The sequence below is a fragment of the Excalfactoria chinensis genome, chromosome Z (genome assembly GCF_039878825.1).
Source record: "Excalfactoria chinensis isolate bCotChi1 chromosome Z, bCotChi1.hap2, whole genome shotgun sequence".
Classification (NCBI taxonomy): domain Eukaryota; kingdom Metazoa; phylum Chordata; class Aves; order Galliformes; family Phasianidae; genus Excalfactoria; species Excalfactoria chinensis.
Window position 1 is genome coordinate 33,068,413 of NC_092857.1, and position 288,358 is coordinate 33,356,770.

The window sequence follows — 288,358 nt, forward strand, 5'->3', positions numbered from 1 at the left end:
TGCAGAAGTGAGGCTGCTCCTTCTCCCCATGCTAGGACTTTGGGATGGGAGGGAGCATCATCTTTTTCTGATTTCTATGCCCCCCTATCTGATTTGTAGAGAATTTGAGTAGATAGGTTGTACTCTGTGCAGTCATTGGCTCCTGTGCAGTCATGTTCTGTGAAATGATGGCAGATCACGATGTGAGAGGTGGGCCTGAAATCCAGGAGATCTTGAAATGAGACAGAAGACATCAGAAGGCCTCAGGAGTTCTCAGACTGCTGGAAATATCCAAATGAATTTATCATGACGGTATCTCTGATAAAGCAGATTTTATTCACAATTGCAATGGCAGGTGTCCTGCAAGCAGGAGCACACACAGTAAACAGCATTAAATCTTTTCTGCTCCATTACGCAACACTTATCTCTTTCTCCCCTGGTTCCTCACTGGATGAGTTCTCCAGGTTCACAATCTTCCCAGCACTCATCTAAACATATGAATACTGGATAAACATAAAATTTTTGCCAGCTAGGCATATATTGCTAATTATTCAACTTCTCAGATTTGCTCACTCAACACTTGGTCACTATTTCTGGACATCTGCTTGTCCTTGGATAGAGATAAGTTTGGAAAGAGGATAGAGGGGAGAATCTTGACGCCTACCTGTTGCATCCTGACCTACCCACAGAGTAAAGCAATCCAGTCTTGTGTGGAGGCCCTGGCTTTTTTGATGTTTACGTCTCTTTTTCTTTTGCTGAGGATCTCTTACCCAAACAGAATAGCCTTACTCACTTAAGGGGCCTATAGCAAAAAAAAAAAAAAAAAAAAGAGGCAGACAAAAAGCTCTTTGTGGGGCTTTTTGAAGCAACCTAAAGTGCTTCACTTGAGCAGGGGACAGCTGGAAACTTGTGGGCAGGCTGTTGAGGTACCATGGGTGCAGCCAGCACTGCCCACCCTTGACCTTGATTAGGCCTCCAAGGAATCTCAGGGTGGGTGGATGCTACAGGGGGCAAACAAAACAATCAAAGGGTGGGGGAGGTCAGCCACTTCAGAACTGGCCCAGCTCTGCACCAACTTGCTTGGGAGACCAGCTCATTTATTGGCAGTCCGTGAGAAATCAAAGTGACCATGGTCTCCACTAGACAGAGAGCTCATCATAGGAAAGTCTGCAGTCTGCCTGGAGCCTGGATCAGGGATATCACCAGGATATTCTGCAAGCTGGTGTACTCGACAGACTGCTACCCACTCCTGACAGGTGGAGAGGAAGCTGCGTACCATAGACTGAGGGGAATTAAGAAAGACTTCAAGGCTTTGGGACAGTCAGTGAAAGAGTCTGGGGGACAAGTTATTTTCTCTTCCCTCCCTCCATTTTTGGGTGAGGACGGGACAGAATAGAAGGATCCAGTCCATAAATGCTTGGCTATGAGACTGGTGCTACAGGCAGGGCTTTGGGTTCTTTGTTAATGGCTGGTTTTATAAGACACAAAGATGGTCAGAGCGCTGGAGTGCCTATCCTACAAAGAAAGACTATGGGGAGTGGGCTTTTTCAGCCTACAGAATGCTTCAGGGAGACCTCACTGTGACATTTCAGTACTTAGAGCTTATAAAGACTATGGCAAACCCAGCATTTTACATGGTCAGACAGTGACAGGGCAAGGGGGAATAATTTTAAATTAAAACAAGGCAGATTTAGAATAGATGTTAATAGGAAAAGTTTTACTGAGTGGCACAGGCTGCCCAGAGAAGCTGTGGATACCCCATCTCTGGAGGTGCTCAAGGCCAGGTTGGATGGGGCCCTGGGCAGCCTGAGCTGCTGGGTGGTGACTGTGTCTGTGAAAGGGAGGTTGAGACTGGATGATCCATATAACACTTCATCCCAGTGAGTTCTGTGATCCAATGATCTTCAGTATTTATCTGAAACAGTGCTTCAGTGATTCTGGAGTCCTAGAGGCTTTGCAGTTGCTCCCAGTTTTGAGTGGAAGGCACTCTCCTCCCTCCTGTGAAACCGTGATCTGCCTGACACTTCTGAAGAATGCTATGTTCAGACTAACCTATATACTACCAAGTTCTGTGAAGCTACAGTGACCATTTCTCAGGTCTGGGCACCCCCATGATGGTTGTCACCAGTTCCTTATACACAACACAAAGCTTCAAAATGCTTGTGTTGGCTCAAGTCCCCATGGGCTGGTTCAGAGCATGTGGTCACTATGTGTCTGGCAGGACAGAGAGCAGCACTTTGGAGGTTACACAGAGAAAGGAAAGCAGCAATACAAACTGTTGCATGGTTCTAACATATCCTTGGGACAAAAAGTGATGAACGTGACTAAGGCATCAAGATATGGCAGGAGAAATAGGCTGTTCTGAAAGTGCCCAAAAAATAACATCACTTTGTACCGAGCTAGCAGACATGCATCAGAACAGATTTTTTTTTGTTAGTTTGCGTCCTCTTTTTGAATCCTGTTCCTAAAACGTCTCCAAATATCCCTGGTGAATGGCATTTATTTCCATTACCCTTCCAGTGAACCTGGGATGCCTTAGTTCTTGCTTGCTCCTGAGCAGCTCTATAGACATGAACTTTCAGAGAGACTTTGTGTGAGTGACACACAGAACTAAAGTGTTGATGTGAAGGTTGTTTGCTTTCTGTGGTGTAGGAGCGAGAGACAATAATTTGCATTGCTTCTGTTTTGCCTTTCTGTTCTTTCCCACAGAGGGGGACTGGTCCAGAGGGTTGGCAGTAAAGGGATGGGTTGACTCAGAGACAATGTGTGAACAAAACAGAAGTGAAGACTGAGACATTTCTCCTAATCTGTTCCTGAGTTTGGAGTGCAGTCTGTGAAAAAATCCTGGCACTGTGTGGTTTTACTTTTCTCAGCCAAATACTTGGGGGCCGATGCTGGCTTCATCACTTCAGAAAACGTTCTTTGACCTCGAAATCAACACAGAAAAAGTACTACTCCTTCACATGTTCAGCTTCTGCACTCCTCGGAGGATCAGAGAGTCTCAACTTCGGCAGAATGTTTCGGTAGGATGTAGGATGAGGGGAGGCTGTGCAGTGTTGTTAGTATAACCTCCTTTGTCGATATGAGTCTCAAGGGAAAGCAAATCTCAGCTAGCATACACAGAGCAGACGCTGGTCTTGGAAGGACTGTCTCTTCATAAAACATGCAAGATAAAAAGCTCTTTTTTTCGCTGGTCTATTTTGTTGGATTCTTAATTAGTAAAAAAATTACAATTTGTGACTTATTAGTGTCAAACGCTTAAGAGATGTTTGTTCTTGTGTTGCTCAGCCTGCACAAATTAATTGCAGTGAAACTGCACTTCCTTAAGCAACGCTGAATTTACATTCCTAGTTCCATTCAAATGTGTCAGTATAGGCCAGAATTTTACCAGTGCATTTGAACCCTGTTTAATTCCAAGCCTTGGAATTCGTTTCAGGTCTCCACAATATAAAAGGGATGTTAAGATATTTGAAACCATCCAGAAAGAGACAACAAAGCAGGTTAGAAAGTGGAAGATGTCCTAGGAGAGCTTAGGACACTTGGGTTGATGCTCTTACACTGACTGGTATAGAGGATGGATGCTATGGGTCTGCAGGAGTTCCTGCACAGAGCATCCAAAGGGAAAGCTGTGAAACAGCTCTGTGTTGGCTCTGGGGCCAGGTGGGATCTCTGTGCAGACAGCATCTCCAGAGCTCCCTGAGAGGCAGAAGTGGGAGAGGATCACCCTTCCAAGTATGGGAGGTTCCCATGGGATTTGGAGTCAGCAACAGCAGCACCACCATCAGGGCTGCTTTTGGGAACACACCGACCGAGCTGCTTCTTGAGCCGTGGTGGGTTTCTAAGCCCCGTGACTGTTGCAATACCTGCCAGCCCTCATGGGATTGCATCCCTCCAGATGCTCATTCCTGTGTCTTCCCCAAAGTGCAGGATCAGCTTCATCACAGAGCCAGTCTCCACAGACAGGCAAGTTACCCCCTTCCTCAAGAACTAAATCTCCTGGGCTTGTTCACTCACCAGAGAGGGCAAGTTTCTGCAGACACACAAGTCAGAGAGCTCCCCAGCCCCTAACTAACACACAGAGCTCACAGATGAGCAGACACACAGGCACTGCCTTGTGTCTCCCTTTCTTTGCAAGTTTAGGAGTGCCTCCCATCACCTCTTCATGTGGCCATCAGCCTCTACAGTTACTGGGAATCGATGAAGCCGACACGCTCGCTCAAGTTCAATGGATTGATGATTCACCATCCAAGAACATTGCCTGCAGGTTACATCAGAAGCTGTGGCATGCTGAACAAAAGACAATGTGGGCAGCTGCTAAAGCTTGCGGGCTGCCCATACAGCTATCTGGTATCGCCTGGGCATGCCAAGACTGCAACACTTGCTCCAGGATGAGACCAAGACTGCTGCCCAAGACAACAATCCTCTCCAGAAAATGAAAACAATCTTCTGCTCCCTGTCCCTGAGAACCTAGAGCCCAGTACCCATAAAACAGAATGACCTTGAAAGGTGCAAGTAGGACTAAAGTGGTGTGGCCTGCTTGCACCTTGGGGAAGATTATTTGAGTCTGGGGGACCAGTCATCCCCCCGGTAACTGGCTTGCAGACGTCATGGTCAACACTCTGGTTTTCATCACTAGGGGAACCTTAATCATGTCCCTGTGGCAAATCCAGTGAAAGCTGAGGTGCTGATCCAGAACAGGAACACAGCCTGCATCTTGCCTTGGAAGGCAAACCTTCTCTTTCTAGTATCTCAAAACATCTGTATGGCTCCACATGAGTCTCTTTGAGTCCACAGGATCACCAGGTAGAGCAATGTGTTATCAAGATGTTCCAGTGCCACTGTGAGGTCAGTGTGACACCTGGTGATGGACTACATGGGACTGATGAAATGCGAGCTGAGCCTTTCCTGGTCCAAACTACTCTATGCCTCTAGTAATGTCATCAAGAACTAGCCCAGGAAAGAACACAACCTTCAACTGTGAAGGAACCATCAATCATCTTATATTATGTCAGCCTGCATTGTGATGGGCAACTGTACAAGCGTTGCACTGCATTGAATCCTTGTATTAGGGAAGGCTTGCCCTTCAGCCAGCCCAATCATTGGTTCACCCAGTGAAGCGGTGGAGCGTACGGTAACAGTTGAGTCACAGCCTGGACCTCTGATTTACCACCTGGGGAAAGGACCCTGTCAGCCTTGGGGGCATAGCTGAAGGTAATTGACAGCTCCCTGAAAGGAGGTTGTGGTGGGGCAAGCGTGAGTTGCTTTTCCTACTGAACCAGAGGTAGGACTGGAGGGAATCACAGTAAGTTGTGCCAGGGGATGTTCAGGTTGGATATTAGGAAGAATTTCTTCTCGGAAGGAGTGGGTAGGCATTCTGTCATTCTGCAGGCATCTGTGATTCTCTGGATAATGTACTGAAGGACACAGTTCAGTGGGAAATATTGGTAGTAGGTGGAAAGTTGGAATGGATCATCTTAGAGGCTGTTTCCAACCTTGGCAACTACATGATTGGAGCAGGCTGCTCAGGGAAGTGGTGGAGTCACCGTCCCTGAAGGTGTTTAAGGAGCAGCGTCCCTGCTATAGGATGCACTCAGCTGTCACCATGGGAGGGCTGTGGGTAGGAGAAGAGCCACTGGGCTCAGAAATACGTGGGAGAAGAGTCTAAGCTGAAAGCCCATGTGAGACGACCAAACCAGACCCACAGTGCTGCTGCTGTTGCCAAGTCCAGATCCCATGGGAACACAGGGTGAAAAGGAAGCTGGCATGCTGCTCGTGTCCTTTCCATGCTGCTCATGTCCTTTCCATGCTAGTCGTGTCCTTTCCATGCTACTTGTGTACTTTCCATGCTGCTCGTATCCTTTCCATGCTGCCCATTGACAGCATGCTGGGGCTGCTCCCTGGGAGGCTTGAAAAGATGTCTTTTTTGGCGGAAGCCTCCATGCTGGTCAGTCCTGCTGGTCATAGTTCCCATGGCATGGAGATGGTGCACAGCAGGGCTTTTCATTTTCTTCCACAGCTGCACCCCCTCTCTGGTGGCCCCAGGCAGGGCCAGCCAGCTGCAGAAGTAGTGTTTCGTGTAACGAGGGTAAGTCCAGGGCTGCTTTGCTCCACCAGGTTCCAGGGGCCTGCTTCCCTGAACATGCCGTCAGAGGTGTGCCTGCGAGGTGATCCTTCCCAGCCCTCAGTATCCCACTCACAGGATGCACCCAGCTGCCCACTCTCCAGGCATAATCACAGCCCTGCCTCTGCCAAGACTAGACTGAAGACACTTGGGTTATTGCTCTTACATTGGTATAGAGGCACGGCAGCTGCAGGGCCATGGGAGCTCCTGTGCAGAAAGTCCAAAGGAAAACCTCTTGGGCTGGCTCTGGGGCCAGGTGGGGTCTGTATGCAGACAGCATTTCTGGAGCTCCATGAGTAGCAGAAATGGGAGAGGAACACCCTCTCAATTATGGGAGGTTTTCATGGGATTTGGAGTCAGCAATGACAGCACCACCATTGAGGCTGGATTGGGAGGACAACACCCGTTTCTAAGCCCCGTGGATGTAAAAATACCTGCCAGCCCTCATGGGTGTCCCTTGCACCCCTCCAGACAAGGAAGGGCTTGGGCATCACAATCTCCATTTATTTGGTTCACTCACATCCAGGGGGCAGAGGCAAAGTGAGGAATGTCTGGTTTCTGCTGGACAAGTAAAAACGGCCTACTCAGAGGAAGCCTGTGAAAGAACACCTTCTGCCCCACAGCAAACACACAACACTGGTCTGGGATAATTTTGTGTTTTATTTTTTAAATAATCTATTTCTACAATGCCAATTAGTGTCTTCAGCCAATGTCAGTTGTTCACGCTATCTTGCCATGAACCTGCACCCGATAAATACAGGTGTGTCCCACGTTTCCCCAGTTGTTGAGTACGACGAGCTTTATATACCAAAAGGCTCTGGGGGTTCCGGTCTGCAAAACAAAGAGGACAAGAGACTTCACAACAGGCCTGGAAGCAACCGCAGCTGCCTCCATGCGTTTCCTTGTCAGCAGGGTGCCAGCTCCCTCCTTGGCTGAGGAGGAGGCTTCTCACTGCTTCCCTTCTCCCAGGCGGTCCCTCTAAGTCCCCTGTGCCTCAGCGGAGCAAACATCTGGCCTGTGGTAGCAGAATGAGCAGCACTGGAAGCCTGACGCTGTGTGGTCCCAGGGGAAAAAGGGCCTAGATGGGCTCTCACCACCTGACACTTGCATTTCAAGGCATTTCCCTTCACATGTGGGCCTGCAGGGCTCCGCCAAAAGTGGTGGGCACTGCTGGGGAACTGCACACCTGCGCACTGCTGGGTCCAACACGGTGCTCTCCCTGTTTTATTCAGCTACCCTGCCATGCCATGTGCTCACGGCCCTCTGAACCTCAGCACGTTCCTCCTGGCCCCCGTGCTGGACCCCTGCCCTGGCAGGGACTCCCCACGCTCCCCCTGCCACTGACTTGCTGCCAAAGCAGTGTTTCTGGAACGGTCTCCTGCCCACACGCAACAACTGTACCTGCAGGTCAAAGGTCTGGGTCAGCTCTTTCCTGACATCGTAGCTGAAATTCCCAAGCATAGTTACATCTTCCTCATCCAGACCCTACAAGATAGGACAGAGGGCAGCAGGTCAACACATGTACCATACCTGGGCCACTGGAGTTCCAGAAGCTCCTGCAGCTCCGTTCTAGGATGTGGTGGTGCTGAGTCTCCCCTTGAGCACTTCTCAAAGAACGTACTGGTCCTCTTCTCCAGAATATTCCCTAGCGGGGGCATTTCCCTACAGCCACGTCCCAGCCCCATGTACCAGTAGACACTTACATAGACAACAAAATTATGGGGAGCGCTGCGGATGTCCCACAAGGTTGTGTCCGTGGCATGCCGCACAGTAAGTGCAGTAGGAAGGACTTTTGCAGGCAAGTGGAAGACCAGCCAGTTCTGAGATGCTTTCAGAGGCATGCAGAAACCCGGGGAAAGGTCCAGCTGAAAGTGGAGAGCAGGGAGTGAGTGAGAGATGAGGCACACACTGCTGCCCACACAGTGTAAAGCATAGGCAGCACTGAGCGTACAAGCTGTTTTGGTGCTGCAGATGGCAGGTAAAGAAGCAGACAGGCACGACCCGCTGCCTTGCTGGCAAGAGAAAGAGAGCTCTGCATGTTCCCATGGAGAGGAAAATATCCGTTATACAACGTGCAATACGCCACACCGGAGTCAGGGCTACAAAGAAAACTGTTTTGACCAGTAGCTCCCCATCTTCCCCTGCCTCCCCCCCTGCCCAACCCAAAGAACAACGATCAGAGATGAAAAAGGCAAACGGGGTGGCAGAGGAGCAGATTCCTCACCCAGCCCTGACCACGGACAATGGAATGCAGGATGTAGCAGCACAGCTCAGCCCAGGTCAGCCTGCCTTCAGAGGAATACCACTGGTTTCTGGTAAGCCAAGAACTGAGGGAGCCCTCAGGAGCCGGGCACCTGAGCAGCACCAGTACTGCAGAGGGGATTGAGGGGAGAGTCCCAGGGGCTTCCCCCAGCTCGACAGGAGGGAACAAAAGCAGCACCGAGGATCTCAGTTACCCCACCTGCTCAAAGGTCTCCAGCACGTTTGGAGAGCACAGGAACCAAGCCACCTTGCAGTGCCATGCAGAACCAGATGATCTCTGCAGGTCTATGGAGACCCCTGAACAGAGAAGATAGCGGATGATTGCCAGGAACCCAGTCTCCCAGCACCTAGTTGTCTCAGGCTATTTCTAAGACTGCCTACTGACAGCATCTCTATCTCCGGTGCACAGAGATGGGGTCTGCGGACAGTGGCAGGCAGCAAGGCCCTGTGTGAAGGGCAGCAGGCTCAAGGCCGAGCTGCATGGGGAGAGCTAAGGACAACATGGACCTGGTTGTGGTCCATGAGAAATACCAGCAAAGCGCAGGAACTTCTGCCAGGGGCACCACTGCAGGGAGCGAGGGCATGATGGGGCTGAGCCGCTGAGCCCAAGGGAGCCGCGGTGCCACAGCTGTGTCCTTGGGCCAGCTGGTGTAGTCTCATCTGGCTCTTCCTCAGAGAGACGAGGCTGCAGCACGGCCTCATTTTGGCAGCGCTGAGCATAAGCCCAGTGTAACAAGACACACCTGTCTGAGTCCATACCTGCATTTTTCAGAACCCAGTCAGGCTTTGCGAAGCAGTTTTCCCTAGGTGTCACAGACACTGCCTCTCTCACATCCTGGACATCCTGGGGAAGAGAGAAAGAAGCACAGGAGATGAGCACGTCACCAGGCTGCTACATTGGACCGCTGCATTCCGTATCAAAGCCAAGGAACATCGTCAGGAAGTGCATCAGAAAGCAAAACACAGGCCTCGTCTGCAGAGATGCTCAGCCTTTTTTCATCAGGACAAGTTAAGGGCGGGACAGGAATTTTTGTGTCCCCCGCCATAGTACGGGCTGGGACACCACTGGCTAGTTGTCTCCACGCTCTCCGGATGAGCTGTGGCAGGGGAGGATACGTCTGAAAGGGAACCCAGGAGTCTCCACTCTCTGGAAGACACCAGAGCTGCTCCTGGAGGTCCTAGATTACCAGGACAAGAATGCGGGCAGCTTTCCAGCCGCAGGAGGTGGCCTGGGTAAACGTGACCAAGAGAAAGCCTTTGCAGGAGGGGAGCTCAACCAGCACTGCCTGCTGTGAGATGAGTGGCTGGGGTCAGCAGGGAAATCCCACAGCCAGCTCCACAGAAGCGCCCTGCCCAAGGCTCTGCTCATCCCAGCCTCTTACTCAAACAACAGGATCACCTTCATCACAGTGCCCTGCTCTTCAGTCAGATAGGACACCTCCTTCTTCTGGTTTTCAATCCCCTGGGTTTGCTCAGTCAGCGAATTCCTGCAAACACCCACAAAGCAGATGATGTCAGAGAGCTGCGCAGCCCCTCAAGTGCACTCAGAGCTCACAGACGAGCAGGCACACAGGCCTTTCTTTGTGCTGCCTTTTCTTTTCAAGCTTAGGAGCGCTTCCCATCACCTCCATGTGTAATAAAAGACAGAAAAGGAAAGGCACAAGCCCTGAGGATTGTGCATGGCAGCGCAAATGACAAGAGCTCGTCTGCCACTATCCCACCAGGAGAGCAGCAGGACAGATGGGGGCCCTTACCCTAAGTTCATCATGCGTGGAGCACTCTGCAATGACAGCACCTGAAAGGGCAAGAATTTCCATTGGAGCACCACTCGATGCTGGCAACAGGAGGATGCATGCATTTGCCCAGCCATCACCTATAGACATTCTCTGTGGGAACTCCCTGTCCCTCAGCAGTTGTCACTGACCTGCATGAAATCCTTTGTCCACGATATTTTTGCCAATGAGACTCCACAGTAAGCACCAGCTGTCATTTGCAACACAGACAGAAAGTTATTTCTCTCTGGTTTCTAAGGATTGCCATAGTCCCACTGTCGCGCCCCCAGACCAGGGTGCAGGATGTTCCCTGAGGATGTGGGGGACTGGGGCAGAGAGCACATGGACATGCAAGAATGGACCCTGTTCTTTGGCTTGCAGGTTTGGCACAGCCATGCCCTCCAGGTGCATTCAGCACTGGGCAGCTACCCTACCTTTCCTGGCTCCCACTAATGGTAGGGACTGCCCCCAGACAGTCCTCTCTTTCTACATAACCTTGGGCAAGCCCATGCTCAGCCTCTCGAGACGAACCCACGTTGGCCCTGCCTGTCACTGTCCCTACTTCCCCCAGCCCCTCTCCATGCAGAGGGCTGCAGGAGCAGTAGTAGCACAGCAGCGCGGCAGCTGGGTGCTTCCCCAGCACAGGACCCGGGTTACGGTTTTGAGAAGGGGGAAAGGTCTTAACTGCAACCCTGACTGTAAAGCACAAAGGCTTTTTGCTCCCGCTGCCTCTGCCTCTCTGACAGTGAACTTGGTAGGACAGGCAGCCTCCCCTCATAGGCTTGGCTTGGCTGACCTCTGCTCTTACTCTGACTTGTACAGACAACAAAAGCTACGGGGTGTGGGAGCTCCTGCACACAGCGTCCAAACCTAAAGCTCTGAAATGGCTTTGAGTTGGCGCTCGGGCCACCTGGGATCTGTGTGTCAACAGCACCTTCAGAGCTCCCTGAGCAGCAGAAGCGGGAGGTGCGAAGGGCCCCGCAGGTGCTCCAGAACCTGCCACCCCTCTAACGTTTGTGTGCGCTGCTGGCAACAGGCAAATACTCACCATGAGCTGATAGAAGGATCAGAAGAAGGAGCAGACAGATCCCAGACCTGCTTTTGGACATCTCCTTCCTGAAAATGAAGGAGTCAGGGTGTTGGCAGCGCTCAGGGTTTGAGGCAGAACCCTTCTCAGGGGTATCTTCTCTTACAGGCTGCAAAGCAGCAAAGTGGGGAGTCTGCTGCTGGCAAAGAACATCCAACAGAGCAGCCTCCAGAAGGAGTGGGGCTTCCCTCAGCTGCCTTCAGCACCACAGGCAAACCATGCCAAATCCTGCCTCCCAGAGCACCTTCAGGAAGGCTGCTGAAGTAACCCAGGGAAGAATGCTGATCCAGCAAGCGAAAGCAGTGGCTCACAGGCCCTTTGCTGTGAGCTTGACTTCTCTTTTGCTGAGGAGTCAAATCTCCTTATGCAGGAGATGAAGAAACACGTCCTGCTTTGAGGTACTCTCCACAGGTAGGCTGCACCATTCTCCCGGTGGGTAGCACCGCCAGCCTGGCCTGCCCACCCGGACCAATGGAACCCCCACTACCACACTGGACAGCTGCTGTACTCACACAGAGGAGATGCATGTTCTGAAGTGTCTCTTGAGGGAGACCAGGGTTGGTGACTCTCTCAGATACCTGATGATGTCGGACACTGGCAAAGAAAGAGGAAAAACAAAAGCTCAAGCATGTCCTCCAGGAATACAGTCAGAACCGTGTCTGACCCTCTAAGAAGGGCAGGGGCAGGGCTGTGCCCAGGAGACGGGGCTGCTGGGTGCATCCTATGAGCAGGATACTGAGGGCTGGGAAGAGTCACTTTGCAGGCACACCTCTGATGGCACGTTCAGAGAAGGAGGTCAGCCTAAGGCTTGGCGTCCCAGCTCCTGTTGTACTGGGGTGCCCCTTGCTGGCCAAAACGCACCCCAGAAACCTGGTGGAGCAAAGCCCTGGACTTACCCTCATTGTACAAAGCACTGCTTCTGTAGCTGGCTGGCCCTACCTGGGCCACTGGAGACAGGGTGCAGCTGTGGAGGAAAATGAAAAGCCCTGCTGTGCACCGTTTCCACACCACGGGAGCCACGGCCAGCAGACTGACCAGCTCGGAGGCCCCAGCAAGAAGAGAGATGTTGGGAAGCCTCCGAGGGAGCAGCCCCAGCTTGGCAACAGTGTGCAGCATGGAAAGGACACGAGCAGCATGGAAAGGATACAAGCAGCATGGAAAGGATATGAGCAGCACACAAAGGATATGAGTAGCATTCCAGCTTCCTTTTCACCCTGTGTTCCCATGGGATCTGGACTTTGTGTTGTCCTCAGCCCCACGTTTGCTCCATCTCTGCTGCCCAACAGCTCGTGTCCCCAGGAGGAACAAACCTCCCACCTACCTGTTTTCTGAGAGCCGGCTGCTCTCCATTTCTGCCTCTTCCAAGTTCCTGCCGGCTCTCCTCACCCTCACCCTTTCAGGGGCACTCTGTGCCCCTGTTGATCTCTGTGGAGCCTTTCTCCTCATGATGTGGAAGAATCAAGCTTGCCCCCTCTCAGTGTCCCCTTCAGCAGCAGAAATGTCTACGCAAAAGAAAGCCAGTGAGCAACAAGCCTTAAACCCAGTCTGCAGGAGAAGTGCGCCTGCCCCAAGCACAGTCACCAGGACAGCAGCACGAGCTCCTACCACATGCATCGGCAGCCACGGCCAACAGTTCCAGGTGGTGCCTCAGTGGGCCAGACTGTGGCACCCAGTCATGACCTCACAAAGGCCTGGGCCTGCACAGCGGCAGCTCGTGGCTCTGACCTCAGAATCAGCAGGGCTGGCAGGTGGGAGACCCCGCAGCTTTCATGGTACGTCACCATCGACAGCCCTGGTGGGCTCAGCCAGTTGTAGCCCAAAATGCGTGTGCCGCTTTCACTGCCATCAGATATCTCCGTGGTGCGCTGTCATGGGTTATACCTGCATTGCAGAAAGGGATCGGCTTGGATCCTGTATGTGGGGAGAACAGAACCGTGCCACCCCATTGAGAAACAGCAGAAACCTCTTTTTTCTTTTACCATTAAATCTCAGCCAGACTTTGAATTTCTGAGCATTCCAATTTTATACTCTGAAAAAGTGTATGCTGTGAATAACGTAACATGAGATGTACTGGTACAAACCAGTTCTGCAGCCTGAATGCCAGACAAGAGGGGAAGGCTAACTATGAGGGGTTATCCCAGCATTCCAGAACAGTTAAAAGCTAAAGAGTAGGAGGAGGGGAGCTGGGAGGGGCTAACCAAGCAGTACACAGGGACAGGAAATCCGCTGAGGGAATGAGGAGCCTCGCACAGGCTGTAAACCTGGGAGTCCTCGGCCAGTGAGGGAATGGAGAAAATGTGCTCTGATCTGGCACACCCTTGTCAGGATTGCCCGCTTCTGTAGAAGCATGAAAGGAATTGTGATTCATAGGAAACTTCACCTAAGCCCAAACTACTGAATACGAGCATTTCTCACAAGGTGAACACGTGTGCCACACCTCAACCAGCAATCCTTGACAAGAGATGAGGCTGGGGTCAGCAGGGAAATGCCACAGGCAGCCTGCACAACAGTGCCGTGCCCAAGGCTCTTTGAGTGGTCTGACAGCTGCCGACGGTACTCTTCCTCATCCTCTCCAGGTGAGGTCTGGCAGGCGGTTTCTGGGTTTCTGGACAGCTACCAGTCTTTTCTCGGCAGCTACCAGTCAGACAGGGGGAAAGAAAGATAATGTTTACTTGCATTCTGAGAACCTGAAAATAGCAGTACCTTACTGACTTTATGGTCACACACAACACAGAAAGCCACGCAGAGACAGCGAAGCCACCTCTAGCCTGTTCTACCACCATCATTACCATACTAACACTGGTATGGTAAGTCTGTCAGGAGAGAGGCATCGTACTTCCAGCAAGCTGGAGCTTCATGTTTGGATTTGCTCCACTCAGCATGCCTGGAAGAACACCTCACCCAACATGACCAAGAGCTCTGCTGCTCTTTACCCCCAAGCACAGAGGCTTCCACGCTATTGCTGCGACCTCAACTGAGGGATGTCTTCCTCAAACTATTCTGCACCACTCTTTTCTGCACTGTTCTTTGTACACCTGCTTCTTCTCCCTGCATCTCTGGTCTGATGTCTCAAGGTCTGATATGTGATATTTCTTAAACTCACAGCCTTCAGTCAGGGCTCTTGCAATGGCTCCCATCTCTAGAAAAGCGGGCACAAATAATTTGTATTTCCTTTCCATACACTTTGGTGCTGCCCATTTAATATGACACCGAGCAGCCGTATGCAAATGCGGTCTGCCAAAGACATCTCACCGGTGTCAAAACCCCTGATTTTTGCAGCCCCGCACTGTACACAAATAGGGCGTCAACCACCTTCTTTCCACACTGCCACCGTGCCCCTTTCCAGGGCAGCCATTGCCATTCCTCTAAAGCGCTGACCGCACTCCTCTCTGGAAGCAGCGGGGGATTCCCAATCTGGAAAAGCGCCCCTACGGATCTTCCTCTGAAACACACAGCCCCGGGCAGCCGCGTTCTGCCCTCAAGAAAGGAACGGCCTCAGCAGGACAAGGGCATTCCCTGTCAGCCAGGAGCGCCATCGGGCGCTATCAGCCCGCCTCGCACCCGCAGCAACGACGTGGTGGAGCAGGGTCGGGAGAAGCCGCGTCAGGCCCTGCAATTACCAAGACGGGTGCTGGTAGGGGGCAGACAAACGTTAGACGGCAGCCATTTTCTGTCCTGCCGCAGCGCCCCATGCCGGGCAGCCCGTACCGTTCTGTAAAAAGTTGGTGAATGTTTGTTCATTGTGTTTGTTGTTGTTGGGGAGGGGGCTGTGCAGAACGGAGTCAAGCGGGCTTCCGGGTTTTGTAAGCGCCCCTGCGGCTCCTGCACTCGCCGCTCCTGTTTTCGCCGCTTCGCCCCCCCGCCCCAGGTCGGGCGGCTCGGGACGAGGAGCGGAGGCACGTGGCAACGAGTGGCGGGAAAGCCTGGCAGCGGGGAGCAGAGTGGCGGGAAGAATGTCACCAATCAACAACAAGAGAGAATCCGCTCGGAGCAGCACTGCCCGGCAACAAGGGAGTGCAGTCGCAGAAGGCCGACACGGCAGCCACTCAGAATACAGAAGAGACTATAAAAGCTGGGGCCAGCAGGGGGAGGGCGCGTCACGTGCGGAGTTGTGAGTCCCGTGGTCGTCCAGCGGTGGTTTTGTTTGCGGCTGAAAACGGATTTGGTCCAATTCATGACAGTTCCAAACGGTAACCACTGGTTTCTCTAAGGAGGCGAAGAGTCTGCGTGTGCTGTTACCAAAAACTGAAAACGAGAGCCGGAACCTATCCTAACATTCCCATGCACAGGCCAGCTCCAACTGTAAAACAAAAAAGGCTTTTTGCTCCTGCTGCCTCTGCCCCGACGACAGCGAGCTCAGTAGGACGGGCAGCCTCCCCTGACTTGCGGAATCAAACTCTATAATCCAGAGATTGGTTATAAAGCAGGTACGTTTATTCCAGTGCTGCGCAGCGCCGGGTGCAAGGGGGATAGCTCCTCCAAACTTGCACACCGACTTGTAAAATCGTGACACAGATATAGGTACATCTAATGCACAGTCAATGATTTCTTGGACTTCTAATACATAGTCAATAGTTCTCGGAATTCTGATACATATTCAATAGCTCTTTAGCATACTGACCCCCTTTTATCTTTAGCATGTAGACCCCCTCTTGTCTTATCAGGGGGAATGCAACTCCTCTTCTGGTATTTACAATATCTATTCTCCTCCTTGCCTGATATTCTCTGTGAGGTCTCACTCCTTATCTGCATCCTCCCTGCTCTCCTAGGCCCCTTGTTTCTTTTACTTGTTACCTTTAAGTTTCCTTTACTTATTTCTATAAACTACCTTTAACTATCCCCCTTTTAGCCCCCCTTTATTTGGAATTCTAGCAGAGCATCTGTTTCCTGCTTCACTGTTCACCCCTCACAGGCTTGGCTGGGCTGAACACTGATCTTTCGCTGACTGCTACAGACAACAAAAGCTCCATCTCCGGAGCTCCCCAAGCGGCAGAAGCAGGAGGTGTGAAGGGCCCTGCGGGTGCTCCAGGACCTGCCCACACACTGGAGGTTCCCTCTAGCGCTTGTGTGCGCCTCTGGCAGCAGGCAAATACTCATCAAAAGCTGATACAAAGATCAGAAATAGGAGCACGTAGATCCCAGAGCTCCTTTTGGCCATCTCTTTTCTGAAAGAGGAGTCAGGGTGTTGGCAGCGCCCAGGGTTTGAGGAGTCCTGAGGACTCCAACTGTCAATCGTCGGGAAAGACACCTTGGTTTTGCATAGCAGTGGGATGTTGTGACTCTACAGAGGTCCCAGGAGGCGCCACAGAGCTCTGATACATGATAAATTCCTGCTTGCAGAAATGAAGGCCTGCAGTTCTGAGTAACATGAGGAGATGTACTGCTACAAACCAGTTCTGCAGTTTGAATGCCAGCCAGAGGGGAAGGCTAACTATGACAGAGCATCCCAGCATGCCGTAGTAGCTAAAAGCTAGGGAGAACGGCTAACCAAGCAGTAACCAAGCAGGGATGGGACATCGGCTGGGGGAATGAGGAGCCTCACACAGGCTGTGAACCTGGGGGCCTCAACCTGTGGGGAACAAAGAAGGGAACTCACCTCAGGAAGTAGGAAACGTTTCTCACAACATGGCTGATGTTACAGGGCAATCAACAGTTCATTCTGCTTTCCTTCCATTTGAGGTGTATATCCATAACATGACCATGGGACTACGAAGAGTTTTCTGCCTTTTCACATGCACTTGTGGACCAGGCCACCACCCATTACCCTCTGCTACCTTGAATATCCGGTCCCTCTGGGGATCTTGATAAAACCTCTGTCCTGACATTAAGTTACGGACAGGTCACCTTGCAGCCCTCTCTTCTGCAGGCTGAGCAGCCCCAGCACTCTCTGCCTGTCCTTGTAGGAGAGGTGTTCCGTCCCTTGGATCATTTCTGTGGCCCTCCTCTGGATGCACTCCAGCAGGTCCACATTTCTTCTGCACCGAGGAACTCACATCTGAACGCAGTACTCCTGGTGAGGCCTCACCAGCACACAGTAGAGGGCCAGTTTCATAGAATCACTGAATGGCCTGGGTAGAAAAGGGCCACAATAATCATTTAGTTTCAACCCCCCTGCTGTGTGCACGGTCACCAAGGGCTGTGCCATGGATACCCCCTTCAGGCCCTACACAGGTGTCCCAGAAATAAATGTTCAGTGATCTTATATGGGCTGGGTAGCCTTTGCCAAGACTGACTGGCAACCTAATCATGTATTACATTGGTTAAAGAAACAGTTATGAGATGATGGAAATTTCAGAGTACTCCCAGAAGAGCAGGGGTACAAATAATTCCAGTAAGAACTGGGAACCTGGAAGACATTATAGTTCCTAAAAGCAGAAAAAAGCCTCCTCGGGTGACTCTAGCTACTATGCTCGATCCACCTGGGGAAAAAGACTCAGCCACCGGACAATTTATGGCGTGATGGGATGGTAGTCGTCCCGTAACTAGGGCCTCCAGATGGGACCAGAGGCCCTGTGTCGAATTAACAATTTTTTGGTCTTGAAAAGATGTACAGTGGTTAATGGCATTGGTGGACACAGGCACGGAAACTTCAGTCATTTACGGTGATCTGACTAAATTCCAAGGAAAAGGTGTAATGTGGGTGGGATTTGGGGGACAGACCATTCTTGTCACGCAGACGTGGTTGAAACTGGCGGTCAGGCATCTCCCACCTGGGGAGAATAAAGTGTCTGTGGCCCCAGTCCCACAGCACAGCCCAGGCATAGGCATGGTATGGTGTCTGACCATCCAGACAACTATAGGAGTGTTCAGACTGAGAGAGAGATGTATTAGTATCCGGGCAGTGCGGGCAGTCTTAAGAGGCCATGCAAAATATGAGCCTTTTCTCCTACCCAGTCCATGTAGGATCACTAATGCTAAACAGTATAGACTCCCAGGGGGGCAGGAGGAAATATCTACAATAGTGCATGAGCTAGAAAAAGCAGGGAATATAAGGTCTGCACACAGCCCAGAGAATTCCCCCATATGGCTGTTGGTTCCCTCGCATCCAGGGGCCAGAGGCAAAGTGAGGAATGTCTGGTTTCTGCTGGACAAGTAGAAACGGCCTACTCAGAGGAAGCCTGTGAAAGAACACCTTCTGCACCACAGCAAACACACAACACTGGTCTGGGATAATTTTGTGTTTTATTTTTTAAATAATCTATTTCTACAATGCCAATCAGTGTCTTCAGCCAATGTCAGTTGTTCACGCTATCTTGCCATGAACCTGCACCCGATAAATACAGGTGTGTCCCACGTTTCCCCAGTTGTTGAGTACAACGAGCTTTATATACCAAAAGGCTCTGGGTGTTCCGGTCTGCAAAACAAAGAGGACAAGAGACTTCACAACTGGCCTGGAAGCAACCACAGCTGCCTCCATGCGTTTCCTTGTCAGCAGGGTGCCAGCTCCCTCCTTGGCTGAGGAGGAGGCTTCTCACTGCTTCCCTTCTCCCAGGCGGTCCCTCTAAGTCCCCTGTGCCCCAGCGGAGCAAACATCTGGCCTGTGGTAGCAGAATGAGCAGCACTGGAAGCCTGACGCTGTGTGATCCCAGGGGAAAAAGGGCCTAGATTGGCTCTCACCACCTGACACTTGCATTTCAAGGCATTTCCCTTCACATGTGGGCCTGCAGGGCTCCGCCAAAAGTGGTGGGCACTGCTGGGGAACTGCACACCTGCGCACTGCTGGGTCCAACACGGTGCTCTCCCTGTTTTATTCAGCTACCCTGCCATGCCACGTGCTCACGGCCCTCTGAACCTCAGCACGTTCCTCCTGGCCCCCGTGCTGGACCCCTGCCCTGGCAGGGACTCCCCACGCTCCCCCTGCCACTGACTTGCTGCCAAAGCAGTGTTTCTGGAACGGTCTCCTGCCCACACGCAACAACTGTACCTGCAGTTCAAAGGTCTGGGTCAGCTCTTTCCTGACATCATAGGTGAATTTCCCAAGCAAAGCTTGGTTCTCTCCTCTCTCATCCAGACCCTAAGAGATAAAGCACAGGGCAGCAGGTCAACACATGTACCACGTACCTGGGCCATTCGAGCTCCAGTCGCTCTAACAGCTCCAGTGCAGGATGTGGTAGAGCTGAGCCTCCCTCTCAGCACTGCTCAAAGGACGTACTGGTCCTCTTCTCCAGAATATTCCCTAGCGGGGGCATTTCCCTACAGCCACGTCCCAGCCCCATGTACCAGCAGACACTTACATAGACAACAAAATTACGGGGAGCACTGTCAGCATGCCAAACGGTTGTGTCCACCGTATGCCGCACAGTGACTGCAGTCAGCTGGACTTTTGCAGGCAAGTTGAAGATCATCTGGTTCTGTGATGCTTTCAGAGGCCAGCAGAATCCCGGGGAAAGGTCCACCTGAAAGCAGAGAGCAGGGAGTAAGGGAGACATGAGGCCCACACTGCTGCCCACACTGCCAAAAGCACAGGCAGCACTGAGCGTAAAAGCTGTTTTGGTGCTGCAGATGGCAGGTAAAGAAGCAGACAGGCACGACCCGCTGCCTTGCTGGCAAGAGAAAGAGAGCCCTGCAAGTTTCCATGGAGAGGAAAATATCCGTTACGAAACGTGGGAAGCCCCACACCGGAGTCAGGGCTACAAAGAAAGCTCCTGTTCAGCCAAACAGATCCGCATCTTCCCCAGCATCGACCCACATCCAACGCAAAGAATAGCGATCAGAGCTGACAAAGGCAAACGGGGTGGCAGAGGAGCAGATTCCTCACCCAGCCCTGACCACGGACAATGGGATGCAGGATGTAGCAGCACAACTCAGCCCAGGTCAGCCTGCCTTCAGAGGAATACCACTGGTTTCTGGTAAGCCAAGAACTAAGGGAGTCCTCAGGAGCCGGGCACCTGAGCAGCACCATGGGCTTGAGCAGTACTGCAGAGGGGATTGAGGGGAGAGTCCCAGGGGCTTCCCCCAGCTCGACAGGAGGGAACAAAAGCAGCACCGAGGATCTCAGTTACCCCACCTGCTCAAAGGTCTCCAGCACGTTTGGAGAGCACAGGAACCAAGCCACCTTGCAGTGCCATGCAGAACTGGATGATCTCTGCAGGTCTATGGAGACCCCTGAACAGAGAAGATAGCGGATGATTGCCAGGAACCCAGTCTCCCAGCATCTAGATGTCTCAGGCTATTTCTAAGGCTGCCTACTGACAGCATCCCTATCTCCGGTGCACAGAGATGGGGTCTGCGGACAGTGGCAGGCAGCAAGGCCCTGTGTGAAGGGCAGCAGGCTCAAGGCCGAGCTGCGTGGGGAGAGCTAAGGACAACATGGACCTGGTTGTGGTCCATGAGAAATACCAGCAAAGCGCAGGAACTCCTACCAGAGGCACCACTGCAGGGAGCGAGGGCATGATGGGGCTGAGCCCAAGGGAGCCGCGGTGCCACAGCTGTGTCCTTGGGCCAGCTGGTGTAGTCTCATCTGGCTCTTCCTCAGAGAGATGAGGCTGCAGCACGGCCTCCTTTTGGCAGCGCTGAGCATAAGCCCAGTGTAACAAGACACACCTGTCTGAGTCCATACCTGCACTTTTCAGAACCCAGTCAGGCTTTGCGAAGCAGTTTTCCCTAGGTGTCACAGACACTGCCTCTCTCACATCCTGGACATCCTGGGGAAGAAAGAAAGCAGCACAGGAGATGAGCACGTCACCAGGCTGCTACAGTGGACCGCTGCATTCCGTATCAAAGCCAAGGAACATCGTCAGGAAGTGCATCAGAAAGCAAAACACAGGCCTCGTCTGCAGAGACGCTCAGCCTTTTTTCATCAGGACAAGTTAAGGGCGGGACAGGAATTTTTGTGTCCCCCGCCATAGTACGGGCTGGGACACCACTGGCTAGTTGTCTCCACGCTCTCTGGATGAGCTGTGGCAGGGGAGGATACGTCTGAAAGGGAACCCAGGAGTCTCCACTCTCTGGAAGACACCAGAGCTGCCGGAGGTCCTAGATTACCAGGACAAGAATGCGGGCAGCTTTCCAGCCGCAGGAGGTGGCCTGGGTAAATGTGACCAAGAGAAAGCCTTTGCAGGAGGGGAGCTCAACCAGCACTGCCTGCTGTGAGATGAGTGGCTGGGGTCAGCAGGGAATCCCACAGCCAGCTCCACAAAAGCACCCTGCCCAAGGCTCTGCTCATCCCAGCCTCTTACTCAAACAACAGGATCACCTTCATCACAGTGCTCTGCTCTTCAGCCAGATAGGACACCTCCTTCTTCTGGTTTTCAATCCCCTGGGTTTGCTCAGTCAGCGAATTCCTGCAAACACCCACAAAGCAGATGATGTCAGAGAGCTGCGCAGCCCCTCAAGTGCACTCAGAGCTCACAGACGAGCAGGCACACAGGCCTTTCTTTGTGCTGCCTTTTCTTTTCAAGCTTAGGAGCGCTTCCCATCACCTCCATGTGTCATAAAAGACAGAAAAGGAAAGGCACAAGCCCTGAGGATTGTGCATGGCAGCGCAAATGACAAGAGCTCGTCTGCCACTATCCCACCAGGAGAGCAGCAGGACAGATGGGGGCCCTTACCCTAAGTTCATCATGCGTGGAGCACTCTGCAATGACAGCACCTGAAAGGGCAAGAATTTCCATTGGAGCACCACTCGATGCTGGCAACAGGAGGACGCGTGCATTTGCCCAGCCACCACCTACAGACGTCCTCTGTGGGAACTCTCTGTCCCTCAGCAGTTGTCACTGACCTGTATGAAATCCTTTGTCCACAATATTCTTGCCAACGAGTATTCGTAGTAAGCACCAACTGTCATTTGCAACACAGACAGAAAGTTATTTCTCTCTGGTTTCTAAGGATTGCCATAGTCCCACTGTCTCCCCCCCAGACCAGGGTGCAGGATGTTCCCTGAGGATGTGGGGGACTGGGGCAGAGAGCACATGGACATGCAAGTATGGACCCTGTTCTTTGGCTTGCAGGTTTGGCACAGCCATGCCCTCTAGGTGCATTCAGCACTGGGCAGCTACCCTACCTTTCCTGGCTCCCACTAATGGTAGGGACTGCCCCCAGACAGTCCTCTCTTTCTACATAACCTTGGGCAAGCCCATGCTCAGCCTCTCGAGACGAAACCACGTTGGCCCTGCCTGTCACTGTACCTACTTCCTCCAGCCCCCCTCCATGCAGAGGGCTGCAGGAGCAGTAGCAGCACAGCAGCGCGGCAGCTGGGTGCTTCCCCAGCACAGGACCCAGGTTACGGTTTTGAGAAGGGGGAAAGGTCTTAACTGCAACCCTGACTGTAAAGCAGAAAGGCTTTTTGCTCCCGCTGCCTCTGCCTCTCTGACAGTGAGCTTGGTAGGACAGGCAGCCTCCCCTCATAGGCTTGGCTTGGCTGACCTCTGCTCTTAGTCTGACTGGTACAGACAACAAAAGCTACAGGTTGTGGGAGCTCCTGCACACAGCGTCCAAACCAAAAGCTCTGAAATGGCTTTGAGTTGGCGCTCGGGCCACCTGGGATCTGTGTGTCAACAGCACCTTCAGAGCTCCCTGAGCAGCAGAAGCGGGAGGTGCAAAGGGCACCGTGGGTGCTCCAGAACCTGCCCACACACTGGAGGTCCCATCTAGTATTTGTGTGTGCTGCTGGCAGTAGGCAAATACTCACCAAGAAATATTACAAAGATTAGAAGAAGGAGCAGACAGATCCCAGAGCTCCTTTTGGCCATCTCCCTCCTGAAAAAGAATGAGTCGGGGTGTTGGCAGCGCTCAGGGTTTGAGGCAGAACCCTTCTCTGGGGTATCTTCTCTTACAAGCTGCAAAGCAGCAAAGTGGGGAGTCTGCTGCTGGCAAACAACAACCAACAGAGCAGCCCCCAGGAGGGGGGTTTCCCTCAGCTGCCTTCAAGCACCACAGGCAAACCATGCCAAAACCTGGTACTAAAAGCCCCTTCAGGAAGGGTGCTGAAGTAACCCAGGGAAGGAAGCTGACACAGCAAGTGAAAGCAGTGGATCATGGACCCTTTGCTATGGGCTTCTTTTTTGCTGAGGAGTCAAATCTCCTTATGCAGGAGATGAAGAAACACACACTGCTTTGAAGTGCTCTCCACAGGTAAGCTGCAGCCATCTCTCCTGGGCTCCTTCTGCTCCTGCTGCCTGGCACCCTCACATCACCCTCACATCCCAGATGTTGTGAGCCATGCCAGGTGTGTGGACTGGGGCTTTGCTCCCATTCCCTCCTGAGCCGCTACCATAGCTCTGGAAGCTCAGAGCTGTTGCTGGCAGGAGCCAAGTTCTTCCTCCTGGTGTGTAGCACGGCCAACCTGGCCTGCCCACTCTAACCCATGGAAACACCCACTACCACACTGGACAGCTGCTTCTGTAGGTGGCTGGCCCTGCCTGGGTCACTGGAGACAGGGTGGAGTTGTGGAGGAAAATGGAAAGCCCTGCTGTGCACCGTCTCCATGCAATGGGAGCCACGGCCAGCAGACTGACCAGTTTGGAGGCCCTGGCCAAAAAAGAGATCTTGGGAAGCCTCCAAGGGAGTGGCCCCAGCTTGGCAACAGTGTGCAGCATGGAAAGGACACGAGCAGCATTCCAGCTTCCTTTTCACCCTGTGTTCCCATGGGATCTGGACTTTGTGTTGTCCTCAGCCCCACGTTTGCTCCATCTCTGCTGCCCAACAGCTCGTGTCCCCAGGAGGAACAAACCTCCCACCTACCTGTTTTCTGAGAGCCGGCTGCTCTCCATTTCTGCCTCTTCCAAGTTCCTGCCGGCTCTCCTCACCCTCACCCTTTCAGGGGCACTCTGTGCCCCTGTTGATCTCTGTGGAGCCTTTCTCCTCATGATGTGGAAGAATCAAGCTTGCCCCCTCTCAGTGTCCCCTTCAGCAGCAGAAATGTCTACGCAAAAGAAAGCCAGTGAGCAACAAGCCTTAAACCCAGTCTGCAGGAGAAGTGCGCCTGCCCCAAGCACAGTCACCAGGACAGCAGCACGAGCTCCTACCACATGCATCAGCAGCCACGGCCAACAGTTCCAGGTGGTGCCTCAGTGGGCCAGACTGTGGCACCCAGTCATGACCTCACAAAGGCCTGGGCCTGCACAGCGGCAGCTCGTGGCTCTGACCTCAGAATCAGCAGGGCTGGGAGGTGGGAGACCCCGCAGCTTTCATGGTACGTCACCATCGACAGCCCTGGTGGGCTCAGCCAGTTGTAGCCCAAAATGCGTGTGCCGCTTTCACTGCCATCAGATATCTCCGTGGTGCGCTGTCATGGGTTATACCTGCATTGCAGAAAGGGATCGGCTTGGATCCTGTATGTGGGGAGAACAGAACCGTGCCACCCCATTGAGAAACAGCAGAAACCTCTTTTTACTTTTACCATTAAATCTCAGCCAGACTTTGAATTTCTGAGCATTCCAATTTTATACTCTGAAAAAGTGTATGCTGTGAATAACGTAACATGAGATGTACTGGTACAAACCAGTTCTGCAGCCTGAATGCCAGACAAGAGGGGAAGGCTAACTATGAGGGGTTATCCCAGCATTCCAGAACAGTTAAAAGCTAAAGAGTAGGAGGAGGGGAGCTGGGAGGGGCTAACCAAGCAGTACACAGGGACAGGAAATCCGCTGAGGGAATGAGGAGCCTCGCACAGGCTGTAAACCTGGGAGTCCTCGGCCAGTGAGGGAATGGAGAAAATGTGCTCTGATCTGGCACACCCTTGTCAGGATTGCCCGCTTCTGTAGAAGCATGAAAGGAATTGTGATTCATAGGAAACTTCACCTAAGCCCAAACTACTGAATACGAGCATTTCTCACAAGGTGAACACGTGTGCCACACCTCAACCAGCAATCCTTGACAAGAGATGAGGCTGGGGTCAGCAGGGAAATGCCACAGGCAGCCTGCACAACAGTGCCGTGCCCAAGGCTCTTTGAGTGGTCTGACAGCTGCCGACGGTACTCTTCCTCATCCTCTCCAGGTGAGGTCTGGCAGGCGGTTTCTGGGTTTCTGGACAGCTACCAGTCTTTTCTCGGCAGCTACCAGTCAGACAGGGGGAAAGAAAGATAATGTTTACTTGCATTCTGAGAACCTGAAAATAGCAGTACCTTACTGACTTTATGGTCACACACAACACAGAAAGCCACGCAGAGACAGCGAAGCCACCTCTAGCCTGTTCTACCACCATCATTACCATACTAACACTGGTATGGTAAGTCTGTCAGGAGAGAGGCATCGTACTTCCAGCAAGCTGGAGCTTCATGTTTGGATTTGCTCCACTCAGCATGCCTGGAAGAACACCTCACCCAACATGACCAAGAGCTCTGCTGCTCTTTACCCCCAAGCACAGAGGCTTCCACGCTATTGCTGCGACCTCAACTGAGGGATGTCTTCCTCAAACTATTCTGCACCACTCTTTTCTGCACTGTTCTTTGTACACCTGCTTCTTCTCCCTGCATCTCTGGTCTGATGTCTCAAGGTCTGATATGTGATATTTCTTAAACTCACAGCCTTCAGTCAGGGCTCTTGCAATGGCTCCCATCTCTAGAAAAGCGGGCACAAATAATTTGTATTTCCTTTCCATACACTTTGGTGCTGCCCATTTAATATGACACCGAGCAGCCGTATGCAAATGCGGTCTGCCAAAGACATCTCACCGGTGTCAAAACCCCTGATTTTTGCAGCCCCGCACTGTACACAAATAGGGCGTCAACCACCTTCTTTCCACACTGCCACCGTGCCCCTTTCCAGGGCAGCCATTGCCATTCCTCTAAAGCGCTGACCGCACTCCTCTCTGGAAGCAGCGGGGGATTCCCAATCTGGAAAAGCGCCCCTACGGATCTTCCTCTGAAACACACAGCCCCGGGCAGCCGCGTTCTGCCCTCAAGAAAGGAACGGCCTCAGCAGGACAAGGGCATTCCCTGTCAGCCAGGAGCGCCATCGGGCGCTATCAGCCCGCCTCGCACCCGCAGCAACGACGTGGTGGAGCAGGGTCGGGAGAAGCCGCGTCAGGCCCTGCAATTACCAAGACGGGTGCTGGTAGGGGGCAGACAAACGTTAGACGGCAGCCATTTTCTGTCCTGCCGCAGCGCCCCATGCCGGGCAGCCCGTACCGTTCTGTAAAAAGTTGGTGAATGTTTGTTCATTGTGTTTGTTGTTGTTGGGGAGGGGGCTGTGCAGAACGGAGTCAAGCGGGCTTCCGGGTTTTGTAAGCGCCCCTGCGGCTCCTGCACTCGCCGCTCCTGTTTTCGCCGCTTCGCCCCCCCGCCCCAGGTCGGGCGGCTCGGGACGAGGAGCGGAGGCACGTGGCAACGAGTGGCGGGAAAGCCTGGCAGCGGGGAGCAGAGTGGCGGGAAGAATGTCACCAATCAACAACAAGAGAGAATCCGCTCGGAGCAGCACTGCCCGGCAACAAGGGAGTGCAGTCGCAGAAGGCCGACACGGCAGCCACTCAGAATACAGAAGAGACTATAAAAGCTGGGGCCAGCAGGGGGAGGGCGCGTCACGTGCGGAGTTGTGAGTCCCGTGGTCGTCCAGCGGTGGTTTTGTTTGCGGCTGAAAACGGATTTGGTCCAATTCATGACAGTTCCAAACGGTAACCACTGGTTTCTCTAAGGAGGCGAAGAGTCTGCGTGTGCTGTTACCAAAAACTGAAAACGAGAGCCGGAACCTATCCTAACATTCCCATGCACAGGCCAGCTCCAACTGTAAAACAAAAAAGGCTTTTTGCTCCTGCTGCCTCTGCCCCGACGACAGCGAGCTCAGTAGGACGGGCAGCCTCCCCTGACTTGCGGAATCAAACTCTATAATCCAGAGATTGGTTATAAAGCAGGTACGTTTATTCCAGTGCTGCGCAGCGCCGGGTGCAAGGGGGATAGCTCCTCCAAACTTGCACACCGACTTGTAAAATCGTGACACAGATATAGGTACATCTAATGCACAGTCAATGATTTCTTGGACTTCTAATACATAGTCAATAGTTCTCGGAATTCTGATACATATTCAATAGCTCTTTAGCATACTGACCCCCTTTTATCTTTAGCATGTAGACCCCCTCTTGTCTTATCAGGGGGAATGCAACTCCTCTTCTGGTATTTACAATATCTATTCTCCTCCTTGCCTGATATTCTCTGTGAGGTCTCACTCCTTATCTGCATCCTCCCTGCTCTCCTAGGCCCCTTGTTTCTTTTACTTGTTACCTTTAAGTTTCCTTTACTTATTTCTATAAACTACCTTTAACTATCCCCCTTTTAGCCCCCCTTTATTTGGAATTCTAGCAGAGCATCTGTTTCCTGCTTCACTGTTCACCCCTCACAGGCTTGGCTGGGCTGAACACTGATCTTTCGCTGACTGCTACAGACAACAAAAGCTCCATCTCCGGAGCTCCCCAAGCGGCAGAAGCAGGAGGTGTGAAGGGCCCTGCGGGTGCTCCAGGACCTGCCCACACACTGGAGGTTCCCTCTAGCGCTTGTGTGCGCCTCTGGCAGCAGGCAAATACTCATCAAAAGCTGATACAAAGATCAGAAATAGGAGCACGTAGATCCCAGAGCTCCTTTTGGCCATCTCTTTTCTGAAAGAGGAGTCAGGGTGTTGGCAGCGCCCAGGGTTTGAGGAGTCCTGAGGACTCCAACTGTCAATCGTCGGGAAAGACACCTTGGTTTTGCATAGCAGTGGGATGTTGTGACTCTACAGAGGTCCCAGGAGGCGCCACAGAGCTCTGATACATGATAAATTCCTGCTTGCAGAAATGAAGGCCTGCAGTTCTGAGTAACATGAGGAGATGTACTGCTACAAACCAGTTCTGCAGTTTGAATGCCAGCCAGAGGGGAAGGCTAACTATGACAGAGCATCCCAGCATGCCGTAGTAGCTAAAAGCTAGGGAGAACGGCTAACCAAGCAGTAACCAAGCAGGGATGGGACATCGGCTGGGGGAATGAGGAGCCTCACACAGGCTGTGAACCTGGGGGCCTCAACCTGTGGGGAACAAAGAAGGGAACTCACCTCAGGAAGTAGGAAACGTTTCTCACAACATGGCTGATGTTACAGGGCAATCAACAGTTCATTCTGCTTTCCTTCCATTTGAGGTGTATATCCATAACATGACCATGGGACTACGAAGAGTTTTCTGCCTTTTCACATGCACTTGTGGACCAGGCCACCACCCATTACCCTCTGCTACCTTGAATATCCGGTCCCTCTGGGGATCTTGATAAAACCTCTGTCCTGACATTAAGTTACGGACAGGTCACCTTGCAGCCCTCTCTTCTGCAGGCTGAGCAGCCCCAGCACTCTCTGCCTGTCCTTGTAGGAGAGGTGTTCCGTCCCTTGGATCATTTCTGTGGCCCTCCTCTGGATGCACTCCAGCAGGTCCACATTTCTTCTGCACCGAGGAACTCACATCTGAACGCAGTACTCCTGGTGAGGCCTCACCAGCACACAGTAGAGGGCCAGTTTCATAGAATCACTGAATGGCCTGGGTAGAAAAGGGCCACAATAATCATTTAGTTTCAACCCCCCTGCTGTGTGCACGGTCACCAAGGGCTGTGCCATGGATACCCCCTTCAGGCCCTACACAGGTGTCCCAGAAATAAATGTTCAGTGATCTTATATGGGCTGGGTAGCCTTTGCCAAGACTGACTGGCAACCTAATCATGTATTACATTGGTTAAAGAAACAGTTATGAGATGATGGAAATTTCAGAGTACTCCCAGAAGAGCAGGGGTACAAATAATTCCAGTAAGAACTGGGAACCTGGAAGACATTATAGTTCCTAAAAGCAGAAAAAAGCCTCCTCGGGTGACTCTAGCTACTATGCTCGATCCACCTGGGGAAAAAGACTCAGCCACCGGACAATTTATGGCGTGATGGGATGGTAGTCGTCCCGTAACTAGGGCCTCCAGATGGGACCAGAGGCCCTGTGTCGAATTAACAATTTTTTGGTCTTGAAAAGATGTACAGTGGTTAATGGCATTGGTGGACACAGGCACGGAAACTTCAGTCATTTACGGTGATCTGACTAAATTCCAAGGAAAAGGTGTAATGTGGGTGGGATTTGGGGGACAGACCATTCTTGTCACGCAGACGTGGTTGAAACTGGCGGTCAGGCATCTCCCACCTGGGGAGAATAAAGTGTCTGTGGCCCCAGTCCCACAGCACAGCCCAGGCATAGGCATGGTATGGTGTCTGACCATCCAGACAACTATAGGAGTGTTCAGACTGAGAGAGAGATGTATTAGTATCCGGGCAGTGCGGGCAGTCTTAAGAGGCCATGCAAAATATGAGCCTTTTCTCCTACCCAGTCCATGTAGGATCACTAATGCTAAACAGTATAGACTCCCAGGGGGGCAGGAGGAAATATCTACAATAGTGCATGAGCTAGAAAAAGCAGGGAATATAAGGTCTGCACACAGCCCAGAGAATTCCCCCATATGGCTGTTGGTTCCCTCGCATCCAGGGGCCAGAGGCAAAGTGAGGAATGTCTGGTTTCTGCTGGACAAGTAGAAACGGCCTACTCAGAGGAAGCCTGTGAAAGAACACCTTCTGCACCACAGCAAACACACAACACTGGTCTGGGATAATTTTGTGTTTTATTTTTTAAATAATCTATTTCTACAATGCCAATCAGTGTCTTCAGCCAATGTCAGTTGTTCACGCTATCTTGCCATGAACCTGCACCCGATAAATACAGGTGTGTCCCACGTTTCCCCAGTTGTTGAGTACAACGAGCTTTATATACCAAAAGGCTCTGGGTGTTCCGGTCTGCAAAACAAAGAGGACAAGAGACTTCACAACTGGCCTGGAAGCAACCACAGCTGCCTCCATGCGTTTCCTTGTCAGCAGGGTGCCAGCTCCCTCCTTGGCTGAGGAGGAGGCTTCTCACTGCTTCCCTTCTCCCAGGCGGTCCCTCTAAGTCCCCTGTGCCCCAGCGGAGCAAACATCTGGCCTGTGGTAGCAGAATGAGCAGCACTGGAAGCCTGACGCTGTGTGATCCCAGGGGAAAAAGGGCCTAGATTGGCTCTCACCACCTGACACTTGCATTTCAAGGCATTTCCCTTCACATGTGGGCCTGCAGGGCTCCGCCAAAAGTGGTGGGCACTGCTGGGGAACTGCACACCTGCGCACTGCTGGGTCCAACACGGTGCTCTCCCTGTTTTATTCAGCTACCCTGCCATGCCACGTGCTCACGGCCCTCTGAACCTCAGCACGTTCCTCCTGGCCCCCGTGCTGGACCCCTGCCCTGGCAGGGACTCCCCACGCTCCCCCTGCCACTGACTTGCTGCCAAAGCAGTGTTTCTGGAACGGTCTCCTGCCCACACGCAACAACTGTACCTGCAGTTCAAAGGTCTGGGTCAGCTCTTTCCTGACATCATAGGTGAATTTCCCAAGCAAAGCTTGGTTCTCTCCTCTCTCATCCAGACCCTAAGAGATAAAGCACAGGGCAGCAGGTCAACACATGTACCACGTACCTGGGCCATTCGAGCTCCAGTCGCTCTAACAGCTCCAGTGCAGGATGTGGTAGAGCTGAGCCTCCCTCTCAGCACTGCTCAAAGGACGTACTGGTCCTCTTCTCCAGAATATTCCCTAGCGGGGGCATTTCCCTACAGCCACGTCCCAGCCCCATGTACCAGCAGACACTTACATAGACAACAAAATTACGGGGAGCACTGTCAGCATGCCAAACGGTTGTGTCCACCGTATGCCGCACAGTGACTGCAGTCAGCTGGACTTTTGCAGGCAAGTTGAAGATCATCTGGTTCTGTGATGCTTTCAGAGGCCAGCAGAATCCCGGGGAAAGGTCCACCTGAAAGCAGAGAGCAGGGAGTAAGGGAGACATGAGGCCCACACTGCTGCCCACACTGCCAAAAGCACAGGCAGCACTGAGCGTAAAAGCTGTTTTGGTGCTGCAGATGGCAGGTAAAGAAGCAGACAGGCACGACCCGCTGCCTTGCTGGCAAGAGAAAGAGAGCCCTGCAAGTTTCCATGGAGAGGAAAATATCCGTTACGAAACGTGGGAAGCCCCACACCGGAGTCAGGGCTACAAAGAAAGCTCCTGTTCAGCCAAACAGATCCGCATCTTCCCCAGCATCGACCCACATCCAACGCAAAGAATAGCGATCAGAGCTGACAAAGGCAAACGGGGTGGCAGAGGAGCAGATTCCTCACCCAGCCCTGACCACGGACAATGGGATGCAGGATGTAGCAGCACAACTCAGCCCAGGTCAGCCTGCCTTCAGAGGAATACCACTGGTTTCTGGTAAGCCAAGAACTAAGGGAGTCCTCAGGAGCCGGGCACCTGAGCAGCACCATGGGCTTGAGCAGTACTGCAGAGGGGATTGAGGGGAGAGTCCCAGGGGCTTCCCCCAGCTCGACAGGAGGGAACAAAAGCAGCACCGAGGATCTCAGTTACCCCACCTGCTCAAAGGTCTCCAGCACGTTTGGAGAGCACAGGAACCAAGCCACCTTGCAGTGCCATGCAGAACTGGATGATCTCTGCAGGTCTATGGAGACCCCTGAACAGAGAAGATAGCGGATGATTGCCAGGAACCCAGTCTCCCAGCATCTAGATGTCTCAGGCTATTTCTAAGGCTGCCTACTGACAGCATCCCTATCTCCGGTGCACAGAGATGGGGTCTGCGGACAGTGGCAGGCAGCAAGGCCCTGTGTGAAGGGCAGCAGGCTCAAGGCCGAGCTGCGTGGGGAGAGCTAAGGACAACATGGACCTGGTTGTGGTCCATGAGAAATACCAGCAAAGCGCAGGAACTCCTACCAGAGGCACCACTGCAGGGAGCGAGGGCATGATGGGGCTGAGCCCAAGGGAGCCGCGGTGCCACAGCTGTGTCCTTGGGCCAGCTGGTGTAGTCTCATCTGGCTCTTCCTCAGAGAGATGAGGCTGCAGCACGGCCTCCTTTTGGCAGCGCTGAGCATAAGCCCAGTGTAACAAGACACACCTGTCTGAGTCCATACCTGCACTTTTCAGAACCCAGTCAGGCTTTGCGAAGCAGTTTTCCCTAGGTGTCACAGACACTGCCTCTCTCACATCCTGGACATCCTGGGGAAGAAAGAAAGCAGCACAGGAGATGAGCACGTCACCAGGCTGCTACAGTGGACCGCTGCATTCCGTATCAAAGCCAAGGAACATCGTCAGGAAGTGCATCAGAAAGCAAAACACAGGCCTCGTCTGCAGAGACGCTCAGCCTTTTTTCATCAGGACAAGTTAAGGGCAGGACAGGAATTTTTGTGTCCCCCGCCATAGTACGGGCTGGGACACCACTGGCTAGTTGTCTCCACGCTCTCTGGATGAGCTGTGGCAGGGGAGGATACGTCTGAAAGGGAACCCAGGAGTCTCCACTCTCTGGAAGACACCAGAGCTGCCGGAGGTCCTAGATTACCAGGACAAGAATGCGGGCAGCTTTCCAGCCGCAGGAGGTGGCCTGGGTAAATGTGACCAAGAGAAAGCCTTTGCAGGAGGGGAGCTCAACCAGCACTGCCTGCTGTGAGATGAGTGGCTGGGGTCAGCAGGGAATCCCACAGCCAGCTCCACAAAAGCACCCTGCCCAAGGCTCTGCTCATCCCAGCCTCTTACTCAAACAACAGGATCACCTTCATCACAGTGCTCTGCTCTTCAGCCAGATAGGACACCTCCTTCTTCTGGTTTTCAATCCCCTGGGTTTGCTCAGTCAGCGAATTCCTGCAAACACCCACAAAGCAGATGATGTCAGAGAGCTGCGCAGCCCCTCAAGTGCACTCAGAGCTCACAGACGAGCAGGCACACAGGCCTTTCTTTGTGCTGCCTTTTCTTTTCAAGCTTAGGAGCGCTTCCCATCACCTCCATGTGTAATAAAAGACAGAAAAGGAAAGGCACAAGCCCTGAGGATTGTGCATGGCAGCGCAAATGACAAGAGCTCGTCTGCCACTATCCCACCAGGAGAGCAGCAGGACAGATGGGGGCCCTTACCCTAAGTTCATCATGCGTGGAGCACTCTGCAATGACAGCACCTGAAAGGGCAAGAATTTCCATTGGAGCACCACTCGATGCTGGCAACAGGAGGACGCGTGCATTTGCCCAGCCACCACCTACAGACGTCCTCTGTGGGAACTCTCTGTCCCTCAGCAGTTGTCACTGACCTGTATGAAATCCTTTGTCCACAATATTCTTGCCAACGAGTATTCGTAGTAAGCACCAACTGTCATTTGCAACACAGACAGAAAGTTATTTCTCTCTGGTTTCTAAGGATTGCCATAGTCCCACTGTCTCCCCCCCAGACCAGGGTGCAGGATGTTCCCTGAGGATGTGGGGGACTGGGGCAGAGAGCACATGGACATGCAAGTATGGACCCTGTTCTTTGGCTTGCAGGTTTGGCACAGCCATGCCCTCTAGGTGCATTCAGCACTGGGCAGCTACCCTACCTTTCCTGGCTCCCACTAATGGTAGGGACTGCCCCCAGACAGTCCTCTCTTTCTACATAACCTTGGGCAAGCCCATGCTCAGCCTCTCGAGACGAAACCACGTTGGCCCTGCCTGTCACTGTACCTACTTCCTCCAGCCCCCCTCCATGCAGAGGGCTGCAGGAGCAGTAGCAGCACAGCAGCGCGGCAGCTGGGTGCTTCCCCAGCACAGGACCCAGGTTACGGTTTTGAGAAGGGGGAAAGGTCTTAACTGCAACCCTGACTGTAAAGCAGAAAGGCTTTTTGCTCCCGCTGCCTCTGCCTCTCTGACAGTGAGCTTGGTAGGACAGGCAGCCTCCCCTCATAGGCTTGGCTTGGCTGACCTCTGCTCTTAGTCTGACTGGTACAGACAACAAAAGCTACAGGTTGTGGGAGCTCCTGCACACAGCGTCCAAACCAAAAGCTCTGAAATGGCTTTGAGTTGGCGCTCGGGCCACCTGGGATCTGTGTGTCAACAGCACCTTCAGAGCTCCCTGAGCAGCAGAAGCGGGAGGTGCAAAGGGCACCGTGGGTGCTCCAGAACCTGCCCACACACTGGAGGTCCCATCTAGTATTTGTGTGTGCTGCTGGCAGTAGGCAAATACTCACCAAGAAATATTACAAAGATTAGAAGAAGGAGCAGACAGATCCCAGAGCTCCTTTTGGCCATCTCCCTCCTGAAAAAGAATGAGTCGGGGTGTTGGCAGCGCTCAGGGTTTGAGGCAGAACCCTTCTCTGGGGTATCTTCTCTTACAAGCTGCAAAGCAGCAAAGTGGGGAGTCTGCTGCTGGCAAACAACAACCAACAGAGCAGCCCCCAGGAGGGGGGTTTCCCTCAGCTGCCTTCAAGCACCACAGGCAAACCATGCCAAAACCTGGTACTAAAAGCCCCTTCAGGAAGGGTGCTGAAGTAACCCAGGGAAGGAAGCTGACACAGCAAGTGAAAGCAGTGGATCATGGACCCTTTGCTATGGGCTTCTTTTTTGCTGAGGAGTCAAATCTCCTTATGCAGGAGATGAAGAAACACACACTGCTTTGAAGTGCTCTCCACAGGTAAGCTGCAGCCATCTCTCCTGGGCTCCTTCTGCTCCTGCTGCCTGGCACCCTCACATCACCCTCACATCCCAGATGTTGTGAGCCATGCCAGGTGTGTGGACTGGGGCTTTGCTCCCATTCCCTCCTGAGCCGCTACCATAGCTCTGGAAGCTCAGAGCTGTTGCTGGCAGGAGCCAAGTTCTTCCTCCTGGTGTGTAGCACGGCCAACCTGGCCTGCCCACTCTAACCCATGGAAACACCCACTACCACACTGGACAGCTGCTTCTGTAGGTGGCTGGCCCTGCCTGGGTCACTGGAGACAGGGTGGAGTTGTGGAGGAAAATGGAAAGCCCTGCTGTGCACCGTCTCCATGCAATGGGAGCCACGGCCAGCAGACTGACCAGTTTGGAGGCCCTGGCCAAAAAAGAGATCTTGGGAAGCCTCCAAGGGAGTGGCCCCAGCTTGGCAACAGTGTGCAGCATGGAAAGGACACGAGCAGCATTCCAGCTTCCTTTTCACCCTGTGTTCCCATGGGATCTGGACTTTGTGTTGTCCTCAGCCCCACGTTTGCTCCATCTCTGCTGCCCAACAGCTCGTGTCCCCAGGAGGAACAAACCTCCCACCTACCTGTTTTCTGAGAGCCGGCTGCTCTCCATTTCTGCCTCTTCCAAGTTCCTGCCGGCTCTCCTCACCCTCACCCTTTCAGGGGCACTCTGTGCCCCTGTTGATCTCTGTGGAGCCTTTCTCCTCATGATGTGGAAGAATCAAGCTTGCCCCCTCTCAGTGTCCCCTTCAGCAGCAGAAATGTCTACGCAAAAGAAAGCCAGTGAGCAACAAGCCTTAAACCCAGTCTGCAGGAGAAGTGCGCCTGCCCCAAGCACAGTCACCAGGACAGCAGCACGAGCTCCTACCACATGCATCAGCAGCCACGGCCAACAGTTCCAGGTGGTGCCTCAGTGGGCCAGACTGTGGCACCCAGTCATGACCTCACAAAGGCCTGGGCCTGCACAGCGGCAGCTCGTGGCTCTGACCTCAGAATCAGCAGGGCTGGCAGGTGGGAGACCCCGCAGCTTTCATGGTACGTCACCATCGACAGCCCTGGTGGGCTCAGCCAGTTGTAGCCCAAAATGCGTGTGCCGCTTTCACTGCCATCAGATATCTCCGTGGTGCGCTGTCATGGGTTATACCTGAATTGCAGAAAGGGATCGGCTTGGATCCTGTATGTGGGGAGAACAGAACTGTGCCACCCCATTGAGAAACAGCAGAAACCTCTTTTTACTTTTACCATTAAATCTCAGCCAGATTTTGAATTTCTGAGCATTCCAATTTTATACTCTGAAAAATTGTATACTGAGAATAACATATCATCATGCTCACAAATGAGCAGACACACAGGCACTTCTTTGTGTCTCCCTTTCTTTGCAAGTTCAGGAGTACCTCCCATCACCTCTGCATTTAGCAAAAGGCAGAGAGGGAAAGGTACAAGGCTTGGGACTGTGCAAAGCTGCGCAAATGGCAAGAGCTCATCTGCCACTATCCCATCGAGACAGCTGCAGGTCAGATGGGGGCTCTTACCATAAACTTGTCAGATATGGAGCAGTCTGTGACAACAATGCCTGTAAGGGAAAGACTTTCCATTGGAGCACCAGTCACTGCTGGAAGCAGGAAGATGGGTGCATGTGCCCTACAGATGTCCTTTGTGGGAATTCCTTGTGTTTCAACAATCGTTGAAGCCTGTGACCTGTGACAAATGACTGCCATAATCCCATCGTCTCCTCCCAAACAAGGATGAGAGGCATGGGGGACTGGCTCAAGAGCACATGGCTGCAAGCAGGGTCCCTTGTTGTTTGCTTGGGAGCTAGTCACAGCCCTGGCCTCCAGGCGCATTCAGCACTCCGCAGCTACCCCACAAACTGATGACCCTTACTAACTGATGACCATCTGTCACGGGGCTCTCTCCAGAGCTCCCTCGTGACAAGAGAACAAACCCAGGGGGCAGGAACAAAAGTTAACTCCCTTCCCTAACGGCGCGGCGCGGCGCGGAGCGGCCCGGCCACGTGCGCTCCGGGAGAGGGGACGGGAAGGGAGACCGCGAATGGGTCTAGGAGGAAAAAAAATGAAGGAAGGATGATCTGAGAACGAACGGCAGTTTAATAAACCCAGTAACACTAAACAACAGCGAGAGAGTTTCAACAAGGAGAAAACCAAATCCCAATCCCACCGACGGGCTGCGGGAGGCGGGAAGTTCCTACCACGCCGGGCCAGAAACCCCGTCCCCTTCCCGACCTCCCCTCCGGTGCCGCTCCCCACGTGCCCATTTAAGGCAGTCCACAGAAAAAAAACTTGTCCCCTTAACTCCCATTATCCTACATGATGTTTTGATATGGAATAGCAACACCAACCGAATTATAAAACCATAACATTATCACTCTCGCTTCAGCTTCCTTACACACAATCTATAAGCTGAAATCTAATGTATGCAGTATGTAACCACTGCAAAGACAGGAGCCCACACCTAAACACATTCAGACTCACTAACACAATTCAGGTAGCCTTAATGGGGTGTGACTGATCAGCTCTGCCCTGCTGCAGGGAGACTAGCTATCAGCCAGTTCAGCCGTATTCGTAGCACCAAAACACAGGCCTCTAGCTAAAGTGCATCAATTCAGAAGGATGATTTTCCTCAGCTTCCAAGAGGAGCACACAGAACTGGGAAGATTACAGAAGATTACATGGAGGCACTGATGTAGTACTTTACTGTTTCTATTCCAGTGTCCTATCAATAGTTCTATTCTCACACTTTTATCTCCGGTTCAATTACACTGACTCGGTGATACACTAAGCCAATATCCATGCTGGTGTAAAGTTGGGATCAGGTCCATCAAGGCATTTCCTGTATAGAAAAAGAATATTTAAATGTCCTAAATGTCTACAATAAGACCACATCATACTCTAGCAGAGTCTAAAATAATCCTCACCTTACAGCTGACAAAAGCAGTTCTGGTTGAATGTGCATTACATCTGCAGTGGCATCGCAGCAAGGCCAAGCAAGATTTTGAATGAGGAACTGATTTTTTCCAGTTCAGATTGGTGTTAAATGAGATCAAGTTCCTTGTCACCTGTTTTGCGTGTCTTACTTAGGGATACCTGCTAGTAGGGATATCTGTCTAGTGAGTGCAGCATGACACAGTAACAGTGCCACTAGGCAATGCCACTAGATGCTTGCAGCAATGCAGGCCTTTTGGAAGAGTGCTGATGTCACAGCCAAAACAAATGCTCCAGCAGTTTTATTAAAGGTTTCCAAGGATTTGTCACATTACTGCATTTTATGAGTGACTGTTAGGAAGACATTAGGTCTCTTATTACTACAAGAAATAATAATAACAAAAGAAGTTGGAAGCTAATAAATCCTTGTGTGACAGAAACTCCTAAATGCTTTATCTCCTGAGAACTTTCATGGTGTCTGTTGAAGACAGCAATAAGTGGCAATTAAACGACATGAATTGAAATTCAGCAGTGCTGCCTTCCAGCAGGGAGCACCGTTGGTGTGACCTTGTTGTAAAGGATTGCTATGAAGCCGTATTACTGAAAACCCTGTGAGAATGAAAACACTGCTGCTCTGGGAGAGCTCAGTACCAGATACCACCCAATTTCATAATAAACTCACAACCAGAGCCCAGAGAGCTTGAGTATATATTAATAAGAACTCCCTTCATGCAGGATTAAAAACTGTGAAGGAAGGATCATAAAATGCCACTACCACAGATTATATGAAAACATGTATCTAAAGATACCTCTACCCTGTCTTCCCTACTCATACATCTCCAGGCTTTAGGGGGTCTATTTTGAAAACAAATAACCAGCAGTGGGCATGTGGAGAGGACCACAATTATTTACACCTGAATTCTCATACTGAGTAATTTGAGGACTCAATCTTTTTATAAAGCCATGTCAAGAAGTTCTGGAAGATGATTCAAATTAAAATCAATTAAATGGAAAGAAGGAAAAATATGGGGACACTTTTAAAAGAGCAAGTTTCATTCATCTCCTTTCTTCTGTTCGGGGATCACAGCTAAAGTCTTATGGCACCCGGCTTCATGGAATTCTGTCATTGTATGACTCACATCATTCAACTCCAGAGGAGAAAAGGAAACAGAAAAATAACATGTATTTTTTTCAGTCTTCCCCTGGTCTTTCGTTTTTTATGTAGTGGAACAGACTCAGTACTCACAGCACTGTTGGAGCAGGAAACCTTAGCTCAGGAAAGGGCACCATATGGTTCAATGTGTCAGTTCCTGGAAAAGAATAGGGGAGATGATGGAGCTGGGTGTATGCCGCATTTGTTACTCATTCTGATGAGGGGGCAAGAATCAATCTGACATTGAGTCACATTCTGGACTGAGAAATATTTTAAATTAAGTAGAAGGTATTCCACTTTGAAAAGGAAAACAAAGCAAAAAAGAAAGAACATACACGTAATGACAACTGAAGATCGGTTGGTATAAAACCCACCCATTTTTGCCTTAAGAAATAGAGCAGAACAAACTTTTGCATCATATCTGTCCATTCTAGAAATGTTTTGAAATGTGAAAAAGGCTGGGTTTCTTCGTTTGGTTTTAAACAAAGAAAGATATAATTCTGCTCCTTCTGTATCCAAGAACTCCACCATGGCAAAAACTCATTCTAAATGTTCAGAATTCAAAACAAAATGAGCTGTAAATTTTCATATTTCTTCTGGAAGTGCTTAACTTAAGACTTCTAAGTATCTGCAACTGATGGTAAAGGTTGTCTCCCATGCCCAGGAGCTGAATTGTTCGTGTACATTCCCCTCTAACAATGACTAGTAAGTATAACAGAAAATAACAGAGGATGCTAAAGGGACAAAAATTAAATAATTAAATAATAATAAATAAAAAAATAAATAATATATTATTTTTTTATTATTCAAATAATAAAAAGAAAAGAACTTTGAAGAAAGCAAAGTATTTTTAAATTGCAAAACATTAAATGCTTTCGAAATTATTATAGCTTCTATAAACAATCTTCATCATTGCTTAACAGCTTCTCTGTGTAGCCTTACTTTACTGCTACTTATATATTATATTACATCAACTCTTCTATTATAATTTTGGTCTCTTTTCTACACATACTTCAGCAATATATATATGGTTTGTTTGCTTATATGCGTGTCAGGTGTTAAAGCCCTCAAAACTGTCCAGATATGAAATAAAATTTAAGCCAGGGTGGTACATAAGATGTGTCCAATGCTGCTGAGAAAGGAAATGAAAACTGGGATATGTTGCGTATTTAGAAAAATTCTGTAGTCTGTTTCAATGAGGAAATCAGACTTCAGACTTGACAGCTTCTGAAGGCAGAGGAACAGAGGGTATGCAGCTGCAGAGGGGCATCAGGATACTTCTGCACAGTGATCTGGACAGGTTGGATCGATGGACAGTGTCCAATTATATGATATGCAACGAGGGTAAGTGTTGGGTGCTGTACACAACCCGGGCAGAGTGCCTGGGGGAAAGGACCTGGGGCTGTTAGCTGTCAGGAACATGAGTCAGCAGAGTGCACGGGTGGCCAATAAGGACAAAATGGGCCTGGCTTTGTGTCAGAAATAGCATAGCCAGTCAGAGCAGGGAAGTGATTGTCCCCTTGTATGTGGCACTGGTGAGACTGCACCTTGTGAACCAGGGTCAGTCTTGGGGCCCTCATTACAAGAAAGCTGAGTAGCTAGAGCACTGAAAGAAGAGTAATAAAGCTGGCAAGGGGTGTAGAAAACAAGAGTTATGAGGAGCAGCTGAGGGAACTGGGATTGCATAGTCTGGAGTAATCTCAGGGATTATCTCAGGGAGAATGTCCATTTTTATCTACCACTGTGTGAAAGGAGGCTGCAGCGAAGAAGTGTCAGTCTCTTTGCTCAGGTGACAAGCGGTAGGATGTGAGGGAAGTGTCTGAAGTTGTACTGGGGGCAGTCTAGATTGGACATTAGGAAGAACTTCATGCAGAGAATCGAGCTTTGGAACAAGATTCCCATGTCAGTGGTCAATTTCCCATCCCTGGAGGTGCTGAAGAGACATGTGGCACACATGAATGCAGCACTGAGGGACACGATGGAACTCAGTAGTCAGTCTTTTCTAGCCTAGGTGATTCTGTGATTCTACAAAGGAAAGAATGGAAAAGAAACAGCTGTCAACACAATTCAAGTAAATAAAAGGCCACAAAACGTACCTCTGAACTGGGAAAATGAAAACAAAACTGTGATGTTTGCTACTCTGAATGCAGTTACATATGTGGCTGTTTTGTTCTGTTATATATAGTTATATATTCATTTTTCATAAATGATATTGAATACAGTTATGAACTGGGCAGCATGATGGCCCTTGAAGGCAGCATCCTGTCTGGTGTCCACATCATCAGGTGACAGCTTGCAAAGCCACACCACTACTGCAGGACAGATTTTCTATTATAATTACAGAGACATTAGGATGAAATACAAACTAATGTCTCTACGTAACAGACTTGGAGGAATTCCGATATGCAGTGTGGTACATGTATAGGAGCCAAGAAATGATGCAGTCTCTTCTTTCCCAGGAGCAGAAAACAAACCCTGGAGCAGAATTTTCACATAGTAAGTTACCTGGATCACAGAAGGTTACTACCTGCTACTAACATGAGTTACTATTTCAATTTATCTTCTTTTCAGATGGAATATTGTTAGCTGTAGGGAACAGTACTGAGGCATTTTAGCATTATGTAGTCTCTCTGCACCTAATGAAGCAGCAGTTTTTCCTATGCAACTTAATAATTCATGTTGCTTTTTTAAACATAAAAGTAATGCACATCATGTGTTTTGAAAATGCCTAGCTAAACCTATTGGCTTTGCTAATGATAATATTTGTCCAAGGTTCCCCACAGTTTTACTTAGGTGCACTGATACAACTGATTCTCCTGAATGCCTCGGAGCTTGGAGTACAGGCATGGCACAAACAGCCGAAGCAGGTGGCAAACTGATTGCAGCACTAATTACAACAGAAAGGACAAAGTCCCAGTACAGTCCTTGTTGTTCATAATCAGCTTTTCACAGATATCCAAACAAAGGTGAGATACACTTTGTGGGTACATACAGTTTCAAGTCTAGGTCCCAGATTTTTTAATGCTGACCTCCTCTTGTTGATTCTTCATGATGAATAAACAACACTTTGTTCTGGTAAGGGTTCTCAGTATATTTTTTGAAAGGGATTTAGATGACATATTCTTTTGTTGTGATATTGTTCTGTTGTTTTCTTTTCCAGGTAGTGCAGCATTCCGAGGCACATCTTTTCTTGCATCCAGCTAGCATGCAGCTCTGTGCCCCTGACAGCCACTGCAGTAGCTGACAGACAGCCCAGTGCTATGAGTGCAGCAAAACACAAGGTAGCACCATCTGGACAGCAGTGCCTTATGGCTGGCTGGGCTGACCTTTAAAAATGGAAGGCAGAACACAGCAAAAACATGCTTTTAAGCTGCAAGCACACAGTATATTTCCACTGCTCCGCCACCAGAATTGGAAGGACTTTACTCAAATGACAGCCACTGGCTGGGAGATGCCATCCTCTCTGACAGTTACTGTTTTAAAGGTCCCTGATTTCATAAAGCAGTTGATTGGTAAGTATTGGTTTCAGTGAACAGAAATCTGAACCACCATGCCATGGGCCCATCATGTCAAAACCATCCTTGCTGTCTGCAAAGTAGCTACAGCATTTCACAAACAAGATTTGTAGAGCAAAGGAACGTGCTCATTAGACCAAAGTGATACTGGTGGGAAAAGGAGGCTCAAGCAACACAAGCAGTCTTCAAATCTTTCCAGATGCCAGAGAACTAAAAATGCAAGCATTTCTGGATAGTTGATGTCTCTCAGGCAAGCTAAACCACTTTCTTTGCTACTACCTAATTTTACTTCTTAATGGAGACGTTACACTTGTCTGGAGAATATGCAGGCCAAAACAGAAGCTGCCAGTAGAGGTGGATAGGAGAAGATGATAGCTCATTCCAAAGCTTTTCCTTCCCACTTAAGTAACTGCTACAAGAGCACAAGCTATCAGGATTGGGAAGATAGATTATGGAAATTGCTTGTTCATGATTTTCTGCTCAGCTGCTCTTATGATTAAATTAGAGTGATTTGGTTATGTATATTTGCTTATATATGCACATTGTAACTAACACAAACACTGCTTCAAACTTGTCCACAAAACTCCTGGAAGACAAACACATAAATAAATGTAAAGAAAAGAAGAAACAAAGGTGAGAAATATATTCAAAATGCATTACTGAAAAAGGGTATTTGTGAATGCACTCCTATACTTGCTTGGATTAACGTTACACTTTATTACTGTTAGTGGCCTGTATAGTTCACTCCTTATCAGATTTCAAAGGCATAGTCGAAAGTAAACCTGTGCCTGAAATCTCTGCAGGCTGATAAGGAGGTTTTTGTTTATGGATTCTCAAGCAAATGTCATTATTCTGTGAAAACTATATACGAAGTTACTCCATAGGTAATAAGTAAATACATAACAAATACATAAATTTAAACCTCGTTTCATAGAAGAAAATTACATTCTTAGATATGCATCTGAAATGTTCTCAAATACGAGTTCTTTATAGGGGTACCTTGTTTTAATACCTGCATATGATTTCCTTTCTTTAGTCTGATAGGTAGGTTTTTTTTCTGGCTTTCAGAGCTTTTATTGTACTGTCAGGGACCTCAGATGTCACAAAGTAGGGGGTAAGCTTTCAAAACCTTGTGGTAGAAAGCTGAGACATTTGGAAAAAGAAGATTTGTTAGGAGGAAAGTGGTACTGACATCTCCTTTCCAAATGCAGTGGTTTTGGTGGGATTCAGGTGGCTGCTGAGATGAGAAGCCTGTTCTCAAGACACAGCAGGAAGATGATTTTATGTTGTATGGATAGGGTCAAACTGCCCATATTTATAGGATGGCAGATAGATAGTTGCCTTTGAAGGTATGTTCTTGAGACAGCAAGAAATAACTGATGAATAGCATTAGGAAGACATCATTTAAGGAAGAGAATTGTGAAATAAGTTTGGTTGTGTTTGTGCATTTTGAAGAAGCAGCTTAAAAATAGCGTTCAGGGGTGCCCACACTGGTGACCTACAGATTCATATGAACTTTGTGGTGTTTCCCTCCCTTGGCCTGCTGAGAGTGCACAGGAAGACCACAAAGGATGATAAAGATAAAATCTGTCATTAGTCCAAGAGCCACTGATAGTCAGCGACTCAATGAACACTGCTGAAGAAATCTTCACAGGGAACAGTGCAATGAAGGAAGCCAGTAATGAAAGTGTAGAATATGGCACACAAGGAACTGAATTAATGGTGTGTAGTGACAGGACAAGGAGGAATGGCCTAAAAGTCATACACATATGCAGAACTTCTTTGTGGTAAAGGTTACAAAGCACTGGAACTGGTTGCCCAGAGAGGCTGTGGAGTCTTCTTCTATGCAGATATCGAAGATCCATAATAGGGAATCTGCTTTAGCAGGTTTGGACTCGATAGTCTCTTGAGTTCCCTTCCAGTCTCTGTGATTCGGTGATTCACTACTGCACTGAGATATCCTGAAGGAAATAAAAACATCTAAACAAGCAAACAAAACCAATCTGCTACAGCATCCCTTTTACCTGATTCCTAACAGAGTTCCAAGCCTTACATTCCATATATTGTAGGTAAATTTCTGTTTCTTGCTTCTCAAGCCTTTCTTTATTTCAAAGCCTATTCCTCTCTTCTTTTGTCTTCTTGTACCTCCTTCTTTGCTATTCTCTTGTACCCATGGAGCTTCTCAAGCCTCAGGCTCTTTTTCAAGCAGTTGTACTCTCCCTTTCTCCTAGATATTATCTCTCATTACTCTCTCATTACTAATGATCTTCCAAGAAGATTACGTAAATTCATGTCTCCTTGCACAAGTTTACCACCCACTTACCTCTCATGTAACTAAGTAATTTGATTTTAATGGGAAGTGGGAGTTACCAACACACTTTTCACCCACTCTCTAACCAATGCAATGTATGTAAATGGAGAAAAAATTACCACTTCCCTGTTTGTTCTGGAGGTTTCCAAGAAAGGACGTGAAGTAGCTGATAGGAGTTTGCATGCCTTAAGGCCAAACCAACTTCCACTACAGACGACTTCCTAAATCAGACTGTGTTACTGCAATGTACCATCCATACAACTATGGCTCTTGTATGACTGCTAGTTCTGGCTAAGAACTCAGGCTAGAATTTCAAACCAGAAAGAAGAACATATGTATAAATCACAGAATCACAGAATGGCTTGGATTGAAAGGGACCTTGAAGATCACCCAATTCCAGCCCCTGGCTAACCCCCTTCCCCCCCCCCCACGATCAGGCTGCCCAGGGCCCCATCCAACCAAGCAACACTTCCTTAACCAACAAGTGCATTTTTCTTTGCATGACTTCATACTCAATAGAATATTGAAAAAGAAAATAGGTGTTCTTTTGCTGCAGCTCTTTTATATAATGTATTAAGCACTTTGATAAAGATTTTTTCAGGAACGGTTCAGGTTCTACACTTACCTCTTACCTGGTTTCACACCAATGAGCAGCTCAGCACTCCTACAGCACTTCTCCCCAGAAGGACGGAAAATAGGATGAGGAAAATAAAGGCTTGTGGACTGAAGTAAGAACAGAGAGATCACTCACCAGGTAACGTCATTCTGGCTGTATTTGTCTTGAAAGACAACAGCTCTCATGAGGATAAAAAGGAACATCAAGGATGTTCTCATCAGGGCTGTTGTGAGGCAAAGCTGGGAGGGTGGTATAAAGGCTGGTACTGAAGGGAAGCTGTCTGCAGGCCTCCAGTACGGCTGTCTGCATGAGTTTGCCCTGCAAACTGCTGCACAGTGCTTACTCAGGCTGGCCGTGGTGCTGTGGGTAGCCCTGTGAGAATCAATACATTATCCTGTCCTAAATTCAGGACACCAACAATACATGTTCCATATCTGTTTATAGGAAGGCTCTCAACTGCCAGATCCTGTATGTATAACTATTCCAGGCTGTTTGAGCTATCAGAACCTGTTAATTCAGTGCCAGTGTTAACTGAGCCATTTTTGTAAGGGTATCCAGAAGAGTGTCTGCTCCTTTAAGGGCATCTGATCAAGGACCTTTTACAAGGGATAATAAAAGGGAAGACATTATGGGAACCAAGCCTAGTCAGTCACATCAGTCACATTAACTGATGAGAGCATGTGAGAGTGCAGGCATGTTATTTCAGCAAGATGATCTGATTGAGAACTTCTAAGGTGGGAGACAACCACAGGACACAAGCCCCCTCACCCCCACTAACACTAATTGGCAAGCCAGCCAGATACAGGCACCATTTATTTTCAGGAAGGATTAACCTTAAGACTGTGAATCAAGGGGCCTGGACTGGGAGAGTGCAAAAACTCCAGAGCTCTGCAAACCCAAGGATGTGTGCGGGGAGGGGAGAAGGGAACTGGAAGAACAAGGGGACGGGACAGGTAGGAAAAGGCATTACCAGAAAAAAAACTTGTTTTCTACTGGAGAATGTATTTGAAACTGAAAATATACGTACTATTCAGACTCCAGAAATGAAAGTGGCCTTCTAGTTCACCAAAATTGATGCAAGAAATCCCTCTGTGCCACACTTGTAGGGCGTAATGCAAGAACTTCTCCGCTGAAACCAAGAGTAGTTTAGGCAGAGTAGTTAAATCTGAAGCACCTCCTTCAGAACATTCTTAGGAATACACGAAGATTTGCATCAGATACTGAGTGATCAGATAGTCAGGAAAACTACAACGAGAAAATTCTTCACTATTTCAATTCCTTTATTGATAGTACAGTGCAGCAACATCAACTGAAATAAATACAGTTTGTATTATAGTATAAAAATATAACCCTTGAAGTTTGTACTGTGCTAGGACTTAAGTATTGAGCCTAAAAAGCTGACACATAACATTTTATCTTAAATAACATGGAAGACAGGTACGCTCAACCAAATGGATTTAGTAATGTTTTCTTTCATTAGGTGACAAGCACACAAAGGCCAGTTTATTAGTCTGTTGTAACCATACGTCAGACTTCAGTTGAGAGCCGAGAGCAAACTAACAGTGTTTCCAAGTTCTCTCTTTCTCCTTGCTGTCTCTCCACAGCACAGTGGTTCTACAGACACAACAAACTTTGGATAGCATCGTTTATCCAGAAAAGCATTACTCAGACAACCAGCTTAAGGCACCACGGTTTCCACAACAGATGCATTAACTGGGGAAAAGATTAGAAAGAGTCTATTAGAGTTCAGCTACAGTACTATGATAAACATGGGCTTTTTTAATTTGAAGATACAGGACAACACATTCCGTTGACTAGCGCGGCTGCTATTTAATCATCCCCAAAAGAGTAAAATGTAGTAACGCCAAAATGTTACAACTTCAAGAATGCCTCAAACCTTCACCTAGATATATTCTCTCTTTAAAAAAATAATCAAAAAATCAACTGTCACTCTCACACAACAATTTTTACAGAGTTTTACATACAATTCCCAACAAGTTACACAGAACTCCGATTTCATTCTAAAGAAAGTATTCCTAACTGCTGATAAGCGAACTTGCTTCCTAAGACAGTCCAAGGAGGAAGGCAGATGTGCGTTTAACAACCAGGCAGCAAAACTGTTGGCGTCTTTGGAGAGGAGTGTGTACATCACCTTGGCAACGCAGATCAAAACTTCTATTCTAACGAGTACTCGTGTGAAAATGAGTGTCTCCTCAGCGCCTTCTGCCTGCTACCAACAAAATGGATGAACAGCTCGTTTAAACGACTTCAAGTTTCTCTGTAATTTCCACATAGCCAACCAGTCTCCTTGATTCACTCAAGCTCTCTTCCCTAGTAATATCCCCTGGTGATGGCTGAAAGGTAAAACAATACGAGTGGAACTAGCATTGTAACAGCACTTGCCACAAAGAAGACGCAGCAAGATATCTGCTTAAAACCCTCTTACACCTTCAAACAAGATGCAGCATCCCAACAGACTAGGACAAGGAGTAAATTCATAAAGTTATATTACAGAATCGTGCACTCTCAGATTACAGTTCTGCCACAGAACTACAGTTCAGACATATCCACAGAATTATTCTCAACTTCAGAAAACATTCCCCTTCCATCGTAAGCCAGTATCAAATACAACAATGAAAGAGATGTGGCAACTTACCTACCTCCCCTTACTAAGAAGGGAAAGAAACACATTTATCTTTGGATTCGCATTACGTACTTCAAGTAGTCGTATCCACGCTCCTATTCATCTTGCCCCTCTGCTGTGCATACATTTCAGAGTGGGGAATAGTGCCATTACTTGTAGCAGTACCCAATTCCTTGTTGATACATTACTTCATTAATTCCCCAAGGCTTTCATTTGTATGGACTACTTGGTCAACAAAACCACTTGGCCCAGAGGGTTGATGGGATTTTTCTGTGCCTTACACTAACTTTAATCTTGAAGTCAGTCGGTATGTTGTCAGTACAATGAAAACCCTAAGTTTCTCCTCATCTAAGAAAACTGCCAGCAGCAAATAAAATGCAGCTCTTCTGCCTTACAGCCCAAAGAACAGAAGTCTTTTTGTATGACTTCCATGACTTTAGAGCCCAAAACTTCAAAGCACGCCAACTTTCATCCTATCATTCATTTCCCGAATTTCAGCAACACACTTCCTCAGAAGGAAGCTACAGAGGTCTTGTACCTTCAAGTGCACTTTCAACTGTACAGAAATGTATCTCAGATTCCAGTAACTCAAAGAGCAACAGCGACTTCCTTTAATTCAAATAAAGTTAAAATAAATAATTTCAGTTGAAATGATAGTTTCAACTATAACACCTGTACAGCATATTAGACAAAACAAGAACCAGGAGAACTGTTCTTGTCAAATCACTGGCTTCCTGCACCACAGGAAATTTTTTTGCTCGATATCAAAATTTTCCAAGCTACTATCTACAACGCCAATGTTAGAATGATATCAAATTGGGAAAAGAGGTGGGAGTGTAAACTCCATCCTAAAAACTGACACTCTTCTCTTAAGTGAACTCTACACATCCTAGGCCTGAAGAGGTCATAATCAACTTTGGTTATGTTCCACGTGTGCCATCTTTAGGATAGACAGATAGATAGTATCAATAAGGACCTAGGACAGCTTTTACTCCATTTACATGACTTAGTTTTGAGTTGGTTCCAAACTCATTACCCAAAAAGATATGACAACAAAGTACCTACATAAGCAGTGCAAATGTAAGAGCTCCACACACGCATACACACACACACACACATAAAGAGTGTTTGCTTTTTTTTTCAGTGGTTGTCAACTATTTTGCCCCCTGGCAGATGAAAGAAGTTGTCTTCTTTGAGTTTAAGATGTTCTGGTAAATCTAGTTGTCTTTTTGCCTCTTCTATGTCTTCCTGAATTGCTGCAATGAGTGCATCTAAAAACAGGAAAACAGGGACATTTGAAAGCTGAACACAGAATAACAACTGAAAATACCTTCTTCCAGACAATACCAGAAAACCACAGAGGTAGAATATAATGATCACTGCAAGGCTTGAAAGGCAACAGTTTTTGTTTTCAAATATAGCAGTGCTTATATTGGTGGGAAATGCGATCTGACATCTCCTTGATCCAAAAGGAATTTTGGAAATAAGATCAACAGAGCTTGCTGAACTGTTTCAAATCCACAAGAGCTGCATCGTAAAAAGTAAACAGGTAAGGCTGACGCTTTTACGACAGCCTGGTGATTCTGGCATTACTTCTCAGGCAACTGAAATTTAGACTTGAAATTAGATGCAGAAAGGCTTCTGTTCCTTTGTTCTGCTTTTTAATTTAACTTATGCGTTATCTCATGAAAACACTGTACTGAAATTCCAAATGACAGCAGGTACAGCAGCTAATTACTTAGAAACAGACAGCCAAAGAATAGCACTTGAATAAATAAAACACTTAAGAAAGTAATTCTAGTGTGGCCTGCAGTACTGACCTAAGGAATCAAAGTTCTTTTCTGGTCGAATATATCCAACAATTGCTATACTAAGAATTTCTCCATAGAAGTCTTCTTTGAAGGTGTGGATAATGTGTGTCTCCTGAAGGAAAAAAAATAAGTTGGCATTTGCAATGGACTTAAAGCTTATTTCCCCATACCGTAAGGGACGTTTATCTAATACCCGTAAGTTAAATTATCCGTAACACATACCAAGAGAACAGAGACATTCAGTTTAACATCTGTAATGCAATACTAAGAGGCTACGGCTTTTGCTTTTTTTGTTTTCTGGTTGTTTGGGTTTGTTTTTAAGAGAAGGCGAATTGTACTTTGCATGGGATTTAAAAATTACTCACCTAAGATTTTCTGATTGCCAAATTAAGAAGATAGTAATTAAAAAGCCATGATTTCTCACCAGTTCCCAGAGTTAGCATTTCCACAGCAGCAAGCAGTATTTGCAAAGCAGCAAAAAACAAGAACAACTGGAACAGGTTGCCCAAGGAGGTTGCGGTTGCCCCATCCCTGGAGGCATTCAAGGCCAGGCTGGATGTGGCTCTGGGCAGCCTGGTCTGGTGGTTGGCAACCCTGCACATAGCAGGGGGTTGAAACAGATGATTACTGTGGTCCTTTTCAACCCAGGCCATTCTGTCACTCTATGATACTATTCTAAATCACAAAGAAAGCTTAATGTTTCATCATCAAGTTGATGGAAGAACTACAAAGACCTGAACTTGAAATGGCTGACTTAGGGACAGCTTTTACAGCCAGCTCTAAATGATAAGATTCTGGGAACTGAATAACAGAAATCCAGGAGCAAAGGCTGAGAGAAAGGATTCCCCGTCCCACACCTTGCTCAGAAAAAATAGCTGCAAAAAATTTGGTGCATGTTTGTTGGCACAGCTAAGCACCACTATTCTTGCCTGAATAAAAGTGTTTTCAACAATTAGGAGAGCTCTGCAAGAATGAGAAGTACCAGGGAGCTGACAACAAGAATAACACGACCATCAGAGCTCCAAATTTTAATTCCTCCATCCTACTACTGTGCAGTTTTTAATATCAATTTATTACATCAAGACACAGCACCACGTCTCCAGATTCTTTTACTGAAGAGAAGAATCTGCAATGAAAGCAACCACCATTTCAGAAACACAGTTAAATTCTGATCTTGGAAATATCCAAGCAATGATGGAATAGGACAAAAAAAAAAAAATGGATGTTATTTATCTAGAGCTATATACTCTCTGGCTATTCAGACTATTTCCTTTTCAGAATACATACACATTTCTAAGAGCAAATACAATTTCTAGGTATCTTTTATGGGTCACATGCTGCTAATCTTGTTTAAAACCAACGTCCATTATAATTAAAAGTGCCACACAAAGCAAAGTTCTTACCACTGATTTCTTAGTATTCTTATAGAACGGATTCCATCCTACGCTCAAAACCATTTTATGCACATCTCCACTTCCAACACAGGCCCATCCATAGTATATACCAGTAGAGATATCAGCTGGAAAGCTTTCAACTACTTGCTCTGAAAAGTTAGCTGCAAAGATGTTAGAAAAGGAAAAGAGTGAGTGACTTTGTGGAAACCAGGGCTGGCACTGAATGTTCCAAGACTTAAAATTCCCACCTGCTTGCCATTTATAAACAGAACACTTACAGCGACGGCCATCCTCACGTGATATGCCATTTAGCAAAGTACAAGATGCAAAACACCTTCGCAGCATTCATGGCAACGACAGTTACCACGTCTCTATTCCGCAGTGAGAATTAATAAACACAAAGTAAAACACCCGGCCAGTATTCATTTCACAACTAGGATGGTTACTCTTTTAAGGAGGAAGGTAATGCGTTCTAATTACACCTTTATCGGCACTTAGGTAAGCGAAACGGAGGCGAACAATAGCAAAGCGCGTTTTTCCCAGGCCGGCCCCACCCGCCGCGCTTCTTTGACCTCCGCATCATTTCCAATACGTTCGTTTCCGCGCGGCCGCTCCCCAGCGCAATGGGCATCAGATGGCATGATGAGCAAGCCTGAAGGAAACCGCTCCGTAGAGTAAGGGAAGAAAGAAAGAAAAACAAACAAAAAAAGGGAAAAGGCAACAGAGACCAAAAAGAGAGAAAATAAAAAAGAAAAAAGCAAGCCGCCACCGCGGAGGTCCGGTGTTGCTACAGGCGCACGCACAGCACCAGGCGCAAGGAGCCGGCTGCCCCCAGCACCCCGCCTGTCCGCCCGCCCCGGCCCGCCAGCAGACCCCCCGGCAGGTCCCGCCGCTCACCGGTGGGCACGCCCAGCTCCTTGGAGCCCCTGCCGAAGCCCTTCACCACCTCCCCGCGGCAGAAGTACGGCAGGTGCCTCATGGCGGCAGCGGAGCGCCCGGCGCTGCCGGAGGCCCCCAGCCTCGCTCGCGGAACCCGTCCTCGCGCCGCCGCTTCCGGCCGCGGCCGCAGCGCCCGCCTCGCCGCGGGCAGCACCACACGGACGGGGGGGGGGGCAGCGCCGGACTCGGAGCGGCGGGAGGCGCCGGCAGGCCTCGGCCTCCCCTCGGCGATGGGCTCGTCCGCGGCCTCGCCGCCGGCCCCGCCCCTCGCCGCCGTCGGTCCCGGTTCCCCTGCGGTGTGGGGACGGTCGTCCGCTCCGCGAGGCGGCAGGCGGGCCGTGCTGCTGGCGGCACTGCGGCACGGCGCGGCCGGCGGAGGCTGCCGCGAGGAGACGTGCCCCTGGGGGCGGTGCGGGCCGTTTGCTGCCGCCTTCCTGCCGCGCCCTGCGTGCCTTCCCGTGCGCGCGGGAGGCGGGAGCGCGTGCCCTTGTGCTCTGCTCTTCGCGTTTGCTTTTCCCGAGCGAGAAATCGCGGGTCCGTGGGTTACGTAGCAGGACGGCGATGCCACGCGTAGCCGCGCTGACACAAAAGCACAGCCTGTGAATTTTGCACAGGTGTCCTCCTGAGCGCCGACGCTCAGCTTGCCATTTTGATCCCCCAGTCGGGGAAGCGTTCCCGGAGCTACGGCCGGTTCTGTCGGCTGGCTTCTCACGGGGGAAAGCCACCCAAGTGCCTGCGGCCTGCCCGTACCGACCAGCAGCCCAGCAGCAGCTCCCAGTGCTGGGCAGCTGCCGTGACACACTGGTTACAGCCCACTTGACAGTGCTGAGGGCCACCAGTTCTCCCATTCACTGCGCCTGTGGGCACCCATCGCTACACAGGATAAGGCCAAAATCATTTCTAGAAGCGGTTTCACCTCAGATTTACCCGCTTCCTATTTCTTTCACATCACAGTTCTCCGCCGTCCATTTAGTGTTAACATCTTAATTCATTACCCCAGTTTGAGCAGCTCGCACAATTCTTGCTTGTGTGACCACAGCTGAACAGAACAGAGTGAAAAAGAAAGAAAAGCAGAAGAAAAAAGGTCGTAAAGACAGTAGCACTGCGAACGTTGTGTTCTGCTGTCTGGCAGCATGGAGTGGTAAGTGTCACAAAAAGGTTTGTCTTGTGACACTTGATTATGAAGAAACCTATTTAATTACCTACCTGAAGGTGGACTGTGACAGTCAACACTGTGACACTGCGCCCTGAACTTCTTAGGTTATTTCATCTGTAGAGCAAAACATATAAAACACAAACACTACAAAGTGAATAAATTTATATTGCTCATCATACGTTTCTTTCTGGCGATATCAGACTATATCTCCCGTTACAATCTGTACATATGCAGGCGTATACTTGTGTTCTTCCATTCGTTCTGATATTCATGTGATGTCCACAAGGTGTCATCCAGTCTTTTTCAGTCTTTGCAGATGTGGGCAAAGCATATGCATTCTCAGTAGCAGAACCATCCTGAGAAACAGAAAGTCAGGTAAATATCTGGGTAAGCACTGGTTGGTTAGTAGTCCTACAGAGGTCTAACTGGTGAGTTACATCTCATCCTGTCAAGCAGTCGATATATTAGTCCTCTTCAGAAGTTATAGGTCACTGTGATCCAGCTATAAATTGCCCCTCACACTGGGCAGATCTCTCCTCTGATCTATGTTGTACTTAGTTCAGCTTAGAGGGATGACTCTATGTAAGTAGAATTTAATTACCTGTATTCTAATTTAGCAGATTTTTTTCTTCAAATATTTTATCTGAATTTTAGTCACAAACACATGCCAAGAAGAGTAGATGGACAGCTTGTCTGTGCAGTTATCAAACCCAGGCACTGTTTCACACAGCTGGAAAAAGAACTGCTCTGTTCTGATGATGCATTTTTACAGCTGTCGTTGTTAGTAAGAAGTCCTGAAGTATTTTGATGTAGCCATAGAAACCTGAATTAAGAAGAGGGAGCGGGTGTTGTGTGCCAGCAGTGCAGGCTCCCCTTTGTCCAGGAATGGCCTGCACTGCTCCTTTCCTCTGTTCTCATGACAGAAGGCTGAACGGGCATCTTTAATTTTCAAGCTGCAAGGGGAAAAGGAGCAACATCAGAAAGAGAAGATGGAAATGGTGGTCCCAGTAACTCATCTTAGGGGAGGAGGTAGCAAAGGAAATGGCTGCAATGCCTTCTCCCAGTTGCTTATTATTATTCATTAACATCATTCTCTTCCTACCTTCCTTTGGCTGTACTTCACTATGACAAGGAGGCCTTGAGCTGCGTCCTTGAAAGATGAGAGCTTGCTCATACTTTACGTAATGACTGAGCAAACGTGACAGACCCTGCTGATAATATCTTGCTATTGAAATGAATATGGCATTTATAATAATGCTGCCGACAGATGATGCTGTCTCCCACATCCATGCAGGGTACACTTGTGTTTACTGCAGCACTGCTGTCTGCATAAGGTTAACCATATCTTCCCTATTCTGCCCCGCAGAAAACATGAGGAGGCACTATAAGGACATCTGCTGGAGCACCTCATGCTGGCCTTTGCAGTGTGAGGGTGGATGCTGTGACAGATACAACTTTGCACCCTGTAAGGGAGGAGAATCCTCTCCAAGTACAATTCTTTTTTCCTTTAGTGTAGCTTGAAAGTGAGGTTTCCTACACCTAAATAGAGATCAAGATTCGCTATCTGCATCCCTCTGTTTATTCTACCTTATTGAAACAGCTGTTTTATGAAGCCATTTGTAGTTGTATTTCTTCTGAGATATTTTGAGTAGATGTTGAAAGCTTGATGACAAAGAAAGTAAAAACGAGTCTAACGCTGTACATGTTTACATTGAAAGGAACACTAGCTCTTTAGTCTTACGCTCTCATTATTCATGCGGATTTCCTGGGGGGGGAAAGTGTTAACATTGCTGTAGTAATACGTGCTAATTCAGTGGAGAACAAGTGGTTTATTGCTGTAGCTATGGGAGTGCACAGAGCAGCAGGATGACAGGCTGTGGATGTGAACTCTGCCCATGAGAGTCAGTTACAGACTTTATGTGCCTTTGGATTTGTTCAACACCTTCTTCACCAAAACTCAGATAAACAGATTACTGTCGATAACAGCAGTCATTGAAATGCTTCAGTTAAGGAGACTCTAAGCAGTACGTCATTTTAGTAACAGTCCACTCCTGTTATGAGTAAACTCCTTCTTTGCTACTTGAATTGTGCTTACTGACAAAGCCATTTGTTCTATATGCTTATCTCATAGTGTTTCTTAACTAACTTTGCAGGGCCAGCAGAGGACTATGAGACAGTAAGTATTTTGCATCAGCAATACTGGGCTCTCTTTTCCTCCTTTATGAAAGTTGCAATATCAGAGACTATAGCATGTAGTCATATTAACTTCTGGGCCAACAGCCCAGAAGCCTGCAATGTAACCAAAGTGCAAATAGGAAGCTTAGAACTGGAATACCTGAAAAAAAAAAAAAAAAAAAAAAAAAAAAAAAGTATGTATTGATAGTAAATCAAAGTTGTTCCTCATATTAATGGAAGATCACCACAGCTCTTGTGAAGCCTCCATCTATCCTCTTGTGAACTTATTTTCATAAGCTAGTTCTACGACACAAGCTGCTTCCCCCACACTTTGCTCAGTGCTTCTTTTAAGACTGATATAATGAGACGTTTGTTCTAGAGAAGTATAAAACAATGAATTAGGTAACTAGGCTGAGGTGGAACTTCCTTACAAACACAAACCAGGGAATGAAAAATAATAGCGTTTCAAGATCCACCTTCATTAGTAATTTAAACATGCCAGAAAATATTTCTTCTCTTTCTCTGAGAAAGCAAATTCCTTTTCATTTCTTTACTACAAGTTAAGCTTCTTTCACTTCACATGTACCAGCTTCCTTTTCTTAAAGAGGCAATTAGTTTGTAGATATGTACTTAAATTCTGGACAATTTTCTCAGTTTCTGCTTTGCTCTGGTGTAATAAAAGTTGTTATCTCTGTCCCCGAGGTCATAAACCCCACCAGTGTCTTTATACTGTTTAAAAACAGACTTATATTTATATTCCAAATAAACTTATAATCTTTGCAAATGCTACCATGAACTTTATTTCAAATCCACGTTCTTCCCAATACACTCAAATCTGTGAGCCAGTGACATCTTGGTATACCAGGCTGTTTGTATTTTCAAACCTTGAAAACAAAAACCTTCCCATTTCTTTGGTTGTTACATCACATCCTAAAAGTCTGATTGCTTTCCCAGGAAATCTTGTAGAGTTTCATAACCTATTTGGAAAAGACAGGCAATTCAAGACTTGAGTCCAGTGGCAATTCAGATTCCTTTTGGGCAAGCCCACCAGTGAGTACCTAAGAAGCTTTCTAGGTGAGCAGCATCCTCCCTCAGACCTCACTACTGCTGAAGATCTTATTGTGGTGATGTGACAAGCAGTTTGTGTTACTTGGCATAGGACAGCTCATGAATGAGTTTAACTGTGCATACATTTCCCACAGTCATCAACCACGTTAAAAACTGGTGTTCAGTGGCCCTCCGCCATGGCTCTGTTCTCTGACAGCTCCCAGTTCCTTTCCAGTGTTCTCACTGGTCAACTCAGTAGAGCCGTACTTGGTCAGGGGCTTTGTATGGTAAAGTACTGGCTTAATTTGATATATTGACTGGCAGATGAAAGACCCTGCAACGTGTTTGAGGGCTAAGATTTGAGTATTACACACCTGTTAGTCTGGATGTGAAAGAAGAAATTGAATAGTCATGCTGTTCTGAGTATGTTTTTGTTATTTCTATTATGATTATGATTGTGATTATTAATTACGTAAGTATAGGCCAGCTTCTCCTAAAGCTAAGAAAGGGTCAGTAGCAAGGTCTGGCTCCCAGACCTTCCCATACAGAAGATGATTATTTTGGCTTTAGGAAAAGAACAATGTTGATAACACATTGATGTTTCTAGTTGCTGCTAAGCAGTGCTTTACAGAGTCAAGGATGCTCAGCTTTTCCTACTGTCATACCAAAGGGGACAGGGGGGGTTGGCACAAGGAGCTGGAAGGCACGAGGAGCCTGAGGAGCTAGGAGGAAACAAAATTAGGACAGCTGAGTTAAACTGGACAAAGGGAGGGGAAGGGAAGGGAGAGGAAGAAGGGAGGGAGAGAGGGAGGGAGGGAGAAACTGCAAACATTTTGGCAGACTTGAAAATTACACTGAATGGGGGAAAGCAGTTGGCTTCTCAGTTTTGAGTCTGAGTAGAGTTCTGGAAGATACTTCCAAACAATCGGGTTTCTTTCAAGAACCCTGAGCTAGATGGATGGAACAAAGTGTAGTCAAAGTCAGCATTTTGTTTTGTTTGTTATGTTCATCCTAACCCACACTGCATGAGCATGGCCTGGCCTGGTGGACAGCCACACCACCCTGGGAGAGGGGCTGTGACAGCCTCAGGTGGCATCGGCTGGCCAGCAAGGCATAGCCTGGGCCTGAGGGATGGAGAACAGGGCTACAGACACAGCCATGTCTGTGTGACAGGCGGAGCTGGGCACACCTTAGTGCTGTTTCCATGTGTTGGCATAATAAAGTCCTGCACCAACAGGAGAACCAGACATCCTCTAGCTACCCATATGACAGTGTGTAAAGTACTTCTGATACCAACTGGCCTGCAGAGATGTGCTGGCAAGCCGTAACTTGAGGTTTCATTCTGCACCAGGGAGCTGCTCTTTCCCTAGCAATTATGGGCAGGAAATTTTAGTGACATCAGGTAGAATTTTGACTATCCTAGCACTTATCTTTCGACAATTCTTGTGAGAGGAAAATGCAGTCAGATGGTGAATAAACTGCTCACCCTCTTTCTTTCGTTAGTATTTAGCAGTAAGAGAATTCTATGATTCTAATTAGCAGCAAGAGAAAGCATTGTGTACATGCAACACAGCCTTGAGAAATGCTATTGTTCTCATAAATCAAGGCGTGTTTTGAGAACTATGTATTCTTACACCCTTTGTACATATACAACACTTCCTGCTTCTGCAATGTAACAGTATGAGGAAGCACTGAAAATGCTGCAAGAAAAGCTGTACACTGGCATTCAAACCTCATCTTAATTTCTATGCTAAAAATGTGGGAGGGCAAAAAGTAAGCCTGTAAACTGTGACAACAGAACAAGCTATTATTCCACACACACAGACATATAAAATACTGACAATTTAGAAACAAAATGTATAGAATGAAAGATAAATGATTACCCTCATCTTTATTACCTCTTCTCTCTCTCCATCCAGCAAACAGAAAAGTCAGCTTCCTAGAACTCGGCCAGGAACTCAGTGATGGAGCATGCACAACAGCACACCGTACAGGGCTTTTCTTCCTTGTCTCCAGACCCCCTTGTTTCCCTTCTCAGTAGCAACACAGGAAAGGGGAATAGAAGTCAGTCTTGCAACAGAAATACATCAGGTAGCAGATATTCATGGTTGAAAGCTGGCAATTGGTGGTGTTCCGGAGAAAAAAATAAAAGACTGGCAAGTGCCTTCAGCAATGACCATGCTAGTTATTTGAGAAGGATGATGAAAATGATAGAGATTTGTTTGATGGTATGTGTGGAAGGAAGCTCTTCGATCTTACTGTGCAGCACTACGCATCATTGCTGAGCACCTACCTGGGAAACCACGTCTGCAGCACACAGCTCACACTGTGAGAGCACCATCTAAAGGGCGGTTCATATTAACACAGCAAAGCATGCAAAAAGAAGACATTTCCGTGCTTTTCACTCCTTCTTTTGGTGAACATTCACACAGACAACTACACAGTTTAAAACCGAGAGGGATGAACTCATTTATGTTATCTGTGCAGCTTTTGTGTGTGAGTTTTTCCCCGTGACTGCTTGTAAAGATTTTCCACAGTTTGTTTCCTTCTCAGACAGATGTGTTTTCTTCAGTTCAAGGGCATCAGTAAGCATTTGAGACTGTTTCTCTTTGTAGAAGGACAAAAGTCTTGACCCACACTACATGCTTTTTTTGTTTGGTTGGTTTTGGTGGATTTCCAGTTTTAACAAGTACATTCCTCTGAAAAATAGTGAGATTTTTTTTTTGATTGTTTGGTCTGGTTTGGTTTGTTATGTCTTACTGTTTGCTGTGTTGATGGGTTTCTTTTTTGTTCACCCAGGTATCTTATGGGCTGGGAACAGAGTCGTGTGCTCCAGAATCATTAGGGCTGTGCCTCCACCTCCATGCGCCCATGGTGAGGACAGGGAGCACAGCTGCATGCTTAACAGCTGCAATACAGGGGGAACAGAAGGAAGCCTGTTATACTCCACTCTATGCAATAACTTCTGTACTGCAAGAAATCAATTAATTAAAAAAAAAAAAAAATTACATGTCAAAACTGTAATGTTTTCTTTTGAAGGACTAATTCTAAAATAAATAACACACGTGGTGTGCTGGACATTACGCAGCACTTGTACCTCAAAGTAACCCAGAGCTTAGTGGCCACAGCATGCAGAATGCACCAGGAGCGCCTGGCTTCTCATTAACATCAGTAACGTGCTCTTATGTGGAAGGCTGATAGCATTTCCAGACACCCGTTCTCTAACTGGATGTTGCGGGACTAGGAGACATCCTATGCTCTTCATGACAAATCATCACAAGGTTTGGAAAGCCCACACTTTTCAGACAAGGTGGAAAAGATGAGGAGTCAAAGAGAACAAGTCAGGCATACAACTCAAAGTACTGAAAGTAACTCTGTTCTGAAATATCAGTCACTGAAATGTGTACGCCTGCCAGGTAATGTGTTTACTTCATCCTGTACATTTCGTGATTTGAATGGAATGATTGTCCAGAATATGCCACAGACTCAATGCTTTTTATGCATTTATATGAGTACAGCGGGCACCCACCGTCACATATTAATTAATATTAAGAGCAAAGCAGAACTCTCATTGCTTTGGGGCACAAATCAAATGCTGGATAAGGCGATCTATGATAGGCTATTCCAAAAATACCCATTCTGGTACATCCAGTTGAGATATCTGAAGTATTTCTTTGTCATAGTTGAAACATGATCTGATCCAATATTGTTTTTCCTGTGGCCCTGAATTTTTATTAAGGCTCCCAGACTGTTGCATTTTTGGTATTTGCTCAATAAAATCAACCGCAGTTTAAGGCTGCTTCATACCGTACATGTCATCCAGAAGACATCTTTTGCTTCAGATTGCATAGCATTTGTTAAATAAAGTAATACCGGAATTACAATTAGTTTAACTTATACTTAACATTTATCTTTTACTAACAGAATAAGTTAAGTTGTCCCTTGACCAGATTCAGTTTTCATTGTCTGAGACATGGTTAGATCTAATGGAAAGTTAACATTTTGTTTCAATCCATGCTGATTTTCTAATGGAATATTAAAATTTATCTATTCCTGTCTTCACTTAAGTCAGCTGTTTGTTGGTCTTTTCTTTTAAGTATAATTGTTATTATTTAGATACACACAGTTACAAGCACAAAAGCTTTTTTCCTCCTGAGTTCAAGGAACGCAATCCTTGTAACAGACCCTTTTTGACAGATGCAGACTTATGAATGAACGTATGATTTGCAGCGGATGGGAGTAGGGTGGAGTGCAGGGTGGAAGTCTTGTCTGTAAACATCTCTGTGCAAACATATTTCTTGGCTCAGCAGGGAATTTATTTTAGAACAAATAACCACTGGAAAAATTCAGAACAAATTCCTAATGCCAACAATGCAAACAGCACACTTTTTAGAAGTCTGTGTCCTCTAGATATACCCTGTTGGAAGCCTTGTCTGTTTTTGGTGTTAGACTTGATTTGGGCATCAGGCACAGCTTTACTTTCACTGGAGTAAAAAGCTACTCACATACTGTACTTGCTCAGCACCTACACAGCTAGCACAGTTTAAGCCTGGCAAAGTTAGCAATCCTGTAAAATACAATGTTTTTGATACCACTCAACAGTGGTGTCATAGAATCATAGAACAGTTCAGGCTGGAAGGGACCTTAAACATCATCTAATTCTAACCCGCACATCACAGGCAGGGTTGCCAGCCTGAGGTCAGGTTGCCCAGGGTCCCATGCGTAAGGAAAGTTGGCTGGTCAGTGGTGAACACTGTTGTTGCTTCTCAAGGAAGCAGACCTACACATACCAGGCTCAGGCTGGCTGGGCTAATTATTCTGGTAACCAGCTTTAAAATCACATCCAACACTGATTCACGTACACCATTCTTGTATTCAGTAGTCATTATGCACTCCTGCATTAGACAAACAACACATTTTTATAGCTTTATTTTCCATTTTATTCTGGAGAGTCACTGAACTAACATTTTTGTTGTTGGAGATGCTGTTGCTCTTAAATAGCCTTTTTTGGGAAGGATTCCTATAATCCCAGCAAAAGCAAGATGTGAACAGGCAGCTGGAGATTGGCTGCTTTTGCCTGTGATGTGCAGTACCTCTGCATGGGGAGGGGTCCCATGTCAGATATTGTTTTTCCCATCACCTGTCTTGGTTGGCCTCAACAACAGCAATCATCTCTATGAACACCACATTTTGAAATGAAACTTACTTTTGTTCATCAGCACATGTTTTCAGTGCTGGTGTCTGAAGGCTGAATTTGAATACAATTCAGCTGAAATTAGTTCAGCCAATGAGGAGAAGTGCTATGCTCACTTCTTTGCACCTACAGGAAAGGGCTGTTTGGAACTCCGATGGACAAAGGCAGTCTTGGCTTCAGTAAACATGAGGTGGTGGAATTCCAAATCATGTGGGCAAGGAAGACAATAAAAAGCAAGCACACAAGCACAGGTGTCAGGAGAGAGGACTTCAGCCTCTTCAAAGATACTTGGAAAAGTGCTGTGGGATGGAGCCCTGGAGGGAAGAAGGGCCCAAAAAAAGCGGGTTAATATTCAAGGATAACTTCCTTCAAGCCCAACAAATAATAAGGTAGGCAGCAATGCCAACAGGCCTGCAGGAATGAACAAGGAGCTCCTGGCCAAACTCAGACACAAGCAGGAGGCATGCAGAAGGTAGAATCAAGAACATGTAACCTCAGAGGCATGCATAAACATTTTTCAAGCATCCGGGGATGAAATTAGGAAAACTAAGACAAGATGGAATTGAATCTGGTCAGGGATGCCAAAGACAATAAAACTACTTGTGAAAATGCAAGTCTGTTGCTAAACAAGGTGGGGGACGTGGTTACAAAGGATGGGGAACAGGCTGGGACAATCAGTGTCTTCTTTGGTCTTCAGGTATCCCAAGTCCTAGAGATCAGAGACTGATCAGGAAAGTTTAAGCAAAGTGGACATAAGTCCATGGACCCTGATGGGATACTCCCACAAGGGATAAGAGAACTCTCAAATATCATTGCAAGGCTGCACTCAATAGTTTTTGATCAACAGTGGTGACTGGGAGAAGTGCCCAAGGAAGGAAGAAAACACAAAAGTAACTGCTGTCTTCCAGAAGGACAAGAAGGAGGACTGAGGGAGCTACAAGTCTGCCGGTGTCATCTTGATCCCTGGGAAGGTGATGGAGGAGCTAGTCTTGGTAAACATTTCCAGGCACATTAAAGGCACCAGGAGTAATCATCATGGATTTACCCAAGGGAAGTCATTCTTGGACAACTTGATGAACGTCAACAATGAAATGACTGGCCTGACAGAGGAGAGAAGATCAGTGGATATTGTCTGCCTGGACTTCAGTCATAGAATCATGGAATCGCAGAATGGTCTGGGTTCAATAGGACCTCGGAGATCATTTAGTTTCAACCTCCCTGCTGTGGCTGCCCAGAGCCACATCCAGCCTGGCCTTGAATGCCTCCAGGGATGGGGCATCCACAACCTCCCTGGGCAACCTGTTCCAGTGCATCACCACCCTCTGAGTGAAAAACTTCCTCCTCATGTCTTACCTAAATCTCCCCTGTCTTAGTTTAAAACCATTCCCTCTTGTCCTATTGCTATAAACCCATGTAAAAAGCCATTCCCCCTCCTGTTTATATGCTCCCTTTAATTTTGGCCTTACTGGAAGGCCACAGTGAGGTTTCCCTGGAATCTTCTCCAAACTAAACGAGCCCAGTTCCCTCAGCCTCAAGTCAGTGGAGTGTTTGACACAGTCCCCCATATGATACTCATAGGTAAGTTGTTTATGTGTGGCCAGGATGAACAGTGAATCAAAAAACAGAGGTGAATCCAAAAGTGACTGAATCACCAGAGCCAGGGGGTGGTGATCAGCAGAATAAAGCCTAGCTGGATGCCAATAACTAGCAGTGAACCCCAGGGGTCAATACCAGATACAGCTCTGTCTGCATTAAGTCTGGATGACGCAAGTTTGAAAGTCACATAAAACTGGGAGGAGTGGCTGATATGCCAAAGGGTTGTGATATACCAGAGGGGCCTGGACAAGCTAGGAAAATGGGCTGACAGCAACCTCAAGAAGTTAAACAAGGAGAAGTGCAAAGTCCTCCACCTGGGGAGGAACAACCCCAGTACCATGCGAGAGGTCACCCAGCTGTGAAACTACCAGGTAGAAAATGAACTAGGGGGTCCTGGTGAAAACCTGTGAGGGTTTTGCATTGACTAGCTGAAATACTTCACACTGCTCACTCATTTCTCCTCCTCAGAAAAACAGAGGGAGAAAATGTGATAGAAAAAAAACAACTTTCAAGGGCTGAGATAAGGAAAGGGGAAGAGAGGGGAGGGGAGGGAGATTTTTGAGTCTTCTCCTAATCTCTTTAAATGCTTTGTGTCACAAGACCAAAATAGGACTCAGTTTTCTCATGAGACTGTCCTTCCCATCCAGCCTGGAAAGGCAGAAAGGACTTTTCTCAGGCTCTGTTGATGCATTTGCTTCTCAGCTAAAATAAGTATAGGAACTTGACTGACAATAAAAAGTAAAAACGAAAAATAAACACTAGCATGTCAATACAAATTTGAATATTAGGCTAAAAATGGGTATGGGATTGAATCTCAAACAAAGCATCTCATTCTTCCTGGTTCTGAATTGCCTGAGCCATGAAGATGCAGTGCTCTTCTGAAGCAGAGGGATGAGGCAGATAGTATCAGGTACAGGTTTTGAGGGTGAAATGAGGTCTCCTGTGGTTTGCGCTCTACAAAGTGAGATGTGTTAGTAAATTACTGAAGGATTTGTAATCGGAAATTGCATACAGGAATTCACAGTTAGATGCTGTTGAACAGGAGAGGTTTAATGACAGTGAAGTCTCATTTTCATGGCAATTGTAATAGAGTGGCTTAAAGATTTCACAGCAGAAAGGCTGATTACTTGAGCACATGAATGTATCAGAAACAGTGCCAAGCAAAGGAGTTGACTGAAAATAACAAAGAGGATGAGCACTTCTTCGTGTAGAAATACACTTAGGAAATGTAATTCAGTTTCCTTACTTTGAACACATGGTTTTCATTTGGTAAAATTAGAACTGGAATTTATGATCTAGAGTATTTCCTTACTTTTCCTTATTTTGCTTACTCACATCATGATGTAAGCAAGCATAAAATCCTTTCCTAGATAAGATATCACAGAAGCCATTAAGATCAGCAAGTTCCTTAAGCGGACATTTTCTGGTTCCATTAATATTCTAGCGTGAAGTGACGTCAGTTAAATTCCATTTTTGATTTGGTCTGTGTGATAAGCTGTGAGATAAAGCCTCACTTGGAAATGTGGAAAAACTTCACATTGGCCTCCGTGTGCAGGGTTTTACTCCTTGGTTAACTGGCTGACACTGGCAGCTGCTCCTGTGAAACTCGGCAGCATTGCAAAGTGTTACTCAAAACATCTGAATTCCTCAGTCAGATCATTTCTGCAGGAGATGGTGTTTGTAATGAACAGCCGACCTTCTGAGAAATACAGCGCACCATTGTCTGCAAGCTAATTAGAAACAAAAACAATTCCCTTTCTCCCATGCCTCCCTCAAGTGCTCTACTCTCCAGGCATAAACTACGGGTTAAATATGGAAACAACATCATGCTGAGCAGATAATTGTTTCCCAGGAAATCCCTTCTCTCCACGGGGCAGTAAGCATAATGACAGAAGCAATTTATTAGGCAGGTATTGGACTTGAAGTTATAAAGTACAGTAATTCTTCATGGCATTTTAAGAGATAGTGATATTTTCCTCTTAACCGACAATATTTGCAACACGTAAGGGAAAGAATGATAGAGATACTTATTGCTCTTTTTAAACCCTCTATCACCTTCTGCACTCACAGATCTCAAACTGTGAGGGAGCAGAAGGGTACGCAGGCAGCAGATAGACTATTTCCTGAGATTGCCAAAATGCCCGGAGAAAAAAGGGCATGAGCTGTTCCTTCCAAACCACCCATGCCACAGGCACAGCAGCACTGCAGCAGTGCCCCAGGCATCCAGCTGCCTCAGGTCATCTTCAGCACTCTTTGGATACGTCTGAACAACTAGTCCAACTAGCCCTTGAGCTGTGAACCCCCCACGCTTCTTTTCTCTCAGATAAGGAGAGAACTGTTAGGATGGAACTAGATGCATCATTCTCAGAACTGTGAAAGGTTCACTGTTTGACTCAAAGGAGAGAAGCAGGAAATAAGAGCCTCGTCCGATCCTTCCATGACTAGCAGCACCCTGTATCCTCCTTGAGTGATTGTTACGGAAGCAAACCTACAGGATAGCCCCAAAAGTTTGGGGATTGTTTGTTCTAAAACCAGTGAAATGCATTTTGCCCCTCAATTTTGGAATTTGGGATCAATCTAGGAGGCAGCTGTATCCATATCTTCACTGAAGAAACAATCTCAAAATCTTTTGTTTTGGCTTGTATTCATTACACCAACTAAATGTGAAGAAACAAGAGCTTATTCCAACTTCCTTTTGTTCCCTGACACTGTCCTGAGAGCCCATCTGTTGCAGGAAGCACCCCACCTGTGAGCAGATGCCTCCTTGGTTTGTGCTCCATTTGCTTGCGTACCGCAGACTGGAAGTTCTTCAGGCAGCATTCTGCTACTCACTCGGTGTGCTTTCCTTACTGGAGATGGCTCTGCTAACAGTAATAGCGCTACCGGTGCTGTTTGATGTCAGAGAAGTTAGTAACATGCCACAATCTGCTACGTGCCCTGCTCTGCCATGCTGCCTGTGAAGTGTCTTTGCAGAGACCAAATCACAGCAATCATGCCACACTCCTGTAAAGACAGCAGTGTGCAGCCACCATGGCACAGGTGATGCAGATGATGGTATCTAAGGAGTTATTTTTACTCTAATAGAAAGCAACAGCAATTTTACAGCTTCTTGCTGAGCAGTTTCTGGGTAAGCTGTCCCCACAGCTTATTCAGGCAGGTTAATGGCTGAATAACTGCTTTGCTCGATGCAGGAGGTCGCTTAGTAATTAGAAAACAGGAAAAAAGAGTCACAGGGGACTGAGTCCTGCCCTTGTGGAAGTGAAAGAAACCCCTGCTGGCTTTAATGGAGGAGGTCAACGCCTGTGGAATGCAACCTACAACACTGAAACAAATTCACGTCTAATAGGCATCCAGCTGTTTCTCCTCAGGCCTGCATGCTTATTATGCACTGGAATTATTTTCAGCAGTGAACAGGGATATGGCAAGTCTCTTACTGGTATTGTAATTGTGGAATTTTTAGACACCATCCATTACCAGAATCTGTGATTTACCGATGTGTTTTGGTTACAGCTTTGGTTGTGATGTCCTTTAGTGAGTGATGTGTTATATCTTCTTTGACTGTGCTCCCTATGGCACATGAGGAAAGCAACAGCTAACTTGAGATGATAATGGAGTCTTAACAGAGGAAACATCCAGCGTTTAAGTTAAATGACAAAATGTAACATCTTAAACAATACACTGGATCCATGAAACATTCCTAAGGCGCACACAGAAAGCACAGTAGACAATGTAGTGTAGTGGCAAAACACCTTGCAACACCAAACATCAGCAGACAGCAGCTAAGAAAGCTGTAACAGCTCCTTGCCATTTACAAACCTGCACGCAGCTCCAGAATGCTATTCAACCTTTGGATGATGAAGCTTCAGACAAGAGGCCACATAGAGTGCTGGAGAGAGGGGCAGTTGTGCAGGCTGTTCTTCAAGGGGGTTATTAACCAGAGCTTTGTAGCTGTTTGGCATATTGGTTATCCTTTGGTAAATGCTGACATGCTCCACCTGTTTCCATCACACTACTGAGGCTCCCTGTGACCTCAGCACTGCTGGCAATGTGGCAGCACTGTCTGAGCAGCATGCTTTGCTGGCACTGCACAGATCTCCCCCAGAATGGTCAAGAGGAAGGTACAAACATATGCCCTGTGTTTCCTGCAGACACAGACTTCTGCTTACCTTTTTAGTCATGAAAGCCTTCTGTCCCCAGAGGCAGCACCAGCCTGGGCTCAGTGCCGTGCCAGGCTGCCTTGTTAGACCCACTGTTCTGCTCATGGAGCTTAAGAGACACCACACAGAGCCCTCCTGTGCTGTTTATTCCTGTAATTTACTGTACAGTTCCCATTTTTACACTATTGGGAACGTGAAAAATAATGTATCTGTCACACTAGGCCTCCAAGTATAGCAAAATGGCATAAATTATTGCCCTGAAAATTTCCACCCTTCTTGTGATCGTGCTGTCCGGGGGAAGAAAGGAAGGAAAGAAAGGAGAAAGGGAGGAAGGGAGGAAGGGAGGGAGGAAGGGAAGAAGGGAGGGAGGCTCACTCGCTCAAACATGTAATCTTCACAGCTGTCTTCCACACAGTTTAAGACCTCACAAGAAGGAAAGGGAAAGAAAATCAGACACCAGTTATAGCCTGGAGTTCCCCCGGATACCAAAATACTGTGATTTATAAGCCATATTATTAATATTATGATAATTTTAGCTCATTTCAACTCCCCTGACATGCTTCTACAAATGGTTGATTTGAGATTACACACTTATCCCAACACGTGGCTGCCTAAAAGGGCATCAGTTTGAGATGAGATCATGTTATTGGTATTTCTAAGCAGAGGGGGAAAACAATATACAGGTTCTTTTCTCTGATGTAAATAGATAACTTCCCCTTACTCCACTGGAAGTGCCATGTGCATATCAAATATGAAAATCTGCCCTTTGTTTCACTGAAGAAACAATCTCAAAATCTTTTGTTTTGGCTTGTATTCATTAGCTTCCAAGAGAATCTGAATGTTCTCATGATACTGTACAATGGTTCTGTGTGACACACCTGAAAACAAGGCTCGTGGCTGCACATGCATGCCACTGTGAGCAGCTGTCGACAAAGTAGAAAAGAGTTGTGCATCTGAAAACAGTAGGACCCAAAAATATGGGAAAACCTCTTGTCATCCTTCAAATTGTTTAGCAGAGAAACAGATTTGCTTTTCAATGACTTCCTCTGTTTTAAAACTTTATTTGAACTTTGTCCAAATTTCATGGTGTTCTCTTCTCTGCTTCCAAGGTCTGGGTATGGATCCTGCAACAATTCCCCTGCTGAAGCTGGAATGAAATCCACACTAAGCACATAATATCAGTATCATTCAGTCTCTGGTTAATTATATCATTGTATAGCTTTTAACTGCAAACGTGTCTCATACTGAGTCAAGATACAAGTTTACATATACAAGATGAGTGGTTTCAAGCCTTTAATCAGATTGTTGGCAGTAATCATTCCAGCCTTTCTAGCTCATTTTAATTTCCTCAATTTATTTGCGTGTCTAGCTACTGCATTTGTCCTAAGACAGGCCTGGATACTGAGAAATAAATGTGTTTTGGTCTGGTTGGGTTTTCCTTTGTCATGCTAATTCAAACATCACAATAATACCTGACAAGTGGTGGAGTTATGAAGGAGTAGACTGAAACCATTTCATCTGCTCTGTAGTTGAGGACATGTGGGATGGATGAACTACACCATGGACAGCAAGTACAAAGACACACTACTTGTGCTTTTATTTTCCTGTTTTCTTTCTGTGCCTTAGTCTCTTCTACTACTACCATGATCACTTTACCTAACACTATTTTTCTCTTATTTATTTGCCTACCTCCCCTGCCAATTTCTGTTTTGCTTATTACACAATTGTATCTGGTACATATGGTCAGTACCACAAAATGTGGGTTAACGATACAGCGGACTAAAACTGACACCCAGACAAATGGTTGCTTTCACTCTATTTTAAATATCACCAGGCCAAACTCTACCATTTTCACATCCTTTCTCTAGGACAAAAAAGCATCAGTGAAAGAGAACAGAAGTAAAAATATGTATACGTTAATAAAAACGCCCAGGGTAGTCGCTTTCCAAAAGATTAGCCATGTGGTGAGTAAGCTTATAAGTTGTACTAGAGAAAGATTTCCTCCTGGCTGAACAGCTACTTAGTTTGTGATGTGCTTTCTGCTTGCCACGTGTGTCACTTCTGCACTCTGCACTCTGATGAAGTTAATATGAGGGTGACTCTGTTTCTGATCTTTCTAACTATATTCATGTGGAATTCACTTCTGCACTCTGTACTCTGATGAAGTTAATAAGAGGATGGCAGGATGACGCTGCTTCTGAACTTTCTAACTGTATTCATATGGAATCTGCATACTCCGGTTGGATAAAGGCTGCTCCTTGAAAATCTGGCTACTGGTGTCAAATTGTTTAGAAAGAGCAGTTGCATTATTCTCTTCCTCCAGTTGTGCAGCCTAAGACTTCAGAGCTACAATTTAATTACAAGGATCTTTTTTCTTTTTTTTTCCCCCCCAAATTAAAGACTGTCACATTGTCTGCCTACTTTCTCAGGCCTTCCTAGATCCACATGCACACACTGCTTTAGGTTTCTGTATGTGACCTTCTCAGCCTAATTTTAAAAATTCCCTTGGCCTTTTTCCTCTTCATTCCATAAAACTTGGGAGCTGAAGAAGTCGTGGGGTTAATAATGGGTCAGAATTTCCTCCTAGGTGGGTAGTTAAAATACATTTGTAAAGAAAATAACAGCTTTTGGTTACTAGTCAAATGGATGCTAGCTGTCCCAATTCTGGCTCTTGCTACTGAGATGTTTTATGACAGACTATTCATCTTTTGCTTAATCAAAAAGATTGATTTGTTAATCAAGAGTCCTTACATCCTCTGTGATGGTACACTAAGATAGAGGCACACGTGATGCTCTGGCTCTGCCTTTAACACATTTATCTTTTTTAATATATAAAAGTTCTACCTCTGACTGTTCGCATAAAGCTGTCAGTTACCTCCAGTTCTAAAAACTAAATACTAAGAATTTGGGCCTACTACTTCTCTGAAACTTAATGAGTGCTTAAACAACAATCTTGTAAATTCATCCTTCAAAAACTTATTTGATAACTGATATCTCTCACAGAAGAGGACAGGGGAGTGGAAGAAAACACACATGCAAATTGTTGTAATCAGTACCCTTGTTTCTGTATTCGGCTGTGACAAATTCTGTAATAAGGCTATGCACCAGATTTTGCATTTGAGTCCCTGGTTTGTCTCAAGGATACACGAAAATGTGTGCAAGGTGCTTGGCTACTAAGCAAAACAAACAAACAAATGATTGTAGCTTATATTTGCTACATTTGTACGATCATTTTGGTAACTTCAGGGAACTCCATTTTTTTTAAACAATTTACTTCTGGTTTGCAATATATGCTGCAGCACACACCACTCTGCCAAGCCTCCTCCCTTGCCTTGCCAAAAAACTTGAGAAATGCTGGTTTTGTTGGGCCAGACTCTCCAGAAACTTGATGGTGAGCCAAATGTTAACCATCACCAAAAAAGTTCCATCCACCAAGCAAATTGCCGACTCAAAGCGTGTCAGATTGCCCCATGGTACACTAAAAACATGCTTCTATTTAACACTGTGATGCAATTCAAACACAATTAAAAAGGGGATCTTACAAATGATAACAGTAATTTCACAATCACCGTGAAAGTGATATAACTTCCAAGAAAGGCAAAGCAACAGTCAACAGCACTGCTTATTAAGTACTGCTTACTTCAGCAATTGCTTTTGAAACCAGGAATGTTCATTAATAAAAGTTTATGACAGTTCCCTGATTTTGGGTATGGCTTTTCACCCTCAGTTGAGCATGTACAATAATGTCTTATTGACTTCCTGTGCTCAAGGTCTACCATAAAAATATCTAAGGATTGACTATATTTATTGAATAAACTTCCCAAGCATGCTTCTTCAGAGATACTAATAGATCAACTGTTCACTAGCTGGAATCACACGGACAAGTATTACAGGTAATTCATGACAATTAATACAGTTTTTGTAACTTACCTGTGACCTTTTCATTTGTCATGGGAATGAATATCTTCCTACTGACTGCCAAACTTGAAACCATCACAGCAACATGAGCAGTGTTATCTTGGGAAATGTAAATATAAATTATAATTTGCAGAAATCTGAAAATGTTTTAAAAGAATTTGCTGCCCTGAAATACACTGTGTTAAATGCATACCACATATGGTACTTGGTTACATAAATTACTGATTCAATCTCCAGAAGAGTTAAACATCTATTGCAAAACATATGAGTTGCTCTAGTGTGTTTAATTATTTCAAGACAAAGCAAGCCAAAATTTCAGTGCAGCCCTGAGAATACAATCAACAGCACTGATGAACCTAACATAACACTTAGTACATCCCAAATGGTTAAAAGATGCATTTGGATTCACTGCCCTATTTGAATAAACAGAGAGGAAGAGAATGGTTGTGTAGCTGAAACCAAGAATTTTACGATATCTTGCTATATGTACATAATACAAGAGAAGTAGCAATTTTATACATGGAAAACTGCAGGCTGCTGAACTTCAGATCATGTCCTCTTGGGTACTAAATCAAGGCAGCATCCCTTTGCCTTTGGGAAGAAAAAGCAATCTGCATTGCTGCCGCTCAACCTCACAGCTGTCTGCACAAGGAATTCCTCTCTTTGCATGAATTCCAGCATTCACACAGTGCCTGGCATTTAGCAACCGGAAATTTTAACATATACACTACGCAAAAGTTGGCAAACCCTTTTAAATCCTAAAAGCAATGTGTATGTTGGCTTCTGATTGTTAGTGCCAGTTTTAAGGGAAAAAGTAAAACACTACTCTGGAAATGTTTCTAACTGCAATATTTGTAAGGAGGAGTCGTCGTGAAGAATCTGAAGGCTAGTTTACATTTTACTGTTGATCATAAGTCCTCCCAGATAGCGAGCATGGGTAATGAAGCTTTATTTCAACAAATAAACTTGCATGCCTTTAACTGGAGAACAGAATGTCTATGTTTCGAAGAGGAATAAGCAAAATCTGAGGGAAATCACAGCACCTGGCTTTGAGAGACTGTATTTCCCCAAGTTAAAACAAAACCTGAAATATGCACAGATAAGAACAGCCTGCAAGGACAAAGTGAGGAGAATTAATGAATAAATTGAAAAAATAATGGACATTACAAATGGAAAAAAAGAATCAAGATGAAAGTGATTGCAAAAACTGAAATGCCAATGATAAATATAATCTAAGAAAAAAAAAAAATCCGAAAAAGTAATTATGTAAGTTTTTCAGTGTTTTACGTACATCTGTGGGAGCATTTTTCCTGAGAATTAAGTGTCTCGGTCTGCACATGTGGGAGTCGGGGTGTGGTTTGGATTCCAAGTCTTCCATTTGTAACAGCCACTAACATTAATCAATTTTCTGTTTCATAAAAGCAGTTACATTTAAAAAGAGAAGTTCCAGCAGTTTACAGGCACATACGGTGAGAAGCTCAACATTAAATATTATATCAGCCTCACTATACATAGGTAACATACTCACTCTGTTTTATCCAAGCAAGCAAAATAGCTGTGAGATCTGAGCTAACAGCTGGGATTTAAGTGTGCTTCTGTCTCTTCTTGTTCACTACTGTAGGAAGGCAAGAGGCTATCTTTGGGATTACTCACATGAATAAACTCTAGGAAATTCAGTTTTTTTCCAGCATAGCCCTCTCCAGCTCACTAGCAAAGTCCCAGCTGATTGTGATTGTGCAAAATCACTAATATTATTAAATCCTGATTGTTTGATTATAATCACAGCAGTATTCCTAAAGGACAACTATAAACATTGTTTGAAACATTCCTGCAATCCCACACATGGGGTTACAGCTTATCTTTCAGTGAATCCCACTCATGGGTTTGGAGCTTATCTCTCTGTGAGAAGCTCACAGCAAGTTAGTGGAGCTGTATGAACACCAGAAATCAATTACTGGGTAAGGTTTGCTCACCATGTTAGGATGAAGCAGAAAATGGCCTAGAAAACTGCTGCCAGAACTCTTGTTACAGTTAGTCCCTTTGCGAACAAAGGATTTCTGGGGCAAAATAACATTGCCCTGAGGCATGCATGGGCACCTTGACTCTCAGTGGGCTGAGGCTGTATGTGTACTTACAGGAAAAAATGAGTAGAATGATGAAAACTCTACCAATAAAAAGAAGTTAATTACTATAACAAAGCCAACAGCAAGTGAAAGCCTTTATTTTAATTTTGTATCACTTAAGAAAACTAGAAACCTCAAATATGTAGGTGAAAGGAAGAGATTTTCTGCACTTTATAGAATTTCTTTAAAATAACTTCTCTTACTGCCTTGGCTTCTCTTTACTCCTAGTCAAGTAACAGTCATAAAACTGACAGCTTTTCTTTTCATATAGATTAAGAAGATCCTAAATGAATTGAAAGAACAAGTATAAACAAGAATGTGCCTGTGCTATATTCTTAATTTCTTAGCACTGCTTCTTAATATCAACGTAGTTTTAGGTCAAGGTCAAAGGCATCAAACACTTGCAGATCTATTTCGAGTGCTTTGGTCCTCTTCTTCAAAGCCATCTTTTTGTAAAAATACACCTTATGTCTTAATTCACAAAGAGATAAAATGCAGTCAGGAGTGTAATAAACACCCAAGAAAGCAAATAAGATCGGAAACTTTCTTTGTATTTCCATGCAATCAAAAACACAAATATTTAACTTTTGTCTTAAAATTGGACCTAAATATTTGAATACCGATACAGTGATAAGACAGGGAAGCTCAGCACAAATGCTGAAGCAGAAATGAAACCATTATCTATAGTAAAAGTAGTGGATTAAAGAGTATTTTTTATTCTATCATAATTCTACATAGCCGTGTCTTCAGGAGATACCTCAGTCAGAAGTATGAGAAATGCTAACAATTATGTCACATATGCAACTCAGGAACATGCAGTCAGAACATGACTTCACAGCTCTTTGATGACCTCTACACAGAGACATCTTCAGCAGCATCTCATTATCTTTGACAGTGTTCTGTTCAGACATCAAGTTCTGAATGCAGGGAGCTATTCAAAGGACAGAGCCCTTATGTAAACTTGTGAAGAATTATGATAAACGTTTTCTAGACAACCTTTTTCACTAGATGGAGTCAGAAGAAGATTCAGACACTCTTCAACACGTAGGATTTTTAGGGAGATGAAGAAGGAATTCTGAATGCCTTACAAGCATCTGTTCCGAATGTTACTGCTTTTGTTTGTTCTCCATTATGCTTATTATTTTGTTGTTTGTTTGTTTGTTTTTTCTTTTGTGGTTGAAGGAACTTATTAATACCTTTTATTTATTAGCTTTTTCCACTAATAGAAAATTCTCAGTAGTGCTTGCTTACTTGTGTCAGATTTAGAAGAAGCTTGTTAACTACAGAACGTTTTCTTGATTGCTGGCACAGCTTAATACAGTACCTCATGCAGTGTGATAAAAGTCAGTCTGCCTAATTAGCACCACTTAGAGACAGTGCTGGAAGTCAGTGCTTTTGTGGCCCTAGCTGTGTATGGCCCTTCCCTTGAGTGTATTTGCATGACACTGTACTGAGTCATACACGCAGGCCACAGGAAGGAGCCTAAGCACAAGAGCAGTATTTATTAGCATTTGTTTTTCCTTATGATGATGGTATGATACTGTAACAGAAATATGTTGCAACTCTATCCAATTATAAAAGAACGCGTCTGAAAAACAACAGTTGCTAAGCCTTTACCCCATATCCAGTAGAGAATATTTCTCAAAGTTCAGAGCTCCTATTTAGCTGGGGAATAAAACCATGTTTTCCTGACCTACTACTAGCTACACAAGACCCACACTTACAAAAGACTTATGAAATATCTTCACATCAAACTTACACATAACTGTTTGTACCTGGAAGTACATATGCAATTTCTTGTTTTGAAATATTGGGGTGTCACACTGACACAAGATTAATGTACTTCTGAAAACTCTTAAGGACAAATAAGGACTAATAAAAGAGTATGTGGATGGCTAAGAGGAAAAGAGTCACAGATGAGGAGTCCTGAAGAAAAAGATTTATTTATAAACTTGTCTGGGATGCATAAAGGGACTCAAGGAGCAGATAGTTTCCTATAGCAGCAGTTACAGATAACTGTACTGGTTCTTTTCATAATGATAGGCTCTATGGCACAAATATCCAAGTTTTGTTCTAAGGATGGGATCAAGATGACTGATTTGCCACCCTGTAGATAGATGCTGTCTGAATTTCCATGGCTCACGTGAGTATCAGTACGAGGAACTCTCTGATTTCTGCAGCACAGCTGAGTGCCTAGTTCTGCTCAGTTATCTGTCTTATCTCCATTGTTTCTGCAGTTGCAAATACTTGGGAAAACGAGCAGTTTGTTCTTATCTACCACAGACTTTTCTGCTCCTCTAACAGCAATCATAAGTGAAGTAGGTAATTCCTATTGAACAAGATCTGCTTTTATTAAAGCACACAGGGTCCTCTTATAAGGCCTTCTTTGCTGCCCTGGTTACCAGTGAACAAAAATTCAGGACTGACATGCTGATATGGCAGTGCTCACATCTCCTTAACAGCATATAAAAATATAATGCAGTTAGTGCAGGACAATCTACTGAAATTAGAACTGCTAAATGTTAGATCATAAAGAGCTCAATACCATAGCTGGTGGCAACACATACCAGGCTGAGTTTTGTACACCTGGGTAGGATACTGTATGAAGGTCCCAGGGCATCTAGCTACCACCCTAGCCCCTTGCAGCCTGAGAAGAAGCACATGGACACTGACAATTTGCCATTTACTGACAGTTTCCTTAAATATGACAACTACTTCAAAAGTAACGCGTCCTATTTTATCATATTAGCCTAGAGGTGGACATTGGTGTGATGGCAGTAAGGGCTGAACCTTCCCATTAACACTCCATTACATGTTATTGCTATGTGACAGATAGCAGTGGAGGGCCAGTCTGACAAAATGGCATCTGGCATGGAAGCATGTATGAAGCAAAGGTGGGAATGCAAAAAAAAAAAAAAAAAAAAAAATGGCATGCACTGACATTTGCTGAATGTTTATGGAGACAGAACAGTGTATGTGAGCACAGTCAGGCAGTGGGTGGTGATTTTCAGCAGCAGTGATGACAATAGTGGGTCATCCTCACTGGAACAGATTTTTATGTGTGTGGCCTTCAGGCTCTTGTTCACTGCATGTGAAAATTTAAAGTTAATGTTGAAAAACAAGCTGCTAATTTGCTCTGTCAAACAATGTTATTTTCCTCTTTTTATCTGTTGTCATTTCTATAGAAATAAATACAAGGCATTACTTTCAGAGCAAACTACATAATATAGCACTGTGACTGGATGGATATACAAATAGATGGAGAAGAACATGCAGGTACCTGTTTAGTTTAGCACTAAGTGTAAGTACGGAACAGATTCACCCTTACCTTATAATTTGGGGTTGGAGCTTTATGATCCTTGAGGTCCCTTCCAACCCGGGTCATTCTGTGATTCTGTTGCTCATTTCTTTGCTTTTTTTTTTTTTTTTTTTTCAGGAAGAAGAGTTAGGAGTTCTGTCTACTCTTGTTTTTCGGGTTTGGGACTGTTGACTGTTCTCCACATAAAACCACTGACTTCAGATGAAACCTAATTCAAAGCAGTCCACCTTAAAGCCCAAAAGGAAATACTGAGATGGTATTGCACTGGATTATTCACCGTTAATCTTCCAAATACCCCTATGACCACAGGTTTGTCAGTGTTGCAGATTCTGAATACATTATGAAACTGTCATTCTCTCCAAAGACTTAGAGCTGAGCCAGATGGCACATCTGACTCCTCTGTCTAAGCTACAGGATGACTGATGTGAAAAGCAGAAAGCAAAGTGTCAGAAAATGAGACTACAAGAGGGCTCTCTTGCTGCTGTTACCTAGAGAAGCCATGGCTATCTTAGCACTGTGACTACTGCACACTGATTTGAGTAAACATACAGCATAATTGTTATAATTTGTTATAAAAACCAGAGCTGATAAAAAACAGGGTGCAGTAAGGATCTTGAACAAAATGGAAGCAGCACCTTGAAATGATGTTATGATTCTTTTTCCTCAATATGCATGCACGTACAATAGTTCCTTCTGCAGTGAGAATCCAACGTGCATGAGTCAGCCTATCCGATATCAGTAATTACAGCTATAAATGCACAGCTATTACGCATTCAGCTTGTGTAGCTTGAGAGTAGTCTACTCTATCGGGAATAAAGATGGTAGGGCTTTGCTGCCTTCCTTGGGGCAGGCAGGGAGTCCAGCAGCACAGCCCTGGCCATGCAGCCCTACCACTTTATGAGAAGAGCCAACGTTCCTGCCAGTTAGAGGTGCTTCCCCAAAGGCAGCAGTGCCAGGATGCAGCCTTCCCAACCCCACCGCCTGCATGTTTGTTCTCCCAGCTTCCTTCTCACATTCTTTACTCAACGCTTCTTTGCAGACCAACCGCCCATCCCCACGTATGCCTCCCGAGGCCTGTGGAAATCAGCACTGCAAATACACGATGCTCTGGGACTAACACCCTGCGGTTTGGTACTCCATGCGGGGTTTCGAGTAGAGTTTTCGTGCACGGCCCCTCCCAGGGCGAACACGTGGGCCTGCCCAAAAGCAGCGCTGTCTGCGAAGCACAATTCAGGACGGAGGTGCGATCAGAGAAGGAACAAACAGGCGCTGCCCTGCCGAAGCGCTGGCAAGACGGCGAACACAAGCAGGCCCGTAGTCCTTTCGGCCTCACACGGCGCGCCTCCCGCAGCAAGGCAACGCGGCACCACCAAGCCCCGCCAGTCCCCCAGGCCGCTCCCGCAGCTGCAGCTCGACAGGGGCGTGACGGGGCGTGGCGGAGCGGGGTGGGGTTGGGTGGGGAGGAGACACCGCCCGCCCCCGCCGCGCACCGGGTGGCCCACGCCGCCCCGGCCCGGCGGCGAGCGGGCGGGAAAAGCCGGCCCGCAGGCGGGGCTTGGGCCTCGTCCCGCCGTGCTGCCCCGCGCTGCCGCACGCCGCTACACACTGGAGCTGGAGGTGAGGGGGTCGAGCGGCGGTAGCGGCTGTGCCGGGCTGAGCGCGGGGCTGCGCAGCGGAGGTAGCTGGCGGGTGAGGCCTGGCAGGCTGGCCGGGTGGGAGGCGTGCGTCTGTGAGAGCGCGGGGCGGCCGCGGGTTCTTTCCCCCGAAGGAGGGGGTCTCGTCGCGGGGGATGAGACGCGCGCTGCCTCGGATTTTTGTTTGTTTCTGTTTTGTTTTTTAATTTTAGGGCTTTTTTTTGCTCATTTTGTTTTGTGGCGGGTAAGGCAGCCCCGAGCGGCGCGGGGCGGGGGCTGCGGGCTGCGGACTGCCGGTTGGGGCGGCCCCGGCGGGCGGCAGCGCTGCTCGGCTTCGGCTCCTGGCGCTGAATTCACCTGTCTGTCTGTTTGTGTGTTGATTTCTGTCTGCGGAGGCGGGAGGTAGGCTGACACGAACTCCCCAAGTTTCACATATTGGGGAACTGTAGCTTTTATTTAAAACAACAAACGAAAATCCCAAAACAAACAAAAAGCGAAGGAAAGAAAAACGGGGCGCAGACAGAGCGGCGAGAGCTAGATCGGTGGCACGCCTCAGGCACCGTATTTTCCCGGATTAAACTCTGCGCTGCGGCTAAGTGAGATTATTCACGTGCTGCAAAATAAGCCTCAGGGCTGCCTCGCTTCGAGCCGCCGAGCGGTCCTGCGTTGTGTTAGGGTGGACTGAGACGCTTCTGTTCAAGATGCTCGTTTTCCTGTATCGTGCCCAGCAGCGGAAAGCTCTCTAGATGGTCAGCTCACCTTTTGGAACCGCAAGGTGGCTCTCCTAAAATGGCAGTGTTTCCAGTGCCCTGCTTAGATGGTCGGGGCATTTTTTTTTTTCTCCTTTTTAGTGGTACTTCTTTACAACTGCGCTGTGGGGAGCGCTGTGCTGTAGGAGAACTCTTTGCAGGTGTTGTGTTAGCTCTCCCAAAGGAAATGCAGATAGACTTGTTTCGTGTTGCTTCTGAAAGGATATTGCTTCAGGTGAAGGAACAGTTCTTCTGGTTTGATAGAGAATTATGTATTTATGTAAATGCTTTGAGCTGTCATTTGGATAATGTGAGGCGGAGGAGGGCTCAGATGAAAAGGAAAAACACAAACTCTGCTTAAAGTGAGCCTTCTATGAGGAGTGCTGGCAGTCTGGGAGTTAGAGAATGTTTACAGTGGCACCCATATATGTATATATATATATATGTGTGTGTGTATATTTTAAAGTCTCCATGTAAATTCATAGGATGTTAATCCCATGGCTTATTATGGCTGAGGTGCTTTTTAATAAAGTTATTTAAATAGTCTCTAAATTTTTTTTGATCTTCAAAGCAGAGGGTACGTAGTCCTGTGCATGCCTGTTACAGTTGCTATGCAGACTCTCCCTGCGCTTAGAAAAATATTTTTTAATTTGTAACATCACCTTTTTCTGCTCAGTTTCTCCCATCCTTCATGTTTTTTTGTTTTTGCCTCTTGGGCATCTCAAAATTGTTTCACAAAATAACTGAACACAGATACTCGCATCTGTTTTGTTTTTCAAGGTCAGTTTCTAATAATTGGTGTATCTAACAAAACATAAAACCCGCACGTCTAAATGTTTTTCCCTGGTCTTCTTATTTAATGCACTTAATCTCTCTTTCCTGGATTCTTCCCTTCCCCCACTTAGATAAAGCACAGAGTGGAAAATTGTGTTCTAAGTTTAGGAATTGATCCTGGAACCGTTTAAACTGTGGGGGTTTCCTTCCCTGGGTTCAGCTGCTGCTAGTGTAGGGCTGTGTATAATCCTCGGTCACATACTCAGGTCTTCCTGGTACCTGAGAACGGAGCCACAGTGCTTGAAAATAACCATTTGTTGTCCTTGTTTGCTGTAACAGTGTTTGTGTGCTTTTGGAGTGGTCTTGGTTGTTTTTCCTTTCTGTTTATTATCGAGTCTCTAGGCAGCGGAGGAATTTTTTTGTACTTCTGGCATCAGCAGAATAGGCTAGAAACTATAAAAATGCTTTCTTTGCAGCTTGCGTAATGTAGTCCAGGTAGTGCTAGAAATGTGCTCACTGATTCTTGTAGCTTCGTGTGTGCAGCGTTTGCTCAGTATGTTTACCATCTGTGTAACCAAGGCATGACAAGTGTTTTGGCATTGTCAGCTGCTACAGGGCAGAAGCTGGCAACAGCCTTTCTGTAGGGCCCAGACCAGTTGCTTGTAAGGTGCTGCCTCCCCTTCATCCCCATTTTATGTTGGATTTTGAGGGGACCTATAAGCAGCACTGTGTCTGCACATGTTTCAGGATCCTGCAGGACATCGTAGTGTGGTGCTACTGAGAACAGTCTTATACTGAGCCTTATACAGTGATTGCAACTGGCTGTCATTGCAAAGTGAGCCTTTGATTATTGCTGGTCATCATGTGGTGCTAAGGTTGAAATTTATACATGGCAAAAGCCAAAAAGCAAACTTCTCAAATTGGGAGAAATGAAATATGCCTATAGAATCACATGCGTGAGTGTTTTGATATGTGTTCAAAACCCCACACTGCTCTGAACAAAGTAGCAGAATTAGCAGGAGTGCAATGAAGGGATATTCTGAAGTCTTAGTGACAATACACAGCAGCAGTTGGGAAGAGGATGTTCAAACCTTCCCTGCCATCTGGCACTAGGTACAGCTCTGTTGCTTATCATCGCTCCGTAGGTGTAATTTGTGCTTGAGTCCCTCTTATACTATACTTGCTTACTGTGGGCCCACACCACTGATACTGTGAATTTTATTTTCCCAAAATAGATCAAGTGTCTGATTTGTCATCGCAGATTCCCGCTGCGGTTATGAGGTCATCCATCTTGTCTTACTCTTCACGTTTGTACTGTCCAGAAAGAGCTTTTACTCCTTCTTTGGGACAAGAAACTTCAAGTCCTCCTTCCGTGAGCTGGAAATCTCGTCTTTTACCTTCCCTCTTCACTCTCCAGCTGTGAACTTAAAAACTTATGATCCTGTTGTGAGGTACAGCACTTACCATTTTACTGTTATCTCTTTCTTGCTGCAAAGCTGTTTTATTTCTGATTGGCGAAGTAGGGGGAAACTGAAGGTGTTGAAGGTGCATTGTATACTTTCACCACTGTCCAGCTGTGCAGTTTTTTTTGGTAATTTAGATGTGTTTTTTGTTTTGTTTTTTTTACAGTTAAGGTAATGGCAAGCTATTACTAATTTGTTCAGTGTGACACAGTTATGATTTCTTCCATAGACAAGAAGGAAGTTACTTGTAAAGCTGCCTGCATGATATTGCATACATGTATAGATGTAGGGCAGTTTTGTCAAGTAATGTGAGTGCTGGATGGTGGCCCTTGTATTAACCACTCATTTTGATTGTTAGCTCTGTCTTTGAGATCTGTCCCTTGTGTGACCACACACCACTACCAGTTCCCTGTGTCTTTCATCCTTTGGTCAGATTTGATGTCATCTGTGTAACTGTGGTATTTGAATTTATGCAGTCAGCAATACACCACTGGAAGTGTCCCTTCTGTGCTGAGGAAAGTCTGCAAACAAGCACAAGTACTAGTCATCCAGCACTGGGTTCCACTTAACTCCTTTTATCTCTGCACTAACATACTGTTTTGTAGTTTTCTGACGAATGAAAATTTAAATTTAAAGGCCTAACTTAATGATTTTTGTATGGAGATGCTATTTTATTATGAGAATTATATTAAGTATAATGAGCACAAATATGAGGATGGTTTGGTTTTTATAAATAGTTAAAAAATGGAATACCATTTAGCTTTGGAAATATTGTTGTACTTTACAAATGTAATTATTTAATCTTGTTTGCAGCTCCACATTCTTTGAACTAGAGGAGACTACTAGTGTTGAAGTTTGAAGCTTGATGAGCAGTAATGGGAAGTTGCCTTCAGCACTAAAGTTGACAGAAAATACTACATCCGTAGTGGCAGTTTTCCACTTTTTTTGTCTGTGGTTGCACGGTGGTTGGTGGGGCTAAGTGGCAATATGGGATTGCTGAACTGATCTGGATTAAGAAAAAGATACTGGTGTGGAGGGAAGTTGTTTTTCAGTTACCTCTTCAGCAGGTGATGTGCTGGTACAGCTATTTGCAGGACTGCACTATGGCACCAAGAGGCTCTGCAGATGGTAATGGGGAGGAGGTTAGCAGATAGAGACTTTTCTGCTTCTGTATTTGAGATTGCTGTCAGCATTCCTACTGAGGAGGGGGAAATATACTTGGTTGCAAGAGGTGCTGTGCACACTACATCTCCAGTCTGGATCGGTCTGGATCTTGCTTTGTGGCCAGAAGCTATAGCTACTGGAACCCCAAGGCTGGTCTGTGTCTGCAGAGGGTAAACGGGACAAATTCTCCTTGGGTTGTTTTCTGTTTAGAGCTTCCTGTTACCTTCTATCTGGGAAAGTCATTTGCTTTATTCTCCTGCCAAGTTTGTTTCTATGAGTTCTTCACTGGGGTACCTGTGCAAGTCAGCTAGATGCCAGTGAAGTGAGAGCTTAATTGCATCAGGGATGTGTTTATTACTCATTTGGCCACAGCACAGCTAGTCCTGGCTGTGGTGGGAGCTTTTGTCCTATGCCACTGTGCTGTGGCTGGGTCCCAGCTCTAGAATGCAGCTTCTGCTTGGATATGTGAACTCATGAGAAGTTTCTTGCTATTAGCCACGACCATGAAAGACAGTGAAAGAGTTCTTGGCTTCTCTACATGCTGCTTTTTCTTTTTTCTCCCAAATGTAAATGTAAAGATGTGGGTGTGTGTTTGTTTGTAGGTAATATGGATTAACTGCATGAGATAGAATGTCTCAAACTGTGTTTTGATAATTAGATGGAGTAGAACCCTTGGAGTTGGAAGGGCCAACTTTTAAAGGCCATCTAATCCCACTCCCCTGCAATGAACAGGGACACCACGGCTAGATCAGGTTGCCCAGCACCTTATCAAGCCTGGCCTTGAAGGTCTCTGGGGATGGGGCATCAACCACATCTTTAGGCAAGCTGTTCCTCACTATTGAAGACTTTTCCCTTGTATCCAACCTGAATCTACTCTCTTTAAGCTTAGAGCCGTTTCTCCTTGTTTTGTCACCACAGTCCCTGCTAGAGTCTGTCCCCTTCTTTCCTGTAGCTCCCCTTCACGTACTGAAAGGCTGCAATTACTGATGATCTTTAGGGCAAGAACAGAGCTGCAAGCTGCATGTCAAACTGTTTAAAAATAGTTTTAAGATTTTGACATACTAAGTATTACTATTGGTCGCTTGAGAGATCGGGAGAACTCTTTGCAGTTGTTTGGTTCACAAGATTTGGGAAATGGGTTTTTGTTGTCTGCTTTCATTTTCCCAGCAAACTCATTTGTTGGTAAACCACTGTAAGCATTCAAGACGCAGAAAAGTGAGTAGCAGCCAAGTTTTAGTTTGGGTAATTAAAAATCCCGTTACAGCCACTGCTGCTGCCAGCCTTTAATAAGAAGATTAATGAAAATAATTATTTGGGCTCATATGTGAGTTTTCATGTTTATATTTGTTTCCTAATTCAAACTGTAAAGGTACAGGGTTTTTGAAACAATTTAGAATTTCACATGCTTTCTGAGATGGCTATGCGCAGAAATCTTCAGTGGATGAATGAGTTAAATGTAAGGATTCTGGGATTCTGACAGTTTCTGCATTGGAAGGTTCTGTGGATATTCTTTGCCTTTGTACCTAATTAGAGGCTTGATTTTAGTGTGTCATGCGTCAGGTGTTTTGCCTGAGAGCAATGCAGTCTTTGTATGAGGCCATGCCCAGATTTACTATGTGTCAGTTTGCACTGTGTAGGTTGTTGATGCTTCCTCCTCAGTAGAACAGCATGTGGTCAGTGGAATTTGGTTTGTCTGACCCTCTTTGATAAAGAAAGACATTTTTTAATGGCTGTAAAAGAACCCCAAACAGTCTCAGGTAGGAACACTGAACTTTATCATAATCAGTAGCATCATCTAAGCTGTGTTGTTTTTCCTTAATCGTTTTCATTGTTTAAAGTTATTTCAGTTTCAGTTCAGAATTCCAGTAAGAGATGTGTGAGGTGTGTCTTGGACATCAGTGTGGCTTTACATGTTGTAGTGTCTTGCATGTTTGAGAGGGCTTGGTTTGACTCTATGGTTTGTCTGAATATTTTTGTCTGTATCATTCTAAGAAGCCATTGCTAAGGCAGTAAATACTTCAGTGGTACATCAAGGAAGCTTTTTTTTCCTCCCAAAGTGTCTGCTGGTCGTATTAGAAAAGGTTTATCTGAGGATGGAGAGGTGAGCGTTTCTCTTTGCAGCTGATGGAGAGATTGCAGTGCAGTCTTTTGGTTGATGATTTTTTGGCTCTTGTTAGAGATGGTCACACCTTTAACCTCTTCATAGTGCAAAGCACAGTCAGCAGATCCATACCTGCAGGTTCCCTTTAGGACCTTCTCTATTTTCCTTTGTGGCATATTTTATGTGAGTCTTTTCAAAGAGTAGAGGGTGTGGTTCTGATTTGTGTTGGTCTCCTACCATACAAATTCTGCTTGTGGAAGTTTCCTACCCAGTCTGCCCAGCTCCTAGTCACCAATATGAAAAGAGATAGGATGGTACTTCTGTGGCTCTGAAGGCACTGTTCATGCTCTGGATGAAAGGTCTGGAAAGAAGAAGGTACGTGTGACTTACTTTTCATGGAGGATCATGCCTTAGGCCACACTTGACAGCCGGGTTCTGACAAGGCTAGTGACTCTCCTTGAGTTTAACTGGGGGAAGTCAGTATGGATAGTTGTGTAAGGTACTGTTGTGAGTGAAGACAGCATACGTAGAAGCCTTTGAGAGACTGGTGCTTTAGTCCTTTATTCACTGCTTAGTTTCATGCATGCTTTGTGGAAAGAAAAGAAAATATTTACATTCAGAGTGGTAGTGGGAGAATCCTGAGGGAGAAGAGAGACATCCCATGAAGTTCAGTCACTTCGTTCAATAGAGAAACAAAGGAAGTATTATAAGGAGGATTTTGGCTAGGAAACAGAAAACCTTTTCATAGGAGTCCCCAGCTTCTGGTTTTGTTTTTAATACAAACATGATGATGTAACAAGCCATCTTATTAAATACTGATACTTGTACATTTTATGTTATTGAGTTTTGTTTACACTGTAATTCCTTTGCCAGCTATTTGTAGATCAGTACAGTAGGACACTGAGGAATTAGCAAATAATATTACTAACATAATCCTAAGCAGCAGAAATAAAAGTAGAAACCCAGGTTGAAATCCTGCTTGTTTCAGGGCTTGTCCTCATGTGCAGAATAGTGTGAAGGTAGTGGGACCGTGGATGACAAAGGATGATTCTCTTTCACGATCACTTTCTCTTGGGTTGTTTTACTTTGCTGAAGTTGTGATGGTGCTCTCTTACTGAGATGTGCCACTGGGACTACTTCAGTCTTCAGTCATGTCAGGTTGGTAATTCACATGTAGAAAGAAGAGATGACATTGTTGAAGGGGTAGTCTGAAATACAGTTTCAAGGTAGAAGAACACATATCATGCAGTGTTACTCTGGGTGTGGAAATATTGAATTCAAGTATGATATTAAAACAAACAATCTTTGAATGAAAACACAAATGCCTGTGTAATTTCAAGGTACCTTTTTGAATTCTGCTGTAATTAGATGAAACAGTAATTTTTAGCAGAAGTCTCACCAATACTGAAACTGACAAGAAAATTTAAAAACTGCCAGATCTTTTCAATTAAAAAAAAAAAAAAATTGTAGTCATTCATGAAGACCACATAAATAGCAATGCAGACAGTAAACTACTGGGGTTAAAAGAAGTAGTTCATAACTGTAACTATCTAGGTTAAGATGGTGCATGTGCAGTTTCTGGTCTGAGATGTACTCCCAAGGATGTTTTGTTTAAACTCTCATGCTCCAGTGTTTGTTAGAAGTTTCAAAGGTCACAGGAGCATCTGATGTGCTACCTCAAAATGTTAACTAAATCTTGAGGTGCTGTAAGATTTCATCTTTGCCGAGTCCCAAGAATTCTGCCTGGGATGACGTGTAATGCAGGCAACTGATTTTGAGCTGTGGAGAAACTCTTTAATCAGTTGTGTATGTTGAATAACAGATATAGTGCACTGTGGTGCTCTCATGCCAAGCAGCTAAGAAGCTTACCAGTGTCCAGCTAAACTGGATATTTTGTAAGGCTGTCCCATGCCTTTGCTTTGGGGCTAACAAGATTGCTTCTCTTCCTTTCATTTATGATGGTATTAGAGAGTGCAAGTCTTTTTGCGTGTTGGCATATACCTAAATACAACTTTTGTTATGTACTTCGTATACATTTACAATGAAGTTTGAAATGTTACTGCACACAGACAGATCCCACCTAGCAGTCTGCCTTATTTGATTCTGCTTATAGCAGACTTATAGCAGACTAGCAGAGCCTGACATTTTGGGCAGTGAAGGAATACTTTGAGTCACATGCAGCCTGTATAGCCTGCAGTGAAGTAGTGTTTTCCTCATTTATTTTTCCTTAACCCAGCTAACTAGATTATAAAGTGAGAACAAGCCTTTCTGTGGTGCTGTGATTAGTTAAGAGCAAGCGTGCAAAGTTTTGGTGTAAAACAAACACATTTCAAACCACATTTTTAGTTACTGGTTCTTATATTAGTTCTTGAACTAGCATAGTTAGCATCAGTGTAAGAAAAGGATTTCAAATTGCTCTTTACAGTTACTAGTTCTTAGTACTGTGGGTCAAATTGAGCTTAATGTCATCTGTTAGCTGAAACAGTCAATTGCCTTTGCCTTTCCAATAGCACTCTGGTAAGTCATTAAGCTAACTACTGCTAATTAATACAGTGGCTTTTTTGCTTTCCTCTGTAACCCTAGTTGTAAAGAGGCGAGGGGTGATTGTAGATGTTTGTCTCACTTTAATTTTAGGTGCCACTGCAGTTACCTTAGAAATACCAATTTTACAGCCAGATAACTTTAGCTTGCAAAACTAAAAAAGGAAATTATCTCTAAATTTTTGTAATGAATGTTAACAGTATTTAGTTACCACGTGAACTGATAGAAATCTTGTTTAGAGAGGAAAGTGAGTTGTGGTTTGCTCTGTCTCTGGAGATTGCAGTTTATAGAATTAGCTGTGTTTCTCTGGTATCTGAAGTCGCATGTAATAAAGCTCAAATATGATGTGCCTAGCATGTTACTGACCTTAGGGTCTGACAAATCTTAGTGTCTGAACTGAGAACTTTAGGGCATGGAAAATGGATCTGGAGATTGATAGCCAAGCTCATTTGAGAGACTGATACTCTGCTTACTTGAGTTTCCCAAGAATAAAAGTGGTATAAAGATCCCAAGAGTGGCTGGGTAATAAAGAATTCATCTTTGAATGCACACAAGGAAAGATGACTGTATTTAAGTGCATTTAAGATCAGGCTGTGAATTCAGTGCAGCCCTGAAGCAGTTGTGCCCTACCTTATATTTTTGTTGCCTTAGTTTATTTACATGTGATTTAAAGAAAAGAATTTTGTTAACAGCTGCTTGACGTTATGTGGAGGTCAATCATTAACTAGTAAGCAGGCATGAACATCTGTACAATTAAGTGCAGTCACCTTTAGCACCCTCCTTGACTCCTCTCAGCATGCACACATTATGGACTGTATCCTTCTTAGAGGTGCTCTTTACATCTTAACGCTTTAATCAGAGCTCCAAATCAGTATGAGGTGACAATCTGTGAGCTCGTGATGTTGAATCCTAACCAAGAACCTTTAGTGCCATCTGTGTTTAAGTCCCTTGTGTTAGTTTACTGTACAGCCTTCTCACCAGCAGTTGTCCCTGAGTCGGGCAGGTGCTGAGATGGTGGGCCACGAGTCTGCATGTTTGATCACACAAGTCAAGGCCATGTTGGAGAAAGGTCTGTGCAGAGACTGAAACAGGTCACCTGCCCAGTCAGAGCTTCTCCATGTGTGCCTGCATTTCTTTTCTGAGTGCAAGAGATGTTCAGGCCTTGCAGCAGTCTAGGCTGCAGTCTCTGTCAGAATTGTGGCATAGCACCACATGTGTTTGTGCTCAGACCTACTGACAGACATCAGCGCTGTGCTGGTGCAAATGGAGAAATGCAGAAGGATGTGCCTCTGAGATATGTGCCACATATCACCATAATTACCATAAAGATTTACTGCACGTACATCTCCTCCAACTGACTTGTTTGGAGGTCTGTCTTGTCTCCGTGGTCACAGTATGGTGTTACCCAGTGAAGTGTTTCATTCTACTCATGACAGGTTTATGTTTCAGTAATAAAAAGTTCATTTTGTGGGGGTGTGGGGGGGGAGGGAATGGCTAATGAACAGGCTTTTATCAAATTAAGACATTACCTGGGAACTGTAGTAGTAAAGCAAGCTTCAGTACATCCATGTGCTGGAAGCTAAGTTGCTTAACTTCTCTGCTTGGTGGGGGGGGGGGAAAGCACATATATTGCCGTGTCATATTCCAGCCTTGCTTATATAATTGTCTTTCCAAGGAGTGATGATGCAGACTGATCTATTTTTATTCTTTCTGTACCCGGAGGCACACCTCCCTAGAGCAAATCACCATAGTGGTTTATTTCAGAATCTCAAACCACAGTAATTATGATAAAATCTCTTTAAAACTGTTTTGTGTTGTTTCATGCATGACATGACTCTTGCTGGAGTTGGTTCTGACAATAACATCAAGCAACTCATAGGCATTTGCAAAACTCAGGAGAGTTTTCCCTTGGCTGTGGTGGGCTCCAGAAGGTGCTTCAGTTTAATACCAGAGTGTTTAGTTTAATATTATCTGTTCTATTCATATGTTGTACATGGAGATATTACAGCACTTTGGTTTAAGATTAGTCGATGCAACTGACACGTTATCTGAAATTCCTTTGATGTTCTTTATTTTTGTCTATGGAAGCTTGATTGCTTTAATGTCCAGTCTTTATCTTTTTCATTTCAAGTAAAGGCCCTATTTAATGTAGAATATCAGGATAGCATCACTAGCTGTAGCAAAGGTGAACATACATGTGTACATTTCCAAAATCATAGAATCATAGAACTGCAAGGTTGGAAAGGACCTACATGATCCATCTAGTCCAACCATCCTCCCTTTACCATACCTACAGTAAAACCACAATATAAATAAATATAAATAAAACCAAAATATTTAAACATGTCATGGTTTTGTGCTGTCAATATTCTACATCATGACATCATGTGCGGTATGAATCCTTAACTGAGGGTACAAATGGGTTAAACAGTTTACCACTGGTAACGCCCGATCTTGTCTGATCTTGGAAGCTAAGCAGGGTCGGGCCTGGTTAGTACTTGGATGGGAGACCTCTTGGGATTACCGGGTGCTGTAGGCTTAAACAGTTTACCACTATTTGTACCCTCAGTTAAGGATTCATACCGCACATGATGTCATGATGTAGAATATTGACAGCACAAAACCATGACAAACAGGAGCTGAAGATGCCAGTAACAGTTTCATCTGCCTTCAGCTGAAACTAAGTGCTTAATAACAGACTGTGGTGGGAAGTTGTTTGTAAGTCAACTTCTTTTTATTTTTTATTTTTTTAAACTTTTGTCACAAGATGATGTCAGTAAAAGAATTTTAGCTCTTGTTTGCAAAATCTGCAGGGGATGAAAAAGTGCGTGTGAGGGATACACACACATCTCCTTTTCTTGAATTGGAGGAGTGAAAGTAGAGTGAAAACAAAAGACAACAGGCTATTTCTTTTGGCTGTTACTGAGCAACGTCTTTAACTTGACATTGTGGACCAAACAACAGGGACAGTGTTTTCTCTCAGGTTTTTAACTTGCTTATTGAAATAGGAGTGCTTTTCTAAGTGTTGGCAACATTGCATTATGGTGACAAAGCATCACTACTAGAAACAGAAATGTTTTAGTGATATATTTGATTTGCCGTGATTTTTAGGTGGATGTAATGATGTGTATCTACAAAGTGAGAATGGTAGTATGGTGGTAATGTGGCAGTGGAAGGGAGAGGAATCCAATTCTTTCATGTTTTTCTTGTAACTTCTATTGGGTTTAAGATCCAACTGGTAAAATAAGTGATACAGGATACGGAGAACAGGAAAGGGTAACATTTTAGGATCATAGCTGCTGTCTACATGACCTATCCTGTTGAGCTTGTCACAATACTGCAGGAGAGCAACTAGGGTACTCATTGTTGCCTAACTGTGCATGGTAAGAAAATGCCAGCTGCAAACCTGCTTCTGCTGTGGGTTCTCCAGCAAAATCCAGCGTAGTTAAATTTGTTGTTGTGAAGCATCTGTCCTTATTAGTGGATCCTGACGATGTATTTCATGCCATGTATTCAATTAAGTGTCTTTTTGTTTGTCATTATAAAATATAGTGTTTTATGGTATTTGTTTTGTTGACCCATGGGGTCTGAGAATCAGACTTGGCAATGGCTGAATAATTAGCTGCACCAGCAGTGGTGCTGGGAAGTTTTGAGGTCATTTTTGGTTCCTCCATCTGTTCATTTACATGATGTTCAAGAGTACTGGGCTCTCTGCAGCACTGCAGATACTGCAGTGAATTGAACCCTCAGAGAGAACTATCTTTTCAGAAGATGGTTACAATGGTTAGGGTAAGGGTAGAGGGAGAAAAGTAATACCTTTTGTTGCAGTTTAAACTTTGCTGTGCTATGTGATGACAAATAACAAGGAGATGACAAGTAGCAGAAGCTAACTTGGAAGTAGTGTTACTCCAGCTTGCCTAGAAATGGCACACCTGAGATTACTGCAGCTCCACTGCACTGAGTTCTGCTGAATTATTGCAAAATGTGATTAATATGGTTTTCTTCATAAGTCCATGTACAGAGACGAACTATCCTCAGACACCTAGATTTCAGTGGGAAAAATTCCTGTTGCTGCTCAGCCAGAATAGGATTGGTTAGAACGTGGTCTGTTAATGTGTTTGGCACTGTAGCTCCTGTGCCTATTATTGATAATGTCCTAGTTTGCTAGTATAAAGGATCCTTCTCTAGGTAATGAGAATCTTTCACCTGGTCAAAGGAGACAGGATTATTTCCTTATGAAAAGATTCTCCATATTTGTTTGAAAGCGGACCAGATTTTTTTTTCTTTTTGTGCAGCAGTGCAGCCTAAGAATGCCAAAAATAGCAAGTCCAACTGAACAAGGGGTTGTACAAAGACTGCACAAAATCATTTGTCTGGTTATTTGCTATGATAAAAAATAGGGAATTAAAAGCCACGGGTCACTTTCACTGAGTAGTAATGTTGTCTTGCAGTGCCACACAATAAAATCGTAGGTGATTTTAAATACTGTGTAAAACTAATATTAATTTATTTTGTATGGAAAGCCGCAATACCTGTTAGTGAATTACAGGTTCTTCTTCCAAAGCCCTAATTTATGATTCAGATTATTCATGTGATGTTTTTATAAATACAGTCAAATATTTTCTTTGATAGTCCTTGTATTTCAGATATCATAAGAACATGTTCATATATTTGTTATATAATGACAGATGTATTTTTACTGACAAATCATTATCTTAGTATAAAAGTTAGATGTGAATAAATTTCTTCTGCTTCTGTGTTTTGATGTTACATTTTATAGAGGGTATTGTGCAGTTTATCACTGCCTATTAGTGACAAAATATATGTACAGCATACATATATATATAATGTCTTTATAGTAAGACATAGAATTATAGAAGATGAAATATATAATGTAGGCAGTATAAAAAAATACATATATAAACCTTTATTACGTATGTATATAAAAACAATGCAGACATGTGAAAATGTTCTTCAGCTTACTTCTAAAGTTTCTTTCTGGAGTCAGGTGGGATTTATGCTATGCATGTTCCCTTTCAGCCCAATATGTCTGCATATGGTTTAAATAAAGGTTTCTGCAGGGATGAAAAGAATATATTTTTCTTTGCTTTCAAGTCTGCTTGAAGTAAAGTTGAAGTCAAGATGGTTTCTAGTAAAAGTGGATGTGATGGTAAGCTTGCTGATACTTATGGCATAGCTTTTTTGATCTTAAATTGTGTTATGGTGGGGAATTATACTTAAAAGGAAGTCATTTCGAGCCAGATTTTCTTTCAAACTACAAGAATTTTTAAACAGGTTCCCCCCCCCCCCAAATCTGTACTGAGATGCCATAAGAATTTGAACACGTCTTGTGTGATTCAAGTTTTGACAGTAGACACTTAATTGGTTATTAGGCTGTGGGTGTCATCATCCATTGGGGTGATTCCTTCTTGCTCCTGATCCTACTGCTATAAGAAAATATAGAGGATGTTTTCTAAAGTGCGTAAGACCTCCCTGAAGCTGTAACAGGAGTGTTTTCAAGTTGGAAGCTGTGTGTGTTTCTTGTGCGATTCAGACTGGCATTGAAAATTACTCTTTCAGGTCATCTTCTTGAAGCATCTAAATAGAGCTTTACCTTACTGTTATGAAACCACTAAGCATCCCCTTTTGAGATGTTCATAGCTATCATCAAAGTGGGCAAAACTGTACCCTAGGTGTTTGCCAGAATTGCTACTTGAGCCTTGAGTTGCATGGCCCATGGGGTTCATCTTGGGGAAAGAAGAATTAAGAAGGAAAGTTTTTCCCTGTTAGCCTGCTGTCCTAGTGTAAACTGTAGAGAAAGAATAGCGTGTGCCATTACAACATTTGCAAATGTGCATAATTGTGCTTCCTGCTACCCTTAGTCAGTGTCCAGTGGAATCGCTAGAAGCCAAAACTAATAACGTGTTTCCTGCTCACATTTGATGAAAATTTGTTTTGTACAATGGAAGGGGAAAGGTTAAAGCCTGTCAGGGAGTTCAGTCTCTTGTCTCTTTTCTGGGCGTAGAAGGGGAACAAGGCATTTAACGTCCTGCATCAAGTGTGTGATGCTTTACAATCCACAACTGTTCTGAAGTGATTCATAAATAGAAGTGTGGATACTTGGTGGGCAAGTGGTGTTGCTTGCCCCTCTCTCACCTACCAGGCAAGGAGTCTATTGCCAGATCTCTGTGAAAGTAATGTCTACTACGTAATGGTGAAGAACATAATAACTCTCTGCAACTGAGAATTTTCTCTATCAAAGCATTATTTTTCAACATTATCATTGCCATTACATATGCGTTTTTGCCAGCAATGAACAAGAGCCTGCACTAGTGGAGGTGACCTGCTGTCACCACTGCTGAAACACTGTCATGGCCCCCACCTCACCATGCTCACATCCACTGTTTGGTCTCCACAAACATTCAGTAAACATCAGTGAAGGTAAATGGCTGTCATTTTTTCCACACAGTGCCACACCTTTGCTCCATACACACTCCATGTCAGACACCATTGTGTCAGAGTGCCCCTCTGCTGCCATCTGTCACACAGCAACAACATGTAGTGGAATATTGGTGGGAAGGTTCAGCCTCTACTGCCATGCCACCAACATCCATCTCTGACATTGTGGGCCACCATCTTAAAATAGGTGACGTTGCGTATGGAGCAGCCCTCGCACATGGGCAAATGGTGCTGTATTTGATTTGTGAATTGTATTGCAGAGTTGAAATCCAGTAGTTTATCCTTGCTGTCTACTGTCTAAGTTGGACTGTGGGCTAGTTTAATGAGAAACTGAAGCAGATTGCAAGACTGAACGGCTGCCTAGAATTAACAAGCTGGTTTATTTTCAGTAGGGTCCGCTTTCTTCTCACTTCTCTTAAAATGAGCCTTCTCCCTCCCTTTCCAATCTCTGATGCAGACAGGCTGCAATACAAAGTTAGGAAAAAGAGATTCTTGTGCCTGCAGTGTTTGGGGAAGCATGTGCAACTCCTGTAATCACTGAAATAAGTCCTCATAAAGCTGTCCAAGTACACAGTGTTTTTGTACAGTACTGTCAGGAACTGAGCTGCTTTTGTCATTGTCAGTATGCTTTCTGCATGCTTATTGCTGTCCTGTGTTGGGGTGGGAGGAGGGGAAGTAGCACAGGTTAGTCTTGTCTGGACCCATGGTGTATTGCGGATGGAATGTAAGTGCCACTGTATGGTTGTAACATAAAAATGCCAGTTAAAACAGTGCTCCTTAACAACAGGACTTTGCTTCTGGGTATGTGCTACAAGTAACATCAAATAATACTCGAGTAGCTAGAAATCATTTTAAAGATGTTTTCATACTGAGGTAGCTCCAGATTTCCTTTTGATAGTGTTTCCTTAAACATTATCTCCTTTTACCTTGTGTAGTTTTACTTTTTCCAGCTGATTCATAGGAAATGAACTGACTGTAGTATGATGTGCACTACTGGTAACTCATGCAAATTGTATCACGTTAGAGAGTTCTGGCACTGGGACATTGAAGAGCAGGGGGAGTATCAGTTTGAGGGTGGGTGAATGAGGAGAGCTTCCATTTTCCAGTCTGTTGCAGGTCCACATGTTTCTCAGGCTGTGCTGCCCTGTAGCAGAGAGCTTCCCTAAGTCACTTGCCTGCTCTTTACCCACCAAGGTGATCTTGATTCAAGAACCTAATTTTCCTGTCCCCTGTTTTTCTTCAGATTTTCCTGTCTCCTGAGGTCTGTGTAGTATATTAGCTGGGGTGACATTTACAGAAGTCTCTGTAACCTGGCTCCTGTGTTAGATGTGAAGTGTGTTGGACCCCAATCTCCTAAACTGGGATGAGAATGGTGCTGCTGTATGTATGAGAACATAAATGCTAGTGCTGCTTACATATACATATATGTAAGACAAAAGTAACCTTTACAAACAATAAAGAGGTCCAAATTTTGATAGACTAGGAAACACTGAAGTTATCCTACTTTATTATGTTCATAATAACTAGGGAAATGAAATTGAGGTATGTGTTTATCAGCAAAGCAGTGAACTATGGAGAAGAAAAAAAGCCTGTGGAAGGAAGTTCACAATTTTAGACTCAACATATTTCTTTTCTTTTAATGGGCATCCAGATAAAATGTAAATACTTCTGTTCCAGACAGTCTGTATCTAGCTACCATGTGGTATTCTGAAAGTGCTTTTTGTTGTATAGAAAATTCAGACACTACTTTTTTTTTCCTGTGTGTTTCTGATTTAGGCCTACTTCTCACAGCATACTTTTTGTGAATGTAAGCTTTTTTTTGTGCCATAAACTTGCTGTAACTATCATTCTTTCCTGTCTGGAGTAAAATTTTCAGGTGAATGTTTTGTAGCAGCTCATTCTGTGTTCTAAATTAATCTTCAGATCATGCTTCTATCTAGCAAGTAGTTGAAGACCTGTTCCAAGTGACGCATGGTTTCTTTGACATCGCTATGTTTAAATAAAATCAAATTTTATTCAAATAAATAAATAGGCATGTACTGAACGCACAAAGTCAAACATATGTCAGAAACAAGGATGTCATTTAAGTAGCGTAAGATTCTTAAGTACCTATCTCGCTGCTTTGGGTTAATTTTAAGTTCATGACTGTTACAGGATTCTTTTAAATGGGAAATTAGATATGTTGTGCCCTGCATATGTTGCATGATTTTTCCACCTAGAAAGAATAATATGCATTAGAGCTTCAATGGGCCATTAGCATTTAATATAAACGAACAAATAAAACCTTTTCTGCAGTCTCCCCTCATAAACTCCATAATGTGAAAGCTGTGTTTCTCTCTGTATTGCTGCTCTCATCTTGCAGCATTGTGGCTAATATGTAGTTTCATTTTTGGAAGTGAGGAGTTAGGAAAGTGCCAGCAGTGTCATGATACGTTTCAGTAACGTAAATCAGGATGTCGGAGAACCTGCACTTCCACAATCAGACGGTTCTTGGATGTCTGACTGAAATACAGAATCTCTTCCCATTGGAAGTGGATGTGTCTTAGCTGAAGATGTGAGTGTTGATGAACCAGTGTATGAGTGTTAAAGGGAAATTTCACTTCTAAGGCTGTCTTTATGCACAGCACTTAAAAAAGCATTCTAATAGTTTTATGTTGGACAGCTTGGAACTGTGGACTTCAAGGAGAGGGCAGGCTTCTTCTTATTGACTTAGGACTGGTCGTGCACTTCCTGTTCTGTGTGGATACTTAACCTTGTTCCTAATTTATGAATATTGTCCAGAAAAGCATTTCAAAGGAGTGAGTGTGGACAGCTCATCATTCACATAGTCAGTTTTGGCAATATCATCTCACCTTTACAGATATTACAGGCCTCTGGACATAACACTGAGTGGTGCCAAGTGATAGGGTGGAACTATATTGGGACAGTGTGCAGTGACAAAGTTGAGTGTGGGAATGTAGCAGTGAAGCTTGCTGATACTGTAGTGTCTTGTCAAAATCATTTCATGAGCTGCAAAGGCAATTCTTTGGATCCTATTTGGATCCTATTTGGATCCTATTTGGATCCTATTTGGATCCTATTTGGATCCTATTTGGATCCTATTTGGATCCTATTTGGATCCTATTTGGATCCTATTTGGATCCTATTTGGATCCTATTTGGATCCTATTTGGATCCTATTTGGATCCTATTTGGATCCTATTTGGATCCTATTTGGATCCTATTTGGATCCTATTTGGATCCTATTTGGATCCTATTTGGATCCTATTTGGATCAATGCATTCCTCAAAAAGCATGCTCAGAGTGTATACATGGGCTATCTTCATGTTTAAAAAATTAATGAATTTCATTTGACACGGAGTGTTGGGGCTGGGGAGAGAATTGTGCTAGATTTTTCCCTTATAATTAAATGCACGTTTCCCTGATAATAGTTGTCAAAACTAGCTGCAAAATGTAAAAGGAACATATTTTGGACTATTCTGGGAGCATTATTACCATTTAGTTGTGGAATAGGAGGACTGCTGTTCTGAGAGTAGATAGTACCATTCAGAACAGCAATTGTCTAGTGATAGTGTGGCTCAGTTGAAAAGACAAGATGATGTTTCCTTTTCAAAACCTGCACCACTCTGAAAAAATGCTTTTAAAAATTTTAGTGAATATGTGAAGTCATAAGTCTGACGTAGCTGGAAATTATGTCATTATATCCTAGATGAGGCATGATGAGGAAGAGGCCTCAAGCACTGAATGCCTAATGCAGTACTTTCTTTGGGCCTTGCAAAAGAACAGAGTTACTGCAGTCTGTGCAAAAATAAAGAGGTGAGCTCCTTCTGCACCTACAAACCATAGAATTGCAGGGGTTGCAAGGGACCTCTGGAGGTTATCCACCCTTCTCTAAAGCGGGTTCCCTACAGTAGTTTGCACTGGAAAGCATCCAGGTGGGTTCTGAATATCTCCAGAAAAGGAGATTTCACAGCATCTCTGGACAGCTTGTTTCTATGCTCTGTCATCCTCAGTTTTCTCATACTTATATGAACTTCTTGTGAAACCAGTGCAGAAATATCCATGTAGGAAAACTAGGTGTTGCAGTTAAGGAAAACGTGACTGTGAGATGCAAATGCAGGTAAATCATAATGGTGATATCCTGTGTTTTTCTCTCAGCGCCTGTAGTTAAACATGGATGTGACTTATAAGAAGGAGAATACTTTGCAAACGGACTTTCCATTCTCTGCTCTCTTTAATCGTTGATCTGTTTTGCAAAATATAATGACAAAGCTGGGAAGTATTGGTAATGGTTGGACTAGATGATCTTCTAGGTCTTTTCCAGCCTTGATAATTCTGTGATTCCGTGAAAGGAAAAGAAAGGGTACATAAGGTAAACGTTCTCTTATTTAAGAAAAAAAACAAAAAGACAAACATTTTGCAAAAGTAATTTCAGTCATTTGAGTCTTCTCTGGTTAATTGCCATCGTACATCACCTCCTTGCATGGCTATCTCTGGTCTCTGGTGTGAGATAGGAAAAGCATATGAAGCAGGTTATGTTCAATTCGCAACTACAGTGTAACAGAAATTTTGCAAAATAAATGTTCAAGCACATCAGGTTCACATCTTGCACCTTTGGCTGCTTCCTTCAGCTCAGAGGTTCCTTTTTTAAACCATTGAATTATCCTGCACAGAGAATATAGAAGTGAAAACTCCTTTCTGCATGTAGATTTTGCTTTCTGCTATAGCATATTCTGTACCTTGACTTACAGTTCCATGTGTTTTACATAGCAAAAGATCATTTGGAAGGCCACGTATGGATGGAAAATGTTATAAAACGTGCTTTACCAGCATCTTCTAGTAGATACATATTTGTAATAACTGCAGGAGGATGTTTCCCTGTATTGATAGAGTATGTACTGTAAAAAACAGCAATGTTTTATGTTTTACTGAATTATTGCATACATTTCTTTCTTTTAAAAAGTGCCACAGCTGATTATTACCTTAGAGAACTGAAGTACTTCTTATTTTTACTTTTCTCTGATTGTCTTGCACTAGAATGCTTTGTTCTAATTGCTTTTTGTCATAGCCAAAATTGTACACATAAAATACATCAGTAATAGTTCAGATCGATCTATCTGCAAATAATTGCTCTGTAATTATTTCTCACTGAGGTGCTTGGAACTTTGCAGTGGCTCACATTACATATACATAAAAGTATTATTGTTAATTAAAAAAATGACAGCACAGGAGGGTAAGTGGCTGTCTTCAAGGCAGTAGAACTCAGGTGCTTACTGAAAGAAGATGTGGAGGCTTGCTAACTTGAAGAGGTGAGAAGCATCGATTTAAAAACTTCTACATACCTCACTTGAAAAGGTAGAATTCTTACTTTCTCTAATTTGGCTGTTTGAAATTAGAGGCATTAAAAAAAAAAAATAAAAACAACAAAAAAAAGCATGAACTCTTACCTTCCGTGAGCTGTAATGAAAAATTCTGCCCAAGGGTCTGCGAGCATGATCCCACGCACCGATGTGCACTCGTAAGGGGCATACACATCATATCTTACATGTGTGAGGATATCTCCACCAGCTACGTGTTGGAACTAACTAGTAGAGGAGAATGTTTGTGCATGTGTAATCTTTTCTTTGCTAGATGTGATGGCTGATTTTCCTCTCTGTATTAGAGAATCATAGAATGGCTTGGGTTGGGAGGGACTTCAAGGATCATGAAGCTCCAACCTCCCCGCCACAGGCAGGGCCAACAACCTCTGCATTTAATACTAGACCAGGCAGCCCAGGGCCCCATCCAACCAGGCCTTCATCACTTCCAGGGATGGGGCAGCCTGTGGTCCACCTAATAATGGCTGTAAGTATGTGAATGAGATAAAGCTGAGAGAGGACAGTCTTCACAATAGCTTGACATAAGTAGAAGTGTTTTACCATTGCCTGCTGAAGTCATCAGAGCAGTAAGGGGCTTCTGCATTGCAGATGCTGGTGTGTTTGCACAGATCCCCTCCACTGATGCTTGGCAGATGCACTTCTCCAAGCTTTTTTTCATCTCAAGTTAGATAAGTTGTCTCTGCAGCTTAGCTTGTTTGTTGTGTTATGTTAATCCTGACTGTGCTGTGTAGGTGGTAATCACCTGACAGTAGGCAAATGAGGCCAGACTGAATATCTTAAGTCCCTTTTCTAAACTATATATATACACATATGTATACAAACAGTAATACATACTCTGTGAAGATATATATTTTCTGAAATGTATATGCTTGTGCTGCACAATGAACTGACGTTTCTGCTTGTTGGGACAAAAATACCCATATTGTCATGGGGATAAAATATTTTTTTTCCTTTGTTGGCTTCCCTGTGCCATAGCTCTACACTGTCAGATATAGATTTTCTATTATTTCCTCCCTGAGTATCCTTTCTGACTATCCAAAGGTCATGGCACTGCCTGTCCATTTTTAAAAGACCAAAGCTGAAAGCCTTTCCTATACATGGATAGGATATACATGTGTATAGAATCATAGAATCACTCAAGTGGAAAAAGGCCTTAAGATCATCAAGTCCAACCACGACCTAACCATAGTACCCTAACTAACAACTCTCCACTCTATCATGTCCCTGAGCACCATTTCCAAACAGTTTTTAAACGCATCGAGGGATGGTGACTCAATCCCCACCCTGGGGAAGCCCATTGCAGTGCTTAACAACCCTTTCTGTAAAGAAGGTTTTCCTGATGTCCAACCTGAACTTACCCTGGTGCAACTTGAGACCATTTCCCCTCATCCCACCACCTGTCACCAGTGAGAAGAGACCAACCCCGCTCTCGCTGTAAGCACCTCTCAGGTATGTGAAGAGAACAATAAGGTCTCCCCCTCAGCCTCTTCTTCCCCATACTAAACAGCGCTGGTTCCTTTAGTCTCTCCTCATAGGGCGCATTCTCCAAGCCCTTCACAAGCCTCAGTGCCCTTCTTTGGACCTGCCCCAGCACCTCAATGTGCTTTCTGTACTGAGGTGCCTCCTCCCAGTTTTCAATGCAGAATCTTACTGAGTCTCTCTGCCCTTTTCACCTGTTTTTCTCCTTTTTTTTTCTTTCTAGTTCCCCATCCCATTTTGCACACTCTGTTCAGTTGTACCCTTTCCTTCTTCAAAGTGGAAAAAAATGGTGTTCTTCAGCAGGTTTTAGTTTTCTTCCTGCTGTGAAGACATAAACACTATACAGGAAATGAGTAAGGTGCAGGCAAGCACAGACCAGCAGAGTTTTCATGGCTTTGGCAACATTCTGAGCAGAGGACTGGATGAAGGGCTTCCTCACTGATATGTGACATGCGGGTATGAAATACCCCATAGATTACTCTTCCATCTGCCCATCTGTGTTTGTGAAGCGGAATGCCTGTGCTTCCCAAAGCTCAGTGGTGTAGAAGTAGCTCCAAAACTGTGCAGGGAGCTGCCTGCTCAGTGCTGTGAGGGGTTGACAAGAGGCAGCTGTCCCAAAAAGGGCAGAGTGTTTAGCAGAGCAAGTAGTCAAACACTGCTTAATCAGACAAACTTGTTACCTCAATTATACAGGTAAACTCCCAAGTGTAGAATCAACCAGAAAGCATGCAGAACTCTTACCGCTGATGCTTTACCACTCCGAAGGGATCATGGTTTGCCAGCTGCCACCAGATTAAGTCTGCGTCTTTGTTCTACATAGCCTCACTTGGCATCTATCACTCTACTAGCTCCTTCATCCTCTTGAGCCAAAATGCTGTACAAGACAAAGTCTTATCTCTCTGAAACAGGGCTTTCTGCTGAAAGCCATTTTCTTTGTAGGGAGATATGGATAATGTCAAGTGTTTCTGGTGTCTGTGCTGGACTGGTGTTAGACACTGCTTGTTAACAGCTGCTGTTGTCATTTGTTTTTAGACTTCTTGGTGTCTCACCTTCCATTCTATGTGTCACTCTAGCATGTACATACACTTTCACACATACCAACACACCAGCTAGAGTACTTCAGTAAAGATCTTCAGCTGATTTCCTATTTAGCTTCTTGAACTAATAGCCTTTTCTTATAACAATTTGTATAATCCTGTGCCTTGCATGAAGACTTCACACTGCCATTCACCTTTTTGTTACCTTCTGCTTCGCCTGTGTCTGCATTGAGGGGGTATCTCTGCCTGCCTTGTGTCTCCTCTTGCTGCCAGAGTGATGAGGAGGGGGTAGGCATGCAGGATTGTCTGGATGGCTGTTCCTCGTCTCAGTTTTCTTCGTGCCCTTCATTTGGTGATCCTAACTAAATTGTTCAGGTCTGCAGTAGAATGATCTTGCAGTGGTATTATATTGCAAACAAACTGAAGCCTGATCTCTTTATTATAAATCAAAAGCATAGCAGGACAGTCCTAAATCTTGATGGCTGTCCCTTTCTAGTTACCTAGCTAATCATCAGATTGCTTTCTCTTAGGAAGAAGCCATATCAGTGTTTCAGGAGGTAGTAAGTGCACCCTGGTAACAGCAACTGTTGGAAGTCAGTTTTCTATAAATACTTGTAAAACATATGTGCTGCTCCATATACTGACTTTTTTTTTTTTTTTTAGTTCAAGGTGATATAACCATCCAATAGCAAGTAAATTCTTTTCTGACAGAAAGGTATTAAATTGATTTAATTAGGCATTCCAGCTGTTTAATGTCAGGTAAGGCATATCAAAAAGTGGAGTATTGTGTTGTGTACATTAAATCACAAGAACACTCTGTTCCTGTAAAGGACCTACTGATTTGATTGCTTTTTTTTTCAGTTCGGTTTATGGAAATTATAAATGTTTGTAGCTGATGACTGTATTTTATCGTGCTGGGATTTTGTTCTCTTTTTAGTTAATGATTCTTAGAAGTATATAGATTACGTAAGAGAGATGGAGTTCTTATAGTGTGATTCATGTTTTTTTTCTTTATGAATGCTGAAATCTCTTTCAACCTTTTGAAAACTGTGGTGTGGCTTATTAACTGAGCTACAGATAGCACTGTATACCTATTCTAACCAAGTCATAATCAAGTATTGAGAGGTGCAGATAGTCCTTCAGAAAGCTTCTGTGTAAAGCAGAGATTCTTATCGAGACCTTTCAAGAAATCAGAGACCTCTTTCATTTGTGGGAAAACTTGAACTCGTTCTCCTTTGGAAAAGCTGACAGGTTCTGGTCTGTTTTCAGAGTTCAGCTGTGTCAGGCTTTGTGTAGTTTTGTGCTCATCCTCTGTGCTGGTGGGTATAGTAGTACTGTCTCTTTTTCTGATTCAGTCCTATTCTCATTGTTTTTGCTATTCCCTGTGTACGATTATGAAGCTGACTTATATGATAGATCCTTTTCTAACAGTTATAGTTTGTGATTTTGCATTTTTCCCATGTTAAGAAAAAAAGACGACAACAATGCAGATAGCTAGTTGAAGAGGATGGTATCTTAAATATTGCATATGAACATGTCTGTGGGGTGTTTTTTCATATGTGTAAGAATGTTCATATTGGCGCATTTAATGCGGATTAATGCCTTTACTTTCTTGGTAGAAAAAATGTTCAGGGACCAGATTTTTAATATGGTTTGGCAGGTGAAAGACTATTGAAGACAGTAGTATCATTTGTCTGTAAATCACTATTTTAAAATGCTTACTTGAAAATGTTTGTGTTGACATTTAAAAATGCCATGGCTGGTTTTCTGTGCCTATATATATACAGCTATTTATGTTCCTTGCAAAAATATACCATGTTTCTTAATGCCAGTCATATTCATTCGTACACTGATGTGTTTTTATTTGTTAAAGTACAGTAGAAGTATATTTGTCATTTCAGATTATTGCCAGGCTCAGCATACTGTCACCTACTGTCTGGATAAAAGAAAATATCTGGATGTTCACTCTGGTCTGCTTAACTAAGACTTAAAGAAGTATGCATTTCCCTAAAGTACTACTGTATCAGTAAGAATTAATACTTATAGTTAATAGTAACCTATATATTTAGAGCAGCCACGTGGTCAGAGTGTGAAGCAACTTGGAAAACAAAAACAACCCTGTTTGTTTTGCTGCACTTAATGGTGCAGTTCTACTCAATTGGATATAAAATTGCGGTCTCATTTGGATGGCAAATAGACAGCAGCCATGAAAAGCAGCAACTATTTCTTTACACACTGAGAGTAACTCTTTCCTAGATGAGTTGCAAAATTTGAGTTTATTATTCTTTTTTTGGTGGGGTGTTTTTTTTTTTTTCTTTAAGCTTCTCTCTTGAGGCAGCTTCTCAAATTATATTTTATCCCTTGAAGTTTTTCTGTAGTTTTAAAAGAAGCAGTTGAGAAGACCCTTAAAAGGTCTGCAGCTTGTGTATTTTATAGACTATTTCATAATATAAGGTAATTGTCTCCATGTTTGCGTATGCTTCTGAATGATCTTTGAGCAACTTTTACTCCTAAGGAAGTTAAGAACATTTAATCAAAGAATTTCATTGATGTAGCAGTTGTTCTGTGCTGAGAATGGTACAAGAGGCTTTAAAAAACACTGTTATTCAACTGTTTTCCAAGAATAAAGTGAGTTTTGTATTAAATTCTAACTAAAATTAAACTGGAGGAGTCTAGGGACTTCTACTAATTGAGTCTTAACTTTTCTGAGGAGAAGTTGTGGGGTTTTTAAAGCCATAATAGACTTTATTATTCAGTACAGTGACTTACCATCTCTCCTCTGAATTTAGATGTCATTTTTAAATTTGGTGTTTACATCAGTCTTCTATATCCATTCTTGAGTGACTCTATTTTACAGGCGTGCGTCATTCCAGAAAAACAAGTCACTGTGTAAATATACCTTAGGGAAGCTAGGCTGATAAATATGTTACTGCAGGACTTTCTCCTAAATTTATTTTGAACTTAATTCTTGTGCTGTTGCCCAGCCAGTTGGGTGCTGATTTTAGCACTTCCTTCATCTGTCTCAGACTTGCGTATCAGTCTTTTCACAGGCGGGCTCAAAAGTACGAGGTTATGCTGAAGTGTGTAAGTGACTGAAACAGTGATCTCTTGTTTAACGGGGATGAAAGGTCTGATATGCTGCATCACCTTACTAATCACCTTCCCAAAGCTGTAAGGCATTTGATGTGATCCCGCACCACATCCTTATCTCTAAATTGGGGAGATGTGGATTTGAAGACTGGACTGTTAAGTAGATAAAGAGTCAGTTGTATGGTCATAGCCAGAGGGTTGTTGTCAATGTATGTTTGTCCAGGTGGAGACTGGTCATGAGTGGTGTCTTCCTGTAGTCCACCTGGGGATCAGTACTCTTGAGCATCTTTGTCAGTGGCATAGACCAGGCATAGACTAGGCACATACAGTCTGCAGGCTGCATCTGGCACAGGTTGCTGTGTGACCTACCCTCTGCTGCTGGGCCTTTGTGGTGGTGACTGCAATGCTGAGTGCAAACCTATTGCTCAGCAACAACCAAACATCAGTACTGACTGCAGTATCTGGGCTCAGACCAGGGAATAAGGCAGGCACAGTGCAGCCCCAACTCAAGTGATGCTGGCTAAACACAGTCCTGTGAACAGTACAGAAATATGCAGTTATCCATTCTGATCAAGGAATTTAAGAAAGGGTTTCCAGTTTGCTTATGAAGTCATCAACTTGTGTTTGCAACTCCATTTTCAGTCAACCTAAGTATGTTACCTTTCAAATGGAGTGTACAGAGCTGACATTATTGCTACTTGCTGAACATTAATGGGGACCAGACAGTGGATGTGAGCACAGTGAGGCCATTAGTGGTATGTTTCAGCAGTGGTGACAGCAACAGCTGAGAATTCTTCTCTATCAAATAGAATTAGTGTGCTCATTGTATCTGTTGTAGTTTCCATGGAAATAAATAGGAGACATTATTTTTGGAGCAGCCTTACATGTGTACGGCCCAAAATAATAATTCTTCAGTCAGTGTGGCCCAAGCAGCCAAGGGCTGGATAACCATGACATAGATCATCATCAACTTGCACCCTCAGCAAGTTTGCGGAGTATACCTAGCTACTGACATAATAGAAGGGAGGGGACACCATTCAGAGGGACCCGGATATGCTCAAAGAGTGAACCCATCTGAACCTAGTGAAGTTCAACAAGGTCATGTGCAAAGTGTTGCGCTTGGGTCAGGACAATCCCAGATACCAGTACAAACTGCACCTGAGCCAACACTGCTTGCTTAAAGCTTGAAAAGGCAACAGTATCTGGGGCTGCATCAGAAGAGGGGTGGCTAACAGAAGGAGAGACGTGATTGTCCCACTCTGCTTATAAAGGAGGGGACTCACTTTTTATATAGCCTGGTAGTGATAGGAAAGGGAAAATGGTTTAAAATTAAAAGAGGGTAGATTTAAATTAGATATTAAATAGGAAGTCTTTCCTCATAGGATGAAGCACTGGCACAGCTGCCCAGCCTTATCCTGATCATATCATCATAGTATCATAGTATCATAGTATTGTGCGAGTTGGAAGGGACCTTAGAGATCATCGAGTCCAACTCCCGGGATTCGAGCCCTCTGTGTAGCAGAGCGGCACTTCTACCCCCTGCTCCACAGGGGGGATTCGAACCCGGGCCCCCTGGTGTTGCAGAGGGGAATTCTACCGCTGCGCCACCGGGGCACACTGATCCTTGGTCACCAAGTTGCCCTCGGCATCCAACAAGGGATGGAGATTCTGCCTAGCCATTCTCTTGCTGTTGATGTATTTTTGGAAATATTTATTGTTGTCCTTTATCTTAGTGGCCAAGTTGAGTTCTAGCTGGGCTTTGGCTTTTCCTAAGTTTTTCCCTGCACAGCTTCACTATGTACATGTAATCATCATAAGCAGCTTGCCCACTCTTCCAGAGACCATAAACTTTCCTTTTGCTCTTCAGTTCCAGCCAGAGATCTCTGTTCAGCCAGTCTGGCCTCCTTGCCCATCAATTCATCTTCCATGACTTGGGAATGGTCAGCTCCTGCACCTTTAAAATAACTTCCTCAAAGTATTCCCAGCCTTCCTGGGCTCCCATGCTCTCCAAAATTACCTCCCAAGGGACCCTCTCAACCATGGTCCCAAAGAGGTTAAAGTATGCCCTCCAGAATTCAAGATGGCAGTTCTGCTTACTGTGGTTCAGCATCAAGAAATCTAGCATCTCATGTACACTGTGCCCCAGACAGCATCCAACCTTTGCATCCCCCACAGAAACAAAGGGGAGAGACCTTGAGACCTCACACAACTGTCTATGAAGTGTCTTGTCCATCTCTTTGTCTTAGTTGGGTGGCCTGTAGCAGACTCCCATGATAAGATCTTATTGGCCTTTGCTTTTATTCTGGCCCATAAGCTCCCAACCCTATCATCACCATCAGTAATGTCCATACATACACATTCTTTCTTAACATAGAGGGCTACACCATTGCCTTTCCTATCTCTTTTTGGAGTCAGTAGCCATCCATCACAGCGCTCCAGTTGTGTGAGTCATCCCACCATGTTCTCATGGTAGTGACTATATCGTAGCTTTCTGGATGCACAGTGGCCTCCAGCTCCTCCTGTTCACTGCCTGTGCTGTGTGAATTAGTGTAAAGGCGACTGAGCTTTTCTTTCACATCTACCTGCATAGTTCCCATTTTAAATACCTGATCATTCTTGTTCTTACCCCTTGATTATCTGAGATGTAATTAACTTTTCCTTAAGTTTAGTACTTAAACCTGGGTGAAGTACTACAGCCTAAATTTACTAATTCTACAGAGCAGCTTCATGCAAACTGGATATTTTCTCTTAAGCTTGGGAGAATGTTTCATGTGATCCTTTTGAAAACTTGACTGTAGCATTATCACTGCATCCACTTCAGATCTGCTAAACGCTACATGTAATAACATTCTGGAGAAAGAGACAGTGTTGGACTCAGTTTGTTCTTTATTGTCATGTCTTCTTTGTGCTAACAGCAAGAATACTTGCAAATTTCACTCTTAACTTCTAAACAAAGATTGTGTTGAGCTCTTGTAGTTGTGAGTCTTACTTGTTAAAACTTGAAAAAAATCCCATAGTGTCTCTATTTAGAGTGCTTAACCTCATTACAGTTAGTTTCCAGCCACTTAGCATGCCCGTTCAAATTCTGTGAAGGCTTTGCAAAGGCGTATTGTATATTTTGAAGTTCAGTGACAACAATGATGCATTATTTTTTTAAATCTTTGTGAAGAGTACCTAGAAAAATTGTGTCCAAAATACTATTTTTTTGCTGCCTGTTGTCCCCCTCAATTTCTGTCTCTTTCCACTCCTTTGCTATTTGCTTTTGGTCCAGCATGTTGCAGTCAATACAGTTTATGCTTGTGCTCAGCCTTTTGAGCTATCCTCCATTTTCTGAATAGTGCTTTCTGGAGTTTCAGACTGATAAAGTGGTCTGAAAACCTCTAAAACTCCTCTTTCGAGGATAATCCTCACCCAGCAAGCTTGGGTTGTTTGCATCTCTGTTAGCATCATTCCTGTAGGAAACAGGTAACACTTACACTGATCTCTTTTTTCCCCTTGTATGTGACACTGTTCTACTTGGATCGTACTTCCCAATTCCAGGAGCAGTGCTGCTTGCCTTACTTTCTTTACATGTATCATGGCTGCTGTGTGTCATGTGATTCCTGTCATTCAATTTTCCATGTACTATCAAAGCCAAATATAGAAGAATTTTTCCTCTGATTGTATTCTTTGCTTTGTTAATCAACTATTTATCCCAGTATGTGGGAGTAATTGTTAAAGAGTAAGCACTATGTGGTACTGTTATCTCAAAGCGATATGCGTTAATAGCCTTAGGACCATAGTCATTTTGAAGTTCCTAAAGTAATGGAGCACAGCTCAGCCGAGGTTTCTTGTTGTCAGACGTCTTCAACCTTGTAAGTGCAGTTGACTGCTAGACAGAATGATAGTCTCCTATAAGCTAGTGTTAGCATTTAGAATTGTGATAAACACAAGAAATGGAAAACCTTCTTTGGCTATTGCAAATAAGCCTTTGTATTTTGTGTGTCTTCGGGCTGTTACAAAATAATGAGAAATTTATGAGGCCATTTCACTTTGTAAAAGGAGGGCTTGTTAGCAGTTTTTACAGAATACACATATGACGTCAGTTATGTCAGGGATCAAATGTTTGTTCTTTCTGATTACTCATCTAATTTCAGTGATTTGGACAAGTCATAGTATCATAGTATCATAGTATCGTGCGAGTTGGAAGGGACCTTAGAGATCATCGAGTCCAACTCCCGGGTTTCGAGCCCCCTGTGTAGCGAAGCGGCACTTCTACCCCTGCGCCACAGGGGGGATTCGAACCCGGGCCCTCCGGTGCCGCAAGCAGTAGTTCAAGTCCCGTAGTTCTTAATGAATGAACAGCATCTACAATGCAGTACAAAGTTTGCACTGCTTTTATAGGTAATGTTTGGAAAGATGCGAAAGAGAGACTTCTGTGCTTTTGGAAAGAGTGAATTCATGGCTTTGGGCAAGGAAGACAGAGTTCAGTTCTGAATTTTAAAGTTTATGGAAGAAGTTAAAGACGTAGACAAACAAAAAATGAACACTTAAAAGAGGACATTCAAGTTACCTGTGAGATGTAGTACCTCAAAAACAAAGCTTCGTCGCAGGAGCACTGTATGCTGCGTTTCAAAGTTTGTAAGACATGCTTAATTTCTCAAATTTGCTGTTTAATTTCTGTTGCTTTTCAGCAAGTTTCCACCTGAAAAATAAAAGTAGGTTGTTTTCAAACAAATATTGTGATTTGTGGTAGAAAATAGAATATGCAACTTATGCCGTTGTTGTGGATTTTTTCCATGTGTTTATTGCACACATGCTGTGTTTCACTCTAAAAAGCAGCTTCAAGCAATAGAAACACCACCTTAAACGGAAGAGGGCAAGGCTTTTGTAAACTTTCAAATCTCCCTGGCAGTCAAACTGTATTCTGAGCATTTCTAAACTTTGATTGAAGTGATATTTGCTGGTATTCTACCTTCTTATGTGCTTTCCCTTTCTGGAAGCTACAGGCAGATAGATGATGTGATGCTTCCTGCAGTAAAATTAAGCCTTATGAAAGAAGCATATCATTTCAAAGTACAGACTGCTCTGATAAATCTCAAATTCAGCCTACAAACTAATACCACTTTTTCTATTGCTTTCTTTATTTTTTGTCTGCTTTAATCCAGCTGTTATACATTATTCTTGTAAATGGGAGGTGCTGAGGGAATCAAATAGAGCCTCAGAATGTCAGTCCTGTGCTCATCTTTGTTACTGATACTCTAAAAATCTGTCAGTTCACTTAATTACAAGTGAGATATTACGCTAGTTAAATAAAGGTGGTATGAACAGTTGAGATGGTTTAATGGTGTGAACAGTTTGGCAGTTTTATGACCCCTTTTGCTTGTGTTTTTCTCTGCGGCCTTTGTGCTGCAGTCATTTTGGAGGCCATGAGAAGAAGCAGTTTCTTTTTTTCCATTTCAGATATGCTTCATCTGAATATATGCTTCATCATTTTGCTTGCTGTGTTATTTGCATGCCCTTGTAATTTTTCAGACAGAACAGCAGAATTAATTAGAATATATATATTAACTAGAGATTAAAATTGCATGAAATAAGGTGCATTTTAGGAATAATTCTTTTCTTGGGGGCAAGGGGGGGGAGGGGGTAAGGTAAGAGTCATAACAGACTGTTCATTTTCTGATCAGCTTTTTCAGCTCTTGTGGCTTTTAGCTCTTTATATTGGTCATCCTAAAGATGAAATGAGAAACCTTTTCAATTTTTGAGTAATGCAAAAACCTTTACAGTACTACCACAGATTTCACCCAGAAGGTATGACTTGCAGTCTCATCTAAAACAACTGTAACCAGTTTGGAGGTTGGGAGGGAAGCTTGACAGAATAACAACTAATTCTTCTTTCTCCTCATTCTTTCTCTTTTACAGTTCACACAGTGTTCTTTTCTGGTGGATTTCTAGCAGGTTAAATTAGTTGTACCTCTGATTCAGTAGAAATTTTCCTCTACTTTCATTCTGGAAAGGCAGAGAGATACTCCATGCTCCTGGGAAGAGCTGGAGCCATGGCAGTTGATGACACTAGACATTAAAGAAGCTGAAAAGCCATTAGGGTCAGATAGGTCTATAGCTCTGATTGTAGTTCTTGAATTTTGAGATTTAGTAAACAGAGTTTTTTCAGAATTTAAGCTATTTTCAGAACTTCTAATGGTTGTCCTGTGCATTGCAGTATATTTAGACTGTCTGAAGATATAGCAGTTTGTAAATACTAGCTTTTTTACTCTGAATATTTAAGGGATGTGGGTGTACAAGAATGTTTGATCATAGCTACAGGATTTCTGCTGTAATGGGGTGATTGTGTTTCACAGACTGGTGTCCAGAATACTTAAAAACAATATACCACTTGTGTATATGTATTTCTTATCACTGGATGTCCACATAAACTATCTCATTTTTTACTTCAGGGCTCTTTGTCTGTCCTGACATGTGTAAAGAACTTTCACTGAACTTAAAATATGAGCTATTTGGTGATGGGCTTAACTTATGATGACCATTCAGAAAGCTGTAGTATGTCTCCTATGTTGCCTATCATCTTTCTTCATTACAGCAACTTATACTTTCTTTCAGTTGTTTATGTTTGCTAATTGGCACAACACCTAGCACTGCTTGCAGGGGGTTAAGAACAGCTCTGAATTGTCCACTCACCTTTGAACAGAAGCAGTTAAATAATGAAAAGAAAAAAAATATCTCTAAGGAAACTAAAATGTACCTTCTGTCTGGGAATAATATGAATTCTGACAAGTTCTAACAATTTAGGTCACACTTCTCACTTCGTGTTAAAGTTTCATCTACCTTCTGAGTGTTCTGAAAATAGCATAATGCAAAAAAATCTTCGAGGTCCCTTCTTCAGTTCCTGTTCCCAGGGACACCCATGTATGCTGGTATTTTTAACTTGCTTTCCTATGGAAACAAGATGTATGTGCAAAACTTGTATGTTTATCAGAGGATGTCTTGTGTGTGCCAAGTTTCTTCCTTTGCACATAATCTTAAAAATAATCCTACTGTTCAAATTCTGCTGCAGATAGAACAGGAAAGGTATTGTCAGTTTTGGCTGATTGATTAACGTGAACAAATTCTGATTGTGGTCCAGAGTTCTAGCGAGTTTCATGGAAAAACGGGGAAATTGAGATGACACTTAATAAAGAAAAATGCTACTGGTTACTGTATATATCACAGTGGTTGTCAGAGAATGCAGATAGAAGGGAGACTTTCACTGCGTTGTCTGTGAGAATTGTTCAGTGTTTAAGGAGGTGTAAGCTCCAGTCTTGGTCATTCTCATTCACAAACAGGTCAGAGAATTAGTTTTAATAAGATAATTAATTAGTGTCTTTTGTTCTTGGAGACACTCTTCCCCCAGCCTCCCCCTGGGGTAGTGTGAGAACATGGCAGTTCATGAAAGTCTTTTGTACAGATATCTTTTTGGACTTCCTGGCACTGGCCGAGCTTCCTGTTAGATGGCAGCCTCTGAAACTGAGAAATGATAGAGCAGTGAAAAAGCAGTTGCATCTATTACGCCTGTTGTCTGGTCGGTGAACCTTACTGTTAATAACTCGAGAGGGTTTGGTTAAGGAAAAAATGAACGAAAAAGGTTTGAAAGTGCAGAGTGTGTTTTGAGGAGGTTCAAAGCGGTTCAACACATCTGCTGTTGGCTGGCATCAATGAGAGGTGGAATGCAATGTCCTGAACAAGTTCTGAGCATTCAAGGTCATTTCAGGAGAAAAGTACTTAGAAAGAGAGCGGCTTGTAGGTGTTGATGACTTTCTTCCTCTGTGGACCAAATTTGTTTTAGAAGTTTTTCTGCTTCCTGCATCATTGTGTAACAAAGATTTCCAGTTTCACCCTGGAGAGGAAGCCTGGCAGTGCTTTGATTCTGTTCCCAGTATGGCTTGGTGGAAGTACGGTACCAGATAGATCTGCAGGTCTTTGTACTGAACTGAGGAAGTGACTTGACAAGGTACATTTCACAGCTACCACCACGAGAAAAAGTATAACGGGGCAGTTTTTACCTGTAAAAGAGAGTCTTGCAGTGAAATTGTTGTGATATTCCTGGTTATGTTATCAGATGCTACCTCAGTGTTATAGCACGGGGGTTGGCAAAGTGTTATGTATATACTTCCAGTATTTTCCTCGTGTCCACTGGGAAATAAGGGTCATTTTGTTTTGCATTTATTTGCTGTGTTTTTCACTCTTCATATTTAAAATGAAACATTATGCCAACCATTTAGCCTGGCCCAGCCTGCCCTGCAGCCACCTGCTGCCCCACACCATCATGGCGGCTGCTTTTCCCACCTAGGAAATAAAAACAGATTTTGACTATCAGCCCAGACAAGGCAGTGATTGCAGTAAGAAGCTGCATGGCTTTCAGCTGGAACGTGTGATTTATGTAAGAAAATGATAGGAGGATGCTGAGAAATGTGCTTTGTGAAGGAATGAAGAATGTTCTTTTTTACAGTAGAAATCAAACAGAACTAGATTTTTGTTTTATCTGTGCATGAGGCCTGTAGGATCCTAATTACAGCACTTCTGATGGAAGTCTACTTTCAGTGAAGTTGGAAAGGATGCTAGTGTTTACTTAAAATTGAGCTAAAAGGTCATCAAACTGTTAGTGCTGGTGAGGTGGGCCTAAGGAACTCAGCTTACATACAAGCAGCTATTTGCTTACAGTCTGTCAGAATGGATGACTTCTGCCCTGCAAGGAACATGGAAAAATAAATGATATGAAATGGGTGGGCAGCTGTTTGCTGCTGCCCTGGGCTGTCACAGCCCAACAATGTGGTCAGTGCAGCCTGCTTTGGACCAGATGCTGGCCTGCAAACCTCACCCCTACAGTGCTGTAGGAAACCTCCTCAGAATCACGGAAATTGTGGTTTCTGTTAGTTAATAAGTGGAGGATTCACTGCTTTATCTTTCTGTGTTCAACAGTGCTCTTTAAACTTCTACTGGACTTTGTTTCTTTTTCATGTCATGAGCTAGGAACTGTGGTGTCCCGAGCAGCTCAGCGCAGTCCTTCACTGAATATCTGCAGTATTTGGGCAACTAGATGCTTTCTTCCTCAGCCCCTGCCCAACCTTGCTGCATTGTGAGCTTGCCTGTCTCACACCCATGCAGAGACCAGTGCATCAGATATGGCAGTTTCCTGCCATTGCAGTTGGTCAGTCCACCAGTCAGCCACCATAGCTTGGGCTGGAACTGGGTCCCAGAAGTAGTAAGTTGTGACCTATCTTGTTGCCAAAGCTCAGTAGGGCTGAACCAGCAGCTGTTAATACACACAGCATAGAGCAGCAGAGGGAGGCACCCTGTGTCACTGCTACTGCTGAGCATGGAGATAATACACAAAGTTACACTCGCTTTGCTGAAGAATTTTGCGTGGAATATGAGATGTTTGTCCTAGTGAAGGCCTTGAAAGATGTTCAACAGCTGCAGTTAAGTTAGAATGGTGGGATGTGTTTTTCTAAAGGCTAAGAGCCGAAATCATTGTAGGTACCTTTAGGAGTAGAATAAACTGGCGTAGGTAAGAAAAAATTACTCTCTTCGTGGTGTGTGACTTTTCATATTTGGCAGTTATACTGCAGCTGGGATCTTGCTGTTTTCCTATTTTTGTCAGGATTACAGATGTGTTTTTTCATATGAATGAGTTGTTTGTCCCCAGTATAGTCAGCAAATTAAGAACAAGCTTTTTGGCCGTGTCTGGCATGAGTGTATTCTTCGGCTAATATGTTACCGAAAGAAAATTCAGGTGCCGCTTTCAGGTTTGGCTTTTGTTGTGTATGTTAGATCATAATTTAAGAGGCTTTGGGAGAAGTAGAAGAACTTACTGTACCAATGAGCTTTTGGGATTGTTTGGAGGGCAGTGATTTGTGGGCTTGTTTTGACAGTTGTACCCAGGGGTCAGCATGGAAAGACCATCTTATTCAAGCTACTGAAATAGTTTTAACAGAAGTTCTTAAAGTCTATGTTTGTGTAATGGTAGAGCCACAAACATGAATCAGCTGATGACATTAAATTTGTAAGAATGGACAAGCTAGATAAACTAATAGCTGTCAGAACTGAGTTGCCTTTCATTTGTAGGATGATGTCATTACATATCTAAGTGAAGAAATTCATTCATTGCTTGAAGGCTAAGATGTACAGTGTAGCTAGCTGCAGCAGAAAAATGCTAGTACATGACATAAGAAAAGACTTCTGAGGGAGTGTGGCTTTGTTCTCAGAAAAGCCAGTGTTCTGTGCTTCTTTTTGGTTGTTGTTTCTTTATGTACTTAATCTCAGGAATGATTTTTTTAGTCTGCATCCCTGAATGAGTGGAGAATACTGTTCAGAAGTCTTTTATGTTATGGATACTTTTCAGATAATGGGAAAATTAAATTTGGTGAATAAAGGCTGTGGTTTTATTTTTTCTAATCAATATTTAGATCCATACAATTTGTACTGATTAAGGGCAAATCAGATTTGTATTCTCCCAGTATGGCTGAGAAATTAAATTGAGGACTATGTTTAGTGATGTGGCTTAGAATAGTTCTGTAATATGGGAGGACACGATCATTCCAGGGAGGTGTCAAATTATTTAATATTCTATTGCATGCATATTAAAGCCATTTTAACTGTGAAATAGCTCACCTCAACATAATTATTCACAGAAAATATGATGATATATATCATCATATATATGATTAATATAACTAATATCACTGTTAAAAGCATTCACAATGAGTTTGTTATGTACAACTATTCAGTATGCATCCCTCCAAACTATCATGCCTATTCCTTATAATTTATTGTCCTTTGGAGGGTTAGGAATCTAGGCTATGCCATGGGATGGGGGTGGTTTAGTATTTAATTTTAAAACTCTTCTTCAAAGACAGCATTTAGTTTTCACAGTGTTCAACATCATGTATATCTACTGCTCTATAGTTTTACAGTGGAGGTGCTGGTGCCATGGCAGCAGCATCTGAAGGCAAGTTGGACTGTACTAATTTTACCAAGTGTAACATAACAAGATTCCGAAGTATTTTAGGTGACCTATTAGTACCTGAACTACTGGTGACTACTATTCTTGAATAGTGTTAGCTATAGTGAGTAGTGTTAGTTATAGTGAATAGTGCTGCGTCTAGCAGGATACTTACCTGGGGTGAAGAACAATGGGAAAAAGGAAATCCTAACCTGTTCTGTCAAATGTGCATCTGTAATGGCATAATGATGATCAATTTTTCTTTTAACAGATTCTGCAAAATAACACTAATGAGTGACTTGATCATTGCTCTCAGCTCCAGATGACTTGCCCTGTTTTTCATAAGGGTATGTATACATCCATTTATGAAAATGTTGGCAAAATCTAGTATCGTTTTGTGTTCTGCTGCTTTTTTGGTTGGGTTCATTTGAGTGCATGTGTTTGCTTCTTTTATTTTTGTTGGGTTTACTTTTGACAGCCACACTCAAAGTGTCTGATCCATGTGATCTCTAACTTATTCCCTTGTTCCTGATGTAAAATTATTTTACAGCATGACAAAATGCAGTGTCAGTATCTCTTGTGGCAGGGATGTAGTGTGTGTCAGAATAGCCGAAGGCTTCAGGTCGCTTGGAAATGCCACTGACTGTCTGCACCACCAGCCTTTTAGTTTTGCCTGTCATTGTTCCTTTGAACTTCATCTCATGCAATCTGCTGAGGAGCAGGATTTTATTGCTGCATCTTCTTGCACAGCTGCATACTGGTGTGGAGAAAAAAGTGTTCATGTTGACTCAGCGTTGTGTGCTGGATATAGCTTGAATGTTTTCCTTTTAGTTTGCATGTAAAATCCCTCCCAAGGTGATCTGTCTGATATCTTGTTTTGTACTGCAGACTTGCTGGGTGCTTGGTTGCACAGTGGTTCAGGAGGGAAAACAACATTCTTCTCTTACATTAATTTTTGAAGAAGGTTTCAGAAAAATGTCTTCAAAATACAGCAGTTCAAAGACTGTATGAATGTGACCAACTTATCTATTTTATTGAAATCTATAGGAAACAGAAGGAAAATTAATATTAGCTTTGAAAGAGAATTGCGTTGTTGACGTAACTCAGAAAGACAACACAGGGAGATAAAATTCCTGTCAGTTCCCGTAAGTGTTGTGTCTGGTCAGTCAACTGAATGTTATCCTTCTGTACTGTGAAGCGCATCTTGATTGTCAGCATACAGCATCTGATAAACAGACATTGCTTTTCTCATTGCTTTTCTATAAAGAGTTCACAGGTCAAGTAATTCAGAAACTGAGACAAGTTCATTGAAAGATAGTTTAAAATACTATTGATACTTGAAAGTCAAGTACCTGTAGAGAAAAGCTGTTGAAAAAATGATAATTTGTCCTGTAAATTCTGTAGTTACTGACAGATGCTGTGTTAGTATTTATGCAATTACTTAGAGAAACGGTAATTGAATTCATCTATGGAACTAACAACAGATATTGTGTACGCTGTGGTAGGCCCAGTGCAGTGTGTCCTCATCAGCAGCAGAGGAACATGCTGGTGGCAGTCACAATGATAGCAATAGCAGCAGTCCCATCCCTGCCACTATGAGTGGATCAACATGAACATACACAGCTGCTCTTGGCAGCTGATAACCCTTGGTGTGGAGAGCTGCGGTTGCTTTGTCTCTGTGTGGACTATAGGTGAAAGCAGTGGGGCTACAAGAGGTCAAGTGTGATTGGAGCCTGCACACTTGGATGGAGAAAAAATGAAGGTTTATTTGGGTCAGGGCCATAGAGTAGATGACAACTGTACAGTAGTTCAGTGTTCATAGTAAAAGTATTCACCTTTTTAGTAAAGAATTGATGAAACTGGCTCTTGCTGAATGTGTTGGTTGCATGGAACTGGGATATCGTGTTTCTGCTTACAGTATCTCCTAACAGACCAAGTCTGGGACACTTGTCTTAGAGCTGAGGAATTTTAAGTACGTAGAGGTAGTAGAACAAGAAATAATCAGGAGCAAATAGGGCAAGGACTATAGGTAGTGTGTTATACTTGAAAACGTATTGCTTTTTATTCAAAGAAAGAAACATGTAAAATAGTCTGTGTAAAACATAATGAGGGAATTGGCAATGAGTCTAATATTTCAAATGAAGAGTGAATTTTAGTTGCAGTAGGAGAGTAGGACATGCCACAGTAGTTTGAATTACCCCTCTGAGAAGGAAAGAGGTTATTATAAACAAAATATTTACTTTCTGCTCTTTGGGATGTTGTGTTAAGCAAGGAAAAGAGGAGAGCTTAAGATATCTTCAGTGGAAGAGAATTCTCATGAGCTGTCACCAATCTTGATAGTTTGCGGTACTCTAAAAGTTTGAACTTAGCAAAACATGGATAATAAGTTGCATGATATCTTTCCAAACACTTGTTTTTCCAAAGCAAGTATTTAAGTTGTAACTTAAGCTTCTTTTACTAGATGTCGTCTGTTACTGAAAGTGGAGATGTTACTGCTGGAAAGCCAAATGAAGAGAAAACATACAAAAAGGTAAAAGAAGATTTACAACCTTTCAATTTCGTGCTTTTCCTTTTATATTCATAACTTATACCTGCTGTAAGTGAACTATACCACAGAACTAAATACAAGAACGAACAAGGCATGTTTGTGGATTCCTTGAAAATAATTTCTTCTGTGAAGTTATAAGCTAATTCAGCATGGTTTTAAAATATACATTCTTGAAAGATTGGAGGAAATTCTTTGCTCTTAGCTCTGTACACAAACAGTTGTCAGAAATTTAGTATGATGAGTTCCCAAATGCTTTGAATGTTTATGCCATATGCCTGAGCTACAAACTGGCTTTAACACCTCTTCTGTGTTTTGCTGGAGTGCACCTTTTTTTTTCTGGTAAGAGAAATAGTGTTTAAGAGGTGACATATTTGGTGCAATATCATGCATCCATAGTGGCAACATGAGGCTCTTTAGAGATAGGTGGTAGGTGGTATTGGTTTTGATTATCTCTCAGTGGTTCTCTGGGAGTGGCAATGTTTAGAACCATCAAAAACTGTTGTTAACTAAGGTGAGATACGTATGTCCATACATACATACTTACACAAGCCAATTTGTACTTAACGGATATGGTCATTTTCCTTGACACATATTCACTTAAGAAGTAGTGATACATCTCTGTAATGTAACGTTAAGGTCCACATGCTCCTACAGTATATGTCATAAATTAGGAGATATTATTTTTCAGCGTTTCCTACAGCATTGCTAGCAGAGTCAGGAAGAGTAAGCTGTTTCTTTTCCCCCTCCTCACTCCTTTTGTTGGCAACTACATTTTAGGTATCTGGGGGCTTTACCATTCTAAATAATTTTCTCAGAAATGAAACGAAAACAATGTTTGAGAAAATGTGTGGGTGTTGTTTTGTTTTTGTTGTTTTTTTTTTTCAGTTGGAAATTTTCTTTGGTTTCTCTGCTTATGACTCCAGTATACTGAAGTCTTAATTACTTCTGACATTTAGTTCTGGAAAAGTAGAAAAACTGTATGCCCAATGAGGACATAAATGCAGCCTTATAGCTGCCTGAGTAGACTGCAGAACTTGGTAGTCCCTGCACAGGAGAATCTATTTTTCCCTTCAGTTACCTTATGTGCCCTACTTTGTTCCTGTTCAACTCTAAGTTCACAGTATTCCAGAGGAAACCTTGTAAAGACTTCTTGGTACAACACCAATTCTTCTGTGGTTTTATGAGAAGTGCATCTCACACATCATACTTAGCTCAGTGTCATCTCCAAATTCTGCCCTTTCCCCTGAGCTTCTGGTTGTCTGTACTTGAATCTTACAGCAGTTTAATTTCTTTTCTGATATTCACACGCCCAGTTGTTCTCAGTTTAAGATCCCTTGTTATGGGTACCCCATAGTTCAGTGTTACTGCATGTTGTCATTTATGTTCCAGCTTCCTAATACCAACAAAAAATAATGAAGTTTGACCCTAAAACTTAGGCGTGAAGAATATAATGGTAGTGTGCTTTGGTTTTAATTTGGTACCACTTCTCATAAGCCAGATTCTTTATACACCTTGCACTTTGTCCTGTTTCTCATTGTTGCAAGATATCCCATATAACACCATTGAAGGGGGTTTGTTTGTTTGTTTGTTTGTTTTTAATAGAACTCAACTACATTTAAGTAGAAAGAGGTTTATAAGGTGAAGCTGGCAGGACCTGTGTTTGACAGGGGCATTTCATGTCATCTTCCATTTAATTCCAGATTTCTGTGAAACTTTCACAATGACACCTCATTCTGGTAAAGTCTTGTTGGCAGTTAAGACCCACCTATCTCTAACTGCTCACATCACTTTTATTTCCCTGTTTTTTTTAATTCTTATTCAGGTTCTTCAATCATGCTTTATTGTACTTAGTTACTGACAGTTTTTGTCCTTTGACTTCCTGTGACACTTTCTCCAGAAATCTGGTTTGGGGAAGAGCTTGTTTCTCAGCTGATGCTTTTCCTACTGCTTAGGCAGCTCTTGCTCCCATCTGCCACATCCCTTGACGTCAGTGGGAATGCTTAGGCAAGATACTCCTGTAGTTTTCAGATCAGGCCAGGTTTGCTAACTCAAGGGCAGCTGTGTAACCGTTCTAAAATGGAACTGCTGTATATCTTTGATCAAGAATATTTGTAGCAGTGGTGTGTTCTTCTAAGGAGATGCATTAGTTGGTCTGATAGCCAAATAAGTTGCATCATGACATGCACATCTGGGGCAGTTCAATGAAGTAATAAAGAGTATAACCGGAGAAAGAATGGGTAACTAAATTGTAGTTCAGAAACACTGACGTTGAGAAAGGCTTTGTGATGCCAAGATTTACTTGGTGGTTCAAATAATTTCTGGTGTTAGTCCCAGGAGTTAATTATCCTGAAACATGCTGATAGTTTCAGTCTCAGCTGTAAGATCATGCTTTCAACGCAGAGGTCTTAGTGAAGGAAGGAAGAGTCAGTGTCATCCTCTTGTGTCTCCTGCTGTGTGCTGCACTGGTTCCACATGAAGACTCAACAGCAATGCTGTTATGAGCCATGTGATCTGGTCTTCTAAGTTTTCCTTGAGCTTTTCAGCCTTCTCCCAGAGCAAAAGGCTGTAGTGTGCCTCTTTAGCCTCAATCTCCCAGCAGTAGAAAAAGGGTCTTGCTCTTGCTGTAAAGCTGAAAACAAGTGAAATCCTTATGGATAAGTAATGTTCTGATACAACCTTGCTGAAAGGTTATGATTTCTTTGCATAATGATGGGGTGGGGCCTTTCTCAGTCTCATCTGAAGAGTGAACTATCACTTTGTCCTGAATAATTTTTGCTTTTTGCTTAGTTACATTGTCTCCACTCATTTTTTTCATAATAGCATGCAAGGATTATGTCCGTACAGATTTCATCACGTTGATGTGTCAAGTGCATACAAATAGGAAAAGTAATACATGGAAAATGCCTGATGTAAAATTCAGTGACTCATAGAGGAAAGTTAAATAAATGTTATGGCTTTGGAGGCATTTTCCATTTGTCGCATCCACTGAGAAAAAAGCCTAACAAATCAATATGTATTAAACAATGTTTTTGTTGCTTGATCTAGAAGTGTATAGAAATGTGAACCCCTTACTAAGAACTGCGAACAATTTCTTCATAAGGAAAACATGGAAGAAAATTATAGAAAATAATTGCGAATACATTACTTCACTCACACAGAGGTTCCTAGCCTTTTCATGCTGGGAGGAAGAGGTGTGATTTAACCCTGTTGGGCACTCAGCTCCACGCTGCCACTTGCTCACTCTTTGCGACTGAGTAGGGGAGAGAATTGCAAAGGTGAAAGTTAGAATATCTGCGAATTGAGATGAAGATGGTTTGGTAAGGCAAAACCTGAGTGTGAAAGCAGAGCAAAACAAATAATTTGTCCATGGCTTCCCAGTGGCAGGCAGACATCCAGCCATTTCCTGTGTAGTGAGGCTCTTTATGCAAATGCTGTCACTCAGAACACCACCCCACACGCTTCCTTCTTTAACCCCAACTTTTATTGGTGAGCATTGTCAAATGTTACAGGGTATAGCTTATGTCCAGTGGGGTAGCTGTCCTGACTATGTCCCCTTTTACAACTCCATCTTCTCACTGTTAGGGCATCACGAGAAGCTGAAAAGTCCTTGGCTTTGTGTAAACCATCAGAGTGTTAACAAGACTGTTTTCATCACAGATTCAAAACACAGTACTGTACCAGTTATTATCAAGAAAATTATCTGTGTCCCAGCCAAGGCCTGAAGGAATCATATTAATAATTGAAAACTTTATTTCTTGGTTGTGTATTACCAGTGTTTCAAATGTGTCCTGAATCCATGTAGATTAGTTTTAAGAGCTATTATAAAAATTTGTAATAATGACTGTTTTTCACTTTTTTTAAGGTCATCTCAGTTACAAATGAACTTTCATTTTTTGTAAGAAGTTCTTTCCACAGAGGGCAGTGAGTCACTGGTACAGGATGCTCAGATAAGCTGTAGATGCTCCATCCCTGGAGGCATTCAAGGCTAGATTGGATGGGGCAGCTGGGCTGGTGACTGACAGCCATGCCCATGGCAGGGACACTGGAACTAAGTGATGTTTAAAGTGCCTTCCAAACCAAACCCTTTTGTGACTTGTCCAGGAGAAAAATCTTTGACTTCATTCAGGATAAAGCAGTCTGTAAGAACAAGCAGCATGTAGACCTGTCAGTTCTATTTCTGGGACTTGCGATATTTCCAGTAGATTCTTTATAATTTTGTTTAGCTCAGCTAAAATAGTGATAGATTTCTTACTTATCTGAATTCTTTAGACCTTCTTTTCTTCAGTTTCCTTCAATAGTCATGTTTTGACCCAAATCTCTGGCAGAAGGAAATGTTATTTGCGATGTGCATGAACACTTTAAAGGTCCAAGAAAATGTCTTGATTTACTAAAACCTTGCTTAAAGCCTTGTGCAATTATTGGTAAGCATCCTAACAATACAGATTCTGAAATTCATAACTGGATCAAGACGGTGACACAGTTATAAGTATGCAACAGTCTCTTTTATTTTTTTCCTGATATTTTACAGACTGAGTTATAAGAATCTGCTGACATAGGCGCAGCTTTTGCATTGCAGTGTAATCAGTCATACACAATAGTTCCTTAATCTGCTTCCTGACATTTAGTAAACTGGTAGAAAGAATGAGGCATGAACAGATCTGTTGAAGCACTTTAAGTGTGTAGAAGATCAGACCAGAATGCATAGTGCTCTTGTTCTGGAAACCTGTAGTTTTCCAGAATCTCTGCTTGTAATCGAAACATGTTTATGCTTGTTTGGCATGACTTATTTCTTATTGTAATGCATTTTGCAGTTCTTCATGTATTACAAATAGCGCCTTGCCTTGTTCTGAACAGGCTATCTGTGGCATCAGTCACTTTGCCCAAGAGCAAAGGGAATTTATCTGAAAAAAGAAAATTAGCTACCTATTGTTGGAGCTTTCAAACATGTGCTGACAGCACTGCTGCATCATTGTTGGTGTTGGTTTATGTCCAAAGTCCAGTGTGTGTGGGTAGGATAATTGTTTTGTGAACATTGAAACTTCCTTACTGGAGTTTGCTGCACTGGAATGTATATTTTCAGTGGCATGTTAATGGATGCTCTGTACTTGGAAAGAAAGAAAATGGTATGATAATAGCAGTTGCACTAGTTTAATGACCAAGCTTTATACTGGCATTCAGCACAGTGTGTCAGAAAAGCATGTATGTAGGTTTATGTTGTGGCAGCACAGCTATTGATGACTTTAATATAGAAAGTACAGTGAACACCATGCAGAACAGCATATAGTGCTCCATTACTTTGTACTCAGAGTTCTAGGATGTAAAGAAAAAGAATGATCAAAGAATGTGGCATAGGTTGGGTATAACAGCTTTCAGAAAGAGTAGGTACACTCTGGATATTTCTACTCTTTGCTGCAGAACAGAGTATTTTTCTACATTTGTCACACCACTGCTATTTACATCGGGATTATACAAATACATACCTGCTTATCTTTTTTGTTTGTTTGTTTTGTTTTGTTTATTTGCTATTATGGTAGATTGCCTTATAACAAAAACCTTAGGTAGAGTTTTCCTCTGGAGGTCACAGCTGCCCTGACATTTTTGCAAAGAAAACTAGCTGTAACAAGGTAACTTTTGTCTATAGAAGGAGCAGCTTAGTATGGGCTATTAACTCCTGCCTTCTACAGCAAAATCCAGAGATGGAGTGAATGGCAGAAGTCCATCCATATGAAGTCTGACTTGTGGCAGCTGTGCAAGCAGCTGGCAGAGAAACAGGTGGTGTGAACTTAAGGAAGAGTGGAAAGAACAGTGTGGAGCTGCAGGTTGTGGAGAAACACAAGAAGGAGTTTAATCACTGAAGTTCTGTAGTAGCTCTGTTTTTTTTTTGTTTTTTTTTTTTTTTTTTTTTTTTTTTGTGATCTAATATGAAAGGAAACTGGTAGTTGTGGTTCTGTGATTCAAGCATGACAGCTGCAGAGACATACTGAGTTGGTTTAAGCTGCCTCTAAAAGCGGCTCCTGGAAGCATTCTGTCATTGGGACTTAAAGTACTACAGGTGCCTGAATATAGGAAAAATGCAGTTCAAAAGGAGTGGACTCCCAAATAACTACGCATACGGATTGACTCTAGGTAGCAATTTCTTAATGTTCAAAAAGAGGTTTTTTAAAAACATATTGCGTGGAAGAGGCCTACTGTTTTCCAACAGCACTGTTCTCAGGTGGTTTGACCTGTGAGTTTACACAATTTATGGAGGCTTAGTTTCTTTTCATGGGTCTGGAAAAGATAAGCTATGTTTGAAGAGGAGAGGTGGCATATTTAGATTCCTGGTACTTGTGGTAAACAGTATAACTGAAGAACAAATGTTTACTTGTAGTAGGAAACTCAAACCTGTCCAAACCAATGCATATAGAGTAATTTTGACAAAGTGGAACCCTGGGAATTTTTATTTATTTATTTATCTTCAGGGAGGCCGCAGCTTGCAGGAATGCTTCTGAATGCAACTCTATACCAGTCTCTTTCTGAAATGCCATTGCTTAGTGCCATTTTGATGGTATTAAGTGTGTTTACAGGTTAGACAGTGTGCATTGTGTTTCAGTTAAAATAAGGAGTCAAGGAATATCTTTCATTGGGAATTTTTGCTATATTGCTGGACTCAGGCTCTTTACATTCTTAGTCTGATTTTAGGGTAACATCATAGTTTCATAGATTTAATGAGAAAATACGTTCTTGTAGTGTTATTGGAGTTTTGAAGAGTTGATGTTCAAGAACTATGGTCTTCTCAAGCTCTAGGAACTGAGGTGTGGAGAGGAGTTTGACCTCTCTCATGAGGCAGTTTTTTTCAGCTTACTGGAGATGAGCCCTATCTTGTGTTTTCACAAGGGAAAGAGCTGTGAAGTAGACAACCAATTCATTGATTCAGTCCCACCACACAGCAGAACAGGCTGGTGAAAGAGATAAGAACAGTCTTTTCTTCACAGATAGTAGCAGAAAGAAATGATCTGATGGCAGCTGTATGGGGAAAAACAGCTGCAGAACAGTGTTAATCAGCAGTGGTTTCTTATCAGGTGCCTTCTGCTCCCCATATCATAAATAGGACTGTCATAACTAGGTAGCTCTACTGTTTCGTTAGAAAAATTTAAAAACCTGGACTGTACTATTTACATTTATTTCAATGACAGTAGTACAAAGGGTGGAAGAAAACAAAAATGACTTTTTCAGAGTGATAATGAGGTGAAATTTCTGAGGAAAAGAGTATGAGTGTTATAGCAGGTGCTTTATAGCACCTGCAGTAAGCCAGGTGTCTTGCAGAAGAATCACCATCTTTGCCCTTGAAAGTTCATAGGCTAAGCTTCAGTTGCAATAAAATGAGTTGTAAAGAAGGAAAACAGATACACAAGAACAAAGTTCATATCCATGAAGTTCCATATGACATTTCTAGTATGCGCTAAAATGGGCAAGAGTGTTGAACTGCTTGTGGGGAATATGAAGACTTAGTAAACATCAATCAAATGTTAAGAATGGGAAAAACCAAAGAGTAGGATGAATGTCATAAAATTAAGTGGAGGATGAATCCGACGCAGTTCCATTCTGTTCATGGTTGGTTGTGTTTTGTTTTTTAAAACATTTGTTTGCTATTATTAATAGTTCCATACAGATAGATAACATGTAATAAAACCTGTTTAAAAGGATAAACGTATTTACCATTTGCCAGTCATTTACACTGAAACTGTAATGACCTTCACATTCTAATGGAAATAGTTGTTTGGCAACATGTTATGTGGTTTCTAGTAATTACAGTACTTGCAGTTTTGCCCTCTGCTGCCATCTGTCACACGTCAACAACATGTTATGAAATTCTGGCAGGATATTCTGCCATACCACCAACATCTACCTCTGACATTGAGCCAATGTACAGGCTTCTTTTTTGGTATGGTGTATCCTCTGTTCTGTAAAATGCAGTAGTACTGCGTTAGCAGCTCTGCTTTCCAGATCTAGTCCCTCTCTGTGGTAGTGAACGAGATGGGTGTCCAGCTATGAAGCATAAACTCTATTTGCATGTGTATTGATTTGATCAAAGTTACATAATTGCTGCTTGTGCTGAGCATTAATTGTGCATGAATAGAGTCCTTTCAAAGAAAGAAAAATGTGAATCTTCTTACAACACAAGCCAGGTCTTTTTATTAATCAAAGTTGCACTTGAAGAATGGTAGCATTGTTTGTTCCTGCCAAATTGCCTGTTCTGAACTGTTATAAAATTGCAGCTTCTGCTTAGTGTGCAGTCTTAATCAGTGAGGAACTACACATCTCTGTCTTTTCTAAAAATAAGCAGTGACTCTGGCATATGCTGTTATGGGGACTAAAATAAGTGTAGTTTTGTACATGAACCCTTTCTTATGTAATTTTCACTTCCTTCTGAAATATTTTTTTCAAGTGCTGCAATAATTCTGGCCATGGAACTTCTGGGGTTTTCACTGATACGATGTCTAGTTTGATGGATGAGGTAACATCTGAAAACAAGCATCAGAATGGTGCCTTTGCACTAGTGAAAGTACACCGTGCTAAGGGAAGTTATTCCCTTCTTGTCAACCTTATTTACCTTCCCAATAGTTTGCTTTATACAGTCCTTTCATCTTTTATTTGCTTCATCTGCACTTCCATGTCAGGTGCCGTTTTGTCAGAGTGCCTTTCTGCTGCTGTCACACATCAACGGCATGTAAGAGTATTGGTGGGAAGGTTCACCCTCTGCTGCCATACTACCAAATTCTGCTTCTGATGTCATGGGCAAACATAATAAAACGAGGCATTACTTTTGGAGCAGCTGTGGTACATTTTCATGGTATTTGTAACTGTTTTTTCCCAGAATATAATGCATTCAGTTTCAGACTTTGGAATAGGTTTGAATGTCTAATGGGCTTTTGGAATGACACAGTATTTCTTTCAATGTTTTAATTGATAAGAAGTTGTCTGTAGTTGAAAGTTTTTTTTTCTGCTGTTAAAGGCTGAGAAAGAAAGATCATTGTTATTACAAAATGATGTTACTGATAAGAACAGATATCTATCTGTAGTTAACTGATGCTTTAATTCTTGTTTTCTATGCAGACCACGTCCTCAGCTATTAAAGGTGCTATCCAGCTGGGAATAGGATACACTGTAGGAAACCTTACTTCAAAACCAGACAGAGATGTTCTTATGCAAGATTTCTATGTAGTGGAAAGTGTCTTCTTACCCAGGTAAGGACAAGCCTATTCAGTCTGTTTTCTAGCAGACTTTCATAATGAAACTCTACCTAAATATTTAAAATAAGGATTGTTTTACAATTCTGGCAAAACTGGGTTGGAAGGTTGAGGCAGAAGAACTTGAAAATGCTCCTGTCTTCATGTTGTCAAGTTTGGTTCTTGTGTGGAGTTTGAATGTTACTTCATAAATTGTTCCTAATAATTTGTAATGAATCGTAGAATCACAGAATGGCTTGGGTTGGAATGGACCTCAAGGATCATCCAAGCTCCAACACCTCCACCACAGGCAGGGCTGCCCACCTCCCCATTTAATATTAGAACAGGCTGCCCAGGGCCCCCTCCAGCCTGGCCTTGAACACCTCCACAAATGGGGCATCAACATCCTCTCTGGCTAGACTGTTCCGACACCTCACCACTCTCATAAAAAAGAACTTATCCCTGATAGCTAAACTGTATCTTCCCTCCTTCAACTTTACACTATTTCCCCTTGTCCTGACATTATCTACCCTTCCAAAGAGTTGATTTACCTCCTGTTTATAGACTCCCCTCAGATACTGGAAGGCTGCAATGAGGTAACCCCACAGCCGCCTTTTCTGCAGGCTGAACAAGCCCAGCTCCCTCAGCCTGTCTTCATAGGAAAGGTGCTCCGGCCCCCTGATCATCTTCTTTGTGGTCCTCCTTTGGGCTCACTCTAACAGCTCCCTGTCTTTCTTGGTTTAGATGCTTATATCAATGCATAGAGATAATCAGTGTTAATAAATGGGAAGTGAAATTGACAATGTTAAGAATAATTGCAAATAGGTACTTTTAAAGTTGATATTTCCTGATGTAAATTTGGTATTTTAAACTCCTAATTTCCTCTGAACTGAGAGATCTTTCAAGAATAAGAAACTGTATTTCTGATGTGAAATGAAGCATTTAATTGCATCCTCTAGTTCACAGGACTTGAGGGTATTGGTATCACGTGTTCTGGTGCTAACTGTAAGGTTTGTGATCTTTCTCTTTGTGATTTGATATAGGTTTGTTACCTGTGTGCTTGTCCACTGTAACTTGTTCAGAAAAATAACAAACAAATTACAATTTAAAACTGAGAAGTTTGTATATCATGTAAAAAGGTTTAATTTTTTTGAAAAAGTGGGCAAGCCATCGTATCTGCTAAGTGTCCAAATGTGATGGCTGTGCAGAGTTCTGTAGTTGTTGGCTGTTACGCTGGTTTTATTGTTTGTGAAACAGAATTAAGCATATGTTTCATGATACAGTACAACTTTGGGAGAAAAAAATGTAATCTATGTGTGAAAGATCAAGTGAAACAAAACCGTTTGTAGTCTTCAGCATTACAGATGTTACTGACCTTGTGAAATTTGCATTCTTGGACGCTCAGAAACGACTTTTTTTTTTTTTTTTTTTTTGTAATGTTTTTAAGGGAGGACTAGGAGAGATTACTTCTGGCTGAAAAAGAGAACAAAGGCAAAAGTAATAGCATGGTTGTACTAACATAAAATTGATCCTGAAAGCTTTAATGGCCCCTTTCTTGATAGCAACCTAAAAAAAAGAAAAAAAAAAAAAAGAACAAACACCAAAAAAGAGCATGAAGAAAATGATATAAAAGAAAGAAATGACTAGAGCAGCAAGTGATCTGACTTCTTGTTTTTGTATAGCAGTCCAATAAGCAGCAGTACATAATGCAATGACTCACAATACAGTGACTCATCTTGACTGTGACAAAGAGTCTTTCTATGTAGAGCACTTGCTGGTAACACTCTGTGAAAACAAAAATTGGCTATCCATAGAAGTCTGTTAAAAACAATCATGATGCTTCACTTCTTAAACTGACAAATTTCATATTTCAAGTCCTTCTCTTGTCTTTATTTGAGCTGCACCTTTGTCTGAGATCTAACTTGCATAAGTCATAACAATATAGTGCTAAACTAATTATAATAATTAGGTATTACAGGCTTCAGTCTTTCTGGCTGAGGATATTAGTGCATTGATTCTCAGCATTGTATGGAAAACTTGAGTCCTGTCTGTAGCTGGCTTCACTGCTACAGCTTGAGGTAAAATGCTAAGGCCTCATGTCCCTCCTGTGTGAAGCTGAGCTCCAGAGGCATAGTTCAGGCACTCTTTACGCTCTCCTAGGACAGTATTCACATTTGAAGGCAATATTCTAGAAGTCACTGTTTAAATGCAGCTTATGGAAAATGAGCTCTGTATCCTCTAAATTTTTAGGTTTTTACTTTCTTTCTCCCCCCTTTGGGCTGGTCTGGGTTGAAAGAAATAAGTTGAAATTAGTTACGCCAGCAAATTCCATGGGCTCATTTCTGTCTGGGAGATGATGGGTATCCATTAGCAAGCTGAGGTGAAGCAATGCTTTTGCCCAGTAACTGCATCTGGAGAACAACCTGGCAAGGCAGTGCAGCAAGTATAGAGCTTAAAGTAGTCAATTACTGAGCAAGAAGCTACATTTTTCTTCTTGCTCTGAGTACACGTAATTTAGCTCAACTCCAAGCAGGGTATTAACTGAACTTCCATGTCCTCATCGGGATCTAGCAGGTGTGATATGATCAGAGGTGAGAGGACAGTTGTTCTGTGGTCACAGAAACCTAGACTTTTTTAACAGCAATGGGAGCAATGTTGTAGTGATAGCAAGGTAGTAGAAGTGCAACAAAACAACAGCCTGTGTTCCAGCGAGCAAAATAGTACTATCTGTACCCTGCTGGGGAACAGCCATTTACAGTTGTTCATAAATTTGTTAGGTGAGAGAAGAAAACTAGTTTCTGCATGTCACTTGGGCCCTGATGTAAACCTATGTTCTGTCCGTAGTTCAACTTTGTTACAATAGGAGAATAACTTCCTGCTGTGTTCAGAGTTTGAGAAGGAGGGAGAAAACTGTTTTTTATTCCCTAAAAGGGCACAGATAATACTGAACATAACTGAACTGCTTATTGTGGGAGCTGTTGTAAATCTGGATTAATTGACGGATTGCAGGTTATGACTGGTCTGGAGTTACTTTGTAACTGGGTTAAACTAGGTCATAGTTTATCCTAGATTTTTGTTTGTACACCATTGCAGCTGTGGAAATGTGGAAATGTTTCTGTTACTTTCTGGTTCACATTGTCCATTTGTCATTTTCCTCTTTCCTAAGGAGTATAAAATATGTTCCTATTGGGGGTTAAGTGAGTATTAATAGGGGCTGCTATAACAAAGTGTGTTTGGATCAATTAGGACTGAGTGTAAATGGTACTATGCAAATGTATGCTTTGTGCTTAAAAAAAACAAACACAGTGTGCAAGTGACCCAGTTGATTCTGGAGATACAGGAACTGGAGTCTCAGCCTGACTCCCCTCGTAAGTTGATATCACATGGGAAACGGCTTTTAATCACTGCTCTGAAAATCTAGCAAGGAGGTGCTTATCTGGGGCTTATCTATTGCAGCAGTGGCCAGAGGATTTGTGGGAAAGTTCTACATCCTGACAGCGTTCTCTCCTCCTTCAAGTTTGTGGGGCTTTTTCTCGTCTTCCTGCATTATGCTTAGTGCCCCAACCTCCTTAGTGAGGTAAACCAGTTCATGTCTTAGTGTCACATTTTGTTCCCAAATTGGCCATTTGCACATTGTGCGTGCAGAAGTATTCTGACAGCTGTTGAACACTTATTAGTTTAATCAGAAACCATAACAAGTCCTTTAGATGCTATTGACCTGTATGCTTACTGCAGCTTCAGTGTGTTGTTCACTGTGTATGTGCAGTTCAAAAATAATTATTTTCCATATATTTTGGATTAAATCTCCACATGCTATGTACTGCTTCTTTTCCTATGTACTGCACTTATGAAATGGCTTGGGCCCATAGCATTATCACAGAATGACTTCTGTCTTCATTTTGGCCCTGGTGAAGTTTCAACAACGGGACAGAATAAGGATGCATAATCTTTTGCCACACTTTTACAAGATAAAAAATGGCTGCAGGAAGCAGATTTGTAAAAGTAAGTTCTAAAAGGCAAGGTTTAGTTATAAAGTTTAGATGATCAGAGCTTGAGACAGGGGTGTGATGCATTTAGAAATGTGGCCCAAGTTCCCAGAGAACAGGCTGTAAAAGCTGGGGCTGTTCAGACTGGAGAATACAATACTCTGGGGAGATCTGATAGCAGCCTGTCAGGTTGCTTTAAGAAAGAGATTATAAGAAAGAAAGGGACAGACTGCAGCAGGATCAGCAGGATCTCTGTTGTGATAGGACAAGTGGGAAATAGTTTCAACCTAAAGAAAGAGTGGTTTAGAGTGGCTATAAGGGAAAAGTGCTCTGTAATCAGGGTGTTGAGGCACTGGAACAGTTCCCAGTGTAGCTAAGTATTACCCTGTGACATCCCAATATTGCCGAAAAATGCGATGAGATATATATCCAGCTACGTTAAACTTCATTTCAGCTAAGGCTGGCATGCTGAAATAAATTCAGCCTATTAACTTATTGACTTGAGTTTATTACTTCATAGTAATAAGCTACAAGTGGATTTTATTTTAATTCCTTACAGTCATTATTTGTTGGACTACAAAATGAGCAGTCGAGGTAGCAGTGTTTTCTAGATGTTAGCTGTATGGTTTAGCAATTGAAGAGTCACTGGTATTCTGATATCTTTGTGTACATCTTTCCTCATCTACAGACATCCTTTGAAGTGTGGTTTCCACCCAGAAGACAGGTTGTTTTGTTTTTCTTCTTTGGTCTCATATTCCAGAATCTGAAGTATGTGCTTTTCAGGAGCCTGAGAAAGCTTTTTGTCTAGCTTATACTGCTTAATTAGCAGCAGTTTAGTTCGGTTGAGTTTTGGTGGTACGCATGCAGGGGTGGCTAAATGGGTTGGGTAGACTTCTTTAGTTAGGTGGTTGTTGTGGGTGACAAGTTCGTATGGCAGACATTAATTGTACAGGATCAGAGCTCTTGGATGGGTTTGATTATAGATTTATGATACCTAAATCAGTCTTTATTGAAAATCTTAACACTTTCTTCTTCGTATTCTCGTGAATTCTTGATGTTTTTTGTTGTGCTTTGTATACTACTGCTATCAAGCATGTAGGTGCCTACTGCATTTGTGAATAATTTAATTAGGATAAATGGCTAAAACAGTGTCAGGAGAGATGGTTTTCACCACCGTGTCTAGTTATGGATTTTATACTCAAATATTTATCAACCCATGCATGGAATGACCAAACTTTGACTTAATGCTACTGTTCCTTGCTTTGAAATTATAGCACTTTATATATAACTTTATTACTCTGTTTAAAGCCTTCTTTTAATTTCCAGAATGAAGGAAACCACAGACAGATTTTTTTTGTATGTTTTTCTTCTGATACCATCTTCCTGCCAGCCTTTTCCTTCAGCTTATAAATATATACGCTATAAATAGTGTAGTGTTCATCTCAATACTCATACAACTGCATCATGGAAGTAGAGAGGAAGTGTTGGTGTAAAATAAGGAAAAGAGTCATGAGGGTTATGTTCTTCTTATCTGCTGCTTTGGGAAAGACTGGCTTCCAGGCTCACCAGCTCAGCAATCTTTCTTTGTGCATCTTCTGGTTTGAGTCTATATCTTATGCATATCTTGATACCGTTTTCAGTAATTCCCCACACTATGTATAGCTCATGTTCCTAATTAACTGAGCATATAAACCAGTGGTGGTTTAGACTGAGGCAGGATAAAATACGTGGTGAAACAGATGAAGGAACTGAAAACCACTTAAAGTTCAAAGAGGCTTTTCATTTTTGCTCTGTACTAGCAAGGAAGAGTGAGATAGCGTAACTGCAATTAGCCTGCAGAAGTTGGTGCTGAGGATGCCATTTCGTAAATAGTGCTGAGCAAATCAAAGCTTGCTGGCACACACACAAAAAAATAAATTGGTAGACCTACCTCCTTGTGCTCTGAGTGCGTAGTTTCTGCCCTCTTTGTTATGCTATAGTATCCTTTTTATTCTCCCTCGTTTTAGTATCTTCTTACCTGTTTTGCATTTTTAGTATCTTTAGTATCTCTGTCTGCCCCCCTTGTGAACTATTTCAGTTCACCATGCTTCTCCTTTCTGTGTCAAAGCTATTAGACTGGCTTCCTTGGAGGTAGGTAAGAAGCTGTAGCATTAGTTTAAATATGATCTTTATGAATGTCGAAGTGGGTGATGAAAAGACTTATGACATGAAAGGTGAGAGAAAGGAGTTCGCTGGTGATACTGTGCATCTCCCAGGCATTTCTTTAACACTGATCAATGCTGGTACACAGATTTGTCTGCATGTATGACTCTAGTAAGGCCAGTGGTTGAGTTAGGTGGCTTTACATTAATGGTAAGCTTTGCAGTAACTGGATAAAAATTGCTCAGTAATAACTGGGTTTGGTCTGTTTTTGTTTTTGTTTACAGTGAAGGGAGCAATCTCACCCCTGCTCATCATTACCCTGACTTCAAATTTAAGACGTATGCACCGGTTGCCTTCCGATATTTCAGAGAGCTTTTTGGTATCAAGCCTGATGATTACTTGGTAAGAGCTTGCAGTATATAAGTGCTTTTGTGCTACTGACTTCATTAAATGTGTTTGTCTGCAGACATTCCCATCTAACCTTGAGAAAATTGGAGTGGAGGCCTAAGAGTTCTAGAGTGTGTGTGTGTATATATATATATATATATATATATATATATATATATTTTATTTTTTATCCATATTGTATACTTTGAAGTCTAATTCTTCAATATACCCCTTCTTACATGAGAAAAAAAAAAATGATATATTTTCTATCATCATAAGAGCAGGCTTTATTTGGTAGAACCACAATGTGCACTGCCAGAGACAAGGGCCTGCTTACTTTGGTTTTCCTGCTTTTGGAATGATGGAGTGAAAAGAGAGAGCTGGGTGTTTGTCATGTCCAGTCTGTTTCATGCTGATCCACATGACACATCAGAGCCCCTGTAAAAGTCAGCAGTTTTGAGCATCAGTTTTATTGTTAAGTTCTTTAGAACGTGTTTTTAAATACTTTTTTTTTATGAATGGTGGCTGAGTTTTTGCAATCAGAAGAACTTGATGGTTTCACTAAATAAAAAATGTGTAAAATGGTGTTGTAATATTACTAAATATATTACTTCACAGACGTTTGAGTACAACGTAAGCTTTTTTTCCCTTCTTAGACAGCGAACTTAAAAGTGAAACATAGGTGCCCTTTTCTTTGTGTTGAACACAACTGTCTGATTTTAATTTTGTAGCACTGCATATAGAATTGGTTTTACTAGCCTTCAGACAATACTTACGTGTAAGAACAGATAATTCCTTTCAATTACAGGTGTTAGATGCTAGGAAATGCTCTTGGGTTGGAGTTGAATGAAGGTGTTTTTATGTAAAATGTTCCATTCCCTTTTATGGACCTTGAGAAAGACCAAGTATTTGGGCTGTGTTCCCAGCTTCTAGTAAAGACTGTACTTTGTAAATACTGTCACCTGCAACTTTTATTCCACCTGAAGAAATATCTTCAGTATCATAAATTAAAGATTACAGAAAGTCTATACTTGCTGTTGATGGAAATTTGTGCCACCCTGCTCAGCTGTAAAATCACAGATGACTGATCACAGTTGGAAACTTCCAGTGAAGGCAACTTGTTTTAGGTTATTTTTCTCCTCTAAACAGCTAAACACACCAAGGAAAAGGAGCATGTTTGTCCAGAGAGCTAGAAATCGAGAAGGCATTTCAGTGGTCAAATGCAAGCAAAAGCTGAATGAAACTGACATGTTGTTTCCATGCAGACATTGTAGAGAGGCATTTTTTTATTCTTATTTCTGAACTTTCAATTTGGGCAGCTGTTGAAAAACTGTCATAGGGTAACCTATGACACCGGTGGGGAAAAAGAAAAAAAAGGAAGTTTTTCTGTGCCACTGTGTTGGGGAAGTGTGTTTGGGACGATGGGACAGTGTGTTTGGGGTGTTTCTTCCCCAGTTGCTGCAGGTTTCTCCTTTCCTAAAGTAAGGGAAGGTTGAGCGCACTACTCCAGAGAGCTGAGAGTTGAGCAGTTTCAATATTGTACCACTTTTCTTCTTAAAAATACAAAAAGTAGATTTCCTTCAATTTTTTAAAAATACATTTGGAGTTTCACTGTGTTGTGGAAATGGTGCAGGCATCCATTGGGTTTGTACTTAATCTGTAAGCAACCCTTTTTCTTGTTTGTTTGTTTCTCACTCTAAACGGGCAACATATTGCAACCAGAGTAGGTTGCTTCTGTTATGGCCCAGAGGCAGAAGTGACCAGTGGCGAACATAGAACATAATAGATATAAATAAAATGATATAAATAAATGATCATAGAACAAAACTTAGTTTGGGACACTGTTTTTAATTGCTTGTGACCACAGTATTCCTCTTGGTAGCATATGAAGGGATTCTGGCTGAGTAGTACTACTTATTTTTGTGAAATCTGGATCTGTCGTGTCATGACCATAATTTTTGTCTAGTGTCTACACTTCACTATAAGAGCATGCAAACTGATGATTGAACAGGGAGTGAAGAGAGAGAAAATAAAGTAAAATAAGGGGAGGCTAAATTACACCAAGTGTAAGTAGGCTTACGTGGCTAATTTGCAATGATGGAGATCAGAAGATTTACAGTTCTGCCTTTGAGTGGGAATTCTTGATCCTTATATGCTGTGGTTTGGGGAATTTTGGTAGTCTTCAGTTTTCTATTTCACTTAGTCTCCAGCAGTTAAAAAATTTTTGTTTGGTCCTTAGGCTTTTATTTTACAGGAATTAATGAACTGTGAATTAACCAGCATACAGTGTAAGTTTCTGGCTCTTGCTTAAAATAAACTGCGTTGCTGGAACTGTGTTTAGTGTTTATGATAATTGGTTTCAAATGCTTGCAGCAATGAAAGTTGTTGGTGAAGCATTACACATTTTGCCAAGAATGATTTAGGGGCTGTAATACAACTAGTGCTTTGCTTTGAAGGCCAATGTAGCATTAGAGATTATAGTTCTATTCTATTAGACCACAGCATCCAAAAAAAAAAAAAAAAAGCTCTCAGTAATTGGAGCAGAGAGAGGAACAGGCAAAATTTTTATGGCATGCAAAAGTCTTAAAAATTCTAAGAACGTGAAAAGCCTCAGCAGGCACCACTACAAGAAAGCACACAAGGTAGTGATCTGAGCATACAGGAAGCACACTTCCTTAGCTCGGGAGGCAAAAAACGAAAACAAAACCCACATTTGCTACATTTTCTTATTTTCATTGCTATCGTGACTCTTGGAAATCACTGCCAGATTGTGCTTAAATTTAACGAAAGCAGTTTTCAGCAAATAAAACTTTTTAAAATTTATTTATTTTTTTAATTTATTTTTTCCACCATGGAATTCCTTAGCTCACCTCCTGTGCTGACTGACCCAGTAAGCCAAGTTTACTTTGTTATTGAAGCAGTTATTCCTTTTGTTAGGATAAGATCAGAAGACCTGCTGCTAAGAATAATTTCCTGGTGCTTGCATTGCTTGTAATTCAGGTCCTGTGTAATTTTGTTTCTTTCAAAGACTGAAGCCTTGAACTATTGGACTGTGTGCTAGGTCTGCAAATGTGTAAAGTCACTGATGTATAGCAGAAGAAAAGTGTGTGTGAATGAAAGCTTAATGTTAATATATTTCAAATAAGCTCGTGTTTTATGTGAACAGACTTCTCTGTCATTTTGGAGCTTAGTGTCTTTTCTCTACTTACTTTGAATGAAGAGTAAAGTGTAAGTTAATGGAACGTTAACAAATGTGCATTAGCCTCTGTGTGAAGTCTGGTTCTACTAGTGAATAATACTCATTAGTTATTCTTCCTTCTTAATGTGATTGTAAGTATTACTTTGTCTCTGTGAAGAGAAGGCCTGTCAAAACCTCCAATATAATGGTCCTCCAAAAATGCATTTTTTTTCTACTTGCTGTTGTTTAGTTATCTTGTTTCAAGCAGGCAAAAAACTACATCAGCAGTTACACTGAGATGATTATTCTAATGATATGAGCCCTAGTTGTGTAGGATATGAATTATTTATTTGTGTGTTGTACAACACTTAAATTCCTGTGTCATTTTCTGACATACTTCCCAGATGTATTCATAAACAAATGTCAGTGAAAACTGAACAGTTAAAAAGAAAATATCATCTTCAGGTTCACGGATTTGCAGTGCTGATGGTGTGAGAAAGAATTGTTTCTGCCTCACTCACTCAGCTCACTGCCTTGAGAATTTATCTGGTGCAGTGCCTTGTGGAAAGTTCATAGAATCATAGAATGGCCTGGGCTGAAAAGGACCACAATGACCATCGAGTTTCAACCCCCTCCAGTGTCTAGGGTTGCTAATCACCAGACCAGGCTGCCCAGAGCCACATCCAGCCAGACCTTGAATGCCTCCAGGGATGGGGCATCCACAGCCTCCATGGGCAACCTATTCCAGTGCATCACCATACTGTGTGAAAAACTTCCTCCTAATATCTAAACTAAACATCCCCTGTCTCAGTTTAAAACCATTCCCCCTTGTCCTATCACTATCCATCCTCATAAGCAGCCATTCCCCCTCCTGTTTATATGCTTTCTCTTCAAGTACTGGAAGGCCACAGTGGAGTCTCCTTGGAGCCTTCTCTTCTTCAAGCTAAACAAGCCCAGTTCCCTCACTCTCATAGGAGAGGTCCAGCCCTCTGATCAACTTAGTGGCCCTCCTCTGGACCCACTTTAAGAGCTCCTGATCTGTCCTGTACTTGGGGGCCCCAGGCCTGGATGCAGTACTCCAGATGGAATTGCCCTGACCCTTGGCCTTATTGAACCTCGTTAGGTTCTTCTGGACCCACTTCTCCAGCCTGTCCAGGTCCCCCTGGATGGCTTCCATCCTTCCAGTGTATTGATGGCCCTGCTCAGCTTGGCGTCATCAGCAATCTTGCTAAGGGTGCACTGGATACGGTTGTACTGCTTCCACAACTGTGCTGTGTGTCCGCAAATTGCTGTGACCCAGTTTGTTGTGCAGTCCTATTTTTGCTGTTGAGGCCCAAAGGGTGGAGCTCCTCAACTCCTCTGTGTTTATTTGCAGCTGCAGTACTTTGTATTAAACTTCTATTTGAGTAATGCATGCATTGGCATTAAAAAAACTTTTTTGTTATTTTTTCCAGTATTCAATCTGCAGTGAGCCTTTAATTGAATTGTCCAATCCGGGTGCCAGTGGGTCCTTGTTTTTTGTAACTAGTGATGATGAGTTCATCATCAAAACACTTCAACACAAAGAGGCTGAGTTTCTTCAGAAGCTCTTGCCAGGTTATTATATGGTGAGTAATTGAAGTTTTTTTCCACTTTATATTCATTACCTATGTATGTGAAGTTTTACATCGCACTTCTAGGGATCAGGTTTCATTTGGTGACTTTACTCATATTTTTTATAATACTTTTTACCTTTCAAAGTTGTACTCCCACATCCATCAGAAAGAATGGATATGAATCAAGAATACACTTAAGATAATAGTCATTCCCTTAGCATTCAAGATGAAGCTGAACATCATCTTCTAAAATGCTACCAAACTTTGTTTTTAATAAAGTTAGTGATAAAAAACACTTATAAATTTCTAACTCAGATTTTTTTTTTCTCCATGTTTTTGTTTTTTTGTTTGTCTACCCTCTGCATTTCACTCAGAGTGGATAAAGAAACTAGACCGGTCAGTTTCTCTTTTGTTTCTGGACTACTTCAGTTTCTCATGTATTAAAACAATGATGTTAAAAGTATTCTTAACAATATAATTTGTTCAGACATTTTAAAATATAGTTAAAACAAACATTTGTTTTAACTGTAGCTCTTCTGAGAGCTAATGCTAAATTGATTGTATTGTTTTATGTGTGTCAGACATTAGAAATGGAAGTCATCAGTCCAAAATAAATTAAACAGCCCTCCTTTTTCCAACAAAAACCACTCCATGTGCATTTAAACAGAGATTCTTCTGGGTGGTGTACAAGACTTCGGAGTATAACACCTGTGATTACTGTTGGCCAGGTTTCATTTTCTTTTTTTTTTTGTGTGTTCTCTTAAGCAAGCATTCAGTGTTATCTTCCCACTTGTACTAAGAATGAGGAATGTAGTCATGATTACAGTAATGTAATAGAGATTCAGTATTTGTTTAAAAGAAAAAAAGTAGTGATAGCATTAGGAAAAAAAAACCTGCAGTGGCAGGTCCTCCTTTTTTTTTTTTTTTTTTTTTTGTAATCAGGATAATCAGCTCAGCATAAGTTTGAGTTGAGTATTTCTGCAAATAAATGTAAGACCACTTTTCTTTGTTTCTAGGAACTTTATTTTTGCTCTTAACATATGCAGGGATTTCCAAAATGTAAAGCTTTAATCACCCTGTTTCCATGAAAGCAGTTTATTCCCATAGGTATATATTCTACTTTTGTAATAATACAAGACTTGAAGTAGTTTTTCCCTTTTCTGTGGTTTTCATGCCAAAAACTGAAAGTAGTTGTGTTCAGAAGGATGATTTTTACTCTTGGCTCTTTTGTAATCTCCTACTATTTTGATCATGCATCATGATTCTGCTATGACCTCAGATTCATGTGGAGACAACCATTTGGCGCTAACCTTCATAATGAAAAGTCTCATGGAGAAGGGGATTCTTCTGTTTCATAATCCCATTTAGGGCAATTGGCCCAAACTTCTTCCCACAAGTGAAATGCAAAGGTTATTCAGAATAAAACAATAAATTAAATCTTTGGGATATGTTTGGGTTAGCCCATTCATGGGATGTGGGAAGGAGAAACCTTACATACATGAAGAGTCAGAGATGCACTCATATTTGTCCAAATAGTGCTTGTCAGAAAGTGTGATTGTGGCAGTTCAAACTAAATTAAAATTGCCTGTCACTAAGCAATGTGTGTTGGTAGCACCATCCAATTTATTTTTTATTTTTTTCCCAAGACTTGTGTTTACCCTTTACATTGAAAGTACAGCATGGTAATGCGAAGCCACTGGGCATCACAGGTTTGTTTCATGGTAGACCTCTCACTATCAGTTTCTTCTCAGAATAGTGTGTTGTTTAAGAAAGTCAATTGTTCAAGGAAACTTCACTTAATAGGAAAATATGATCTGTTCTCTTGCTCTTTGTTACTGTCCTTCGACATAAAAATATCATTAAGCACATACATTCTTTGAAGTAAACATACTTAAATCTCTTCTTTTTTGTTCTAGAATCTGAACCAGAATCCAAGGACGCTTCTACCCAAATTTTATGGGCTATACTGTGTTCAATCAGGAGGCACTAATATTAGAATTATTGTAATGAACAATGTTTTGCCACGAGCCTTGAAAATGCATTTCACGTATGACTTGAAAGGTTCCACATATAAACGGAGAGCATCAAGAAAAGAGAGGGAGAAGTCCAACCCAACATTCAAAGACTTGGATTTCTTGCAAGACATGCATGAAGGGTTGTATTTTGACTCTGAAACTCACAGTGCATTAATGAAGACATTACAGCGGGATTGTCGAGTGAGTAAGATTTATTGACTATATCAACTTTTCCGTTCTTTTTTATTCTAGATTTAGTTCAGCAAAACAGGGAGTAGCTTATGACTCTGTGTTGCTTAACCTGTCAAGTCCCTCTCCATGCAATTTAATTAGAAAAAACAAAGAATGTCAAAGCACTGATGAAGATTGTGTTTTTGTTATTAGGATTTAAGACCTGTTTGTGGAAATAGAGGTAATCTAGGAGAATAGCTCAGTAGAGTATTTATTACTATTATTGTTACTGTTTTCCATTAATTTGGAGTTTTTAAATGATTTTTTTCTGGTGCACAGCAAATAGACCTGTAGTACTGTCATTATGTGAGAGTGGAGAGTGTTTAGAGTTGCCAGCTCAGTACTGACTGCTTTGGTGGGTCTGTCTCATTCTAAGTGGACAGAAGCTAATAAACTGAATAATGGAGCTGTGTCTTGTGGCAGCAGTCTTAGTTCTGGAGTAAAGTAATTTCCCAAGCTGAAAAGTACTACTTGATATCCACATAAGATTTTTGAGGTAGGGAGGGATGTCTGCCCTTGTGAACCTAGTGAGTAATATCAGTGTCTTTTGTAGGCAGAACTGTTAAAATTGATATATGTATTTTTTAATTATTATTTATATATTTTGGTAGGAAAAAAAAAAAGTGAGAAAATGAGAATTTAGGAAAAAGTGGAGCTATTCAGATACCAGAGATCCAAAAGAATTTAAGAGGGTTGTGGAAAGAAAAGATCTGTGTAATAATTTTTGGCAATAAAACAAAAATGCATAGAGTGAAGAAGGGCTAGAATAGGCATCCTGAATGTGTCAGTTCACACAATTGTTCATTGCCACCTGTGGTGCAAGATGGAAAGTGGTTTTTTTTGCACATGAATAGTACTTTTTGTTTAATTAACACAGAACTCTGCAATGTCTTGTGCTTGATGTGTAAAGCTGGGTGACCTAACGTTCAGCTGCATATTCAGCACTGGACATTTATCTAACATCATGCATTGTTCTTTTTGTACCCTCTTGCTCTCCATGTGTGACAATGCAGAATGCATCAGGACTCTGGACACCCTTTTGTGAACCCTTCTCCACTTGCTGAAGGTTACTTACCCAGGCAAAGTTTGGAGGGTAGCATGTTACGTGGAATATTATAAACAGAATGTAAAAGGGGAACACAATTGAAAAGTAAAAACAGGAATTGATAGTTTACTAGTTCTAATGAAGGAGGTTGCTTCCAGCTTTGTTAGTGTTGGTAAAGTCTTAGCACGTGTTACTCGTGAGCTGTGTGGAACATCGGAGTCAGTAAGCAACACTTTTTATTCTTGCTTTTTAATATTAACATCCCCAGGTGATAACTACTCCTGGAACCATATCACTAAGCAGGAAGCCTGGCTGACCTTTCTGCTGGTAACAGAGAATGCAATGAGGAACTGCCTTATCTGTGCCTGGTGTCACAGGCACACCCAACCCAGCAGCAAGCTGGCATTTTCCTTGGTCAGCCTTTCAGTGCTGTTTAGGTGTAGAAACTCTTTTTGCTGCCCTTGCAATCTCTTAAACACCTCACCTCCAGCAGATTATTAGTTTCGTTGACAATGAATGCAGTCTCTACTTGCTGAGGGCATGTGTCTCAATTCCTTTCTTAGAGGCTGTCCATTTTGTCCCAGCTACTATGCTGCCTTTTCACATTCAAGCCACACTGTGGCTCCCTTTCTCAGCTGGGTTGATCTCTTGGTACACCTCAGCTCAGTCCGGAAGGAATGCACTGGCAGATATGGCAGTGGTGGGCCATGGCTGAGAGTTAGTCTGCATATATTGCTATTCTCTGCAGCTTTGATAGGAGGATACCTATCAAGCAGAGAATGGAGCTGAGGGACTTGTCAATATCTGTCACAGGCTGCTGCTTCCAGTATCCACACCAGAATGTCTGCTTTGGGACAAGTGCAGGTTAACTGTGTTCTTCATCCAGCTCTGGTGTCCTGCGCTTGTCATGTTCACTGTCAAGGTGGTAGGAACTGAAAGGTTTATTCACATACTTTTTTGTGCTTTTTGCTTCCTAGCTAAAAGAAAAAATGTAATATTACAGTGTTCATAAGGATGTGATATTCATCAGTTCATGGTACAGGACAATAAATACAGTTAAAAATTTGAACTAGCTTTCAAATTCCAGACTGCCACACAGTCATAGTATAGCTGTCATGTTCTTGTGAGCAGGCACTGTCATAGTGACTGGCAGCTGTGATGGAATGCAGTCAAATGGTGTTATAGATGCATGTTCTGCTGACCTGAGCACCTTCACTGAAAACGTTTTCTTTGAAGCCTTGTTCGTCTCAAGTTTCTGAAGGCAACATGCCTGGTTTTTATATAGTGGTGAATACTGACAATATTGAAAGGTAGATGTTTAAACCTCTGCTACTTAAACTGTACTGTATTTGTCGTAACCCTGCTGTTATGCTGATTACCGTGTCAAGCTGTACACTACTAAAAACAAGGCAAATTCTCCAGTTTTCAAGTAAAATTCCATTCTGACAAATATTAACAGGAATCATTCCACCCAGTATGAGACAAAGATATTTGCTTTAAGCAAATACTACATAAAACCAAAATCAGTGAAGACAATTGCATTTTGACAGTGTGCATTTTCAGTGTTTTTTGGTTTTGTTTTGCTACAGATACACAAAATTGGACTCCATACAAAACTTATCTCTGTGTTTTGCTATAAGCACCTAATCCCACTGGAATTCTTTATGGAGGAATACTTATATATATATTAAGGATAAGTTACATCACTAACAGAATTTTTAGGTATGAGTAATATGAGCATGACTCAGTTTGTGTAAGAAACGCTAGAAGTGAATTAACTGTAGTATTTTGTGTACCAAATCAAAGTAAAGCTTGGCATCCATTATTGTGTGCTTGGTCTTTACTGAAGCTTTTAAATTAATTTTGTAAGTGCAAACTACCTGTCTTCTGGATGGAAAGCATAAGAGAAAGCACTCGGCATGTTCTTGGGTACCAGGAATTACAGTCCAGAAACATGAGTAAGAAAGGTTGCCTTTTGAACTTAGTATATAAAAATAAAGAGTTTTACAAATAACTGTTGATCACAACAAGGAAGGTTCCTTTTAAAACAGACGGTGTCATGATTATTCAGAGAGGGATTTCCACAAACTTGTCTAGATACCTAACAAAGCACACTGGTGTGACTTTAAACAGAAAACATGAAATTCAGAAGAATAGATTGTCATGGAATTTTTTTTCTTGTAAATCTTTGCTTCAGGTGTTTGCACAGATGCAGTGTGCCCTTGGATGCCAACGAGTCATATGTGGGAATTTTGACTATACTATTAAATACAGCTTGGTGGTGTTTTTCTTTCCCACCTGCTCCTGAATCCAATAGAAAACAAAATTGTAAAGGGCTGGTTAAGGGTGTATGTGAGTGCAGCTGACTGTAGTAATTGGTCAGATGGAAGAAATTCTTCCAAGCAGCGTTCTTTTGCTCTTTGCTTTTAGTGTCTGCTCAGTAAGGTGCTTATCTGTATGTGCTGGATAACCTCTTTTTGTCGGTAAGAGTGCAGTTCCTCAGTATTTCTCCCTCCTCTTGCATAACACTTTTCAGTGTTTATAAATAACCTATGCAAATTGAACAACTCTTATTTATCCTGAGGTTAAAATTTCCCAGAGAAGATTTGTTCTAGGCCTACTTAAAAAAGGGGGTTAGGAAGAAAGCAAGATGGTGTTTATAAGATTACTAGCGGTCTTCATTTGTTACTTCAGAGTGGCTTTTTTTTTTTTTTCCTAAAGAAGAATATTAAGTAGCTTGCCTGTGAGCTCAGAACTATTTCTTCTCAACAACCTTAGTGGGCCTGTTAGGGGCACCTGTCACATTTCAAACACAGACAAATGTTGTTTTGCACTAGTAGACCAGTCAGCTTGCTCCAAGTCCAAGGTTTTTTGTCTTGCATTAAATGAGTAGATTTTCTTTTTCAACAGGAAGACTTTTTGTTTTCAGGTTTTCAATTGAAGTGCTAATGACTTAAGAATAGGCAAAGTATGCCAGGAGATGCTGCATGTTTTATGATTTCTCTGGGAGTATGTCTTCCAAATTCTGGAAAATAACCTTTTTCTCAGAAGATACAGCAATAAGTAAAACTGAGATTCAAGTGATCTTTGCTCTGTCTTTCTTCACCTCTTTCATTAAGGTGTTTTACTGCACTTGAGGAAACCAAAAGCATTACTAACAGTTAATACGAAGATTAATGTGGTGATCCCCTCTTTGGAGGAGTACTTTATTTCTTCCCTGTATTTTTGCATTAAAAACAAAAAATTCAGGAGAATAACTGAATGTCCCATAGGAGTATTGTGACTATTACTATATGTAGCACAGAGATACCAGTATGAAAGTATAAGTATGAAAGAAAATTTGTGAATGCTGTGTTTCATTGCTGGTCAGAGTAGGGCTTCAAGTCTTGTTTGTTCCTTTGTTGTTCTTTCCCATTGCCTAGCATCTTTCAAGATTTTAGGGCAAAATGCATTACTGCTAAGATTTAAAGTAGAATAAAAAGTAGAATATTATACAAATAGCTTTTTGTAATGGAAGATTTCCCTTCTGATAACTTTAAATGGAATCTAAGCCTACTAATTCCAAAGTTGCACTTCAACAAAACTGCTGTTGTTTAGTTTGACGCAACACCACCTGTCAGTAGGCACTGGAAGTTTGCACATTTGCTTCTGAGAGTGCATATTTTTGTGAGACAGTCTTTTCTTTTGTGGCCCTTTTTTGTTTTGGTTTGGTTTTTTTATTAAAAAAGAAAAGAAAATACTTCTCATAATGTTGAAATGTGGTCATTGATTAGCTGTTCAATTCATTGTATTTCTGTTATATTAGTTCTTACGCCCCTTTTCTGAAACTCTTGTGGAAGAGGAAAAGCTTTTGTGGTTAACCTTACAAGTTTTTTTTCTTTTCATAAACATACTGAATTATTTTTTGTAGTATTTTCTTTGATGCTGTGAGAATTGCCTGTTGAATTGCAGGAGCTTTTTGTGGTTAGCAGCATGAACAGAGATTTCACCGTCAGTACATACCTTGGGCTGTATGTGGTATAAAAATGAAATTATATAGCAGGAGTATGCGCATTGTTGTTAGTCACTGGCTGAGGTTGTTCAGCATGACCTTATCTAAGATGACTCATGGAACACTTTAACATCTGATTAGCTTAGAAAAGAGAAAATCTGATTCAAGGAGTTATTTTTCCTTGTTCAGAAGCGACGTATTTTGAGATGCAGTTTGATTGGGCTTTTATATATTGTGAATAACGTTCTGTTAGTAGGGCTCATCTCAGTGGTTATGTCAGTAAAGATTGGGTTTCTCTCACTTGTCCTTCACAAGGGACACGTTTCTGAGAGTTAATATCAATTTCTAGCAATACCATATGAATGACATCAGGTATTTTAATGAGCTTTCTCATTTTGCTGTGAATGCATGCCTTTACAAGAACTGATTTCTTTTAGTTTTTTTGTTTTTGTTCTCAATAGATTAGGAACTCATTTCAGTACCTTTATAGCAAAAGCTTGATATTGCTTATGAAAAGTAGTTAGGATAGCAGAATGCCTTCCAGTTTTTCTGGTGTTCCAGTGATTTTTGGAACAAATTTTAAGTTGTCAAAAATATTTTCTGTCCATTGTACCACAGAAGCACTATGGATTTAAGTGGCAGTGATGAATGGTTGTAGTCAGAAAGATTAATTTTATTACTTAAGAGGTCCATCCCTGTGGAATAAGGACCAGTGCATGATACCATAGCCTTCCATGAGGCTGCATCAAACCCTAAATGTGGGTAATGACTTAACGCAGTTAAATCATAATAACACTAATTTCAAGGCGTTCAAAAGAGCTTAAGGAATAGGTTGAAGGCAGAGTTGCCAGGTATTATAAATGTCAAAAGTGGCAATGCTTTTTTGCAAGCTTGACAAGCTGCTGAAATCCAGCTTTGCGTAGACAGTGTCACTCGCTGTTCTGTTGTGGTAGTGATATTGAGGATGAATTGTGTTTTTTGTTTTGTTTCTTTTTTTTCAGCCAGCACAGAAGGTAATTGAGTATGTGATGGCAGACTTCTACTGATTGCATATTTTTGTGACTGCGTTATATAATAATGTGTATGGGAAAATCATAGCAAAGTTTATTAACTAGCAGATGGTAAGGGAAATTCTAGAATTAATTTGATGCCAAGTGTGTGTGCTTTCACATCTATTTGCTGCACTATTCTTGCAGTTTGTGATTATAAAACAGGAAGTTAATAGCTACCAACACATAGTGAGCAATAACATTTCCTTATGTTCTGACGTGGTAATTGAAAATATGCTTTTCTTGCATCCTGAAACCTGTTTTCTGTTTTCAGAAGATGCTCTGGAGTACTAATAGCCATACCTATGTATGCATTTTTCTTGTCCCATTCATAACTAACCCACCTTGGTGCAGGATACCCTGAGCAAGTTCAGATTTACCACATTGTCTAATTCCTTCTTTCTCTCAGGAAATCAGTATGTGTCCATGCCTTTCTTCACTTAGGTCACTTTGCGTTATGCTTGCTTTCTTTACTTCACAGAATCACAGAAATTTTCAGGTTGGAAAAGACCTAGAAGATCATCTAGTCCAACCATTACCAATACTTCCCAGCTAAATCATATTCCTCAACGCAACATCCAAACGTTTCTTGAACACTCCCATGGTCGGTGACTCTACCACCTCCCTGGGCAGTGCATTCCAATGCCTGACTACCCTTTCTGAGAAGTAATGCTTCTAATGTCCAGCCTGATCCTCCCCTGTCGCAGCTTGAAACCATTCCATCTAGTTCTATCATTGATTACACGAGAGAAGAGGCCGACCCCCAACTCACTACAACCTCCCTTCAGGACGTTCTAGAGAGCAATAAGGTCTCCCCTGAGCCTCCTCTTCTCCAGGCTGAACAATCCCAGCTCCCTCAGCCGCTCCTCATAAGGCCTGTGCTCCAGACCCCTCACCAGGTTTGCTGCCCTCCTCTGAACACGTTCCAGGGCCTCAATGTCTTTCTTGCAGTGAGGGGCCCAAAACTGAACACAGTACTCGAGGTGCGGCCGCACCAATGCCGAGTACAGGGGGACAATTACCTCCCTGTTCCTGCTAGTAACACTGTTTTTGATACAAGCCAGGATGCCGTTGGCCTTCTTGGCCACCCGGGCACACTGTCGGCTCATGTTCAGCCGTGCATCAATCAGTACTCCCAGGTCCGTTTCCTCAACACAGTCCTCCAGCCACTCTGTCCCAAGCCTATAGCGCTGCCTGGGGTTGTTGTGGCCAAAGTGCAGACCATAAAATGTTTCCTAGAGGTTGCCAGCAAATCTCGTTTTGGATTTGCAGCATGTCATGAAGTTCACATGCAAACTCAGTGTTTTGCGTAGAAATATTTGTGCTTTTTGTACGCTGACAGTAAGTCAGCTTCTAACATAAGAGTCAACTCTTAACATGAAGAGTTTGTGCTCTTCATTTGTCTTGACTATAAAATCACATTTTGTTCCCATTGAGGTAAAAAGATGCACTACTACCTCTTAATTCAGACAAAATTACACCACTACATTTGGGCTTTGTATGCTAAAACATACCATAAATCATTGCTGAGATGAATGAATGGAAGGAAAGTTAAATTGCACTGCAAATTTTCCCCTGTTGCTACTAATTTCTCTCCTTCCACATATCACTGTCATTACTGGTGGTACTAATCCAGCCTCTGGCTACTAACATTTTTGTTACATTGCTAGCTGTGATTACTGCTTGTTTTACTTCATATTTATGTGCTGACTTGAATCTATTGCCTTTTAGTGGAGGTATGACAGGTCTCATAATGATGTCACTAGAAATATACGGTACACATGCATTAGAGAAGCCTCTGAGAGGGCAGTAGCAAGTGGTTTTCCTGACACTGTGAAATGCTTCAGGAATACTTTTTGAGTTAAAACAGGAGATGGAGGAGAGAGTACTACTTTAGCAGAGGCAGAATTTCTCTGTAAAAAACTTGGAGCAGGCATTAGAGGTATGTGTAGTTCTTAAGTATATAGTGAAACTATTAATTCATTGTTTTCTATAAATAAAAAGGAGTGAATATATCTTTCTTGATTACAGAGCAACATTATGTCACGTTTGTTTTGAGTATTTCTTTTTTCAGGTGTTAAAGAAGCAAAGAGATAACAAGACAACTAGCATTTAACTTCTGTGGAGTAGTGAAAGATTATTTTCTAGGGCTCTTATTGCACATTTTCCCAATTAAGGAAAAGTGTGCTATGAAGGCTGATTTTACTGAGGTTCTCAATATGCTGCTGTGTAACACAATTGCATGTAGCCTTTTCTTGTTTCACTGCAGCCAGTTCTTCTTTGTTCATAGGTTCTAGAAAGTTTTAAGATCATGGATTACAGTCTGTTACTGGGAATACATATACTGAACAGTAATATGGGAGAAAAAGAGGGTGAGAGCTCCCAGAACGCGTCTGATGGGAAACGTCCTGGAGGGCAGAAAGTTCTCTATTCTACAGCCATGGAGTCTATACAGGGGCCTGGGAAGTCAGGGGATTCTGTTGTAACAGAGGCAACGAACACGTAAGTGCCATACCGTGTCCATAGTGTTGACATTAAAATTTCTTCAGTCAGTGTCACGTGATATTGATTGGCAAAGCATTCAAGACTCATTTGTATTTCAGGAATAGGAAGATTTTGCATTTTAACTTTTTCAAAGCTTCACCATCAAGACTTGCTGGAGACTGAGGAGCAGAAATGCTGAGTAGTTGGCTGATACCTTTAAATAGCTGATTGCAAATTTTGTTAGTTTCGTTTTTGAAAGAAATGTTATAAGACAACCATTATAAGAGTCCCAGGTATGAACTAGTCTCAGCTAGAAACAGCCTGATGAGCCATAAGTAGAAACTATTATTGAAATGACTGTTTCTATAGTGTTTACTTTTGGTACTAAAGTAGTGTACTCAGTACATAGAATTGTATAATCACTGCTGAAGTGCAGTCATATTCATGTACGCTATTTCCAGAAGTTAAGAATGGCTGCTTTTCTCTTGTACTTCTATATAGCAAAAACTGCAGTAGCAATGTATTTATACATTGTTTTATATAATTCTTTTGTTTACTTTGAAACACGTCAATTATCAGTGAGGGTATTATGATCACCATTCTTATTCTGTGTAGTCAGTTCTTGAGTATAATGAGGGTTTAATTGCGTATTAGAAGGATTTACTTTTCTCACAGGAGCTGTCTGTAAATACAGTTAACAGTATGAAAGTGTGTGTAAACCTGCAGCAGACAAATAGGAAAACTGTGGTACTTTGCATTTATAGAGTATCCAGATGTTCTGAGGTCTAGAATATAAATTGGACAAAGAGCTGAATTTCGTTGAGTTTTTACAGTGTAACTTTTACAAAGGGCATGATGAATGCTCTTGTATGACAGAAATGTTGTACCAGCCCTTTTGGCAGGGGGTGTCGGTTGGTTTTTAGTTCTGGTTTGTGTTTTTTTTAGTAAAAGATACAGCTGATTACGTAGGTCATCCAAGAAAGCTCCTATTATGTATGGAAGACGAGGCATCATATAGCGGTGAAGATGTTGGGTGCTACTCAGATAATGAGAACTGCAGTGTTGCTGCTGAAAGCCCAATGCAATCCTATCAAAAAATCTCCCCCAAATATACTTAATTTATGATAAGTATTTACCAGTCAATCTAAAGTACCTTAAGCTTACCATTTAAAATCAGGTCTGCGCTGAGTTACATCTGAATTTGCATTGTGGCATCTAGCTTTAAAATTGTCTTATTTCTTTGGATTTGTAGGTAGGTACAGTTCACCTAAGAACCAATAGTCAGAGATTCTAACTACGTTTTTATTGTTTCTGTCAGAATGGGAGGTATTCCAGCTAAAAGCCATAAAGGGGAAAAGCTGCTTCTATTTATGGGGATAATTGATATTCTGCAGTCTTACAGGTGAGTGGCAATTGAATTTCATAATTTTACTGAATGAACTATTCTATCCACACTATACAAGGATGGATACTTTATAGAGCAGTTCTCACTCTTTTATATGTCTTTGCTTAGGTTAATGAAGAGGCTGGAACATTCATGGAAAGCTCTTGTTTACGATGGGGTAAATGTTTTTGGTTTTGTTTTTTTAATTGCTGGTATTTTAAGTAAGGGAACTTTGTTTTCTGTGGTGTTTTTCTCTGGTGTATTTGTAGTCCATCACCACAGCATCTAAACTGTTTCTGAAGTCTTATAGGTTGATCTCTTAATACGTGCTTTGATTTTATTTGTTGACCTTTCAATAAGCAGGTAAACTGATCTTGCCTTTATGACTTACACAGGACAGTGGCCGGTTAGCAAGACAGTAAAAAAAAAAACCTCATGTATTCTGAAAAATACCATTTTCAAATTCCGCAAAGAATTTGCAGAACATAGCTATTACAATTTGGACTCATAATTTCATAAATGTAATGCTTTTACCTAGAGCTACCTTTTCTTACAGGAAAGAATTGCTGGGGGCTTTGTTGCTTTGCAGAGACCAGAAACCTGATGTGTTGAACTTTTAACTTGACAATATAATTTTGATTTTTTTTTCTACAGAAAATGTGACTAAGACCTTTTTCATTCTTGCAGGATACAATTTCAGTTCATAGACCAAGTTTTTATGCAGATAGATTTTTAAAATTTATGAATACAAGAGTTTTCAAGAAAGTTCAAGGTAAGAAAATAGTTGATTTTGCACTGCCGGGTATTTTCATAATGATTATTTTGTAACGCTTCTGTCCTGGTAATACAAGAATCCTTTCTTCAAGATCATGTAGAACTTATATGAGCAGAACTAATTAAATTAATTAAATTAGTCAGAGGTTAGCACAGCAGCAATTTTGTTATAAATATATATATATATATATATGTATTTTTAGCATTAGAGCTGTGCTTCTGATTCCATTCTTCTAAGCGTGTCAATCCATAGCAAAGTGGCTTTGATGCCTTTAACTTGAATTTTGTAATAGAGTATACTATAAATTATTCCAGTGTATCTGACATAACCTTTCTGCTTATGCATGAGGGTCAGCAGCTGGCAATTTAAAAGCACTAACTGAACTAACTGGCCTTATTCTGAAGAAGAAAAACAAACAGAGGTCATGATTCAATTGTAGTAACAATGGTGAGATTCGGTGTTTCACTCAAAGTGCTGTTCTAAGTGAGAAAACCCTACCAGAAGTCATAACAGGCATTTTCTGAGTATACAAGCCATCAACATTTTGGAAGTGTTTATTTTACCCAAAAAAGTTTAGGTTTCACACATGCCACTGAAGAAATTCTGTAATAGCACATTCATCATTATGTAGGAATGATTCACAGCTTGAGGAAGTGGTCATAACTTCTCAAGATACCAAACTTTTCAGTTTTCCTATGTTGGAAAAAAAAGCTTGGTTGACTGACCTGTCTTTTTGTACTGTGATCAGTAGGAAACTCCAGAAAGCAAATAAACAAAAGTACTTTGCTCATAGACGAGTAACTAACCAGCGCCTGTGGGTTTAGTAATGTGCTATGTGATAATTGATTTTTCTATCTGGATGTATGCAGCCTATATACAGTCTACAGTCTGATCTGTACCCAGAAACCCTAGCTTTATAGGTGACTTACCTTTCTATATGCTGTTAAAGATGTACAGGATACTAAAGTGACTAATTCAATACCTGTGTTCATTTGGTAACACAGCTTTAAGGTCTTCACCTTCCAAGAAACGGTGCAATTCCATCACAGTCCTAAAGGCAGTATCACAAGAAATAGTGTCTGCTGTCAGCCAGGAGTGGAAGGAAGAAAAGCATGGCATTATTACCGAAGGGCAAAGCTGCTCCAGCCTTGATGAGGAAGGTAATACCTTGCTCTGAACCATATTTTTAAAAGAATTTTGTATAAGCCTGAGCTAGAAAGTCTGGCTAGACTTCAGAACTTGAGGTTTAGTTATTCTTGGATACTGCAAGGAAAAAGTGGTTTATATATCAAGGTTATAATATGATCTTAGTTTTCTGCTTCTTTGCAGGAGATCCTAAAACAATTTGTCCAGTTAGCAGATTAAGGCCAGAGCTAGTGCTATTCTTTTCTCTGATTTCTAAATGAATATGTTGTATTGGGTGTTTTCAAGCTCAATTTATTTGCCCCAGAATATTTTTAAAGAGACAGAATCTGCTCTTTTCAGAGATCGTTTCCAGTGTGATGCAGAGAACTGACCACCTAATCCTGTCTGAAAAGAAGGCTCACAAAGTGAGAGAGTGGTCCTAGCTCCTAGAAGAATTCATCGTATATTCATACTGCTGTTTAATATTTGTCCATCAGGTTGCTTTGTGTTCTGCTAAATGTACTAACTAGCAGTTGAAATTTGCCTTGTGAAGAGTGTAGGTATGGGCAGATCACAATATCATCTATTCAAACATGTTTAGAAGCTTCAAGAACCAAGTGAGAGTACCTGGTAACCCCATGTACTTGCATAAAGACTTCTGGATCCAATCTGTAATGGAAGTTGTTAATGTTGTTCTTTATTTTTGTATATTCAGTACTAGGTTCACACCACCGGCCAGATTTAGTGCCAAGCAATCCATCTCTGTTTGAAGCAGCTTCTCTGGCAACCACAATCTCTTCTTCTTCCTTGAATGTAGATGAACGCTGTCAACCTGATCAGCCTTTGTTCTATTCTAGCAGGTAAATTTGTTCTAGCAGGTATATTTAGAAGAGGATTCCCCACCATTCTGGTAAAAGTCTGGCAACATGTTCAAAGGGTGCAGGCTCTGCAAAATTGAAATCAGAATGAGAGATTTTCTTTATAGACCAGTATTGACCATTTCCACTGAAGGAGAACAGCTGGAATCCTATTGGATTTGTCATGTATTTTGCAATGGGGTCACAGAGTAAAAACCATAAACTCAGAGTAAAAGCTACCATACACTTTGTATTTTTTTTTAAAAACATTTTCCAAAACTAAACTAGGCGTTAGAGACTTACTTAGGCCTTAGTCTGTTCCACAAGCCAAACTATACACAGGTATACAAGATTGGGAATATTTGTAATTTGGCTGAAAATATATATATATATATATTTATTTTTAGAAAAAGGAAACGGCCTTGAAGATGATCTTTATTCTGGATGCTCAGTGCTGGATGGTCTGCTTTAAGTTCCTTAGAAGTGACCATTTGCTGAAGTGAATTTCCTTGAACCTTCGCTGGGGTGTGTGGCAGGAGCCTATCCAGTTTTAATCCAGGACAGATAAAAAATGGGAATGTTTTGATGAAACTTGTGAGCTAGCTTGGATACTTTTTAGCGATGTCAGCCCAATACCATTGCTATGCCAGTAAGGCTTGATGGGAAGCTGTGTGTACCTAAACTCTACCAAAAGTTGCCATAAGAAAAGTGTTACGTTGTACTGTCTTACCTGCTTGTAGATCTTATTGCCATATGTGATGTCACAGACTAGCAATTTTTTAATGTGTTTTTGTCAGTATGGGTAACTTTTGTGAAAACAAGCATCTTGAATTTCTCTGTACTGATTTGAAATCCTGCATCGTACCATGTTTATGTAAATTTAGTAAGATAATTCATGTACTGTGATATAGTTCTTTACTTTGTATGTTGTCCAAAACAATCAAGGTGTTTTACAAGTAGTTTTGAGGCAGTAGAAATTTACTTCCTTGTTAAAATTTCATCAGTTGCCTTCATATAAAAGGTAAAATGACTTGCAGAGTCCCTTGCTCAAAGTGCTACTTAAGGTTTCGTTTTCATTAAATTGAAGGGAAGCTCACTGATCTGTTTTGGAAAAAAAAAAAAAAAATCTGAATTAGGTATGGTTTTGTGATGGGTTTTTAGTTACAGAACTATGACAAGTTGTCATACATGTGTCAGGTAACATTACTGATGAATACGTGTTAGCAGAAATGGAGCTCCTTCAATTTAACTTCTGTAAGTTGTGTCCAATTTATGACAGCTGTGTGACTTGAAAATTCCATTGTCTTGAAAAAAATTTTAGCTTTGCTAAAAATAAAGTTGAGTATTTAGTTTTTCTAATTTTCTTGCAATAGATGCAAAGAGTACAATAACACCATTTGATAAAGCAAATTCTCAGCTACAAAATGCTGTTTTTAAGCACAGCCACCACCATTAACTTTGCATTTTTACCAGTGATGAACAAGAGCCTACATGCTGCCCTCATAACAGTCTGCATAGCTGACCAGAACATGGCTCATCTTCCACATTTCTGTTGCCACTGCTGAAATACACCACCCACCACTTCATTGTGCTCACATCCCCTTGATCTCTGTAAATGTTCAGCAAGTGTTGGTGAGTGTCAGTGGGTGCCACTTTTTCCCCATAGAGGAATTTGGTGCCGTGCCTTTGCTTCATCTGCAGTTCCATGTCAGATGCCACTGTGTCAGAGTGCCCCTCTGCTGCCATCTGTCACACAGCAGCAACACGTAGTAGAATATTGGTAGAAAGGTTCAGCCTCTACTGCCATGCCACCAACTCTGACATTGTAAGCTAACATAGTAAAATGGAAGCATTACTTTCAGAGCAGCTCTTGTCTATGCTGCTGAAACTTATGTTTCTATGGCACATTGGAGACATTTCTGTGCTACCATGAGAAAAGCTCGTAGGGAAATAAAAACACCAAAGAAACATGCCATAATGATGTATTGAGGCTTAGATGCCTTAAATTTTTCTCACTGGAGTTCTGCTTCTGAATAACTCAGCACTTTGCCAATTGTCTCTGATAACATAAGCCCAAGGCAGTCTTGTATACAAATCATTCTTTTAGGCTTTGTTTCAAAACATGAGCCTGCTTTCAGTTTTTAAATGTGTAATTGACTATGAAATTCTACTCTAAATTATTTAGTAGGAAAAAAAAATGGGCATTTTTTTAAGCTGTTTTCCTTTCCTTCCCCTTTCAGAGTGTCCTAGCACAAAGTAGAGAGTACAAGAATTTCCTCTTAGCCACTCAGAACTTTCTGTTTTTGATATTGAAGGGAAATAATCCAGTAGTACCATGCACAGTATATGCATAGGTCCATAATTCCCAGTAGTGCTAGTGAGCAGCATGTGCAAGCACAGTAAGAAGACAAGTGCAGTTGTTTCTCTCACTAAAAAAGAGAGTACCTTGAATACCTTGAGGCACACATCAGATTTTTAAGCTTTTTTGTGGAATTACCCTGCTTGTATCAACCCCATGAATGTCATCATTTTCTAAGGAGAGGGAATTTTATCTGAGAAGAGAGCTCAATACATTCCATTCTTGGAGTTGCTGAGCAACTGTGATGTAAGGAATTGCTGCCAGTGTGGCTAACCAGAGCTGATTTGCTGAGCTGGAGCTGACTTATGAGACTTTATCATCTGAGGAGAGTCTATCTAATCCTGACTTGGCACAGATTAGAACTAGCATAATTGGTAGATAATACAGAGCAGTGTTTGGGGACTAGTTATAATGGAAAAAGGGGAACTGAGCAGCAGTCATAGACATATTGCTTATTCTGAGTGTTTGTCTAGACTGCTTACTGCTTATTTTTCACCAGTTTTTGGTCCTTGAAGAGCTAGGGAAACTTTAAGTGTTACCCTGGTGGTGTGAAGGAGTGGTACAGGATAAGTATGGAGGGGAAGCTGTCTGGTTTTTGTTTTTTCAGAATAGAAGGAGCTTCATCTACAAATGGGAAGTAAAAAGGAGAAAATGGACAATCGTGATATGGTACTCAGCAAGTGGTTTCTTGGTTGGCTTTCTTGGTTGTTGTCATGGGTTACCCTAAAATCTACCTGCACCCGTGACAAGGGGGCAGTCGGCCCACAGGCCGCTGGCCCAGAAGGAAAAGAAAACAGGGAAAAAGAAATAAATACAGCGGCAATGATCGAAGGAGGCACACTTATTTACTAAATACTATATCGGAATACAGAATAACACAATATAATACAATATAATTGGAATTAAGGCTAATGAATCAAGTAAAATAAGAGAGAGTGAGTCCCGAAACCGAGAGGCCTACTGTAACTCTAGGTGAAACAGCTGGAACGCTCCCACACGGCTCCCCCCTGGCTGGCAGGATCCAAGAGAGCGAGTCCAGCACTGAAGTGAGATTATATAGTCCTGGTCATATGACTGACCGTGGTGTTCCCTGGGACATTCAGTCTTCTTTTGTGAGCAGCAGATTCGTCAAAATTATCTGTGCTTAACATGATGTTATGATGTGGAATACTGATAGCAAAATTACAAAATTGCAAAACCATGACATTCCACCCCTTATTCTACATCATTACATTATGCTTATCACACACACACATATATATATATAGTTGTGAACAATCAGCAAACTTATTGCCTTAACAATTTATATCTATTTTCATGCAAATCCTTAGGCTGAAAATAAAACTTCATAACTTAACACACTATTATTTACTAAGTCAAGGAAATGGCACAACTGCTGGAAAAAGGAACATGACGGCAGTGGAGGGGAAAAAAGGGAAAAGGCAGCACTAGCGGGGCATCCCCCACATCAAGGTGCACTCATCCTTTCCCTAAGCTACAGGGCCGCTGCACGGAGGACTTCTTGGGACTGTCCTCTGTCTCCATCAATCTGAATGTCAGGCAGGAGCCCAGAGCATAAGCAGAGGGGAGAAGCAGACCAGCATCACTGCTGGTGGAATCGCCATCCTCCAAGTCATCTGTTCCCTCCAGTGGAACAGAAACATCAAGTAGAGGCTCATCAAGAAAGTCCCCAGCAGGTGATGGTGCCAGCAGCTTCACATCCTGGCCTGGAGAGTCCAGCTCCAACCCTCATAGGGGAACAGCGAACCCAGGCCTTGTGGCTGCAGGATGACCCCCCTCACTGCGGGGTGGCTCACTTGGCACATCCACACCATCCTCACCATGAGCTCCTGCTTGCCCAGGTGACAGGGATAGGAGTGGAACTGCTGGGGCAGTGTCTGGAGTGCCATGCCTCCAAAGGACCTGCTTTCTCCAGCCCTAATAATGTGTTTTGGGTGGTAGCATGGGGTACTGCGTATGTTTCAAGCCACCCAGTGGTTGCCTCCACTGTGGTGAGCACATAACGCTTACCATTTCGGGATCATGGCAAGGTGATATAATCAACCTACCATGCCTCCCCATATTTATATTTTTGCCATCGCCCTTCCCCCCAAAAAGGTTTCCTCCTCTTGGCTTGTTTAATTATGGCGCATGTTTCACAATCATGAATGACCTGAGAAATAGCATGCATAATTAAGTCCACCCCTCGGTCTCTGGCCCACTTATATGTTGCACCTCTTCCTTGATGACCCGAAGTCTCATGGGCCCACCAAGCTGGGAATAATTCACCCCTGTTCTGCCAGTCCAAGTCTATTTGAGCCACCTCAATTCTGGCAGCTTGATCGACCTGATGGTTATTTTAATGTTCTTGAGTAGCCTTACTCTTAGGCACGTGAGCATCTACATGGCGCACCTTTACAACAATGTTTCTTATTCGGGCAGCGATGTCTTTCCACAGCTCAGCAGCCCAAATAGGTTTACCTCTTCATCATTGCCAGTTGTTTTGTTACCACTGCGGCAACCACCCCCATAAGGTATTTGCCACCATCCATGAGTCAGTATAAAGATGAAGCATTGGCCACCTCTCCCATTCAGCCACATCTAAGGCCAGCCCCTCTTGCTGGATGGCCAGGCCTCCAGCGGGCTGGACCAGGGGCAGCGTGGCCTCCTGCCATAGCGGCGGGCGCCTGCTCAGCCCAGAAGCGCACCAACCCCTTCCAGATACGGAACAGACACACTAGGAGAGCCGAGACCGATGTCATCTGCTTGGGGTTGCACTGCTCTGCTACCAGCTGCCTTGGTTGGGCTCGGGGAGGAGCCTTTCTCTGACCGGAGGTTGTTGCACTCGGACTGGAGGGCATTGTGCTCAGACCGGAGAGTGTTGTGCTTGGACTGGAGAGTGTCGTGTCCAGACTGGGGGGTGTCACGCTCGGACTGGAGAGTGTTACGCTCAGACCGAAGGGCATCTCTCTCAGACTGCAGTGCGTCTTGCGCGTCTTGCCTGGACCAGAAAGCATCAAGTTCGGACCGGAGGGTGTCACGCTGATACAGGAGGTCATTTCTCTCAGCTCTGAGACTCTCCATCTCAGCTCTGAGACTCTCTCAGCTTCAAAAACTTTTTCCCTCTCTGCCTTTTCAGCTCTGAGACTCTCTCTCTCAGCTTCAAAAACTTTTTCCATCTCTGGAATGTTATTGAATAAGGCCCGATAAGCATTAGCCAGGCCCCAAATCATTTGTGCCTCCTGAGATCTGCCCGTGCTGCAACAGTCTTGCCTCAAATATGTGATCAAACTCTCGCGATTCTTCAAGTGCTCAGGAGTAAAGCTCCATGACACTGAAGATGTCTGCTTTTTTAAAGTCTCCTCAAAGCCTCTCCACACTCCCTGCCACTCAGTATTCTCTGGTTCTGGGGAAGACTTCCTCAGAATGTTATAAATCCAGATACTGAGTGAGATTAATAAAATAACCAACAGTATGTTCAGGGAAATTAACAGTGTGGTCAAATGGGCATTCAAAAACTGCATAATGCATTCAGGGAAGGGACAAGGAGCATGCAGTCCCCTGAAAAGCAGTTTTACAAGCAGTTTTAACAGAGCACACATTTTTTTTTCCTCTCTTCAATAGCGAGATAGCAGAGCTAAAAGTTTACAAAATATTCTGGGGTACTGGCAGTCCGCCCGGACTTTCAAGGTCAAGCTCCCAGGTGCAGAAACGTAAACTTTAGATAGCTCCTTAACGAAAAAAAAACTCGTAGCTCTGTAAAAGCTAAAGGAACAACAGACAAAAAAACAGAAAAACGGCAACTTTTGCAGTTTTTGCCCACTTTTGCCCAAATTTGTTGGCAGTCTGCCTGCATTCTCCACCAAGAATATTAAGGGTTACCCTAAAATCTACCGGCACCCATGACAAGGGGGCAGTCGGCCCACAGGCCGCTGGCCCAGAAGGAAAAGAAAACAGGGAAAAAGGAAATAAATACAGCGGCAACGATCGAAGGAGGCACACTTATTTACTAAATACTATATCGGAATACAGAATAACACAATATAATGCAATATAATTGGAATTAAGGCTAATGAATCAAGTAAAATAAGAGAGAGTGAGTCCCGAAACCGAGAGGCCTACTGTAACTCTAGGTGAAACGGCTGGAACGCTCCCACACGGCTCCCCCATGGCTGGCAGGATCCAAGAGAGCGAGTCCAGCACTGAAGTGAGATTATATAGTCCTGGTCATATGACTGACCGTGGTGCTCCCTGGGACATTCAGTCTTCTTTTGTGAGCAGCAGATTCGTCAAAATTATCTGTGCTTAACATGATGTTATGATGTGGAATACTGATAGCAAAATTACAACATTGCAAAACCATGACAGAGGGAGACCACACAGCATGTGTAGGGCATCCAGGGGATCTGGCCCAACTGGCGTGGGTTCATGAGAGGCATGTCCTGGTTGATCTAGTTACCTGCCTGGTGAATGAGGGAAAGGCAGTTGACATAGTCTACCTAGACTTCAGCAAAGCCTTTGACTGTTGTTTCCCAAAGTATTCTCCCAGAGAAGCTTGCAGCCTATGGCTTGGACATGTGTAGCCTTTGCTGGGTAAAGAACTATCTGGATGGCTGGGCCCAAAGTGGTGTAAGTAAGTGGTGGTAAAGGGAGTGAGTGGTGGTAAAGGGAGTTAAATCCAGCTAGAGACTGGTCATGAGTGGTGTTCCCCAGCAGTTACTAGTGGGGGCTGTCCTGTTTATTATCCTTATTGGTGGCCTGTATGAGGGCACTAAGTGCACCTTTATTAAGTTTGTAGGGGACCTTGTCACACTGTACAAGTCCCTGGAAGGAGGCTGAGGTGAGGTGGGGGGTGGCCTCTTCTTCCATGTAATGATAGGACTGGAGGGAATGGCCTCAAGTTGTGCCAGGGGAGATTCAGGTTGAGCATTAGGGAAAACTGACTATCTGAAATAGTGGCCTGATGCTGGAATGTGCTGCCCGAGGAGGTGGTGGAGTCACTGTCCCTGGCGGTGTTCAGTAAGCGTTTAGATGTTGTCCTGAGGGACATGGTTCAGTGGGAAATACTGGTGAAAGGTGGGTGGTTGGACTGGATGATCTTGGAGGTCTTTTCCAACCTTGGTGATTCTGTGATTCTTAGCTGTATTTAAATTTTAGTGAACAATTTTTCATATTTTTTTGCATTTCTATTTTTCTGTTGCAGACCACTTGAAATTTTGGAAGTTTTCAAGGGATTGTTTTCTCTTACACAATTAAAACTTCCTGATACTTCCCAGCTTCAACTGAAATGTCCATGACATTTTTTATCAAATAACTTTTTTAAAGACAGCTTGGGAAATAAAAGTAGCCTTCTTCTATTTTTTCAATTGAAGGAATTTGTAGATATTAATTTTCCTAAAAAAAAAATAAAATAAAAAATTAAAAAAAATATATATATATATACTCTATGCAAGTCTGGTTTTCTGTATGGGAAAACTCTTGTATGTTATATTTAAATGTTCTGTCTGTGCACTTAGACAAATTTGCCTAAATTTGATTAAAAGAGGTGCATACTGTGCATACTAAGTGAATGTAAATCAGCCACTAAGTGGAGGAAGAAGACTTCAGTGCTTCAATGCTAGAAGATGCACTGAAACAGTGGGGAAATCCCCATGGAAAAGAAAGAAAATTTGACTGCGATTGAAGCAACATGTAATATAAGGTTTAAAGAAAATAGGGCTTTCCTCATTCTTCTTTGGTGGAATTACTTCTGCTTTTTGTGTGCTTTTGGTTTTGTTTTGTTTTTGATTTGGGAACAAAGATATAAAGTAGACTGCTTTAGGAAGATGAGAGCAACAGCTCAGTTGAGCTCAGTCATGGGTGATCACCACTGAGTGCGAGGAAAAAACTGTAAAAATAAGTTTTTGCTTGGCTTTTCTTTTCCCTTTCAGTCTACAAATTAACAGTGGGAATTCTGTGCATCATTGAAATCATTCAAAAACTCTGTTCCACTCTAATGTATTCTTTTTAACTAATTGTGTGCATAGGGTCTTATTCTCTTCTGATGCTGTCTCACCTCCAATTTCTCTTTGAATGCTATGCTGGAATTCTGCATTCAAACTGAATGATCATCAGTGATGCTGCGATGATGCTGTTGCAGAAAATTGAACTTAAAGGACTGCTTATAGCAAATATGTTGCATTAAAAGATTATGTACTGAGATACATATTTTACATGCATACCTACTTCCGTACGTACATTCTTACATATGGATTTTTTTGTCCCTATGTGAAAGTTTTGGGTGCATATCAGATTCAGCTCAGTTATTTAATTTGAGAAAAGATTAGTTTGGAAATCTCATTAATGTGCTGGTAAAAGCTATATTTTGTAATACATGCGGAGCTTTTCATCAGTTTTGTTTTTTTCTCCCCTCTGGTATAGGATTGCTACTATAGTAGTCAGTAACGTAGATAAAAAGGCATAATGTATAGAAATATTCTGGGATACTTCGTGGAGTTTAAAAAGTTTCCTGCTTATTCATTACATTCTGCTGGAACAGCAATTCTTTGACAAGTTTAAGAAGAAACATAGCAGAAAAGCAAATTGAAGTACGCCAGTTTAAAGGGCAGAACCCTGATACCTGCAGTCCTGGAGGTATAACAAAAAACACTGTTAGAGAAAAGATTAAAATGTATTTAATCTTACAGTCTGATACTTCTTCCCTTGTTCTTCCAGTGCCAGCACACATAGTACTGTCGTCTAAGCACACAGAATTCTCCCCCTCTCCAGTGGTGTCAAAAGTCAATATTTGGATTTATTGGAGATGTTTTATGAAGTGTTTGTGGAAATAGAAGAGAGAATCTATCTTGAGCAGTAAATTCTTGCTCTGGACATGTAACAAAATTTAAAAAAAAAAAAAAAAAGTAGTTTCTCGCTTGAAATGCAAAGTGGGAGGTAAATCTGGATGATGCTCAAGTTTCACTAATTATGCCTTTACTAAGGCATGTCTAAATTTTAATGACGTTCGCATCATATTATACCTAGTACAATGATTATATTATACCTAGTATGATGATCTCTGTATTGTGGTCTTTATAGTCTTGAGAAAAATTAAACTGAAGTTAGATTTTTCTGGCAACTAGCAGGAATATTTCCTTAATGAAAGTTTGTAAGACAGTCTTTTGTAAGGTTAGTCTTTTGTAAAGCATCTTTCCCTAGAGGGGGATCAGCGCTGACTTGAAAAGCAAAAGTCAGTTTGTGTTACAGTGGAACTAGAATCAAAGAGAGAAGAACTGACCTTGTGAATGCAAGTTCCTCTGTCCATCTTGAGCAAGTGATACATTATGGTGCCTTGTAATTGCCTTGAGTAACCCTTCAGTTTCATCTGTTCCTACTCCAACCTTATGTGTGTATACATGCAGAAGGGGACACACTACCACATAGTAAGTCAGTATGTAACAGTACTATAGAATTCATCAGCATCACTTTAAATGGTGAATTCTCACATCTGTGTTTCCTTATTCAGTGAGTCACCTTGTCCCTTAGGACTTAGTGACTTCATTTGACATTGCAATTAAAAAACAGGGAGTTTTGTTGTGTGTTCCTGTTGTTGTTTTTAGTACCTGTTAAAAGAAGTCTTTTACGTTGCTTTGAGTTTTCGTAGGAAGATCTCTGCATATGTAATAATGTAGGCATGCTTCCATCTGCTCTTACTGAATTAATTGGGTCTGATCCCACTCAGCTGTTGATACCCCATGCTTAATGGAGACCTAAGAGCATGAGTGCTTTCCTTCATAGAAAAAAAGAGTGTTTCCTTGTGTGAATTTGTCCCTGTAGATCCTGCCTTCCATAGTCCATACTCATCCTTGCAGTTCTCATTTCACAACTAATTATTTCCAGAAGGAAGATTCTGAGGACCTTCTTTGAGCAGATGTCATGTGTAAATCCCTCCCCCAGGCTGCCATTCCTCAAGACTGCACAATCTAGACAATCTGAATGCTTATTGCTTATATGCATGGTCTCTTCAACCACATATATGTGTCATCTGTAAAAATAACAAGCCTTATGACTTTAGTTGGCAGTTGCAGCAGAGTATGCATTTGTTCACCTTCATATAGTTATAGAGTCATAGGATGACTTTTATGTCTCTCTTCACACCTCATGGTTTGCCACTACTGTCAGACTCCATCACTCGGAAGACAAAAGCAGCATTTAGATGTATATGTTCTTTTAAACACAAAACTTAAGTTTCATTAGAGAATTTTTGTAGTCTGCCCTGTCTCCAGTTATTGAACTTAGGATATGTGAAAGAAAGCTTTGTTATTCAGCAGTTCTTCCATACTTCTTTTAGAAAACAGTTCTTCATACAGGAGTATTAGTGTTCATCTCTGACTGTTCAGTGTGAAAGCACCAGTAGCAAGAAGATTGTTAGCTGCAGATAAGTTATGGGGATTTGATTGTAATTAAACTATGGAGCAGCACCTCTGTATTGTAGGTCTGTTCTTTCGTGCCTGTTTTTGTGCAAGGATCTTTATTCCCTGCTGGTTTTCTGTGTAAGTTTACTCTGTACTTCCTCCTACCCCTTTATTTCTGTATGGTATTATATATTATCTGTTTCTGTATGTTCTCTATTTTTTAGGAAGTTCACTAATGAATAACCAGGCTGCAGCATTAATGGGAGCTGCACTTTGACTTCTCTTTCCATGTTGTTTTTGTGTCAACCTTCACTTGCTTCCTGTCTGTATAGTGGATTCCTGCAGCAGGCAGACCTGCATGTCTCCTTGCATACCATAAGAAGAGTCACACTCTGGGGGGGCAGATGGCACAGTCTTTGTTATGTGCCATAGAGCAGTAGTTTCACAATCCCACCACTGAGCACTGAACTCATTTTGCTGTTGTTGTGAAGCAAAGTAGATGATAACAACAAACTAGCAACAACAAAAAAAAAACCCACAACGAACTATGTAGTGCATTCTAATGGAGAAGTGGGAAAGGGAGAAAGGAAATATGTATAAGAATAAGCTGGTGAATTAACCAGAAAAGAACAGGCGGACTAGGTCTTGGCCTTCTGATACAGGAAGGCTATAAAATAAAACACACTGGTGTGAATTGTGGAAAATCACACATCGTCTGAATGCAGGTGCCAGAAGTTTTGTGAGAGAAGTTAAGTAGAACAGCAGTGCTGTGGCTTAGTACATAGCAAATAACTGTGTCAAGGTTCTTTTTCTTTTATACTTAACATAGTACGCATATAAAAGCCAAGTATATGCTGCAGGCTGCCTAAGCTGCTCTTAGTAATGCAGAGCAGTGTTTTCCAGAAAGGCTGACCACTGACTTTGCACATTTTGATCAGTGTAGTAGCTGCTCACTTCATATTCATCTTGCATCACATGATTTTCTTATATGGGCCTTTGCACATTTTGAGGCCTGAACTGAGCATCACCATTGGTCAAAATTACTCAAGCAAACAAAGGTGACCTCTTTTTTTTTCCCCTCATTTACAAAAAATAGTGCCTTTAATGCCAGAGCTGGTTCTGTGGGAGATGATAAAAACAGTCACCGTTTGGCAACAACCCCTTTCTTTCCTTCCTGTCCTTCCCTTTCCCTTTAGTAAAACGAAGTGTTGGCAGAAAACTGCTGTGACTGAGATGTTCCATAATAGAATACAAATAAAGGGTGTTAGAAAACTGCTGCTTAGCCAGTGGGGGCTGTGTCACTGTTGGGCCAAATGAGTTAGTCTTACAATTGAAGAGATGCCTAATACACTGCATGTAGTAAAAGGAGCAGTGTGATTTGGTGAATGTAGTCTGTGCACTTTATAGTAATATGACATGAGGATGACCGATGACTCATTACTTTGTTGAGTATTTTCATTTGCTTTCTGACTTGATGCCTGATTTGAAACATACCTAAACCGTGAAGTACTGCAAAGTGAGGGGAAAATTAATCCTCCTTTCCTCATTTACAGACATGGCTGTGGCCTTGTCTTAAGAGCCAGTTATAATGCAGAATTGTTAGCTTTTCTCTTCATGTGTACATAGGTAAGAACATTTGAAATATGGCTGTACAGAATGAAGCCCCTTCATTTCTGGCAGCTAGTGAGGATGAGTGATTAAAGTGCTTAAATCCATTAAAGCACCATGGACAGTTTTCAGCTCTGATTCCAAGTATTTACACAACAAGGTTCTTGTGTGGTTTTATTCGTAGTTTCACATCCTTTCTCCATAGCAGCAAACATAAATCATAACCGTGACTAAAATAATGTAGCATATCTGTTCTGCCAACATTTCTTGCTTGTAGAGCTGTACCAATTACATTACGCTCTTTTTCTTCTCTCACATTCCCATCTGAACTCTTGGCTGCAAGTGATGTCTTATCTACATGAGAAAGTCCAATTCTACTGTGCTTTTACCAAGTCACTTTTTTCTTCCATTTTAAATCAAAAAACGTTCCTAGGATTTATACCATTGTGATGTAGAAATTAATGACATTACCCCACATATACTGGGACGCAGATTCATTGTTCCAGCAGAGTTCAAGAACAGTATTACTTCTTGGTAACATTCTAATTGCAACAAAAGTAGAAATAATGTGGTTTGCATATATTAGTCAAATATGAGCCCCCAGCTAACTTCCTATACGCTTACTTATATTTATTTTCCTTCTTTTCAAGTATTTGAAGCTTATATGTTAGAGAGAAATGTAAGATTTCAGCTGTGACTGAGCTCTCTGCAACCTATATTTTTTTGTTGACTGTAGTCTCCCTTCTCTTTCCAGCAAAGAATTGCCTTCAAGTTCAACATTCACTTTAGAAGATAGTGCCATCTATTTGACATCAGAACAGAGCACACTGGAAACAGAAAATGATAATGCTTCGGTTTTGGACGTCTATTTGGTAAGTTGCCAGTCTGCTTCTGGTTGGCATTTTTTTCCCGTAATTCCTCTGATTGATGCTCAGCGGGGGAACTTGAATAAATACTGAACTTAAAGAACCACATGTTCTTGGAGGTATTTCTAAGTTAGATGTGTGCTTAAGTACCTTTGCAAAACAAATTCTTCAATAACTTTTGTATCTATTAGCTATTGCGTTAATAACAAATTATACTAAAATTTCTTTCAGGTTTCTGTAATGGTAGGGGGAATGGGGTGGTTTATTATGTTTTCCATGCTTATAGGAGGAAACAAAACATCTTTTGTCTTCATACTGAATATTCCACAATTGAGAAAGTAAATTTTTCCGAAGAGACAGGCTTTGTATTTACATCAGTGATTCAGAAGAAAAGCAGAGCACAATATAAAGTATATTAATAGCTTCCTTTTCTGCTATGAAGGGTTCTTCAGTTGTGGTGGCTGGAATGTATCTTAAAAGTTATCCTTTCCTTGCTGATTTGGTTCATAGTGAATAGTTTATTTGATCAAAAGATAAGCACTAAGCTCAGTTCTTTATCTTTGTCTGTCTTCATGTCATCTATACTAGCGTTTAAATTTTTTTCTTGCTATCTACAGCTTTTGTTGTTTAACCCTGATGGGCAGCTGAGCCTCACAGAGCTGCACACTTCCCTCAGTAGGGTGGGGAAGAGAATCTGAAGAGTATGACAACTCATGGACTGAGATACAGATAGTTAAATCTGTCAATCAAAAGCAGCATGTGAAATCAAAGCAAATTAAGGAATTCATGCACTACTTCCATCAGCGGTCAAATGTTTGATCACTTCCAGGAAGGCCAGGCTCATCACATGTAACAGTTTACTAGGGAATCAAACAGCATTAATCCAAACATCTCCTTTCTTTCTCCACTCGCCAGCTTTTGTAGCTGAGCATGACACCATGTGGTAGAAGTTATCCCTTTGGTTGCTTTGGGGCAGCAGTCCTGTCTGTGTCCCCTTACAGTTCCTGGTGCACCCCCAGCCCATTACTGTCAGGAGAGAGTGAGCAGCTGAACATCCGTGGCTCTGTGTAAGCACTGCTTTGCAGCAAGTAAACCATCCATGCATCAGCACTGCACCAGTTCCTATAAGGAAATTTTACAGAAAAAGCTAAGGTGAATATATACGTTACATTCCACAGATGTAAAGGTGCTGGACACCCAGCGCTAATTGCATTTGGGTGAGGTTTTGTGCATTTACAAGTCCGTTCCAAAAACTCAGTATGAATACAGGAGGGAGGTATGCTGCTTTCTTCTTTTTTCCTGAAGGTTCACTTTCCTCAAACATAAATTAAGCAATTCTGACATTATCCTACAAATCTTTCAACTAATAGAGAAATGACATTTGTGGCAAGAATTATCTACAGAGGAAGTGAAAAAAGTGATCATTAATTAGATTACAAACAAGCATTTCACTCAAGCATAGCTATTTTCCTTTAAGTAGAGGTTCCCTGAATTCTTTAGTGTCCTGTCTTAAGTGTTCCCTGTTTTGTTTTTTTCCCTTTAGAAATACAGAATCTACTGTATGTTGTGTCTGATTGCTGTGCTGTTCTCTGTAGGCTGTGCCACTGATGTTTTTCTGTTGTTTTTTCCCCAAGCCAGCAATAGTTAGGTATGTACGGTACCCACTGCTTAGGGTAGTTTTTGTCTGTCCTGCCTCCACTGAATCAGAATAGCAAGTACAAGCAGCCGGTTGGAAACAGAATTGACTTAGTTAACTGTGGCTTCATGTAGCCCATTAAATCAACTTATTTCTGTAGGACTTGTGTAAGAGAGTAGTAGAGAATGGTTGTGTGGAAATGTAATATTGCTAGCTGCTAAGTCACTATAGCAGTGACTTCTAAGTCACTGCTGCTGAAAAGAGAGCTGCAAATGATTGAAAATGATTTCAAATGGGGGGGGGGGGGAAGACAAGAGTAACTGTAGTGATGAGCAAGCTCAGCATGTTTGAAGTCCAGTTAGTGTGGCGATGATTTGTCAGATGAATTGCGTAGATAATAATATTGAGAATTAGCCATACTGTGGCGTATGACCAAATGCCAGTTTTATTATAGGATTCTGAAGTTGTAACACCTAGCTGGAGATCTCTTCTTTGTGTATTGTGGCTGTAGATGCATAGCTAAATAGACTGAGTGCTTGTCTGTGCCTATTTGGAAACACAGCGAAACTCTCCCTCTTCTTGCTCTTCACTGTGCTTCTTTTCTTCTGTTCTCACTCCTACAGGTATATATTGTGCCTGCTTCTTCTTTTGAACACTTCCTAGTTTGTATTCAGCCCCTTCCAACTGCTTACTGTCTAATCCCTCATCTTCCAATTACTTTCTCCTGGAAATATTTTCACTCCTTCAGCTATTTTTGAACCAGCAGTCTTTGCTCTCTCCTAGCATGAACTCTCCTCGCATTAAAAATAGAATTCTCACCTGGCTCTGATCAAATGAATACCTGCAATGCTGTGTTCAGCGCTGGGGTTCCCAGCATAACTACGACTTGGAGCTGTTGCAGTGGGTCCAGAGGATGGCCACAAGAATGATCAGAGGGCAGAAACACCTCCCCTGTAACGAAAGGCTGAGGGACTTGGGCACGGTTTAGCTCAAAGAGGAAAAGGTTTGGGGAGACCTCACTTTGGCCTTCCAGTACTTAGAGGAAAAATGGGGAGAGGCTTTTTTTCAGGGAGTGTAGTGGTCAAGAAGTAATGACTGTAGATGGAAAGAGAGTGGCTTTAGATTAAACACTAGGAAGAAATTCTTTACACAGAGGATGGTGGGGCAATAGCACAGGCTGCCCAGAGAGGCTCTGGATGCCCTATCTCTGGAGGTGTTCAAGGCCAGGAAGGTGACCCTGCCCAGGGCAGGGGGTTGGAACAAGATGATGTTTAAGGTCCCTTCAAACCCAGTGATTTCTGTGATTCTTATTTCTTTGGCTATGTGGTGTGTAGCAGTCAGAAAGATCAGTGTGGTGGAATGGTTACAGGAGGTGTAATGACAAAGGGATTAGTGCAATGGAAAGGTGTTACAAAGAAAAAGGACAAGTGCTCACCTATCTCCAGAGACCTAGGCTTACAGAGGAAAACTCCACAAAGGAGGGATCTCCAACCAGAGATCCTTTCACACTGACAGTCAGCCCTTAAATGGCGTCTAGGAGAGGTGCAGCCAGGCTGCAGCCCTTCTGGTCACACAGCTGAATTACCCTCACCTGTGCTCCCAAGGCTGACCTAGTCCTTTCCCCGGGTGCTCAATCAGTGGTTCAGGCTGTGACTCAGCAGTTACCATACAGGGTTGTACGTGCTACCATAACTCCTTGACAAGTGTTTGTTTTTCATTCAGGAACTTCTTGCTTCTCCATCTTCTACAGCATTTGATTCAGTTCTAATCATGTTGTAATTTTCTTCAGAGTGCTTTTGTGAAGCAGTAACAGCCGGGACTGAAGTTAAAGCATTTCCCAGGCAGGATACGTGTAAGAACAAGCAATCAAATGTGCAGTCACACTGCGATGTATACCTCATATTTTGATGCATTGTTCTCTTTCTGGAGCTGTGCCATTTTCACTGAAGAAATTGGTTAAAAAACATGGCAGATCGAACATTAACTTCGGGACTGTGAACAAAGAATTTAGGCCTCCTTATTTACAGACAGGTTGAGTGAGTTTCCCCTGAGAGCAGAAGAATCCTAATGCGTTCTGCGCACATATTGGAACCAGTAAAGCACTCTGTCCTGAAAGCAGGGTTTACATAAGGCTGAAAGAGGGAAGATGTGGCTGTTCCACACAGTGAGGAACAGCTCATTCCTCCTCTCCTCTCTTGTCTATTTTATGTCTGTATTCAACTATCCGTTATCTTCTCTGTCAGGGGAAAAATAAGCCTATGTGTCTCCTAAAACTGGTGAAACAAAAGGTGAAACAAAAAATGAGGTCTTGAATATCATTTGGTAGAAGAGATTTTGCAGAAGCAGCAGCAGCACTTGCATGAAAATCAGGTACTGGAATGAAGTTAGATTAGATTAAAAGCATTTCTGATTACAATTAGTACATTACCTGAGTAAGTCAGGTGCTAAAATGACTGCTTCTGTTGTTGCTAAGCTGCAGTTTCTCATGCCCTAAGGATTTTAATGCAGTGTGTGGGGAAATAATCAAAATCAAATCCACGGAAAGAGAATTGAAGCACAAAAAGATTCTCAATATTGTAAGTACATTATAGAACCAGCATGAGACATTTCAGATAGCAATTGCAGGAAGGCATCCAATAGGGTCATTTGCCCCAAATGATCACTTCAGACCCAGTTGCTATGGTCAAATGCAGTCTTCATCAGAAAATACTGTTTTTTTACAAGAGAGTAATGCCATACATTGTGCAGCGGTGACAGAGTTGCTCATCTCACACGCATTTCATTGTAGAATGCATTCCATTTCCCACAGTAACGCAGACAGAAGTGGATTGCACCCGACACTGAGAAGGATGTTTAAATCCTGCTGCATGCACAGCATTTCTGTGACTCATTCAGGCAGTTGCTTTGTGTTTCTATCAGGGCAGTCTTCTCCAATTCCATAATGCAAATTTTGCAGGTATTTTTTTCAATCCTTGATTCCTCTGGAATGCTTTAGAAGGAGAAGAGTTAAAGGAATAAAAATGCACAAGTCAAAATTGCGTACTACTGGAACAGCGAAAAGTGAGCATTGGCGGTAGTGCTGAGAGAGTGAAGTGATGAGGGCAGAGGGTCTCAGATTGTGTTGAATTACCCTTATGGCTGTCAAAATGGACTTGCAGTCATTCAGAGATGAGCTTTCAGCCACAAACTGGATGCTGCAAGAGAACATTTTAACACACTGATGCTGGCTTCATAAGCATTATGTTGCTTATCTGTACTGTTAACTGTTCAACCTTTTTTTGCCAAACTGATACTTGCTTTAATATATATATATATATTTAAAATATATATATATTGTTATTCTCATGCCATCCTTTTCTTAAAGTATTACTTAATTTTACTCACTTGTCCAGCAGTTTTCCTTCACACATTAATTTGTTCTGCATCCCATAAGTACATTCTGCCTGACAGGTTTTCGGCCTTGAGGCAGCCAGGTGATAATGCAGCACCAGTCATTCATTGCCAGACCACAGCTGTCCAAACTGGGAATAGTCCCTGAGAAGTTACTGCTTTGTTAGCCAGCAGTGACTGTGAGTGCCCTGTCTGTAACAGTACAGTTTGGAAGGGACTTTAAACATCTGGTTAATAAATGCAGACCTGCATCTCCTTCATGCTTTCTTGAAGTTCTGGGGTGGGGTCAGCCCAGCTGTCTTTGGTTTGCTTTTGTGTCCTCTTCCACATTTGATACGTTAGCTGAGATAGGTTTGATTTGCTGCGAGATATTGTTCAGCAAAGTACACCTAATCCTCAGGGTAAATACTAGTAATGAGTTGCTCAGCGGAGAACAGTTTCTCTTCACCTGTGATTCAATAGAGATACTAAGGAGTGATCAGCCGTTTGTATTATTTAACAGCTGCTTCTGTGGAAGGTATTGTAGAAAATGAGCGCGCTAATCTTGTCATGTTTCTTGTGAAAAATAATGATAGAGAACATCAGTCGTGCCTGAAGGGTTTTGGATAGCCATGATTTTCAGCTGAGATGCAAAAACTGCACTTCCCCCGCCCCAGCACCTGGTGTTTCTGACTGGAGGATCACTCTTGAACTGTGCTTCAGCTTCTTCGGGGAATAAATATGTTACCAATGAGTAATTCTGTACCAAAACAAATAAACGCAACTTCTAACTTTGCTTCTTTTGTTTTGTTTTGTTTTTTTTCCTGTTTTTGCAGTAACAAAAATAAAAAAACACGAGAAGAATGAAGAGTGAGACAGAGAAGTGACTGTGGTTAACCAGGAGCACTTCCTGCAGGGGATATTTGCTGAGCCTTGTAGACAGAGAGTAACAATCAGCTGACTTTATTCTAAGAATTGCCAGGATCTTCGACCTATAGAAAGGATGGATGGGCTGGGAAAAAGCGACGTGAAACATTCCACACTCTGCTGTCATCTGCTCTCGCTTGCTGAACTGTGAAGACCCGTGTTTGAGCTGCTTTCCACTATATTGCCAATCACCCTTTTTTGGACTCCAAAGTAATATTTTCTTACTGGCTCCCCGGTGATTTCATTTGCATGCATCTCGTAATGACGCAAACAAGATATATTATCTGCTTTGCCTATTTAAAGATAAGCACAGTGGCGAATAAAGTTAATTTTTCTGCATATTTCTACCCTTCAGCTCTAATCGCTTAGATCCACAGAAGTGGAAATGGGAATTGATAGGAGGGTGAGGGTAAGCCCTCTGCACATGAGATATGGAAACGAGCCTTTAAAGACATTTTCACTGTCGGTGAAAAGAGAAATACGTTATTTATAACAAGGCCTTATGTTGTGTATATATATATATTGTCTTTGAGATATTTTTGATTTTAGTTTATTCCTTGTAAAAGAGAAATTATATAATTTATTTAGTAAATACTACTGTAAACTATAGTTTTATCGACGAATAAAGTATTTTGTTCTCAAGACTATCATGGCTGTCAGTGTGAACCTGCTGGACAGCCAACCCGGAATTGGCACTTTAATTCCTAAAGTTCCGCTTTGTACCCCACATTGGTGTGTTTTATACTGATCTAATCCTGTAACGTCAACAAGGAGGAGGTTATTCCTCCTCTGGTGCACAGAATAATGAAATCTAACCGCGGACTGATTTTCTTCTCTTTGAATCTTTATTAACATGGAGCCTGTGTGCCACGATTACCCCTTTTCCGTGCTTTGAAATTGGATTGCTCAGTCTCAGCAAGGTGATGATCTTGCCTCACAGAAAAGCAAGAGGCAAATCTGCATGACCCAAGGGCAAAAAATGCTGTAGATGAGAACTGTCTGCTCCATCATGCAGAGTGTGTACCATATTTAAAGTGTGGCCATATGCAGACAGTTACGGTTAGCTTTATTTGGAGTAAAATAAAGGAGCTTTTTAGCACTAGGTTAACCTCCAGAAGGCAAATATCTGTCACATTTTCCCCCAAACAACCCGTAAGGGTGTAGTGGGAAGTCTTCCCACCCGTCTGTGGGAAGACTTAAAAGGGACACCAGATGTAATGCAGCCATTCTGCCTGAAACCGCAGTGTCTGTACTAAACGATTTGCAGAATGAGCCACCCTTTGTGTAGAGTCTGTAACAGTTTCTCCTAAGTGAAAACAAGCACTGAATACTTGAGATGGGAAATCCTGACAGGCTACAGAGCCTACTGAGAAAGCCTTCAGCAAAGCACGTGCACTTCCAGCTCTTTCCTTTCTGGGGTTTTGTTTTGTTCTGCAACTGCATGACTCCTCTGAGAGCAACAAGGGACGGCAGCTGAGCAACACTGATGGGCAGTAACTTGGATACTGTTTCTTTCTCTAGTACATGAAGCGCTATGAAACGCTGAAGGTTACAAAAGGTTTTGCGGCAATAGACTGGTCTGTTTATCCGAGTCTAAACAGATGGAGCCCATCTCAAGGAGCAAAACTTGAACATTTAGGTCAGACATCGGGGTAGGGGGGAGAAAAAAGCACAGGCTGATGCTTGCTTGGTGACACATAGGAAATAACTCCAAATGTGTGTGTGTGACTCTGCAGCTTAATCATATGGTATCTGGAAGCCAGGTTTTGCCTTTAGCAGTGCTAAAGTTAGTCCGCTGCGCCCAAATCGCGGCCCCGCCACCCGCCCGCCACCCGCTGGGCCCGCGGCCCGGCCCGGCCCCGCGCTGCTCGCCGGCGCCGGCGGAGGGCGGTAGCGGCCGCGCGGCGCCGGCTCCTCCCCGGCCTCTTCCGCAGCGAGAGGGGCGGCATGTGGAGGCCGGGGGCGGCCGCTGCCGTGCGTGCGGCGCGGCGTGCGGCAGCGGCGGCGTTGGCGCGGCGGAGGAGCGGTGGCCCCGGGGAGGCCTCGAGGGCGGGGGCAGCCGCCGCGGTGCGCGGCCGGGCGGTAAGTGCGAGCGGGCGGCGGCGGACGGGAGCGGTCTGCGCCCAGGGCGGGAGGGGGCGAGCTGGCGGCGCCGGGGCGGGCGGGGTGCTGCCGGTCCCGGGGCGGGGAGGGCGCGGCGCCGGGCCGGGCGCTTCCTCAAGCCCCTGCGGTCTCCCAGGCACGGGGCCAGCCGAGGCCTGGCCGGGCCCGCCTCTCCGGTAGGCCGGGGCTGCTGGCGGCTTCCGATGGCACCGGGCGCGGCCGCGCCGCAACCGTCGGGAGCGCGAACGGCGATGAAGCCGCAGCCTCGTGTCCTGACCCTGCGGGCGGGCGTGGCCCCGTGGCTTGGGACCCTGAGAGCGTCGAGAACGCGGAGGGGTCGCGGCGTCTTTTATGGGCGACCGGTGTTGCGGTGGTTCTTTGCCGTGCTGTGCTCCGTGCCGGGTTCGCGGCCTGGAAGAACCGAACCGAGCGGGGAGGCGTGTTGTTTTGCTCTCCGTGAGCACGAAGAGGTGCCGTCATGTGCCTTTTTAAACGCCATCTGATTTTCTGCACGTTCTGATGGCTTTCGGCAGCTTGTGCGTGCACACGGAGCCGCCAGGTCACCCAGCAAGAAGTATTGTCACGGCCCGGGCTGAGCAGTGCGGTGGCAGCGGGCCTGCTGTCCTCAGTGCTGATGGGCGGCGGCGGGGCTCCCCGTGCGGTGTATCCCTTCCCCTCAGAGCGGCTGTGCCTGTGGTCTGCCGGGGGCAATGAAGGGTTCCGTCTGCGTAGTTGTTCCTACGGTGGCTCTGTTTGATTTGTGTGACCAATATGCAGTTCGTGGTCTTCACGCTATGTCTTCTAATTCCCCCTTTTTCAATAGCAATCGCAGTATGGTTCGGAGGTGAGGAGCAGTGCTGTTCACTTCATGAATTTAAGAAGTACAGGAACTCTGAATGACAAAAGGTAAATTTAGTTCTGAGGATATCCTGGGAATACTTCTATGCGTATGAAAATACATGCGTCTTTGAACAAATGGCTGTCAGACTCGCGTAAGAAACAAAATGGCCGTGAACAGGGAAGGTGTAGTTCTAGGGAGAATCATTTGCTGGGAGTTTGGGAAGTTAGGTGGGAAATAACTTCTGCCTAAGCACAGGCAGCTCGGCATTTCACACAGAATCATAGAGTCAGGTTGGAAAAGACCTTAAAGACCATCAAGTCCAACCACAACCTAACCGTAATACCCAACTCTAACAGCCCTCCACTCTATCATGTCCCTGAACACCACATCCAGTTTTTAAACACATCGAGGGATGGTAACTCAGTCCCCTCCCTGGGGAGCCCATTGCAGTGCTTAACAGCCCTTTCTGTAGAGAAAGCTTTCCTGATATCCAACCTGAACTTTCCCTGGTGCAACTTGAGGCCGTTTCCGCTCGTCCTGCCACCAGTGAGAAATAACGTACAGTGGGGAATGTGAAACTGCTGATGTGCAGTGGCAGGGCATGGTGTGCTGCTTTTGCAAGATACCTCTCCTCATACAGCGCAGCAGTTGGAGGCCCAGTGAATGTTGCTAGGTGCCTGGAATGGTCTTTACCTGCAGTGCCTGAGTTGCATCCTGAATCAGTGCATGAGCCCTGCCTGATCCTAATGCCCTCAGTTCTCCACACCTGTAGGTGTTCCTGGGGCATCCATGACTCAAGTGCTGTGCAGTGTGTTTTGGCAGTTGGCTCACAAGAAACCTAAAGAAAAAAAAAACAAAGCATTCTAGTCAGTTGAAAGGTACTGAGTCACCTGGTTCATTATCACAGTTGTTTTGCCGCACCCATTAGCAGAATACATGGTTTCACTCCGTTGTCTGTTGCTGGAGATACCCACTTACACGCTCAGTTGAAAATGACGCTGCTACGGGTAGAAGAACGTAGGAGATTTGATTACATTTGGTTAGTTAAAATTATTTGGACTTCGTTCTCACTTCTTTTACTTGCTTAAAGAGGATAACAGAAGCTGTCTCACAAATGTTATAAACCTTAATTGTTGGCTACCAGGGTGCTTTGAGACTCTCTGAAGGAGGTAATTGTAAAAGGATTAGTTCGTATGCACGTTGTAAATGATGTCCTACTCCTGGATTGCATTGCTGATCCCAGCTGGGAAATCTAACGCTGCATGTAGACGTAGGGTTTGACACTGATGTTTCTAAAGCTCTGCTTGTGGCTGCATTTGGATCCTTAACTGTCAAATGGTGCATGCGCCTCAACAGGAGGTGCTTGAATCTATTTGTGGAGCTTCAAACAGTGCTTCTTGCGCATCGTTTTCATAAAAAGACTGTATTTCGAATTCTGGGTCTGTCTCCTTGATACTCAAGGGCCATGATATCAACAAGACCGAGTCCACCATCTTTAGTTAGAGGTCTCTACTACCCAAATACTGAAACTCCACCTCCACATGTAAGGTGCATTGTAACCTCCATTACCATGAGGAAGATGACTGTTTGTGTCCTTAGAGGGACTGCTAACCATGAAACAATGTTGATATTTTCCCTGTGATAAACACAATAATGATATACCACCTTCTGTGTCGTCCCTCCCTCCCAACTATGCGACTGTGTGTTATTTGTAGCTCTTTAGATGAGACCACCTACGAAAAACTGGCTGAAGAAACACTGGACTCCTTGGCAGATTTCTTTGAGGACCTCACGGATAAGCCTTTTACTCCAGAAGATTATGATGTCTCTTTAGGGGTATGTTTTAAAGATTGCGTTAACCATTCTGATTCTATTTTATTTTTTACTTCAGAAGAGAATTCTGCACGAGTCACCTTAGTGACAGCTGTTAAAATACCTTTTGTTTATTTATTTATTATGGCTTTACTGCTAAAAATATGCCTTTCGGTGAGAAGTACCTTGTGCTCTCATATGATTTGAGGATTTAAAGAACGTTTAGCTGGCTGTGCTGGAGAGGAGCAACAGAGGATGCAGCATTGCAGTGGGTGGCTGCAGAAATGAGAAGCGAATCTGCCACAGTGGGAAAGCTGTGGTTCGATGGGACACAGGGTAGCTCATAGCCTGACAACTGGAGCCTTTAATAGGTCCCCCACTCAAATTCTTTCACAGAGGTGACTGGCTGATTAGAAATGCCATTGTGTTTCTTTAAGGAGTTTATCAGTTTTATATAAGAGGCCTGAAATGGGACATATCTTACAGTCTCTATGTAACTTGGAGTAGACTGTGTTTCTCCCTGTACTGGCAGCTACAACACAGGTCTTCCCTTTAACGTGTTTAATCTGTTTTGCAAAACTGCTGCTGTCTGTTCATATCTTACCACTTGGAGACTGCTGTCCACACGCCCCATCGGTCAGGGTTCTGTACTCAGGGTGTTGGACCATGTGGTTTGGATTGCACTGTGCAAAACAAACTGACCAACCCTGCAGTTTGTTTATCTGTAATTGTGTCATTGTAATGTTTGTTATTTATTTTGCACTGTTAGGGTAGAAACATTGTTAGCTAGATATCATTGATGCACTTAGCAACTATTATTTGTTGGTTTAATCAAACATGCAGTAATGTCATGGCTAATGACTATTCTGGTGGATTGCTTATCCGTTACTATTCAGTATATCAGACGAAAATGAGCAAAAAGATCATCAACATCTTCAGTATTTTTAAGCACTCCATTACATGAGAATCGTGAGTCATCTCCCTGCCCTAGTTTTATCTTCAGGCACTGAAGAATGCTTTGTGCTTGACATTCACTCCCTGTGAGGCTCTACCAAATTGATTTTACATCCATCCTAATTTTTATAAGTAATCCTTTGTAGCATAGGCTGCACGATGACGTATCATCCTAAAAGTTTTTGTTAAATACCTCTGAGTCTACCGAGGATTGTTTCAGAGAAGCAAGACCAGTACTGCAGCGTGCCACCAGGTGGCAAACGCGAGAAAGGTCATCCGGTGCCTGCGAGTTCCTGGGAACTTCAGTTCCTCGCACAGTTTGTAACCTCGAATCCAGGGAGGGGGGTGAGGAGAGTCTCTTTTGATGAATGTGTACGTTTTACCAGGAGCTAACAAACATTCACATAGTACAAAATACGTGCGGGAGCATGGAAAGAACACAAATAGAATGTATTTTAAGTTCCTAAAGACTCAAGTTGTGCTTTCCAGCGTTTCAAAAGTATTGCAAAATACATGATTCAAAGTTTTAAACCCAGCAACAGAAACTGGCTTTTATTTACTTTGCAATGATGGAGCAACAGCACTCTCCAGCAGCTGACACATGCTATAAGCACTGTCCAAAAAATGTTAGTTCCTCAGAAACCTATTTGCTTACAGCAGTGTGTGTGTGGTACGTAGCTCAATATTGTGCTGAATACCTTACAAATGGCACAAAAAAGCCCACAGAAGAACACTTAGGTGATTGTAGCCATATTCAGGGCTGATTATTCCCATATGCTCTTACTCTGCTCTATCTCTGCAGATCTAAGACTGGCGAGATATAGAAAACATTGAGTTCGTGATGACCAGAGAAGTCACTTATTCTTGCACTTATAAAACAATTGCCAGCTAATATAACTGGCTGGGCAACCTGATGGCTGCAGGAACCAGCTGTGCGTTTATATATATATGACTGCTTACAGCTGGAGAGGTGTTATCAAGCACAAGCAGAGCATGCAGATTGGAATAAAAAATTCAGGCCTTGAGAGCATTATTTCATTGCTGACGATTCCTAAGATACGTCAGAGATCTCTCGATCTTTAATTACTCTGTAGGAAAAGAAAGCACTAAAAACTGTCACATGCTACAGAATAGGATGGGGAGGCAATAGGTAGTTGAAAATTATTTTTTCCACAGGTAATTGTTTATACGTAGGTAGTAGCATTAAAAGTAAGAATAGCTCTAGTAGTACGTTTTAAGGCGTAAAACATATGGATCCATTAAAGAAGCCATTTTGTGCTGTAGTTTGTGAAGTATTTGAGAAACTATAGGTTAAACACGACCGGCTTTTCTACCCAAATCATCAAATTACAGTCTGTAAAGATGGGAATTTTGAGCAGCATAAATTCAGCTCACTTGTCAGTTAATTTGTGTCCAAATATTGGGTCTGGGCTGTGGGTTTTTTTGTTTCAAGTTAGGATATAAACATTTTTGTCAGCTCCTCTTCTGTATGAGCTTGTGAGAATGTCTGAAAGATGAATCGCATTGTCACTTAGAAATGTGCATAAGAAGGAGAACAGAAATGCTTGCTAGGATCATGGCCTAACACTGGCACACCTGAAAGAAAACAGGCCTTCTGGAGTTGAGAAGGGAAACATTTTTAAGGTGTGATTCAGGATCTGGGCACTTCATCAGAGTTATTGGAGTAAAGAGTTGTGTTTATTCTCTCAGGGACTGTTAACGAAAAGTTAAGTAAAATTGGGTGTCTCAGGAATTCAGTCGTGACGCAGAAAGATCCTTGACTCTGAACCACAGCAGCTCATGCACAGAAAAGGCTGGCTTTGAGTCACGTTTCCCCCTTTCCAAAACAAACTACCAGCTCTTCCAAGATCACAGATCAGAGCTCAAATGCATCCACTAAGTAGCGCTATTGTGAGCGGTGCAAAAACACTAAATCAAAGTAACCAGAAGGTCAGGCTCAAAAATATTTGGGTTATCTTTAATATTAGCACATTGTTAATTCATAACATCAATTCTTCCAAGCTGTTGCTACCCAGAAAATAGTTAGGAATGTGATGCAGATGTGTGAGTTTCTGTTTATTTACTTCAGTGATGTATTTCTTGTCAAGTAGCAAGTTACAAACATGAATTTTTCTACTTATTTTCTTTGTGATTCAAGAGTGGAGTTTTAACAGTTAAATTGGGTGGAGACATGGGAACGTATGTAATCAATAAGCAAACACCAAACCGTCAGATTTGGCTGTCCTCACCCACTAGGTAAGTTACATGTAAGGTACGTCACACCTGAAAACTGGGTGGAAATGTACTTCCCCTTTTTCTTAGCATTGAATGGATTAGATTACCTAATGCCACAAATAACCCTGTTCCTTAATGTATGCTCTAAACGTGATTTAATCTAAATGTTTGTTAAGAATCTGTTACAGAGGTTTGTGGCGTGGTGTAGTATACCAATATGCCTAAGTTAATCGAGGAAATGTGTAACAGTTTTCATGTGCTGTTCCGGTCCAAAACCAATGTCTGCAAGAGTATGACCTACTAATAGGGGGGGAAAAAACACAAAACAAGGCAAAAAAAAAACCAGCCACAGCCACAATGACAATAAAAAACAGCAAGCCAGCCACGATTAAAAAAAGCACCACGAAGCTCTGCTGTAAGAAGAGAGATGGTGATGTTATAATCTAAACTGCTCTTTGTGTTTAGACAGGGTGGCTCCTTCCCCTTAAAGCTTGTGGGATTTCCTGCTTTATGTGCTCTCCCACTGGTTGTTTTTGTCAAGCTTCTGCACTTTATGGGAGTCTTGGCTGGCTGTTCCCTCTGCCTTCTCTAATGCTGTGTTTTGATCCGTTTAGTTCTTCTAGCTGGTTTCACCTGGGAGGGCAGCCAGATATGTGGGGGAAGTTATAGCTGACTCCCCTTCCAACAAGCGGTGTCTTCTGCCACCATTCTTCTGAGAGCACACAGGGAGTCAGTGGCTGCCACTGGTGGAGGAACCAGCTAGCTGGAAACTATGAGCATGCCCAGCAACTATGCAGGCATACTTCTTGGAGGCTGTTTGTAGAGAATGTATTAATTGCAAAACTGGGAACAGTTTTGTAGTAGTTGAATTCTGTAGAAGGTTTGCGTAGGCAAAAAAAAGAGGAAAAAAAAAATAAGGTTTGAAGAGAAACAATCTTAATAGAACTGAAATTTGCCTAAGGAAAGTTCTGACTTTGCTGTATTAAACTTAGGTACTGGTTGGTGCACAGCGTATTGTGCGAGTCATCTTTCTCTACAAATAACTCCTCTCCAATACCAAAATCTTTGTTGTTGTTGTTTTAATTAAATAACTTTCCAACAAGTACGTGGCTTTTTAACTTTCCAACAACTAGTGGCTTTTTAAGGCTGGCCTAGCAAGCTTATTCTTCAGACAGACGCAGTCTGTGTGTCACCATTCATTCCTTCATTCATTCCTTCATTCCATGTATTTTGCACAAAACAAAATTCCTGAGCCTGGATTCTGCCTGAGAGGTCTGTAGAGTTTTTGTGTCTCTGACACAAAGTTTTCATCTACTTACAGAAGCCAGAAATCAGAGATTTGTTAGCTATCCGGAACCAAATCTCGGCTAAGACATCCAAGTGCCAGAATGTGGAATTCATGAGCACATGCCAAAGTTCCAGCATTCTTAATTGTTCCATTTGTGAAAAAAAAAGAAAAAAAACTGAAAATTCTTGGCATTTTTCAGCATTTGTGTCTGGCAGCAGTGCAACTGCAGTAATTTCATGCAACTCCTTAGACTGGAAAGACTTTTGAACCTTACGCGGTGTCTTTTAATAATACCTTAATGTGATATTGTAGCTTTTGTTCTTTAAAAACGTGTGCAGGTTTTGTATGAGAATATGATATTTAGCCTTTGTAAGCATTCATAGAGCTCACAAGATCCTTGCTTAAATTATAAATGTAAGTGAAAACACTGTATTTCTACAGTATTGAGGAGATTCAGAGAACTGGGGCAGTGTTTCATTGCTAATTCCTACTGCTGCTATTTACCATGTAACATTCCTGGGCGTAAGACAGTACGAACACATGGTAATGCTGCAAAGGCAAAGATGTTCCCCATTTACAAACAGCAAGTGAGACAGCAATGGAAGCCATGTATTACTCCTTATAGCTTGGTTAGTGGTCTAAAAGTTCATTTAAATACTGTGGGGCTATTTGAGGTTCAGATTAGATGTTCTTTTTATGTTTGAAGGTTGTTCCTGTGTGTTTATAGGACAGTCTGCCATCTCGCAGACCCTGTGTGCAGATTGTCTGAGTTCTAAGGTACTTTGTCCTATCTGTGAGCTCAGATCCAGGCATAAGAATGATGGTTCACCTATTTATCACTGATGAACGTTCCATTTCCTTCTGTGTCTTTTTTAGCTTCTGTAGCGGTTGCTAGCAGTAGTGAGCACCTTTCAATCATTGCTCCTGTTTCAGATGTGGAGAGTTAGGTGGCTACAAAGGTCTGTAATGGAACCCAGGTGTTCTGGTTATTATTTTCTTAACTCTTAATGCAAGAATGAAGAATCAAGCCGACAGCTATATAGTAGCAGAGGGGAAAACAGATTTTTAATGCAGTACGTATTTGCATTCAGATGGTATATTCTTTTATTGAATCCAAAAAGTGAGTGAGGATGGCAGTATGTGTTCTGCTGTCTTTAAGCTATCTGCACTTAACTGTGCTGTAGCAACTAATCAACAGCATTAGTTTAGCTACACACAAACATCCCTTAATGATTGTTGTGTATGAGAGAATTATGTGGGTGATGGAGGAAATGGGGGAGACTAGTGCCAAAAGCAAGAAGGGCAAGAGCTTGTGTTGGCTTGGAGTAACTGGTACATCTTGCCACCTTTCACATTAGTCTCTCAGATGGCACAGCAGTTCCCGGCAGCTCTGGCCTTTTCTGCTCCATTTCCCCACACATCCCACATGTCTGTTTTCACACTCTTTCTGGGCACTTTCTGGGTTACATTATAAATGCATGCCTCGAGCATTTATTTCCCTGTGAATAACCTGTACTCACAGCATGTGTTTTGTTTTCCAGTGGGCCCAAGCGCTATGACTGGACTGGACGGAATTGGGTATATTCTCATGATAGAGTATCCCTTCATGAACTACTATCTAAAGAATTTTCAGCAGCATTAAAAACTAAATTGGATTTATCTTGCTTAATATATTCTGGAAAAGAAGATACTTGATGATGTGCTACCTCATGGAAGTTTAAAGACTTGAACCACCAGCGCTTCCTTGGTTTCTGAGTACCTGAGCTTATTTTTGTTGTTGTTTTCTTGACATCACTATGTGCAACAATATGAAAATAATATATTTTTTCTCTAGTGCTTAGTCTTTTGAGCTTCTCTGATGCAGCCTAAGTGTGTATCCATGCAGTACAGGTAGATGAGATGTCCATTCATTCCCGTCACTGCATTTTCTACTTTCTTACCACTGAAATCATCTGCGGCCCTGTTCAGATGTAAGGACTGGCACTGGGTGACCTCCAACCAGTGCACAAAAGCCAATTTTTTTTTTTTTTGTGTGAAATACTAACCCTAAACAAGAAATATCTGTGAATCACAATGATGTAAGTTATGGTACTGTGATGCATTGTATTACAATGTGCTGCTATTTATAAGGTTTTAGTGCAGGGGAGTCAAATTGAACGTGTTGTGAAGAAAATGAATGTGGCAGAGGAGAAGTTTTAGTTTCGCAAGATGGATGTAATTTTTCTCTCAGTGTTGCAGAACTTGCTCATTCTCCAAGTTGTGGCTTCTTTGACACTGGGATATTTTCCGGAGCTAAATTGCCTACAGGTCTGTGTGTTTGTAAGCATCGTGTGACTCAAAAAGGCTGGTGTGCACTGTTCAAGCTGTGCAGCAGTCTCTCTGCCAATACTTTGTTCTCTTCCTGTGATATTTTTCTTCCTGTTTCTACTCTTTGTCAAGCAAAAAGATGTAATTTATTGCCTGTGTTTTAGTTTGTAAATGGAGATTATGTCGTGCTAGCAAAAATTTGCACTGCTGCCTTTCTTAAGTAAGTGGGCTTGAATTTTCACCACGATGCAACATAGAAGCATTTGAAAGCTTTTACACATTTTGAACTTGGAGAACGCTTTAATACTTGCAGTGTTGCATTATTGCCACTGACTATTTTTAATTGCCTTTAAAATGGAAGCACAGTTGTTGACAGATCACTAAGATAAGGTGAAATAATTTTTATTGTATTATAAGTATATGGCGTAAGATGTTTTGATGCAAGTTAATTTTCTTCTTGCTCATTCTGATACTTCTGACTATCTTGTCTTGATGCTTTTGGCTCGCTAGAATTTTACAGGCGTGATTAATTCTAGATAGCATCATTGCCCTGTAGTTGCATTTGAAGTGTATGTTGTTACCAACTATTTCTCACCATGAATTAAATAGGGGGTGCCATTTCCTTGGAACACGATCACGATTGATTGAACAGACTGATCATGTGAGTTGTGCAAGCTGTTACACGTGGTGTTTAAATCAAAACAAGAGAAGGACAGTATTATCTGAAATAGAAGCTACTGAATGACTTGCAACTGGTGTGTAAGATTTTTCTTCCTCAGATGAAAGCTAAAACAGGACATATTTCTGCTATTTGAATTTAAAACTTTTTTAAACTTTTTTAAACTTAAAAAACAAGAAAGAGCATAAAGAGTGTTGGTATTCTGATCAGTCTGCTAAGTAATTGAAAAAGCTATTTGGACAAACCTGGATAGAAGCTCATCACCTAATAGGAGAATCAGGGATGTTTCCCCCCTGGTTCTTCCTTTGCCTGATTACACAAAACTTGTCTAAATTGGTTTTGTTTTTTTTGGTTGCCTTTTCAAAAAAGTACTTTCCTAAGTTATTTGCATGCAACTTACCCATCAATGTGTATCTGATTCATATTTTGAAGTTCATTCTCCATGCCCTTTTGTCATTAGAATCGTAGAATCCCTAGAGGTGGAAGGGACCTTTAAAGGCCACCTAGTCCCACTCCCTCGCAGTGAACAGGGACACGCACAGCTACATCATGTTGCCCAGAGTTTGATCCAGCCCCACTTTGATAGTCTCCAGGGACGGAGCAAGCTGTTCAGTGCCTCGCTGCCCTCACTGTAAAAGACTTCTTCTGTATATTCAACCTTTATCTACTCACTTGAAGCTATTTTCCCCTTGTTCTGTCACAACAGACACCGCTAAAGAGTCTGTCCCCTTCTTTCCTGTAGCTCCCCTTGAGATACTGAAAGGCTGCTCTCAGGTCACCTTGGAGCTCCCTCTTCTTATACAGTTGCTTGCACCAAAATAAAGTTGTGTGTAGAATTCATTGTGTTAAAATGTTATTTCCATGTATGATGATAAAGACCACAGTCATGGGTATTATGCTGAATTTTTAGTGTTTCTTAAAATGCTTACTCTAACATTCAGTTCGGGACTTGGCTAGCCGGGGTGGCTTTTCTAAGAGCACTTTAGCTTTCATGTTTGAAATGCCTTCCTCTTCTCCTGTAGCACTACTGCTATTTATGCAAGCTGTTTCCTGGTTTTAGCTAGCTGAGTAACAATGTGATTTAATCTAACTGGGAAAGATGAATAGCATCAGCGAGATAGGAGGAGGGATTCTTATCCACGTATACAAAGTGAATCATAGGACATGACTCATTCCTGCTCTAATACTGGTATGGAATTCTAAGTAAGGGCAAGGCCTCAAACAGCCCTCATGTCTGTGAGTGGAGGCACAGGAGGAGTTCTAATCCTGATGTCAGACTTCTCATATTGCCCCAAGACAAATAAGTCTTCTGTAGTATTTTTTTTACTTCAGTGACTTACCTATATTAACTGATTGCTCCACGGTCACAAACTTGACGTCACGTCTGTTGTTTCTTTCGGCACTTCTCTGAAAAGGAGGACCTGAAGGAAAATCCTCTGATACTCATCACAGACGGTTAATAATTGCATTACTGGTGGCTTTTTCCCCATAAAACAGTTGCTCCATCCTCAGTAGATTAAAACACATAAAGTGCTTTTGAAAGACAAATATTGGCATCTGAAGTTACATTGAATACTCAAAGAGAGAGGGAGGTGTGTGGGTTTTTTTAAGGTGTATCAGTTTTCTTCCGCAGTTAATCATGCTTTCTGCAGTTGATGATAGTGTTTGCTTCTGCCCTACAGCCTGAGCATCTCAGCATTTCTAACCTTGCTAAAAGTCATTTCCTGTGCTCCAGCAAGTCCTCTAGAAACCCTTGTAGATTCAGGTGGTGGAGCTTAGTATACCATAACTGCTTTCCATCTGTGGTGGTCCTAACATGACTTACATGCCTAAATGCTTAGCTGGTGTTTCTTGTTTCAGTTTCCTTTCTGCTTGTAGTAACTCTTACGTAATGTTGTCTCCTGTCTGCATGGTTGTTGCATATGTTAACTTGTCTTCTCTTGTTCTTAACATATTCCTGAAGTCCTTTAGCAGCTTGAGAAATGGGACACAGACGTGCTCTGAAGAACTCAGAGGTGAGTAGGGAATGAGGAGTGGGGGGGGGTGGAATTCGTGTTTAATTACTGTCAGCTTCAGGTTAATGGTTGAACTCCATCATTGTACTAACCAGTGCTGGAATGTGAGGGAGGAAGGCAGAGGCCTGCCAAAATACTTAGAAGAACATTGAAAATAAAGAAGGAAGCATGGGAGGGGTAGAAGACAATCAGGAGGAGATTAGCTGTGCCCAAGGGCTGGTGGTGCTGGCAGGACACGGGGGAGACCAGGGGCAAGCTGTGTCATGTGGCACCTTTTGGGGTGGCTTTTTAATTTCACAGTGCACACCACTATTCACATTAATTTAACACTATTATTTTACAGTTCTACCAAATCAAACAGATGTTCCAGTCCCCATTGCTGTTGAGACTTCTTAACTCTCATTTAAAGATAAGGAAAAGTTGTTTGGAGTCAGTTATGTCTCTCTCTGTCCCAAACTGTCATTAAAATAAACGGTGCTGTTGGCCATCTTAAAAGGAAGACAAGATTTGCGGAGATAGGTGCTGCAGCCTGCTTCCCTGCGGGCAGAATGAACAGAGCTATGAACAAATGCATTTTTTCTTCAAACAGTTGTTGATTCCAGACCTCTTCTGGAGTTCAGGCTAAGGGATGACAGGCGAAGTTTAAATCAGGAAACAACAGATTCGTTGGCATGAGCCATACAGAGCTGCTGCTGCTCTCTCCAGTTTGCTCATTTAAGATATATATGTATATACTGTTCTTGTACCAAGTGATCAGTATTACAGTGAGTAATTCCATAAGCATTGCTTACTTCCAGACGTAGGTTCCTGTATCGGCCACCTGTGTTCTATGCTGTTCTTCTAAAACACACAAAGGAATGTACCCAGTCGGTAGCGTTACTCCTCCGAAACACACCAGCACTGAGCTCGAAGCACCAAAGTAGCTTCAGAACAGGAAAGCACTGAAAGAATGGTCAGACGAAGTTGTAAAATATTCATTAAGGAGAAAAGACACCCGACACGCTGTAGACCAAATAATCTGGTGTGCCTGGGTGTCAGACCTCATTTCCACCCCTTGGCGCCTTGATTCGGGCTGCTGCTGTATCGCTGCTGGCAGAGCCTCTCAAGAGCTGACAGAAAACATGGAGGTGCTGAATTAGGCCCTTTTCCTCGTTTGTTTTGGCTGTTTAGCGCATTTAGAGCGCTGTGGTCGCTTACAGACTGCTGTATGCACAGGCACGCTAATTATTAACTACGGCTACAAGTTTGCCTTTCGAAAATAAATAACGTTCGAATCCAGTCTCAACGTGCCGTCAATAAAACGGGCTCTCTCTGCTCCCCCGCCTCCTTCCAAAGTCCAGCGCCCGGGCGAGGAGCGGTGTTTGCCTTTCCTTATCTCAGTTTCTGCCTGAGGCTCCTTGTGCAAACAAACCTAGCGAGAAGGAAACGAGGTCTGAGCGAGCGCGGAATGCTCCGGGAATCCGGAATATTTAGCAAAAACCACCTGCCCTTGAGAAAGGGCGAGTGGCGCGGTGCCAGGGGGCTTCCGAGCCGGTTCTGTTTCACAGATTAATTTTAGAGAAGCTCTCGTGGCGAGAGGAGATAAGGGATTCTTGGTGACACGCAGGAGAAACACGACTCCAAAGAATCTTGTTCGAGCTGTTTAGTTTCGCCTTCCTCCTGCTCTCAGCTGCGGGACGGCAGAAAGCCGATCCCGGCCGAATTCCAGGCTGAAGCACCGGGGGGTCGGGGCGGAACGGCGCTCCCGCGGCCCTGCGCTGCCCGCCCCGTCCCGTCCCCGCCGCCCCACCTCGGGGCGAGGCCGGCACCTGCCCCGGCAGCCCGCCCCGCTCTGCCCCCGCCCTCTCCCCGGCAGGAAATCGCCCGACTCGGCGGCGCGGCGGGGCAGGAGCGGCCGTAGCCGAGCACCGGCTGTCTGCAGCCCGCTGCGGGCCGGCGGGACGCCTTCCCCGGGCGAGCTCCGTCGGCAGGCGAGTAGCCGCGGGGGCAGGTGCGGCTCCGCTCCCCCTCCCCCCTTCTCCCTCCTCTTGGTCGGCGGGAGCGGGGCGCGCACCTGGGGCGGGCGGGGAGCGGCTTGTCGCTAACAGGATTAGGTGGGTCTCGGTGACTTTTTCCGCGCTAAGTACTTCCCGGGAGAGCGCGATACGGCGTGGGAAGCGGCGGCGGCGCCTCGGATGAATCGGGGATTTTGTTTACCCGGTCTCGTTGCCCTCCGCAGGGGCGGGACCCGGTAGGCGCCGAGCCGCGACGGCGGGGTTGGGGCCGCCTTTGTTTTAGGCGAAATTCCTCCGGTCTTTCAGTTGGCACATCCTGAGCGGATTCCAGCCGTGCCTTGGGCTGTGGCTAACTGGGTCAGGGGAAGTTTCGAGTTAGCGGAGCTGTGAAACAAAGGAGCGGGCGGCTTCGGGAGCCGACCCCGCGCGTCGGGCCGGGGGCGGCGCTGCGGCCGCGGTGCGTTGTGCTCGCGCTGTCCGGCTGAGCCGCCGGTGCCGGGTGGCCGCTCTCCGACCCCCTGCTTCAGACCTGTTCCTTCTTTGTGTTCTTGCAGGGCGAAAAAGTACGTGCTGCTCGGGTACGGAAGGACCGTACGTAGAGATCTTTCGCACGGGTGATCTGGAAACCTTCGCTCCCCCGGTGCGTCTTTCTGACTGTCGCTCCTCTGGAATCTCTGAGTAACTTCCTGCGCTCGGGGTGCCGCTGGCGTTGGACGCGGCGGCTGGGCAGTGCGGGGGGAGGCCCGCAGCAGCGCTCCGGTAGGGGCCACCAAAGGGCTTCGCTTTAACCTCTGGGCGCAGCCATCGAGGTGGCATAGCGACACACTGCGATGGCTTTGCTTTGCTTTCATGTAACCGAATTCGTTTTTCGAGGCAGTTATTTAGGTCTGTGATTCAGAGGAAAATAAAATGGAGTTGCCACGTGCGGTGCGGCTGGAGAAACTGAGGCGTTCGGAGTTGAAGGCTCCAAGTGCAAGCTCCTCCAGCAGCAGCACCTGCCAGCTCCCGCGGGGTGTGGGTGGCAAGGGGCTGCGTTAGCACAAGAAGTTTGCGTGTGCCCGTTTATAGGGCTTCGACTTTCTTGAAAAGGGTTGGAGTTGCTGTGTGTGTCGTTTAGAGATGGTGAGGTTTGTATTCAGTATCATCTAGTGCTTACTGTCAGGCTCCGGAGGAAGCTTTCTGCATGCTACTTGTAGGTAGGCTGGCTGTTATAATTGCTTATAGACTGTTATATGCAAAATTGCTGTGTGCCCTTAGCACTGCATTCCCTGGCGGTGCTGCGGCTGCACGTCCCTTGTGATACAGCTGCCATGGGTTGAGCACCGTGATGTGCTTTTGTGGCACAGGGCTGCTCCACGCTGGTGCTCTGGGACCGGAGACAGACATTGGGGTTATGCAGAGGGGTCAGGGTGATCCCTGCACTCTGCATGGACTGTAATCTCAGCAGAGCTCCTCAGAATTGCAGCACTGGAGTAATTCAGAGTCTGATACTATTTTGATTGCTTAATACCCCCTTTCCTGGTTTGGTGTCTGTAAAGACAACCAGGAAATCTTTCTTAGCAATTAAAATGTATAGGCGCTGACGTGGCTCCCAAAATGAGATGCATTGCTGCACCTTTATAAAATCCAGATGTGTAAAAGCGACAGAAATTTCCTGAATTGTGGTAATCCCTGAGTGATAAATGACAAAGTGCTCCAGGACTGCTTAAGAGCAGCCTTCAGCTCGGAGGGAATTCAGAGGACAGACAGCATCTGTAGGTGCCCACAGCCACAGGCAGAGTCTGTCCCCAGCACTTCCTTGTGAGGGAGGGAAGTCTCTTGTTACAAGACTGCTCTGTTTAATTGCTACAACAACAGTCTCAAGGACAGTGTAACTTTCATCAGGGCTGGCTGCATCAGTTTCGTGCTTTTGTAGCAATCCTGGAACCAGTCCTTCCAACAGAGAGGAAAAGAAAGCATTGACATGGTGTGTAGTTGATAGTTTGCTGAAGCTGGAGACTTTCCTGTCTGGTTATTTTCAAACAGGTATGAAAACATGCATTTATGGGGGGGGATGGAACAGGGGGGAAAGGGAAATGCATTAAATCAGACACTGATCATTGATAACAGCTGTGTTAAGGCCTGTGAATCCTAACCAGCAAATTATAGCGAACTACCAACTTCAGAGGGCTCCCCAAAAATGAGACCATTGGTTTGCCAAGCAAACATTAATGGCAGTGAGGTGGTAGGGGACGGTTTCTGGGTCTGTGTTCTAATGTGGGTCTTGCTTAGTATTGGGGAATGCCTGGGAGTGGAGAGTTGCCTGAAGGGCGGCCGCACCACAGTGGGTGTTGGTGGTTTTCATGGCCCCGGTGACGTAGGTTCACATCATCTGTCACAGGTGAAGTTTTGGTTTCAGCCCCGTGGCCACGTATGTTGAATTGTTTGGGAATTCCCGGAGATGTATACAAGTATTTCGCTTCTGCTTGGATTTTTGTCCCGTATGCTTTTGTCAGAACAGAGCTGGGAAATCCTGGGGTGTTCCTTTCAACTGTCTGAATCCATACACCATCTGCCTTCTAACACATGCTTGCTTCTTGTCCCCAGAGTCTGCAGAGCTTCCTCTTGTCTGTTAACAGTCAGTGTTGTTTTTTTTTTTACCAGTACTAAGACTATCCCTACAGCTATGTCACGCTTTAGAAAGTTTTGTGGTTTGTTTTGTGTGTGTGTGTGTGTGTGAACAGGTAAATCATGATTTATTACTTGCTGCAATTTATTTATTTTATTTACTTGTTTGTTTCCAAAACAAAGCCTGCATTTAATAGTCAAAGCTGAGGCTATGTTTGTTTTAGATGTTGCATAATTAACGCAGGCACTGCTTGTAGTGTAGGAATGGAGCAGCTTTGTGCAGCTGTGAGGACCACTGCAGGTCACTTCACGACTCCAACTGTTACACTTGGATTGTTTTTTAGTGTCTTTGTTTTAAATCAGGTTGGGTTTCTGTTTCAAGTGAGAATGCAGAGTGCGCTGATTCCTTTCTGTCCAGCGTTAGATGACTGTGAATTTACTCAGTGTTTATGATCTGAGCTTAGAAAATCAGGGAGCTGTGGGAGCTCTGTCTGTTATCTTGTATGCCATCTACCCTGCTGTATATTCATGAGCTACATGTTTTGTTTTAGGAAACATGAGCTACCCAAGGCTTCCTGAATTTAGGTCAGGTTGTCATTGTGTATCGGAGTGTTGGAACCACGGAGATAACAGCAGTTCCTAATCTGGAGCTGTGGAGAGGATGAAACTCATTAGTGCTGTGTTTCCACATGTATAACATCATAAGGCAAAAATGCTATGTGATGCGATATTAGGGTCAGTAAGAAGCATGAAAGGAAAAAGGGCAGAAGCCTGTCTGACAGCCTCCTTTGTTCTGATTTTTCCTTTCTGTTTTGTTGTCATTGCATCTTTTGCCCCACCAATTAACAGCTGATTTTTGAGAAATTTATTTCTTCCAAGTACGCATGTTATCTCAGGTGTGGTCTCCATACATGTGAAATAGCAGATGCGGGATCACAGCTTGGAAGTGGCTGTGCTTCCACTGAGCAAAGCAAGAAGTCAGGTAGTTTGGACTTATAGTTTTCCTCACATTGGCTTAGTAATGCTTCTCACAAAATCTTTCCATTATTATTCCCTCACACCAAACTAATTCTTTAACATCAGCCCCTGCTGTGCTGATAAACTGAGCTCAGTAGTGCCTGACTTCATGTTAACCAAAGCTTCTTGTGTTTGTTCAGCCTTTTTTTTTTTTTTTTTTTTTTTTTTTTAAGGGAAATCATTAGAGAAAACCGATAAATCTCCCCTGAATGTCACTGTTGACAGCAAGACTGTCATCTAGCTTGCTCTCTCTGTTCTAACATCTGCTTCATCATCTAGCTCTGCTTAATAGCCAGCAGATTTGACTACTGGTGTCTCTAGCCTCCTTAGCACAACTTTGTATAAGCTGATTCTGAGAATCTCCAGTAACATATGGGCTGCTTGGACGAGGGATGCTCGCTAGGGAGGGGCCAAAAGCAGTTTCATCACTGAAGCTGTGTGAAAGGAGTTTCCAAGTCCTTCTCTTTCTGTGACATTGGCCCCTCACTCTACAAAATCGGAACCTTGATGCTCCTTTACCTCAAGACTGTTTGTAGCTTTACATATGCACTGATTGTTTCCCATACTTCTCTTGTCTGTACAGTCCAAACAAAACACATGTGCTCTGCAGGTTGACGATTGTCAGCTGTTATTATTCTTGTCGCGCAAGAATAAGTGTGTAGGAGAAGACCTTTGGTTTTTCACTTGCTCCAAGACAGAATTCTTTGCTCTGTAGGTGTTGGAGAGATTCTTGTTGTTGAGAGATGAGAAAAAAGGGCTTCTTGCTTTCCAAAAGACTGAAAGCAAGTTTTTTTTCTTCGCTGGGCAATTGTGGTCTCTTTCGGAGTTGAGTCTGAAGTGATCGTGCTTCTGTCATCAGTTTTTACAAGAAGCTTGCTCTATGCCCGGTTAAGAGTACAACTTCTGTTTTCATCTATCAAGGGTTAGAATAAAAGGAAGCTTTTGCTTAAATGTTATAAGTGTTTCTTCAGCGCAGAAAGGAATTTTTTGTCATTTTTCCCTTTCTCCCTGAAACACATCTTGCTTCCCACTGCAATTGAGTCTAAAATTTTTAGAGTGTGAATGAAAATATGCTGACTTCTGAATTGCTCTTGAAAGATCAAAATCACTCCCCCCAGCCTTGTTTGTTTGTTTGTTTCAACTAAGGAAGCACAGAAAAGAATGGAAGACTTGAGACAAATTTAGGAAAACCTAACAATTTTCACGTGTCCTTTTTCCCTCTAGATAGTATATCTTGATGAGACTGTGGCGTATGTTCCAAGTTTTGATATATTGCCACAGTGCGCTGCATCCATTTGTTAGAAATAGGTGATACAGGATGTTCTCGGTTTTGTGCAGAGTAGCAATTACTGTAGAATCCATGGGGAGAAGGTTGGCAGTGTACAAACATATTGAGTAACCAAGTAATCTTTTTAGCTGAACTTCTAGGCAGCTTCTTGATGTTATCTTGTGGATATGGCTGAGGGCCACGAGTTCCTAAAGTTGATACAAATCCTTTTTTTTTTTCTTTTTAGCAGGCTAGTTTTTAGATCAAGTTTGCTCACTTGTATGTATGTGCCCAGTTAGGAAAACTCTGTTGTGTCCTTTCAATAAAATACATTCTTTCTTCCCGAAACAATACAAAGTTGGAAGAAGGGGAGTGGATGACATTCCTTGGCAGGACATAATGGATGAAAGTATCTTTTGTTTGCTCTGCAAAAGTAGACCTTCATTAACAATGGATGTATTATAGAAGCTTTGAATTTCTGTTTCAAATAAAGTTGAAGGAAGCTGACAAACTGTGTCAGCCATTACTTGCTCTAGATAGCCAGAATCAGTCCTTGGAAAGAAGTTATGCTTTCTTGTGTGAGTTTAGTGGTGACCTGTCTGCACAAGGCTAATTGCAGGGCATGTGCTCAGTTAGAATAATTGGTCTTTCCCTAGAGAAACAAAAGGTAGACCAGAGGTGCACTGAATGGTTTTCAGACTTTGCATAGGGCGCTATCTGTGAAAAGCACTTCGGGGAAATTTTTTTTAGAAAGGTCTGTTCCTTAGATCTATGGGGGGAAACTTTAAGGTTAAAAGAGAGATCAGAAAGAAGAACCAGAAGTTTTGAGAAGAAACTGCATTGGTAACAATATTGATAATGAAACTGACTTTGAAGGAAGGTTGGATTTTATCAAAACATTTTTATGTTTAGTAAATTTGGGCATTAACATAGACTATTGCAATTAGAAGGCTCCCAGCAAAGTGGAATGGTAAAAAACAAACAAGCCTGCCTGCTTCCTATCTTTTCCTTTCCTGGTTAGTACTGCTTTTGCAGTAGACCTCCAAAGCTATCAGAAGTCAAGATGCATGCAAGCTTAATGATGTCAGCTGTGCTAAGAGACTTTTAGTAGTACTTCACTTTCTTAAGCTTCTTAATACTTTCTATGCAGATGTTTGCTGTTGTAGTTAAATGCTTTTTTAGACCTGCAGAAGCAATTCATTTCTTAATGTAGTTACTGCATGTTTCACATGTTAATTACTTTTCTTAGTACTCTGCATATTTTCGCTCTGTATTCCTTATAGGTAAGCGTGCAACCCGGGAGGTGAAAACTGAAAGTTTCCCCCTGCTGGTTATTTGTAGTGGTACTCCTTCACTTTAAGATCGCTTAATTTTGCTTTGTTCTTCCAGGACCAGCCCCATAGATTGCCTATTAGTTAGCAGTAGTTCTCTACATGTGCATGTTTGTGTGAACATAACCTTCACATTTGACTAAACGTTTAACACCAAATGTGGGTGATACAGGAGTGTAAGCAGCAAAGGACCTGACAATTGTCATACAAAGAAGCTGTTGTTGAGCTGAGTCATTTACAATATAAATAATGAAAAACTATAGTTTTTTATCTTAGAGGTTTATAAATGCAACATGAAGCCATCCCAACAGAAATACAGATGTGCTCAGTAATAATAGAGAATAGCACACGATGTGCGGGAGTTGTAGCTAAAGTCTTTAGAAGGGCCTCTTGTCCCACCTGTTCTTTTAGCATTTCCATTTAAATATTATGCACCTGTGTAGTAATGTAGGATAAAATTACACAATAACATTTATATTTACCATGTTGGGGTCTGAATAGCATTAGAGCAGTTCCTTAGTTGGCATTTCTGCACTCAGGTAAGTCTACTGCGGTTTGAAGGTGCTGCAGCATTTCTGACACATTGCTCGTATCTCAATTTCTGCATCATCTCCACCTTTCTAGGTACTACCTGGGGCCACCTACCTCACAGCTTAAACAATTTTGTTATACTAAGTGGCCTCTGGCACTGTGTGAGGCACAACAGAATGACTAGTGGGTATCCTAAAAGAGTCTTTAGCTTTCTTAATTCCGTCACAAGTCAAGTAAGGGAAAGTTTTTAGACAGTTTAGATCTCACTTCCAATGTTTTCTTGGCGCTGAGGAGAAAAATTGGGGGAAAAATAAAACACCTGTTTGTCATCCCCAGTGTTTTAAAAAAAAAAAAAAAAAAAGAAAAGAAAAAAAAAAGTTTTAAGTTTTCAGTGCAGTTCTCTGTCATTTGAAGAGAAGTTACCTAGTGTTCCATTAGTGCTTGGAAGATTATAGGCAGCAGAGATTTAGCAAGGGATTAGTCAATTGGAGAGTGTGCATTATCCGGCCAGGCTTAGAACCGTGATTGTCTCTTCAATCATTTTCATTAGTGTCTTATTCAAAGATCGAATTATGTAACAATGACGTTTCAGGGGAATCCGGTAGGAGTTTTTCTTTGTGTTGTTGCTGTTGTTGTTTTCTCTCTTGCTAACTCTCCAAGCCTGGGAGAGTGGGGAGAAAACATTATTTCTATGCTTCAAACTTGCAGCATGTTTTGCAAAACAGCAGTTCAGATAAGTGAAGAGGCATGACTTCAGCTGCAGACTCTGCATTTGGATGATAACTTAGCTGCTGAGAGAGGCAGGATGCGCTACAAGAAATATATTACTATTCTAGAAGCAGCAATAGGAATCACTCCCCTTAACAAGAGGGAGCTGCTTCCTGAGGGTAGACATGCAAACCTGTGGCAACATCCAGGGTAAGTGTGAAAATGTTATCATGGAAAAACAACAGGAAAACCTGTGCTCACCTTGCAGTTTGAGAACGTTTCGATAGAAAAGAAGTGTGTTGTTCAAACAGGTAATCTTTTTGTCATACCTTCAGTGCAGTCTCTCCTGCAAGCATAGTAAAACGTGGTTTTGTTAGAGATTTCTGTGTTCTTCTTGTCCCTGGCTACCGGAATAATCAGATGCTACTCCTACGTGAGGAATTTGCTCAAGAACAGAATGAAATTGAGATAGTTGCCGTTTTACATTTGCTGCTTTTACTGCTAAATCTGCTTTGTGTGTGTCTGTCCACTCCCCAGACTGCCCTTTTTGAGAAAATATGCACTCTACTTTTATCCATGGGAGAACTAACAGTTTCTAAAAGTGGAAAAGAAAAACACTTTTCCACATGTGTGCATCTTTCCTTCTCTGCTGTGAAGCAAGAGTTCCTTATACCTAAGAGTGCTGTTTTACTGAAGGAAAGTTTTAGTTACTAAAAGATAAATTAGCGAAGACTGCTAAATGTTCAATCTGTGAAATGGAGAGCATTTAAAGACAATACAGAATGCTTCCTTCTGGCACACAACTCAGTATTAGGTTTCAGAAACACTTGTTCATTGGCATTGCCCTCAAAAACTGAAAGGGACACTGATTATTTTTCTAGCCCACCTGTCCCTCTACAAGTAGTCTTAATGGATGGGCATCTTCACAGCCCTTCTGGTCCCTCACTTTCTGGTCAGAATGTTGCCTTGTTTCAAGCATAGCACAGAATGTGTGAGGCTTTTGTTCATGAGTAATGATGAGTAAGTGGCTTGGGATAGTTTTGTGTAAGCAAGACTTCAAAGACTGAAGTAAAATGTGAATATTAATCTATGACTGATGCACGTTTATTCTGTAATTTTTTCTGCAAGAGCACCTCCTCTAATGGTGACACAGAAAACAACTACAACCCAAAGCATGAGATGATTTTTCAGTTGTACCACCAAGCCCATAACAAGTAGTCTAGTAGATACATCAATGCCAACAGTTCCCAAACTTAGTTTTGCAAGTTTTTTCCTATGTTTCTGATATTGTACTGAAAAGTAGTTAGGGTTCTTGCTGTTGTTGCTAAATTTTGCCTGTTAAAAGGGATTGTTAGTACAGTGTATTTGGACATGGGACAGTGTAGTGTCCTAGTCTCTGACTTCCTTTGATTGTTCGTGTGTGTTATCTACAAACCAATCTCTTTGAATTTTACAGCTGCTCTTCATATGTTGATGAAGGTTTTATATGATTGCTCTTGATGCACTGAGGAATTGTGTTGGAAAGCACTGGTATATTCTTGCAGAATTCCTCTTTGTTTTCAAGAGAGCTTGTTTGGCCAGAGATGCAGCTTGAAACAAGCAGTCCAAAAATGAAACTAGCTAATTGCAGCTTCCATTATTTTTTGTTCTGTGACTCAAACTTGGCTTGCTTTCATCTACTACTGTGTATCAATGTAAAAGAGACAATTTCCAGTGTTCTTAATCAGGCATCTCCCTCCTTTCACAGAGATTTAGTTGATACAATTGTCGTTTACACTTGGAATTCCAAGCTGTTTAAGATGTATTTGGATTACATCTGGATTTGCTATTCTGACTGCTTCACAAAAGCAGAAGGGCTGTTGTCACTGAACTAAGGTAGGGATCCTGTTGTAATTTCATTGAATGCTTCAGGGAGCTGAGGACTGGTAACCAATAATTGCTGCAACGTAAAAGAACTTCGAGAAAAGAAACACTGATCTTTTCATAGTTGTGGACAGCTTATTCTATACAACAGGATTAAGCAAATTAATAACTCAGTTTGTTAACATCAGCTTATTGCTCAACTTCTGTCAGGTTCACGTCAGGAAAACGTCAAAATAAGCATTTTGAAGGAGTGTGTGCATGTAAATTTACATCATAAAACAGTTTCCAAAAGCCAATACTGAATGTTAGGTGTAGAGGTCCCTATCTGGTGTTTGCTCACTGTGCAAACTCGGGTGCTTTCTTCCTTTTCTCCACTTAATTATTTTCTAAGATAAAAATTAGCATTAGAGTATGGTGCCAGCTCCAATACTATTACCTGGAAGTTTTGAAAGGAAAATATATTATTTTGCTAAGGCAATGATTTGCATTTTCACATTTCTTTGCGGAAGTAGCTAGGGATTATTAACCTAAGAAACCCATAGAAATCTAATAAACCTTTAGTTAAAGAAAACAAAAACAAACACAACAACCAATCAACTACCATGCTTGCACTACTTCTCTAGGGAAGTCTGACTGTATCTTTGAAGGTGTCAACGGGAGACAGTGGGATGCTTTGGAAACTGCCCTTTGAGAAGAATTAAGGCAATTAAGAAGTATTGAGGGGGTTAAATTATAACCACTGATCTTCTATTTCTGTTAAGAGTTTGCCCATCACTGTAGTCAAACTATTCATTTTTCTGTTCTCCTGCATAAGGTACTGAAGGGCTACGACAAGGGGTGGGGAGAGGAGGAGCACCCTAACAGAGTGCTGAATGGCAGTGAAAATACTGCTTGTGCAAAGGGAGGTTAATGGAGCCCCAAGAGGGGCTGAGCAGTCCCAAGCAGGGAAAGGAGTAGGCAGTGAGGATGCAGCTGGCAGGTGGAGCTGTTAAATTAGCAGGTGAAGTAACTGAAATACATGTATTTGTTTTTACTGAGGTTGTGCTCAAGATAGAATGCTGTTACTAGTAAAACTCTGTACAGAGTAGGTCAAAATTAAAAGCCAAAATGCCTTGTGGGGAGTACAAGAGCAAGAAATGGAAAATGACTGCACTTCTTGTCTGTTTTGCTTGCAAAAATGCCTTGTTCCCTTACTTGCAGGCCTGTGTGGTTGCTTGATGAGGGTCAGTGCTTGACTTGAAGTTTGTAGTGCTGCTGCAAGTGTGTATATTTGTGGGTGTCTCCTTTGTTTGAGGACTGTTTCAACCTGACTGCTAGGGAAGCTAAAGCATGCCAAACTAACCAGGAAAATACATTTTATAACTTCTTTATCTCAAGGACTTAAGTGTTCCAGGCTTCCAATCACTCTCTCGTGATTGTACATAATTAAAATTGGACTTTGTTTTTTCAGGGAACAAACTACTGCACTGCCGTCTCCTTGTGAGTGGGACTGGGAGCACCGCTGTACGGCACGCACAAAGTATTTCACTGCAAACAGACCAAAGCTCTCAAAAATCAACGTTCCTCACAAGGTACTGCTCAAGTTATGTCGGTTAGAACCACTCATTGGTTTGAAATGATGATTTTTTTTTTTTTTTTCTTGCGTGCTATTTATACTGTTCATTCTTTTAGCTGTGTTTTTAAAAGGCTTAATGACGCTGTATTCAACAGAGTAATACACTGAAACAGAACTAGTTCTTCTGGATTTCTCTGGTGACTTAGAATGAACACATGCAGGTTTGCTGAGAGCTTGATGATGTCTAACAGGGCTGAAGAGGAGAGACTTGTGCAGTGAACTGAAAATTGTGCTAAAATTATGTAAATAATCACGCACAGGCCTGGACTAGTCTGTCTCTTTGCTAAACATTGGAAAAGAATGGATTTACTCTATGGTTGTGTCTTCAGCAAATATAAATATTCAGCATGTGTTTAGGAATAAATAAGCTACTTTAAGCACAAAGGGTAGTATTAATGAGAATTGCTTAGTGACTCAGTACTGAATCCTGAGAAACAAAATAGCCACACGCAGAGAGAGTTGTTTTGCTGCATATTTTTGTATAGTACATCATTAAGGTAAATATAATCCTTTTGGCTTCTTAACCTTGCAATTGAAGCCTTTTCTCAAGTGCTTTCAGAGAGAATATGAAAAGTCTGCTTAGTTTTTTCTAAGTCATTGGCAGATGACAATTTTAAGAGAGCAAATGATCTGTATGCTGGTATTGCAAAACTACAGATTGATTTACCTTTCATTATTGAGAGATGGATAGCTGTGGGTGGTTTAGTAATTTATTTGGGGATGTGGGCATCAGTTACCCTGTCTAGTTTGTGATACACATGGGTCGCTTTGAAAGTAATGCCTTCTATTTATTGCCATGGAAACTACGCAAAGAACGCAATGACACAGTTTGATAGAGTAAATAGAAAACACTGTTTTTCAACATAGTTCACCACCATTAGCCATGCATTTTTGCCAGCAGTGAGCAAGAGCGTGCACTCCATGCTCATAAAAATCTGCATGGCCATAATGTGGTTTGTCTTGCCCGCTGCTTCACTGTGCTCACATCTACTCTTTAGTCTCCATAGACATTCAGCAAGTGTTGATGAATGTATTGGGTGCCATAATTTCTGCATGGAGGAATTCAGTGACAGACTTTTGCCTCGTCTGCACTTCTGTTTCAGACGTTGTTCTGTCAGAGTGCCGCTCTGCTGCCATCTGTCACACTCAACAACGTGTAATGGAATGCTGGTGGGAAAGGCTGTACCACCAACATCCACCTCTGACATTGTGGTCCAACATAATCAAACAGGAGACAGTAATTTTGGAGCAGCCCTGATATTTAACCAAAGCCAATGAAAAGACATGATAGAAAGACTATGAAAAAATAAGATGTCATTATATAAAATAACAAACAAGCAAGCCCTGTTTTCATAGGAAACTATGTGGCAGAAAACATGATGTGAGAATGTCAGTGAAGTGTAGATAGGCCGGAATGTCCCAGTTGGGCTCTCTAGGAGACTCTCTGGCAAGGTTTCCTTGAGCTGAAAAACTTCCACGTTGTATGGTATGCAAACCTTACATCAGGGAATTTGGATACTAGCAAACCCAACTCAGTGAAAAATTCCAGGGTCATTTAAACACTAGAAAAGGATGCTTCAGAAGTTGTGTCCAGCCACCCAGCTTGAGACCTAGTAAGAGTTATAGGACTGGAAAGGGAATGATTAAGGTGGATGTTTCCATCTGCTTTCTCTCTGATGGCTCTGCTCTCTATTCTCCCTCATACTCTCAGCTGCCTGTTTCAGTCTTTCCTGAAGAGGAGCTCCCAGAAGTAGGTAGAGTACCCTTCAGTGGGAAGTTTGCCAGTATAAATAATATAGAAAGAGTAAGAACTTTGAAGCAGAGCTTTAGTGCACTGAAGGACTGACTCAGCTGTAGAACTGTTATCTGGAGCTTTGCTTTTTAAAGTAAGCTCTGTATTAGGAAAAATGAGAAAGAATGCTCTGCATACGTTACAGTTTGTGCATTCTCCGTATTCTTTTGTATGTTCTAAATAAGTGTAATGATCTCCATGAGAATGGGATCTTTGTTTTCTTTACTGTGCTACCTTAATTAATTTGTGCTATAATAATTGATTACCATGGTAAAGTTTTTGATGTTGTAAGGGCTTATCTTGTATTGAAGGAGAGCAAATAAATTGCTTCAAGCAGAATATTGTTTCACTGCTTTGCAAGGAGCGGTCAAGAAACACAAAAGAGAGAGAGGAATGATTGAGAAATAAGCAAAATGAATGTTCAACCAGATTGTGCCCATGTCGCTCCTGCATAAAATGGACGAGTTCAGTGTGAAGAAGAGGTCCTTCTGAGTGTTGATAAGCACCTTTGTATGATATTTGAGGGGAAAACGTGTGCAAACTTGTTGGGATTTGTTTTAAATACTTTTTTTTTTAATGCTTTTATAGCTTCTAAAATTAACAGACGGGAAAGCATGCATGCCAGAGGAGGTTGTTCTAATGTTACTTACTCTGCTGGTGAATTGATTTTTATCATGAGAGAAAAGATTTCAGGTAGAGCCCTTGCTAAATCCCTGTCTCATGTTCTAGATTATGTCCCACTATTACATTTGGTTATCCATGTACTTTAAAACATTGCAGATGCAGATGTGCTTAGAATAAACATGTTTAAGATAGATAGAGGCTGTATTTCTACATTCATTCCACTGTCATTTTTTCTTATTACCGGTTATCAAATGCCTCAGCTTGTTCTTGTGCTGCTGTTTTGTTTTTTACTTTATTTATCAAAAAATAAAGGAAAGGGGCGTAGAGATGCTACCTATCTTTATGCTCATCTATATACTAATTCACACATTCTTTGTGAAGATGCAGCAACAATGATGAAACAAGCAGTGTCTTGCTGTTTTTCAGCAGAATGAACATCTGAAATCTTTGTGTGAGATCTAGTAGACTTGGTGACCAAAAAGAATCAAACTATTGAGAAAAATATGCTATATATTACAGTCTTTCCTACTATTAATTTATGTAGTGCTCTTCCTTAGTTGTTCATCATTTAACATCTGTCATGATATACTTTTTCCTGCTTTTGTGACTATGAAATTAATTAGCTGAAACTGTGTGGCTTCATGCTCCGAATCTAACAACATCTTTTGTGAAATATCTCAATCTGTATGTCTAGGTAGTAAAAATAAATAAATAAAATAAAATCCCTTGTAAAGGTCAGAGGATGTGGTCAAGTGAGCCATAAGGAGGTTTGTACTGGTTGTTGCCTCAGAAAAAAATGCATGTGAAGCATGGGATATGCTTATGCTGGGCTGTGTTTCTTACAGGAAAACCTTTGCTTTCTGAATTAACAATCTGGGAGTTGCTGCTTTTCAATATGGAAAGCATGTATATTTGTGCATCCTTAGAGGGCAGTATTACAGACCTTACAAGCTGCCTATCAAAATCTTTTTGCAGTGTATCACAAGCTGTACTTTGGAAGCAGAGACAAGGGGCAAGATGATGAATGTGGTGCCCTGCTTTATGCTGGCACTAGCATTTGGGTCATATGGTAGCTCAGGAATGATGGAGTCACTCATGTGGAAAGGAACCCGATTTCTATCCTAGCCTCTTCACCAGCCCAAGGTCACTGGGTTGTTTGGGCCTTTGCCCAGCTGGGGTTCAGAAAGCTCCCAGGTCAGAGACAGCAGAGCTTCTCTGTATCCATGACTTGGCTATTTCCATGGGGGAAAAAAACAATTCTCCTTACTTCCATTCTGAACCTCTCTTGTTTGAGCTTTTGTCTGCATTCTCCTGCTGTGCACTACAGTAAGGTGCTGTCTTGCATCTCCTTGATATCCTCTTGTCAGTGCTGATGGGCTGCTGTTTGGTTCCCCTGCACTTATCCTTTCTGCAGGCTGAATAATCTTCCTGTTGCAGGGTCAGTGCTCCAGTCCCCACCATCTTGGTGGTCCTCCATTGGTTTCACATTTGCACACAGTAACATCTATGAAGATGGCATTTATAGCTTTTCCAGTCCCTCCAAGACAGATTGAAATTACTGTACCATTCACGTGCCTTCACTGCAGTGTGGAACTGTGTGTTTGAACCATATGTATGCCCTGAGCAGTTAGAGAGTCAGAGGTCAGCTACCTACACATCCTCTAATCCTGAAGGTTGAGTCTGTTAGGGCCTAGCTCGCTATATAAAGAAGCGGACATAATTGGATTTATGAATCATTTAAGTAGGACTGGGCTGACTGATTTGTGTAATTTTGCAGGCTGATGACAAAAAGCAGTCTAAAGAGATTGGAAGGGAAAGGGGAAAGGCTGTTTGGCAACATGGTATTTTTAGAAACTTCTACAGTGCTTTTCGTCAGAAGATCACAAACACTTGCTTAGAAACAAAGGCAAAACTGATGTGTGTGTTCAGACAGTTCAACAGCTGGACTAGCAACCTGCATTCCTAGTCTCTTACTGAAATCAGTTCCCAGCTCTGTAAAGTTACTAGTGCTGTCTAGAGCTATAAGTGTTAAATTCCAGCATTTAAAAAATAACTAAATAGGCATGATTATCAGAGGAACTAGTTAAAAGGCTCAGTTGGAGGTGTGGATGGGGCAGGAAGAAGTAGTGAGCACCTGCATCTCAACACTGTGCTGCAGGCAAATTGCTGAACAGTCTTGCTTGATTGGCAGGAGTAACCATGAGAGGCAGCTGCATGTTTAAATTTGCATCCCACAGTGTAATGTTAAATGGATAGTGCTGGTGCTGGAAGCAGCACAACGACTGCATTCACAGTAGCATTAGATAATTTATGGAATACATCTTAGGTTTTGCATAACTCAAGCTGCAGCAAGCTCTCTCTTTAAATTAATTAATCTACATGGACTGTAGCAAATGGTGTCTACCTTGATTACTTAAGCAGAAAGTCTCATTGGGAGATGCGATCACTGGAAATTATTTGCATGCATGCATCTTACACAGTTAATGATGATAAGATATTCTACGAAAGTTCATCGTAAAATCTCTAAACATCTACATAACATTTCATGAAATCCCTGTATATCATACTGCTTTGTACAGTTATTGCACATGCAGAACTGCTGTCCCTAAACACTTACGAGGACAGAGCTGCACATTTTTAGCCGATTTTGACATGGTAACAAGACTTTTGTCTCCGTGAAACAGTATCCTTTGGAAGACTGGCTTCAATTGTACCCCGCATCTTCCATTTCAAAGGGAGGGAGGGAAAAGTGAAGGCAGCTCTTCCTTCAGACACTCACTCTTGGGTGTGTGGAGACCTGCACAGGCAGAACAGACAATCCTTCTGGGTTTCTGGCCCCTCTTCTGCTTTGTTGCTGTCCTAGGCAAGTTTTGGCTAGACTGTCGGTCTTCTGTGTAAATCATTTTATAATCCACTGGGCAGAGTCTTCTTGACTTCTGTATCTAATCTAGGATGTATCTGATTATTCACTTAAAGATGTGCTTGTGTGAGCTGTAGTTCAGGAGGTTCTTTTATTTATTCTTTCCTCCCTTTCTTCCCTGCAGCTTGCAAGGCAAGAGAATAGGGATGCTATCCTCTAATGCAATAGCTGTAAGGTGAATTGTGTACCTTACTTACCTGCTCTCCTTTTCCTGTAGGAATGCTGTAACTTGTGGTGCTAGGGATGTTCCTGCAGTTCTTATCGCTGATCTGACTGCTGTACTTTATCCTTGCACTTCTGGTTTCATCAGCATCATCCTCCCCTCTTAAAGCCAAACAACATGCTGCATTGGGGTGATAGGCTGGTCAAAGGAAAGAAAGTACCCAAAAGCCTCAAAGTCTGTTCTCTGCAGACTAACTGCAGGATGAGTAACTTGTAAATTGTGATTGCACTGATTGTCACATCAATCTGTCACATTGGTATGAGCATCTGGAAACTTTGCTAAGCTCATGTGAGCCTGAGCATCAGGAGTCACGGCTCAGGTTTTCAAGTGACAGTTATCTGCCTGTTGTGGCAGACCAGCTGTTTGACTTGAAAAAATAAATATAAAAGCAGAAAAGGTTAAATGCACACTGTGCTTTTATGGGGAAACATAGGAAATAAAAGCCCAAATGAATTATTTTCCATGTGTTATTACAGGAAAGTGAATGGAATTAACTGATAGGCACTTCCTAGGTGATGACTTGTGTTAAGGAATTAAAAGCAAGTCTGTTTTGCTTGCATAACTGTGGTCAGTTCCTGCATTTGTACTGCATTTACCTCAGGCTAGCTAAGTATGTTAACTTTGGCTGCAGCCTTACAGCTCAAGGAAGCACAGTCTGATAACCTCACAGTTAGTGATAATGCCATGTGGCTCTGATAAAGTTGTAAAACTTGCTTAATTGAGGCTTTAGGCCAAATTACAGCTCTTACCTGGAATGAGAAGTAATCCTCCTCTGTCTGATAGGCTTAGATTGCTTCTGTGGTTGCTACCTACACTCCACAGAAGGCTGCATCAAAAGAGGATGCTGGGAATGCTGGCTTTTCTTCCTCTGCCAGAGCCTTTTGGAGGGAGGTGTTTGCAGGAGGCTGGTTCTCTACATTTTGCAGCCACGTAGTATCTGCATGTTAAGAATGCATTAGTGGGGATCTGATGACTTCTCCTTTCCCTGTTTCACCTTGTGTCTGGCAGCTGCTCTTTTAAGAATAACAACAAGAAAACAAACAAACAAACAAAAAACTACTGCTCTGAGGCTGAAAAACAAAAATTATTCTTGCTTTTAAAAGTATCTCCTCAAATGCAGCAAAATCCTACTGTATCCTAGCAAAGCAAAACATGGACCATGTTGTTTTCCTTATGTCCTGTTTTCTCAGGGAGGTGAGCACTGGGCAGAGTCTTTTTCTGCTGAAGCAATGTCAAGTGCTGATATTCCCAGACTGTGCTGGCTCCTTGGAAGGATGTCTTTAATTTCAGTGAAGGGTAGAAGTGCTCAGTGCTGCCTAGCATGGCAGCTGGTTTGCCTTTCCCTGCTGTGCCTCATTTGGCTGTTGAGGCCAGGTGCTATTCTGGCATCTCAAACTACAGAATGCCATTTATAAGAGGACACTGTCTTCTGTTCTTCAACTTTCCTAGTGGTCTTGATGTTCTGTCGTATGCCAGGCTGCTAGTATTGCAAGAAAAGTTGGATGATATCTCTGCTTTATAAAACTGTGGGGAGAAATGAGATGAAAGTTCATGGCTTGGCATACGTCTGAATTTTTCTCTCCAGGTTTGGGAGCAGGCCATACAAAGCAACACGCTGTTTAACTTCCTTTTTAAATGCTATGGCTTAAGAACGTTCTTCCCCATGAGTTCCTCCTCGTTCTGTATTTCTTCCTTCCAATAGAAGATCCCAGTATTGACTCATTCACCCCAAATAAAGCAACCCGAGGGAGACAGTGGCACGAGGGAAAGAAGCTGTGTTTAACACAACCGTGTGGTTGAACTTCTGCCAGTCTGCTTTTTTGTGCTTTCCGTGCCCAGTCAGTTGTTCAAGCCTCTGCCACTATGGTCACCTCTACATCAGTGCTGTGTAATGATGGCCTCAGAACCAAGATGGTTATCTCAGCCTCTGAATTAACTGCAGCGCTGTTGAGTTGGAGACAGAAGTGGAAATCCTGCTTGGTGTTGGGAAGGCACCCGATGGATGCTGAGGGCCTGGGAAGTTGTCAGGGTGTGGCCATTCCTTCCAACACCACACATACCGAGGAGGTGGGTGCCTTTCTGTCGGGTGATGCTGCAGGTGCCATCCCACAGCTCCTTACTGCTCTCAGAGGTCCCACCCAGGGCATCTCCCTGGTCTGTCCCGTGACAGGCGTCAGCTACTAGCCGCTGCCAAGGGCAAGAAGACAAGAAATATTTTTGTAAACGGAGAATAACAATTCTTTTCATCCCGGGGAGAATGATAACGTCTCCTCGCCTCCCCGGGGCCGCCGCAGCCGGATTGGCTGTGCAGGGCTGCGGGCGGCCGTGCGCCGGCGGGACAAAGTCGCTCTGTGGGGGCTCCTCACTGCCGCCTTTGTCCCTGCGGGGCTCCGGCCGCCCCCCACCGCCGCCCCTCCCTCGGGTCGGGCTCCCTCCGGCCCTTCCCGGGCAGCGGGGGAGAAGCACAGCGGTCCGGCCGTTAGCGCCCAGGAGGCGATGTTACTATGGGAGCGACGCAGGGCTCCGCCGGCAGCGAACCGCCAGGGCCCGCGGGGGAGGCGGAGCAGGTCGGTAGCCTCCCCGCGACCCCGGGGCGGGCGCGAGGCTGTGGGAAGCGCCAGGCTGCGGGCAGCGTGCCTCTGTGGCCGTGGGGGCCCGTGGGTGCCGTGGTTGGCAGGTGGGGTCCACCCACCAGAGCTGTGCAGGGCCGTGCTGAAGCCAAGGGGCTGTGGAAGTCTTGTGTTGTTTTTGGGGATGCTGAAGTGAGGGAGGAAACTGTGCGAAACAGGCTTCTTGTTTGGGGTTTCTGGAAGAATTACAGTTAAGTATGCATGCGTACGTTTCTGTGTGCTAACCGTAACAAGTCCTGTGGGGCTTATGGGTATTCGTTAGCCTAGAGTGAGCTACCTGTTGGTATTTTGTGTGTTTATTAAGAACAACAACAACAAAAGCCCGATGGAAGGGGTTTCCTGGTCAGTCTGCGTAACTGTGTTCCTCTTCTGTTCCATCCGTCTTGTTCTGGCGGTCTTCCTCATCTACTGCATGTGGCTATTTTGTCTCTTCTGGATCCATCTTGCAGGCTCTTTGATGTGGGGCCCTCGTTTCTCAACCACTTCTGTTACATCTAATCAGTACTGCAATCATGTGGTCCTGCGGAGGCAGGCTGAAGTCCCCATGCTGCTGGGCTGGTGACCTGCCGCACAGGGGTCTCAGTGAGGATGCAGCTGAAGCGTATTGATGTGAGGAGAGCTGAGATGCTTATGCTATGCAATTGCCATTTTTAAATTTTTATTTTATTATATTTTATTTTATTTTATTTTTGAAGTGTGGATTGCGTGGTTATCTTGAGTGATTTCTTCAACTGCTTTAAGTTTTGCCTTTCATGTGAACGAGTGAAGGACTAGGAACAAAATGGTTAGGATGCAGGTTCCTTTTGTGTTGCAGCTGTGAGCCCTAGAGAGTTTGGAAGTAGGCTGTGTTGGCTGTGAGTTCTGTGGCAACACCTGTATTAACAGAAAAGGGAGTTCTGTCTCATCTTCCTTCCCACTTGAGATGGCAAGGAAGGTAATGTTTCTTATGTGTGCTGAACTTTGGTGGGGACATATTGTCAGTGTGGCTCCCCCAGTGACTGTGTTTCTCATGTTAAAGTTATTGAAGTCCACTGTTATCTTTCTTTTATAAAGAAGACTGTTCAGTATTTTATAGAAAAAGACATTAAAATGATCTGGTGAGACATGACAGCTATGATTTCCCAGTTTTTTGTTTTGTTTTGGTGTTGTTTTTTTTTAGTGGTGCTGTTCAGACAATATGAAGTTTATGACTTCGGTTCTAGGAATTCTGTTTTTCACAGCTTGTGGTTGGAACTGTAAGACAAATGTGGATTCAGCTGATACTCAAAACAGTTTTATAGTCCTTCGTGTACCAGTAAGTAGTAAGTTGCAGCATTTTCCTTGGAAGCTAATGTATCTGATGCCACAGAACTCTTTTTTTCAATTGATGTCAACTGTATTTGGTGCATAGGCCAAATGATGAAGTGGAATTCAAAGCTGTGTTTAAAGTGTAAACTAATTTAAAATCACTTCATATTTTGCAACTGCATTTGGAATGTATTTCTTGCCATCAAAATGCAGAACTCTCCTGGAATTTTGTGTGATCTGTGGTCACAGACCAGTACTGCCTAGAGGCAGGGTTATATTCCTGAATATATCTTAGCTGAATTGTACAGTGGAAGCTAATACTTAAACACAGTTACTCTTGATATTGTGTAAGAATAAAATATCATCTAACTTAGTAGACAGTAAGGGATATACCTTAATGAATGCTCCCAGGCATCTCTATCTAGTAACGTGAAATAAAATAAAGATAAAAATGCTCCTTCAAGGCCTACAGTGCTAGCTGTTAATTCTGTAGATAGGTGGTCATCAGCAGCTTCCAAGGTGTGCGTGTTTGTGCCTTCTGTCATGCCCTGTTAAGCAGAGAGTGGTACCTTTATGTATTCTGTTGGTGGAGTCTCTAGAGTTGATTAACAGAACTTAATATTTTTTAACTGTTATTTAGTTACATGTGTCTTTAAAAAAAAGAAAACGACACAACAAAACAACATAAATAAAATACAGTATCCAAAAAGGAAAGCTTTGCAAAACCCCCTCTTATGCAACTAAGAGATGATGCTCCTTTCTATTATTTACTCAGTTTCCTAAGGTAAGTGTTTATCCTAAGACGTGTTTGCTTTGCAGATACATGCACTGTCTGTGATAGGAAGGTATTTCAGACACTTGCTCCTTAAGATTCATAATGCATGTGAGCTTTTTGGAGAGAATGCAGGATGTCCAGATAGTCTGTCGTTCCAAGCTTCACAAACAGAGCATTCTGTGACAAATTGTTGGCCTTTGACATAGCTGCAGAGCTTGCTGCCAGGGTCAGCGCTTGGCACTGATTGCACTTCTTTCTGTGTTGTAGCACTGCAAAAATCTGCTGGATAATATGCACTTCTTCTAGTGGTCATGGCTGAGGATTCTTCTGTCCAGTGTTTCAGAGGCCTTCTGCAGAGTTGCAGGGCACAATGAATAACATTTTACTGTATGTTTTTTTTTTTTCCTGTGTAGTTTTGTGTTCCATAAGTTAAAAAAAAAAAAAAAAAAAAAAAAGTCAGTGGTTTTGATTCCATTCCTCACATGGGATTATTTTTAAACAACTGATAATGACAGTAACATAGCTGGTTGGTAAAGGTGTCTGTGCACATTCCTTAAAGGGTGCCATCAGAACACTCACTTCTGTGCAAGTCTGTGCTACCAGTGTTTTGTTTGAGGACCTGGTTACAGTTTGGCTTTAAATTTTTATTTTCTAGCACTTGAGATTTCCTGAAAGCATGTTGCTGCTTGGCATCAAGGTGGGTGATGTCATTCCTGACCCTTTGGCAGGAACTCTCTTCAGTTGCTGACTGAGTTGAGTAATTCTTGTGTGTGCTTCACCTCAGTGTGGTTGGTGTGTTACTGGAGGTCAGGCTGCAAAAGGCTTTGGTTCATGCTTTTATGGACAGTGTTGATTGCAGATGGATGACTACTGGCATTTCCCAGAGATGCTGTGATCTCTCTTCTGCTTTGGCAGTTACGCTCCCCCACCTGCTCATAAGCAGGGCCCAATAAACTTGAAGTATAAGAATATTTAAGATGGAGGAAGAAGATAGGTAGGCTTTCTGTGATGTGCCTCAGACACACTTATCAAGCTTTTTATTAAATGTGGAAAACCCTGTGTGACAGTACTGCTGGTACATCAGTATTTGTGGGCCCTTGGGTTTATGAGGGATACTTATCTGTTCTGACATACAGGGATGCTTTGAGTAAGAGGTTTGACATTTTCTGTGTGACTTTTCTTTTGATAGGTTATTATGATGCCTTTCTACTTTTAACAGTACTGTGGTGTTAAGCTGTACAATTTCATTCATTAAGTTTTATCCACAAACTTCTCTGCCTCTTGTAGTAATTTGAATTTATTTTCTAGTCTTTTTAAGGTACTTTTTCTTTCTTTACCTTGTAGATGCTAGTAGATACTTTCCTAACATCTATTGCAGCAGTAAGAATGAACTTCAAACTCTTGAGTCGCAATGGTTTGAAAATGGATTTCTTGTCTCCTTGTAAGATTTGTTTGCTTATAGACAGGTACATTTATAGACAGGTACATTTATTTATTTATTTATTTATTCCTAAAGAGGTTAATAGGAAGCAGAACACTCAATCATGGTTTGCTTTTGCTTGGTGTGTTAGAAAGCCCTTGGGTGTAAAGTGTTCTTTTATATGTATCAAACTGCAAGAAAAAGACTGTTTTGAATCTTGGTTAGAAGTGAAGTTGCTGCTAAACTGAGCTGTGTTCTAGATGATAATTGAATTGAGCTTTTCTTACTGATTCTAGGACCTGCAATTTCCTTGTAACCACACGTGCAGGATTCTTTTTTCTTTCTTTCCCAGTTCTTTCAAAGCCAACATAAGACACTACCAGCTGTGAAAGGAGGAATAAAATCTGCCCTGTCTCTCACTTGATTCCATTCTGGTCGGTTTATCCTTTGTGCACTACAGTGTGCATTGCAGTGGAAATGGCACTGTTTTGTATCAGCAAGATGGTTTGGTTTCTTTTAACACATTGGAAGATGCCCGAACTTTTGTACACTGATGTTACATGCGTGAGAAGTGTTGACTGAGCTGAGAGATTGCATCAGGGCTTGTAGTTTCAAATGCTTTTGCTGGTATCCTTTCAAATGAAATTTGAATGGCTGCAGACGAACTTGGATTAGTGCTTTGGGAACAAATTAACTAAGTAGAAGGTGCCATATTAATACTAAAGAAAAAGGAGGTGCTTGACTTCACACTCTTCCTCCCTCCCTACCCTCTTTGTGGCTGTTCATTGGTTGAATGCTGTCATAAATCCTGACAGAATAATTTCTACCTAAGTTGGAAGTGTACATTTACGCTTACCATTTGTGTGTAACAAAGCAATTGTAGTCCTTAGGAGGTCCTGAGGAGGAAGCTCTGCTGTGAGAAAAGGGATTTCAAGTGTGATTTGTGAATTGGGTATAGCTGCCTTAACCTTTTATCTCATGGTAATTGATGCAGCAGGAGCAGTTTTGGATGAAACAGAGTGATTTTTTTCCATATTCTTCCACATGCACCTCAAGGAGTGTGTCAACATGAGATTTATAGACCTAAACCCTTACAGTGCAAGAGCCATTGTATGGATGACATGAAAAATACTGAACTCTTTTGCAACAGATTTAGGTCTCATGTTGGGAATGTGCAAGATAAGTTAAAGTTTAGGAGTGAATCACAGATCACAGATCACAGAATCACAGAATGACCCGGGTTGGAAGGGACCTCAAGGATCATGTAGTTCCAACCCCCCTGCCTAGCAGGGCCACCAAACATACGCCTTTAGTAGATCAGGTTGCCCAGAGCCCCGTCCAACCTGGTCTTGAACACCTCCAAGGACGGGGCATCCACAACCTCCCTGGGCAGCCTGTTCCAGGACCTAACCACTCTCCTAGTAAAGAACTTCCCCCTAACATCCAACCTAAATCTTCCCTCTTTTAACTTAAAACCATTTCCCCTAGTCCTGCTATTATCAGCCCTTTCGAAGAGTTTGCTCCCCTCCTGGGAGTAAGTTCCCTTCAGGTATTGAAAGGCTGCAATGAGGTCACCCCGCAACCTTCTCTTCTCCAGGCTGAACAAACCCAACTCCCTCAGCCTGTCCTCATAGGGGAGGTGCTCCAGCCCCCTGATCATCTTCGTGGCCCTCCTCTGGACCCTTTCCAAAATCTCCATATCTTTTTTGTACTGAGGGCTCCACACCTGGACACAGTACTCCAGATGGGGCCTCACAAGAGCAGAGTAGAGAGGGACAATCACCTCCCTATCCCTGCTGACCACCCCTCTCCTGATGGAGCCCAGGATCCCATTTGCCTTCCGGGCTGCCAGAGCGCACTGCTGGCTCATGTTAAGTTTCTCATCTATTAGGACCCCTAGGTCTTTCTCTGCCGAGCTGCTCTCAAGGACAACTCCTCCCAGCCTGTACAAGTGCCTGGGGTTCTTCCGGCCCAAGTGCAAAACCTTGCACTTTGCCGTGTTGAACCTCATTAGGTTCACCCGAGCCCAGCTTTCCAGCCTGTCAAGGTCCCTCTGAATGGCATCCGTTCCCTCCACCGTATCGACTGCACCACTCAGCTTGGTGTCATCAGCAAACTTGCTGAGGGTGCACTCCATTCCCTCATCGATGTCATTAATAAAGATGTTAAAGAGCATTGTTTTCTGTTGTGACTAAGTAAGCTGCTGAGCCATCTTGGAAGGGGGAGGTGAGTTGCCTAAGGCATTAGGATCAGGAGTGAGGTGGCTGAAGGAAGAAGAGGAGGATAGATCCAAATGGTGGCACTAGAACTGTGAAAATCCTTTTGAGAGCTCGGATATCAGAAAAGTAAGAATCTGCTTTGAAACAAATAGTTTTTTGGTATGCTGATTAATGAAATTAATAACTCTGTAAGGACTGGCTAATAAACAAGATGTACAGACTGTTGGCGATATGAATGTTACTGGAATTATGACTTTGCTCGAAATTGCTAATTTTTTTTTACAGCAATTTGATTGACAATTTGAAAAACCTCAATTTTTACCCTTTTTTATTTAGCAGAAGTTTGGACACTCAAATGAAGCTGAAGCTTTTTCATTGTACTTGCGTGTATGTATAGATACATATATAGATATATAGATACATATATATATATGTGTGTTTAAATCTGCCTTGTGTGATAGCTGTGGTAGTAGGTAGTGTGTAGTTTTAGAGTGTAGTTAAATGTAGCTTTAAAACTTCCACACCATACAGAACCTTAATAGGGTTCATTTCTATCAGCCAGGAAAGAAAAAGTGAATGTGACCAAACATGATTGCACTGCTACAGGAATACTCAAACGAAAGTAGAATGCCTGTAAGACTATGATGCATCGTTCTATAAATAAGAGTTAGAAAAAGGAAACTGGATATCTTAGCAGGGAACGAAAATCTGAAATGGTTTGGGACTGAGCTCAGAAACTAACAATTGTACAATTGTTTGAGTTGTCTTGCATTATGAATAGATAATTAAATGAAAATGCTGACCTGATTGAATTATATACCAGCAATGAATTGACCTTTTAAAAATGAATTGTGTGATGCGGTAGATGGGTACCCAGCTTGTTTTTTCTCAGATTTGGGAGTTTTGGTTGATAAATAATGATGTTTGTGCAATCGCAGTGTCTTATCAGGACAATGGAATAGCAGAAATGCACTCTCTCCAGCTTGATGCTGGAGATAGTTGCTTCCAGTGCTTGATTTTCTGTTCTAGTGTAGGTGCAGGTAGTAGGAGAATTTAGAAACAGTAGCAATAGGTTTATCACCAAAGTTGAATAAAAATTGTAGCTTCCCACTAGATCACACAATGAATATAATGTTTGTTCTTTTTCTTTCAAATTCTTTATTTTAAGATGCAAGTGTAAAAGTTATACCTGGACTACACTGGGTGGCTGATTCTGAAGTCAGGCACTTCAGTTACAGCAGCTGTACTTATCTTCTTCACAGTTAAACAAATAAAAAGGCATTTACATTACTTGGCATAATGAAACCCTGTTTAGAGCTATTGAGTTCCGTTGAGTTCAACATAAAAACTATATCCACATAAGAATAAGCTTTTTTTTTGTTAAATGATTGCCTAGTAAAAAGTGTCCTGCTGAATTTTTGGTTCGTGCGCAAACTGCTTGTGTGTTTTGTTTCTCAGACTGTGTGTGTGTGGGCAGTGGGCATATTAAGGAAGAGGCAGCACAGAAACAGTGCAAACAGAAGGTCCTGAAGAGTTTGCAGGTAAAGTGAGTGGGAGTGATTAAGTCAGATAACCTCTAGAGCTGTTTTGTATTAGGAGAACTGAAAGTTTAGTGACTCTTCTGTTGCATTACTGTTTTGTAGTGTGTACAGAGAAGAAGTCATTGAATCATAGAATGGCCTGGGTTGAAAAGGACCGTGATGATCACCTAGTTTCAACCCCCCTGCCATGGGCAGGGTCACCAACCACTAGAGCATATTATATACATGCTCTCTGTCATATAGAGCATGTTGTTCTGTGCTGTGCGAACGTCCAGGAAACTGAAGAAAGACAGGATATATAGAGACTGGAAAATGACAGTTTACATGCTACATGCACAGGTGTTATTCATGTAGCTGTAGCTGTCTTTTGATGATTAATTAGATTAATTTTGATCTTCAACTGAAATTACTTTGTTTTCAGCTTTTTATGTCCTGAAACATTTCTTTGTTATTGAGGTGGTAGGGAAAACCTCTTCATTGCAAGACTGAATGTGTGCCAAGCTGAGAGGTGAGGTCTGTGCTTTTCTTTAGAACCCTGCAGTGCCTGTGGGAGAGTAAGTTAATATTTCCAGGGTATGTCTGCTGAGTAATGCTGTGTGCCCCAGAACACTTGCAGAAGACAACTTCTGTTGTTCCTCTGAAGTTAACATGAAAAGAAAACAGAAAAAAAAGAAAAAAAAAACTTTCATGGGAAAAATACTTGTTCCCAAAGTGTTGTTATTTCTTAACAGGCAGAAATTGCTTTCTGAAAAAAACGAAGGAAATAATTTCAGCATTTTTGCACTTTTTTTTTTTTTTTAAGGAAATGGGATGTTTTCTCTGAAATGGCAATTTTATATTTCAGTTGAAGCTGTTCTCTGCATAGACTCTGAACAATTGGTTGCTTCCTGTTGGGGGAAACACTGGAACAATTGCAGCATGATTTCAGTGGGATAATGACAGAACTGTTGTTGGGCATAAAGTACTCTTGGAAGAGGACTCGCTCCAGGAAGAGATCTAAGCTGTATTTCTATGAGTTTTTAGGTTTTTTAGTAGTTATGACCTGTGAATCCTGCTATTGCATTCTGCTTGCAATGTCTGATTATTTTTTCCTTGGATAGGTTACTGTTTGCAGTGGGATATTACACTTTGATACACACAGATGTATTGAAGCTCAATAGAATTAAGTTGTAACAAATACAGTCTACTCTCCTTATCTCTTTAACCCTGTCCCAGGCAACTGCAGGACTTTTGCACGTGCATTCTTACTAAGTGTAGCCTGTTGTGTACTTTTGTTGTTGTTGTTTATCTTCTCAGTGTGTCTGATTTTTTTTTCCCTTCTGCTGGTGATCTGCTCCTTGCTGGACATAGTCACAGGAGCTCGGGTGTCTGCTTTTACATTCACCCCCTTGAACAGCTACCATCAGAACATTGAAAACATACTTGTGGGAAAAACATCATAGTTTATAAGAAACCATATAATCCTAGCTTCTACGTACTGAATTGAAAAGAATAACTGTCATTCTTACTGGCAGAGGTCACAGGTACTGTGACCACCTTAATGGGTTTTAGAAAACTCACGCGTGTGTTTTGCCTGCCTTTTCCAGCTCAATGAAAAATTGCATCTTTGTGACTGAGGTCTGTTAGAATCTTGATTTTGCTGATGATATACTACCAGAAGGTATGCAAGTGCAGTGTTACCACACTACTTCTGCTGGGGTCAAAAGCAGGCTGAAATAAAAAGCTTTACTCTGAAAACAAGGCTATATTTTTCCTTTTTTTGTAGTTGCAATGTTGTGTTTCTAACTTCAGATACAACTGTCATTTTGTACTGACTCAAGATGTTTAGAATTTTTCTGCTACTCATTTCCATGGGGTGTTGGTGGTTTTGTTAAGTGACATGTGGGGTTTATCTCCAGAGTCCCAGGCAATTCTCTTGGGGAACTTATATGCACACATATGTATATGTGGGTCAGGTCTGGCCAGATAGGAACCTGAGCACCAGATCTAGCTGTTTGCTGCTGGGGATTTGGACTAGATGGCTTTTACAGGTCCCCTCCAACCCACATAATTCTGTGACTCTATATGGAAATCACAGAAATGCCAACATACTCTAATAAATAAATAGTATAATAGTAAACCTAGCTCTTCACAGCAATAGCACCATACCGAATGCAAAAGTGACAGCCTGAAGTTGCGCTTAGAACAATCGCTCTACTTTCTGTGCAGGTGAACTGTGTGAGCCTCTGTTACAGGGTCACTGCACCACCTAGTGGCTCTGCATGTTAACTGAGCGTACGGCTCACAGCGCGTCTGGGAGCTGTCATTTGCCAGCCCGTAAGGGTTGTCGACATTTTGCATGAACAACTTGTCAGCTTGATTTCCACGAGCCTTCTAAAGATGCTCGTTTGTGTTGAAACAGAAACCTTCGTGAGCCTGAGCTGAAGAAAGCAACTTAAGAAAACAAATTAACAAAAATATGTGGGGTATTTGTTGACTACTTGTAAGGTGACTTGAATTTAGAATACTTTTGAAAAAACAAACAAACAAACAAACCTGTTTCTTCCCCTTTTTTTGTCACATGAAAGAGTTTGGCCTTTTTGAAACTTCAGTGTAATCAGTAAATGTTAGGCTTTAAACTAATAAACAATTTTCCTATGTATTGGCATTGACATATAAAAAGCCCTAGGAAAAACAGTAACTTACTTCTTTTTCCAAATGAGACTGATGCATTCATTGCACAGACACTTGTATGTAGAACCTCCCTAGTTTTGTTTAGGAGTTTTTAGTTTTCAAAAGGCTACTACTTATGAATTTGAAAACGCACAACTTGTCAGAGCTCCGGATCAGTCAAGGTGTTGTGCATATCTAACTTTTTCCTATTTCCTTTGGATTTCTTTAAAAATAAAAATGATCTACTGGAAGATCTGTGGCAGTGCAGTGTGCATGTTAATAGCAGGGAAACAGTAAAAATGGGACCTGGATGTGTTCATTGCTTAGCGTTCCCAGTAGCCTGATGAACAGTGCTATTGTCCTTGATCTCTTCAGTTCTGAAGTAGCACTGGATTCTAATTCAGGTTTCAGTCTGGAGGGCATTTGGAATGTCTGTAACACAAGAAGTGTGGAAATGAATGCAAGTTCTGCAACTTCAGAACCTTTTCCCCCATCTGATAGAGTAGATTGCCCAGGACCATGTCCTTCTAAAGACCTCCAGGGAGGAGACTGCAGCTTCTCTGGGCAGTCTGTGCCAGTGCTTCCTTTCATGCATGGTAGAAAAAGTATTTCTAGATGTTTGGAGGGAACCCCTTATGTTTCAGTTTCTGCCTGTTGCCTCTTGTCTGTGCACTGAGCTCTACTGAGAACAGCATGATTTCATCCCCTTCGGGCCCTCTCTTCAAGTGCTTATATATGCCCACGTATAAGATCTCTACTGAGCACCCTTTTCTCCAGGCTGAACAGTCCCAGTTTGTACGTTTTTTACGCTGATAGTTGCTTATCTCTTGTGAAAACCTCCAGGATGGAAATCTGTGAGGTTGGCATAAAAAGCATTAAAAGGAGGTAGTGTTGCAGAAACAGGATAATGTTCTTTTGTCTTGAAGTTGTGGAAATAAGCATGTAATGTTTCATCACAGAATCTTGAAGGCTGCGTTGCACAATGTGAGACCTTTTGCTTTATCAATCGTGACATTAATATTAAAGTTAACACTTTCCTGTATGCTAATGAGCTGTAAGAAGAATGTGCTAAGCATATATGACTATAATATTCAACTGTTCACTCAAATCATATCAAATATCAAGCCAGGAGGGGAAACAGTAAAAGTTTAGAATATAAAGGAAAATATATCTTGATAAGGAAACCAAGTGGAGAAGGGAAGGGAAGCAGGGTAGAGAATGGAAAAGATACTGAAGGAGAGAAAGTTTGTGGAAGTTTGGTGGCCCTGCCAGGCAGGGGGGTTGGAACTTCATGATCCTTGAGGTCCCTTCCAACCCAGGTCATTCTGTGAGAGAAGAGTGGTGAGAAGTTGCCACCTTCTGCTGACTCAGCAACTTCACTAGTTTTCTGTCATCAGCATTTTTACTGAGTATGCACTCGGCCTGATTGTCCAGATCATTAATTAAAGTGTTAAATAGGACTAGATCCAGTACTGACCCCTGGGGTACTCTGCTTGTTACTGGCTTCTGGCTGCTGACCGTTGCCTTCTGGGTCCAGCTATTAATCATTTTTTTATCACTTTACTCATCCAGAATTTCAGCAACTTCTCTGTGAGTATCCTAAGGGGACAGCTTTTGTGCAGTACTGTTCAATGTATCAAATTTGTGAAGAAGAAATGATTAGAAAATTGATGCTTATTTTGTGCTTATGTGTTTAGGTTTTGGTAGCAGGTGGGCTGCTGGGATGGCAGAGCTCACCAGCTGTCTCTTGTCAGAACAGAGCCAGCTTCAGCTTCTGTAAAAGGGATCTGCTGCTGGACGGAGCTGAGCCATAAGCAAGGCTGGTTATACCTCAGAGGTTATGTATTTGAGAGAGGCTAAAACACTACACAGATGCGCTGAGAAAGAGCAGTAAGTAAATGTGAGAGAAGCAGCCCTGCAAGCACCATAGTTAGTCCAGTACAAGCTGCAGGTGCAGAACAAGCTCCCTGAAGCCCAGGAAGGGCCCATGGAGGAGCAGGCTGTCCTGCAGCCTGTGGGTGCCATGCAGAGCAGATCTCTGTGTGCAGCCATGGAGGAGCCTGTGATGTGGCAGTGGACAAAGCCTGAAGGAGGCTAGAGGCCCTACAGGAGAAGCCTTGGGCTGAAGCTGCAACCCATGGAGGGGAGCCCACTGTGGGACAGGAGGACTGAAAGGACCCATGCTGGAGAAATTCATCCCTGAAGGATGGGCCCTGTGGTACAGAGCCACGTTGGAGCAGTGCTTGGAGAGCTGCAGTCTGTGGGAAGCCCACTTAGGGTCACAATTGGGAAGGGTGGCATCCTGTGGGAGGGATTCTATGTGGATCAGGAAAAAGGAGTGGCCATGAAGGAGCAACAGTGACAAGTACTATGACCTGACTGCAGCCGCCATTGCCTTTTTTCCTGCATGGCCTGGGATGAGGTAGAAAAGGACAGGCTTGGGAAGGGAGGGTGTTTTTGTTTGCTTTTAGTTCTCACTGCTTTAATCTGTTAGTAATAAAGAATAAGTTAACCTTCCTACACTGAGCCTGTTTTGCCCATGGCAGTAAGTGGTGAGTGATCTCCTTATCCGTAATGTTGAGCTTTTTTTCATTATATTTTCTCCCCATTCTTTTGTGGAGGGAGAGTGAGATAATGTCCATCCCCAGCACAGCAATGCTTCCTTTATATCTTTTTAAACAATTCTTTGTAGGTAACCATAATCTTAAGATTACAACATCTAAATGTGTTCTTGTAAAAATATTCCTCACAAGAAATACAAGAATACACATGTGTGCATGCTTCACTTGTTACAAATGAACTTACTATATACCCTGGTGCAAAGTACATTTTTGTAATCTGGGAGAAAGTGTAGGCCATGCAGAGAAGAAGGAAGGAAAGGCTGACCGCCACGAGACAGCGTGGCTGTGGATCACACACACAGCATGAGACTTTACATCCTGAAACCCAAAGGCAGAACTTAAAGAGAAATGAGGCAGATTAAGAATGAAATGGGTTGGATATTAGGAAAAGCTTCTAATCCAAAGCAGTGATAACTGATTGACAGAGGCTGCCAGGGGAGGTGATGGAATCACTGTCACTGGGGGTGTCCCAGAAAGGGATACAGATGTGGCACTGAGGGACATGGTTAGGGGGCAACATAGGTGGTAGGTGAATGGTTGGAACAGATGATCTTAGAGATCTTTTCCAGCTTTGGTGATTCCATCATTCTCTTAATAGGCTTTAACCAGAAAGGAAAGAATTGCTGCACTGCTTCTTTCCACATGAAAGAATTTTTCTTGAAAGGATGTCACTTCAGTGCTGAACTGTAGGTATTCTTGTGTGTATGGTAAGTGACAGGGCTTGCTTTTTTTTCCCTGCATCCTGATACATACCCATCTTGATTCTAGCAGCCATCTTAATTTTACTCAGATGTGAAAGTAGAACTGATGATCCTGAATACAGAGTATCTTTTAGTGTGGAGTTGTCCATTTTGTGTATTTCTCTTTCATGACTAGGTGGAAAAAAAGAGTTTGTGCCTTGGTGAAGAGCAATTGAGAATTACTCCAAGTGATTATTGTTTCCAAAACATTTTCTATTACTTCTCTTACTTTAATACGAGCTATTCACTATTGTAGAATGGCTGTTTTCATATCGTGTCTTGAGTTGGAAGGGATCTTAAAGATCATTAATTCCAGTCCCTTGCTACGGGCAGGACTGTCCCCTACCAGCTCAGGCTGCCCAGGGCACCATCCAGCCTGGCCATGAACGCCTCCAGGGATGGGGCAACACGGCTTCTCTGAGCAACTGCTCTATTGGCTTTATTATACATGGATAAATAGTTTTTCTCATTCTTCTAGATTCTGGTCATAGATCTTCCTTACCGTATGCAGATACTTGATGAGAATAACTAAGTTGGAGCCTTCTTACTTCAAAGTGGCCTCAATGGCAATCCTTACTACATGGGGAGAAACCTGATGAAAGTGCCATTCCTTTTCAGACTTTGTGGTAATTTGTGTACTGTGATAACTACAAATATTTGGTAGGCTCTGGTTACGCTGTTTATGTTACATGATTCTTTCTGTAATCATCTTTTATAATCTACAACCTTTGAGGCCAGGTATGCTGCAAACATATCAAAACAGCTGTGATACGTCTTCACCTGTCTGCTCTTATCACACACTGTTCCCAGAATGTTGTGAAATTTTAAAGTTGCTTTGAGGAATTTTCTGGAAGCTCTCTTTGTCTTCTAACACCACTGTTTTTCTTTAGGACAGATCATCTTGGTTAGTTTTTACTTTATTTGTCCCTGCATGAGTCACAAATTCTTCACCGTCTCAACAGAGAACCAGGGTGTGGTTTTCAAAATAAAGTGCTGGTTACATAATTAAATGCAGGTAACATGGATGTGCTTGGACAATGTTTTTTTAAAAAGGGATTAAAAATAGCTTCCCATCTCACTTGGAAGAGTTAAACTGAAGAATTCTTATCCTACAGAAATTGTTTTCCCCCAAAATGAAATGCAAATGCAAGAGTCTGCAGCTTTCTCTTAACTCACTGGCCACCTGACTGCTGCTGTCATGACTATACAAGAAAAATTTCATACACTTGTGGTGATATTTCTGGACTACTACATTTTTATTTATTCACATTATTCTTTTAAGTGTTGCTAGAGAAAATCCATCTGCTTTCTCTTTTTCTTTTAGAGGAGAGAACAGACCAAATCCGAGGAAGAAGAGTTGTCATAAATACTTCAACTTATGATGAATGTTTTCCCATTTTTCTTTACCACATTTTCGCTGTCTGGAAATGGGGATGTTTGTTTCATGATACCTTTTTAATTGTCAGGGCAGTGAAGAGAACAGGAGAGCAAGGACAGGGATAGAGGCATCTCCAGTGCATCTTTATATTTGTTCCTTCTTATTACCACTTTTCTTTAAATAAATAGATGAAAATGTGGTTTTAGAAGTTGTGAATGTGTCTGTTCTGCAGAATGATTATTTTCCTTTAGAGACATTAATTCAGATTATGCGCTGTTTTGACCAGGCTCCAGTGCCAAGTCCTCCAACCATGCAGGTGCTCTGGCAGCAGAAGCCCAGCCAGGGGCTGCTGAACTGCACAGACCTGATGTGATCCAGTTCTGCTGGCTACTGCAAGGAATTGACAGAGATTGGCAGGATGACAGTTGAAACAGAGGGTGTTGAATTCAGTCTTGTGAGGGAAAATCCTTAAACTCCAGGTTTCTCAATTGAATGTTGTTCACCTTCAGCAGTTAGAACTACCCATCTGGAGAAGAAATGCAACTTGTGGATGGGCTTTTTCACTTAGCGTTGCGTAGTGCCCTGTGTCTCAGTGTGTGTTTCTGTCTGTTTCACATTTTAAACAGCCTGTGGGACTTGCATGAAGTCTGGGGGAAAACTGGTCGAATTTTAAGTTCACACCATTTGTATGGGTTAGATGGAAGTGATAGCTTGATATATTTTCCAGTAGGGTCATCTTTCGGGCTATATGATCGGCATATTACCAAAATTTTACTTCCTGTGTAATCAAACATCTAACCACTACTCATGGTTATGAGCAAGTTGTTTCTATTTTTCTTGCTTGCTAGAGTCATATCCCCGGGATATTTTTAAATGTAACTCCTGGAAGAGTTTAAATGTAATTATACACATACAGGTGAAGGAATTACTCGCATGCTTACAATTACTTCTGCCTAAGGATCCTGGGTCCAGTAGTTAAATTATTGAGACTTGATAGAGGCTGTTAAACACAGTTTAAAACGTGCAAAATAACGGAGTCAAGTAGTAATTCTTACTATAAAGTGCTATATGTCTGTCAGAGTGTAAATTTCAAGTGAGTTTTATTGGGCTTCTCTGTGTCATTTTCTTTGAAGTTGCTAGTGCCCTGTTTCTTTAAAGTTTCAGATATGTTCGTGATGGGAGGGAACCAAAATGTGCTTGTAAAAAGAGTAACTTGTATGTTTTGATCTGTTTCTGACACTTAGAATAACAACTATTCCTATTATTTTTAAAATCAAGGATGTAGTCTTTTTTTCTTTTCTTTTTCTTTTCCCTGGGGCCTCTTGCAGCGAGAGTTACTGGAACTCTGAGTAGATTTCCCTGCTGTGGTTTTGATGCATTTCTGTGTGAAACGGACGGCAGGATTTGTTCTAGTATGTAGGCCACTATTGTATTAGAATTACATAACCGTGTGGAGTGGTAGAAACAGATGAAAAGACCAGGATGCACGGCGTCCCCGAACAGATCATATCCCGTGACAATGAAGACAGCGCAAGCTCTGCAGAGAATGTGGTCACATGCAGTCAAAAAGTTGAGGATTTTAAGGGGGCACGTGAGTTGATTTTTGTTGCATCTTGCTCTGGGTCTTTCCTCCCTCCCCTGTGTGGCTTGTGTCTCCTTCCCCCCTCCAGCTCACTTTCACAGCCTGATAACTGTGGTGGCAGGTCTTCTGGAGGTGGTTTTGTGAAAGAAGCTGCCTGGGGCTATCTCTCAGTTGCAAGTAATTGCATAAATCGCGGATGACTGTCAGTGGGAGCTGCTGCTTGTAGCGCACAGATGATTTTAGTACTTTGAATTGTTTCCTGCCACGGATTCTGTTAAGTGGTCTGTGTAGGGCATGTAGAAAGTGCCTGTCGTTTTAGTGTTCAGAATTAGGCAGATTTAAGCAAATCCTAACTGCACTGCTCTCATTAGAAATGGACTGACTTTAGTCACTAGTGAATTTAGACTGGCTAATGACAGTAATTTGTACTTCCCGCAGCTATCCTGCAGCAATGCCGCTGTCTGTGTAAAACCTTGAAAAGCACTTACTAACAGTAACTGTTGCTGTAAAAGTAACCTTGCTGTTTTGCCTGTCTTTCTTTCTCCTGCGTTTCTGTGTGTGATCTTGCATTGAAATGGCAATTGTACAAGGGACATCCAGGCTGTTCAGATCCTTTCTTGTTTCCCTAGAGACAAAGAGCGAAGAAATTGGCTGGGGTGATGGGAGTTTTTTGTAACCCATCACTTGATGCAGACAGAGGACAGTCGTGTCATTGGGCATGGAATGCAGGAATTTTGTTATTCTCATGGAGACTTTTAATCATAGTTTTGGAAGTCCGTGGCTGGTGATTTTTAGCATTTGTAGTCTCTTCCTCCCATTTAGTCTCCCCGAGTAAACTGTCCATGTTGGTTAGTATCGTGGCAATGGCATATAGCGGTATTTTTTTATAATGTTAAAGGGATTATTGCTGAGAGATTTGAGGGAGTGCAGATGTGTTTTTTGCCTTGCAGGCTTCCAAGGTGACCATTCTGTTCTCTGAACTGTGTTGCAGATCCTGAATGGCTTTATCAGTATGGCAGAGCTGGTCCTGCTGTCGTGGTAATTATGTTGCACAAAATCAGCTTTGCAAGTACATAATGTACTTTCCTTCACTAATATGGTATACAGCAACTGGGAGTCAGTTTCCCAAGGACCAGTTTCTGAAAGCGCATTAATTACAAATTTAAAAGTGAATTATTTAAGTGTCTTTTGTTTAATGGTTACTAACAGTTCCAGACTAAAAAAACCCTGGTCTTCCCCTCCCCCACATTTACACAGAAGGTGTGTGAAGACCATAACTGATATTTTAAGGAATATTTTCTGGGCACAGATGAGATGATGCTGTTGTCTTGACATCCTGCAGGATCATAACTGTAGTACCTGTAGGCAGTAGTTTCTTTTCCTTTCCTATTGTTCATTTTTATGACCAGATATCATGAGACTTGTTTGTCAGAGCAAATATACTTACCTGTGTTGGGTTTCTACACTTACATTTGCTACGTGATGCATCTCTTATCTCGTGTGCAAGGTTTTACTCCACAGTTCACTAGAGCCATCGTTTTGGCGAAGGAAATTCCTGTAAGCTCAGTTTTTTCCTTCCCACAGATCCTCTCTTAGTCTCTTCACTCTCCTTAGTCTCTTTTCTGCAGCATTGGACTGAACAAGGAGTCATTTCTCAGATGATCCTTTTTGCAGATAGAATGTCAGAAGGCTTGATGTTAGGGTTGCTGGAAGAGCAGGGTGTGCGTGCTGTCTTCTGCCCACGAAAGGCAGTCTGCCTGCCTTACTATTGTTTGCACACAGCCAGCCTCAGCAGTGTGTTGAGCTGGTGAGTAGCATTGGTGTGGGAATACAAGAAAAGCTGTTCAGAGCAGCAGCTGTGGAGCAAGATAAACAGCATGAGAACCAAGAACACCTCTAGAAGGAGAACAAGGGGCTCACAGCTCTGACTGAATATGTGCCTGCATGGACAACTGAATTTTGTAGTGTTTTGTAGAATGCTTTGTTGACATGTAAAGGTGGTTGGGAAAGTTATAAGGGCAGATGGGAAAGTTAGAAAACAAAAACTTGTGAAAGTATATAAGGGATGTGAGAACTTGTAATAAACGATTTGAATCATTCACATCTGAGTCCGTGCCTCAAATGCTGCACATTGGTAAGGACTGAAGGCATTGTAAATTGAATTTAAATGGTGTTCTTGCCACATACATAAGTTATTTGGGCTTGTATGCAGTAAGAGAGAGAGAAAAGATTTTCCATCTACCTGTCCACAAAATCTGAACCTAGCTGCTTGTCCTTTGAATGTTTCCAGTCATCCTCTTATTTCTAAAATTGTCTTCAGTGAAGCCAACTGTAATATAATTGACACTGAGGCCGTTCTTCAATAGAAACCACAGAGCTTGAAGATACCATATAGAAAAGTAGGACAGAAATGATATAGTGTCAGTAGTAGCTAATCTATCAGTTTTCATACGTGCCAGACAAGCAAGCCTAGTCTCTTCTGTTTCTCACAGCAGCTCAGAATAAAACATGTAGATAAGGAGATTTTTTTCTTTTGTTAGTCTACAGGAGATCTCTGTAAGGGAATTTGCGTAGTGAGATGGTTGACTGTCGGCTTGCTGAAGGGTTAGGCATGTAAATTGCTGAAGTGGGAATATCAGAGAAAATAATTGCACCATATGCTTCATCAAACACAGTAACTCTCTGACAATAGACATGTACATTTTAATAGGAAGTTAGAAATGCTGATCATTCTAGACAGGTTTATGAGTACTTATGTTAATTTCAATTTAAGTCATTCTCTGAACAGATGTGCTAAATGTGTTTGCAGCTTGACTCAGAGAGTCCTAGAAACTGGATAACGTTGTCTGTTTTGGAGGATAAAAGTACTGGTGCATGTTTAGTGTTGTTTGGTGTAGTGAATTTCCTGATAAGAATGCTGAGTGTCTGGTGTTGTGAATTTGTGAAAATGCTGAGTGTCGTGCATCTTCCTTCAGGAACTCTGAGCAGAATTTAAGCTTCGCTCCATTTTGTGGTGTTTGAAACTTCCACTGGAAGAATACATCATGGGGTTCTCTGCATTTGAGAAGCAGCATCCATGGCTTGCCAAATAGCTATTGACTGCCCGAATACATTTGCTCTGGAAAAATGAGGGATGCTTTACAGCACAAGCATATCCATCGTGTGTTACATCTTGTCCATTTTTTAGAGGAGTGCAGTCACCAGTAATCCTTTTAAAGCCTTTCAGAGGACAATCAAGTCAAAACTGAGCTTCTAATAAGACTTCTGCTTCCCCAGGAAACTCATGTCTTACCAAGAAAAATGTCTACTTTCAGCAGTAAAAACAAATAAACCTGTGACTTCAGGACACATGCACATTCTCATGAAGAACCTGGATTTTTTCTTTTGCAAATGAATGCTCTTGTTTTGAACTGGAAAGTTTTCAGTGTTGAACGCTGTGATTCATTTTTTTTTTTTCTCCTCATTTCAAGAAGCTACCTATATAATGCACCACTACTGAGTGGTTATTTTGTGTTTTATTGTAAGTAGTGCTGTTGCAAAGATTTCAGGTTTTATCATGTAAGGTAAACTGACCCATTCAGGATCAGTTTATAGTGGAAATGTGGAGGGAAAAAAAATTAAAAAAAAAAATGAAAAATAAACATCTGAGAAGTGTCATAGAAATGGATATACCAGTGCTATACAGAGATACGCTGTTTTTCTGTAAAATAAAATTTTAGCTTGGGAATCTAAATATTCAGTTGTATAGCTCAGTGGATTTAGCATTTGGCCAAATCCATGTGAACAAGAAGAAAGATCTGAAGGCTCATTGGTTTATAAGATCTCAGTTTCAGCTACTAATGTTGTGATGTGCTAGAGTGGGGAGATACTCAGTTTGTGTTCTTTGAATCAGGGTTATACCACAGTAGTGTGATTTGAATTAATTGCTTGTACTAAATGAAGCTTTTCCAGAAAATTGGAATGAACAGTTGAATCTGTGAAATTTGAAGGAATTCTGTCAACCTGAACCCTTTTGTGATGCTTTTTCCATTTTTAAGTAAACCATCATTAAGTGAAATGCACGTGTCTTGTACTAACTATACCAAATGCTTGTAATAAATATGCTACATTTACATCTGTGTTTTAATGGGGTATTTCACAGTCTAGGTAGTTGTATGCTTTTGGTTTTGCTGATTGGTTTCTGTGTGCAACAGGCCCCAGGCATGGAAGAGCTGATATGGGAACAGTACACTGTGACCTTACAAAAGGTGAGTGCCTGTTAATATTTTTTGCATTTCAGATATACTAGTACTGCTGATATCTAAATATGTTTCACAATAAATGTTATTAGAATATCTGGGCCAAGAGTATGATTAATGTGTTGTACAAATTAGATATGTTTTCCATTTCAAGGCTTAATTGCTAGTTACTCATACTATAATGTGACTCTTAAATGTTAAAAATAAATTAAATTAACTGTTTAAGTGCTGTTTACTTTTATTTGGCCTTTGCAACAGTAGTCTAATGTACTACACAACAACCACATAGCAAAATTCATCACTGAATAACCTTAAAAACAAAGCAGATGGCTTTATCTTGCAGTTGTGATTCATGTTTAAGCTTTGTAAGTACCACTGAACACATTTCCACTGATCTGTTTGTATATACTTTCATGTCAACCGGTGTGGAATTTAGTGGTAAAGAACTTCATCTAAATTTCTATAGTATGCAATCTACAAGTGTTGCTTTAACTTTTAAGAAAAGCTGAGGTTATGATCGGTATGTTGCAAGATCTTTTGAGTTAAACAAAGTCTGTCTCTTGCTTGTGAGTTTCGAAAGGGCTAAGCCACCACAGTACAGTATGGGATACATTGCTTGACAGTGGTGATAGTCTTCCCAGCTGTTTGGTGATCTGTGTTCAGTGAGCAGGCTGTACTGTGCTATTAATGTTTTTCATATGTTCTGCATTGAAATGAACTCAATGACCTGAGGTAAAACAGTCACCTCGCCTACAGAACTGATTTTATGGGTGAATTTCTGAGATAGATTGTTTTTCGTGTTGCAGACATGGACAAGGGAAACACTGCAGAAGGTCTTAGTTCTTGAAATTTCATTTTTTGAGTATTAAGTTCCTTGCAAATGTGCATTACATCTGTAATTCAGATATAGCTCTTTGCCACTTGAGCAGTATGAGCCATGGACTTTGCTATTTCAGGCACTGCCATGGAGTTCTGCAGTTAGTTTTAATTCTGTATTGAATTTGGATTGAAGCACCAATCTCTTAGTGTAAAGCTAGGTGTGGTAAGTGTGAAGCTTTATTAGTTCCTTGAAGAAATAGACTCTTAATAGCGATGTTAATGGAGTGCAGGCTAGCATGTGATTAAATACACATGGAGTAGAAGAAGTACCACTTTAATCTGGTGAATTATTTCATGTGTAAGTTAATTAAAATTTTAAAATGTTCCTGTGGCATAACTTGTCTGTGTATATATACATATTTATTTTTATTTTTAGGAATTGAAGGTCTTTATCGAGTAGCTAATAGCATTCAACCCATGTGTTTAATAAATTATATGGTTTTGTGCAAATGTTCTTATCTACAGTTAAGTTATGCTAACATTTCAGGTTTAGTGTTATGGGCACAATTCCTTCACATCTCGTTAAGTACTTCCTTGATTTTTTTGAATGCCAAGCTTGACCATTTACATCCTAGCATTTCTATGAGAGCAGGTTAGACCTAAATTACGTATCTAAATAATACTTGATAGTGAGAGAGTATAAAATTCACAAGTACTTTGGCTGACTTTTTGTAGTCAGCCACAGTCTTGTTTAGCCTGGTTGAGGAATAAGGAGTTATGAAAGAATAGATAGCTGTTAATAAAGATGACATAATAGAAATGCTGATCTGATTTCCTAAGCATCACTAACAAAATAGGGCCATATATCCAACAATAGCTTTGGCATGAATATGTAGTGGGACAGTGTAGCAAAACGGAAGCTAAATTAATGAATAGTCTGCTTAATTAATGACCTTTGCAGGGTCGAAGTTTAACAAAAGTAAGTGCTGAATTCTGCACCTGGATCAGGGCATCCCTGGGGTGTCTGTACAGGCTAGGAGATTGGAGAGAAGTCCTGCACAAAACCTGCTGGAGTTCAAAAAGCACTTGGAGAGTGCTTTTAGAAACGTGGCTTGAATTTTGAGTGATCCTGTGTGGAGGCAGGATTTGAACTCGTCCTTGTGAGTCCCTTCCAACTTCCAGTGTTCTGTGCAAACTGAGGATTTGGAACATGGGAACATGTTACCTTGCTACATGGATTTATAAATCCGTTCCTTTTTAAATCTAGAGGTATTGTGTGTTTCTGCAACTGTTAACGCAACTTTTGTGTTTGGAATAATATCTAATAGAGTGCTATCATAAGGAATATTCATGTTACTCTTATTTCTGTCTATCAAAATACCTGCTGGTAACACTGAGTTTTGTTATATTTGTTTTTGTTTCCAAGGATTCAAAACGAGGATTTGGGATTGCTGTTTCTGGTGGCAGAGATAACCCACATTTTGAGAATGGTGAAACCTCAATAGTCATTTCAGATGTTCTCCCAGGTGGCCCAGCAGATGGATTACTTCAGTAAGCAATTTGTTATTTCTTTGTCTGGCATATTTTTAGGATCATGGCTCTAGAACTCTTAAAACAAAAACCAAACCAAAACAACACCTGGGGTTGTTATACTTTGATGTTTTCTAAGAAAATAAAATTTCAGTATTCTTGAAAGGCTTTTCTGGTCAGCTGTGTCTCCCATAGGACTGTATGTCTTTTAAAGAAACAACAGAAATACTTAGCAATCAAAACATTCTTCCTGTTCTTCTTCCAGGAAATGTATTTCCTGGTCAGTCTTTAGTTTTCATGAGAATGGCTTAAGTCAGGTAGCCTAATGGTGAGTCTCAAACCTTAATGTACTGGAAGTGATAACAGCGGAGGGAAGAGAAACAGAATGTTTGCTGTATATTATTTTGAAAGAGATAAAGGCTTTCCAGTGTCCTTTAGATTACATTTTCCTTGGTGAGATAACATCTATCGTGGAGAGGTATCTTTAAATCAATAGGCTGAGATAAACAGTTTCCGGTCCACTACTGATCAGATTTTCATCAGAATATCTGATGAAGTTCAGACGAATGATGATGTTGCAGAGAAATTCAAAAGAGAGGGTTCTGGCCATTTTTTCAAACTGAAATTTGGCAAGATAGTGGGAAGGCTTTCACATACGAGTGGTTATTGAAGGACTAGATAAGAGGAGTATTGCAGAACAGAAAATGGTATACTCTTTCAGTAAAAGAAATTGGAAAGTTATGAAAAGAGGCACAAAAGTCACTCAGGAGCTAGAGAAAATGCATTACAAATAGAAGTTCAAAGTATATAATCTTCTTATTGAAAAAGAAGATTGTGATATGACTTGATGACAGCGAAGAGAAAATAATTGGTACTAAGAATTTCTTTTATCTAGCTGAAAAAAAGGTACAATAGCCAGTGCTTGCTTGAACTGATGCTTCGTAAGGTTAGTAACTGAGTTAACACCAGAAAAAAAAACCTAATAAGAGGAGTTGTGAATTTTTTTTTATCTCCTGCACTTTGTAGATTGGAAATGCCTTTTGAGAAGATACATTTTTAATTTATCGTGTGTTATGGATTTGTTTCCTGTGGGTACCTAAGTCCTAATGGTCTGTTTGACAGGCAGAAAGCTGGAAAAGTTGAATTTATAATCTCTTTTGACCTGAGCAGTTCTGTCTGTTTTGCTTTGTTGGGGTTTTTGCCTTTTTTGTTTTGTTTTGTTTTTGTTCTGTTTTTCTGGGGAAAGTCAGTTTGGTTTTGTTTTCACCAGTCTTGTTCTTCCAGAATAGATGGGGCTTGAATGCCAGTCTTTCAGAAGAGTGTGCAAGAGTGGTTTTTTGTTTAGACGTGCATGAGCACTATTGTGTGCAGCAGTTGGAAGCTATCTTGAAAATGTGCATGCTACTGTGAAAACAAAGCTACTGCTAGGTGTGAAAGATGATGAGATATGAAAAACTTAATAAATAGATGATAGAAAGTTTGATGGTTGTCAAGAATATTCTTAAAACAAAAGAAATCAAAATCTGCCTTGAAGTTATGTCAGTTTACTGAAGCAGGACATAATAATACTCATACAAAATTATGCTATTCTACCCAAACTCTGATTATCAAACATACTGAAAACTTCTTGTAGCAATCTCAGGTATTACAGTGTCTGTCCAACAAGTACTGTTCTTAAGAAAAAATTATTGTTAAAATGAATGAAATCTTTTGATTCATCTTTCTCCTCATTCCCTGGGGGGCAGGGAGGTGGGGAAAGGTTTTCTTCTGGTGTTTTTATGAAGACCTGTCTTAAATGCTTTTCCTCTTTTTCCCCACTTTTTCAGAGAAAATGACCGCGTGGTGATAGTTAATGGGACCCCAATGGAAAATGTTCCACATTCTTTTGCAGTGCAGCAGCTTAGGAAAAGTGGAAAAGTGGCCACCATTGTAAGTATGTTATGAGTATATTCGCTCTACAACGGTATTTGCCTATGTGATTCGTTAATCAAGATTTTTGGTTTCCTCTATGAAATGGACTGCAAATGCTTAAAGCAAAGCCAGCCTTTGCCCAATAGAATGTACAGGTGAATAAACAGAGTTTTGGATTTAGTTTATACAGGTGAGGGAGATTGAAGTTAACTTTGTGGCACTGTTTATCTTATTCAAAAACTGGGTATAAAATTTATCTGCATTCTTTGGTTTTACTGACTAATGAGTGCAAGTTGGACAAAATAAAATAATACAAAGAAAATGAAGTCCAGCATATACAGACTTGCTGTTCAAACTGGCTTTCTTTGGGAGATTCATCTAGAGTTGTTTTGAAGGGGGCTGTCACATTTTCAGTGGCATACTTGCTGCAGAGCTGAGAAAATACGGTTACTGATGTGTTTTTTGTGATTCATTTTTTTTTGTGTGTGTTTTTAATTCTTCTGATTTTTATGCTTCCAGTTAGTATTTCTTCTGCACATCTAAATAGTCTCATTTACTTCTTATTTTATAAAGACTAACTTCAGTTGTTGTAACTACATCACTGCAGTATTTCAGCGTTTTGAGGTTCTTTATTTTTCCCCAGCTCTGATCAAAGTCTGAAGAGCATTTCATATGTCAAATGTCAATTTCTGACTATCGGAGTTGCTTTTTTTTGTTTCATATTGCACTGAACAGGTTGTGAAAAGACCACGGAAAGTGCAGGCTGCTGCTTTGAGGAGAAGCCCCTCCCTTGACTATGAGGACAGAGCTTTAGATGTAATGGATGACCATGCAGAATTTGATGGCAAAAGTGCTCGAAGTGGCTACAGTGAAAGAAGCTGGCGTAGTGGCAATGGCGGGCGCAGTCAAAGCTGGGGAAACAGCCTGGATCAGAGCTATAGAGATGATCAAGACAGAGAGCACAACCGAAGCAGAGATCGTAGTAGGGACCATAGCTACAGCCGTGATCGAAGTCGTGGTAGGAGCACTGATAGGAGCTTGGATCAAGACTATGGCAGAGATCGGAGCAGGGGAAGAAGTGTTGACCGGGATGGTAGCTATGGACAGGACTACAGAGGAGACTACAGTCCAGCCAGTTACAGACATGGATCTCAACCTGATCCTAGATACGGGAGGGAGGTGAGGAGCCTAAGTCGAGACAGGCTTCATTCTCGTAGTCCTTCACCTGAAATACGCCATCAGCATGAGTACCTGGGACCACAGGACCAGAATGGACCTATCAGTGTTCTCTTAACAAAAGGCAAACATAATGAAGGTAGGTGTGGGAGGGGTGGGATGTAATGTTTTTCTTTCATGTAATGTTGTTTTTCTGGGACCAGGAAGGGTACCTAAATGTTCGCTGCTTTAGAAATTAAGTAGAGCTTTTTCACTCCTTTTTTAAGTTGTTCTTTTGTTCTCTCAGTTTGTTTTCAGATGGTTTTGTTGGTTGTTTTTCTCTTCCTAGCACTTTGGACTTTGCATTTGAACGAATAACTGTTCACCCACTAATTTGAGTCTTTTTTGGTCTCTGTGTCCTTCGGTTTTCTATTTTCTCCTCCCTATTCTTCTAAATGTAGTTTGCAGCATGGATATGATTATGACTGAAATTATACTTGTATCTATAAAAAGGGTAGTTATAATGAGTGAAGAGTAGACTCCTCTGTTAATGGTGCATTTGATTTTCTTATGCTGAAGGAAATAAGTTGTTCCAAGGACTGGTTGGTTCTAAGTACTTCATAATGTAGTTGATGGATACTGAAACAGCAACAACTGAAATAGCCTTTTTTTTCTGTTGAGTGCTGGAGTGCGTAGATGAAGGCCAAAAGTGTGATCTTTTAATGAGCAGTGAAGTAAAGACCCTTGTGTTGTAAAGCCTATCTGAGATTAGATAATGCACATTTTCTGTTTTGTTGTTTGTTTGTTTGTTTGTTGTAGGTGTTGTTGTTGTTTAAACTTTAAAATGTACCTGTTTTGAGAATTTTCTGCCTATGTAAGCTTCGTATGCAGGAGCCACACTCTTCTTTTGACTCTGGCAAGGATCATTTTCCCCTTTCTATTCTTCCCATGCATATAATGTTTCTACTTCTAAACATAACGCAGATAATTATCCAAATAAGGAGGAATATCAGATGACTTTAAGTTTTATACGTAGCCAGTATTTCCTTAATACTTCCTGCCATTCATACATATACTCTGCAGTTTTTCTCTCATGTGGTTTCTGTCTTTTGTGCTCAAAGACATGCTTTTTATAAAATCAGTGTTAACTTTTATTTCCCCCTTCCCCCCATTTGCCCAAAATGAAGGAGACAACTTACTGGGTTGTTACAGATAGGAAAGGGCCACCATAATGCAAACAGTAAGAGAACTAGCTCTTCTCTTAGTTGTGTTGACACTTTTCCTTGCCTTTCTATACCATACAAACTATGATACAGAGAAAATGTAGTCCATTGTGTTTATGAGCATGTCCAGAACAAAGAAGTCATTTTACTTCTGAAGGTTCAGGCTAATGATCTGTCTGTCATCATTTTCAAACTGCTTATTGTTCATATAGGTGTGACAGCACTGAATTAAAATAGTCTGGGGTTAAGTTTGTGTACTGAGTTCCCATTTCTTATTTTTCTCATAGTGTAATGCTACGTGTACACAGCGTTGTTTAAAAACATGTATTCTTGTTCATTATCTAAGCGACAGTGGGTTATTTCTCTGATTCTAGAATATGGTCTCCGACTTGGAAGTCAGATCTTCATAAAAGAAATGACCAGTACTGGCCTAGCAACCAAAGATGGCAACCTTCATGAAGGGGATATCATTCTTAAGGTGTGTTGTGGTTAAACTACTAGCAGTGTAGCAAGTACTTGTTTAAAATGATTTATCTGGAGTATGTCATGTTATAGTAAAGTTCAGGATTGAACTTCAGTGCAGTATGGAATTTTATTATTTACTTGATACCTTTTTATATCCAGATCAATGGTACAGTGACAGAGAACATGTCTTTAGCTGATGCCCGAAAATTGATTGAGAAGTCTCGGGGAAAGCTCCAGCTGGTTGTCCTCAGGGACAGAAAGCAGACCCTGCTCAACATTCCTTCATTGAATGACAGTGACTCAGAAATGGATGGTGAGGTTTAATTTGGATGAAAAGTTCTTCTCTCTGCACAGAGATAAATTGGAGCTTACAGTGTTTTGCTGTGATACAGTGGCACTAGGTTTTAAAACACAAAACAAGAAAAAAACTGCACACACAACTGAATACTGGTCAAATGAGCATCAAGCCATCTTCTTTTTAGGTGAAAGAAGAATTCTGTATTAATCATGCAATTATTTATTGGGCAGTGGCAGAGACAGGAAAAATAATAATGGTCAGGCAAAATACTGGTCAGTGTTATTTTACTTCCCGTACCGAAGAAGTTGGTTACTTTAATAAAAGGCTTTAATATTAAAATTGTGTGAACTGATCTTTTCTTTGGAGGACATTAACATTCATTATGGAATTCATTAGAAAAGTGTTCAGGACAAGGATATGAAGTCTCCGGGAAAAATAGTTTCACTTTCCAGTATCCTCACAAGTGAACTCTGACAGTGCATGAGCTATCTCTCACAATATGATCTCACTTTGGGAAGGCCTCAGGATGTCGGGTGGGGGGTAGGATGTTACATTACTTGGTGCAAGATATTTGTTTCTCAGATATCAGCATAGGCTGTATAGTGCTTCATAGGTTTTACTGTGATGGCTGAAGTGTGGCTCAAATCTGAAGGCTACTCTGTTTTGTCACTGAGAAGCACTAAAGAGGATGGCTAATGTAGTCTTCTGTTTCTCCAGCAGAACTCAAATTAATGTTAGCTAATCTAGGAGTGGTGTGGTGGTAATAGTTGTGTGCTGCATCTTTCTCAAAAGTTGTGTGAAAACTTCTTGAAGTATTTTTGAGTGGAGAGAGGGGAAATGCTAAAAAGCATACGGCACCTATGGAACCCGAGTCAAATCCAAACACCATACTTGGAAGGGAAATAGACTTGAAGATTCTACATATATGTAAAATCTGTTTTTGAACAAATGTGGTAATTATATTTAAAGACAATATAAGCATTTTTTTGTTTGTTGCTGTTTTTATAGAGATTTCTCGTTTCATTTGTATATATATTTTTGTTTCTGTAGATATTTCTGAAATAGAGTCAAACAGATCGTTCTCCCCTCAAGATGACAGGTTACATCATTCTGATCTGGATTCGCATTCATCCAATGAAAAGCTGAAAGAGAAAACAAAGTAAGAAGTGTTATTTCCTAGTATTCTGCTTATCAAGGGAGTGCTTAAAATATATATGTTGTTAACTGTTTTTACTGTATTCTTTCATTTTTTTGTGTGTGCTTAATTTAGTGCAAAAGATGATCCATCCAATAGGATGTCCAGGATGGGAGCAATGCCTACACCATTTAAATCAACTGGTGATATTGCTACAACTGCTGCCACTGTTGTAGATGCAAACAAAGAACCAAAGTACCAAGATGATGTAGCAGGTCAGAGCTGAAGTCCCCATTATAGTTTTTTCCACTTTTTTTTTTTTTCTCCTTCTGATTACAGAAAGTCTGTTCCCCCAGTCAGTCACATCCACAATTCTAGGGTAGTGTTCCTGTTAATCCTGTCCTGGCGTGCAGAAGAGATCTGTCTTTGCTTTGTGGTATAGAGGAAGAGAAAACATCTGAGATTACCTGAAGGTAGTTGTCCATTGGAATTACCACTGCAAAAAGCATTTGCTTACCTAGATGCTACCTAATAGCCTCATACCCTAAGTAGACAGGAACATCTATTTCTAATGTCTGATTTGTCTTGCCTGAAAAAAGAGTTCCATATCCTCCTAATGATAGGGTTTTTTTTTTGTTTGTTTATTTGTTTTTGCCCAATAATTAAGGAAAAACAAAGAAACAACTAAAAATGAAGTAAATCAGTTCTAGGCAAAAAATGGTAGGCATTTAAATTTGTATTAATCTTTGGTATGGGGCAGTTGGGCTGCTCTCTGATCACTAAAAATTTCTGCCAGTTGAACTTTTTTTATAGCTTAGTAACTTCCACTGACTTTTTTTTTTTTTTTTTTTTTTTTTTTTAACATACAGTGTCACAGCCAAAAGCAGTTACAAGAACGATTCTTAAACCCAGCCCTGAAGATGAAGCAATATATGGGTAGGAGGCATATTCCCTGTTCTTTTGCTCTCAGTGCTTTCGTGACTTGCATGTAGCTATTGCTTGCATGTGTTTGGAATTTCTGTATGTTTGGAGTGATGCTCCTTTTAAAGTTTAATGCCAAAATCACAGGCCTTCTAACCATATACTCTTGGGAAAAAGATTAGTTTTAAAAGTATTTGTATGGAAGATACAGATTTATTTAATGCCTGGAAGATGTAACAGCACCCTGTGCTTCTGCTCATTCATAGAAACTTAGTCAGTGGTATGTTTTCATTCCCTATTTTGCACTTAAGGATAGCTTTTGGAATTCTATGTCCCTTTTATGGTTCTAAAGGCCAAGGAAAGACATACACACACTGAAGTAAATCTAGCTGTGGCACATCAAGAGAGTCAGCGTATGGCACACAAGAAGAGACTAACAGAGTGGAGGTTGTCAGGCCGGAAGAAGAGAAAACAGAAGGCAGTGTTGATTCCAACTACCTAATGACTACATGCAGAGAAAGTAGAGCCCCTCTTCTCAGAGGAGCACAGTGATAGGATGAAGAGCAACAGACACAATCTGGAAGATAGATAAGTCTGGCTTGGTATAAAAAGAGAAACTTTTCTGTAAGTTTGGTTAACCACTTGAACAGTTTTCCCATGTGTCTTGCAGTATCTCTACCACCAGTCACACTCAGAAGCATAATAGATCAAAAAAACTGCTTTGAGCACAGGTTCCATTCTAGCCTGTGTAAAGCTATGGAATGTATAGAATGTATTTTACATCTTCTTCTTTTATACTTATAAAAGACAATGCTCCCCCTTCCCTTATGCTAAGATACTAAGAGAACATTCTCTATTTGGGAACAAGTCTGTTGGAAACAAAGGCCAGCCATACAAGCTGAAAAATTCTATACAGAAGTTTGTGTCTTTTCTTCAAACTCAAACCTATGAAACCTGTGCAGTCCATATTGCCATTTTGTATCTTCTCTGAATGAAGAAAAAAGTATTGCTTGCAAAATTTGTGGAGGAGGTTGACAGTTTTTTGTTGTTGTTGTTTTAATCTGGTAATATTGTTGCCTTAAGAATTAAGATACTAAAGGCTGTAAAGAGTATTAGCATGAAATCAGCATACATATTCTCTCTGGCTGTTCCCAAATACAGAAATTAAAGGAAGAGGATCACTAAGCTTGTACAGGAAAGCCTAAACATTGTGCATCTTGAGGTCTTTTTCTCAAATAGATTCTCTTCTCAGATCTTCCCTGAGCTTGTACCTTGCATGTGTTGTCACTGATGTACAAATTAATCAAGTGATTATTTTCATGAAGGGGAATTTATAATACAGGCTTAGGGTATTAGTGAGAAAGGCTGACAGATAAATACTGTCCTCTGTGTTGGTAGGTCATTCAGGCATATAGCTTTTCTGACAGGAAAAAAGCTGAACCTAATCCTGTGGCCTCTTCCCTTCTGAAATATGAAAGGTATGACAGTTAACGGTAGAATATACTTTGAAGTATTTGTCAGTACAAGTAAACAAAAGCTCCATGTGCTATAATAAGTGTTAAACTGCAAAGAAGCTGTCATTTGTTTGACAGTTCTTTGGTGCTTGGAGGAAAAAACTATGAGTGGGATTACTCATTACTCAGGCTGTTCTCTTACAAACAAATCTTTTATTTTTAAAAGTAGCTTTTTAGCTACTTATGTGACAGAAGGTCCAGTAGGTGGAAAGTATTCAGGATGTCAGAAACCAAGAATTTGTTTCCTCTCTGTCTCTTTCTAACTCAGTTTCTACTCTGAAAAATGTAAGTTTACTGCTTTCTTTCTTCGAAGCATTACCTGGGTAAGTGCAGCCTATCTAGTGACAGAAAGGGTGTAAAAGTATTACTGAAACCTTTTTTTAAGTTGCCATTTTTTGCTCATGACAGCCTGTTACTGTCAGATGCCTAATGTTTGTCTGTGCTTTTTCTGCCTGTAAATCTTGTAGCCCTAATACGAAAATGGTGAGATTCAAGAAAGGGGACAGTGTAGGTCTACGGCTTGCTGGTGGAAATGATGTAGGAATATTTATTGCTGGAATTCAAGAAGGCACCTCAGCTGACCAGGAAGGACTTCAGGAAGGAGATCAGATTCTCAAGGTATGAGTATGTGTCCCTGGAATTCAAGCTTTCATGATTTTTTATTTGCTTCTTAGTGGAAGTATAGAATAAATGATGTTCTCAGAAAGTCAAGTTTTTTCTTGATGTGTAACTGTGTGGTGGAGGGATCTTACTGAAATCGACTTACGAAGGAGAACTCAAACTATATATATATATGTATATGTATATATAAAATTCTGTGGAAAGAGTAGATAGGGCAAAGATTAAATTTAAAAAATGCCTCCTCAAGATGGAAGAGAATTAGTTTTCTGTACACTGTTTCCTCCTAGTCTTGGAGTAGGAAAAAAAAATTAAAGACAGTATATTTTTCTTTGTTTCATTTTTTGTCCATCTTATTTGGATAACAGCAACTGATTTTCCAGTGTTTCCCAGTGAATTATTTCTTCTATTTTGTCCTTTTTCATTCTTGGTTGGTTTTACTGTTTGTTTGACTTAATAAACAAATACAGAGGGAAAATGGGAAGACAATATATAATACAGGATTAGGGAAGTACTCCTGCCCCAGTACTTGGCACTGGTGAGGCCTCACATTGAGTACTGTGTTCAGTTTTGGGCACCTCAGTACAGAAAGGACATTGAGGTGCTGGAGCAGGTCCAAAGAAGGGCAACAAGGCTTGTGAATGGCTTGGAGAATGTGCCCTATAAGGAGCAACTGAAGGAACTGGGGCTGTTTAGGAACTGGGGAGGAGGAGGCTGAGGGGAAACTATATTGTTCTCTTCCAATATCTGAAAGGTGCTTACAGTGAGAGTGGGGTTGGTCTCTTTTCACTGGTGGTTTTTCTCAGGTGTTATTTTTATTTTTTGGTATGTAGGTAAACACTCAAGATTTTAGAGGCATTGTTCGGGAGGATGCTGTTTTATACCTATTAGAAATCCCCAAAGGTGATACAGTGACAATTTTGGCTCAAAGCAGATATGAAGGTGGGTGCTTTTAACAAAATGTGTATGTATCTATGAAGCTTTTGGAGGTTTCAGAAGGATGCTGTGATCTATTTTGCCAAGGAAACTACATATAACTTCTCTCTTGCTTGTTCCTGACAGTATTTTAGTTCCCTTTTTAGTAGCATACAAGACAGCTGTCTTCCATCCCACAGGAATCATAGAGATACCTGTGTGAAATGCCTATCAGAACATTTAACTACCTTTTTCATTATTAGCTAGTAGCATAATTTCTCAGTCCTGGTAGGATACCACTTGTTCCTTCTGCTTTTTCTGCATGCAGCAGCTGGCCTGAGATCTGGTGTTTACATTCCTTTTCAGCTGTGCCATGGCAGTCATAAGGTATTCACAGTCACCCAGCAGAAAGTGGGCAATTGATGAGCAGTTAAGGAGCAAGTCTCTTGCTTTCCTGTTTGAAAACATAGCCCACTTTAATACCGATGTACCCTGTCTGCCTTTTGCTTTTTGAGGATGCAAGTTCGTGCTTCCCTTTTGCTATAATGGCTATGTGTGTACACAGAACATTACTGATAACTGTAGGTGCAGGGTGTTGGATATGGAAGCTGTTCTTTTGCATATTTTTGAGTGGAGTAGAAGGATTGAATGGAGTGAATGGAGTTAAATCCAGCTGGCGACTGATCACTGGTGGTGTTCCTCAGTGGTCAGTAGTGGAATTGGCCCTTTTTCATATCCTTATTGATTATCTGGATGAGGGAATTGATTGTGGCCTCAAGTTGCTCTAGGGAAGGTTCCAATTGAATATTGGGAAAATATTATTCTTAGAGTGGTGAGGAATATTTGAACAGGAAGGTGGTGGATTAACTGTTCCTGGAGGTTTTCGAGAAGAGTGTAGACATAACAGTGAAGAACATGGTTTTGTGGGCATGGTGGTTGATGGTTGGACTAGATGGTGTTATTAGTCTTTTCCAGACTTAATGATATGTTTCTGATTTTAAAACTCTTATCTGGAATGACACTTTATTCTTTCTTTCAAATGTAAAAATCATAAACTAAATGGGGTTCCTTTTTTAGTATACAGAGACATCATGGCTTGTGGCAGAGGAGATTCATTCTTCATCAGAAGCCACTTTGAGTGTGAGAAGGAGTCACCACAGAGCTTAGCCTTCACCAGGGGGGAGATCTTTAGAGTAGTTGATACGCTGTATGATGGCAAACTGGGAAACTGGCTGGCTGTGAGAATTGGAAATGAACTTGAAAAGGGCCTGATACCAAATAGGAGCAGGTAAGCTGGTATTCTGTTGCCCTATTCATTGTTTTAAAAAGGTGTTTTTTTTCTTAGGGAAGATTTTTTCTTCCTATGCCATGCTTTTCTTTCTTTCTTTTTTCTATCTTCCATACAAGAATGAAGAATGAAGAAATTGTTCTGTCTTTACTGTCACAACAGTTGTTCCTGTAAAACTGTAGATTTTAGACCATGCTATCAAGTGAGAAGATGATGAAAGAAAGAATGGTTTTATCTACACACTGAGCTGGGCTTTTGCATTGCAGCCCTGCAGCTCGTGAATCACCCAAGCATTGACCATTATGTTTTTCAATTTGTCTTGTACAAAATGGGTAGAGGGTTTTTTATTTGCTTGAGAATAGTTTTAAAAAACAGACAAAAAAACAAAACCCAGCAAGATCTCACTACTACATGTGCAGGGATACCCTGATGACTAATTTCTTAGAAGATCTTCTAGTGCTTGAACTCTTTGTATGTTCTTGTGGAAAATATTTCAAGAATTTATTCCAAACCAATATTTCTTGATAGCCATAGTAGTAACTTCTGTGTGAACTGTGGAATTAAACCATAGCAACGTTTGTTTGTTTGTTTGATTTTTATTTTGCTTAAATTGCACTGTTCTAGTAAAAGTTAATGTGAGATAAAACGAAGTGTCCATAATTCATGCACTGAAGAATTAAAATTCATATGCAAAAATAATAAGGATGATCTTTAGCCTTTAAGTTCTTGAATATTGTCATGATTTTACGATGGAGTGAGAAAAAAATATGCTCTTAGTTGCATTGTACACAAGTTCCTGAAATGTAGTTCATATTCATACGTGGTTCCCCTGCCTCTTTCCTGGTCAGTATATTCTGTACTCTCTGGTAATTAATCTGTCCAAACCAGTCTTTATCTCTATACTGTAGTGACTTAACTTAAAATTTCTAATGAAGAAGACAATAATAGCTGTAATTATTTCGGCCATCAGTTCTAGTTCTTGGTTGCTCTTTTTTCACAATCCCATGCAGTTGCATTCTTTTATTTATGGCTGTATGAGTTATCAGTTTAAAACATGTGGGCTGATCCAGCAGTTTTGCAGTTTTGGCAGACTGGATCATCATGCTGATGCTAAGTTTGCTCCAAGGCAGAAAACTTGCATTTATATCCTTTTCAACTTTACATTCATGGCTGCCTAGCTGTTAAACTACCAATTGCAAATTCAAAATTCATTTATTTATTCAGTGAAGGACTTTTTGCTCATTTTTTACTAGATGCATGCAAATAAGCACTGTGCTTTCTCTGTCAGAGCTGAGCAGATGGCCAGTGTTCAAAATGCCCAGAAAGATGGCCCTAGTGACAGGGCAGACTTCTGGAGAACACGTGGCCAGCGATCTGGAGCGAAGAAGAATTTGAGGAAGAGTCGTGAAGATCTGACAGCTATTGTATCAGTGAGCACAAAATTCCCAGCTTATGAACGAGTTCAGTTGCGTGAAGGTAAGTGAGACCACTGTAGCCAGCAGTCCATTTATTGCTGGCGCTTTTAGCGTCCAACTGTGTGTTAGATAAACCAGTGATTTGGAACAACTTAAGCTTCAGTGTTAAATTTGAAGAACAGAAAGAGGTTTTTTTCTGTTTTTTTTTTTTTTTTTTTTTTTTTTTAACCAGAATGCAAATTAACAACTTTAAAAAGAAAGCTTCCTAGGTTTTCTAAACTGCTCTTGCCCCCAAATTACACATGCCAATTTCAGGTTTCAAAATGAAGAAAAAAAGAAACAAGTAGGATTTTTTTCTTTGTTTCCTCAGCTTCTCTGTGGCTAGCTTGGGAAGTACAATTCAAGCGACTGAGATGAATCACCTTTTCTAGTGTGCTTGTAAGCACCACTTACCAGTATCTTGAGAGCAAGTAAAACCTAACTATATTCTGTAGACTGTTGAAACTAATTTGGGGTTGATATGATCTGCCCCTGTGACTCCAAATTGGCTATAAAAAAAATTAGCTATATTGCTTGTGGTGTTGAGTAATGCTTCCTGGACATTTGCATATGATAGTATTGTTGGGAAAAAAGAAAAAAGAAAAAAAAAGAAAAAAACTGTAAAATGTATTTTAAAGAAACTTACCAGTGAAGGCTGAGAAATAGAATGGCATTCATCCACTTGCAAGGACTATACTAGCACTTCTTTTGACATCAACGTAACAGAATTTTGCATTTCTTTTGCTTCTTTAGGCTCCCCTGCAGCTGAGTTAGCATTTGTAGTTTTAGTCTCAGTAATCCATCTGGGTCAAGGTTATGTTATTTTGTGGATGGAAAGACTGCTGAAGATGCATCATGCATTTTCAGAATGTAGAATCTTCTCAACCCATCACAATTATGAGGAATAAGAAAGTTAAGCTAAAATACTTTCATGCTTTCTCAGCTGATAAAGTTTTCTTTGAGTTTTACTGTTGCACCAACTTTCAAGAAATAAAATTTCTGAAGCGTTTTTCATGAAATCTTTAACATATTGCTAACTTTGCAGAGTAAATGAGGATATTTTGTACTACTTCACATAAATGTATATAAAAGCAATCTTACTGGGCTTACCTTTTCTCCAACTATATTTTTGCAGCTGGTTTTAAGAGACCTGTCGTGATATTTGGCCCTATTGCAGATGTTGCTATGGAGAAGTTGTCAAATGACTTGCCTCACCTGTATCAGACTGCAAGTAAGTTGTCCCCCTAGCTTCCTTATCATCTTTAGCTGAAAAAAAAAAAAAAAAGGTAACTTGATCTCATACCTTTCCACTGTAGATAAGCTAAAATGTTTTCTTTGCAGAGACAGAACCCAGAGATGCAGGTTCAGAGAAGGCAACTGGGGTAGTGCGCTTGAACACTGTGAGGCAAATCATTGAGCAGGTAGAGTATTTTTCTGTGAGAATTGCTTACTCTTAAAGGCATATCATTCAGTTTGTTTGCTCTTAAAGCTTGAGAGTGCTCCTGTCTTCACTCAATCTATTTCTGTGATATTCAGACTAGTCTAATGGTAGGGCTGTTTTGAAATGTATTTAAGATCAATTTGTGTAATTTTGATAGCTTTTCTCTAAATGAGAATGTGAACCTGATACTAGAAATTAAATTTTGCTATATTAGTCCATTCTGGACTGAAGCAGAGGGGCATCTACATTGTACAGTTTGCATCCTGAATTTGCCAGTGTACTTTTTCTGTCATGCAGTGCTCTACACACTGCAACTGCCATCAGAAATCCAGTATTATAGTTTCCTTTGCAGTTACCTTTGTGTGAACTGAGTGGGAAGGATTTGTGATAGCTGTGATAGCTACTGAGGCTGCACTGACTCTTTTTGTAATACTCTTTGGGGATAAAGTAAATAGGTTGTAATCAAAGCACCTAAAAAAGTAGGCTAAAGGTTGTATTCTGCTGCTTATTATCCTAAGCCCAATAAAGGTAGTGCCAGAGGGGTTAAAATAAGACATGCAAGGCTTGAGCCCCATTGCAGCACATGTCTCATTCATCTTAACATTAGAGGTAACAGTGAAGTAATATATTGAAGGAAAAAGGATTTTCCTCAGCTGATAAGTGTAGATAGAATTCTACAGTTAGCACTTAGAATAGTTGGGTTAGTGGAAGCTGTGGTGTGCTCAGGTAGAGAGAAAAGCCAGTTAAATTCAATAGAATAAGTGTATTTAACATGAGTTAGTCAATTAAAATAAGAATGTGGAGACAGTCTGGCAAAAACTGTTTCAAAAAATGGAGCTGAAGAGAAAATGTTGCCTGCTGTGGCTTCTGAATGCAATGTAACTGTAGAGAAAAAATCCAGCAAGTTAGGCATTTTGGATTTCCCAGGATAAGATGTTCCAAACCCTGCCCCTTAGTCTGTACAGGCAGAACAATGATCGTGCTTTCTTGTTAACAGGATAAACATGCTCTCTTGGATGTGACTCCTAAAGCAGTGGATCTGCTAAATTACACCCAGTGGTTTCCCATTGTAGTCTTCTTTAACCCAGACAGCAAGCAGGGTGTGAAAACAATGAGACAAAGGCTCTGTTCCACATCTAACAAGAGCTCAAGGAAGCTGTATGAGCAAGCAAGCAAGCTGAAGAAAACTTGTTCCCACCTCTTTACAGGTAAGGAAGAATGTGTGTCAAACCTGTTAATCAGTGAATGTAACTGTGTCTTCAGACATCCACTTACTGCTCTGCATATTAACTACACAGGCTGGAACTGGGAGTGTGACAGTATGGTCATGAGCAATCTCTTCTTTGACTTCCTTGCAAAATTCCTTGCTTTGCTAAGTTACAATTCAAAAAGATGTGAGAATCAGCATACTGTCTTTCCAAGTCAATGAGTATATGAGTTAATAATCCTAGGATGTAGGCAAACAAATAAAAAGTACTAAATGTTTGTGATTTAAGTGAAAACTCTGTTTAGCACTCTCACATAAATGATCACATTGCATTTGCTGTGTATAAATACTTTCTCCTTAATTTTGTATAGCCACCATCAATTTGAATTCAGCTAATGATAGCTGGTACGGTAGTCTGAAGGATACGATTCAGCAACAGCAAGGTGAAGCAGTTTGGGTGTCAGAAGGAAAGGTAAGCAGTCAGTCCATACTAATTTATCCAGATGTCTCAAGATAATCTCTTGCCTGGGAAAATGTTCGAATTTTTGTTAGCTCACGATGGATATATTAGACAATCAGTCAGTTGATGTCTGTCTTGGTAACAGAAAATTACCTCTTTTTCTGTTATACTTTGGAACTTCAATCACTAATGCTGTGGCTAGGGGAGAGTGGTGAGGAGGAGTAAACTTTACAGGGTTTTTCTTTATGATTCCTCATTAGAATTTGTTTTGGTTATGCAAAATCAAATTCTTAAGTAGTTGTTTAGCATGATGTCATGACCTCTCCAAGCTCTAATTCTTTAGACTTTTTTCCTTAATTCTTAATAACTTTTCTGCAGGTAGATGGTATGGAAGATGATGCAGATGATCGCATGTCTTACCTTACTGCAATGGGTGCTGACTATTTGAGTTGTGACAGTCGGTTGATCAGTGACTTAGAAGATACAGATGGAGAGGGAGGTGCATACACTGATAATGAACTTGATGAAACTTTGGATGAACCAAGAATTTCTTCTGTTGGCCGGTCCTCTGAACCTGTACAGCATGAGGAGGTGAGATGCCTAAATTTTCAATAAGACTTCATGAAAGCCTTGTTCATGTGGCCTAGAAATAAAAATATATATGTATTCTCTTGTACTTTCTTTGAGGTGCAGCATTGTGTTATTTATGACAGTGTTTCAGAAGTATCTTGTGTAGGGCAAAAGTAAGAATACCTCTGCTGCTCTGCTTAAATCTGCTGATATCTCATCACCTTGAACTTGTCAATGCTATCTGCAATGACTATGATCAGGTTGTTGACTGTCCTAACTTTTGGTTATTGTTCCCAAGATAGTAAACATGAGAGAGACAAAAAATGGTTGAATTACTGGATACTGCAGTTTTTTGTTTTGTTTTGGTTTTTAATCTCTTACTTTCTTTTACAGAATATAAAGAAATTTAGCTCAGAACAAAGAACTCCATTGAGGAAGGCTGGTAGCAGGGAGATCCTTAGAGAACCCAGTCCACCTCCAGCATTCAAGCCTGAACCACCTAAGGTAAACTTGTAGAAACAGAATACTAAGTTCCTCATTCAGGAGAACTTTTTGGGGTGGCACATTAGGAAAAACAACAGGAATGATCAAAGACAAGACAACAAGGAAAGTGTGGAGAGAGAATGAATTAGGAAGTTGCAAAGCCCAGCAGAAAGAAAAGGTATTACAGTTGTCTTCAAGTTTGTGAGATCTCTGTGTGGAGAAAGAAATGATACTGCTTTTTTGCGTCTGCTAATTAATTGAAGGCAATTTTTGAAAGCAGCAGAAACAAATGCAAGCTAATCATCAAGAAAAGTATGTCTGATAAGCCATTGTTGTGAGATGCAAAAACAGAATCTACCACTCCTGTTATTAGTTTCCATTACTAGAAATCACTGTTAACTGGCTATTCAAACCTCACATCCTCGCATCATACAGGAAAAAAAAGATGATGCTTGGAAACCAAGTTCTACTATTACAATTTCTGATATCCACTGACTTTAGAGTCCTTTCTGCATGGGACTGGTGCCCTCACAGTCTTCATTCCACATACAAATACATTCCAAATGCATCCAAGTACCCTTTAGCAATGGAGGTAGGACTGAGTATCACAGAATTGTAGGGGTTGGAAGGGACCTCTAGAGAACATCGAGTCCAACCCCCAAGGTAGTAGGATGCAAACAATGAAAATAGCAGTGGAAGAGAATATAGGCATTGTGATGAACACTTCTAAACTCCAGGTAATAATATTTTTTATTAGATAGTGTGGACGAATCATCTGGGTGCTCAGTATTCTCTGTGTTCTCTCTTGGAATGTCTTGTAGTTATGGTAATCTTTAAAGATTTGTACCAGTAAATCTATACATACTACTCTTCTGTAGGTTGATGTGTAGTATATGGATGTATGGCTAACCCAAATTATCCAAACGTTCATGTCCTTTCAAGATTTTATTTGAATGAGGAGCGACACTACTCAATACAAAGGCAAAATGATGAAGTTCAGATTAAAGTCTTCATTTCAGATAATAATATGAAATTGCTATTATAAACTTATTATTAATACTTCTAGGGGAAGTTACAAAACAAAGAGGATCTGTATGACTTCCCTAAGAACTATGACTCCAAACCAAGTAACATCCATGTCAGCAGTGAGACTTCAGCTGCATCAGCCAAACCAGCACCACCACCTGTTTCTTTGAAACCTACTTTTGGGCGTCCCATCCTGAGAAATACTCAGCCAGCTGTCCCAAGTGCAGAAGAAGAAGAAGAGGGAAAGTTGGAAGAGGAAGGAGGTGAACAAGAAAATACTCCAAAATCTGTACTGAGGAAAGTAAAAATATTTGAGGAGATGGATCATAAGGCAAGGATGCAAAGAATGCAGGAGCTGCAGGAGGCCCAGAATGCCAGGGTATGAAGAAATACATTCTCTCCTTGTGCTTTCCAGCATACAGGACAGCCTGCATCCTGAAAGTTTAAACCATGCACTTAGATTGTGCTGATTCTAGAGGGGGAAGTGTGGTAAATTACACAAGGGGAAATACCTCTGTGTGGATTTGCATGTAAATAGAGAACATAATTTTTGGCTTCTTATTGTAGTTACAGCAAGCTGTATTTTAAAAATCCTTCTGTAATTGCAATCCCTCATTTCTGCTTGTACTTTTAATCAGTACTCTAGCAAAAGATCTTGCAAATGCAGGAATATAAATAGGATTGTTTATCAGTTTGTGCTTTAATTGTTTCAAATGAAGCTGTGGCATGCTATGTCTGTTATCTAGGGTTCGCTTGTGGATAGACTTAAAATGAACAGTTATTTTCTCCGATTTTATTTTAAAGATTGAAATAGCTCAGAAGCACCCAGATATTTATGCTGTCCCTGTCAAAACACAGAAGTCAGACCAGAACTGGCCCCAGCCAATGAGGTAAGGCATATCCAACTTAAAATATTCTGTCTGGAATGTGTAGTTCAATGTCAAGAGGATAGTTATTATTCATAAAAACAATCCTACCTCAGTAATTGCTTTCTTGTGGTGTCTTGAAAATTACTGTAACGATGAGGCAAAACTTCCATTAACCCTTCTTTTTTTCCATGATTTTCTTTTCCCTTTTAGTGTATTCATAGTATTTTAGTTAGCTAGGTAGAAACAACTGTGTTTGTTTACTGTGAGACTTGCAAAGTCAGTTTTTAGTTCCAGTTGTTATTAATCTCACTCAGATGCTTTTCTGCATTCATGTCCTTTGAAGTCCATTCTTTCTGTGCTAGACATTTGGTTACTGTTAGTCTATTCTAATGAACAACTACTGTTTTAATCACTCAGGTGCTTAGTCAGTTGCAGATATATTGCTTGGGTTGGGAAACCAAGAATGAAACTTTGCTGAGGTTACCCATCAAGGCATAGTTGAGAACTGCTTTTTTAATCTAACAGTCTCATGAAATTATTAGTCTCTTTCATTGAAGTTCAGTCATTTTTCAATTGTATGACCACTGTGTCAGCTTAAACCTCTGCAGTCACCTAGATATAAACACTGTTGTGTTGTGCTCTACAGAACTGTTCAAGATTTTCTTGTTTCTTAGTTGCATCCAGTAGAAATGGGACTTCTTTCTAGACAGTCAAATCCTTTGATGTCAGAGTATATAATTCAAAATACAGAAATGTACTAAAATGCAGAAAACAGAGTTTTAATTCTAGGTTTTCTTGGTGAGTTAAAAACTTCTATATGAGGTTTAGAAGCTTTTTTGAAAGCATCCAAAAAAGAAATATTTAACTGCATATGCCAAGTATTTACGTACTTCCAGAGAGGAGTGCGGCCAGCGCTTTAGAGGAATGGCAATGGCTGCCCTGGAAAGGGGCACGGTGGCAATGTGGAAAGAGGGTGGCTGACGCCCTATTTGTGTACAGTGCGGGGCTGCAAAAATCACGGGTTTTGACACCGGTGAGATGTCTTTGGCAGACCGCATTTGCATACGGCTGCTCGGTGTCACATTAAATGGGCAGCACCAAAGTGTATGGAAAGGAAATACAAATTATTTGTGCCCGCTTTTCTAGAGATGGGAGCCATTGCGAGAGCCCTGACTGAAGGCTGTGAGTTTAAGAAATATCACATCTCAGACATGAGACATCAGACCAGAGAAGCAGGAAGAAGAAGCAGGTGTACAAAGAACGGTGCAGAAAAGAGCGGTGCAGAATAGTTTGAGGAAGACATCCCTCAGTTGGGGTAGCAGCAATAGCGTGGAAGCCTCTGTGCTTGGGGGTAAAGAGCAGCAGAGCTCTTGGTCATGTTGCACCCAACATGACAGAAGTAGTTCATGCTTTTCAGTTTGGCATTCTTCCAGGCGTGCTGAGTGGAGCAAATCCGAACATGAAGCTCCAGCTTGCTGGAAATACGATGCCTCTCTCCTGAGAGACTTACCATACCAATGATGATGGTGGTAAAACGGGCTAGAAGTGGCTTCATTGTCTCTACGTGGCTCTCTGTGTTGTGTGTGACCATAAAGTCAGTAAGGTACTGCAAGGTACTATTATTTTCAGGTTCCCAGATTGGAAGTTAACGTTATCTTTCTTTCCTCCTGTCTGACTGGTAGCTGCCGAGCTCCAGAACCCCAGAAACCTCCTGCCAGACCTTACCTGGAGGATCGCGGCAGCTGTGGCAGTGATGGAGAGGATGAGGAAGAGTACCGTCGGCAGCTGTCAGACCACTCAAAGAAAGGCTATTACGGACAGCCATCCAGATACAGAGACACAGAGCTGTAGGCTCGCTGGTCCGTGCAAGCAGAATGCTGCTTGGAGGTTCTCTTCCTTCCCAGCCAAAGCGGATCAGAGCGAGTCTTGAGAAGCTGTATTGTTTGTTGGGGATAATTAGTAGGTGTGCTGCACAACTTAGACATATCCATAGGCTGAAACTGGAAGACTTTGTTTTTTGGGGATATATTATTTTGTTAGCATCTAAGAAAAGAAATCACTGTCGCCTGAACGCTGTTGCCTGTTTTGAGAGGACCAAATCCTGTTTTAAAGTTTGCGTTAATTGTTGTTACTTTCATACTTTAACAGGAAAACCTTTTTTTCCCCTTTTATTAACGCTGCCAATTTGGGCTGTTCTATGAAAGCGTGATGTAGGAGTTAAACATCTCGATGCAACAGAACTAAACTGAAAAGTATTTAAAAACAGTAAGTGCCTTTAATGAGAAGCATTTCTGATTGATTGTTTGGACATCTGATACGTGTGTGAAGCCATAACACACTAACGGGGGGACGGACTCTTTCACCTAACTTTTTTATCAGATTCCTGGCAACAGTTTACCTTGCATGCTGTTTGTCAGAGCTCATACGTGCACATGCAATACTTCAAAAGTACTGACTGTACAGCTGGCCAGGTTGGTTGGAAAAGACCAGGTTGTGCTAAAGCAGAAATAATGGTGTAGAAATTCAGCCGTGTATCGAAATTTCCACAGCCACAAGTAATAAACAATAGATTCTAGACAAATGTTGCGTTTCCTTTTTTGCCTTCTGAGCGGCATTAGGCTGCTGGAGCCTGAGTTCCATGAATGTACTCACAGCAGTACATTGTTCCAGGCCTCATCTCCTGCTCTTCAGTAGACTGGAAAGCGTCACTGTTGGTGTTAACTGTAGCAGTGTTCTGGAACCTCGTATTGACATATCTGAATTGGTTCTCCTTTAAAACCAATGCAGAACTGCAGACTGCCAGTAAGACACATTTAGTATATTGCCTTTTGCCTTTTCTTGCCAAAGCAAAGGTACTCCTCAGATGAGAAAACATGGGCTGCTCACCATGGTTCACTTTCATTGAGCCTCTTTGCTCAGCTAGAGAGAATCCGTTGTCATCCAAAGGTGTTTTGTTCCAGCTGTATGTGTTTAGGTGTGGGCTCCTCTAAACTTCTACACTGTAACTCTGTCTTTGCAATGGTTACATACTGCATACATTAGATTTCAGCTTATAGGTTGTTTGTGTGTTAGGAAGCTGAAGCAAGAGTGGTGGTCATCAGTTCATCAGGGTGGTTTTTGCTCCACCTAGGATCCTCACTTATTTCTGTTCATGGGCAGTTACAACTTGGTGAGTAATGAAGATGTGGAGCTGCTGGAGTGGGTTCAGGGACCAGGAAGGCAATCAGAAGGTGGAGCACCTGTCCTATGAAGAGAAGCTGAGGGGGATGGGCCTGTGCAGACTGGAGAAGAAGTGGCTGTGGGGAGACCTCGTTGTGACCTTCCAGTACTTCAGGGGAGCTTATACACAGGAGGGAGACTGACTTTTTACTGACTGATGGTGATAAGACAAAGGAGAATGGTTTTAAATAAAAGAGGGGAGACTTAAGTTAGATGTGAAGAGGAAGTTCTTTACGTTGAAGGTGGTGAGGCGCTGGCACAGGCCGCTCAGAGAAGCTATGGCTGTCCTATTCCTGGAGGCATTTGAGGCCAGGTTGGATGGGGCCTTGGGCAGCCTGAGCTGCCCAGACACTACCTCTAACTTAAAAATAATACATATATATATACATATACAATGATTTTAGAAGCTAATTACCTTTCTTTGCTTCTTCTGATGTGTGAAGAGTAACACCAAGCAACAAAGAATAATTTATGTTATGAAACTTCTCCTTTTTTTTCCTGAAAGAAATAGGTACTGGCTGTTCTAAAGCTGCCACAAAATTGATCAATGATTCCTTCTTTCCAAAGGAAAATGGAGAGTCTGATTAGAAGTTAGGATGAGTTTGAAAATGAAGAAATCATTGTCTGTGCACTTTCGATTAGTAGACTTAGATTTTCATGTCAGTTGAAACAATTATGACATATTAAAAATGCGTTAAAGAACGACCAACAGAAATAAGATTCTGCGTGCTGAACTGAAACTACGTTGTAGTGAAGTAAAATCAGAAGTAAAGTACAGAGGAAAGAAAAGGATTCACATAAATGTCAGTGAGTGCCTATGTTGAAAAGGATCAGTAGCATGATTCAACTCACTACTATTATGGTGTTTTAATTTTTCACTGTAGGTTGCACATTTGATTGCAGTGCAAAGCATTGCAATATGTTAGAAAATGCAGCTTCAGCTCTGAGCAGGTAGCAGCAGCAGAGGACAACGAGGTCGTTCAAAAACCCACAGTTCTCTTTAAGTAATGGAGCACCTAAAATTTAAGTGCTTATCGTCTTCCTGCACTGATCTAATTTTACAAATTTAGAGACAGCGACAGCTCCAAGGGGAAATGAAATACAGTTTGGTCCATGGTGAATTAGCAGCTTTTTATGAATTTATAGCAAATACTACCAAGCAGTAGAGGACAGAAATACATGAATGTTGCCAAAGGGTACTGAGAAATTAAGGAGGTTTTCCCATGAGGAATTTGGCACTAGGTCAGCACCACTGCATTAGTAAAAAGTCATGCTGAGGGTCTAGTGTACAAGACCTTCTCTTGAAAGACTGGCTCCCCTCCTACTTCACTATGACAAAACTAAGATTAGCTTGGTGTCATCTATCACCTCCATACAGTGGGCTGCTTTTGCATTTCATGGTGATTTGGAATTCATCGTGTCTTACGGTTTTCATTCCATTTTTTGGAAGTGTTCTTTTCAACAAGGAATAAAAGAAAATGTCCCCGAAAGCACTGGTCAACTATATTTAAGAAAACTGTACATATGCATTATTACGTGACTCACTGATTTCCATTTCAGCAACAGGAATGCAAGCAGCATGCTAAACTACAATTGCACATTCCTACGTATCAGTAGCTCTTTCAGTCAATCATCAAACTATTTAAGTTAGTTTTACCCTCAGAAAATGATGGTGGTTTGAGGTTGCTAAAAAATTTACATTTATTTTAGATTAGACATTTATGACATGGACATAGAAGATCTTTCCATTTACCAGCAAAATACCAGGCCATCCTGTAATTTACCTCCTAGGCTGTTCATTAGAAGCAGCCTGTCCTGTCTCCACTGATTCAGTGCTCAAGGACATACCTGCACGCTTATACTCTTAACAAAACCAGTAGATAAATTACACAACAACCACCTTTTCATCTCAAAAACGTTCTTTCCTTCCCTCTCTAAACTTCCCGTTTTTTAGCATGCCATGTACTTCTCTGAGAAGAAAAGGCTGACATTCCCATTTAATTCTGAATTTCCATCTGTTCGTGTTGTTGGGTGGAAGGGAAACTCCTTCACTATCATTTTCACAAAGTGAAAGTGAAAAGATGAAACTAAGACCTCCTCCTCAAAATGAGCAGGCAGCTTCATGAAGCAGAGAGCAAAAAAGTAAGGAATCCAGCAAAGATTTTGAGCATATATTTATCTTCTGAGCATACTGAAGTCAATGCAGTTAGAGCACATTCAAGAACATATGTCCATATAATTTTGCTAGCCAAAACTGGAAATGAAATCTGGGCACTGTATTTGACAATCACAGGAGGAAACTGAAGCCAGGTGTCTCTCATGGCAGAGAATTAGTGCTTTTGGGTCATCGCTTCATTGCAGGTGGTTAGGTTTGTTAGAAACAATAGCAGTTTTCTGCAGATGAGGAGTACGTTTTTCTTAAATTATTAGTGCCATGCAGAATTTCACAGTATCATAGTATTGTGCGAGTTGGAAGGGACCTTAGAGATCATTGAGTCCAACTCCCGGGATTTGAGCCCTCTGTGTAGCAGAGCAGCATTTCTGCCACTTACGCCACAGGGGGGAATTCGAACCCCGGGCCTCTGGTGTTGCAAGCAGCAAATTATACCACTGCGCCACCGGAGGCACACAATTTCTAATCTCTCTTCTACTTGCACAGTGTCATCCTTTTCTGGAGCAGTGGTAACCGCTCCATCCTGCAAGTAGCTTGTTCTGCCCTTCTGCTTTTGTTACTGTTAAGCAGAAAAGGCATACTAACACTTTTTAGAGAATATTCTTGATCATGCTTGCCACTTAATAATTTAGCAAGAGGAGCAAGAAGAGAGATGGTTGTGTCAACATTCACTTTCCTTACACATGAGTATTCCAGCAGCATCCCAAGACCTATTTTGAAACTATACAAAGAAACAATATGAAATGCTAACTCTTACCCAGGTAAAACTCATCAGGGCTGTTGGTAATGCAGCTGTTGATTACTTCATTCAGGCAGCAGTCAGATTTACAGGTCATGCACAGATATCACCATGGCCACAGACAAAGGTTTCAAAACTGGGTGAACATTTTTTTGCAGCTTCTTGTCTGTATTGTAGAAACCAGGTGATCAAGTCATAACAGATCCTTCAGATGAAAGGGGAGAAAAGGCAGAATCGATAATGAAATAACCTGCCACCACATTCCCCTGTAAAGCAGAATGAATTCTCAGCATTTCTGCTTTTCTAATGCTAGTAATATGTAAGCTGCCCAAGCATTATCACAAACTGTATATTGTTTTGTTGTAGGTGGTTGGTTGTTTAGTTTCCCTACTGGAAAATGGATTGTCAGTCAATCATACGTAATGATGTTTGAACATCTACATCTCTTCCTCCTATCTAGCTCAAATGCAGTCCCAAAATTGGGATTAGGAAGTGATCAGGGAAAAGTGTTTGAGGGCTGCACTTTGTAGGGGAATTTTTCAGCAGTCAGTCAGTGCTAGCACAGACTGTGTAGATTCTTATGTTGGTATGGGCAAGGGGCACCCCATGGCTACACAACTGGGTCATGAACAGATTGATAGAAAGTATGGGGACTATTCCAAGGGCAGAAATTACAAAATAGCTCTAAGTAACCAAGTAAGGCACGTTTCTGCGCATGATAAACAATATACCCCTGAAGCTGGGTGTGAAAGGGCAACTAAAAGCATAGGGCATAATTGGCAGGGCTTTGGTAGTGCATGAGGGACTGCAGGGGTGACTTGTTCAGGAGACGGTCAAGGATCACCCTGTGCTGGTCAGAGCTGGGTCCAACTATCCCCAAAACAGCCCAAAATGTAGCAAACTAAAAAAAGAACATGGTGCCTTTGAGAAGTATATTTAAGAAAGGGCCGTAGCTACTATGGGAAAGAGATGTCAAGGAAAAGAGAAGAGCTTCAGGCAAGTAGGTTCCTGTGAAGGGGCAAAGCAAAGAGATACCTGAGACAGGCTGGAGGAAAGAGGCATCAGAGCCACTAACAGGGCAAAGCCATCTGAGCAGGGCAGCATCACAGAAGACAAAGGAGGTGATACATTCCTAAGGGTGCCGCAGACTGTGCAGAAGTATGTGCAAGAGCATCCAAGTAGGAAAAGGCAAAGCACACACATGGACTGACCTCAGCCTCCCACACTTCTACTGTGTCATCCAAGGGAAGTAATGCAGCATTCAGCAAGGGGATGGGAGACCAGTGTCTTCTGGTGTTCCCAGAAGTATCCAGGGTGAAGCTGATGTGTGTTTCCTAACTTTCTGTTTAATTGATTCTTTCTCTCTCATTGTCAGAATCAGTAATTAGAAGTTTCTTAATTGGCCATGAATTAAATTAAGTAAAATCCCATCTTGCCTGTGACATTACTAACGTAACTAAAATTAGTGCAGTCCAACAAGCCCGTGAGGAATGGTTAGAGAGCTACACAAATGGTTAGAATGTGATGGCAGTTTGGACCTGTTCCAGTGCGCAGACAAACCACCGACACACGCTCCTGCAAAAAGAATAGTCAGTATAATCTCGCCAATTTTGCTAAACTATGGTTTGGGGCATCACCCAGGGCCACCAATATGCTGACATAACAAAAGGGAAGGCATTATGGGAAAGCTCATAAATAGATCGTGTAGGCAGTATGCAGAGAACTAACAAGTGACAGCAGCATGTCCTGACTGATAATAAGATGCTTGGGAAAAATGCATACCCTGTATGGAGTTACACAGCATTGTCCCCAGTAATAGGATTAAAATAATGTTTTTTCTGCACTCCCACTGTCTCAAGAAACACAATCTGATAATGGATTCCATTTTAAAAGTAGAGAAGTACATGGACGAAAGGGCTGTGGTGGACCCTCTGTCTACCATAGCAACCTCAGAGCAATGGTAGTGTAGAAAGACAGAATGGTCTGATAAAACAAATATTCACAGACAAAATCTTATGGACAATTTAATGGAATTTAGATTATCATCCAGGAGGAAATATCTGAAAAGTTTTGGCAGTCAGGTGAAGTTCCTGGTGACTGGAAAAAAGGCACCACAACATCCATTTTTAAGAAGGATAAAAAGGATGACCCAGGGAAAAAACAACCTGTCAGTCTCATTCTTGTGCAGGGAAAGTTCACGGAGCAGATCCTCATGGAAGTTGTGCTAAGGCACGTTGAGACAGGGAGGTGATATGGGAGAATCAACATTGCTTCACCAATGGCACCTGCCTGACCAACCTAGTAGCTTTCCATGATGGCAGTAGTGCAACAGTGGACAAGGGAATAACCACTTATATCATCTATCTGGACTTGTGTAACCTGCCTTTGATACGGTACCTCACAAAATCCTCTCTAAATTGGAAATGTATGAACTTGATGGGTGGATTGTTCGATGAGTGAAGAACTGGCTGCAGGATTGAGCCCAGAGAGTGGTGACCAATGTCTCAATGTCTCAGTGGAGGTCAGTGACAAGTGGTGACCCCAGCGGTCAATACTGAGACTGATACGCTTAGATATCTTTGTCAATGACATCAACAGTGTTGAAGGAGTGCACCTTCAACAAGTTTACAGATCACACCAAGCTGTATGATGAAGTATGCTATCCAGAGGGACCTAGACAGGCTTGAGCAGTGTGCCTAGGATAACCTCATGAGGTTCAACAAATCTAAGTGCAAGGTCTTGTACCTGTGTTGTGGCAATTGCTACTACAAGCTGAGGGATGAAAGGACTGAGCACAGCCCTGCCAAAATGGAACAGAGCGTATTGGTGGATGGGCCCTCTCAGCCCAGAAGGCCAACCATATACTGGACCGTATAAAAAATGCATGGTCAGCAGGGAAAGGGAGGTGATCCTGTCCCTCTATTCTGCGTTGGTGAGGCCTCACCTGGATTACTGTGTCCAGATATGGAGTCCTCAGTACAGGAGAGATACGGACCTGTTGGAGCACGTCCAGAGTAGGGCCACAAAAACAATCCAAGGGATGGAACATCTCTCCTGTGAAGACAGGCTGAGAGAGCTGGGGCTGTTCAGCCTGGAGAAGAGAAGGTTCTGAGGTGACCTGATAGCAGCCTTTCAGTATCTAAAGGGGAGCTACAGGAAAGAAGGGGACAGACTCTTCAGCATTGTCTGTGGTAATAGAATAAGCAGAAATGGTTTCAAACTTAAAGAGAGGAGATTAAGGTTGAATATAAGGAAAAATTCTTTTACAGTGAAGGTGGTAATGCAATGAAACAGTTTGCCTAGAGAGGTAGTGGAAGCCCCATCCCTTGAGACACTCAAGGTCAGGCTGAACCATGCTCTGAACAACCCGATCTAGCTATTGGTACTCCTGTTCATTGCAGGGGAGTTGGACTAGATGACCTTTAAAGGTCTTTTCCAACTCTAAGGATTCTACAATTTCTATGAGAAGCCCTTCTAATCAAGGATTCAACTTCAATAACCTATCCAAACCTTTACACCAAGTCTAATCCACACAAAGTACAGGAGACAAAAGAGTACTTGTCCACCCTGCATAAGGAACTGATGGGCTTAACTTGTTGTGCAATCATGAAAAGCTTTGAATAATAATGACAGGGAATAATTATTAATCGATGAGGGGTATGTGTATGTGTGTTTGTATTCTGGACTTCTCCATTAATTTATAATGAGAGTCACATCTACACCCTACTGTGATGTTCTGCTGATTTCAGAGACCCAAGACAAATAGCTGACTGGACTTCAAGCTCAGGGGCTAGAAACAGCCTTTGTTCTACTTTTAAATTGAATAACTGGAAGTCCAGTTATGGGCCATGCTAACACACCTTACCCAATGATCTTGCAAATAGTTCTGTGGGGAACAAGTGATTTTACTACAATATAATTAACCTTACCTTCAAGTTTTATAAGCATCCACAGTGATTTCCAGACACTTTCTAAAGCAGAACCTGAATGCTTTAAGAGCTATTTCTGCTTTCCTCAGTAACAGTGATATATACACCCTAAGTAAGACTAAAATAACACCACAAGTTCTTGAGATGCAGTCTGGACATTATGGACTTAACTTTCACGTCAGTTGTATTCCATCAGAATATGCAGCTAGACTACTGAAAAAAGCTTGTATAGGAAAAAGTGGCATATATGTATCAGGAGACAAAACAATTACCTGAATTAACAGTACATGGCAGAATTTAACTCCCACTGACTGAATTTTGTCTTTCCTTTATACTGAACACTTCTGTGGGGCATGGGAATACTCTACATAATGAGCTATCAAAAATAAGCCAACACAACCAAATCAATGCTAACTACTCAAGCTTGGCATTTTCTGTGAACTTTCTATGGCTGCCTTCACAAGCTACCTGCATGACTAGTCCCTGAGGTCCATCCTGTAATCAGAAACTCAATATTTGCAGGTGGCTGTGATGTTGTTTCTGGCTTTCCTGTAATAATGTCATTTCAGAGAATCCGAACTTGCTTTTTAACACTGAAAATCCACAGACCACTTTCTTGCTTATTAAATGAAGCAAGAAACCTCAGAAACTTTTAAAAGGAAGTCTCAGTTTTGTCTGTGAGACAGTATGTCCACTTATTAAAACAGAATCCAGTTGAAATAAAATTTCCACTGCTTTGAAAAGCAGGTGGAGCTCTTTTTCCCTGCATGTTTTAATAGCTTTGAGTAAGCAGAGGCCTCTGGATTTCAGCGCTAATTTGATTTCGGATTATTTATCATTTGTTAATCGGTCTTGTTAGCATAAGTAAATGAGCTGTGTGTTGAAGAGCTCTAGGAAGATTTGGAATCCTTACATAGATGCTGCTAATATCACAATTTAAATACACGTTCCTATGTTGTTCCCTCTATCGCAACTTGCACTATCTATGAGGCACTAATTGCATGTTGCATGAGAAAATACGTATGCTGAGGAAGGGAGAACAAAGCAGCATCTTGCACTTCTGTACAGCTTTCAGTGACAGCCAGGCGAATGGAGGAGGATGAGAAGCATACCCTACTGGCCTATATCCAATCTTATCTCAGTCTCTAGTGGAGAACCTACACACATCTAAAACAAATGTATGTGCTTGGAGCCTCGCAGTAAAAAAAAAAGAACAAAAAAACCCCCATCATATTGTTTGAGAGAAATCTGTGCATCCAAACAGTTTACATTTCTGCTTGTGAGTCCTCTCAGAGAGTTATCTCAGAATTCAGCACAACTGTCTACATGTTGTAGTCATCTGCACTTACGTACATTGCTTAATAACAGAATGCACAAATACAGGAGTAATAAGTCACAAAGGTAAAAGGAACTTTTCAGATAGCTTACGGTCTAGCAATGCAAGAGCCTAGCTAGCAGACATGGAGATACATTTGGATGGTATGGCAAAACAAAGCCAGGTTGTCTCAAGTCAGTTAATTTGTTTCTTGAAAGATCGGCCACATTCCAGTTCATTGACCCATATTTCTCATTCTGTTGTTTTTTGTTTTGTTTTGTTCAAATTCTGACATTTCGGTGAAATAAAAGTGTCCTTGAAAATAAGAAGTATGTAACATTTACTCTGAATGGTTTTGGTTTTCTAACTTGGACACTGACTACAGCAAAGGATATCAAGTATGAAAAGAAATTAAAGAGCTGGCTGCACAAATCTTGTATTCTGAAGCCCATAGTATTATTCATCTCAACACTTGTAAGGATGCTGCTGCTTTTTCTGAGCTGAGCACAACTGGGCTGACAGACAGGATCTTATTGGAATGCTTCTGCACTGAAACCCCATTCCCTGCAATTAAATAAGGTTGGCATGCCTCCAGCATGCGTATGTGACCTACAGAAATAATACAGCAAATTTAACACTGCTTAAAGGAGTGAAACTCCATTGTATTTTCATAGTAATAGTGTATGGTCATGTGTTAAAGAGCGCAAGCACAAATGAAATGGAGAAAACACTGTCCAAGACTCAAAAGTGTAGTTTGACTCCATCAAAGACAAATCACAAATTGTAACTTTTAGCTACCACAAAACCCAATAAAATAAGACGATGAAAAACACCCATTTTTTGTCTACAACATCAAATGTGGGCAGAAGGAAAACAACATGTATGGTCCATTCCAAGACCAAATTCTACTCCGTGGATAACAACAGAGGTTCAATTTCCCAAGGTAGTCAAAAGCAGTCAAAAAAAGATACATATGTAATATATACATTGTCAATGCCCTGTAAAATGCTGAAACATTATCCCATAGTTTGGACATCTTGATGCTCCAGGGAATGTGAATGCTGGACACTTTTCCCCTTAAGCTCCATTGTTAGGCTGTGAAGGAGCTGTGTGCTTTCTGCTTTATGTTTTACTATAAAAAAACCTTCTGAAATGAAAGAGTCAGCATCTATCCTTTAAAACTTGGCTGAGCAAAATGAAGCCACGTATGGATAGAACTGTTTGTATCCTAGATTCCAAACTCAGGAGTGAGTTAGGAGAAATGGGTCAGCTTTTTGTTCTGTTTTTTCAATCAATTTGAAGGCAAATTAGTCCTCTATAAGTAACCTCCATTTTGCTACAGGGAAGGAAAAAAGAAAAGATGAAGTCATCCCAAATTATTTTCTTTAACTCCTCCACCACAGGAAGAAAAGAGATTAACTTCATGTCAAGACTTAATTTTGTGTCTGACCCATGCTACAAATCTGCTTAGAAAGTCTACTGCTTTATGTGTGTCAAGCCATAGCAGCTTGATCAAGAAGCTCTGTATTTCAATATATGCCTCTCTAAATTTCCAGAGACAATTAAGGTCTTTAGGGCTCACTCAAGTGTTTCATCTGAAGTTACAGAAAGTAAAGAAATGCTTGTCTTCCAACTACTTGTTAACCAGGAGAAAAGACATCCATATACTGGATACTAGAAAAAAATATCTCAACAATTACAAACTAAGTGAGAAAAATCCATGGACTGAAGGGTGCAAGGACCCTGGTTGGAAAAATCACACAGAAGAGCTGATGATTATGACTATTGGTTATGTGTTATTTATTTATAATTACATCTTATTTTTGCTTTCTTATTGCACAACCAAGCTATACCTTCTAATGTATGCAGTACAAGAGTTAGAGCTGTAGTGCTGAAATTCAGAGACCCACATCTTACAAAACAGAGCACTCATACAAAAGTTTTAATGCCAACAAATTGTCTTCAGTTGGGTGTGAAGGGGCTTAGTGAAAGTATCTGAAACTTAGCAAAAGGGATGTAATATATAGATAAAATTGAAACTAGCTAAATGCAATTATTAGTTGTGCAGTTGTACAGTATTGCTCAGAAATGGCTATCTTCATGTGCAGAATACCAGGATTAACTTATTTTATAGAGAGGCTTTGGGAATTAAAAAGAAAACGGTAGTAATGGTGGAGGAATCTTGGAGGATCATTGTAGACCTGCGGGAATGGTATCTGCTATATCTCCATGTGGGGTGACTTGGCAAAACAGCAGAAAACGGGCAGTTCAAGGCTGAGCTCTGCAACTGCTGAGCAATTTTTACAGAAACCCCGTTTGTTAAAAATTATACACCACTTTCATTTTCTGTATGAAGTAATCTGAACCAAGAAGTGCTCATTAATGGACGGTGTAGCACCTGTGAGTCCTGAATATTTTGGAGCATAGAACTGATCCACTGGCTGGTGAATCTGCTGTACTGTACTGCTTTAATTCAGGTGCTAATGCTGTGCCTTTGCCACCCTCTCCGTGGTTTCTTCTTGGAACCTTCTCATGCTGTCTCATTGCCATGGCATGGCTCCCAGTACGGCTTGCAAGACACAGGCCCTTGGCACAGCACTGTCTGTGAGCTTCCGTGGGCCGCTGAGGACTTTATTACCTCTGCATCAAAGACAGGGTGAAAAATCTCACCAATTTTTGAGACATTCCTGTGTCACGGAAAGCTAGTGCTAGGTCCAAAGGAACACAGGTGCAAATGTCCACCTGCTGCTTGCTCTGAATGGAAGATCTCAGGTGAGTGAGGTGTGTAAAGTTGTGGTAGACAGTGCTCCCCATATGAACAACAGACACCTACTGGAAGGACACTTGGGAGCCCTTGGCTCCTAGCTGTCACAGCTGATTTGAGACACAGCATTGAATTATCCTTCTAGCACAGGAAGAAGCTGAGGGGCTGTATGTCACTGGATGAGGCCCGGCCTTCCAGCACTCAAAGGTCATGGCCTCTGCTTACTGAAAACACAAGAAGTGCCCGTGACTCTGAGGAGATTTCTTCTCTGGGAAATAAATCAGAAATCTAGAAGGAAATCTGAGAACTGAAGGATGAGCTGAGGCACGACTGAGATTGGCAGCCGGCATGAAATCTCCAAAGGAGTTTATCAAATAAGCATCCTTAACAGTGTGTTGAAATTACAGATGAACATCATGCTTTTCCTGTTTGCAGCCTTCCTTCTTCTTCTTCTTCTTTTGTTTTTCTTTCCTGTTACGCCTTGATCCAGATTTTTGGGCACATATGCTACAGATTTATCCTAGAAGAAGCTTCTGCAGTGCCATCATTGCTCAGAAATAATGTTGAGAATGTTTCACGTCCCTCCCCAGAAGTGTTTTTCTCCCTTTGGCTCGGTTCATTACTTCATTGTGAGGCTGCACTCAGCCAGGCACAGCTGATGAATCCACAACAAATCCTTGCATCCTGTTTCACAAACACAGCAGAAGCAGGAAGCAGTGTAGTGTGCCTGGTGTGCGGGTGGGTGTTTGCTGGAGTTGGTTTTGCAGATGATACAGAAATTATCACTTTAACTTACAGCATCACATATATTGTGTCTGCAAAATGGGATGACTGCATAGGTGGCCATCTACGGCCATCTACAGCCCATTCTGTCTCATCCAGGTGACACTGACTTTTGTAAACCTGGCATGCACCCTGAAGATGTAATGCTTTAATCAAAATTAACAGTTTGGAAAAGATGCAGCAGCCCAATGGCTGTGAGGCTACAGCAAACTCTCTGTCTCCAGGTCCAACCAGCAGTGAGGCTGAGCCTGGGCTCCCAGTAGACACATGTAAATTGAACATGTATATTCAGTGCATAAGCATATCTTTAGATGTGACCAGCAACACAGGACACACAGAGCACTCAAACACAAACAGTACCAATGGCTTCATCCTGCTCTCCCAAACAAGAAGACTAAATCATTATCAATGGGAGGAGAGAGTTACTTGCTTCACTGGAGGAACTAGAATAATAACTGCCTTGTTTTTATCCCTATGTGATTAGTACTTACGTGAGTCTGAACTCCATTTCAACAAGATGGCCATTTTCCTTCCAGCAAGTATTCCTCATCTACTGCTTTTTCAAAACGTGGATTCGCTACAAGCTCTGTTCCATCCACATGAGAAATTCCACGCATATGCTATGCTTAAATTGAGTTGAGAAAATCCATATGAAGTATTTTAAAACTTCATATTTTTAAATTCCCAGCCCTCCATTAATCAGTTCTTCAGGTTAACTTTACCTTTTTCCTGTCTCTATGAAAACAGCTCATTGATTGTCCAGCTTGCCAAAGTTTCAGAGTCAACTTGAGCTCATAAAACATCTCAAGGCTGTCACAAATACCTTTGACTTCACACACACTGATAGTTTTGCATGCTGTATCAAATACACGTGAGGTTTGACGTGTAGTCACTCTTACATCAGCATGACCACCAGAACTCCTTGCAAAGGAGAAAAACATTCTTCATGCAGTGATTACAACCACATGCATTTTTGCTCTGTTAAATAAAGCTTGAGTAATAGACTCAATAAAACAATGCTAAGACATCTTCCTTACTGCTCATTAACCAATCAGTTTTATGGTGAAGCGTAGGGTTATCAATACTTGAGAATAATCAATACCTGATATCTGTTAGCATTTCTTTCAGCACAGAACATCCACCTGCTCTCACATAAATCCTAAAAATGTCCTTGATTTTATGGTAGCAATGTGTCTTTCTCATCTGAACTGTGACATAACATTGTCTCATCCAGAGACAATTGCTCAGAGAAATATTTGGACAGAGATCGTATCTCACCTGATACTAAATCACTTCTGCAGCTGCATTGAAATCAGTGAGAGCCTGAGCATGGTGCATTTGATAAGGACCTGCTGTTTCCTCAAGTTTATTACCACTTTTTTCCCCCATAAGACAAAAGTCCCGATGATGCAGAAGTTTGCGTCTGGTGCATCATACAAGCAAACAATATTAGGATGCATAAAAATAGAACAGGAAAAAAAAATCCCCAAAGTGTTCTGACTCTTCTAGTTGTGCCCACATTTGTCACGTTCTGCCTCGCTATCCTGAAGAAAGAATTAAACAAATGGAAGGTGCAGATGACAAAGGATACTGAAACACTTTGTTGGCACAAGAGGTAAGAAGTTCCAGTACTGTGCCAAAGCCATCTGGAGAGAGTGGGAAGCCATGGGGTGTGTGGCAAGAGCACCCCAGAGCCTTGCAGGGCCCAGGGACACAACAAAGTCCTCTCTGGGATAAGAAAGAAAAGCTGCCTACTATTTTTAGCCCAGCACTGCTATTTGAGTGCGCAGGACATAGGGATCAAGGTGACTCTGTTAGCAGAAAAAGGAGAGATCAGGACACAAAGGTTCAACTGACCCAACTCCTCGTGCAGTTCTGGAATAAGTTCTTTCTGTTACAGCTACAGCTCGTGGATACAGAAAGTCTGTTTCCAGAGCAGCTCTTCCTGACAACTTCCTTTCTCTCTGTTTAATGAATGAGGTTAGGCTGCAAATCTCAGGCTGCACTTGCAAAGCACCCTGTTCTGGTATTTGGACAAGGGACTCTTAGTGTCTCATGAAGCACAATACATATATTTTCGAAGACTGGTATGATGGTAAGTAGCAATGAGAATGTGGGTAATTAGCGAGCCTAATTGGCAGTGTGACTAGTGACTTCTCAGACATTCCAGAGAATAAGTATCTGTTTGGTTTGCTTTCTTTCTGAGGCATACTGTGTTCAGTCTGCCACAGGTGTGCTAATTTAGAGCCTTCAGTCTGCACGACCCACTCTCTGCTTGGCCCAACCTTTACTTGTATAAGCAGAGCTCATCTGTGACTCTCCTGGAATGTCTCTTGGATAGCTTGTGTCCTGCCACAATGCTGGGACACCCCTCTCCTGAGTGAGGACGGAGGTCTTTGATACTGAGAGCTCCTTCAAAGGTATCACGCATTTCCTCATCCAGATCAGCAGTGGCACCCTGAGCACACCGCCAGTCAGTGGTTGATCCCATGGAGAAGCCCCATAGAACTGAGCTGCTCCTTCAGACAGAGGGCAACCCCATTCCTCTCTCCCCTGCCCATCTGTTCCAAGTGTTTGGATCCACCTGTTGCAGCAATCAGCTAAGCACGCTGCCCCCCATCTCAGAAATAAGCCCAGGTATTCCTGATCTGAGATAAAGATATGGCTGCCATGCAGAATGTGTCTGCTTTGGTTCAGTCCTCTTCTTCAGAGTTGCAGACAAATGGAGCAGCACGGAACATGATGGGAAGGGATCTAGATGGTCTTTCCCATTTCCCACTTAAATACAACAGTAAAAGTCTACAGAGAAAGGCGTATCCAAAAGGCAGAGAAACTTTAGCTTGCCAGATGAGTGAGAACTTCATAGGTTTGCATATTTGAGACATGAAATAACAACTTGCTGCTTTAGACAAAAAAAGAACTGTTTGTCCTAAGTGCCTCCCTCAGCCTGTAATTAGGGAACGCAAAAAGAAAGTTATGCTCAAAGAAAGTGTAGGAGAATGGCAAGGCTTGGGAGATCATAGAAGATTCCATCCACCGGATGAAGTGCAGATCTCCTGCTTTTATATTTTTCTAAGCAAGATGGTAGCTGGATAGGGCTGAAACCTGACTTCTGATGCAGCAACCTCTGACTTTGGCTCTGTTTTGTGTGTTCGACATGTAACACTGTGGCATCTGCTCTGCAGCCCAGAAATGCACAGGCACAGCATTTTCCAGGGGCTTGGTTATCTTTCAGCTTGTTTACAGTATCTCTAAATCTGTTTTAACCACATGAAAGCCAAATCTTACAGCCATGAAGCAAGCAGCAAATCAGCTCTACAATAGCCTCACAGAAAAGGCTGAAGTTGCATGTTTACTAATCAATTAGTTGAGTTAGGGGGCACAGTCATGCAGCACAGATGGCAGCAGCATTTGGGCAGCCCGCTAACCACTAGGGCATTAAATATTGCTGCTCTGGCCGGTGGTCCATAAACCCTGGCACATAAATTGTACTGAGGTGTCTTTATTGCAAGAGGACGGCTCTGGCTGGCAGAGAGATGCTTCTGGGTAAGGAGTCCCATAAATCCTGAAACTTCACGTAGCAAGTCAGCAGAAATGCACAACGTGTTCAGTTCCAAAGCACTACCTGTAACGCCAAAGGTTCTCCTTCCTTTGGATCAAAGCTTACACATTGCTACAACGTATGTGGCATGTGTCCAGTGAAGACAGTGACGCCTTTAACACAGCTTATTTTCACACAGTTCTAAAAGCTGGATTTTTTTTTTCTGTCTGAGATGTTCTTTGAGCTCACGTCCAGACAAGCCCAGCAGATACAAAGCCACACACGCTGATCAGAAAGCTCGGCGCTGATCGCCGATTCCTGATCTTCCTTTCCTGGAACGTTTCAACAAGCACGGGGACAAGCCACTAGCGCAGCAGCCCTTTTTACCCCAGCAGGAGAGGACAAAAGGGACGGAGGGATCCGCACCGCCCCTCGGCACCCCCTGCTTACAGAGCAGCTCGCTCCCCTCGGGCCGGGACGCCCGCCAGCTCCGTGAAAGGCAACCCGGCGGCTTCCCGCCTCCTCCCGGAGCAGCTATTTTAGAACTCGGGACCCACCGCGGCACGGCGGCGACCGAAGGAGAAGGGGCGCGGTGCCGGGGCAGGGAAGCGGGTCGAGGGGCGGCCGCAGCGCCGCGATGGCCACGGCCGCCGGGCGGGGCGCGGCGGGGCGAGGCCGGGGGGCGCCGGGTGCCGGCCCCCGCGCCGAGGCGGGGAGCGGCGGAGCCGCGGCAGGGCCCGTCCCCGGCGGCACCTCCCGGGCGGGGCGGGGAGGGCAGAGCCACAGGAAGTCGGCGCCCGGGTGGGCTGGCACAGGGGCGGCGGAGGGCAGGCGCGGCCCAGCCGGCGGCCGCCCCTCATGTCGCTGCCGGTGGTGCTGCCGGGCTCCTGCTGCCCCGTCCCGGGGCTCTCCGCCGGCTCGCCGGCCGCCGGCACCGCGACGCAACCGCCGGGCTCGTTGCCCGCCGCGGCCGCCGAGCCCTCGCTGCCTCCGCTCCGCTCCCGCCGCGCCGGCTGCCCGCGGCCGCGCCCCGCCGCCCGCTCCTCGCCCGCCCGCCGCGCCCCGGGCGCCGGGCTGCTGCCGTCGCGGCCGCTGCTGTCGCTGGGGCTGCTGCAGCTGGTGCTGGGCTGCTGCATGGTGGCGCTCAGCTTCGGGGCACTGTCGCTGAGCGGCGCCCCGCAGGTGAAGAACGCGTGTCCCTTCTGGGCCGGCTCCTCGGTACGTCCCCGGGAGCGGGCGGCGGGACGGGACTCGTGCGCGGTGCGTGCTCGCTCCTAGCCGCGTGCTCGGGCACCGGGATCGCTGCTGGCGGCGCTGCTAGGAGCGCCGGCGCTCCCCTCTCCTGTTGCGTGCTGACAGCAGCCGCTGTCTGAGCGGCGGGACAAGGCCCCGGCCTCGGGTCAGCCTGCCCCGCCGCGCAGCGCAGCCCGGAGCGGCGTGCTCGGCGGCGTGCGGCTGGGGCGCCGGGCGGCCCGTCCGGAGCGCGTACCTCCAGACTGAACCGGGCGGCAGCCCGAGCCGCACGGATGGCGGCGTGGTGTCTCCCCTGACGTTCCTGTCTTGTCTTGGGCTTTTCTTTCGCCTTTTTCTTTCTCGTTCCAAATCAAAGAGAGTTTATTTAGATCTCTGGCAGCCGCGGGCTTTCTTTTAACCCTGTGCACAGAACCTTGCTTATATTTCCAAAGTGTTCTAAAGCTGCACGTGTAAGCTGGAAATGTCCAGTTACCTTAATAATAATAGTAATAAAGATCTTTTTTTTGTTGGTTGTTTTTTTTTTTTTTTTTTGTTTTTTTTTTTTTTTTCATGCTGGTTCTGAAACAATGACATGGTCAGTCTTAACAAATGACCAGAAGTGTCTTTTGAGCATAGCTGCATGAGTGAAACGCCTCATCCAGAAGCAGTGTGGCACGCTAGGGGCAGCTGCCATTCAGTGTATGCCTTTTTCTCATCTTAGGCACAGCACCTTTCTTGTGATGCACTCATGAAAGACACTCTTGAGGAAGGCATTTCTTCCATATACCTTAAATCATAATGAAACCAGTGTTGGTGTCCCTAAGGAAGAACACCAATTCCTATATGCATTGGTGTGCTTTGTTATAAAAGCACGTGTCCGTTTTGTGCTCAGAGAATTGAAAAAAAAGTTTGTTATGAAACTGCAGCGTTATGTATGTGCTTTTGCAACAGCAGTGGTGATATCAGGAGGTGTTTTGGCCAAGTCATGTAGGCCTGTTATGCTAGGTCAGATCAGTCATGTCAGGTTAATGAAGCGGCTGAAGGGATTTGATGTTAGTGGGCAGCTTCCCCTTTGTGTCCCTGCTTGGTTTTGGGGTGGAAGTGCAGTCTGTATTGGCTTAGTCACAAAGGCCCCCAAACTAAAGTTAGTCCCTGCTCGCACCCAGGACCAGCTGAGAAATGAGTTTGCCTTTCCTTCTGGTTCTCATTCATCCAGTGAGGAGTATCTGGGTGTGTGGGTTGCTTCAGTTCTGCAGCAGTGCTTTCTCCTTCCTTAACTGTTTTGTCCTCAGATGAAGTTGTGGGGACAGCCCGTGGTTCAGCAGGTCTGATTAGCAGCCCCTGCTGCGGAGGGGATGCTTCTGCTTTCTTTTTCCTCTCTGGCATGCTGGCTGAGTAGCAGGAAAACATGTCCTAGGTTGGACATAACTATTTTTTTTTTGGCAGTTGATGGGTGTGGGAATTGCCGGTCTGACGTTCAGGACATTTTATGTGAGGAAGCAAAATAGTAGATAAAAAATTCAGTTCCAGTTGTGTTTTCCCATGGAGTGCTCTATGGGGTGAAGAACCTCATCAACGCAGGCTCTGAGTTTCTGCTGTAGAGTGTGCCCCATGTCATCTCAGCGCTGCTCTCACGCTCCAAAATACTTGCAGTGGCAAATACTGTGTAAATAGCATTTTCTGAACAGTAGTTCCCTTCTTGGTAATGCTGCTTTCTTAATGTTACAGGTAATTTTGTCTGGAATCATAGGGTTAACAACATGGAAGAGGCCAATGATACTGCTGGTGAGTATGGATTAAAACTTGTTGTGAGAGAATTTTCAGAAGATGTGAAGGAATTACCAGATTATCAGCAGTCATTGGTTAAACAGCTCCGCTTCTTTCTCCTTGAAGAAAAAACAAGACCGTACTGTTGAGTCTATTTTATAGACTGCAGAGCTGTAATTGTTGAAGAAGTCAGACACCATGGAAGGCTGAGTTCTTCATACATCCTGGAGTCCTTCTAGGAGACTGCTAAGGGCAGGAGAGCATCATGCCTGGAGGATGTGCTGGTGTTGTTCACAGAACACTTTCTGTGTAGATATAGGAGAATACTGGTTTAATATGGATGGTTCATCTCTCTGAGTTAGTGCTGCTAAACCTTAGAGGTAGCTGGTTTGAAAGCTGTGCTCGTTTGTCCTGTGCAAGTGTGTGATGGCAGGCTGAGCTAAACTAAGCACTGCTGTTCTACAGTACCCAGTGCTAGCGATTCAAATACAGTTGACATTACATTGTTCTGAGAGGAGAAAATCGATGTGCAGGGTGTGTAAGCTCCTTCTGCTTGTAAGTGAAATCTGAAGCTGGGTAGCTCTCGAAGTCTCGGAAATGGGATTTGCATAAAAGCATTTGAAGGTGGGTTTTGCTGGTTTTGTTTTCACTTTACTGTCACTTCTGAAGTACTTTCTCCGGGAGAAAGCAGTTTTGTCTCTTTGCAGTGTGTCTTTGGGATGTGTGAGGTGTCCATGTGGCCATCACTGAGACATACCAAGCATCAGAGAACAGGCTCTGCCTGAGCTGTGTTTCTCAGACTTGTGTTGCTTGGTGCTCCAGGAGCAAAACAAGTTTTTGTACTGCTGCTTTGGATACAAAGAAGAGCCTGATCTCAGCCTCCCGGTCTGGAAGGACTACGCTTTCTTGAAAATAAATATAGTTGCATCTTTCTCAAAATGCCTGAGGCTTGTAGGTAGTGCCTGATTCAGTGTTACGTGAGTTCTGTGCTGTTCCTGCAGCCCTTGATGTTGTCGTTGCCTTTTGCCTATTGTAGACTTTTCAATTCTTTCATGCCTCCTATGTGTAAATTTTGTGGGTCCTTCTAGTTTTACTGAAATAGAGAAGCAACAGACTCCCTCCCCTTTTAATTTGTGTCGAATGATCTTCTGGGTGGATGGGCGAGCGGATGGTAACAGGATGCCCTAAGACGTTGTGCAGGGAGGTTCCTGAGATGCATCTGATCTCAGAGCTGACCCTGCAATGAACAGGAGGCTGCACCAGGGACTTCCTGAGGTCCCTTCCACAGTTTTACTAAGACTGTGAACCATTTTTTCTTTTTTTTTTTCTTTTTTATATTTGCATTTTACAGACAATTTTTTAAAGCAACATTGTTGTGAAGTGTAGAAAAAAGAAAAGAAACCAGCATTAACTGGTACATGGGGCTTCAGTTTAAAAAAAATATCAGGAAGCTAACTTTCATAGAAAGTCATACATTGAACTAGCTATGGTCTATTGAGGAAAGATTGTTAGTTTCTATAAGAACATTTTTTTGGGGATACATTTCTATTATATCCACTGTCTGGCATCTTGAATATTTTCTCTTGGGAGTTTTCAGCTGCCATGTGAGTTGCAAAAGTAGGTGTCCTAAAGAGCTAAGTAATGTGCCTTGTCAGACAGTACAGCTTTGGGTTATGGCATTCATAAGTGAAAGTGGAAAACATTCAGGGCTAAAATAGACCCCCTTTCCTGGTGTGACTCCCTCCACTTTTTGCTTCTCATGAAAGGCTCTCGTACTGGATTCTTGCAAACGTGCTTTAGAACTATGGGGGTTCCTCTCTGCAGGCTTTTGGAGTGGGTCCCTGTTGCCGTTGCCTGTTCAGAAATAGCACAGAGCCAGCTCTCAGACATCATCACACGGCTGTCCTGGCACGCCTAGCAGTAGCTCCAGCAGGTGCCCAGTGCAGAAATGCCTTTATGTAGCAAATAAGCCTTGCAGAAAGGATTGATTGCACTTGAAGGTGGTTGTATGAGGTTGCAGCAGAACTCAGATATTTGGTGTGTTGGGTATATGCGCTAGACCTGTGCCTGAAATCTGAGGAGTGTTCCAGATCCAAGATAATTCACATTTTGCGTTGCAGCAGTTAGTGTTTAGTTGTGTCTGTGTGGAGAACTTGGACTGTGCTCAACAGTTACAGCATAAGGTAAATGTAGAACTAATAGTGATGAGTATTATTTGTGGCTGTGTCTCAGTCTGCACAGGCCTTTGTATCCATAAGGATAGGCCTATTCTTTCTTTTTATGGAGAGCTGTTGTTAGGTTCCATAATTTCTTCTGACTCTCTGCTCCAGGTACCTTCTGGAATCCCTCAAATGCATTTCCCAGACAGCTTTGTTACCTGCCCAGGTGGGGTGGTTCTGTATAAACTTTTAGTTTGCCTTGTTGTGCACCAGAAGCTCTCAGAGGAGGCTGTAGTCAGGGGCAGAGGTGTGCCTTGAGGCCCACTCCCTCCCATAGCTGGCAATGAAACCACGTTCTGTCTGGGTTCTACAGGACATGCCCACCAGGAGATTGTCCTGTCCTCCCATGATGGGAGGGACATGCTGATGCTGTTTCTCGAGACTTCTTGTATTAACTTATTTTTTTATTTTTAATATCTGTTTCTAGTCTCTGAGGGACTGTCCAATGGAATTCACTTTTCTCTACCCCATTTAAAGTGTATAGAGTCTTTCTAGAAGAGGCTCTTTGGCATCTCTCATAACAGGATTTCAGAGCTGCCTGGCAGGGAGCACACCTGTTTGCTTATAGCTCCTTTACTGCGCAGTTCCTCTGAATAGAAGGGTGGTGTATTTTCTCCAAAGAGTTCCTGTCCTTCTCCCCCAGCTCCAGATAATGGCATCTCACCGTGTGGGCTTGAATCATGGTGTAAAGCCCCCAGGTGTGCATAGCCTTTGTAGGGCTGGAGGATGCTGAGTATACCTGCTGCTCCCCTGCGAGGTGCCAGCCTGCTGAAAGTGCCAAGAGCTGGGGGTGAGGGATGAGGTGACATGGAGAGGAGAGGAAGGCAGCTGCCTGTTTCAATCGGAGGCCTCACTGGCCAGCAGCCTGGGCATCAGGGCTGATTTATCCTCAGCTGTTTGGTAGTGGAGCTGGTGGTGCTTGTAGGAGTCAGGGGTGATGGGAGAGGACAGGGATTGGTGGGATTTCCTCTGGAGGAAAAGGAAAGGGAAGGCTATCAGATACAGCTGATGATGGGCCTCCAGCACCACGCTCAATAGGAAACTAGTCTGAAGAGGAATGGCTGCAGGAAAGGATGGGAAACAAATATCAGGTCGTAGAGATAGAATGCTGTGAGGCAAAACAGAATTGTCATCAGCTCTTTTGACAGACCTTCTTGTAGGGCCAGTGTGGTCTTCAGCAACATGGCATCTGAGAAACCCTGGCTCGGACACCTTACCTTGCTTGTGATTGTCTGAGACTTATTTGTCCTGGGTATCAGCTGTCAAGTGACTTTGGAAGTCAGCCTGTGCTGCTCATGCTCTGATCTTTACTTCAGATGAGAAGCTTCCTCCTGTGTGTGCCTGCCCAAATGTGCTTATAGAATCATAGAATCATAGAATTATCCAGGTTGGAAAAGACCTTGAAGATCATCAAGTCCAACCGCAGCCTAACCAGTACCCCATCTCTAAAAAAAAAACAAAACAAAACAAAAAACAAAAAAAAACAACAAAAAAAAAACAAAAAAAAACAAACAAACAAACAAACAAAAAAAAAAAACACAACCTCTGCATAGAATCATAGAATTATCCAGGTTGGAAAAGAAATGGTGGAAAGGGGTTGTTTGTTAGTTTTTCCTGAGGTGGTTTGGGTATCGGCTGTTAAAAGTTCTGGGCTGGATGCTATTCTCTGCCTGAACAGAAGCTGATTTTCTTCCTGTCCGCTCCAAAACCCCTTCCTTCCACAGCACTCTTCTTTTTATTTTCAACTGAAGAAATGTAGCTTCTTTCAGAATGCGTGTAAACTTCCTGTTGCTTGTTTACATACACATCAAGAATTTATAACAAGATACTTAATATTTAGGGTCACTTGAACTCCTCACGTCGTTCTTAAATTTTAGCTCTGCTGGCAACAGTGTAATGCTATGCTGATAGGTGAGTTGCAGGTCTCCATGTGGTACAAGAAATAGGAAATTAGTAAGGTCACATAATGAACACATAGTTATTGCTGTTGCTGCTGTGTGTGTTTATGGAAAGTTAGTACACTGACTTAAATTTTGTTAAAAGGATGCTTATAAAGCCTGTATGTTGGATGTACACAGGGAAGAGCTGGTGACTGTGCAGAAAGTGTTTTCCTTTCACTTACTTTTTAAGTGCTTGCTTGCACCTCAGTCATGTGTGTACATATTAAAAGTCAAAGCAATTTCTCCCTGGCATTTAGACATTGTCTTTGACAGTGGCACCAGCAGGACAGCAAGTAATCTGCCTGTACAGAATAAATTATAGGGTCATGGCCTTATCATGTAAGTTTGTCCTGCTGCTGCTGCAGCTGTTTTTGTAGCTAATGAGAAAAGTGCCACTGACTTCAACAGAATTGGCTGGCTGACACCATTTAGACAGGTCCGCAAAGGGCAGGATGTTTCTGGTTTGTTTTTGTTTTTATTGTGGAAAAGGTCATCCATGCAAGAGATTAGCAGATACTGTCTCTGACATTAGAATACACTTTGATTTCCTGGAGTTTAATTCATAGAAGTGTTCACCAAACCTTCTGCAACTGTTCATAATCCATGTGTATTCAACACTCGGAAGATGGGGGCAGTGAGCAAAACTAAATTTGGGTTGTTTTTATTTTTGTCAGCTCAGTTCAGTTCAGACTAGTTACCTCTATTTGGGCTTTTAAAATAACACAGCTGTCTTTGCCTGTTCTAAGTGTAGGAGTATTTTTCTCCTAGTTCAGATACAAGTGGGTCCTTCTTTTACTGGAATAACGTGGACCACCTGCTTTTACTTGTTGGTGTGTAGTGAAGGTGAAGGTTTTTAGATTTGCATCTGGAGGTGATTTATAAAGCCAGCTGGCAAAGTGCAGGTTAAATGTACGGTGGGGTGGGTTGAAAACTGAAGGAACAGTTTTGTTCAGAGGGTGGTGGTCAGTGATGCACAGCCTGACCACAGGCCAGTCAGCAGTGCTGTGCAGTGATATTTAAAATCTTAATGAATGATCCAGACAATGGAACAGAGTGCTCTCTCAGCAAGTTCACAGACGATAGAAAGTGGAGAGAAATGACTGATGCACTGAATGGTTGTGCTGCTGTTAACTCAGACTTGGTCAGCTGGAGAAATGGGCAGAGAGCAATCTCATGAAGCTCAATCAACAGGCAGCAGTGGTGGGCTACCTGTTGGAAGAAGGCACTGGGGACCCGTGCAGAGACGCTGCTGACCATGAGACAGTGAAGTGTGATTGTGGCACAGAAGGCCAACGGCAGCCAGGACTGCATTAGGTGGAGACTTGCCAGCAGGCAAGGGAGGAGATCCTTCCCTCAGTGCTAGTGAGACACATTTGGGTGCTGGGCCCATTTCTGTGGTCCCCAGTGGGAAAGGCACAGGCCAGGAAGCCTGCAAACTCAGCCTTTCTCTGGAAATGCTAACTAGCAATCAGCAGGGGAAAAAAAAAAGGGGGTATTTTCTCTTGACAAGTTCTGCCATATGCTTATTTCTGTCCTCTGAGAGATGTGGGTGTGTTATCAGGTGTGGCTCAGATCCTGATTGTTTTATTCAGACTAGTTAGAAGAATTATTTTTATGTCCTACGTCTTAGGGGGGGATTATGTTTTGAAGTCACACGTAGACCTACAAACAATAAAATACAGGGGAGTTTTCATTTATGTCTGCTAGAATTTACTAGAATGTGAATGTTCAAATGACCATCCCTCCTTCCCATATGTATAATAATGGTTATTTCCCTTTTCTCCTTTGATTTTAACATGTGTAATTTAGAAAGATCTCTGTGATCATTATAGTTTTGCAAGCTGTTACATTAGGAGTCTGGATTATTCAGTTTTATACGTACAGTTGTATGCCGGCTTGTTTCTTGTACAGATTCTGTACTGAAACAGAGGACCAATATTTGGGTTTTGCTCCTCTTGTGCTGTTGCTGTATTTTTCTTGCTGTTTTTTGGGTGTTTTTTTGTTGTTGTTGTTTTGTTTGTTTGTTTTTGTTTTTTAACTGGCTCGTGACTTGTTTACTCAGGACCTCTGTTTTTCCTTAAGATGAAAAAGGATAAAACGTTCCTTGTTTTCCTTCAGCAGCTTCTCATTCACTTATAGAACTACTTTCTAGCTTACGGTGATCTGTGTTGAACACAGATATAAAGCTTTCTTTGTAGGAGATACCTTTTCTCGTGTCTTTATCTGGATTATCTCAGTTACTCAAGTCTACCACAGTGCTTTTTAGAGTATAACTTACTTAGGCACTGCGTAAGGTAATTTCAGATTCTTTGTTTTTGAAGATAAACAAATGGCACTCAGAGTGCATCCTAACATTAAAAAAACCTCTTACATGTTTTTATGATATATGTAAAGTTAGTTAAAAATACTGTTCCTCTTAATTTTTATTGCAGCGTGTCTAACAATCCCGTCTTCCTTCTGAGAAGTGCTAAGAACTACTTCAGTAGTTGTTTATTGAGGTTAAAACTTCCTGTGTGATAGTGTTACGGTCAAGCTGGGGTAAAATCTGACAGTAGTGAGATGTAAGTTAAAGAATGGGCTTGCATTATGATGTTCTTCAGCTCTGAGCTGCTCAGGACTGATTGTTTTCCCACAAAACTGATAGAGTGACTCTGATTTACTTTTGGTCTAGTTGTCTAAGTAGCTAACCGTGATACATCAGCTCAATTCACTTGGAATGCTGTTGCTGTCTTTGTGCATGTTTGGGGAGGTCTTTTGTGTCTTTCCAGGACATGAAAGACCTAGTACTTGTTTGGTAGAACGGAGTGCTCAAAATGTAAACCTGTTCAGATATTAATCTGTTATTTGTTTCTAAGCTACTGTTCTCACCTATAAAACTCCCATATGGAAAATTTTGCCTGTATGAATTAGAAAAGTTCTGACTTGTATTTAAAATCCATATCCATATACTCTTATGTAAGCGCAGTTTGCAGATTGTAAGGTCTTACACGAAGGTAGGACTCTGTTTATCCAGTGCTTCTGCTTGTAGTTTTTTCAGATATTCTATTATTATTCCTGCTGCTGCTGTTTTTCCAAGGAAGATATTGCCTGACTTATGAATCTTGATGTTCAGATTTCAGTAGCCAGGGGGAAAGAAAGAAAATCATGAAGCTGGAGCTTAATTGTCTTCCCTGTACTTCAACAAATATTTTTCATCTATTTATGCTACAGTATAGTTTTGGAAATTCTGTGCAGGATCAGTGTTGCTGCGAGATCTTGCATCCTCCACTTTCTTACTAATTCAGACATGCTGAGAGGTGAATTCAGTGGCAGGGTATGGCATACAGTAGGTTTTGGAGATTTTGAAAACTTCTGAGATGCGTTGTGATTTTTGACATGCAATTCTGTTTCCTCTACTGTTTACTTTGCATTGCTATTTCAGGTTAACCTGTTTGTTCTGCTGTCTGTCATCTGTGTGCTGCTGAACCTGGCTGGATTTATACTGGGATGTCAAGGCGCTCAGTTTGTGTCCAGTGTACCAAGATGTGATCTGGTGAGCAGACGTGATTTATTCGTATTTCTTCCCAGCATGCCACATCAGCAGCCATGTTCAGATCACAAAATATTCTAGTGTTTGAGATGCAAGTAAAGCAATTAAAATGTAGCATGTTGGGATTAAAAAAGGCACCTTGCTCCTTCAGGTCTAGACTCAATTCAGTTTGTGAACAAACTAGCTGAAATCCACAACACTGTTTTTATTATCTGTGTCTACAAGTGCGTGCTTTTGGGAGGTCTGGTGTCTTCATAAGCTGTTTATCTCCCATAGGTAAAATCCCTCCAGAAGGTACGTTGCGAAGGGTTTTGAAAGATCATAATTGTCCCAGAAATGGTTTTGTTTGACTTCATTGATAGCTGGCCTCTGTCTGAAGACACAGCTGATCTTGTACAATGGGTTCCCAAATAGATCTTGAAAAAATTCCTCTTGCCAGCATTATGTGCTGACTATGATGTAAGGACCACTTAAGAATAAGCATAAAGGATTTTTACAGTCATTTGACAAAGATAAATGCGCTAACTCATTAGCTTGTGGGTGGAAGTTTTTCCCCTTTTGCTCCAACTGGCTGGGACATGTTCATACCTTGCAGTGAGAGCCACCAGAGGGAAATAAATAAGGTAGACTAAACCATGTTGGATTCTCACAACACTTCTACTGCAGGAAAATCCAGTTTGCGCTATAATGCAAAAGACTTTTGTCAAATAGATGTTGTAAGAAGCAGAAGAATGTCTGTTTAAATACAAGAGTAGGTGGGGTAACATAGCTTGAACAATATAGAATAAGTTGGTGATAAAGGTGATTGTGTGTTGCAGAACTTTTAAGGATTGATGGAAGGATCATTGATTGTTAATTTTCATTCACGGAAATCTATCTTCAATTCCTTACTAGGTCAGTTAGCCCAGTGCAATGAGAGTCCAAGATTGTAAGCACTTGATATCGATATATGGAAGCAGTATGGAGAACTGCTAATGTTATTCGAGACAAAGTCGTTAAATGTTTCAGGAATTTCAGAGTACTCTGTGGCTGGAAGCAGCATAGGGTACAGTTGAAAGATGTTCCTGAAATCATGATTTATTCTGCCTAGTGGTTTGTGCAGGTGGAAAACATTTCACACTATAACTAGATAATCTGACAGCTAAACAGTCATCTCAAGGCACAGAACCATTACATTTCTACTTGAAAGCTAAGATAATGATATTAATTTGGAAGTTGTAAACAGCAGTGGTATGCAGATATAAGGATTACTGGTTTGACTGGGTTGAAACTACAGTTTGGATACCATTCCATTTGTAGAGATACAGAATAAACCCATCAATCAAAGATGTATCCACTCCAAACATAGCATGGCTTATATGTCAGTTAAGAAAGAATTTTCAGGCTGCTATGTACTTGCAGAAGATTGGATATTAAAATTGTTCAGTAGTCACTGTAGCACTCATTGTTTTTAAATGTTTTGAGCATATTAATGTCTTGTTTCAGGTAAGAGATTTGTGTAATAAGAGCTTTATGATGCATTAATCTTTGGCATACCGAACTGTACAAACTTAATTTCATAAGTCTATATTCTAGTCCAGGTACAGTTTAACACGGAGGTTCTGTGTTGCACAGCTGAAAATGTTGCATAGAACAGCTTATACCTTAAAAAGTGGGTTTGTTTGTTTCTCTAAAGGTGGATGTGGGTGAAAACAAGATTTGTTTCTGCTGTGAAGAATTTCATCCCACTAAATGCACAGAAAAAGAGAATGCGCTGAAGCTCTTCCCGGTGAAGTCATGCAATGCTGTTCATCTCCTTCTCAAGGTACCCTATGTTTGCTGATTAAAATGACTGCTTTGATAAAGTCTGAACTTGTGTGAAACAGTGCTGAAGTGATGATTTTATTGTGAAATATTCTGTTATCTTCTGGTCTTACACACTGATCAGGACATTTGGGGATTTTTTTTGTTGCTGCTGTTTTTTTGTTTGTTTTTTTTTTTCTTATCTCTGGGTCTTGAACAGTGCGTTCAAAGTTATCCAACAAAGAGTTCTTGTCCTTTCTGTGCTTTATGCAATCAAAGCTTCAGTTTGGTTTGGATGAGACTGCATGAGTAAAGACGCTGTAAGGTTAAGCTTATGATTAGAGGCCTCTGTCATCTCTTTTGGTAGTCTCAGTCCTTCTTAGCTTACAAACTACTGAAGTACAACTTCAAGGCCATATCATCTTCAGCTATAAAAGAGCTTTAACATTTCTTTAATGGTGATTATCTCACAGTTGCGTTTCCCACTGAAAAGCTAAGAGGAAGACTGTAGTTCTAGGATGAATAGATGGCCTAGAAATCACATCTGAGTATATTAAAGCCTCCTGGATCTCTGTCAGGAAACTCTATAGGGCAAAACAAGCTTTTGCAAATTATTAGTCCTGGGGATCATGAATGCAGAAGTCTGCATCACATATGTTACTAAGAAGTAACTGTCATGGTCATCTTTGTGTTTTCTGTGTTTGTTTTTTCTTTCTTTTGACATTTACAAATACCTTGATTTAATCTTTTGATTTCCATAATCTTCATGTTCTTCAGAAAGTTATCTTTGCTCTTTGTGCCCTGAATGCTCTCACCACCACAGTTTGCTTGATAGCAGCTGCCCTGCGTTACTTACAGATATTTGCAACAAGAAGATCCTGCATAGTACGTGAGTGCAAGGCACTGCCTGATATAAACAGTCATACTAACATTATTAGTAGATTACACAGTTCAGTAATTTGTTGGATCTCAGTTGGAAGCTTTGTTAACAGAAGTTGCATTTGATTAGGACGAATCTCAGATTTCTACAGAAGAAATTGAAGAACAAGGTCACATTTCAGACCCTGAAGATTTTGTCCCACCTGTGCCACCTCCATCGTATTTTGCAACATTTTATTCATTTACTCCACGAATGAGTCGCAGGTAAAGCCTCAGTTGCTCTTTCCTTCTTACTGGGACATACAAGTTTCTGTATTTCCTGAAATTCAGTGGGGGCTTGTGGGTTTTCTTACTCTTCATCCTGCAGTAGTTACATGCTGCTCATAGCAACTGGTGGGTTGGCTTTGTTTATTAGTTTGTTACTCAAGTGAGGCTGAATATTTATAGGCAAAAACACCACGATGCTCAAGCAGGCTGAGTCACTGAACTCATTTAAAACTCTCACCTTTTGCTGTCTGCAGGAGCACTTTGTTTATTTCATTGCTTCATCAGGAGCAGTGTGTGTGACCTCATGGGTCTTGCAGAGGTAGTTATCATTTCTGTTGCAGGATTACCTAGAAAATGATAAGACAACAGTTTTACACTGAGAAAGTCATCTAAAACTCCAGACCTCACTGAAAACTGTCGATAAATGACAGTTGGTTCCAGCACCTAATGTGCTTGCTTGTTCAACAGAGTGCTGCATGTAGCCATCTCTTTGGCTGCGGAGGTGTCTATTGGAATGTGTTTGTCACAGCTTCCCAGCCTGGGAAGAGGCTGCTGTCCTTGTCAGGCACAGCAGCCTTGATGGCATATCTTTTGTGCAGCAGTGTTTGTCTTTTCAACACAGCAATGTCTGCTGGGCTGCATTTGAGCTTCTTGCAGGCTGGAATAATGCAGCTGCCTCACCTGTTACTGCATTAAATCTTGTTGATAACATCCAAGCACAGATTACAGCTTTGTGAAGCAGGGCTGCTTGTTTGAAAGCACTGTTTGAAGACACAAGGCTATGGGGTGACTGAGGAGTGGACTGGCCCCTTCTTCACACTGATGCCTGTCATCTGCCTTCCTGGGCCAGGCACCTGCTGTGTGAAGGAGGCCCAGAAGCCTATCTCAGTCGGGTTTAAAAATACTTATTATTTGGGGATTGGTGGCATTTGGTTAAGCGCTAATCTGTTTTCTCACACGGTGTGTTCTCAGACCTGATGTGCTCTCAGGCTGGCCCCACACCACTTGTTTCTCAGTGGCTCTGTGTGGCCTTGCTTTTGAGCCACATTTCTGTGAGCACAAAGCCGTGTGCAGCTGCTGGGTGGAGGTGTGAGGGCAGGAGGTGGCAAAGATGGGCCCTCCCTTCACTCAGAGTGTGATGAGCAGGCACCCAGAGTCGGCCTTTGCTACTCTTTCCCATGCCACTTCCAAACCCCTGTGTCACCATTTTAGCAAGGGTGCTACTTGATGTTACCTCACACATGGACCTAAACCTTACAGTTCTGTAGATCTCTGCAGAGAGAGTGGAAATTAGGCAAAAACAGAGTGCACTTAAGGGAATGCTTTTCTGGCTGCGTATTCTCTAATGAGATCTAACACCATGCAGTTTTTCTGTGCAGCACTGATTTTCAAGACGTAGCTGAGCTGTGTAGGCCAGCTCACATTTAACTAAGGTTCAAGATCTGTTTGGTTATGCGGTGCAGCAGCTGTAAGCTCAGCACATATGTGGAATAATTGAAAAGTGTAATGCCAGAGGGACATTCATGTTGACTGATGGAAAGCTTTAGATGGTTTTGAAGCTTTCTGGGGCAGATGAAGGTAGCTGAAGTATTTATCCCATTTTTTTTAAATAGAAAAGTAATGACTGGCTACCAAAATCTTTTTTTTTTTTTTTTTTTTTTTTTTTTTTAATTTTTGTTTTATTTTTAGTTTTTGTTTTCATTCCTTTTCTGTCTAAGCAGCCTTTTGTTGGCATTTCTGTTCTCTCTGCCCCTTCAGATCATGGCATGAGGATCCTTTTCATAGCCATTCTTGTTCACTTTGTGTCCAGAGAAGCCTTAGTCTCTTGGGGAAGGACTCTCCTCAGCGCAGTGTTTCTGTACACAGAGCACAACCCAGTGATGACTGTAAGGCAGAAGAAGATCCAGAGAACAAAATGTGTGGTTTCTTGAGGTGCCTGTTTCTGGGCCATGTCAGTACCTAAACTCGTAAGGAAAAGCAGAGAAAATCTTAGGTAGCCAGATTCAAAGGCTTCTCTGAAAACTGTGGAGGCAAGCTCCCCTTAGCAGGCTGTCCATCACCACACTGCCCCAGTGCCAAAAGGAGTATTGACTAATGTGAGTTTCTCCAGAGGATGCTCTGAATTCTTTCCCTTGTGAGCTGCCATCTGAGGGGAGGATGATGCAGAAAAACATCTGAGATTTCAGCTGTATTTGAGGCTTCTTTAGTGAAAATTGAGAAGTAACCTTTACCATGAGGTTTATTTGCCTCATGTTACAAATCTGCCTTTGTGAACTGATCGCCTGTAATATCTTCAGCCAAGCATCATCGCAGAAATAGCCTTTAGCCTCTTCCTGTGCAGCTGCATCAAAACATGTAACGTGAGACTAGAAGTATCTTGAATTTCATCTATAATTAGGAATTTAATAGTTCATGACAATCAGAGCTGGCTTACAGTGTTTTGAACACCCACCCGTATTTGGATCTGTGAGGTAAACCTCCATCTCTGCTAAGCTGCACCTGCAGCAGGCTCCACCGTGGTTCTGCCTGGGGACATGTGAAATCCTGGTGGCTGTGCTGCTGGGATACTTTCTTGCCAGCCATTTCCTCCTGCCCTGGGGGGCCTGGTGGCTCTGGGGGGGTATTAGGAGCTGCTACTGAGAGCCCAAGCTGGAGCAGGCACAAGGTGCCGGCAGAGCTGTTTGCATGCTGAGGGGATGCCATGCCAATAGCTCCGTATCGTGTTGTGTGTTACAGGATGCTGGGCTCTGATGTGATTCCTCTGCCACACATTTATGGAGCGAGGATTAAAGGCATTGAAGTGTTCTGCCCCCTGGATCCACCTCCTCCTTACGAAGCTGTGGTGAACCAGGTTGGCTCTGAGCAGGTGTGGTTTGTAGGGGTCTCCAAATGTCATCTGTCTGTCTGCTGTAAGAGTAAGATAAGCAGCTCACCTTGGAAGTCTGTACCATATTCACTGATCCTTTCTCCTGCTCAGCAGGATGAAATTGGCAGAGCTGGATGATAAAAATTGATTGTATAGATTAGCCAGTTTTACAGTGGAGCAAAGCCCATATAACGTAGTCACCGTGCAGTTACATTCACTGCACAGTTCAGGGTGAATGCTTCAGTTCTTGAAAAGTGCTGGTGCCGGTTTGTGTTCTTCAGCTTTTCTGTTTTATTCCAGGAGAGCAGACTGCAAGAAGCAGGTGAGGAAGGTGTTGCTGATTCAGCAGAAAGCAGAGGCAGGCCGGCTTCGCCAGGTAGGAGCATTTTAAAAGTACTGTAGGACAGTTCTGCCCAATCGGAGTGATTTCATGCAGCGTCTGGCTTTGAAAGCCCGGAGATACAGAGCTATGGTTGGGCAGCAGGAACAGGGATTAACTCTTGAGTTACAAAAAAAAGAAAGTACTTGAACAGCAAACAACAAAAAGAAAGAACATGTAGGTTGCTCCAAAAGTAATGCCTCCTGTTAATTTCCATGGAAACTGTAATAGCTAGGAAGAGCACATCGGCGCTGTTTGATAGTGCAAATTCTCAGCTACGAAATACCATTTTTCAATGTAGTCACCACCATTAGCTGTGCATTTTCACCAGCGCTTAACAAGAGCCTGCAAGCTGTGCTTGTAAAATTCTGCACCACCAGAGGTGATCCACTGTTGCTGTCACTGCTGCAGAAACACGCTGCCCCCTGCCTCCCTGTGCTGTGCTCTATTAGTGTTCAGCAAGCATCAGCCAGTGTTGGTGGGTGCCACTTTTTCCTCATGGAGGAAATCAGTGCCACACCTTTGCTTCATCCGCACTTCCGTGTCAGATGCCATTCTGTCAGAGAGCCCCTCTGCTGCCATCTGTTGTGCGACATCAGCATGTGATGGGATATTGGTGGGAAGGTTCAGCCTCTACTGCTGTACCACCATGGCTACACTACAAGTGGATGCTGCGTTTTTCAGCATTGTTTCAGAAAACTTTGGAAATTGCTCCAAGCTGTTCTCAGCATAGGTTTTCTATTTGTTGCTCCATGCAATTGCAGTTAAAACATTGCTGGCTCCCAGGTAAGCAACAGGTGGCTTGTTCACTGTGGATCTGGTAAAAATCTATTTCACTTCCCGTTTTAACATGCCATTGCTGTACAGATTGTCTTTGGTGCTATGAATAGCTGTTTATCTAGTTACATGATGATCACACCACAAGAATATTGAGGAAAAAGGCCTTTAAAACTTCTTTTTCTCACGCCGCTGTGTACTGTAGACAGTTTCAACTGTTTAGCTTCACAACAAGGTTTTTCCATAGCTTGCCCAGGAATTCAGCAAACGTCAAAGACAAGACTTAGGATTTGTTATCTGTAGTTGCATAAAACCACACTGTAATTGAACAGCAGTTCATTCCGGCTTCCCTTACACTCCAGTAGTTAAACTGAAACTGCTGAAAGCTGACACGTGCTTCTGGTATTTCATCGGTTGTGATGGACAGAAAGAAATTCAGAGAAGTGGTAGCACAAAGCTTTGTTCTGTGAAGGCCTTCTTGTAGGTAAAGCAACACTTGCTTCCTCTGGGCGCTTAGAAACTACAGGATACAGAAAATGATACAGGATAGCAAAGGTGAGGCTGCATGGTTCCTGCTTTAAGTTGTGAGAATAGAAAATGGAAAAACTATAGAAGAGGCAACTTGTTGCTAAGGATGGTCAGAAAAGTTTAAAAAAAAAACAAAGGAAAGAAAAAGAAGCCATGGTAAGGCATTGTTTGAGGTGTTGCTTGTATTTAAAATCTTCCTTCACAAGCAAGCAGACTTGAGCACGTCGTTCTCTCCTCATCCTTTTAGTTTATTTGTCCCTCCTCTTCTCTTAGTGGCCTTTAAAGTGACTTTTAACTCTCAGCCTGGCTGAGTTCAAGCACAAGAAAGCAAGTACCTTAGCAGAGAAAATAAGCACTGTTTCTTCTACATGCCTCAACTTTGCAGGGACAGTGAATCGAAGAAAATACACTGAGCAGTATCTCCTCCTGTATTACTACCAGTGGGTGTGTGCCAGGTCTGTTCGGACTCATTGTCTTCATAGCAGCCTGAAGGATGCTGTGCCCTGGGCCATGGCCAGAACAGTGCTGCTGGGGCAGGGAGGGGCAGAGCAAGGAGCTGTGCTGCAGCCAGGGTGGATGAACGCCACCTGCTGTCTCAGCTGATGTCGAGTAACAGTCTATAAATAAAAAGTGAAGCTATGGCTTATGCTGGCAGTCTGCTGCACCAGGCATTTCTCTTGGATGCCACCACTGGGGAGGGTGGGCAAGGTGTAGCTCTCACTGGAAGTGAAGGCTGCCTGATAGCTAAGGTGCATCCCAGCTTCAGCAGGGACCCTGTCAAGCCAAACAGGAGTTTCTCAGCCAATTGTAATAGGAGGGCTACCTCCTGAGGCCTGGGGGTGCTCAGCAGCTGCCCTTGGTCATTGCAAACTGGGTATTTTCAGTGCACACTCAGCTTTAAACCACTTTTAACACCTGTAAAGTTAACATGGATTTTCATTAAAGTCATGAAATCAGTTTGTTCTTTTGAATAGTATTAAAAAGCACCCTCACCAGAACACCAATACCACTGTGTCTCAAGAAGTGACTGCTAGCACAGTTCCACTAGAGAGTTTACTTTGGCAGTGGATTCTTCAGTCCACCTCTGGCACTCAGTCTGCAGTTGTTTGTTGCTAGGTCCTGCTTCATGGCTTTCCCAGCTCTGCCCCTTCCTTCTTCCTGGAAGATTCTAGATTGCATTTGTTGCTGTCCTCAGCAAGTAGAGATCATCCAAGACCTAATTTTACCAAGTGCTTCATTCACTGGAATGAAATGAGGTCTTTGATTCTTGATGATTGATTAATGGGCTACATAACTGCAAGCAGTGTCTGACCTCTGTGGCTGGATGCTGTTTTGTTTTGGTACTTCTGCTCATATGGAGGAGAACTGTAGGCACTGCAGGGTTTGGCTTTCACTCTGGGAAGTCACCCTTCTCTCCAGTCAGGTAGAGATTTCTGTGAAGCAAAGCTGTATTTGCTGTTACTCCATTTGGATAAGGTGAATAGGTTTCTGTAAAAGTTCAAGCAGACCTCAGGTGAGTGTTTCTGGTGTGTGCAGGCAGATGCTCACATAGAAGCACTTCTAAGCTTTTGTGTCTAATCATTACGGCTATTGAGGAGCAAACAAAAAAATCCGTAATCTGAAATGATTGTGCCCTCAGATCTGCTTTTTTCTATCTACTTTCCTTCACCTTTGCTTTTCTTGATTACTCAGGTGAAGAAATTCCCAAGTCTTCCAGCAGAACAAGCCTTCTACCTTCTGCCAGCCCCACGCCTGCAGAAGTTCACAGGAGAGCCTTCAGTCCCTTACAGAAACGGTCCAGAAGTGACCCTGTGCTCCACTGCCAGTTGCCACAAGGTGACTTGACTTTCTCTGTCCTTGCTTAGGTAATGAACCCCTAGGAAAACATTTGTCAGAGAGGGTTAGCACCCTGAACCCACAACCTACAA

The 288,358-nt window shown here is 42.5% G+C and overlaps 5 protein-coding genes and 2 long non-coding RNA genes across 15 annotated transcripts in view; 4 read left to right on the forward strand and 3 right to left on the reverse strand.

Moving 5' to 3' along the window:
• Positions 1 to 6,805: 6,805 nt before the first annotated feature.
• LOC140263818 (uncharacterized) lies at positions 6,806 to 7,935 on the reverse strand. Its single transcript, XR_011905964.1, has 3 exons — positions 7,804 to 7,935; positions 7,502 to 7,585; positions 6,806 to 6,931 (listed from the first exon to the last, which is right to left on the reverse strand). It is a non-coding gene; the product is annotated as an uncharacterized lncRNA (long non-coding RNA).
• A 38,544-nt stretch (positions 7,936 to 46,479) lies between these two features.
• On the reverse strand, positions 46,480 to 52,149 carry LOC140264506 (riboflavin kinase-like). Its single transcript, XM_072360338.1, has 4 exons — positions 51,962 to 52,149; positions 51,074 to 51,225; positions 49,680 to 49,782; positions 46,480 to 49,130 (listed from the first exon to the last, which is right to left on the reverse strand). Exons 1-4 carry the CDS (start codon positions 52,041 to 52,043, stop codon positions 49,000 to 49,002), a joined length of 468 nt encoding a protein of 155 aa, XP_072216439.1. The 5' UTR covers positions 52,044 to 52,149; the 3' UTR covers positions 46,480 to 48,999.
• Positions 52,150 to 53,305: 1,156 nt separating this feature from the next.
• LOC140264636 (uncharacterized) lies at positions 53,306 to 76,795 on the reverse strand. Its single transcript, XR_011906065.1, has 3 exons — positions 76,698 to 76,795; positions 58,280 to 58,411; positions 53,306 to 53,515 (listed from the first exon to the last, which is right to left on the reverse strand). It is a non-coding gene; the product is annotated as an uncharacterized lncRNA (long non-coding RNA).
• A 1,372-nt stretch (positions 76,796 to 78,167) lies between these two features.
• Positions 78,168 to 173,516, forward strand: PIP5K1B (phosphatidylinositol-4-phosphate 5-kinase type 1 beta). 4 transcript variants are annotated; one of them, XM_072360274.1, is made up of 16 exons: positions 78,182 to 78,305; positions 81,081 to 81,296; positions 115,803 to 115,878; positions 117,993 to 118,061; positions 127,176 to 127,306; positions 133,701 to 133,818; positions 138,436 to 138,588; positions 140,493 to 140,792; positions 149,198 to 149,409; positions 150,710 to 150,793; positions 150,905 to 150,953; positions 151,463 to 151,547; positions 152,555 to 152,710; positions 153,391 to 153,535; positions 166,647 to 166,764; positions 172,600 to 173,516. In XM_072360274.1, exons 4-16 carry the CDS (start codon positions 117,993 to 117,995, stop codon positions 172,600 to 172,602), a joined length of 1,623 nt encoding a protein of 540 aa, XP_072216375.1. In that variant the 5' UTR covers positions 78,182 to 78,305; positions 81,081 to 81,296; positions 115,803 to 115,878; the 3' UTR covers positions 172,603 to 173,516. The 4 variants fall into 4 exon arrangements, with proteins under 4 accessions (XP_072216374.1, XP_072216377.1, XP_072216375.1 ...); XM_072360273.1 differs by lacking the exon at positions 81,081 to 81,296 and having other exon boundaries at positions 78,168 to 78,305; XM_072360275.1 differs by lacking the exons at positions 78,182 to 78,305; positions 81,081 to 81,296 and adding an exon at positions 78,345 to 78,366.
• Positions 173,517 to 174,625: 1,109 nt separating this feature from the next.
• On the forward strand, positions 174,626 to 184,864 carry FXN (frataxin). Its single transcript, XM_072360079.1, has 5 exons — positions 174,626 to 174,772; positions 175,617 to 175,699; positions 177,350 to 177,470; positions 180,559 to 180,656; positions 183,465 to 184,864. Exons 1-5 carry the CDS (start codon positions 174,638 to 174,640, stop codon positions 183,616 to 183,618), a joined length of 591 nt encoding a protein of 196 aa, XP_072216180.1. The 5' UTR covers positions 174,626 to 174,637; the 3' UTR covers positions 183,619 to 184,864.
• Positions 184,865 to 189,379: 4,515 nt separating this feature from the next.
• TJP2 (tight junction protein 2) lies at positions 189,380 to 252,380 on the forward strand. Of its 5 annotated transcripts, XM_072359419.1 has the most exons (24): positions 189,380 to 189,558; positions 199,693 to 199,813; positions 228,455 to 228,508; positions 230,745 to 230,869; positions 232,675 to 232,777; positions 233,495 to 234,074; positions 235,512 to 235,615; positions 235,762 to 235,915; positions 236,951 to 237,059; positions 237,171 to 237,310; positions 237,905 to 237,971; positions 239,938 to 240,088; positions 240,922 to 241,030; positions 242,081 to 242,291; positions 243,580 to 243,767; positions 244,881 to 244,976; positions 245,087 to 245,166; positions 246,184 to 246,394; positions 246,765 to 246,865; positions 247,232 to 247,444; positions 247,817 to 247,927; positions 248,973 to 249,311; positions 249,737 to 249,822; positions 251,484 to 252,379. In XM_072359419.1, exons 3-24 carry the CDS (start codon positions 228,464 to 228,466, stop codon positions 251,650 to 251,652), a joined length of 3,492 nt encoding a protein of 1,163 aa, XP_072215520.1. In that variant the 5' UTR covers positions 189,380 to 189,558; positions 199,693 to 199,813; positions 228,455 to 228,463; the 3' UTR covers positions 251,653 to 252,379. The 5 variants fall into 5 exon arrangements, with proteins under 5 accessions (XP_072215520.1, XP_072215519.1, XP_072215521.1 ...); XM_072359418.1 differs by lacking the exons at positions 189,380 to 189,558; positions 199,693 to 199,813 and adding an exon at positions 207,784 to 207,983; XM_072359420.1 differs by lacking the exons at positions 189,380 to 189,558; positions 199,693 to 199,813 and adding an exon at positions 207,977 to 208,236.
• Positions 252,381 to 269,059: 16,679 nt separating this feature from the next.
• ENTREP1 (endosomal transmembrane epsin interactor 1) overlaps positions 269,060 to 288,358 on the forward strand; it is a 22,877-nt gene continuing 3,578 nt past the window's right edge. The window contains exons 1-9 of one of the 2 annotated variants that reach the window (XM_072359751.1): positions 269,060 to 269,482; positions 271,226 to 271,282; positions 278,845 to 278,955; positions 280,628 to 280,756; positions 281,512 to 281,619; positions 281,744 to 281,877; positions 284,617 to 284,746; positions 285,047 to 285,122; positions 288,123 to 288,266. In XM_072359751.1, coding sequence (XP_072215852.1) covers positions 269,123 to 269,482; positions 271,226 to 271,282; positions 278,845 to 278,955; positions 280,628 to 280,756; positions 281,512 to 281,619; positions 281,744 to 281,877; positions 284,617 to 284,746; positions 285,047 to 285,122; positions 288,123 to 288,266 — 1,249 coding nt within the window. In that variant the 5' untranslated portion in view covers positions 269,060 to 269,122. The remainder of the gene's footprint in view (positions 269,483 to 271,225; positions 271,283 to 278,844; positions 278,956 to 280,627; positions 280,757 to 281,511; positions 281,620 to 281,743; positions 281,878 to 284,616; positions 284,747 to 285,046; positions 285,123 to 288,122; positions 288,267 to 288,358) is intronic. The other variant, XM_072359752.1, reaches the window with a different exon arrangement.

Coding starts and splice junctions, on each gene's coding strand:
- LOC140264506 (XM_072360338.1), bottom strand. CDS start 52,043: ATGAGGCACCTGCCGTACTTCTGCCGCGGGGAGGTGGTGAAGGGCTTC. Junction 51,226..51,961: donor GGAGCTGGGCGTGCCCACCG/GTGAGCGGCGGG, acceptor ACATCTTTGCAG/CTAACTTTTCAGAGCAAGTA. Junction 49,783..51,073: donor AGAATACTAAGAAATCAGTG/GTAAGAACTTTG, acceptor TTTTTCCTTCAG/GAGACACACATTATCCACAC.
- FXN (XM_072360079.1), top strand. CDS start 174,638: ATGTGGAGGCCGGGGGCGGCCGCTGCCGTGCGTGCGGCGCGGCGTGCG. Junction 177,471..180,558: donor ATTATGATGTCTCTTTAGGG/GTATGTTTTAAA, acceptor TTGTGATTCAAG/AGTGGAGTTTTAACAGTTAA. Junction 180,657..183,464: donor TGGCTGTCCTCACCCACTAG/GTAAGTTACATG, acceptor TTTGTTTTCCAG/TGGGCCCAAGCGCTATGACT.
- PIP5K1B (XM_072360273.1), top strand. CDS start 117,993: ATGTCGTCTGTTACTGAAAGTGGAGATGTTACTGCTGGAAAGCCAAAT. Junction 133,819..138,435: donor TCAAGCCTGATGATTACTTG/GTAAGAGCTTGC, acceptor TATTTTTTCCAG/TATTCAATCTGCAGTGAGCC. Junction 153,536..166,646: donor CCTTTGTTCTATTCTAGCAG/GTAAATTTGTTC, acceptor TTCTCTTTCCAG/CAAAGAATTGCCTTCAAGTT.
- TJP2 (XM_072359417.1), top strand. CDS start 224,148: ATGAAAAGACCAGGATGCACGGCGTCCCCGAACAGATCATATCCCGTG. Junction 245,167..246,183: donor TGAGGCAAATCATTGAGCAG/GTAGAGTATTTT, acceptor TCTTGTTAACAG/GATAAACATGCTCTCTTGGA. Junction 246,395..246,764: donor TTGTTCCCACCTCTTTACAG/GTAAGGAAGAAT, acceptor AATTTTGTATAG/CCACCATCAATTTGAATTCA.